Source organism: Conger conger, chromosome 13, assembly GCF_963514075.1.
Source record: "Conger conger chromosome 13, fConCon1.1, whole genome shotgun sequence".
Lineage (NCBI taxonomy): Eukaryota > Metazoa > Chordata > Actinopteri > Anguilliformes > Congridae > Conger > Conger conger.
The window spans coordinates 15,507,293-15,779,647 of record NC_083772.1 but is presented as its reverse complement, the minus strand read 5'-3'; the positions used below and the strand labels follow the sequence as shown (position 1 = coordinate 15,779,647).

Sequence of the window (272,355 nt, the reverse complement as noted above, 5' to 3'; positions counted from 1 at the left end):
TGATCAATTATTAAAAGTACAACTCTCAGTTTGAATATTCACTGACAGAGATTACATGAGTGCAATAGGAAATCAGATACATTTTATGTACTGTACTGGATGTAAAATGTTCTAAATAACACTTTCACACAATCACATCTTATTATTTTGAGTCCACAGGACCCTAAATGGAAAGCTAGCCTTGCTTTTGCAGCCAGGCTCGCCCCGTTTCACAGACATCAGGTAAGGAAGGCGAGCATAGTCAACAAGACTGGAATTTCTAAAATAAAATGTTAAAACCACTCTACTGAATCCGTGAGAAAGAATTGATAATCAATAAAAAATAGTTAATCAGTGGCACTTTTGTTTTGTGTTCTTTTAGATGTTATTTACTGGTTGTAATGACTTTATTTCTACTTAAATTAACTAAATATACTTGGCTCAGAGCCATTCACACATGTAATGAACAACTTGTTCAGAAGAATTTGTTAGAGGCCCTCTGAGGGACAATGTAAAATATTCACATATTTCTCTTATCCAATGGCGTGAGAGAGTGGAGCAGCTCCCTACTAAGTGACAGGTCAACAGCCAGTAAAGCAAACGCCAGAGAATTCAGCCAATGAGGTCAGTGTAAATCTGCTGGCACAGTTCCAGAAGGTTTGTGGACAGTGGACTGTGCTGAATATGTCATGTCTTGAGCTTGATGGCCTTGAAGGCCTCTAGCTTTGCTACTAGGCTGCTAGAGAGAATAGCCTCAACGGGATAGAGCCCATATTCAGAGAGAGACTGCTCATCTGAAAGTATTGGCTTGATATCAAATCACATGAATGGAAGTAGGGCTTGAAATTGGAAAATAATGTCATTGTCTTCCTCTAAAAAGAGACAACCATCAAAATCTTTCAGTTAGCCAGTTGAAAGGCAAGCTTGTAAGTCTTGCCTTTAAGTTGCCTTTATTGTTTTCATACACATGTTAAATGGCTGTCATTGACATTATTGAATGAATTATCCAACTTGCTAGGTATCCAGGTCAGGCCAGTCTGGTCAGTGACCCATTTCCCCAGTGTATACCTGCACCTTGCCGCTGTTGATGCAGGGCTATGCACAATTTGCATTACTGCTGCCAAGAGATAGGAGGGTTTCAGGGAGCTGGCATTGCAGAGTATCATCACTTACTAGTGGCCCCTTCTGGTCAACCCTGCTTCTACAGGTCCATCTTGAAGGGGCTGGCTGGATTCAATTCCACTTTAACACATTCCCTTGCTGTCTTCCCTCGAGGGACGTATTTACGGACTACATTTGTGACATGTAACAAGCCATCTTTACAGGTGCTCTGCAAGGCAGTATAGACGATGAGCGAATCAAAATGGAACTGAATGGCCCTTGCAACCTTTAGGAAGTGCTACCCTATAGTAACCTCAGCTCTGTGCCCATGTGTTTTCTTTTTGGATGAACTGTGGTGTAATAACAACAGCAGAAAAATCACATGCTTTGGAGGAGAGCATGCGCTTGTCTGCACTCTTACAAATCAGTGGCAGAGGTTGCAGTAATGTGCACCGATATAAATATATATTTTTTTACTATTTCAGTATTTATATATATATAGGCGGCATGGATGGTGCAGTGGGTAGCACTGCCGCCTCACAGCAAGGAGGTCCTGGGTTTGAATCCCCGTCGGCCGGGGCCTCTCTGTGTGGAGTTTGCATGTTCTCCCCGTGTCTGCGTGGGTTTCCTCCAGGTACTCCAGTTTCCTCCCACAGTCCAAAGACATGCACGTTAGGCTGATTGGAGAGTCTAAATTGCCCGTAGGTATGAGTGTGTGAGTGAATGCCCTGCGATGGACTGGCGACCTATCCAGGGTGTATTCCTGCCTTTCGCCCAATGTATGCTGGGATAGGCTCCAGCGACCCTGAATATATATATATATAAAGATATACACTCAACGAGCACTTTATTAGGAACATTTTTACTTCATTGCACCGACTTATTCATGTGATTATCTAATCAGCCAATTGTGTGGCAGCAGTGCACACAAAGCACACCTCGCAGGTAGCAAATCAGCCTAATTGCCAAATTAAATATTTACATTTACATTGACATTGTGCAGTGTAACATCACAGTTGCAAAAATCTGTTAAATCACTGTAGTTTACGTCCAGGCATGCTGGTTGATCGTTTGACATTTTTTTAATGCATCGGTTAAAATGGGGTTTGGGGTCACGCAATATTTGTCTGATATAATATAACACCTGGTCTATTTTACCATAGGTGGCTGGTCTAATGATTTTACTTTCATGCCAATGCAGGTCTCTATACAATTTGACATATTTTTATGGAACGGTAAACTTGGATTGTATATGCCAATGCATTTTGTATGGCGTGGGACAATCGTGGTGGTGAGATTAACGTGTCAATTTTTTGCTGAAATCATGGAATTTTTGCTTTCAATATCCGATGGATAAATAGCCTAATGATAATGTATTGCTTTATTTATTTTTATGCAGAAACCGCATAGTGGAAAGCGAAGTTTGCCGGTCAACGAATAAGCACAAATGAAGTTACAAGTCAGCTACAAATTTAAAACACAACTATAGTACTGTACATTCAATTCCATGCGGTGTTTCCATTCTTATCCCTGTGAGATGGCCGGAGATTGCTTGCTTGTACTTGTATGTAGATACAGCATAGTGGAAAGCTACATTCAGTTTGACGGATCTTCTGTGAACCTTAAGACATAAGGACATAACGTTACAATAAGCCATAAGTCAACCAACAGCTACAGAAATGTGTTGATAACTCTAATACTGTGGCATTCAATTCCCTATGGTGTTTGCATTTTAAACCAGTGCTTGCTCGAACTACTGAAGCTAGTCGATTGCTAGTTTAGAACCGCAATAATACGCCTGGTGATGAACTGATCTTAATAATGGTTATCAATTTTTTGTAACCGTTTACAAAGCAGTTTTGGTTAACTGGTTAAACGCTTAACCGTTCACACCCCTAATCTGGATTGGTATGTCATATCAGACTATAGTATGCTGCATAGAAAAGCGCATATTTCTACCAGACGTGTAGGAGCTGCTTAAATCCGTCCCACTAGAGCAGAATAAGTATTGGTTTTAATTTGCCAGTTGTGTTCAGTATTAGATTTAACAGAACCTTGTGGTTTTTCAGCTGTTGCCAGTTTTGTTAGGAGTTGTTGTTTTGATCAGTTCTGGCATCTGGCAATTAAAAGGGTGTGGTGTAGGTTTGTTCAGAGCAACACTGCCTTCTAATTTGCTAGGGGCCAGCAGATAATTTGTCTGTATGCATAGTCGAGATGATGGCAATTTAATCGGCATTACAGTGGATAGAAAAGTTTAAATGAAAAAGGTTATTCTTTGTACAGATTCGTGTTCTGCATTAATGCCATTGCAGTCATTTACATCATACAGTAGGCAGGATATAGTTAGAGATATATGAAACTACAGATTTTAAAATATGAATATTTTTATTACATGTGGATACAGCTCACAGAGGAATAAAGGGATATGAAATTGTGGATGCATTAGCAAAGCAGGCTCTGAAACATGAGCAGATCATGGATATTTCACTCAGTAAATCTGAAGCATTTTAGTCATTTAGTCATTTTAGTCATGAAGCAAAAGGAATAATAAAAAACATAATTCAAGAGTGGCAGCACTGTTGGGATACAGGAAACACAGGAAACACACCTTTATGCAGTACAGTGAGGACCTTGGGTGTCCCAGTCATTTACACCTGTAGCGTAGTGGTTAAGGTAAATGACTGGGACACCCAAGGTTGTGGGTTCTAATCCCGGTGTAGCCACAATAAGATCTGCACAGCCGTTGGGCCCTTGAGCAAGGCCCGTAACCCTGCATTGCTCCAGGGGAAGATTGTCTCCTGCTTAGTTGAATCAACTGTACGTTGCTCTGGATGAGCGTCTGCCAAATGCCAGTAATGTAAAGGACAGCAAAGAGGAGAACATCTTAACATGGTTGGCATTTATATAGCACCTTTATCCAAAGCGCTGTGTACACACACACACACACACACACGCTGCCATGCAAGGCACCAACCAGCTCATCAGGAGAATTTAGGGGTTAGGTGTCTTGCTCAGAGCCACTTCAACACACCTAGGGCGGGATCAAACCGGCAACCCTTCCACTGCCAGACAACTGCTCTTACCAGCTGAGCCAATGTCACCCATGACTGAGGATAGGACATACCAGACTTAATAAAACACTGCACTTAATAAACAAACATCCCTCAGGATTATGTGAGCATTATCAAATAGAGAAATCAGTGGAGCATGTAATTTTTTACTGCCAAAAGTACTCTTGAGAACAAGAAACATTAAAGAGGGAAATCAGGAAGCTTGGAGTCTAAAAAATTTTTATGAGTTAGGGAGTCTCTTCCATTATTTGAAAAAAAAAAACTAGGCTGATCAAAATAATTTAATCCAGGTAACTTTTCTTTATTTTCTTTATTTTGGTTTTACGGGGATAGATAACATGTCCACACTCCAATTTAGTAGGTGGCGGTAATTCACCTTAATGCTGGTTTACACCCACCATAATAGGGGAAAAGAAGAAGACTTGCGGGTTGCCAATGGCTGGCTCTGCCTCTGACGGCAGCCATTGCGATACTTGAAACAATCAACTATACACTTTATTTTTTCTTGTATAAGTAGCTGGATAGCGGTTCATCGCAATCGTCGACCACCGATTGTTAAACTGCATTTTCCTCACACACATCATTATCTCGTTCCCAATGTTCATCTGAGAGTAGCGCTGTTGTTCACAAGGCCTCGGATAGCCACAGACTAAATTAGCAAACAAGACAAACGCAACATTATACCAGACAGGAACGCGGATCCAAAGGCGGTAAGACAGACTCTCCCTCATACGTAGGTAGCTAATAAAAAGTGTATTTGGACGCTAACGTTCATAACATCGTTGCTGACCAGTTTCCTATTATCTAGTTTATTTTTTGACGAATCGTTCGTCACCGTGGTTCCTTAGATAGCTAGTTAGGCTAACGTAGTCAAACAGTTTGCCTGACAATAACGTAAGCTAACTACAGAGCTAACTACCGTTTACTAACTTAATCCAAATTACTAGATAATTGTAGGTTGTAAACAGTCTTGCCTAATTTAGCTAACGTTAGCCTAACGCAAATGCCTAAAGCTAGCCTATTGAAGCCTAGTGAAGTTTCGGATGTCCGCGTACTTCCTAGCTTTCAACTTTATTAGCTAGCTAGCAATTACGCATGGCTTAATGTTGACTGTGAAAAGGTCCTGATTAATCAACTAGTTAGCTAACGCCGGTAGGATGATAGCTGATGTGTAGCTAATTAGCTAATGCAAGATTGCGAAAACGCACTGTAGCTGGTTAATGTTATATGTTCTGTTGTCCTAGCAGAGATTATATCCTATATTATTTTACAGTATAGTCCACCGTAGCCAGTCAACTGATCAGTATTCTGCTGCAGAACTTTTCAACTCTTAAAACGATTTACCATGAGGGCAGAACTAGGTTTGAATGTATTCATGTATGTTTTACGGAAAATAAATGCATTTCAAATACACTTTAAAAGGCATGTCAAAATACGTAAAAATTGGCCGTTTCATATATTTAGAAATGCATTTCCAATGAATGTGAAATGTATGATAAATGCTTTTTCAATGTTCAATGCATTTATCAAACACATTTCTAAATAATTTTCCACGTGTATTTCAAAATGCAATGCAAATCCATGTAGAATGTTGCATTTTGAGTTGCATTTGGAATACTGTCTAGAAATGTGTTTGATAAAGTTTCCTCCCCTGTCCCAGCAGGGCTGTGGTACTGGACCACAGCACCGAGGGGCGCTCAGCCGTCCCATGATGGTGTGCGAGCTCTTCCTGCTGACCTCCATCTGGTTTCTCTTCGTCATCTTCTGGATGGAGACCATAAGCGTGTGGCTCTTCCTCTGCAATTTCTACCAGGACCGAGCTTTTTATCACTGGGGAGATGGGTGAGCAAGTGCACTGTTGCACACAGTACAGATATAGGGGCACTTAACTGGAAGAAAACAGAGGATTTCCACCAATCAGGAGTTTTGTTCATAACAGCGAATAGAATGTGATTTGTGGTCTGGTAATACCCACAGGTAGCCTTATGAAGGCCTAGCCAGAACATATACATCAATGTGGATGTTGTTAATGCTCTGTGATTGGTGGCCTGCCTCTTTGTTTCCTGCCGGTAAGGTAAAATGAAGAGTTTCACCTCTTCTTTATGGAGCCTGGTACCAGAAGGTGAGCGAAATGAGCCAGGACAGTGGTCAAGTTACCTAGTCTGACCCTGCTGAATGTACAGCATCCTGTGCTGTAGGTTTCACACCAAACTTAAAGCAGGGAATACACCAAGCCGAAAGCTAACAATGGTAAATGGTTGGCATTTATACAGCGCCTTTATCCAAAGCGCTATACAATTGATGCTTCACATTCACCCATTCATACACACACTCACACACCAACGGCGATTGGCTGCCATGCAAGGCGCCAACCAGCTCGTCAGGAGCATTTGGGGGTTAGGTGTCTTGCTCAGGGACACTTCGACACAGCCCGGGCAGGGGATCGAACCGGTAACCCTCTGACTGCCAGACGACTGCTCTTACTGCCTGAGCCATGTCACCTGAGAAGGGCCCCAGGGAGGTTCAGCGCTGGCCAGGAGTGACAAAGTGTTCATAGTGCCCTCACAGTTGCCTCCTCATTTGCATCTATTTGCATTCTTTGCCTCAAGGGAACACCAGCGGACATTTATAGCCACATGCATTGGTTTCGGAGTAAGTCCCACCCCTTTTTAATATCATTCTCTGGAAACAGAAGATGTACACTAAGTACAGCATAAGGGCTGTTGAAGTGGTCCATACAGCAGCACAACAGAGAAGGCTCTGCTCTGGTTTATCCTCATGAGTAAACCTGGACGCACACATGCAGGTTCTAATGGTGTCCTGTACTAGCAATGAATTCAGAATTCATAAAGTTTAATCCACAGTGCCTCATTTAAAATAATAACTTTATTTGTATAGCACTTCTCAAGCATACAGTTCAGTATGCTTTACAGCATTTGAATAAAATCTAGTCCCAGTACTTTAAATTGAATTAATTCTGTAAATTAATTAAATCTAAAAACTGTTCTTGTTTTGGAGATCACCGCATCACTTTTGTAGACTAGAAGTCACCCCTGATCCAAAAGGTGGTTGTGTTTTCAGGAGTATACGATCCCAAAGTGCAGGTTACCCTTCTGTGCCAGGACGCACAGAGGCTGTGTTTGCCCACTCCTTTTATGCTTGACCCAAAGTTAAGGGCCATGACCCCTGACCTTTGTGTTCCTGCCCACAGAGTCTTTGCGGATGATCCAGGTCACATGCTGTACATGCTGGGCAGGTGAGTGGGGCTTTTGCAGCATCTGTCTGGCATCACTGAATGACTGGACTGTGAAATGCTATAATAATATTATTAATAATATTATTATTATTAATAATGATAATACCTGAATAATAATAATGCATGCTACTTATTAGTACAAATTATTCTGCTTGTTATAACAATAATTCATATAATTACAATGCATGCATAATATCCATATCAGATTGCTGTCATCCAGTCAGTGGTTAAAGATCATAAGGTGAAACTGAAGTCTATGCATAAAATATAAATCAGCCAAAAATGAAATGAAAGTATGTTTGCAATTACAGAGTACCATCTCCTCAGTCAGATACGACACATTTTCGAGATTCTCCGAGATATAATAGACATAATTAATAAAAGACACAATTTTCTGGTGACCAATGCGCAGCCAGTTTACGTTTAAAAAAAACTGAACAGCAGCTTCCCTTTCCAAACATAGTGCCACAGTTACTCACAAACATTAACAGCGCTCAGAAATGCACATCTGAATCCAGAATGGTTTCTTCTATTGCCAAGACACACCTGTAATCTGGGACAAAGTGTTGACATTGTGGTCTGACATTGCAAGGTAAAGGACATTGGCTTGGGATAATTTTGCATACACTTTGATGTTTTTTGATATGCAAGCGCAGTGAATAGCTGGCTAAAATACTGTTCACAACAATTGATCCTTTGCCCCAGAATACTGGTGTGCATAGGCGGAAACTTCTGCTCGCACCGATATGGTTGATGAGTTCCGACAATAGAAGAAATAGTTAAATAATTAAAATGTGCATTTTTGAGCATTGTTTGTTTGCTTGTAACTGTGGCATTACATTTGGAAAGAGACATTGTTGTTGAGTTTTTGTATGTAAATTGCTGGTGCTTACCATAAGCATGTTGGGTCGAAAGAAAGTTGTGAAATCAAGAAAATTTGCCACGTCTCCGCAAAACTGTCTGGATGGATAGTACTTTTGGGTGAATTGGCCCTTTTAAAGCGGATGTGGAAGGTTTGGGACAGAAGTTGAAAGTATGAAAGTGTGTGTGCTGGTCTGCTCTACACCTGCAGAGTGGATGGGTCGGGGCAGATGCACACCTGATTCAGGAGGAGCAGAGAGGTGGGCAGTGGCCCTGGCCCTGCATCAGGTGCAGATGTGAGCATGGGAGCTCACTGCCGCACATGGACTCTCAGGTCATCCTCTGTGTGGGACAGCCTGGATGTACGGAACAGGACTGCAGGGCTGTGCACACTGCCTGCCCATACCTGCACAGCCCTACCCATGTTTGAACCAGCTCACTCCTCCTGTCCGACTGCCAGCTGAGTAATGCCTGCAAGAAAGCTATGCGTCAGGAGTGGCAAAGGAGGAATTAGACTTCGTATACTAGCATTAAAGAAGAAAGGGAAATGTTAATTTTGTGTGGATTTTGGAGTTCTTAATATCAGTTCTTATAATCAAGTACTGTTGTCAACAGAGCAGGGTGTTTTTCAGCAAAAAAAGCTGTTTTTTTTTAAACTGTCGTCAGTCATGCACTATTAGTTGGTCTTAAGTAGTATTGCTGCCTAAATATTGCATACATTTTTCTGTTGCTCAGCTTAGTTCAGCATGTGTGTGAGAGTGCATTACCCTGCTCTAACTGATGGGAAGGTATATAACCTAGCGTTTCTTAAACCTTTTCTGTCATACCAATGTGGAGTACCATTGTGAAAGATAACAATGCTGTACTAACTCTTAAGTTGGGTTCAAGCTTAATTAATCCTGAGCTTTGTTTTAGAAAATGAGCTGAGATCTGCAGGATGTAGTTTGCCCCCATGCCGCTGAAACCAGAATTGGGGAGAAACCGGTTTGATGCCTGACCACTTTGATGCTGCATTTTTCCTGGCTGGTTCCAGGTATTTCAGTGCACAGGCTGATTTAACTGGGCAAAAACACGCATTTACCTGGGCCTGGAAAAAACGAGACCGATTAGATTAATGAGGTTAATGTAGACCTGGAACAGCCAGCGCACCTTACTGCTTCCATTGGGGCTGTTCATGGAAGTTGTCAGTGAGAGTGTGAAAGTCTTAGCCCATCACTGGGAGGTTAGCTGCCACTTTGCAGTTTCTACGGTGGTTGACTAGCTTAGAAACTAGCACACAGTAGAAACTAGAAGTGATGCATGTCTTGTGCAAGTTTTCTTTTCCTGGTAGGTCTGTCTTGGTTTGTTACAGTGTATGGCCCATATTTTCTGATGTATACTGTGAGGAAAGAAGTAGGTTGTCTCTATATGAAAATATGCAGCAAATTTTAAAACTAAGCAGAAGAGTGGTTTGAAGATTTAATATTTTTCTTTCAGACTGAGATTTTGAAACATTTTCAGACTTATTTACCCCAAAGAATGAAAAAGTTGCCTAGACAGTGTAAATGTGCAAATAATTCAGTGCATGAATACATTTTTGTCAGTAGCACATATCCCTTTCTTTGATATTGCACAATGTTGGGGCTGTATGGTCATTGTGAAAATGATCTTGTAACTGTTGCGTCAGCTTTCTCCTTGCAGGCCGTTGGTTCTTTGCCCTGGTTCTGACTCACTTTCATTGTCCCTGTTCTCTATTTTGCACAGAATTTGTTCTTTGTGATTGAAAGTCTTAATTTATTTTGTTATTTTGTAGGAAAACTATTAAAGTAGATCAGCAATCTGTGCACAAGTACATACTTGGCACAATAAAGTTACTAAAAACACATTCATACTAAATAAAATTAAAGGCTAAATATCTGTGATCAGATCTTTTCAGATTTTCTTGCTACATAGTCTTGTTATTGTAACCGAATCAAAATAAAAGTTGATTTTCATTAAGGGGGAGTGTGACTCTTTATTGTGATTGGTACGCATTATTCCCAAATAGAACCAGTGGAACCAGATTTGAACTGACTGATGTGGTACCTGCCTCCATTCAGGAAATGGATGTAATCTCGCTAATCAGGAAATACTGCACTTCAGTTAATGTTCACGTCATCAATCAGAATGGGGACAAAATGTGATCTAAGTGACTTTGACTGTGGAATGATGATTTCCTGAGATTTTCTGCAGAGAATGGTGCAAAAAAACATCCAGTGAGCAGCTGTTCTGCGGCCAGAAACGCCTTGTTAATGAGAGGTCCAAGGAAAATGGCCAGACTGGTCAAAGCTGACAGGTGACAGTAATGCAAATAACCACACATTACAACATTGGTATGCAGAAGAGCATATCTGAACCCACAATGCATGCAAGAACTGCTTTTGCATGTGCATCGTTTTTTGTAACCCAACAGCATATGTTGATCGCTGAAGACTTGCGTGTGAATCAAAAAGCAATTTGCATATTTTGCCAAAAGCAACATTAAGTGAGACCAATCTTGACAGGCATTATGAAAGCTATAGGCTCCCACCTAGTCGTGAGTTACGTAAGGAGTTGTGACAACATTAACTATTTAATATGGTTATGCAGTCGAACAAGGTGTTAAGCCTATTTCATAATTTTGAAAAACAAATGGTCCTATTGCTCTGGTCCTGAGCAGCACACAATGGCTTTGCTCAAATGCTACCTGCAAGGAAGCACAATCAGATGACGGCCACCTGTCTCTGTGTTGAGCTATGGTTTGCTTTTGTTACTATAACTTGGAAGTCTTGCTGTTTTGTTGTTTTGTTTTGCTGTTGCTGTGGCTTCACTGCCTTGTCTGATACACAGATTTTTTTTGATGCATTGTATCATTGTTTAACCTGTTATACTGTGTAATGACTTTGCTGAGGGGAAGGTGTAGTCAAACCTGTTGCTTTTAACCCTGAGGTGTTTCCTGTGTGTGCGTTTACTGGCGCTACGGCACAGAGAAGAAACCCCTGATTATGGTTTGGGTGGTGGTCTTGATGAAATGGCCACATGAAATCTGGGTTTGGCAGAGAGTGTTGCAGAGAGAGGTGAAAGGAGCAGCAGTCACACAGCTGCTGAGTGGGAGGCTTCCAGGTGGATGTTGGAGTCTCCAAGGAGGATCAGCGGGGTGCTGTCCTGTGGGAAAGAGCTGAGTGGGGTGTCATGCTCATCCTGGATGGCCAAAAACAACAGCAGTGCAGTGGGGTGCAAAAATGTTGAACATGAGACCTTTCTGCAAATTTTAAAGCAGGATTGCTTTATTTTCGTCTCATTCATTTTTATTCCTCAACGTTTCAAATTGCCTTTTTCCACAGTCAGAAACATAAGCAGTAATGAAGTCAGCCTTCCGCGTGGCATACTGGCGGTTCCATAGCCCCCCTGCAACCGTGAGGTTCTCACAATGAGGGGAAGCAGAAGTTACAGAGGTTCTGTCACCGTCCAGGGCATTGGAAATTCTCTAAGCACATTCTGCAGGGAGGTTAATAATAACAGTTCTTAAACACCCACAGTATCTAACACCAGGTCAAGATAACAGCTCGGTAAATAGAGAAACTATTGACAGATGAAATGGATCACAAGGATCCGTCAAATCTAATCCTGAACATAACTGGCAAAAGAAAAACCGATGCTTATCCTGCTCTAGTGGGACAGACTCCCCACTTCAGCAGCTCCAAGGGAGCAGTTGTCTCATCTGATTTTGGAAACTTGCATCATTTGCTTTGGAGATTGGAGATTGCAATTATTTCCAATTAACTAGAAATTCCCAGTATGAATGGGTTATAAGCTTGCGCAATAACCATACAGTCTATCAGCAGTATTTGGATCAAATTACAAAATAGTCCTTTTTACTGATCATTTTTAAGGCCAGTCTTGATGGAGAATTTTTTAAAATAATAAATTGCTGATCTCTATAAAGCACAACCCACTACACCCCCTTATATGATCACAAAAAGTGCACACTGTCCCAGCCACATATTTTAACGCAAGAGCGAAAACATTTGCAGCTGAGACAACAATGTTATGGAATAGGTGGTCTGATCTTATCAGGGCCTCTGACTCCTTTTTTCTTTTAAATGTCAGTTAAGCATTGTGAAGCTTGCGCACAACCTTATATAATATATAACCTGTCTTTGTGTTTTATTTTATTTATGTATGCATTCATGTCTGTAGAGCAGTGGTCCTTGAGCACCCGTGTGTGTGCTGGTTTTCCTTCCAGCAACAATTGCAACCCAACAATTTTAACAAACTGTTCTTTTTTTGTTACATGATTTTCATGTTTAGAGGGATTATTTGCCCTCTAAAACTAAATTGTCAGATAGATATGCATACCATAAATAATAAAATTCCCATTGCTAAATTATTTGTAACTGATCAAATTAAAGACTGAAGTGAATCATTCGGTTCCTAATTGGTGAAACTGTTAACACCCAGCCACCAAAACGAACCGTTTGGAAGACAATTAAGAATTCAAAGGCAAAGCAAATGATAACAAAGCAAACCTGTTGATACAAATGAATTACAAATAGAATTACGAAACCTAATTATGAGCCTGTTAGTTAACCCCTCTTATTGGTTATCTCTTTTTATGTAAGGGTGGTGGATACAATTACATAAGGTTTGAACTGACTGACGTGGAACCTGCAGTAGACCTCTGTCTTTAATAACTGGAATCTTGCAAAACCAGGAAATTGGCAATGCTGTCCCATGAATATGCTGGGACTGCAATGTACTTCCAACATCAAATGCTGTCAAACCCATGAAGGCGGTGATTGATTACAGACAACATACTGCTGGTATGCTGTGATAGCAGTATGTAAGCAGTAATAAATCACAGCCTTGAGACTGAGGCACTTTTTGCAGTGTGTGGATAGTAAATGTGTATGTTCCATTGCAATGGAGGGCGTTACTGGAAGTTTCTGTGGGGAAGAGAGCACACTGGAATGGGGTGTTGACACGTGAAAGACTAGGAGGAGGGGTCGCTCGAAGCAAACCTACACCACACCCTCTTTATTAACAATTGATTAATCACTTTATGACTCAGAAATTTCACAGTCACGAATAATAACAGTTATTAAACACCCACTGTAACTGATTCCTAACACCAGGTCAAAATATGAATTCAACATCTTTTTTCCCTACAGTTTGTGAGCTCTGCACACCTGCCACACAATGCAGTTCAGCGTGTTGACTGAGCACAACTCAGTCTTCCAACGCAAAAAATGTTTTCGCTTCAGGGCAAAGATAGTCTTTTCTGAAATGAAAGGATAGGATTGTGAGGTTTTGTGTTATATGCCTCTAACGGTATGTGCAAAAATGACTGTAAACTAAAAAAAGGTTATTGACATTTATTTTCCAACATGTAAAGTTTTGTGCTTTATTAATGATTCAATCAACCACCATCTTTCAAATAAAAACAAACACATTTCCCCAAAATACAGGTTTCACTATTATTTGCACCCGTTTTAATACTTTGTACAAATACTACTGGCAAAAATGACAGCCATGAGTCTTTTCCTACAATTTGTAATAAGGTTAGAGGACACAATTGGAGGGATTTTGGATTATTCCTCCATGCAGAACTTTTCAGAATAATTTCTCCTATGCATTGTACTGCCACCAGATATGCAGTAGTTTCTAAACAATTCTTTTGTATGCAAAAAGATAATGAAATCCCTTGGAATAAGTGACAGTAGACACTATTTACATAAGCGAATGTAAAAAAAAAAATGGAGAAAATATAGTAAACTGCTGTATAACATGCACATGAAGTGTGTCTTGTTGAATTCTCATTAGTTGCACAAAATAGATAAGCATTTGTATATTGTTTATGTATGAGTATTTGACTGAATGAATGACATAATAGAACTGAGAAAATTAAGTTTCACTTGGTTATCCTCAACAGCAGAGGCTGGCTGAGCATATTACCGAAGATATCCGATAAGGAAATAAAAAGTAAAGTGGACAAATTCAACGCTTATGAAAAACACACCTCATAATAATAATAATAAATAATAATAATAATAATAATAATAAAAGCCTTGAGGTGTATCAGAGGGAAGCTTTAAAAGAAAATCACAAGACGGCACAGGTTGGAGGTGTACTGTACATTTATTTCTGGACAGAGAAATATAAAAGTAGAAATGATAGCAAAGGAGCGTGTGGGTCCAGGGCTGTCACAGGATGCCCTGTGGCTGGACTTTGCCGGCAATCTTCTTGGAGCACTCCAGGAGAGCGTTGTGGATGTCCTTGGCGCAGGAGATCTGGGACTTGATCATGCTGAGATACTGCGAGTATGACAGCGATTCGGTCTGCACCGTGTCTGGCTTGGTGGCGGTGGGCACCAGGTTTGGGGAGTGCTTGGCACTGTCTATGCTCTGAGAGAGGCACTCGTACGCTAGTCGCTAGGGAGAAGGAAGAGTGAAGGGAGAGTCTGCATGAGCACAGCACTATACTGATTATGATGCAGTCTATATACTACGATGTATATACGAGCCATTAATTTTATAGACTTCACTATATTCATGGTGAATTCATTTAATACAGTACAACCTGCTTATGACGCATTCCTTCTACATACCGTAAATCCTGAAATTGTGTCTTCGATTCTATTTGAAGCCGGGCCTCGGATAATAGCCGGGGGCGTGGTCGATTCGGACAAATAAAGACCGGCCCCCAAATACAAGCCGGGGTAATATTGCCAACCAGTAGGGCTATCAGTCCATGAGCACTAGAAGACATCGTTTCGATTTAACTCAATGAAATAAAAGAGCTCTTCTTAATATTTAATATTGTTGGTTGGTTTAATACTGTTGCCAATGAAAAGTCATTGTCCTACACCATGGGTCTCCAACACATTGCTCTCAAGCTACCAGTCGCTTGCCGCCCCCTTCTGAGTAGCTTGCCAAAGGCTGAAGCAGTATACATTTAAACACAATTGTTGCCGCGAGGCATTCCAGCCTACAAATTTAATAAAAAGTAAATCAGGCAAAATAAAAAATTTACTCAATTTAGGCTACTTGGCTACGCAAGGGTTCCATGTATTTACAGTACAGCGCACGTTCAATGAATGAATGAATGAAAGCGGCTGCCTTGGCTCGCAATAAACAGACGGGTGGAAATCCCGACACTCTTTCAACTACATAAAACTTAACAGTGAACCATCAAATACCCCCCAGATTTCAGTGCCCATCAGTCCCAACATTTAGCAATATTACATTACATTTACATTATTGGCATTTGGCAGACGCTCTTATCCGGAGCGACATACAACAAAGTGCATACCCATAACCAGGGATAAGTTCGCAGAAAGACCCTAGAGGGAAGTACAACCTACCTGTACAAGAAAGATAAGGACGAGGGCCCTTTTTCATTCATTCATTCATTCATTCATTTAGTGACCAAAGTTAACTATCCAAACACTGCTTACCTAGCCAACTAAGAATACCGATACACAAAGCAAGTCACAGAGACAACAATTAAGGTTCACAGGGAGGGATGGGGAGAGGTGCTGCTTGAAGAGGTGTGTCTTCAGCTTGCGCTTGAAGGTGGGGAGAGATTCTACAGTTCTGACCTCAACGGGGAGTTCGTTCCACCACCGAGGAGCCAGAACAGACAGTAGTCGTGAGCGTGATGTGGAGGTTCGGAGAGGGGGAGGTGCCAAGCGGCCTGTGGAGGCTGAACAAAGAGGTCTGGCAGGGGTGTAGGGTCTGATGATTTTTTGTAGATAAGCTGGGGAAGACCCTTTAACTGCTTGGAAGGCTAGCACCAATGTTTTGAATTTGATGCGAGCCATGACAGGCAGCCAGTGGAGGGAAGTAAGCAGGGGGGTGACGTGTGAGTATTTGGGAAGGTTGAAGACCAGACGAGCTGCTGCATTCTGGATGAGTTGGAGGGGTCTGATGGCAGACGCTGGGAGGCCAGCCAAGAGGGAATTGCAGTAGTCCAGGCGGGACAGAACCATCGCTTGGACCAGGAGCTGGGTCGAGTAGGGGGTGAGAAAGGGGCGGATTCTCCGTATGTTGTATAGGAAGAACCTGCATGACCGGGTCACCGCCACAATGTTCTCGGAAAGGGACAGTCTGCTGTCCATCACCACACCGAGGTTCCTTGCACTGGATGACGGCGTGAGTGTGGTATCCCCGAGGGAAATGGAGAGATCCAGATGGGGAGAGGTTTTAGCAGGGATGAATATCATTTCAGTCTTGCCTGGGTTGAGCTTTAGATGGTGGTTGTCCATCCAGCTCTGGATGTCCCTCAGGCAAGCAGAGATAAGGGCTGAAACCTGCGTATCAGACGGCGGGAACGAGACGAAGAGTTGGGTATCGTCCGCGTAGCAGTGGTAGGATAGCCCATGTGCAGTGATCACAGGGCCAAGGGAGCGAGTGTAAAGAGAAAAAAGAAGCGGGCCTAGGACTGAGCCCTGGGGAACTCCTGTGGCGAGGGGCCGAGGTGTCGATACCGAACCAGCCCAGGCAACCTGGAAGGAGCGACCAGAGAGGTAGGACTCAATCCAGTCCAGGGCTGTGCCACAGATGCCCGTTGCTGACAGGGCAGACAGGAGGATGGAGTGATCCACAGTGTCGAAGGCAGCAGAGAGATCTAGGAGAATGAGGACAGAGGAGAGGGAGGCTGCTCGTGCGGCATGGAGTGACTCACTGACGGAGAGGAGCGCAGTCTCTGTCGAGTGGCCCGATCTGAAGCCAGACTGATGGGGGTCTAGCAGGTTGTTGTTAGAAAAGAAAGAAGAAAGTTGAGTAGAAGCGGCTTGTTCTATAGTTTTAGAAAGGAATGGAAGAAGAGATACCGGGTGGTAGTTCAGGATGATGGAGGGATCCAGAGTAGGCTTTTTTAGCAGCGGAGTGATGTGGGCCCTCTTGGAGGATGCCGGAAAACAGCCGGAAGACAGGGAGGAGTTGACAAGGGAGGTGACAAATGGGAGAATGTCAGGTGTGATAGTTTGGAGAAGAGAAGAGGGGATAGGGTCAAGTGCACAGGTTGTAGGGCGGTGGCAGAGCAGGAGTTGAGAAACATCAGAGTCTGTAAGGGGGGAGAAAGTGGAAAAGGAAGGGATGGGCCTAGAGGGGGGGGAAGGGCACGGTGAGGGGGGCGGTGGTTGTAAAGGATCTACGGATGACTGTGACCTTCTCATCGAAGAAATCAGCAAAGTCATCAGCAGAAAAGGAGGACTGAGGAGGAGGAGGCGGTGCATTGAGGAGAGAGGAGAAAATAGAGAAAAGTTTCCGGGGGTTAGAACCGGAGTTCTGAATTTGTGTTTGAAAGTATTTTGCTTTGGCGGCAGTGACAGCGGAAGAGAATGCCGCCAGGAGAGACTGGTAAGTCGTGAGGTCTGAAGCGTCTCTGGATTTCCCCCACTTCCTCTCCGCTGCGCGGAGGCTGGCCCTGGAGGTACGGAGGGTGTCTGATATCCAAGGACTGGGAGGGGATGTGCGAGGTGGCTTTGAGACAGGCGGACAGAGAGAGTCAAAGGCGGAGGAGAGAGATGAAAGGAGGGTGGCAGATGCAGAGTTAGTGGGGAATTTGAAGAAGGATTCAAGAGGGGGGAGTGAGGCGATGACGGTGCTGGCGAAGGAAGAGGGTGAGAGGGAGCGGAGGTTACGGCGGGCTCAGGAAGTGTGGGTGGGAGGAGGGGGAGGAGGATGGGGAGGAAGAGGGAGGGAGAATGAGATGAAGTGGTGATCAGATGTGTGCAGAGGGGTAACCGTGAAATCAGAGCATGAGCAGTTCCTCATAAAGACAAGGTCTAGGACATTGCCCGCCTTGTGGGTTGGAGGAGAGTGTTGCAGGGAGAGGCCGAAGGAGTGGATTAGCGGTAGGAAGGCAGCAGCCTGGGAGGCTTCTAGGTGGATGTTGAAGTCTCCAAGGAGAATCAGTGGGGTGCCATCCTCAGGGAAGGAGCTGAGAAGGGTGTCTAGCTCATCAAGGAAGTTTCCCAGGGGCCCTGGAGGACGGTAGATAACTGCAATGAAAAGGTTAGTAGGGTGGGATACTGCAACAGAATGGAATTCAAAAGTGGATATGGACAGGTCAGAGAGGGGGAGAACAGAGAATTTCCACGAGGGGGAAATTAAAAGACCAGTACCACCGCCACAGCCGGAAGGCCGGGGAGTGTGCGAGAAGGAGAAGGAGGATGAGAGGGCAGCGGGAGTGGCGGTGTTGTCAGGTGTGATCCAGGTCTCCGTGAGGGCAAGGAATTGTAGGGACTGGAGGGAGGCATACGCAGGGATGAAGTCAGCCTTCCGAGTGGCAGACTGGCAGTTCCATAGTCCCCCTGTGACAGCAAAGTCCTCACAAGGGGTTAGCGGGGGGTAGCTGAGGTTCGAGGGGTTCCGACGCCGTGGAGGCCCACGTCGCAGGGGGGGTCTTCGAGGGAGAGAGCAGACTGGGATGGGGTGAAACATAACATCACAAACTGGGACGAAGCGACGCTAGCGCTATTTAAATGGCCTACAATTGCTCACAAGCAATACCAAATCAAAGCTATAGAATCAAACAGTCCAAAAGTAAATTAAATCCCAAACCAAAGCGAAAATCTTTTGATAGCCTACCGGTATGCTGCTCCAAACGAAACGCATGTCTCACAATAAAACGCACTTTAGGAAAAAAAAGATCCTTAACTTACTGTTATCTACGCTAATTTGTTATTGTTCATGAAGGCGTGTCTGGCAAGTTCTTATTTTATGGATTCTGGACTTTCATGTGATTTATTGTGTTTGAGAATATTTGCAATAAACTAAGTCTGTTAAGACTGACACTATGACTTACCAAACGGTGTTCCTGATTAGCCTACACTAATTTATTTCTGGAAGTGTTGAACAGTGTTGGCCCACTTTAAGTGTAGCCTTTTACTTTATTTCTAAGAATAAAATTCTTCAACAGAAGCCTAATAAGAAATAAAGGCCTGCCTCGAATACAAGCCTGCACCTAATAAAGGCCTGTGCTTTGTGCAGCCTAAGTAAATAAAAGACCCCGGCCACAATTTGAGGATTTACGGTAGTAGACTGCATGATGCATTGCTTTAATACAGTACAATTTCTGATGTATTCCATGTATATAGTACACTGTATTTGGTGTATTTATGATTCATGAGGTTTTTATATAGTATAACACATTTATGGCACATTCCAACAATGTAGTATGATGCATTCCTATAATACAGTACAATGTATTTATGGTGCATTCTTTTTTTATATATCAATTACATCAAAAAAATATTTATTTGTAACTGATAGTGTTCTGGTTTAAAATATAAATTACAGCTCTGCTTTATTTTTCACTTCTGCTGGCAACAGACCATTTAGGGAAGTGTCGGCATATGTAATGCAAGAAGGAAGTTTATATTAAACGCAAACATCCCTCTTCCAATATTGTCATTTCAGAGATTAGGCCAGTTTATGGTTGTTGCAGTTTACTTTATTATTCTACTGGCAAATTATGTTCTCTATTAAACTGTTCTGCTGTTAGCGCGTTGTTGATTTTGAAAAGTGGGTGCACAAATTAAAAATGACATCCAATTCTTGTTTTGATTTGTTTGATGTTAATTAAGAGGTTGATGCTAACTATTTTCTGACTGCATAATGGTGGTAGAGAACCTGGAGTCATTTTAAAATGGAAGCAGGTGATTGGGCCTTACCAGGCACAGCTCCAGCTGGTCACAGAGGGCATAGAACTCTTCCAAGCTCTTATCGAACCTCTGCACCGCAGCATCACTGCTTTTCCTAAAAAACAAAAAATAAGTAAATAAATTGCTTTTCCTCACACTGCTGTGATACATCTTGCTATGCCTGCATAATGGTACTATCCATACTTTTATTGGAAATGATAATAGGCTAAATACTAATTGTAGAGGTCTTAAAATGGCTTTCCTAAATTAAGTATATAATTACATACTTTGACAACATACAGCTACATACTTACACGCCATTATCAATTGCTGTATTATGTCCTAGATTCAATGCTGCAATCTTCATTACATTCTGAAAGGACATAGAAATATGAATATGATTACCATTTTAAATTACAATGGTGTGACTGATGGTACATCTTACCAAAAGAACAAGAGAGATCACTGTACCATGTCATAAAATGCATACCATACTAGCCTAATTTTAATTAGATTACATTACATTAATGGCATTTGGCAGACGCTCTTATCCAGAGCAACGTACAGTTGATTAGACTAAGCAGGAGACAATCCTCCCCTGGAGCATTATGGGCCATGCTCAAGAGCCCAATGGCTGTGCAGATCTTATTGTGGCTACACCAGGGATCAAACCAGCCACCTTGTAGGTCCCATTAATGATTCATTGTTAAATTTTCTATTTAATGTAATAAACTGAGTATAGGCTGGGGCTAAATCCCATCGTCTTATTAACAAAATTCAAATGCAACCATGCTCCAAAGCCCATGCTTGGGATGTTTTGCCATTGATAGAACCTTTATTGGTATAAACATTATGATTTATAGAGGGTCGTTAAGACTGTAAATTTAGCCACCTTACTTTTGCCATTACCTTGAAAACACATTACTCCTTGAGATAGTCCTTGGGTGTAATATTTACAACTACAACTTATTTTCATTTGATATGCTTGCAAATGCAGTTTCTGCACAGGGTACGAAGATAGTGATACATTTCACCACCACCTGTCTTCCCTGACTACCTAGGGGACTTTTTCCCCGGGTTTGCTTCCTCCCTCAACAGTCACTGCTTGCAGGTTGCATGAGGTGGGTGCAGTTTTGATACTTGGCAACAGGTATCCCCCAGGGTTCTTGGTCCTTTCGTATTCTTTCTCTGTCATTTCTATATTGCTTTTATCATCTCCTATCATGACATGTCTTCTTGCTACACTAACACACAACTCTTTCTCGCTCGGATGTTATCTGCTCACCTTGCCTACACTTCAAGCTGGATGACAAATAATGTAATAAAGCTCAGCAGGGCTAAAAATTAAAACAGAGACTCTCGACTTCCCAGCAGCAGCCCCTAGCGCCCAATAACACCGATGTGCTGCACTACTATACGACCCTCTGGATAAGAGCGTCTGTAATGAGAAGTGACTGTAATGTAAACACTGTAACATAGCTAGCTAGCAGGCTATCAGTGTTAAATGCAATGCTAGCTGGTGCAACATCTAGCTGAGGTTTAGTCACCTGTAGACTTTCTTTCAGTTGTGGTATCAGCATTTTGAAGCGGTGCACTGGATCAAAATCTTGCTGTTGCAGCTGCTGTTGTTGCTGCTGTTGTTGTTGCTGCTGCTGCTGTAACGTAGCTGCCTGCATCCCAGCTTGGGTTTGCGCCCCACCAGGCTGGTTCATCTGTTGTTGCGACGCCATCTTGATATTATTCACATTAACATCCGCGGAGAAATGTTTTTTATGACGTAGAATTCGCTTAATGGACCCTCTGTACGCGAAGGATTCTGGGTTGTGGGTCAAAGTTTTTGCAAATATACTTGAGGAAGTATATTTGCTTTTTGCATTGTGAGGTACAAAGTTATGTAGTTGATTTAAATCGTAAATGACAAGTACATTCCACACATCAACATTACAAGCGAGATTACAGATAAATAGATCTAGAAAGTACTTTAACAAAGCGTGATGTGCGTGTTTTAAGAAGTACTATGCCTTCTTGTAAATAACAGGCATGTATAGGCCAGCATATCTACTGCTGTTGTTGTTTTTTCGACTAAGGCACTTACTTAGTTACCTATACTGTAAAAAGAAAGTGTATGTAGACAAGATGACGGGAAGTCTTCGGCAATTACGCCCTATTGGTTGAAATGTTCCTTTACCGGATCTCCTTACCAAAGCGACTGAAAATTGTACCGGAACTTCTTAGCAGAACAAGGAACGACAGAAACAGTGCGTGATCCCCCAGAGTAATAAACAGTCTTTTCAGGGGTCTTTAGGCTACCACAGCGGTGAGGTTGCGAGAGCGAGTGTAAGGGTTTTAAGTAACTAGGGGTTTAAATCCAAACTTTCACCCACGAATTGTGATATACACCGTATTTTCTTCATCTGTAGCGATACCTGATCTTACATCGAGGATTGTGGTCAATCTTCTTGAAATATGGCGCCAACTATCCAGACCCAGGCTCAAAGAGAGGACGGGCACAGGTAAAGTGTCGTTAGATGGAAATATGGCTTGGTTAGCTGATATTGGCATGCAACTTGCATGTTACACATTATCAGACCAGCTTGCTGGTCTTGCAGTTGTTGGGTAACCAGTTAGCAATATTGTAGTTTGCTATAGCCTGGTATTTAAATGTCATTGCTGCGTAGCTGCTATGTTTCATGTGTCTTCTCTCTCTTGCTCATACCCAGTTATAAGTAATGTAAAATGTAATTAATAGGACCAACTTCATAGTTAGTGATCTAAATCTAGATGGCTAAAAGTTTGACCAGTTAAAGGAGCGACTACATATAGGGATTGATTTTTATTCAATATTCTCTTAATTTTAGGAGTACTTCACACAGAACTGTTCCAGAAAGGTAAGTTACTTGAGTCTTGGTTTTATTTTTGAATCCATGGGTAATTCCAAGGGTGCGACTAATGTTTGTTTGACATCCAGGTGTCAAAAATACATCTGCTAACTTCACTGTTTATCTTTATTTAGTAGATTACAACGTCTCTTAATAGTTTATTGTCGCAAAATATGATCGATCCCTGACAGCCACACTGTTAAATGTGATTTCGTGTTTATAATCTCTCAGGTCTGGTGTTGTTTGCCGTGTGAAATACTGCAATGGTCTCCCCGACATCCCATTTGACCCGAAGTTCATCACGTACCCATTTGACCAGCACAGGTAGGCATTTTCTTTTTTTATTCCTAAATCATTGTATTTACTGGAGTAAATTAATTGCAGATAACTGTCAAGTGTGAATGGTAAAATGGTAAATGGTTGGAATTTATATAGCGCCTTTATCCAAAGCGCTGTACAATTGATGCTTCTCATTCACCCATTCATACACACACTCACTGTGAAACCTTGAATAGGCTAATAAACCCATTTCATGATTCATTGTAAATGGCCACAATGTATGATCCGTTACATTTATATATATATATATATATATATATATATATATATATGTAAAAAATCAGTAACGACAAGCTTATTTATAGTTTGCCCAGCCATTTCTTGTATCTTGTATATACAGTTTTAGTTTAACCAAGGTTAGTATTAGGAGTTGTAGTAAGTGTTATTCAAGCAGCCTAAAAGAGCATGCACTATGTTTAAAATGTAGTGTGCCAATTGTATAGATTATTTTGGGAGCCTCTCATGGCGACCAAAACATAGGCAAAGGTACGCAACACATGCCTTTGTAAAAGTTCCTTGTTTCCTAAATATTTGAGTTGAAATAAATGTTTGGGTCTGTGGCAGGTTTGTGCAGTACAAAGCCACTTCCCTGGAGAAGCAACACAAACACGAGCTGCTGACTGAGCCAGACCTGGGTGTCACCATTGACCTCATCAACCCCGACACCTATCGCATTGATCCAAACAGTAAGTGTAGGGTAACTGATATCGCCTTCAGTCCTTCTCTGTATGTTTTCCTCAAGCATTAGCCTTTTCGGAATAACTGCACCGTAATCCGAACCTCATTGGACCTCATGTCAGCTTTTCGTGCCAGGAAAAATGTGTAGATGCCATGAGCCTCTAGATCAAAGACATTGGAGCAAGCAAACCCTGGTGAAAACCACTCATAAGTACTCATGGACTTGGAGACTTGAAGAGTAGAAATCACCAGATAATGCCACAATAATGAAATTAAGATGGGTAGTCGTGTCCCAATTACTTCTCAGAATGACAAGAGCAGAAGATCAGTGACAGTGGTTGAGTCAGTAGTCATTGTGAACTTAAATAAAACCAGTCTGGGATCGCCTGTAATAATGTCATCATAATAAGCTATATTTAGCCTTGCTATTATCTTATAACATTTTCCTGGGTATTGTAGTGTATGGTCAATTTGGAATTATTCTTTTCAGTTCTTTTGGACCCAGCGGATGAGAAATTATTGGAAGAGGACATCCAGGCTCCATCTAGCTCTAAGCGGTAAGACTGCACCTTCAGGGGCAAAGGTTCATCATGGTGATGCCTGCAGCCCAGCAGTGTATTGATCTTTTTTTTTCATTTTGGTGAACGCTTCCTTTCAACTCTCATGCTTTTCTTTCAAGGTCCCAGCAACATGCCAAAGTGGTTCCCTGGATGAGGAAGACCGAGTACATCTCCACCGAGTTCAACCGATACGGCGTCTCCAATGAGAAAGTGGAGGTCAAGTAAGTGCGAATTTAACCGTTTTTTGTGCTCACTCCTGGTGTCCAGTATGGACAGCTGGTTAGGGCGAATGCATGGATTGAAGCGAAGTAGTTGTGGAAACAGGTGATGGTTTGAATTGGGACCCTGTCCTACATGTTCCAGTCAGGGCCTTGGTGGGGGCCTACTACCTGTTTACCTTGGTGTTGCCGCATGCTCCTGCCACCTGAAATCTAATCCTGGTCATTCCTGGTCATTCCTGGTCATTCCAATGGTCTGCTCAATGGTCGGATCATCAATGCAACTATTTACAGAATACATATGTGCTCTTCATCTTTTCTAGGATTGGTGTGTCTGTCAAACAGCAGTTCACAGAAGAGGAGATCTACAAGGACAGGGACAGCCAGATCGCAGCCATTGAGAAGACATTTGAGGATGCACAGAAAACGGTGAATGAAATGACGGCTTTCCTATTGGCTGACAGGGATGTTGATATTTTTCACTGGCAGTTTTCCCTGGCAGGGATTATGAGTTAAATATATTACGGTACTGAACTGAAGTTGAAAAATAATTCCATTACAATCTCTGAGCAGAAGTGTACATGAATTATTGGCATTTCATTAATTTACTATGAATGTATTTAATGTGATTGTTTTTTACATTTTTAATTAAATGTTAATGAATTTTTCTGCAGATCACACAACACTACAGTAAGCCCAGAGTCACTCCTGTGGAAGTCCTGCCTGTGTTCCCTGACTTTAAGGTGAGAGTATGGAAATGGGGAGTGCCTGTAGCATACGGTATTGTCCGCAACCTTAAGGGGTTAAACCGCTTCTGACATCATAGGCCCAAACCTTTGGTTGAATATGTTTTATTAGTTTGTTTTAACTGTGCTTCTGGAGATGAGTATCAATGAGAAATATGATTAACTAGACATTCAAAATGTCTAATTAACTACAGTTCAAGTGTTTATTTAAGAAAAATTGGTGTCTAGTTAAGAAGCTTGTGAAAATTCAGGGATTGCGTTTGTGGTTTGAAGGAAAGGCAACGTGTGCGGTTGTGCCAGGACTTAGTCTGTGAGACCCCCTGATTGATGCTAAAGTTTCTAATGTGGCCAACGCCCGTTTCTTCTCCAGATGTGGATCAACCCATGCGCTCAGGTCATCTTTGACTCGGACCCTGCTCCTAAAGACATCTCTGGTCCCGCTGGCGTGGATATGATGTCTCAGGCTATGATCAGGTGAGGGGATGGGATGGAGGCTGTGGTCAGGAACTAGATGTCTTGTTAAAAAACCGTATTGCACATGCGTTGGCACATGCCACACACTTGCACGCACGCACATTCTATGTGTGAACCATTCCTTTTTTTTTGTCTTTTGCAGCAAATACAAAAGTTAAACGCACTATAAAGAACGTAGCACGTACAACAGTGAAAAGTTGTTATTATTATATGATCATTATAATGTGATGAATCTGCTCCAAGGGGAATGATGGATGAGGAGGGCAACCAGTTTGTGGCCTACTTCCTGCCCAACGAGGACACCATGAGGAAGCGCAAGAGGGACTCTGAGGAGGACGTGGACTACATGCCAGAGGAATTGTGAGAAATGGGACACTCCCAGTCTACTTCCTGTTAATGTACCCCTATAGGCTATAAAATAGTCACTGCCTCTCCTGTAGTACAGTGTGTGTCCTGGAGAATGTTAAACAGTCACTGACTCTCCTGTTGTATTATGTATATCCAGTAGGGGGTAAATACTGACTCTCAGGTAGTACTGTGTATGGCCTGTAGGATTTTAAATGGTCACTGGCTATCCTGTAGTACCGTGTGTGGTCTGCTGGGTGTAAAACAGTCACTGCCTCTCTTGTAGTACTGTGTGAACCGTAGGGTGAATTATAATTTGTTGATGTTTTGATGTAGATATGATTACAAGATCGCCAGGGAGTACAACTGGAATGTGAAGAACAAAGCCAGCAAGGGCTACGAGGAGAACTACTTCTTCATCTTCAGAGACGGAGACGGCGTTTATTACAACGAGCTGGAGACCAGGTGAGTCGGCCAGCCGAAGGGGTCACACCACGGTCATCATCGCCTTCATCGTTCTTCTCTGAGCCTTTTACAAATGGTGCCATGATGTGACTGAATGTGTGCGGTTCATGGAAGGGAGTGAAATCCCAGGAATGCTGGGACTTCACTTGGCAATGCAGATTGCCGGTTTCCGAGATTGCCTGCAGTCAAAGGTGCTCAACTAGCGTGCTGTTGCACCATATTTAAAGACATTGATGACAGAATTCCCAGGGCTGGGAGATATACCACAATAATATTGATCAAATTACTGTCATGTATGCTGTATTGCCTCTCTGTTCATAATTTGTTTAATTATGTCTGATGTGGAAGTAAACATCCAAACTCCGAAGGCCATATGAAATGCTTCCAGAGAAAACGCTTGATCAACACTGTTATCTATTGGTTGTTGATAAGATGGCCAATCAGCAGCAAAGGTTGCACAGCTCCCATGTGATCATGTGTGTCTTTGTCAATCACATGGAAGCTGCAAGGTCTTGCTGCTGATTGGCTGTCTTGTGTACACCCATGAGGTAACAGTGGTGACATTTCTTCCCCTTTTTACTCTGAAGTTTGGACAACCACATCGGGTATAATTAGAGAAAATGGTGAACAGAACAGCAATGCTCCATTGCTGCTCAATGACCCATTGCATTGAGTCAGTAGTGCATCTCCCAGGAATGTTTAACAGTGTTTGGACACACTGAGTCCTGATCGATGAGTCCTGGGAGAAATGGGATGCGAGTGGTATGTGGTGTCTGTCGCTGAGGGGGAACGGTAAGCACCCTTCTCACCGCTGTGTTCTGTTGGGACAGAGTGCGACTGAGCAAGAGGAGAGCCAAGGCCGGAGCGCAGTCCACCACCAACGCTGTGCTGGTGTGCAAGCACCGTGACATGAACGAGAAGGAGCTGGAGGCCCAGGTAAGGCCTGCCGTCCAGCCTCAGCGTGCTATCATTGAGGCTGTGTTTAGCCTGGCCGTGTTTAGTGCTCATTGAGGCTGTGTTTAGCCTGGCCATGTTTAATGCTCATCGGGGCTGTGTTTAGCACAGCCGTGTTTAGTGCTCATTGGGGCTGTGTTTAGCACAGCCGTGTTTAGTGCTCATTGGGGCTGTGTTTAGCACAGCCGTGTTTAGTGCTCATCGGCACTGTGTTTAGTGCTCATTGGGGCTGTGTTTAGCCTGGCCGAGTTTAGTGCTCATCGGGGCTGTGTTTAGCACAGCCGTGTTTAGTGCTCATCGGGGCTGTATTTAGTGCTCATCGGGGCTGTGTTTAGCACAGCCGTGTTTAGTGCTCATCGGGGCTGTATTTAGTGCTCATTGGGGCTGTGTTTAGCACAGCCGTGGTTAGTGCTCATTGGGGCTGTGTGTAGCATTAAGTTTTAGCTCGCTGTCATTGGGGCTGTTTAGTGCACCACCCGCATTATCACTTCCTCAGGCCTTCTCTGTTTGCGCTCTGATTGACAGGAAGCTCGCAAAGCTCAGCTGGAGAACCACGAGCCCGAGGATGAGGAAGAGGATATGGATCTGGAGAAGGATGTACAGGACTCCGGTAAGCCCTTTGTTGATTATAGCATGCTATCTAACTATGTTTGCAGTAAGCGGATTGTGTTGAACGATTTTAAAACAGCATTCCATTTAGTTCGCCTTTTTAATACAAATGGATGTGACTTAGGTCTAACAACGTTAGCTAACTGATTGGCTGCTTGATTTGTTTTTAAAACATAAGAATAAATATTACAAACACTATGTTCTCTTTGCGTCATTCCTGTCCTCAGCCAGTTTTGTTCGGCGTGCACTATCATTTCAAACTGTTAGCTACAGTTAGCTCATGTTTGTGGCGAACAGAGAGCATTTTAATGTTTTGGTGAACTTTCGCCGTGTTGAACGCGTCGGCTCTAACGCGCTCTCTCCGGGCCCCCCCCCCCAGGCGACGAGAAGGAGAAAGGCAGCGAGAGCGAGAACTCGGGCAGCGAGTCCGAGCGGGACGAGGAGGAGGAGGAAGGCAGCCGGCGGGGAGAGGAGGAGGAAGAGGAGGAAGATGAGGATGAGGAGGGCGGCAAACGGCGACGGCTGCGGAAGGGCAGCGGCAGCGGGAGCGACAGCGGGGACGACCGGCAGGCGCGGGAGATGCGCGACGAGGAGGAGATCTTCGGCAGCGACGACGACAGCGACGACGAGGAGGAGCCCAAGAACGGAAACCGCAGCAGCGGCAGCGAGGACGAGGAGGAGGAGGAGGAAGGAGGAGGAGGAGGGAGGCGCAGCCGCAGCCGCAGCAGCAGCGAACACTCGGACGTGGAGCGACACAGCGGTAGTGCGAGCGAGCAGGCCTCCGACTCCAGCGAGGCCAGCGACAGCGAGTGACAGGCCACCCCCGCCGTGTAACTGGTTCAGCCCGGCCGCGGCCTCTACCCCACTCAGGGGAATCCTTCATTCTTTTAGCATCCGGTCCGAAGGGGTGATTTGTAAGAGCGGTGTAGAGGCAAATGCAGCCGAGTTGTTTATGGTTTTTTCCTGTTTGATTTACATGAAGTTTAATGTAGGTGTTCGAGGTGGACTTCCCACCATTGTTTATAGTTTGTACATAATTACCTTTATTCTGTTAAGTCTCTCTCTCTCTCTCCTTTCTGCTGCTTTCAGCCCATTACTTAAACCCTGACGCAGGTTGCATTGCCTTTAGGCCATATTTAGCTTCCTGTTTTGATATTGATACTATTATAATGTGTATTGATGGAACAGATGCCACTGTATCAGTCTGTGGAACTGGTAAGGCTGTCCAGGAAATAAACCTGGAACATGGAAACATGTTTTCTTTTTTACCAGCTTTGATTACCTGTTGAATAACATAAAAGTGGAAGTGCATATTAGAGCAATAAATGAAATGAGGTTATTTTATTTTCCTTGCTGTGGTATGAAAACATAAGTGAACCTTAAAGAGCTATTTTTGCCACCTCAGCTGGTTCTACACAGGATATGGCTCCTGTCTGGTGTTTTAAGAAAGGAAACTTTTATAACCTTTACATGTGCCTGTGTTTGAAGTGTGTTTCTGCTTACGCAAAGGAACAGCTGTCTAAGCCTCATTTTACAGCGTTTGACTGCGTTAGTTTCTCTACACTCTCTGTACTGTAAGGTGGAAAAAGCTTCTGTGATCTAATAACGGCAGCCACTGAAATTAAGGTCTACATTCTCCTCTCCATTTCAGAAAATTGTGTCGTATTATTTGGTCACTTACCCATAGTTTGGAACTAGTGATCATGAATATGTTGCACTCCAGAGGTCAGTGCAGTTATTGTGTTGCAGTTGTACTCATGTGCCATTTGTATGATGGTAGGGTGTAAATAAAATGCTGGTTTGGCCTTTCTGCACAGCTTGGAGAAGGGTCCATTTGCTCAGGCATACACAACGGCCAGCGACGCTGTTATGCTCTTTATTGCACAGACTTTCTACATTTTGCTCTGAAGAACATTCACACTGAGCTTCTGTTATCTAAAACATTGAGCCACACAGCAAAGCTGTACTCTCCTGGCTGCTGGTGTTGCGGGTTGTAAAGGTGGTCTTGTGTCCCTTGCCTCTTTAGGTGAAGAAAGCCAGTTTCTCTTTGAGCCATTCCTCTGACAGGTCGTCAGTGGTTCGAGTCTCAAACACCTGGGAAGGAGAGATCGACGCTGCGTTAGGAGCAGGGAGAGCTTTTACGCGGATGCCTGTCTTACTGTTGCCCGTGATTTGTTGCCTTTTTAATGGCCGTTTGCTGTTTGGGGGAGGCTAAATGGTTCCTGTCCTCATTACTTATTGATGGGCTGGGCCTTCTACACCCTGTAAAACTGTCTGTGGACATTACCTTGGTGAGCTCAGCGATCTGCACCAGCCGGTTCTTGCTGCCCGCATACATCATCTGCTGCTCTGGCTTGCAGCCTATTGGGGAGGAACATACACCGGGGTTCAAAGGTCACACAGTGCTAACATAGGGATGGTTAGAATGCAATGAGTTCACATTAAAATGTAAAAATACAATTAAAAGGTTAGGTGTGTGTGAGGTGAAATTTGCTTCACTGAAATTGAGCACGCTTGACTATTTGTGACATTGTCTGGCCTGGATTGACAGCAAAGGCCTGTCCATTACTGAATCGTGATTTTATTCTGAATCGGAATGGTACAGTAGTGACCGTACATTGCATTACGGTTTCAAGCTTGGTGAGGGGAGTCAGTCGCCTGTTGTTAAGCTTAAGTTCATCTGCGTAGGTACAGCATTTTAACTCCGACTGCTCTGACATATTGTGTACATCTGATGACACTGTGAAAAGGCAGCCCAGGCCAGCTGATGTGTAAAATGTCTTCATTATTGGGCTCATAATGACAGGATCGCAGCAGAATCCAGAGCCTTTAATATAAAGCTTTTCTTGTTTGCACTGTTGTGTGAGAATATAGCAATTTACATTTGTTACTATATTGCCAAATGGGATATGTGTTTAAAAAATGTTTTGATCATTATCAGGAACAGTGTTTCCATAGCTTGGTATCCTTTGACGCAAAAAGCAGGCAGATGAGTGGCTGGTGAGGGCACAGTAACTCATCCCTCTTGATGTGTGTTTGTCGGGTTGTTGGTTGGGGACGTTGTGCATGTTTAAATGGATGGCGTGGCAGCACTTACCCACAGGACTGCAGAAAATGAAGCAAAGCGGGTAAGACACTCTGCCGTCCGTGTGTGCGTACTTGTAGCTGTAGACTATGAATGTGGAGAAACGTCAAGGAACTGTCCATAGGGAGATGTTTATGACGAGTTCAGCACTGCACACCCAGAGCGTAATTCTCTGCTTCTAATGGCCTGCTCAGATTTTGATAGCTACTCACTGGTTTTCTTCAGCTTCAAACCACATTCATACAAGAAAGCACTGCCTGTGAAACCCATTTCTGAAAGATTTCCAGATTTTTGCAATGAAAAGCAAAATTAATCAAATAATCTGGTAAAATAATTTCGAAAATTCTTCATAATTACATTTTGTAGCAAGAAGATGATAAAGGGGAATGGTAAATGCTACTGTCCTTGCTATGTTATCCAGAACATTCACCTTCCACCTGGGAATTTAACATACAGCGGGGTCCAAAAGTGTTGAGACATTGTTTATTTTCATGATTACATTTTCATGAAAGAAAAACTTTATATAAATTAAAGTTACTTCAAAGCTTTGGAAGAACTACTTGACGCAAGGAGTGCTGCACAATCCACAATCACCTGACCTCAACCTCGTTGAATATTTATTGGGACACTGACAAAAGCCAAGCATTCGGTAACATCACAAGATGCTCTTTGGAACATTGTCAAATAATGCTGGGATAACATGGACCAGGTTTTGTACTCATTTGTGGAGTCCATGCCAGCTTGAGTGCATGCTGCCATTAAAGAAAAGCTACCTCACTCGACACAGTAAATATAGTAGCACTAACTACGTATGCTTTCTCTGTCTTATGAAGTGTCCACATTCTCTTGCAAGACTGACGAGAGTTACAAAATCTGTACCGCGTCTTTTAAGAAAAAACAAGCATTTCCCCCTTTTTTGGTCAAATATATTCATTTAAATAGAGAGTAAGGGGAAATCAGGATTTTGACAACGGTTTTGAGTTCAGAAGAAGAGAAGAGAGAGTAGAAAAGTTTGTGCTGTTGGAAGGATATCTGGGCTGTCGTTCTGGCAGCTCATTTCTCAGGTCATCAAGAGTAATATCCTAAAATGGGAAGAACAAGTAAATCCACAATGTGGATTTCAAAATATTCAATCTGTGGTGTTGGTTTGAGGACAGTATTAATCTGAGGAGGCCGTTATAAATATTTTGTACTGTATATTCGTGAAATTGCATTTATATAAAAACATATTCTTTAAAGATTAGTGTGGATACATTTAAATTAACAATATACATTTGGTTTTTAAAGATTTTTATTTAAATTTATTCACACGTATCTTTGAGAAATATTTTTTATATAAATGCAATTTCACACATTTTATTTTGGACATTTAATGCCAAAAGCAATACCAGGCTTTCTTGTGAAATAAGCTGTTTTTGTGCCTGATTTGCTGTTGTAAAGGTAGGAATGAAATTGATTGGTCTGCCATGTAATTCCTTACAATGGAGCAAGCAAGACTGAAAAGATGACAAACATACGTCATATTCTTCTTCCAGGATCACCATCTGTGTCTCCTTATCAATCTTCACTGAAATTACCAAGAAATTGTGAAATTATCATGACAATATTGAACCTTTTTCAGATTTCCTTGCATATTTATTTGGCAATTTATGTGGCTCTTCTGTTTCTACTGTATATTCCCCATTGTATTTGCTCCTGTGTTATTCCTGTGATTTGCCTTTCGCATTATCTCCAATAGGGCTTTACAAGCTGTGGGTAAATGTGTCAGCAAATAAACAGATAAAGGAAATGCCAAGGCCAAAAATTGAATAATTTATTATACATCAATATATATTTTAGTCCTCCTAATTATTTATTATTTGTGTCTGGACTTCCTGGCCTTATTTGCAATCTACTCTAGCCTCCCCTTGGTGGAATGAACTTACTACTGTGGTCAGGACTCTATACATATTGATTATAAATGGACCGTCAATGCATTTTCAGTGACATGTTTGGATGCCACCAATATTGCATGGCACAGAGCTAATCTAATATAATATAGCGTTATAAGCCCGAAAATTTATCAAATATAATACAGTGTTATGTGACAGAGCTAATCTAATATATTGTTATATGGCAGTGAGCTAATCTAATATAGTTTTATATTTTTATATTACAGGGATCTAATCTAATAGTTGTATATGTCGGAGAGCATTCTTTTGCATTCTTTTAGAAAATAAATTATGCTCTGCAATTGTAAAGGTTGCAAACACCCCAAACAACCTTATATAACAGTGTAAAGTTTTGTAGGCAATACATAGTCAACTGTTGACTGTAGCATGCATATACCTGTGGGGTTATAGGAGTTGGTTTTTGGATTTTTTTTACTCACTGAGGATGGCAGCATTGTTGGTCTCTTTGCGGAAACGGAATTTTTTCAGTTTCGCTTTCAGACTTTCATCCACTTCACACACCACCAGTGAGTCAGACTGGAATAAAAATTAGAAAGATAAACAGAAAGATAAGGGCGGGGTCATGTTTTGCTGCCCCCTTGCCCCTCCCAAACCACAACTCTCCAGCTCCATTGCAAATTGGTCCAGATCACATATTTTTCCACATGACAATGTTTTATGGATGTAGCTGCACCTGACAAAATCACAAGAACATGTTTTTGCAACTTCCAACTTCCAACTTCCCACAACCTTACAAAATGCTGTTAAAATGTCATTTGGCAAGCTGAATGGCCATGTGATTTAATAATTGAGTCACTCACATCTTGGTCACAAGAATAAGGCCAATATCCTACTGGATATTAGGTGTATGGTGCTAAGCCCTGCTGTACAGTGTTACTCTCTATTCCACAGTGCTATGCATGACTACTCTGCAGTGCCAACAATTACTCTGATCATTTTTTTACTGTACAAACCAACCATACTGCTGGTCCACTATATTCCCCTTGTAAAGCCCAAGTATTTCAGTAAACAGGATTGCAATTTGATTTTGTTTCGTGTTCGGAAGTCCATGTTTTTCCTGTAGACATTTCATCTGACTGAAGGGCAAGATCTTCGGAGTGGTAAGATGAGTACTTCATTGATAATTATTGTTAACACCTTTGCACATCTTAAAATGGAGGCAACCCACTTGTAGTTCAGAGTTTGTAATTTGTGATCAGTCGGATTAGATTTTACAGCCCTAGATTTCCCAGGTTATTGTTCCACATATACCCGTAAGCATTTAGATGTTTAGATCTGTTTGTATAACTGACACAATCCATGTGAAGTACCTTTTTGAAGACAGAAGCAGCATCACACTATTAAAACATGAATGTGCTGATATACTGCAACAGAGTGCAATATCCACTGCGTGTACATCAAATCCCAACAAAAAACAGGTAGGAATCGTGTACATAATGGTGAATGGTAACAAATAGAGGTATAGTGGCTGAATATTTTAGAGCTTCCTGTGCAGAAATATGAAACTGATAACTGGATTACCAAATGTGTTGAACGTTTGCCTTCTTCCAGTTCCAGATGACTTTTGGCCAAACAGCACAAGAAATGACTATATGCTGCATGTTTGACAGAGCTCAGATGTTTGACAGAGCTCACATCTCCTTCCTCTGACGGACGGCAAAATCAATCTTTAGTGCTTTTCTCTCGGTGAAATCAAAAACAAAAACAGAGATCTACTCTTGATGTATATTAGTGCCACGTCCTTGAACGGTTTTTGCAGCCCATTATCAAACGCAAAAGAGCTCTTAAAATAAGAGATGGTGGCTGGGTTTTGGGGCTCGTGCCTGTTTGCCTTTTGTATGGCACCACTACGAAAAGAAGCTACCTCCTCTAGGGAGTGCTAGGGTGCGGAAGGTGGGGGTGGGGGGCAGCAGGGCATGCCAACAACGAGCCACTCCGTGTTTAGAGGCTACCCTCTGCCACGTGGAGAAACTGTTTGGAATATTAGACACAGATCACACACCAGTAAGAAAAGCATATCCCTTACCATTCTATGGGGAGATGTGCACGTCCCTTTCTCGTTACAAAGCAACAGATTACCGCTGCACAGGTTCACTTTCCACCAGAGGCCTTGTGACAGGATGCTGACAGTTCCTTCAGTTCCTCTCTATGCAGGCGATGTTGGAAGGGGAGGGCCAACCCTCCACCACAGGAAATTAAGCTTAACGTGCAGCACTGCACACGAAACAACAAGGCCAGGAGCACACCACTTCCTGCATTGAGAGGGAGCTGCCACACTGTCATTTCCGATTAGATAGCCTTTGTACGGGTTGGGTTGCATTGGGCTATTATGATGACTCTATGCCTTGTACAGAGGAAATGAAGAAGGTACAATAGGTAATTTCAGACTTCTAACTGTCGAGAGAGGAATTTCAGCAACAAACACACTCAAACCACAACACTGTTTATCCCACCCCTTCTCTGTGAGCACTCTGACGTTGAAATAGCATTGGCTGTGGCAATTAGAACCAATTTTCAACAATGAACTTGAATTATGTACAGCTATACAATGTTTTGGTGTAGAGTGCCAGCCCATCAACTGCATATTTTGAAACCTGAATTTAAGGACTATAAACACAGGCAGAGGGTGAGTCAACATATCAGTGAGCCTTTTTCAATTAAAGGAAGGGATTTACAATGGTCTTGTAACAATGCTTTAACACAAAAATATTACCTATTGTACCTTTAAAAAAATGAAATGACAGCCTGGTGTTTGTCTCGGCCACAGGTGTCAAAATCCAGTCCTGGAAGGTCGCAGTGTCTGCTGGTTTTCGGGCTGTTCCCGGCACCTGTGGTTCATTTAAGTCTTTGATTGGCTAAAGAATCCACACACCTTGTTCTCAAGGCCTTAATTGACAGCTGATTGAAAGGCAACCACGAAAACCCACAGACACTGCGGATCCTGGTCTAGGCAATCACAATCTGAATCTATACATCTGTGTTGGTGATTAATCATCCTACAGGCGTTCCCGAAGGCTCTGTACTTGCCTCAAACCTGGCCCCTGAAGGGGGCATGAGTCTCTGGTCTTAATCTCAAGAGCAGGGGTGTCAAACTCCAGTCCTGGAAGGCCGCAGTGTCTGCTGGTTTTTGGTGTGTTTCAGCACGAGAGATACACTTCAATGTCTTTCATTGGCTAAAGAGTCCACACACCTTGTTCTCAAGGCCTTAATTGGCTGCTGATTGCAAGGAAACCACGAATACATGCAGACACTGCGGCCCTCCAGAGCTGGAGTTTGACACCCCTATATTCAACTATGTTGAAACACACTACAAGGGACATTCAATTCAAATAAAATAAAGAATAGTTATTTAAACATTTTCACTGCAGCATGTTCTTGTCATTCAAACACATGTATTATGTCAAAAAATTTAAATATCTCCATATCTTCCCTGAAACACATCTTGTGCAGGATGACACTGCCACCTATACATCAATCTGGGTAAAACTGCTTTTTCATTTAATCCAAGTCATCACCACTGTAAGACCTCTCCCTCAGTCTAGATAACACTTTTAATAAGCCTGGAGGATAACCATAGATAAACCTGACTTCTTCTCTCCTATAGTGACAGTGAGTTTGGAATATATTCTTTCTAAGCAATAGCTGAAGAGTCCAACCCTTCTTCACCACTTACTCTACATAGCTCCTAGTTCAGGGCAGGCCCTGGTACTCTCAAACCTGGACTAATGCAATTCCATATGTACTATTACAATTCCCTGACTATTGCTGAACCCCTGCAGCTAATACAAAAGGCAGCCACATGACTGGCTATAATCTTCCTAAGCATGCTCCGTTCATACCCCACCTCATATCATTTAATTGGCTCATAGTTTTCAAACCATGGTACCAGCGTAGCACCCACCTGGGTGATGCTCGGCTGTTATTTCGTGCCAAAGTGCTCATGAGACACCAGCTGTGGTCGAGAGCGAGAGAACAAAGTTTTTGCCAATTGAATCAGGGGATGATAAGGTTGAAAGAGGGTTGGAAATTTAGCCAGGACACTGGGGAACCCCCTACTTTTTGCGAAGAGTGCCATGGAATCTTTAACGACAACAGTGAGTCAGGACCTCGGTATGATGTCTCATCCAAAGGGTAACGTGTCCTACAGCACAGTGTCCCCATGACCATGCCTGGGCATTGGGGGGTGGGGGGTTCAACTAGAGGAAAGATCGCCCTCTACTGGCTCACCTACACCACTTCCAGCAGCAACTTGGTTTTTCCCAGGAGGTTTCCCATTCAAGTACTAACCAAGCCCACACCCACTTGGCAGCCATTTGGCAGGATTAGGTTGCATGACGGTATGGCTGAGAATCTCAGAGCATTTTTTGTACTGTGTTCTGTTTATTACTTGGGTTAAGTGCTGTTTCCTAGGGAATGGTCTCATCTTTTCCTCAGGATCTGACCCTGGAATTTAAGGATCAAAACAAAGTTACAAATATTTCCTTCACCACCTATTTTCAGATATCCTTCTGACAGAGCACATACTAGAGAAAGCCTCCAACCGTCAGGAGATGAGCACTAAGTATGCACAAGAGCCAGCAACAAGAAAAATGCAATGCTTACTGCAATGTGACTAACATTTATTTCCTTTCCTTTTTGTGATACCTAGTGTTGGGGGCAGGGTAGTTAGATTGCTATCGCAGTTGGCACCTGTGCTTCATAAAAAAGGGAAGGCTGGGCAGGGCAGGGGCTCAAGCCACAGTTGGGCCCTACCATACTGCGAGTCTGTATTTCTACAGTTTTTGTTGTTTTGGCACTATACTCTAGCCTATTAAACAGAAAATAAACAGAATTACAAATGTAACTGGAAAATAGTACCGCAATAAAAAACTAATGGAAAAGTTAGTTTATAATTGCAATAACTTTGCTAACAATCATCGATCACAAATGCAAATCTAACGTTGCCAATAAAAACGAAGCAGTTGTCACCTAACTCCAAATACCCCACCCAGGTTTTACAACCTCTTCAACAGTTTCTAATCTATGTCAATCACTTCGGTGTGAGCCAATCCCAATGCCACAACGAGTAATTGCGCCTGCCCATTCGTCAATACTCCTCCCAGACGCAGTTACGTATTGTGTCTGTTTGCGTCTCTACGTCAGGTCTCATTCGGAGTTGATTTTTTTTTTAAAGCTTTCTCCCTGTCTGTTTTTTGTGTTTTAATAATTGTTTTTGTGGATTTATTTTACATGTGTACTTGTAGCGATCGAAAAGCAGAATAATATCCACAACAACACGAATACATTAACAAACTGAACACCATCTAAAATATATTGGCTATAGAAAGATATATCTGTAGCTAAAATATTGTATAAACAAATCAGCGGGGAAACACAGAAAGCACACACGCAGACTGGAGAAAAATGACGGAGGAACTTTGAACCGTGGGGAGCGTGAAAATCATCCAACACTACAGTAGGAAGGAGGACATATCCCACCAGCAACAGTAGCACTAAAGAAAGAAAGTATTCAATATCCCTCTGAATCCCTCCCATCCACTGGAGAAGCAACAAGAACCAGAGAGGCCTAAACCAGCAGGACCCCATAACTCGCAGTTCACAGCAACTGGCTGGATCTGCAAGCCGCGGCGCCACAGCAGGTTTGTTCGTTGTTGTCGTGGCTAATATCAGTCCTTTTGTGCACATCTGATCAGGTAACATTAGCTAGCTATCGTCCATTTGTTTCTTGCTGATGTGAACGTTATGAGACAGCAACACATCTTTACAGCTTGCCTGCTTACTAGCCTGTAGCTAACTGTAACTGGGTGTGTAGCGTTGTCTGTCTGGTGCTGGAAATGTAGCGTTAGCCTGCAATATGTGTCTGACTAACGTTAGTTGGCAAACTTGCGAGTTACAGCTAGCAATCAGCTAGTCTACCAGTGGTTTAAAGTTAGCTAAATGCTAAAGCGCTAGCTATGGGTGATTTATCGGAGTGAGAGGCGTGCATCGACCTGCGTTGCTGTGAGAAAGCTAACGCTAGCAGGCTGCATTTCTGAATTGTAGCTAACTAACGTTAATTGACTTGCGAGGCAACCTAAACAGACGGTTCTGGCTAAACACGGCAAACACTTAGTTAACGTTACTAGCTTTAGCTCGGTAACTTCACTATGTAGCGTCATCTATTTTCTGACTATCAAAATCATTAGATATGTCGTTGTTCAACGCTAAATTAATGACGTTCTTGGCTCGCCATGTAACTTAACTGATAGCAGTGGCATATACTAGACGTGGGGAGGTCTAAAGCTGCCCCTTTGAGTGGGTGCCGAAATGGGAAAGCGGCACAATGTTGTAATTGGTACCATGGCTAAAATAACTGTAGTTGCATATGTAAAACAATCCGTCATATTTTAGCTAGCGCTAGATGCTATCAGTAGTCAGCTTACTGAGTTATATGTAGCCCATTTTAACAGTCAAAGCGGTACGGGGGCCTGTCTTTAGCGATGTGAGCGACATTGTCACCTATGCTATCTTGCTGTACACGATAACAAGTAAAAACATAACCAGCGCTCGCTAGCTAATAGTCAGTTAGACGCTAGACTAGCCAGATGCTCTGCATTGCTAAAAAAGGGAGGGGTGCTCAAATATTTTGCACCGAGATCTTGGAAAAGGCTGTTTAGTTGGGGAAACAGGATGTCAGATGTAAATTTATTTTTTCTCTGTGGTCAGCTTGTTCCATAATTATTTTACTAGCCTAGCTAGCAACTGTGACTGATTCGCATGCAACAATAATAACTTAACTGACGTTATCAGCAAATATTTCAGTTGTGATTGAATGTGGCTATTTTCATGTAATGTATTTGCATGTGTTGCTTTTTGCATATCTGTTAACCAGAATACTTCAGATTTATTAATGTACGCTTTGGAGACTCGCAGATTCGGCTTGTGAGAAGCATAGTGTTCTTGTCGCGAAGGTGGTATTGTTGAATTTAATAAAGGTTTCTATCAAAAGGCAGGTGATTACTGCAGCACTGCACACCTAGCCTACCCGATCCACTGTCTGCACCAAACAGTGCCCTCATCGTTAGGTCAAAAACTATGACGGTTAAATTAATTAGGATGCGTTATTTTCTGTCTTAGTTTTATTTTGTATGACATTTTTGTTAACAGTTGTTGAAGGGCAAACGGGATGTGATTATTTACAAAGAAACGGCAGCATAATATGATGCATTATGTAACAATTTCCTAAGCTCAAGGCACCTTTTACTGAACTTCTGCACAGTGATTAGTTTGGGCAAATTGACACCTTCGCTAAACCGTTCAAACACTTCGGTAATTTTAGGGTACCTGATTAAAGTGCTCATCGAGGGTCTTAGAGTAGTCAAGAGAAGTAATTTCATTGTAACTCTTTTTTGTGGATTTATTGAAAATAAGGAATTGCCTTAAACACTCCGTTCGTGTTTTGTGATGGCAGTATCGGGAATTACAGAAACATGTAGCTGTTCACGTTTTATATATTATATATTCCCACGATAATTGGAATGTTACTCTGATTTTAAGCAACCAGAATGCCTCACTTCATAATTTCAGTTCCGGAAAAGAAAATAGCTCACCATTCTCTGTAAACTCTGAAGACTGGTGTGTGTGAAAATCCAAGGAGATCAGCTGTTTCTGAGATACTCAAACCACCCTGCCAGGCACCAACAATCATTCTGCTGTCAGTCACATTTCTTCCCCATTATGATTTTTTGCTTTGAACAACTGAACCCCTTGACCATGTGTACATTCTTTTATGCTTTGAGTTGATCATATAGTTGCATTAACAAGTGTACAGGTCTACCAAATAAAGTTGTCACTCCGTTTAGTTGCTGGCTCTTGTTGGCCGAATGTGGAGTGGGCCTTCTGATTATGGTTTGGAGCTGGCCTGAGAAATTGCTCGAATGTTTTGCCTCTTCAGTTTCTTCATTATTTTGTTTCCCAGTAGCTCTCTGGAACCAGTTTGTTTTCATGGCTGATATTATTAGAATGGTGTATCTTTTGTCACTGCTATTACAAGTCTTGCTGGATGAAGCTAATTTGTAAGTGCTTCTGGAGCTCTATGTAGATGTGCACTAACTTTGCATTCATGGCAGTCCCTCAAATGCACACTGTCTAAACTATGGTTCCCACCAGGAGTGTGAGAAGAGCTCTCTTTTCTGCGCAGTTGTGCATGGAAGCTTTCCAACCTGTTGAGGTTTATTGTCTGTCGTTTTATTCCAATTGCCAAATCTATGGTACTCTGGAAATGTGCTGTTGATGGACCTGAGAACAGTAGTGTTTTTTATTTGTTTTATTTTACTATTAGTCTGCACTCTAATGTTGCTAGTGAACAAAATGCTAATGTTTTCAGATGCCATAGGGTGTCATCTTAAGCACTTTTATGTTAAGGTAGAATCTGGAAAATAAAATGTTGTGGTCTGAATTATTGATCAGAAATTACATCTCCTTCACACACTACAAATCTACAGGTGGTCACATTCAGTTCTACCGTCTACAGTTGAGTCTGTGGTATATAATTAGTCTATACTTTCTACTTGTGAAACAAGAATTGGTCTGAGCATGGCTCGGCTGCACCTGCATTCAGCAGGGTAGTGTGATGAAGACGTATGGCTGAAGAGCAGCTTGGTGCACTTAATGAAAACTACAGCACCACTAAGTCCAGTTAGCCTAAGTCAGGTTTCTTTTTTAAATAGTTTGTTGAACTTTTGAAACTGTATAATTGGAGGTGTAAGACACTAATTTCAGGTCTCACCAAACAATGTGTCTCAAAGTCTCTGCAAATATTGCATTGTAGCTAAACTGATTTATTTATTTTTTTATTGTCGATTCCATTAAAAACAAGGTTGAAGAATTCCAAGTTTGCTTTAGAAATGGGCTTCCGCAACAGGAGTGAGGTCCAAATATATTGTTGTGTGAGCCAAATTTGACCCTGTCTGCATGTAGATGGAATTCCCACTTCCTTTTTTTACCAGGCACTCAAATCTTTAGTGCTGCTGGTTTTCATTCTTTGCCTCTACACAGGGGCTGTGTCTGAAATTGCGGATTTGTGGACTAGTTAGTGCGTAAAACAAGTGTGGAAGTTAACCGTCATGTGATCAAGTACAAAAACTGTATTTGGGAGGACTGAAAATTCAAGTCTGTTCCCAGTAGTCATTATGTTTCCAGAGCCCACAGCAAAGAAGAAATTGGAATTTTAAATATGCCATCCACTATTAAGGAATGTAAGCTATCTAGTTAGAAATACTGGAAATAACATGATATTCACTGCTAACGATAATTTCTCTCATCTTAACCTTCATATACATACTGCTAAGCATTTCCCCCCCTTTTAATGTATGAATAAAAATATACTGACATTGGTTCACCACAAATTCGTGTAACAAATACGCTTATAACAGCTAGCTAACTGTCACTCCAGATGGTAGTCAGATGCGTGTTACATTTGCGGTCTGAAGAGTCATGACTTTATAGTACAAGTGCGTCTGAAATTAACTACATCTTCTTGCATTCTAAGTACTTGGACTTGTTGGTGCACTTGTAAGTTAAGCTCAAAAGAACACGGGTGCATTAGGTACACAAGTGTGCAATTTGAGACACAGCCAGGGACTTCTTTTGACCTGGGGCACCAGTGAATCTCTGGCCAGTCTGTGATGTACTGGGTACTGCTGACTGAGAGGGGCCGTATCTATAGGTGCTCTGCACACCCAGGGAAAACACATTTCAGAAAAACACTTGTAATGTTTCTTGAGTATGGTTTTTTCATTGTGGATGTGGAAATGAGCCTGCTCTTTAATGGTGGATGCAGCGCTCACTGGATGTAGGCCTCATGGGGCTCTGCAGAATCAAGGGATTCTGGGATGCCTCTGAAAGTCCGCTGCCTCATACAGATGCGAGAACATGTCCGGTCTCATTTAAAGATCGCATTTTAAAGGTACAATAGGTAGTTTTGGACTTGTAACTGTCGAGGAATTGCAGCAACAAACGCGCTCAAACCACAACATTGTTTATCCCACCCCTTCTCTGTGAATGTGCTGATGTTGAAACACCATTGGCTGTGGAAATTAGAACCAATTTTCAACCAATGAACTTGAATTATTTTACAGCTATACAATGTTTTGGTACTGGCCCTTCAACTGCATATTTTGAAAGCCTATATATATAAGGACTATAAACACAGGCAGAGGGTGAGTCAACATGCCAGTGAGCCTTTTACAATGATTGGAAGGGATTTACAATGGTCTTGTAATAATGTTTTAACACAAAAATCTTACCTATTGTACCTTTAAGATCATAAAAGGGCTGTCCGAAATGTTTGGACTGTTAAACATACCCTAGTGGTGAGAGAACTTTCCCTAATAGTGAGAAAAAGGTGTTCAATCGGTGAATTTTCAAATTGACCACATCAGCAAGACCAAGATTCAATCCTAGCTGCAATTCAAATGGCCCGTTATGAAATGGCCCTTATGTTAGAAATTAAAATGTACTCTGATGCATTCAAATAATGTTTATAATAAATTTAAGCCTAGGCCACATTATAGGCCTGGCTGTCAAAAGTGTTTAGCAAACAATTGCTAAAGGACAACCTGCTTTCGCAGGTTGTAGAATGGTACTACACAGCTACCATGACAGTTAAAGTATAAAGACATTCATGACAGGTCCTGTGCTACCAAAGAGGCTGTTATCCATGCCTGCCTGTTGCTGCTTTCGATGCTAACAGTCTGCATGCTCCATAGTTCTGCCTGCTGTGAGACCTTGCTGTACATTTTTGCATTTTATTCTTTTATATTCCTGTCATATGTCTTCATTATTTACAGGCCATTATCACTTGGAATCACGATGCAAATGGTAGCACCTGTTGAGATCACTTAAATTCAATTTGTTTTGTGCGTTTTTAAGATCCCTATTAGGGATTAAGTTATGCATGCTATGCTGCATTTAGGACCATACTATGTTTCAGTTTTACATATGGGAATGCCTCATGCTTTTCTTTTGGCTTTTGTTAGCAAACATTTTAAATGGGCTATATACACTTGTAAAACCCTTCCACATTTACCAAGCATGTCAAAGGATTTTTCCAACTAACTCTGTATTGTACAGGATTTAAGTCCTCTGCATGCTTTTAAGCTGTAGAGTGATCTGAAACTGGAGAGTCTTTACGACTAATATTTGCATTTTTTTAAATCGCCATATGGGGAGGATTGATGACCCTGACACTATCAGGTGTGTGAGGTGAATCTGCTCGCCGGAAGGCAATAATCTAATTGTAGGAAGTGCTGGTGTAGGCAGTACGGCGTTCTACTTTCTCCACACTATAAAGGAGATTATCTCAGTGCAGCATTATCAGAGAAGCTGACCTGAATAAAGGAGGTTGATTGAGCCCACTGTAATGCCGGTGAAATGCTACATCAGAGCCTCTGACGTTATCCCGTGAAATCACTAAATCTCATCTCGGCCCATTGCGAGGCAAGGCCACAGCCTGGAGAGAGTAATCCTTGTGCCCAAACAAGTTTGGCTGAGGGGCAGTTCTCTTAGTGCCTGCCTGCCGGTTATGTGTGCATCCGTTCAAAGAATGATTAATCTAAGATGCACAATTAACTGCCTTTTGAGAGAGGCTGATGTTTTCCATGTACCCATTTTCCAGGTATCGCACTACCATAGACTTCAGGCGTGACTAGGTGTCACCTTTAACAATGTGCTTTGCCACACAGGGAAAGCCAAACCGGGCAATTGGTCCTGCAGCCGCGAATAGAGTCTTAGTATTGTCAGTTCACGGAATTCAAGGTCAAAAACTTGTTTGACTTTTCACCTTAAACATGGATTTCTCTGCTTTACAACCATGAACCATGCCCTATTAGTCCACTTAGCCCAGATATGCCATCTTGTTTTTCTTCAACTGAGTTTGTAATCGTCTTCCCAAATGTGCATGGAGTGTCAGTATTTATATATTCTTACATTTACAAATGTGACCAATCATTTTTTTCACCCCACACTTTTACGTACATATTGCCTTTGTATCGCAGCCTAAAGGTAGGCCTTTTCCCTAAGTAAGTGTGGCAATTATACCTTATGACAGGATCGGCTCACTGTGGCGTGTGGGCTTTCGCTGTTCGCTTTCTGTTCAGGTCTAACTCTGACTAGTGGTATCACATGGAGTGAAAGGAAGGCCAATGACGCAGCCAGATATGAGCAAATAAGATCCTTTCATGCATCAACAGTTATAAGCTAATATATGTCTGGCTATTGTAGTTAATTTCAGCTCAGTGTGCCAGTGGCATGGCTTGTATCTCTGGAGTGAGGATAAGAGATGTCACTTGCAGGATTAGATAATGGCCGGTACTGAAATGTAATCAACTTAAACGTGCCTTGTCTTCAAATCGGTAGTGTCAAGATGTATTCCTGACTTTTTCACAGTTATCTGCCTAATTTGCCAATCCATCTTTGATCTACCTCTCAGATCTGCTAAGAAACACGATACTAGATGGTAGAGTGTATGCTATTCTCATCTACGCCACCTTTATTTTTTGTATTCACTCGCCACACATCGTTTCTTTGACAATTGAAAGAAATCAGAAATAGTATGCTCAATATTGTCCCTACTCCTATGTATGTTGGTGCAGTTTTTGTGTCACAACTACATAACAGAACTGTTGTTCAGCATTCTAAAACGGCCATCCAGAGTGTTAAACTGCTGGGTTGATGGGTTTAGCATCCGTTACCATGCCGACTGCTTTGCTAGACCCTGTGTGGGTGGCTTCATAGCTCCACAATCCACTCTTGCGTCCATCTAAAGTCGACTTTTATTTCATTGCAATTACAGTTAAATAAAATGTTCAAATTTTACCTTCAGTAGCTTGAAATCGCTTTCAGGCGACCTGCCCACAACTAAGGCATTTATATAGCGCCTTTATCCAAAGCAAAGCGCTGTACAATTTATGCTTCTCCATTCACCCATTCATACACACACTCACACACCGACGGCGATCAGCTGCCATGCAAGGCCCCGACCAGCTCGTCAGGAGCAAACGGGGGTTAGGTGTCTTGCTCAGGGACACTTCGACACAGCCCGGGCGGGGGATCGAACCGGCAACCCTCCGACTGCCAGACGACCGCTCTTACTGCCTGAGCCATGTCGCCCCAAATTCAACTGTACAATGCAGGGGCATTATTTGTGTAGAAGCAATGCAGAACAACTGAGGCTGATTAAGGGCTGAATCTATGTGCCTATGTGCTATGTGTGCTATGACCTGCCTTTTAGCTCAGACTTTTCTCTTGGTTATTTTGGATATGCTCTGTTCCACCGCGCCTGGTCTGGCTCATTCAAAGTTTCATTTTTCTCCTAGTGCTGCGTGGCTTAAATGGGTGCTAAACCGACAGGTTCTGCCATCATCATCAGCCATTAGTTCTGCCATTTCAGAGTTGCTCATTCAGCTCATTCAGTTAAGGCACCAGGCTATGGTGCAAGGACGAGCTCTACGGTCTCTAATTGAATCGGTGGCCGGTAACTCCCGATGGTGTGGTGATTTGAGTTTTGATCAGTTGCACAATGAAATACTATTGTTTATTAAATGTATACTGATTTGAATTTCACTTTGGCTAATTTTGAGTATTTGTCACCCAGATTGATCTTGTCACCACTGTAAAAGATGGCTCCATTGTGCTTGGGATGTTTTTTGGCTGATACTGGCGCTGGAGTTTGTGTAACGGGTTTCTTCTCACCCCTAGGAGTGGTGGGCTGGCCAGGGAAGAGGACGCCACAGGAAGCTCGTACAGAATTCGGACCCGTCCACCTCACCGGAATGTTCTAGAGGGGACGCCCGACCCGTCTGACTTTTCCCGTGTGGATTAAGCCAACCTCCCCCCCCACCCCCCCCCCACCCCCCCTGCCCCCTGCCCCGAACCATGTGAGGGACCCCTGCCTCTCGAGCCGTGGGGTATCTGAGCACTGTTCTGGGAGCACTGCCGCCTGCTGGTGGGTGGGGCGCGACTCCGGAGCGCCTCCCGCGTGTAGACCAGGCGTCTACGCCCCCCTCTGCGTGCTCCCCTCCCCCCCCCACTCCCCCCTGAGGGGGAACAACCATGATGTTCCGAGACCAGGTGGGCATCCTGACGGACTGGTTCAAGGGCTGGAACGAGTGCGAGCAGACTGTGGCACTGCTGTCCTTGCTGAAGAGGGTGACTCGCACCCAAGCCCGCTTCCTCCACATCTGCCTGGAGCACTCGCTGGCCGACTGCACCGAGATACACATCCTAGAGGCCGAAGCCAACAACGCAGGTGAGGCCTCCGCTTTCTCCACGCCTCCTCTTGCAGGAGCATTGCCACAACATTGTAAAAGCCATCCGGGTGCATGTATCACAGGGGACCTCCGGGGTAAAACGGCATGAGGGTGAGAGGCTGAGGAAGAGCTTCGGCATTTTCAGCGGGCGGACAGATGCCCTTCCGGGTGACCCCTGGCAGCCTGTGATGGACTGCTGTGCACTCTGACGAATGCTGTGGAGCAGAACTGTTCCGTGCGAAACGGTCCCTGGGTTGTCCAGGAACTGGATTTCATGAATATGGTTTTAAATGACAGGGGAGCCTCAGTTCAAAGAAATGTTATACAAGGGCTAGAAAACATTTTTATGTTATGCTGCTAACCTTACTAAAATGCATTGCAGCAGTTGTGCTATTCATTGGAATGTTTGCTAGCTCGGTATGAAGGCAATTTGAAGCTTTAACAATCTTTTAATTAAATGAGCGAAAATATGAAAATCCTCAGCTCAGTAAAATAAATAGTATTTCAAATGAAAAACCGTCCTGACCTTTTTGAGTTTCTTTATCCGATTGGTCTCAGAATCTAAGGAGGTGGTATTCGTCATCTGGTTGGTGGAACAGAATTGGCGCATTCAGGGTTGAGCGTGTGCCCTAAAACTAAAGTCGCTGTCCAGTACTGCGGTCCTGAAAAGCCGTCCGAGTACTCAAAGCAGAGGATACAGTGTGTAAAAAACATACTAGTATTCAATTTGTTAAATCGTGTATGGGAGATTCTAGCTTTGCAGTTTATTATTTCTCTACTTTTTTAATTGTTTGGGTGCGCTTCCTTCAGGCAGTGCTGGATTGGCGAAGCCAGCTAATATCGTTTCTGTTAATCCTGCCCTCGAGATGGCTGCTGCCATTGGAATATTCGCTGAAGTTGTAACGCTACATTTTTCCATTTGACATTTGCTGGTTGGCACTTTAGTTGTTTCTTCTTTCTGTTCTTTCTCTCTTTCCTCTCCCTAATTCGGAATGTTCAGTCAGGCCCGCTCTGCCTCTCTGGTGTGTGTGAGAGACACACACGTGCTCTTCTCTGAAGTGTGTGACGTCCGCAGCTTAATAAGCCGCAGTTCCCCCTTTGGAAGGAAGCCATTTTATTACCCCTACCCAGGGAAGTGGGAATGCTCAAAGCAATGAGAGGCACAAATTCCTAGAACATACCAGTGCATCAGGCAAGACGCCAGGCAACAGGAAGACATGACCAGCTGTGCCATCTTCCCAACAGCAGTGGGGCTTTCCCATGTTTGGGCTTTTACGTACAGACCTGGCGCACTGTGCCATCCTCCCAACAGCAGTGGGGCTTTCCCATGTTTCAGCTTTTACGTACAGACCTGGTGCACTGTGCGCATTCATTGGCCTGTATTCTTTCCTCAGGAAACCTGTCGTATCCTGAGTTCTCATGGACCCATGGCCTTTGTGGAAAAGGGGCGTTAGGCACAGGGCCATCATGCTGTCTGTCAGTGCTTACTGTCTGTCTGTCAGCCCGAGGCTCATGCTGCAAGTTGAAACGGGAGGTGAGACTCATAGATGCTCCCAGTGGGCCAAGCGCTATGTTGGAGGGCATGTTTATACATGCCACCCAAAACCTGGATATCTTTAACAGTTTACTTTAGATTTCCTCCCATTCACAAGCAATGCAATGCACAACAAATGCAGCCCCTATTGGCTTCATTACTGTCACTGATCAATGCTAGTGCTGCACTACTTGAGTACTGAGTCACTGATCAATGCTAGTGCTGCACTACTTGAGTACTGAGTCACTGATCAATGCTAGTGCTGCACTGCTTCAGTACTGAGTCACTGATCAATATTAGTGCTGCACTGCTTCATTACTGACTCACTGATCAATACTAGTGCTGCACAGCTTCAGTACTGACTCACTGATCAATACTAGTGCTGCACAGCTTCATTACTGACTCACTGATCAATGCTAGTGCTGCACTGCTTCATTACTGACTCACTACTGATCAATGCTAGTGCTGCACATTCCTGTTTTGCTGGATCCCTCTGTAGCTGTGGGTTGTGGTGAAACTACTACGTGGTCCTGGATCTTTGGCTCCGCCCTGTGACGACCGCTCCAGGCAGCTTGGCTCTCATTAAAAACTGCACGCGGCACCTTGCAGGTTTGGCTTGATAAGGTGTAAAAGCCGCAGCCCTGATGGTGTGGGCAAGAGGCTGACTGGTTCGGGACTCTCCAGATGGCTGTGGTTTAGAACATCTGCGCTGCCTCTTAAGTGCGCCTCTGTTGCGGCTAATGGACTGTTACTCACCAGCGTTCAGCTCCACACTCATCCTGCTATGACTGATGGCTCTCTTCAGTCATTCAGGGCACATCTGCACATCTCCAAACACACCACAGCCTTTTCTCCCTATTGTGTCTGCACTGCACATTGTTCTACTGCATTGTCTGGAAAGCCAACATAGGAAAAATTTACTTCAAACCAGCCTAAAGTTTGTTTGATTCTATTTATTCATTTCTAAAACCATGAGCTCTGTGTTTCTCCGGTGACATAATTACACCCCAATTCCTGTGCTTCCTATGTACTGAAAAGAGGGGTGCATCTGACTGCTGCAGAGAGCATAGCAACACTGCGTATGACTGCTGCAGAGAGCATAGCAACACTGCGTATGACTGCTACAGAGAGCATAGCAACACTGCATATGAGAGCATAGCAACACTGCGTATGACTGCTGCAGAGAGCATAGCAGCACTGCGTATGACTGCTGCAGAGAGCATAGCAACACTGCATATGACTGCTGCAGAGAGCATAGCAACACTGCATATGAGAGCATAGCAACACTGCGTATGACTGCTGCAGAGAGCATAGCAACACTGCGTATGACTGCTGCAGAGAGCATAGCAACACTGCATATGACTGCTGCAGAGAGCATAGCAACACTGCGTATGACTGCTGCAGAGAGCATAGCAACACTGCGTATGACTGCTGCAGAGAGCATAGCAACACTGCGTATGACTTCTGCAGAGAGCATAGCAACACTGCGTATGACTTCTGCAGAGAGCATAGCAACACTGCATATGATTGCTGCAGAGAGCATAGCAACACTGCATATGACTTCTGCAGAGAGCATAGCAACACTGCATATGACTTCTGCAGAGAGCATAGCAACACTGCATATGACTGCTGCAGAGAGCATAGCAACACTGCATATGACTTCTGCAGAGAGCATAGCAACACTGCATATGACTGCTGCAGAGAGCATAGCAACATTGCTTATGAGATCTGCATAGAACAGGGCAATGATGTGATCCGGTTGATACAACAGGCCAAAACGGATCCCTATCATTATGAGTCACAACAAAGTATTTAAGTGTCCATTGTTTATGTTTCCAACTCAACTTGATCATCACTTGCGCTAGTGCAGTTTCTCCTTCTGTGAAACCTCACACCTTAGTTTTTGCACCCAGCCTTGTTTTGGTTGTATGTGCATGTTGTTACAGGATTGTGTTTGCTTGGTCATATATATTGATTGTTTCTTAATATGGTCATTTTAGATCATATTGTAGCAAAATTTGTGATCTTGCCAAATATCGAACCGTTGCCTCATGAATCAAAGTCCTGTCCTCTCGTGGTGGAGCCTGAGGTTAATTATGCCCCTAGCTGTGGGTCTAATCGTTGAAGCTTCCACCTCCTGCAGCTCTTCTGAAATACTCCATTTCCCAGAGGGCTTTGAACAATGTGAAGTACACATTCGTTGTGAACGAGCATGTGACATGGTGTGGCCACAGCCACCCCGACGGTGCAGTGGACGCATCTAGTCCTGGTGTGCATGCATATTATATGCATTCTGTTCACTTTTTTTGGTGCGAAAGACACTTTGCTTTCTTGCACTTTAGTGAATTAACATCTTTGTGTGTGTGCGCATGCTGCAGTGGTCGTGTTCAAGCAGGATTCTGCATTTTTTTTATGCGACTTTTGGTGTCTGACATTTGTGTTGTTTTGTTGATCATAATATTTACACAGCCATTGGTAGCATTGTGAGAATGAAATGTCAAAGTGTGATGTCACGCTCCAGCTTGCTCAACATGCATAAATCACAACATGAATTTCTCCCAGGGTTTTTAATGTTATTCTCCTGTGTGGCAAACGGAATGCCGGAGCAGCATTTGTATCTCATTTCATCCCGCTAATTCTGCAGTGTCATGGCGCTTATGTTACAAGTGTCATAATAAAGTTATGAATGACATGAATTTATTTTGTGATTGTTGTAAGCCGACACATTATGGCAGAGATGGTTATTTTTTCAGAACGCAGGTGAATTGGTGTAAAACACAGATTTTGACAAGTCCTGCATTCCAAAGACACAGCATTCATCGGGCTTGCACGGCCACTGGTGCTAGAGGCAGTGTTTTTGCTCGGATATTAATTTTGCCATATTATTTAAATTGTAAGACACTATTCCCACAGGTACAGACTTGTGAGCAGCATGGCTCTGCTCCTGATGAATTATTTATCTTCCTGTCTTAATGACTCCTAATGGCATTCTAATGATCAGCCCTGTTGTGTGGAGAGTCATGACCTTAGACGTGGCTCTTACATGGTGTTTCAGTATGAACAGGATTGTTTAAATCATTACGTTGGTATGTGTAATCATTCTTCCTTCATGCTCCTTGTGATTTTTTTATTTTATTGCATTTATTAATTTCCTTTGAGTTGTGCAGCAGGAATCTTCTCTCTAAGTTAAAATGTAGCCCGGGGTGCACGCCTAAATATATCGTCTCAGTCATGACCCAGTTCCGGCACGAACAATATTAAAGCACCATTTAGCCAATGAGTTTTTCCCGCTCATTCTCTTCATGGGTTGGACTAGGAAGCTGTGCATGCTTCTTTGATATCCAGTGCAAAGCTCTGGACAGTAGTCATGTGGTCTACTACTCATTAATTGTAAAGGGGTAGGCTAGTTTGCTTTCTGTAGTTTTAAACCAAAAAACTGCTTTTTTTGGAAAAGATTAGACACGCCTGCTCTAAAACCTCCAGAAGTGATCTATTCCATTAAAAGTTCCTACAAAGAACTATCCATCTTAAAAGCCCAGTAAGGGTTTGCTTAGGTGAAGACTGTGTTAATGATGTTTTAAAATGCAGTATGCAGAATTTTATATGATTGTGCAGTTGGAATGTAGGCAGTGTTGAATATGATTGTACAGTGGACTGTAGGCGGTGTTGAATATGATTGTACAGTGGACTAGGCAGTGTTGAATATGATTGTACAGTGGACTAGGCAGTGTTGAATATGATTGTACAGTGGACTAGGCAGTGTTGAATATGATTGTACAGTGGACTAGGCAGTGTTGAATATGATTGTACAGTGGACTAGGCAGTGTTGAATATGATTGTACAGTGGACTAGGCAGTGTTGAATATGATTGTACAGTGGACTAGGCAGTGTTGAATATGATTGTACAGTGGACTAGGCAGTGTTGAATATGATTGTACAGTGGACTGTAGGCGGTGTTGAATATGATTGTACAGTGGACTAGGCAGTGTTGAATATGATTGTACAGTGGACTAGGCAGTGTTGAATATGATTGTACAGTGGACTAGGCAGTGTTGAATATGATTGTACAGTGGACTAGGCGGTGTTGAATATGATTGTACAGTGGACTGTAGGCGGTGTTGAATATGATTGTACAGTGGACTGGAGGCGGTGTTGAATATGATTGTACAGTGGACTGTAGGCGGTGTTGAATATGATTGTACTGTGGACTGTGATGTTGAAAATGACCTTCCCCCTCACAGCCATCGTGAGCCAGTGGAACCAGGAGCCCAAGGAGAAGGTGGTCTCCCTGCTGCTGTCCCACCTGCCCCTGCTGCAGCCGCGCAACAGCGAGGCCAAGTGCCAGTACATGAAGCTACTGCAGAAGGTCCTGAGTCACACCATCGAGAGCAGCCTGTTCGTGGAGGAGAGCCGGCAGCTGCTGTCCTACGCCCTCATACACCCCGCCACCACCCTGGAGGACCGCACCTCCCTGGCCATGTGGCTCAACCACCTGGAGGAGCACCTGTCCAGCGGCTACACGGCCACGCGGCCCCCCGTGGGCCCCTACCACCCCCGCCAGGGCTCGGACGAGTGGCCCGGGCCCCCTGACAGCCTGGACCCCGCCCACGCCTGGCCCGACAAGTCCCCCGCCTCCAGCTCCTCCACGGCGGGGCAGAACGGGCACCTGTGCTTTCCTGGCCCCGGAGGCATGCCCTCGCCCATCAACAGCATCGCCACTGGAACCAACACCGGTCAGTCCCCATCGTTCATCATTATTAGTGATAACAGAAACTGACTGTCCATGGCGGTCCTCGGAACCCCCCCCCCCAAAAAATCACACGAGGTTAAGATCAAGTCGGATGTTTCCTGTGCACTTCTCATGGTGCACAGACATGAAATTATGCCCAAATCGTATGTATCCAGATTACTTGAATAAAGCTTGTGTAATGTATCAATTTATTCAACAGTCATTGGGTCAGATTTACAGTGGATTCCAGAAATCCATAATCCTTTATCTGTTGGAGTTTATTTCTTGGTAGTGTTCTCCGTTCTCTTCATCTTTGCCCTCCATTTTGGCTTGTGGATGTGGCACTGTGAATAAGCCCTAAATTGGGGATATTAAGTCTATCTCGCCCTCAGGACCAGTAGTGCTGCTGGTTTTCATAACTCCCCCCTAATCAGACGGTGATTTAGTTAATATGCATGTCATTATTGCCTGTGCATTGTTGCTCCACCAACAATGGTGTTTAAGAAGCTTCATTCCACATGCATAATGAACTTGGTCCTAAATACTCAAATCTGACCCTTGAGGCTACTAGCACTGTGTATTATTATTGGGTTTTTTTCCTAGGCCTGTTCACCTCAAATAACCTCTATCTGGTTTGTTGGAGGTTTGTTCATCTTGGTAGGCTTGTTTTGATGGCTGAACTGTTCTCTCTACCCGGTTCTACTGCCTGGTTCACAGTAGAAGCAGGTAGTCTTCTGGAACATTCCAGGACACTGATGCGTGCCTTCCTCTCCCCCTGCAGTGCTGTCCAGCCAGATCCACCCCAGCCCGCTGAAGAGGGCCATGTCCGTCATCCCCTCCAGCCCCCAGGCCTGCGGCAGTGAGTGGCCCAGCCAGGAGGACCTCGGGGGCCGACCCGGCTTCCTGCCCCAGGACCACGCCCCGCTGTCGCCCCAGAGCAGCGTGGCGTCCTCGGGCAGCGAGCAGACCGAGGACCAGGGCGCGGCCCGCAACAGCTTCCAGGAAGATGGAAGTGGCATGAAAGGTGAGTGATTTGCACAGCCGGGGCAGGATGGGGTCAGGACAGACTGGGAGCGCCTGCCATTCACTCTGGGAGCTGCCTGCTTCTGGTTTCGTAAGAGTGCTGTCTTCGTTAAGCCGGTTTGCCTACTTTTAATACTTTTATTTATTCTCTTAAACCACATTGTCAGAAATAGCCATGCATCCCATGTAGAATAAATATCCATTGTTCTACACCAGTGGCTGCCTACACCACTGAACCACTACACCACTGGCCACCTACACCATATATACAGCACGCACTTTAGCTCAGGGAACAGAATTTGCAGTGTCCTCGCATTATATCAGCAGTTCCGTCTGTGTGCTTGACAGATGTCCCCACTTGGCTGAAGAGTCTTCGCCTTCATAAGTACGCCTCGCTGTTCTCCCAGCTGACCTACGAGGAGATGATGATCCTGACGGAGCAGCACCTGGAGTCTCAGGTGTGATTCACAGCACATCTGTCAAAATGTTCTAATACGCACATTTGCAAGTACAATGGATCTTAATTTGTTTTTCACAATGTGTTGACATGCCTGGGTTCAGTTGGGACTTTGCTTTGAAATTTTATTTCATTTTTTATTTTTATTTTTTTTCTCCCCACAAACACTGTTGAGCAGGTTCATTTGGTGACTGCTTAATGAGCCAAAACTGTTTTGTTATGATTGAATCTTAAATCAGCATTCAAGAAAAATGTTGATTGAATCCAGCCAACAGCCTAGATTAAGTGTAGCGGATGTGTCTATCACAAGTGATGAAAAGCCACTCACTCCTGTTTCAGAACGTGACGAAAGGGGCCAGGCACAAGATTGCCCTCAGCATCCAGAAGCTACGGGAAAGACAGAGTGTGCTAAAGTCCTTAGAGAAGGTGAGCACATATCCACACTTTAATTGCTCCCTACACCCCAGCAAGACCACTCCGGTCTGCCGGCTGCACGTTCACTGGTGGAATGACTGCCTACCACCGTCAGAACTCACGATGACTACTGTTTCTGGTTAACTGCTCTCCATGTCTTGGATTGGATGCTTTTCACTTGCTGAAGATCTTATGTACTTATGGTCTTATGTTGCTTTGGATTAAAAGCGTCCGATGACTAAAATGTAAAAATGTAAATGAGCTACTGATGAAGTATTTGGACAGTGACACTGTTGTTGTTCTGGATCTGAAGCTGCTGTACAGGGCTGACAGAGCATTGCCAGGGAAGATACCCAGCTTCTAATGATGTCCAAGGGTCCCATTATTTATTCATAGCCACACCTCTTTGGGCAAGAAATAGGTTTACGTGTATGTCCGCTAAATTCAGGTAGTTCAATTTCAGCATTTTTTAAGACACACCTGTGTACTTTTTTGGTATTGCTGTGGCACGCATGGTACATAAAAGATTTTGATACCGGGGATTATTTATTTACTTGCCGTGTTTAAAATCTGTCCTGATTGATTTGGTCTGTAACCTGATGTCCTGGAAGGACCCTGGGGTTAAACATTACTGTGTATAACTGGAACAAAGGAGATGAGACGTTTATCATTGCCATTTGCGTACAAAAGCTGGAATTCATCTTGCACAACAGAAATATGCGTCTCCTCAATCTCTGTGGGCGATTCAAATTAACGGTACAATTTCCCACCAAATTGGGAGAAAAAAAGAATAAAAATTGTGGCTGTGTCCCCCTCACATGCTGTTTGCGCCCCCTACAGGACATCCTGGAGGGAGGAAACCTGCGCAGTGCCCTCCAGGAGCTCCAGCAGATCATCATCACGCCCATCAAAGCCTACAGCCTGCACGCCGCCGCCCAGAAGGAGGCGGAGCCCAACGCCCCGCCCGGCGATAAGAGCGGCCAGTCCGGGGAAGGCAAGGAGGCGGCGGCCTCCGAGAGCTTCCCTACCCACAACCCCCCGCCCTGCGACGGGGAGCCCTCGTCCACGCCCATCTGCGACGGCGACATCGCCAGCCAGTTTACCCGCGTCATGGGCAAAGGTAGGGGTCCGTCAGGCACAAGAGGTTCAAAGCGCTCCCGAGTCGTGTGTTGCAGTGATAGACATGCATCATTTCAGCGATGGACATGCAGGTTTTTTTAGATCGTTTCATGGTGTAAGTCGGGTGAGATGCACTTCTAGCTGATTTGTCAGCGTCTGCTACCAAATCAGGGTGTTTGTTTGACAGTGTCTGCTACCAAAGCAGGGTGTTTGTTTGACAGTGTCTGCTACCAAAATAGGGTGTTTGTTTGACAGTGTGCTAATAAAACAGGGTGTTTGTACTTTTGTTTGTTTGACAGTGTGCACTCAGCTGCTTGTATCCAGGCCAGATGAGGAGAATATCAGCTGCTACCTTCAGCTCATTGAAAAGTGTCTGGCTCATGAGGTGAGAGAAACACAGCATCCCAAACCCTGTACATTTTCTATATCTCTCTTTTTCTATGTCTATCACTGTCTCTGTCTCTTAACCAGAACACAGAATTGAGGTAAATTGGTAGACAGTCATTATACAGTGATTTAAATGTAATTGTATTCAAAGACTTGGTGAAAACTGCTGTACAGTACTGCTGTGCTGTACAATGCATTCTGGGAGAATGCAGGACAGTTCTTCATCCCAGAAGAGATTATTTGGAGATGTGCTGAATCGGTGGCATCTTATGCATCAGTAGTGTGCTGCACATGCACTGATACTTTCTTACTGGGCCAGACGGTGATGCTCTGGGTATAGGGTAGGATCTGGAGAACCTTTTCCGAACGGGAAAAAAATATATACAAACACATTTCAGGCCTTCAGTCTCAGGCCTCACCGCTGTTCCAGCTGCCACCTGGAAGTGTAGCTTTGCAGGAGCCTGTGCGTGTCTGTGTGGAGGTGCTCTGTGTGACGCGTAGCCCCCGCCCTCCCTGCTGCAGGCCTTCACCGAGACGCAGAAGAAGAGGGTGGTGTCCTGGAAGCAGCAGGTGCTGAAGCTCCTCCGCCTGTTCCCTCGGAAGTCCATGCTGGACGTGCCTGTGTACCGGCAGAAAGGGTGAGGGGGATGCTGGGACAGCGGCGGGAGGGTGGTCAAACTGGGGAGAAAAACAAGCATCTTGTAAAAAAATATGTTCTCTCAAACTTCTTCTGAATAAAAATAAAAAAACTTTTGATCACAAAAAAAAGAAGAAAATAAATAAATAAAAAAGGATTCAGAACCACCTCTAACACACAGTGCCCACAAGCCTGCAGGCCTCCAGCTGTGGGAGGTGGGAGTGCTGCCAGGCTGTCTCATTGGAGGCTGTATGGCTTCACTCTGAGGCTGGGGACGGGCTGTAATGTGCTTGGTGCCCTACGCTGTGTGCTTGTGTAACTATCTCTCCTCTCTCCCTCTAGCTGGGCCTACGCTGTGGGTGTGTGTAACTGTCTCCCCTCTCTCCCTCCAGCTGGGCCTGTGCTGTGTGTTTGTATGAATGACTCTCCCCTCTCTCCCTCCAGCTGGGCCTGTGCTGTGTGTTTGTGTAACTGACTCTCCTCTCTCTCCCTCCAGCTGGGCCTGTGCTGTGTGTTTGTGTAACTGACTCTCCTCTTTCTCCCTCCAGCTGGGCCTGTGCTGTGTGTTTGTGTAACTGACTCTCCTCTCTCTCCCTCCAGCTGGGCCTACGCTGTGTGTGTGTGTAACTGACTCTCCTCTCTCTCCCTCCAGCTGGGCCTACGCTGTGTTTTTGTGTGACTGACTCTCCTCTCTCTCCCTCCAGCTGGGCCTGTGCTGTGTGTTTGTGTAACTGACTCTCCTCTCTCTCCCTCCAGCTGGGCCTGTGCTGTGTGTTTGTGTAACTGACTCTCCTCTCTCTCCCTCCAGCTGGACCTACGGCTCCAACTCCCTCCCTACAGCGGGCTCTGTGGGGGCGGGCCTGGGGCGCAGGGGCCAGAGGCAGTTCCAGATGCCCCCCCGGGGCCTGCCCCCGAGTAGGATTGGCCTGATGAGCCCGGGGGGCATCGGGGGGGCCTCCCCCCGCCATACCCTCACCAGCCCCGCCCTGGGAGCCCAAGGCCGACAGGTTAGTCAAGCAGAACACTAAACCCTGAACCCTGAACCCTATACTTACAAACCCTAAACACTAAACCCTGAACCCTATACTTACAAACCCTAAACACTAAACCATGAACCCCATACTTACAAACCCTAAACACTAAACCATGAACCCCATACTTACAAACCCTAAACACTAAACCATGAACCCCATACTTACAAACCCTAAACCATAAACCCCATACTTACAAACCCTAAACACTAAACCATAAACCCCATACTTACAAACCCTAAACACTAAACCATAAACCCCATACTTACAAACCCTGAATACTAAACCCTGAACCCCGTGCTTATAAACCCTAAACCAAAAACACTACCCAAAACGATAAACACTAAATCCTAAATGCTAAACACTAAACCCTAAATGCTAAACACTAAACCCTAAAAACTATACCATGAACTCAAAACTATAAACACTCAAACAAACTAAGTCCAAAACACAAATGCTAACCCAATACCAAAACATAAACCTAAACCATGTACCCTATACCCAAAACATTAAATCAAAAATCATACTAAACATCAGTCATCTATACGCTGGCCAGACTCCCAGGAGATCAGACATCTTCACAAAATAATAATTAATAAGACATTAATTTCATGTTTTGAGAATGTTCAGTCATGTAATCATTTTTGCAGGTTAAGATTTTGTCAATTCATGAAGTAGATAAAACGGGTGCAATGCTAGGGAACACAAAATGGATGGTATTGGTGTATTATTAAGAATATGTGGACATTTAATGAAGCAAAATATACAGGCCACATTCTTCTATTTATTAAGTGTTTATTGTCATCAACACAGGGCATTATTTGTAAATTCTAAATATCCCCATTTCCCCTCATTACTCAATACAATTTTGTGCGTTGATTCATACGTGGAGAGTGTAATAAACTCGATAAACTTGATTGGTATTGGTGTAAAGCAGGGGGGTATTTGCTGTATAAAAGCTTAGGGCTCTGGCTGGAGGTTCAGGCGGTGATGGAGTGAAGCCCCTCTCCTTTCCCCCCCTGCAGAGCTTGTGGTTTCCCAACCCTGGGGGCAGTAACAGCATGCCCAGCCAGAACCGCAGCTCTGTGCAGAGGACCCACTCGCTGCCCGTCCACACCTCTCCGCAGACCATGCTGATGTTTCAGCAGCCAGGTGAGGCCCTGCGTCTCCCCCACGCCTTCCCTCCGCTACAGTGCTTCAGCTATTTCACTCACGTTCATCCAAAGCCACTTACAGTTAGCTTACAATAGGCTAAGCAGGGGTCCAATCCCCCCCTGGAGCAATGCTGGATTAAGGGCCTTGCTCAAGGGCCCAACAGCTGCACAGATCTTGCTGTGTCTACACTGGGGCTCGAACCACCAACCTTCTAGATCCCAGGCAAGCACCGTAGCCACTAGGCTGTAGGCTAACACCCATCTTATGTCTCATTTTGAATTACTGGTCTTTCAAACCAGACCCTCGCACTTTCTCACTTGTTCTCTTTCTTTCTGCCACTTTACCCAGAATGCCAAGTTCCAGGCACGGACCTAGAGATCAACCCCACACTGGAGTCCCTGTGCCTCAGTATGACGGAGCATGCCTTAGGGGGTGAGTGTGTCTGTATGCGCCCCTGCATGGGCTGGAGCCAGTGGCCTCTTCACTGAGCTCTCTGCCTGAGCAGTGGCCACTGTGGCTGGCAGGTTTTAAACAATATCAGAGTAACCTTAATGTAATGATGTTGATGGCATAATGAATACAGTGTAATGGCAGTCAATTCAGAATTTCTGTTCAATTTAAGAATCCCTCTATAAATGCTTGATATACAAATCTCATGAAGCTAAGGGAGGAGAAATGCATTTATTGGCCATTGCGTCTTGGAATTCTCAATGTCATAAATGATCTGGACCCAATAGCTCACATAGGAATAGATGGGAATGTTTAGACTATAAGTCAATATTTCAGTGCAGTTGATTTCTATACTGTTGCTGATGCTTAGGGCATACTATAATAACGGTATAGTTTAAGAACATAACAGTGTAGTTTGAAGCCATTCGCTGGTTTACCTTTACAGTAACTTTAACAGAAAAGCCTGTTTGACATTTGATTTATTTCCAAAGAACAATATGCCCTTTTAAATTATATTACGAGGACTTTTTTTTCCTTACCATGTAGTTTGCTACCCTTACTCGCTCCCTAAGACTTTCGGTAAAATCACAAATCTATTTTAGGCTAACCTGGGCTCATCCTTAACATTTTCTAGGATAATAATGCAATATTGTCCCTTTTTGTGCAAGTATTTCATTGAGAAACTTGTCGAAGGAGTATGCTTCAAGTGGGGCAAAGTTTACATTGCCTCTGACGCAAAAGATTCATTCTGCAGTTTACAGCTGGATGTTGTTGAACTTTCTGTTTAAATTGTCATCTTTTCCTTTCTCCTTGTTCCCTTCTCTTCCCTCCCCATCCCCCTTACAGATGGAATGGACAGAACATCGACAATATGAAAATAAATCAAATAATCAATTTAAAGGAAAGAAAAAAAACCTACACTTTATAACTGAATCCTGATCAGCTTTCCGAGGCTGTGGGACAGAAATCAACATAAACATAATGGTCACTACAAAATACAAACTAACTGTGTATATGTTCTCTGATATTTTTCTACTTTATTACACTTAACTAAGGTTTATTATAAATGGAATACAGATTACTATGATATAATGAGAGAAACAAAGACTTGCAGGGGAGTTTGAATGCTGAATTGTTTAGTTTTCCAAACTGCTCGATGTCTCCCTCTGCAGGCCAATGACATAATGAGAGAGGCCGTGGCTAACGGGAAGGGCTGCTGCCGGTCTTTTGCCACTGGTTCACTGCTGACACTGAAGCTGAGGTCGGTCAGAGAAAGGGAGGATTGGTGCTGACTTAAGGGCCTTGTTCCCAAAAATGCTCCTTCCTTTTGGTCCCAGTGTAAAGTCCAAATGCTAGGAGAATTGAATAACCTCCCTGTGGGGGTGGTATACAGCACAGCCATGCATTCTGGGAAACTGTCTGAAGAGCTCAGCCATGCGCTTTTAAGCACCCCAAAACCTCTGTCTCTCTCTGAGAGAGAGAGAGCGCGAGAGAGAGAGAGAGGTAGAGGTAGATAGTTCCCTTCTGTCTCCTTGGCTTATTTTTGGGGGAGCTTTGGGACACCTACAAAAACAATATAGGTTTAAAATGATTAGGGCTGTCACAAATTGAAAAGAAAAAAAGTTCAAGAAATGTGCCACTAAAATTTTTGTCATTTCGAAACCCAGACTTTCAGGAGGAAAATAATTTTGAAAAAATGTATATCCCCTCCCCTCCCTGGATTTAGATAAGGGCTGGTGAAATTTAAACCATTTGAAAAGAAGTGTGACATCTCATTGAGAGGAATGACAGGTTTATTTTGCATATATACATTGAAAAAAATCTAAATGATCCTGCACTTTTTTGGTAGAGAAAAAAGCTAAATAAATACAATCTATACCCTCTGACCCCATTTCTGTTGCTTAGAGTGATTGAAAATGAAGCTGTTTTTTTTTCTGCCGGTCGGAATTGAATGGTCAGGCCTCTCCACTCCCATAATTTCTGTTAAAGGCTGAATCAAGGCTGTTTTAAAATGCATAAGTGTCCCTTTCTTTTGTGACACTTTGGTCCAACGGTTTTACATTCAGATCATCATGGATTATTGGTGTTTTTAGATCAACAGCAGTTTTGTTGTAAACAGTAAAATGTCTTTAACTGTGTTAGAGGGGTAGTGTGTCCTCGTCTGTGCAGATTGGGTGTTAGTAATTCGATTTATAAAACACTTTTGTTTTGTAACTCAAGACTGGGATTTCCTTTAGTTTGGGTGTTTGGAGCTTAGATGTTTGTTAGGGCGTCCATTTTGTGAACTTTGTCGTAGGCCTTGTTCATCTCCATTTGCAGTACCAGTGCTTTACAGGAAATGGACACTCGGGCGTGTAGGACGGGCATCTTCCCTGCCAAACAGCTTGATCTGCTTCAGTGACAGAGGGGGTCGTGGTGTGGCCACATACTGTTCCCGGCCAATGGCAGGACAGGAAGGGGGAACGTGCAAATGGAGGAAGCGTGTCATCCAAACAGCAGGTTTTTGTCTGGGCCGAAGGGGACCGTGGTCTGTGGTGACAGAGCTGCCTTTTTAACGTATGTGTTCCAGCTTCTGGCCATGCAGGGGGTCTTGGCATCAGTCCTTACGGAGTAGGTACAGTGGAATACGTATACTTATGTTTTTGTTTTTTGGGCTGGTGTGCGTACCGGGAGGAATGTCTCCTCTCCAGATGTTTAGGTGCTGTTGTGCTTTAACTCTTGCTTTTTCATCAGACCATGTGTGACTTGGTGAACCCTCATATTTCAGCTGTACCCCTTTTATTATGGGAATTATACGTTATAGGTCTTGCCATCTCTTTGGTAGTATCGGCAGACAGGAACATGCATAAATGGCACTTAAGGATGGCTGGCCATGCCGTAGATGACAGTCAACAAGTGGGGGAGCGCATGACGAAGTTGAGAGAACCCGCATCACATCTCGCTGCAGGCTGAGTAAAATTGGGTGGTTGCGTTTTTCACAAATTTTCTGGAGCAAGGTGTCGGGGCGTTGCCATGGTGTCATATTCCTGCGTGGTTTGGGTGTTTTGACACTCAGGTTGTGCAGGCTTCATCTTGCCTGCTGTAGAATTGATCACCCGCACGCTGTAGATCTGGTCACCCGCTCGCTTTAGATCTGGTCACCTGCTCGCTTTAGATCTGGTCACCTGCTCGCTTTCGATCTGGTCACCCGCTCGCTTTAGATCTGGTCACCCGCTCGCTTTAGAGCTGGTCACCCGCTCACTTTAGAGCTGGTCACCCGCTCACTTTAGAGCTGGTCACCCACGCACTCTAGAGCTGGTCACCCGCTCACTTTAGAGCTGGTCACCCACGCACTCTAGAGCTGGTCACCCGCACGCTTTAGAGCTTGTCACTCGCACGCTTTAGAGCTTGTCACTCGCACGCTGTAGAGCTGGTCACCCGCGCGCTGTTGTGTGCCGGCTCGGGTCCTGCGGGCTCCGCTCCTTCCTCAGTGCGGTGTGGTGCAGTTGTTACCTTCTGCCTTTGGTCTGGTCTATCCATTAATTGATTTGTCTGATTTGGTGCTAATTATGAGGTGGGTGTCTTTTAGATGGTCTGTTTCTAGATTGTTCCCTGCTGCTAAACTGACTCTGGCTCATGAACGTCCTCACCTCTGCCCTATGCCGTTCTCTATTCACTCTGCTGGCCGCAGAGAAACGATGCTCGACTGTCCTCAACTATGCCTTGGTTACTGTGACACCACGTTTGCTCCCCTGGAGACCTGTCCACTTGGCAGGCACATAGAAGCCCAGATCTGACCTGGAGTGGGCTTCTGCCTCTCCTTCGGGCGGAGGAAGGATCTGGGCCGATTCAAGCTCATATGTGGTGCACATCCGTTCTCCACACCCAAATTCATTCAATTCCTCCAAATTCTTCTCTTAAAGCCGCTGAAATGCTTTTCCCTGTGTAAGGAGCACCAAGGCATACTGACTGACATGATTTCATGCATGCTTTATAGTCTGCATTATTTCCCTATCTGGTTTTGACTTCTGCTTACCAGAAGCATTTGAACTGTTCCATTTGAACTTCATTGTGGTGTGTTCCTGTTGTCCCATCGTCGTGGATGGCAGTTCAGTTAAATTAGTCATTTGCAGCAAAGAATTTAAGTTTTGTTTGGGATCTCGGTCTCTGAGCTTATCTGATGTAAAGACTGGAGCTTGAATTTGATGTTGAATTTGATAGCGCTCGTGCCAGCTTTGCTTCAGCCCTAAATGGGCATTGTATCTCGCTGACAACAGAAAACTATGCACTTGATTTTGAACGAGACCCCATTGTTGCTTGGTAAATTACACTCTTAAATGTTAACACTACAGAGCACAGTCTTCTGAACAGTATGGTCAGAAACTCCAAAACCATTATTTCCTGTCAGATGTCTTACCTGTGAGTAGGTCTTCAGAAATGCAAGTCCAATATTGTTTGTGCTACTTCTTTAGCTTTAAGCATACAGATCTCTTGCTGTTGATTTTTCTTGGTGTGAGAGGGACATTTTCATGGACCGTTGATCGTTGTCCAAAGGTACAGTTTGCATGACATCTAAGGCTGCATGAATCCTTGGGCCTGCGTTCATGCTAAAACCCAAAGTTCACCGTTCAGCAGCAAACTCCAAAAACCTTTTACCTCGCTCTTTTCCTCCACAGGGCTGATGTCAGGGTGAAATTGAAGGTGAAATTGGGAAATGGAAAGCTTGTGTAAAACGGCTTCTCAGAGTTCAAGGCAGGGCACATTAATATTGCACTGAATGCAGGTCCTGGGCAAGACTTTTATTAGTTTATCTCCACCATATCCACTTCACCATTCAATATAAAATATTATGCACCTATAGCTATTCAGTAGTGTTGTTTTCGTTCCTACCTAAGTAGGCATTTGTCTAAACGCATAGTTTTGATTGTATGTTGATTATGATGGTCACTGCGTACCATTGTGGGATTTGGTGCAAGGAAACAAACAGTTGTCTGTTTTTTGCATCGTGGTTTGCAAAAGATAAAACTGGTCAGCCTTGTTTAGTACATTCTCTGATTTTCTGAATTGTGCATTTGGTAGAATAAATGCATTTATGCATGCTTTATTATTTCAGGATGAATGCATTCCAGCATACATTGGGAAGAACAAATGTGTGTAACGCAAGGGTGCATTTTGGTTGCTTTGTTCGATCGGCAATCCTGTATTCCCTTCGTTCCTGACATTTATGCAGATCTCATTAGTTTAGCCCCTTTATTTTCATTTTCATGCTATTTCAGTTGCCAACTTTGAAGGGCTGCACTGCTGTCACTGGAACAGGTGGCTGCTTCGAAGTCAAATTATGTTCCTGCCTTTTTTGGTCTTTGTTGAGCCATTTTGGCTCTGGTTGTGTAAACTGATGAAGCGCATGTAGGCCGCTGCCTACGGTGGTCGAGGTGTGAAAAGGGCGCTCTCGCTTCATCCAGCTGTGTCCCTCTGTTAAGTCTGGTCTGAGTTCCAAGATCCTTGTAGATGTGGCACCGACACGCTCACCGCCTTGCCTTTTAAACTGTCGTCCGCTAGTGCTCGTATACTCGAATGGAGTGGAGTTTTGCACGGCAACTGAAACTGAAAAATTACTGTCGTGTCCACCCTCCCTTTTCATCGACAACTTTCAAAATGTTCCTTTTTCTGCACCCTGTCGCACGGCAACCATGTTGTCCGCTTTGTAACATGGGTTCAACAGAGAGACAGCAACTGAAATAATGAGAGGATATTTTAGAATACTAGAGCTACCTCGAATGACACTTTTCACTTTTTATAGCTGGCCACAGCCTGAAAGAGATCACTACCAAACACCGCAGGGAGAAGCAAGCTGGTGTGGCTGGGATATATGCATGCTGAATACATGGCCTTTCACAGAAATACGAAGGCAACCCAACTAACCTTGCAGAAAATAACTGTCCCAGTGGGTGTCAGCCCAGACATCCACAGTCTATTCACAGTGGCGATACTGAATTATTTATTTCTACAAATTTAAAGCAAAATAAATAAGGGGTAGGTCCTCTTATTAAAATAGATATGTTATTTTAGATACATTTTATTATGAATAGCGTTTGTTATTGCTATGGCGGGTAACCATGACAACATTATAAAATCTTTGGTGTAGTTGACTGGTTTGTTATCGCTTTGCCATTGCTTTGCTTTCTAAAAGCGAATGAGCATACAGGTGTTTGTGATTGTTTAATTGGTTATTTTCGTGTTTTCATGTTAGAGCTGTGCTTATTTTATGGTTTTATTTTGTTAATGTTTGTATTGTTGTGAGGTATGGAACCATCATCCCGCAGTGAATCTGCTTTTCATATTTGACACTAATGCATCTACTGAATAGAAAGAAAGGAAGCAGCCTCATGTGTTAACAGAAAAACATTAAAAACAGAGTTGTGTTCAGCTTGATGCTGTATTTGTCTGGCGTGATCAGATACCTTTGGATTGGTTTAAAATTAAACATCACAAGAGGCAACCATTAGTTGCAGAGCTATGACTAGCGCAGGCAGTGACACAGGTATGACAATAGGTAGTGTTAGTCACACAGGTATGACGATAGGTAGTGTTACTCACACAGGGTTGACAATAGGTTGTGTTAGTCACACAGGGTTCACAATAGGTAGTGGTAGTCACTCACGTAATGACAATAGAGCAGTGTGACTTTTCTGGCCAGAAGTTGAAAACTGGAAACTTGATTTATTTTGAGAAGTTACTTTTGTGTACATTTTCCTCCATGTCATCTTTATTCAGACAGTTCAACAAAAGGTGCTCCAGGTTCCTACAGCGTGTTCAGCAGGAAAACTGATACAGGCTGATGGAGGGAACGTAACCATGAGCCATTCGAACGTAAGGCAGGGGTGCTCTCCATTTCCCACAGTGAGAAATGCATGTTTGGGCCCATTAAACAAATACTTCCCTTTACTAGGTGGTTTTACTTTTCCTTTGGGATCAGATTGAAGTGATGGAGCTCCCTGGCTCTTTAAACGCACATACAGACACATGATCGCACACACACGCTGTTCCATGCGTCTCAAGTTGCAGGCAGCTGGGAGCTCCGCTTACATTTAAAAAAACTTATGTAAAAGCTTCACATACCAACTTTCCGAGCTTCATGGAGCATCAAGGCACCCTTCTGTCCTCCCATTCATCATTTCTGTTTTAACTTTAGCCTGAGAGGGCTGGTAATAGAATACTGTTTTAAGTGACTTGAACACTTTCTTGTGATGTTTAGATGTCTCACCAGGGCTTATGAAGGCGTTTCCCTTACCTTGTCTCATTGACATCTAATCAGTGCCTCTGTCACCCTTTTTCCTCAGTCAGAGGTTTGATGTGGTTTTGAAGGCGAATACAGGGCCTGACTAAACGCAGCCAGAAGCCTGGTTTGAAAGGAACTGCAGAGTGAAATCTGCAGTTTTCAGATTTCACAATTTCTAACGGCGGGGAAACTATGTGCAGGACCCAAAGCCGTTGGTTTTCAGCTGACCAAAGAGTGGACAAATACAGAGCCCTTTGTCAAGCAGTTCCAGAGGGGAAGGACACAGCCGTGCAGTGTGAGGGTGGGGTGGGGTGGGGGCACAGTGACCCCCCATGTGTAAACGCAGCTTTGTGTTTGTGATTTGTACTGGCTACAGGTGCACAGCTCCGTCTTATCTTTAATAATTATTTGTATACTTTACTGCTGCATGCATAAGAGAGAGAGTGAAAAAAAGAAAAAAAATTCCAACCTGTTAATGCAAATGTGGCTGTGCCTTTTTCCTGTGTTTTTGTATTATTATTATTATTATTATTATTATTATTTTGGGTCCCTGTTAAGAAAAAGAAATGGGGTGCGCAGAAGAGTGATCAGGGAAGGGTGAAGTGGCTGGGTCCATTGGAACTGATATAAGCTAAAGTGGCTGTCCTGTCTGCGCGTAGCGGACCGCGGCTCCACAGGCCCAGGAAGGACTACCCGCCTCCAGAGCGGCATGCTGGGGCCTGTTCACAGCTGGATTTACTGGGAACAGGACCCAGGTGCCCCCGAACTGGGTCCCGGCCCCTCGCCCACCGGATCCCCTCAGATGGACCCACTCAAAAGGTCTTCTTCCCGCCAGGTTCCACAGACCTTTCTCTCTCTGGGGTTTTATTTTTTGTATTTTTTTTCCCCCCCTCTACATTTGTTTTTCTCAAGCGGCCATTGAGCACTGAGAAATGGACATGGTACCGGAGGTGTGCGTTTTGGCCCGTGCTCGGAAAGTCTGCTGTCTTTCATTAGTTTTGAGTTTTGCCCCTGCTGCCCCCGGAGGCCGACAGTCCGACAGACGGCCGCGTCCAGAGGTGCGCAGAGCAGACCAGCGGTTTTTGGAAGCGAAACGAAGACCTACAACTGTGATTCTCACGCTTGGGAGAAAAGTGCACCAGATCTGTGTTTGGTGTTGGCCAGAATCTTTTTTTTTTTTTTTTTTGTGTTTTTCTCCTGTCGTTACCTTTTCAATTCGGTACTGATGTTTCTCTGCTGTGTGTAAAGAGCAAGACGCATTACAGACAGACTGACAAGGCCGCATTACCAGCCTTGAAAAGTGGGAAGTGGAACCTTTTATTATTGTTATTAATATTATAATTGTCATTGTTCTAATTATTTACTATTATTTAACACACATATGTTACTTTGAAAGGGAGGGGAGAGGTCATGTTTTGTTTCTTTTTTATTGCCCTTCCCTGATATGCTAGTTACATGAATGGAAACAAAAATCTAAAGATTTTTATTAAAATTGTTCATGTTTTGCTGGTTTATGAAGTCTGAAATATTATTTTGAGGAAATTCATACCTTTGTTATAATACATTTAAAAAGATCTTTGCCTCCTTGTTTTATTTCACCTATTTTAAGGCAGGCACCTTTAAAATCGCATATGTGCTGCATCTTAATATCCAAGGTCACTTCATGCCATTCTTGGTCCAGGATATTTTGCATCAGGTGATTCAAGTTCCCATCCAATCAGTGGCTTTTATTATGCATTTTATACAAGAGTTGCAAATATGGCCAAGAACCAATGTACCGTTGCATTCAAGAAAATGGCAGTACAACATCAGTAACCTGATGAACCACTGTTATTAGTAGTAGTGATATTTCTGCATTGCAAATACTTTACGTGTAGATGTAGTAGTGTAGTAGAAAAACAACAGAGTCAGCTGTCATGCACACTGCTTGTTCTGAGTAATTGACTCATTCATTGCAAGGGGCGTGTTCAAAATAATAGCAGTGTGTAGTTTAGATAATTAATTTGTTCTGTGAAAACACAGGTGTCATTAATTGTCCTTTATTAAGGATGAAGGGAAGCAAATGTTTCACACTGTTATAAAATATATTTCCTTTTGATATGCTCATTAAAATGAGCCGTTCCAAACATTGTTTGGAGGAACAACGTCATTTGATTAAAAACTTGATTGGAGAGGGGAAAACGTATAAAGAAGTGCAGCAAATTTTAGGGTGCTCAGCTAAAATGATCAAATGCTTTAAAATGGCAACAAAAACCCGTAACAAGCGGAAAAAAACGAGCAACTACTGTTAGAATAATAGTCAGAATTGCAAAGATTCAGCCATTCATCAGCTCCAGAAAGTTCAAAGATGATCTACAATTACCTGTAAGTGCTGTTACAGTCAGATGATCTTTGATTGAAGCTAAGCTATTGGCAAGAAGCCCCTATAAAGCACCATTGTTGAAAAAAGGTCAGAATCGGTTAAAATTTGCCAAGGAACACATTGATTGGCCCGAAGAGAAATGGCATAACATTCTGTGGACTGATGAGAGTAAAGTTCTTTTCGGGTCTATTGGTCGTCGACAGTACGTCAGACGAGCCCCAGGTACTGAATTCAAGCCACAGTACACTGTGAAGACAGTGACATGGTGGTGGGAAAATCATGGTATGGGGATGTTTTTCATACTACGGTGTTTGGTTCATATACCAGGGATCACAGATAAGTTTGAGTACATCAAAATACTTGAAGAGATTATGTTGCCGTATGCCAACGAGGAAATGCCCCTGAAATGGGTGTTTCAACAAGACAATGACCCCAAACACACGAATAAGCGAGCAACATCTTGGTTCCAGACAAAAAGGATTGAGGTGGCCAGCTCAATCCCCCGACCTCAACCCCATTGAAATTAACATTGTGGTGACATTAAAATTGCAGTTTCTGAAACAAAACCCAAAAATACACAGTAACTGTGGAATGCAGTTTGTTCATCCTGGGCTGAAATGTTTCTAGGTGCCAGAAGTTTTTGTCTGCACAGCAGTTATTAAAAAGAATGGTTATGCAACTAAATATTAGTTCAGTAATTCAAAAGTGAAGTAAAATCTTGAAAAATGTCTTCAGTATATACTGTTTGAAGAGAGTTTTTAAAAAATGGCAGTGTTAACATTTTTCTCTTCAAACAGATTAATATTCTTTTGCTTCCTGTAAAAGAATAAGGCAGACTTGATCAAATTTGCAAATGCTTTGAATTGGAATTGAATGTGTAATATTTCCACTACATTTGAAACATTGAACTAAAAGCTATTAAAAAATTACGTTCTTGTACTGTAAGAAGTTTTTGGATACAATTTGTTCGCATGATCATTCAAAAAAGGCCACGTTCACCACTTCATTCCTATTGAACCACTAAGGAAAAATTGAGGCCGCTGATACGTGTAATAAAAATTTTGAGTTTTCAGTTAACCGTTTTTGCCACCATGGTCAAAAATAGTACGTGGGTAGTTTTGGTTAATTGTCCAGGCTAGTTTTTGGGCCCCAAAAATCTAATTTTATAAACTCTATTAATTATAATGTATTATGTACAGTTAAGTGCCAAAGTATTGGGACAGTGACACATTTTTGTTTTTTTTGGCCCTGTACATTGGATTTGAAATCGAGTCACTAAATTGATCAGAGATGTTGCCAAAACAGTGGGTGGGTCAAAATCAACTATTTAATACATTGTTCAGAAGTAAGAATGCACTGGTACGTAATCGCAAACAACCAGGTAGACCATGGAAGATCACTGGTGTGGATGACTGAAGAATATTTACGATTGTGAAGAAAAACCCTCTCTCAACTAGGACTGATCAAGAACACTCCAGGATGCAGGCATTGTACTATATTGCAAATGGTTACTGAGAGGTAAGAAAAAAGTGAATTATGAAATTAAAGACTGAGGTGTATCAACGGGCTCCTATTGGAAGTGGATACATGACCACCTAAAACTAACCACTTAGTTGATAATTTAATGACAACACGAATGATAATGAGCCAAACATACATTGTTATCAAATTTAAGCGAACTATACGAAAACTTCAAAGGAGTTTCGCGACGTTACATAAATTGCATCTAATAAAAATCGGTTAACTTTTGATTTTATACAGTTTATTGTTGTTTGGTCACCCAAACACAAGAGGGCGAAAGACGGTTTTCAAGTAGTCAGTGCGTCCGTGTCCTGTCCCTTTAAATGAATATCACTTCCCTGTTGTCATAAAGTGCAGTACAGGTATTAGCTGTGTGTTGTTTAACACAAAGGATAGGCTGCAACAGCTAATCTACGCGTCCTCTTTTTACTGTAATTAAACTTTTGTTTTGGTAAGACATCGTATAGTCGCACAAAAGGTTTTAAGTTGGATAAAGGTATAATATCCTGTGTGATTAGCTGCTTCAAATGAACTAAAGTGCTTGTTTAAAATGACTGTTCTGGTGCTGACAACATTTCCGTAGCTACCTAAGCTAGCTGGTTACTGTTGAACGTTAAATACAATAGTTGTCGCTATCGGTGTAGTCTAAAAAATAAAGTTTTCCTTATAAACCAGTTTTCAAGTACTAAAACTAGATTACCGAGTAATGTAAAATACTGTTGTTTCCTTTTTAAGTGAAAGACGATGAAGTGTTCGTTGCTCGCTCGCCAGCTTACGTAGGCTAAATTGAACAATGGGTTGAAATGTAGTTCCGGCCAGCGAGTCCATAAACAGTGGGCTAGAGCGATGAACAGCTAGCCGGGAATTTCGGCCACTTCCCCATGGAATAAAAGAAGCATGCGCTAAGTTGCCACAGCTAGCTTGGTAGATAGATGATTGCTCTTTGTGATGTTACACTGCTGGTCTGACAAAAAGCGGTAGACATCTTCCAAAGAATAAATGTAACGATTTATTCGGCACTTCCTACTAAGTAATTGGATATCATCGGTGGCTGTGTTTTATTCATCTGTAAATAAGTGTCACCCCGTTATCTGCGTGGGCTCACTAGTTACATTGTCAGAGAGCTTGGGAGTTAGTGCGACTGATATTAAATTCACAGATTATCTGTCTGTTATAACTTTGCTTTGTTGTGTTGTCAAGGTTTGATTCTTCAAACCAATGGTTGTCTACAGATCTTGAGGTTTGGACAAGTATTGCTACAATATTAAAAGGTATGTAAAGTAGAAGTTTGGGTCATATTCATTTTGTAAAAGCAATTCCAATCGTGAAATTCTGACGTGACGTTTTCCTCTGTGGGCATCATTAAATTGCGAATAGATTGTATGTAATTAATATGTTCAAGCTTGTATAAACAAACACAACTTTTTGTTAAACATGCAAAAAAGAAAAGCAGATATTTTCAGTTGGTGTTGGTGTATTTAGTTTGCGTTTGGCTTATGTTTAAGTTTTAATGTAGACTAACTTCATAAGACTGAGTTGATTGTTGGCTTGTGATGACTTTTGTTTAGTTGATGCATGTTAAAGGTGATGTTTGTACTTTGTAGGACTTCCTCTGTGAATGAACAGGGATGGGTGCCCATTCGGCCGACAGCTGATGACGTACGCACGGCTTTTGGATCGGAGCCCCGCTGCTGAAACCACACTCCCCACAGAGACGCAGTTTCGTGGCGGCAGATCTCCCAGTGCTCCTCTCCCAGGCTGACTTGCACAGCACCATGTCTCAGGCCCAGGGGGGTGGGGACAGAGGGAAGGACAGGGAGCGAGGTGCGCGTCCCAAAGTTCGGCAGAGTCGCTCCGAGGAGAGGAGGGACGGAGGACGCAAGAGCGGGAGGGGGAAGAAGAAGGGCCGGGCGTCCCAGGAGCATGTGTTGGAGCGGCCGGTGAGCGACGGCTTCGAGTACGGAGAGCTGCTGAGCGCACGCGAGTCCAGGGCCCGGGGGTCCTGCTCGGCCCTGGGGGACCAGATGAGCCGGGAGGCCACGTTGGGCTCCCAGGAGCTGGGCCCCGGCAGGCTGGCGGCAGGGGCCCAGGGGGGCGAGGGAGAGACAGGGGCGGGTGGCAAGGTGGTGGGTGGTAGCCGCTCGCTGCGGCAGAAGATCCAGGACGCGGTGGGGCAGTGCTTCCCCATCAAGACCCACAGCGCCCCTCAGGTGCCCGCCCTCTCCGGCTCCACCTCCCGCCGCAAGATCCACCTGAGCGAGCTGATGCTGGAGGACTGCCCCTTCCCAGCAGGCTCGGAGCTGGCGCAGAAGTGGTACCTCATCAAACAGCACACGGTGCCCATCTCACAGCCTGCCCTGCTAGACACGCTGGGCGTGGTGTTGCCCAGCCCCGCCCCCGGGCCCAGCCCTGCCCCTGCCCCCGCCCCCGCCCCCGCCTCCGCCCCCGCCTCCGCCCCCGCCCCCGCTCCCGCTCCCGCCCCCGTCCTCGGCTCTCCGCTCACCGCCCTGGTGGAGGATGAGGACGACCGGCTGCGCGAGCGTCGGCGAATCAGCATCGAGCAGGGCGTGGAGCCCCCGCCCAACGCGCAGATCCACACCTTCGAGGTGACGGCGCAGATCAACCCGCTGTACAAGCTGGGGCCCAAGCTGGCCCACGGCATGAACGAGCTGGCCGGGGACGAGCGGGCCACCCTCCTACAGCAGCACCAGCTCCTCCTGCAGAGCTGCCTGGACACCCTGGACGAGGTGGTGGCCTCTTCCTCCTCCCCGCCACCCCCCTCCTCCTCTTCCTCCTCCACGGCTCCTGAGCCGGATCCGGGGGCGGCGGGACCCATCCTCCCCCTGGCCGCCACCCCCCACCCCGAGGGGCCCAAGCCCCAGGACGGCTACCGGGTCCACACGCAGATCGACTACATCCACTGCCTGGTGCCCGATCTGCTGCAGATCACCAACCTGCCCTGCTACTGGGGCGTGATGGACCGCTACGAGGCGGAGACGCTGCTGGAGGGCCGGCCGGAGGGCTCCTTCCTGCTGCGCGACTCGGCGCAGGAGGACTACCTGTTCTCCGTCAGCTTCCGGCGCTACGGCCGCTCGCTGCACGCGCGCATCGAGCAGTGGAACCACAACTTCAGCTTCGACGTGCACGACCCCAGCGTGTTCCACGCCCCCACCGTCACCGGCCTGCTGGAGCACTACAAGGACCCCAACTCCTGCATGTTCTTCGAGCCGCTGCTGTCGCGGCCCATCCACCGCACGCGGCCCTTCAGCCTGCAGCACGTCTGCCGCGCCGTCATCAGCAGCCGCACCAGCTACGACGGCATCGACCGGCTGCCCATCCCCAACGCCCTCAAGGAGCACCTCAAGGAGTACCACTACAAGCAGAAGGTGCGTGTGCGCAGGCTGGACGCCTGGTGGGAGTAGAGACCGCCGTCTGCGACACTCTCCCGTTCACCCACTCCTCCTCCCGAGAGCTGCTTCCATTTCAGCTTGGCGAAGCTCTGAAGCGCCTCGCTGCCGAACTCGGAACAGACGCTGGCGGCGAACGTGTTCGGATGAGTTCGGCTGGTCCTTACGGACAGTTTACCATTTCAAAGCAGAGGCTGAATCAAAACTATATTTGGAGTCCTGCCTGACGATCTCGATTATTCTACTATTTATACCAGGCTATGAAATGAGCCCCTTCCACCAGGTGATGCTAGATAAGGCACCAGATAACAAAGTTTTAGTGTTACTTTTTGAAGATTCGTTAATCGTATGCCTTTTGTGACAGTTTCAACTCCGGATGGACATGGCTCAGTAACATTGCAAAGAATGTTCAAGAAAATGTTCTGATTGTCATGTGATTTCAATAAAAATCTCGTTGAAAGTTTAGTTCTATTTGCTTATTATTATATACGTTACATTTAGGGACACCAGTTTAGCAAGGGCACATAACCCAAAATGATTTCAATTTGCATTACCAGCTAAATCTCTGTGGTATCTCCGTAGGTATTGGGTTATGACAATTGTCCATTACTGAATGTCAATGTAGAACAGTGCTTCTTTTCCTATGGACAAGATTATGCTTAGCAACACCAAAGAATGACAGTAAACCATGATCAAATCGCATTTTAATGCCTTTAGCATTTAAAACTATTCCATTGTTACAACTGGCCTTCTTTAATGCTTTTCTGTGCTTGTGATGGAGGTGCACTTTTTATGTCTGCTTCCCACTGTTTAGGTAAAAACAAAGTTACTGCCCATCACTAGTATGCTGCATGAAAGCAGCACACACCGATGTGGAAACACGTGCTGTCAATCATTGTCTGTACAGCAGTAACTTGGACTTTGTGAAGGGGGGTGGTGACTCTGAAAACGCACAACAGAAATGTTTATCAAATTACCTAAGCAAGAATTGAAGGGTAGAAGAGGCACCGCGGTTTGTGAGGTGAAATTTCATTGTATGGTATTTCATGCATATCTTTTTCTTCAATAAAGAATTCCCTCCAAAAATACATCTACATTTGATTAAACATTGAAAGCTGGTATCTCTTTAAGAGGAAGAAACCAGGCAACTCAGTGGGATGTACATACATGAAATACCTTAGAATCACTGTCATGGTTGTTTGATGACACACACAATGCATTATGGTTAACTAATATGCCTACCGATGGATTCTCATTGGGTAAAATAATATGCATATATATCCATTGATTACCCATAATGCATTGTGTGTATTATCATGCAACCGTGAATGTGATCATATAGCATTTGATGCATCTACGAGCAAGCTAAAGTCAGTAGTATTCCTGTTTGATTCCTTTAAAGGTGAAACTAGGGTTCAATCTCAAATTGAAAGTAGATAGGCATATTTTAGGGGGTATTTAAAAAAAAAAAAAAAGCTTAATATTTCCTATATTAATGGTTTTATTAAAAGTATTTGAATTGATACATGTTTCAACGTAGTTTAGTGCAAGTCATTTGGTTTAATATAAGTATATTTAGGAAACATCTTGTTTAACAAAGAACAAATTTCGACCTATCTACTTTTGATTTCAGCGATGTTCAGCGCTGGTTTCCCCTTAAACGGAACCAATCAGAAGTAGGCTATTAATAAATGTGCCTTGTTAGTATATACATAAAATACCACACAATCACATTCATGGTTGCAGGATAATGCATTGTGGGTAATCAGAAAGCATCTATATGCATATTAGTTTACCCAGTCAGACTCTAGAGGCATGCATATTACTTACCATAATGCATTGTGTACCACACAACCCTGACTGATCTAGTATCTGTTAAGGCACTGCTTCAGTGTGTGGATGGGCCCCAAAATCTAGTGTTGGTTAACATGCTGTTCTCCTGTGCTGTTCGGTTTGCTAAAGCTGCGCATTAATTCTGTGAACTTGGTTTGTGGCCTGCGGGGTGAGATAAAAACTCCAGTGATATCGCATGCTTCAGAGGACAGGGTGTGCCTGTGTACACTTGAATTCTAAATACAGGAGAAAATGACTGGAAATGGCATTTAAAAAAAGAAAGGCGGGATTATTGGTGGAATCAACATTTATTTTTCCAGGAACCATATTAAATGTGCATTCACTCAGCATACAATTTGTATAAAAAAAACCATGCGAAAACTCAGTTGTCAGTACCTACTCTATCCAATACGATTTTTGATGACTCTGGTAATGGTATTTGTTTTAGTAGGAAAGGAATGTGTGACACGGCAGGTGTGTAGGAGGTGATGTTCATATCCAGGCCTCCCAGCCGAACCACACTCGGCCAAGGATGTTGGGGTCGGTGGCCTGGTCCAGCAGGCAGTCCACCTGGGCCTCCACAGACAGGCCGTCTGCACTCTCCCGCGCGCGCACGTTGTGCTCCTCCTGCCCCAGCGCTACCGCCAGCATGCCTTTGAAAGGGGCCGCTTTCTCGAAGCCCAGCCTCAGCTCCTCGCTGTAAAAGCACGCGGGCAGATGAATTAACATTCAGACCAGAAACGTACTGTGCAGCAAGCTCATCTGCACTCCGCTGTTTGGAGGATCGTCAGGTACGTCCGTTATGATGTGTACATTTCCAAACCCATTTTTACAGCAAGCCTCAGTTAAAGAATGCCAGAATATCCCATAGAAAATCTGGTTTCTCAGTTGTGCATACAGTTAAAGAAGAGTCTATTGTGCCCATACACATTTAGATGAACCTTTATGCCCACAGACACAGTCATATGGACTATTATGAAAATACACACTCATATTGAATATTCTGACTATACACAGTCATATGGACTATTATGACCATAGTCATATGGGCTATTATGACCATACACAGTCATATGGGATATCATATTTATACACAGTCATGTAGGCCATTATGACCATACACACTGTTATATGGGCTATTACATCCATACAGTCATGTGAGCTATAATGACCATACAAAGTCATATTACAGCCATAGTGTCTCTCACACCACCCAACGCTCTATCCAAACAGTATGACGCTCTATCCATACAGCAACCACACCAACCGGTACACTGACTTTAATACCTGGTGATAACAGCTGGATTAGCTCCTTCCAGTTTCCTTCGGGCAAAGTTGACCTTCTGAACTGGGTACCAGTTGATTTCTTTGGTGTTTACAGTCTGCACCCATGTACCCCCCTTCTTCAGCTGCTTCAGCTCAAAGTTCTGAAAAAGAATTAGGACTGGTAGCATTTATTTTCCTGTCACTGCAGTAACCGCACCGCTGTCAATACTCAAGTAACACACACCTTCCAGTCCAAAGAAGGCTCCTTGACAAAGATGTCCATTGTGTTGAGGAGCAGGTCTGGATCAGCTCTGAAGGCCCTGAGTGAATGTACCATGACGCTCTGTATCAGACCAGACTCTCTCATAGGCTGCATTAGGTTAAGGAACTGCCGCGTCAGGCGGAATGGCATCAACTCAGGAACAGGCAGAAACTGAGGGTACAAACAACGCAAGGTAAATACATACCATATCCTACATAACTAATGAGCACTTTATGCATAATGCCGTCAATGTCCAAACATTATTAAAATACGATATTACTCTGCTTTATATGGCTGCAGAGAAGTATGTTCAAAATTAGGACAATGGGACCGATATGCCATTGTTGAATGACTATATATATATATAGGATTTCTTGCAGCTACGCACTCTTATTCGGCCCTTAATTGTTTCTTGCAGCTGTATTGTTCCATTTGGTTGTTTTATTTCTTAATCGATGGAAACCTAGCTGCTTCTGCAAGGGGGAAGAGAGAACAGATCTGGCTTGGGGGGTTTTTTATCTACTGAAAATGGCTGATGAACTGATTCCGATTGCATGAAAAGCACCTACCTGCGTGGCAGAGCCGAAGGCGTGGCCAAAGTCGATGCCGACAGCACCTCCGGTCTCCAGGTTGACCATGAAGTTGGACAGGTGGCGGTCCCCGATGCCCAGGACCCACTGGCTGATGCATATGAGGGCGTGGGAGCTGGAGAAGTGGGACCGCAGAAAGAGGAAGGCCTCGGGCGTCCTGCTCATCTTCAGGAACGCTCTCCTGGAAAGGGAAATGGTAAATGTTGCATTTATAAAGCACCTTTATCCAAAGCGCTGTACAATTGATGCTTCTCATTCACCCATTCATACACACACTCAGACACCAACGGCGATTGGCTGCCATGCAAGGCACCAACCAGCTCGGGAATCGAACTCCCAGACTACTGCTCTTACCACCTGAGCCAATGTCGCTGTCAAGGCAGCCAAGACTGCACCAAGACAGAGCTAATCATACCCTCCCAAAGACCCTGCCATTCCTGTTCTCATGTAATCAATCTGTCCTGGTTGTAGAGCACCTATTGGATATTTCTTTCTTTTGCTGGCTTGTAGCGTGTTGGGTATCTCCCTTTCTGCACCCTGCCATTCAGGTTTGTGAATGACCCTCTAGGGGGCAAGAGTGTCTGGATTTAATCTGTAGAGCCTAATATCTTACAGTGCAGAAACCTACACAAGGGGCATTCAATATAAATAACATTATTATTTTCACTGCAACATGCCTGTTTTCCAAACAAGTTGCCCTGTGGCTCACCTCATTACCCATTGCTGTTAACAGTTGCCCATAAATGTGCTGTGTTTATCATGACCATTATCATCAGGAAATACAAAGACATTTACAATTGACCACAGTGTAAAATAATAATCATTTGACAGATTTCAAATCTTACCATAGTTCCACTTCAAGATAATAATTTATATATACCTCAGAAGATCCTCTGGGACAAGGCGCTCAATATTCCTAAAATTGGTGACCGTCTCATTGCGATTTACTTTCCTGTAACACACAAGACCAATCGTTATGCATCATGACCATATTAAAGGTATAATAAATAATTATGAAATTACACAAAATTTAACTTGTAATTCGGGCAGAATAACAAGGTATAAGCAACAGGAAAACTGACTTATCTTGCACAAAATAATTTATGTTTTATGGGTTCAGACTCCAGTGAGTGTTCTTTCACCACCCACCTGTACACTTCACCATATCGAGCAATTCCATCAACTCTCCCTGCCATTTTGCTGAGCCAACTTTCGTAAGCTTCCATCGGTCTGAAATACAGAAATATGCATTAAGAGAGCAGGCAGATGTGGCGAGCAGTACCACTGCAGGCCGATAAGGCCCCAGCCGACCACGGCGCAGGGGCAGAAGCATCCTCAGTCTTGGAGGAAGAATGGAAAGGCAGGTGAGATTGGCAGGTTGCGTGCCGAGTCAGTTTTTCCAGCATGCTGACCTTGATGAATTTTTCTCCTCCTCAGTCCTGCTGCTGTTCAGGAAGTCCTTCAGTGTGCAGGTGTTTCCTATCCACTCAATCAGGCCAATCCTGAAGAGAACAGGACCAGTCCCCATAAAACAATATGTCAACATGAAATTGAAAAATATGGGTCATGTTGGGGTGAGATACAGGATCCTTACACCCATATTTGGCATCATTGGCCACCCTCATCCACTCTACATATCACATCATTAACACATCACATCCTCTCAAAACCACTTAAGCTATTCATCAAATTGAAGTCCACATACTGTATTCGATCCTCAGAGGCTGGGTCCATTCCCCATAACACAACCACTGAGTCGCAAATCAGTCAGCTACAAATCCCTGTACATTTATTATTAAAACAAGACTGAGTGTACAAAACAGCACACTCCAAGCACAGTTAGGTAGACCCATGAAAAATGTCAAGGGAACCACCTGACTGGAGGTACGTACCTGGACGTCATGGGAACCACCTGGTAGGTGTGGAGCAGCAGGTTTCTCTGAGAGCAGCTGGAGTCCTGGGACAGGATGGTGTTCATGATGCCGAAGAGCTGCTCGATGCGCTGATCCTGCCGCAGGTCCTCCCCACCTTTCACCAGAAAGGGGTGCTCCCTCTCATCATCTCCCCGAATGATCAGCCTCTTGGGCTTCCGGATGGAGGTCATAACCTTTACCTGGTGCAGGACATTTCCAACCTCAGCATTTCTGCAATACTTAGGACACTTGGCCTTCTCGGTTTAATACATAATGTACGTACCCTCTCATCAAATCCAACAATCTTGGCATGATACTCTGGCAAAGGCTTGGATCTGCCATCATATTGTCCTAGAATAGGAAAATATTCCAATTATTCCAATAATTTTTTATATCCCAGCGATACGGGAAGCCATGGGACCCCACAATACAATACAATACAGATTCATTTATTATTTTAATGAAGACTTGCTGCACTAAAATGCTTTCTTAATCTGAGGGTACTGTACGTACATACAGTACAACTGATGCATGGCATGAATAATTCCGGTTCAGCATCATGTCAGTTTACCAGCACTGTTAATGAGCCAGATTATTTCTTAGTGCTGTTCTTGTTAAGGAACACAGGAGCCAAATTGGCTCAGTTTGGGATAAATTCTTCCCCAATTCTCCCATGTTTTCAAATATCACTCCACCAAAATAAAAACTGGTTGAAGCTTGAAGAAGAATAAAATTGAGCCTTTCTTTAAAATCTTAAATAATTAATTGAATGTTCACCTTCTTTGTGGTGATACGGTATTTTTACCAAAAGCTACTAAGGGAAGGTCTTTCACCAGAAGGTCTCAGAACAGGCCAACTCATCATGAGTTTACCATTTTATCTTTTTATGAACTCATTAAGCATTATTCAACCACTTGTATCCAGGGTATACCTCACATTTACTCTTCAATTTCCATTAAAACACAGATCATTATTGTTGGAAAGCAAAAAAAAGTTTAAAAAAATTCCCCCAAAAAAGAAAGAAAGAAAACCTGGGATCTCCAGCTCATTCTTCAGGATATCCGCTCTGAAACTGCTCATCCAGGGGGAATACTCCTTCAGGTTCCCTGGCTCCTTCTGGAATACACGCATGGAAGATCCCAGAGCCTCCACTGACTTCAGATAGTTATTGTCCTTCCTCTTCTCAAATAGCTTTGAGCCACCCTCTCCCAACAATTTCTCGATCTCTTTGGCAAATTTCTGTTTTGGCCGGGGGGGGGGGGGGGGGGGGGGGGGGGAGAAATGCATGATAAGCTGAATAGCCAGTTCTACTCATGATGTATTATCAGGTTCAATGTGCCATTACATGGAACTGAAAGAAACCTCACAGCAAAAAAAACATTCGAATACAATCATTCAACATAACACATTGTAACACTACCTGTATGAACCTCTTGCGGAAAGACCCAAAACCCTCTGCTTTCTGATTTCCCAGAATAGAGTGCATTTCCCCATACATTGCCCTGATTGTCTTCTTGTCTGTGCCTGGTTTCTCCAACTCATTCTTCATAGTGTCCCACCAGTCCTGAAAAGAATGTTTCATTACATACTTTCCAACTTCAAAATAATGAGAATGGGATGGAATGACCATTTTGAGCATTTTATACTTAAAGTTTATGTCAAATAATAATTTGACATTAAAAAGCTGTGTAAATGTGTGTTACCCTGAAAAGCATTTCAGGGTTTGTGAGCTGCTGCAAGGCATCAATGAAGTCTTTATGAACCCCCCCTTTATCCAGCAGATATTTCAGCCTGGAAAACAAGGAGAAAAAAAAAAAAATACTTTAGCTTGGTAAAGAAACAAAGCTACTAATCTATAAAATATTTAAATGTTTTTTATTTTAATCATATATTCCCCCCGTCTCAGGGTTCATTATTCCAAACTTTAAGGGCGATATTAACAAATTAAAATAAAGAATTGCAAATTGGATTGAGTCCTCTTTTCCACAATACTGTGGTTGCACTGAATGCTGTGAACCCAGTACATACAGTACTTCAAGAATGACAGCGACATCAATCAAACAAGATAAAGGCTCTTCTATGATCAGATTCTGAGACTAACATTGAGACTAATGAACAGAACTGTTAACTCAAGTTTGTGGAGGCCTTGAGAGAAATTAGCAGTCTTGGACTACCTGGTGACAAACTCCTTGTTTGCATGCCCGGTGGCAGAGAGTGGGAAGTCAAAGGTCTCACTGCTGATCATGTAGGGGTAGATGAGTGCCTGTGGATACAGCTCAGCGATCTCCTGGATAATCTGCTGCACCGCAATCGCCTCCTGTTTGTCCAGCAGCGCAATCATCTGATTGATCCAACCAATCAGCATCCAGCACGGCACAGACAAGACCTAAGCAAGCAGAGAACCTGCCATGGTCAAGAGTGAACATACACTGGTGGAGAAGCACCACAGATGTAGGGGAAGGTAAATGTCTAAAATTTATTGTAAAATAAACTATAAGAAACCCAATTTCATGACAAGTAATACAGTCATTCCATACTGAACATCATTATTTCATAGTGACCATGGAATTGCAGCATAAATCCTGGACAGTAAGTCAGGCTGACCTCTTTGGCCATGAGATTCAGGGCATCGCCAGGATACAGCTCAATTATCTGTAGGAGCCGTGGGAATTTTAGCCGAGCCTCTTCCGAGTTCATCTTCAGGGCTTTCAACAGCATCTCCACCACAATGACAGGGAATGTGGTGAGCTCTGGGAATTCTGAAGCTGAAGACAAGGACATCAATTTCACTTTCAGTTTTTCCTTTTGTCAGTGGATTGACTAAAATACTGTACGCTTTCCTTTTCACACATCTTTTTTAAAAGACAGGCAAACTTGCACTGCAAAAGTGCTTTAAACAAGCAGCAGAATGACCTTTACCAAGCCACTTATCCTGAGAAAGCAAATAAGAGTCAAGGAGAAGTCATGGTTAATGATTTAAGACTGATATTAGGCAATGCCTTGACATCTTATTAATGAATGATCTGGACAGGCTCTGTATTGCATATTTACCTTGAATGTTCTGCTCCTCGTCACGCAGTTTTTTGTCACAGAAATTGGCCAGAGCCAGGTAGGCCTCTACAGTGTTGGGGGTGTCAACAGCCCCCCCCGGGCAGGACTGTGGCTTCCCCTCGGCCGCCTTCACCGCACCGCGCAGGAGCTCCAGAGCCCGCCGCTGCAGTCCCACCACCACCTGCAAGGGGGCCTCCGCCATGTCAACACACTGGAGACCGAGCCCAGAGAACCAGCATTTCAAAAAGATCTTCACCCTTCCAGTCCCAAGCTCAAATATTAAGTGGCTCCATCCAAATACCAAGGGCTTCTGGCTTTGGTTGAGAAAATTGAGTACATTTCGTAGGGTTTTAATTGGGGTTCAAAACAATAGTATAGCAGTCATTTTGATTGGATGAAAAGGTATAAGCATGCTGAGTGCCAAAAGGGATTTTATGGTGGTTACGTTTCTTGGGACTGAAAGGGTTAACAAATTAACAAAAAATTACCACACTCATGGTTTACATTTATACTGCATTTATACTAATTTTTTTAATTAATTCACTCACATTTATTTCCACATTGATTTATTGTTTCATAAGATTTCAAGCTTTTTCCATACTGCTTTTCTTGATGTACACACTCTGTCAATCAACCTTGATCCAACCACCAAAGACATAAGCAACTACTCACAGATGTCTCTGTTCACTGGGCAACAGCAGTAGTTGGCACCGCAAAACTGCAGTAGCTCTTAGTTGGCATCACTAGCCACAGGCAGTGCTTGGTTTTCACCATTAGACACCATTACTGGCAGCATGTGATTTATGTTTAGAAATGTACTGCAGTGAGTTCACTAAAGCACTGGGCTTTGTGTTTACTCTGTTAGGTATCACAGTGAAGAACGGCTGAATTGTGATGTTGACCTATGGTGCTTTGCGATTAAGGTTTAGTCACTCTTTCTCCACATAATAAATGAAGAGCTATAGCCCATGAAAATGCAGGCTAAGGAAATACCAGTGGATATTGTGCTTGTGCTTTGGGGAGTGCGTGTGCGTCACTTCACATTAGAGAGACATATTTTTAACCTGCTGAGGGTTGGGAGGTGAAGATGTTCTAGACAGCTGCAGTAGCCTCTCCGCCTTCTCACTCCCGACAGCCTGCAGAAGGGTGGAGTCCCGACTCAGAGCCGAAGCCAGGATGGAGTAAGTAGTTCCTAGTAAGATGTGATGCTCCTGGAAAGACTTTGCTGTTGCATCTGTGTACTTCATCTGTGCTTCATCTACAGAATTCAAGACAGTGAACAACATTCACTTGGTTTCATAGTTCTTGCACAAGACTTATATGCACAATACAGGCATTCTGGACTTTTCAGAAGGATGATGCCTTTTCAGAAGCATTATTTTCTCAGTGACTCCTCAAATAGGTCCAATACATGAAAACCAAAGACATACCTCCGATTTATAAGAATATTGTTTATTGGTATAAATTCCCATCTTTGATGAGTTTGTCTTATTTATGGGCATGGTGGATCATGGTATGACAGGCTAATTAGCGTATAGAGAGAAGACTGCACCTTTTTAGACTGTACCTTAGTTCTCCCTCTTGATTCACACCCTCCCCCCCATATCCCTCTTTTACAGCCTATATTTCAAAAATAAGTAAATAAACATGAAAAATAAATAAACTATTGCTTTTATGGTTAGAACTGCCCTTAATGCGTGTTTTGCCATTCATGAATTTGATGCTTTTCACTTCCTGAAGAACTTATGCACTTGTAAGTCGCTTTGGATTAAAAGGGTCTGCTAAATAACTCAAATGTAAGTCTTTGAGAGGCAAGCTCTGTAAATTGAAGTGATATACCGAGCAGTGGGACGGTCTTGAGGACAGTCAGGATTTGATCTGCTTTGGCTTGGCTCTGACAGCGTTTGTGACTGTAGCGTGTGAAGCTGTGGACCCAGGTCAACAGCCAGCTGGGCTGCATCTTCGCCTCCCTGTGGATCTCTTTCAGCAACTTGGTCGCCACTGAAAAGTTATTCTGAAACGACAACTCGGTATCAGCACAAAGGCAAGAAAACATCACTCCAATTACATGACAAAAAATAAGTTTGGTGATATCGTTTAGATACTAGTAATTTGATGATATGGCCCCATTGGGGAATTCATAATAATACTGTAGGCAGGAAACCTTCCCCGATCCCCCAGTTATTCCCTCATCCAGTATGCCTACAGGGGGGTTCCACCCTGATTAATGAGATAGCATTAAAGGTGCAGCATAGAGTTTACCTGCATCCATGCACTGTCAGCCATTTTAAGCTTCATGCTGAACTTGCAGTCCTTTATCATCATAGTGAGATGGTCTGGGTGATCAGGTGGTACATTCACTTCACTGGCTCCATCACCATCCACCTCCATGGTGTCACCAGAGGCTGAGGTGGTGAGTTTCTCAGCAATCTTGTCCAGGAAGAAGCACCTGAAACAGAGATGCAAATGCCTTAAGAGAGACACAAGAACTATGACCAATATTGTAGATCTATATGATTTAAACTACTTAAATAAAAATAATAAACAATTTCAGTACACCCCTGCATAATTTAGCTACCACACAACCAAGCTCAATTTGATCAGATGTGAGGTGGATAAAAAAGGTGGGATAAAAAGTCAAATAAGCAAGGCAGTGGAAATCGATTAATTCAAATTAATTCAGGTATTAATTCAAAGCACTTTCGAGAAGGACACTACAACAAAAGGTCACAGACTTTCTGTCCTTTTATATGCTGTAAAGCCCAAAGCCTTCTGCAGTCAGAGGATTGCAGGCGTCATGCATGTTACTGTAAACAATACACAAACGAAAACAATCTTCTAGGCCTGGCATCGATGCAGCTTACAAACATCACTAAATGGCAAGACTTGCCAATTATTATTGATATATTACTGGCAAATTCCAAAAAAAAAACAAAAAAAAACAACCATAACTTGTTGTATAGGCTCCTATGCAAAATGGCATCTTACCGAGTTGTAATGATGTCATCCCACACATTCATTGGATCCATTTTTGCATCAGGATACCGATCTGTCCAAAGTGTAACCAGTTTCTTGAGGGAATTCAGTGTTACTGAGAAAGGAAAAAATTACAATTTCAGTTACAATAATCCGATTCTAATCTTCAATACATTTGTAAATAAACAACAGTGGGCTATCAGGGATATTACCATCTCTTTTGACAAAGTTAAGGAACTCCTGAGTCTCTGTCAGAGCCTGCACCGACTGCAGTTTGGTCATGCGGCTTTCATTCAGGAGAGAATCGATGCTGGCGTAGTTCTACACGGACACAAATCAGCGGTTAATTATATAAGGAGCTTGACTACAGCCTAATAAAAAACGCAGTTTCGTTTTTTTTGCCCCTTCTTAGTTCTGACCTGCATGAAGACCTGAACGCTGTTGTTGGCGTAGTACTGGGCCCGGTGGTAGTCTCCCTGCAGGATGTACAGCAGGCTGAGCTCATGGCTGTAGCAGGTCTCCATGATGCTCTTCCTCTCCTCCACCGTCATGGCGTTGTCGACAAAGGTGAGCAGAGCCTGGTCCTGCTGTCCCAGCTGCAGCTGCTTCACCATGCTGCGCATCAGGTAGGGCAGATAGGCTTCCTGAAGCACAGAACCCCCGCGTCACTCCTCACCGATCACGACGGAAACCATAGCACCTGTGAAGGCTTTCTCTCCCGCGATACCTGGTAGAAGGGATCGGTCCAGATCTTCTGCAGCCCGGTGGGTGAGCGGTCTTCGAAGTTGACGGTGCAGCAGTATTGAAGAGCAGACCACTCAGTCAGATGTGAGTAGGACTCTAGGGCGGCGATCTCCCAGAAGTCCTTCTCGGTGTCAGTGGGTTCTCCGTCCATCCACTCCTCAGTGTTCAAAGCCTGGGATAAACACATTAAAACCATCTCACTCTCTTATGAATTTTACACAGTTTTAGGACAGCGCAGAGACGAGCCAGGCCGAAAAGTCTGTGGGACCTCAGGGCCAGCACACCCCACTTTACTGATGGTCAGTACCCATGTGATATCATCTTTGGGGTGAGGGAGCTGCAGGAGGCAGAACTCCTCAGACCCTCTCTATGGAGCAGAAGACCCCTGTGCCCCCACCCCTGGCACCTGAAGCGCTGCACCTCATTACAGAGCGCTGTACCTCATTATAGAGCGCTGTACCTCATTATAGAGTTTAACTGCTTCCGCATAGTCGCTCTTCGCTTCTGCCTGAAGTGCTCTGTTGGTGATGGGCTTGGTCCCAATCTTGCCACTGAAGATCCCGCGCACAACATCGTAGTCTCCCAAAGACCTGTACAGTCTGCAGAAATAGCCAATGTAAGTGTACATTAGGGCTGTCACTTTTAACAAAAAGTTGAGTTTGAAAGAATCTCATAAATAAGTTTTGAATTTGTTCAATTTTCTACAGTCAAAATTGTAATAAAACTGCCATAATGTATAATTAAAATACATTATAAAATACAAAATTCAACCTGTAGCTAAATAGCTTAAATGTGCTATAACAATTATTGAACAAAAAAGTGACATCCCTATTGTACATATGCACAGTTAAACTTGAAGTATGTACATGTAGGTACGGTTCATAACAAAACCCTGAATTTCAGACCAGATACTGCAATCGTAAATGCTAAATACTACCTTCCAAAGTCTTGAAGTGTCTTAATGAATCTGTATTATGGATTACGATTTTGCCATCAGAAACTGCTCAGAGACAGAATTACGGAAAACGAGATGACAAATGAACAGATGAAAAGACTATAGCAGTAACGTATTCCTGAGAAAGACTATAGCAGTAATGCGTTCCTGAGAAAGGCTATAGCAGTAATGCGTTCCTGAGAAAGGCTATAGCAGTAATGCGTTCCTGAGAAAGGCTATAGCAGTAATGCGTTCCTGAGAAAGACTATAACAGTAATGTGTTCCAGAGAAAGGCTATAACAGTAATGTGTTCCTGAGAAAGGCTATAGCTGAAATGTGTTCCTGAGAAAGGCTATAACAGTAATGTGTTCCTGAGAAAGGCTATAGCTGAAATGTGTTCCTGAAAAAGGCTATAGCAGTAATGTGTTCCTGAGAAAGGCTATAGCAGTAATGCGTTCCTGAGAAAGACTATAACAGTAATGTGTTCCAGAGAAAGGCTATAACAGTAATGTGTTCCAGAGAAAGGCTATAACAGTAATGTGTTCCTGAGAAAGGCTATAGCTGAAATGTGTTCCTGAGAAAGGCTATAACAGTAATGTGTTCCTGAGAAAGGCTATAGCTGAAATGTGTTCCTGAAAAAGGCTATAGCAGTAATGCGTTTCTCTGGTGTTTAGGAGAATGTGAGTGTACGGGGCTTGGCGGGCATACTTGGCCAGGTGGATCCAGCGCTCGGTGTCGGGGGACACCTGTTTTTGGGTGCGCGAGCGCTTGGCTGCGGGCTGTGCGGGGCCCCAGTCCTGTCCCAGGGCCTCCTCCAGCAGCAGCACACCCATGGGCTGCTGGAGGCTGGACAGGCAGCTGGAGCTCACGCCCGACGGGTGCACCTTCAGTAGCTCCTTGTGCTGGTAGCACATTTCCTGCAGGCAGACACGCAACACCAGTGTAAATATAGCTACTCACTATCACCATTACTATTGCTATTAATAAACTGTGTTTGATTAGATCCCAGGGGGACCTGGGAGAATCAAATACCGGTAATCTTTTTAAAAGATGATGAAATAGCTGGAGGTACAAAAGTACAGTAGCTCCATTCGTATTTGTGGTGGTTCAAACTCAGTGAGTTAAATGATCACAAGCCGTGATTGCACTGGCAAAAGCAAACTCACTGGAAAATGAATATATGTTTATCACAGACTGATCAACAAACTAAGTCTGAATTGTCCCCCAGCTGATGCATGAAGAAACTCTCAAACCTGAATACAGGACACGAAGGGAGGGAAGTATATTGTGCTTTTGCTGAGGAAGTTGTTGATGTCCTCCAGAAGCTGTTCTGTGACTCTCCTCCTTTCCCCTTCCATTTCTACCAGGATCCCAGCAAACAGAGAGCTGAACAGCTGCTTCGCCAGAGTGGAGTCTCTCTAAAACAACAAGCACATTTGTCAATTACATCCAAGATGCTCAATAGTAAAGTCTGAGTATGTCCCTCCCCACTTGTACTGTCCTCTCTTGTCACCAGTGCACCCCCCATATCCACCCAGGAAGCCCTCAATGCAGGTTTTAAAATATATATATATTTCTGAAATAAAAAAGCTAAATCAGTCATTTATTTACAATGGTGGCTGTACCGATTTACCTAAAAGTAAAAATTTAAATAAGTCCTTATTCAAATCTGAATAAGTCCTTATTTAGTAGCGACCTCCACATCATAATTAATTTGTGTTTCACATTGAATATACTTTGATCAAATAAGTACTTAATAAGAGTGGAGAAAGGAAACAATTGCAAGTATTGGTCAGTGACCAAAGCTTGAGAGTTTCTTGTCAACTGCAGAAAATCAAAAGGGCCAAACTTCATTACATTTGTGAATTTGTGTGCGGAAAAAAAGCAGTGCAGTTGGAAAGTATTGAGTGAATTTAAAGAGCCTGTTCGGCGATTGAGAGCGGTCAGGACAGACCTGTGCCAGGGCCTGTAAGGGGGCGATGAGGCTGCTGTGCTGAATCTGGATATCGGGCAGCTCTCCCACCCTGTACCGCCGGTACAGGGTCACCTGGGCATCCCGCCGCACTTTCTGATCCGCGGCCTTCTCCTGCAGAACAAAATGTCAGACTTATGTTATATATGTATAAAGAGCAACCCAGGTCAAATGATACAGATACCAGACTGTGAGGCTGTTCCATGCAGTAGAACAGTACCTTAACAGATATCAGACGGTGGGGGTGAGTGACAAGGGCAAAGACTCTGAACAAGAGCACCAAGAGAAAGGGGTTTTGGTGCCTTTCAAGTGCCCTGTCTTTCTGAATTACCTTCTCTTCCTTCTGTTTAATGATCTCCTTCTTTGCAAAGCTCAAGCTGGTTTTCTCAGGGTCCTTCAAGAACTTTCTTTTCAGCCTCAGGATGTGAGCCCGCTTCTCCATCGCAGCTGAGGAAAAAAAACATACCTTCAAAGGCTGTAGATTCATGAGCCCACAAAAGTGCAAAAAAGGTACATTATTTTCTGTTTAAATAAAAAGGTTGAGGTTTTACAAACCACACAAATGTAAAGTAGAAATATAGAAAATCCGTAAAACTGGCTCCCAGGTACCCCAGGGCTGAAATCCCCACATTGGGTATACCATTGGTCATACTGTCCACAGTGTCCGTAGGGGTGCTGAGCTGCTTCAAGCCAAAATCGGCCCCCAAGGCCTTCCTGGAGACTTGCTGTCGTTCGGTCTTCCCAAAAACCATTAAGGAACCAGAGGAGGGTGGGGTGTACTCTGCCACGGTGGTCACACTGCTGCCGGTGAGCCAGTTGAAGGCCTTCCGCCTGCCTGCAACACAAGAAAATACCTTTACCGACAAATACGTTTACTAACCCTGAATTTCACTTTGTTTTCTATTAGAGAAATGTACACACCATCATGAGAAGCAACCACACAAATACATTAAACACGTATGAAGTCAAGATATAGCCACAAGCAGCAATTCTACAGTAAGGCAGTCTGGGAGATAACTCCCAAAGCCAGTGTTGATTATTGAATGTAGGCCACTGGAATCCTATAGAGTTTATAATGTAGAACAATATTGCATGTTTGCATTTTGCCTATAGATATTCATAAAAATATTATGCATACCAGATTCTGCTCAAATATGTCCCTTGGCAGCCATATTGTCCAAGATCAACTTTTCCCAGACCGGGATTTGACCAGGTTCAGACATTTTGTACAAACTGAGAAAACCACCGAGAAGTAAAGAACATTTTTCTGTTTTAAATTTTTATCCCATGTGGTCAACATGATGGTCCTGACAGACAGGTAGGATTATAGTATTTAGGGTGTGGCAGCCCAACCCAGCTCAATTTACTGCTGATCACCCTCTTTTAACAGGCAAAGCCAAGAGGAAGCCCAACAGGAGGCCTCTAAATGGCATACTGTAATAGAATATTAAATTACTTAGAGGATAAACTATTATTAATAACAACAATCTAAATTGAAAGGTACAATAGGTAATTTTGGACTTCTATCAGTCAAGAGAGGAATTGCAGCAATGTTGAAACGCCAGCATGTGGCAATTAGAACCAATTTTCAACCAATGAGCTTGAATTATTGTATAGCAATACAATTTTTTGGTACAGAGTGTCAGACCGTCAGCTGTATATTCTGAAACCCAAATTTAAGGACTATATACACAGGCAGAGGGTGAGTCAACATGTCAGTGAGCCTTTTTCAATGGTAGGAAGGGATTTATAATGGTTTATAACAATGATTTAACACAAAAATCTTACCTACTCTACCTTTAAGTCACCAAATTGAAATCCTCAAATTGATTGATAAGTCAAATAGGAAGCTTGTGTAATTAACCAACAAGTCAAAACTGCTTCTATATTAGGTTTACAATTAAGTAAGTTAAATGAACAAACAAGACATGGTAATGAGAATCACAAAGTCATACACTAACTTACAAATGTACAGATGTATTCAATTGTAAAGATGACTATATGTGACTTGTCATCTCGTAGGAAAAGGTCTCAAGTATGGCATTACCTGTCTGAAAGACTGGGTGTGTTTCATCATCTGGAGACAGTAAGAATACCTGATATAACTGGGTGTTTTTATTAAGTGGAAACAGTGGCAGTACCTGTGGTCTGAGTCGGGGTGAACTCCAGGGTAGCCTGGGTGGCACGGAGCTGGCCTCCTGGGACCCAGCTGCGGTCCTGGGACGAGGACTGGGACTGGGGTCCAGCCTGACTGGCCAGGGTCTCCGCAAACATGGGAGTGAGGACTGTGCTTCTGTGACGCCAGCTGGAGTCGATCACATACTCCTTAAAACCAGAGAGAAACGCATTACTGCTAGTCTTTCTTAAGAATGCATTACTGCTATATTCTTTCTCAGGAACCTATTACTGCTATAGCCTTATGGGGTTAAGGGCCTTGCTCAAGGTCCCAACGGCTGTGCTGATCTTATCGTGGCAACACCGGGGCTTGAACCACCAACCTTCCGGGTCCCAGTGAAGGAACTTAGCCACGAGGCTACAGGCAGCCCTTAGCGTACCTGGAACTTGCACTCGGAGAGCGGGTACTCGAACAGCGGCCGGCTGTAGTCGGGGCTGCGGCTGGTGAGCTCCAGCAGCAGGTTGGTGGCCAGGCTGAGGAAGCGGGCCTCGGTCCCGGTAGAGTACATCGAGTGCAGCAGGGCGAGCATGCGCTCCGGCGTGCTCGTGGGAAGACGCTTCTCATGGCTCCAGAAGTTGTGCACGTACAGCCTGCAGCAGAGGGAGCAGGCTTTTTAAACCGCAGAAACGGGGACCAGCAGTTTATCTAGGCCAGGTGACCCCAAAATGACTTCAGCTTCCATTACCACCTGGATCTGATACAATTAGGAACACCACATAAAAGTGTGACCCTCATAAAAGCAGGAGGAATGAATGTGACATGGACAGAATATAAAACACAAGAAAGTCTTTGAGTGACCGTGTGAAACAGTATTCGGTTTCATTCCTGCCTTTGACAAAGAATGATATAATACTATACAGGGATGGCATATTTCTCTGAACCAAAACAAATGGAGTGTCGGCAACACAATGACATTATAAATGTGATGGACTTACTGAAGGCCTTGGTTTTCATCCAGAAGTCCCTGTAGCAGAGTGTCTTTTGCTCTACTGTAGACATCCACTGAGACGTTGTCAGACTGACTCTCCTTGTCACTAAACAAACATATCAGCAATCAATAACAGACAAATATTTAGTACGTGCCATACCTCAAAACGAGCTGCTCAAAACGATTCGTACTTATAGATGAACTTGATTACTAATCGCAACAATAAACAATTGTGGATTCTTAACATATAGTTTCTCAGCTCTTCTCATTGTATACTTTTAATTTCAATAACAATGCAATATTATTAATGGAAGGGTAATGTTCCCATAGGAAATTAATGGCTTCAATTTGGCATCAAAGGCCAGTTTCACACACAAACTGGAAGCGTATCATTTAAATGGAACCCAGATCCACATGGGTCAAACATAAGAAATAAGAAATAAGAAACCAGTGAGAACTATACCAGAAGGAAGGATACCTGTAGTTGTCATGAATCCACATGAGAATGTCATACATGTGCTCTCTGCACACAGGAGAGGGGTGGCTAACAAAGGAAGTCACCACACCAAGGATCTCTTGAACTTCCTCTGGCTTCAGGTTTGGCAGAATCTTGTGGACAATACTTAGACAGACAACCTGTCTGGCCACATCCCTGACAAAAGAAGAATATGTGGGGAAATAAGTAACATCATCACTGGGTGTACCTACCCAACCCTGATACTGGGTAAACCTCTGACCAAACCCCATTATTGGTGATACTTATGAGACCCAATATACTGTATAACACATATACCCTGGTTATACCTATGACCCTACCATACTACTGTGTATAATTATGACCCAACCCCAATACTGGGTATCCATGTGACCCAGCCCTGCTGTTTCTACTGCTGCTACTACTAACAATAATACATAGCTTTATTATATAGCACTCAAATATGAAATGCACTGTACTTTGAAGTAATACTTTGAATAATATAAATGATAAGGGTGACTTGCCTGTGGCCCATGACTCGGCTGAAGTCCTTAGTTTTTAGCTCGAAGTAGACATCTGGGATATTATCCGCCCGGCTAAGTACACACTCAAGACAGTGTGTCTTCAGCAGGCCGTGCATCTTTGGCAACAGGTAAAACACTTGGCTCAAAAACCTGCAACGATAAGAACATTGCAAGAATAAAAAACAATTATGTTTCTATGAGTCAAGTAACCATGAACGGAAATGCAGCTGGCAAAATGCTTTGAAAAAGCAGAACATTTTCACAGTCGTAAGTTCCACTGAAAACTAAAAGGAGAAATAATTCTTACCCATCCACGAAGGGGGGGTAGTGCCTGGACACCTTACTCAAGCAAAGAATGAATCGGTCGTCTTTATTCATTTTCTTAAGCTCCTTCAGCTTATTAGCAGTGAGGTCGAAAAGGGGTCCCTCGGATTGCTGTGAACCGCACAAAGCTTCAATCAGATGAACAGCCATATTCACATTACCGAAAAAGTATTCCTCCATCCACAATTCATCTCCACAATGAATGACTGTTAGAGTGGGATCTACACTCAGTGTGCTCTTTATCAGGTATTTATAACTTTTTTTTTAAAGTAATAAATTAAGTCTTCTGCTGCTGTAGCCTATCCGCTTACAGTTTTGACACATTGTGTGTTCAGAGATGCTCTTCTGCATACCACTGTTGTAATGCTTGATTATTTGCGTTACTGTCACCTTTCATCAGTCTGGCCCTTCTCCTCTGACCTCTCTCATTAACAATGCATTTCTGCTTGCAGAACTGCTGCTCACTGGATGTTTTTTTGTTTTTCTAACCATTCTCTGTAAACTCTAGAGACTGTTGGGCATAAAAATCCTAGGAGATCAGCTGAGATACTCAAATCACCCTATCAGGCACCAACAATAATTCCACAGTCAAAGTCATTTAGGATAAATTTCTTCCCCATTCTGACATTTGGTCTGAAAAACTGCATGATTTTATGCATTTATTTGCTGCCACATGATTGGTTGATTAAATATTTGCATTAACAAGCTGGTGTACAGGTCTACCTAATAAAGTCATCACTGAGTGTATAAGCAATTAGTTGGTCTGTCCCTTATCATTGAAAATGCAAAACAAAACAATGGCAAAGAATGATGTCAACAAAGTCTTCACATGCCTTCTCTTTCTCTGCCATAAACTGCATGCTCAGGCCAATTATTTCTGACGCTGGGGTGTAGATTTCCATGGACGCAAAGGTAAGATTGCTTGTCAAAGACTGGACGTACCTGCAACACAAGGTTTACAAAGTCACCATTTTGGGTAGTCACCATTATTTGGCACAGATATTTCCACACATGGTCAAAACAGAAAAAAAGAAAATGGCGGGTGTGTGTGTGTGTGTTACATTACCTTTGATACTCTACCCCACATCTGGGGTCATAAGGAGGGAGATTATTGGCCAGCACTATCCCCAGGAGCTGAAGCCCCACAGAGTTGTCCTTACTGCTGGGGTCTGTCGCAGAAAACTGCTCATATATCTGACTGCAGAATAAACAGCATCATTAAAGTTCTGTACATCCCAATGAACTTGCCCTAGTGTCTCAGTAATGCTGACGCTCACTGGTCGGAAAATGTTAGCCAAGTCTGCTACTGTTTCTCATATTAACCAGATGAAGGCACTTATTTTCTCTGACACGGTTTTGTTTCACATATTTATCCCCTATGTATTCAACTTTGGAATGCCTAATCACATTCATCGCCATTGCTTGTTGCTGCTAATCGCATTAATCGTCAGTCCTTGTTGCTGCAAGCTCCTCTTTGGATTTGAGAGAGCGCAGACAAGTTATCCTCCGAACCCCACAATGTTAGCCACCACTTATTATCACACTGCAGTCAGACATTTCATGTCATTAAAAGAGGAGGAAGATATTTAATGCACAGCTCAGAGAAGAGTTTACGCTAGTCAAAACTGTGACCGGACTTCTAAAAAGGGAAAGGCAGGGATAAAATTTGTTCCTGACCCGTAAGGCACCACAAGGCAGGCTTTCCAGCACTCCACCACGGTCTTTATGATCTCCAGGTTGTGCCTGAAGACAGCTCTCTTACTGTGAAAACAGTGCTTCATGAGGAACAGCAGCAACCGATTCGCAAGGACCTCATCTTTTGTGTTACCCTGGAGGAGAAAAAAAACACGAGACCTTTGGTGTAATGTTGCTTCAAAACCAGACAATTTTTAGTTGGTATTTGCCACTAGATACATACTGTATGGACATACCCTTGCTGCTATGTATCAGTTAGCTTCATACTGTTACTGGTGGGTATAATAATGAATAATAACGATGCTAAAATATTGAGTTGGACCTTTGGGGTGGCCAGACTGGTCCAGGACAGGACGGTGACAACAATGTCAACCACCATGGAGTGGATTCCAGCACCTCCTTTCTCTTCAGAAATCACCAACTGCAACAGAGGCCCCAGCCAGAATCTGGCATACGGACGGAAAACCTGCAAAAAAGACAAACAGATCATGGTCACTTATCAACCACAGCTGTGGTTAACAGATAGAGGGAAGGCATTCCTACTATACTATCGCCCAGACAGAGAGAAGGTATTTATGCAATAGCACTACTCACAGAGAGAAGGTATTTCTGCTATATCATTACTGAGAGAGAACATATTCCTGCTATAGTATGGTTTCACGAGGGAAGGAAGGCATTCCTTATCTTGTATCGCTCAGACCTGCTGGGAACAGTCTCACCAGGTCATGAGTCACTCAAAATAACAGCAGTCTTTCATAAACCCCTGAAATTTCTGATCATGATATATTTGAACATGAACATATTTCATCATGCATACCAATGAAAATAGCAGAGGCCCCCTGATTAACAAATTACCGTCTGACAGTAGTGGGAAATTACAGTGAGTTTTCTGGAGTTCAGGATGTAAGAATGCACTTGTAGAAAGTAGCCACGTGAAGCCAAGTCTTTACCTCCTCAGTGTTAATGATCAGTTTCGCAATGAAGAGACGGACATTCAACCGCGTGGAAGAATTTTCTAATTTTCCTTGAAAAAACTTCATCCACGGCGGAAGTTCACTTGGTTCTGCACCCTGAAACACAAAGGACAGGTAAATCCATCCAAATCCATTGAACAAGCTGCCTCCCACCAACTCTCTTCCTTCCTCTCACAGAATAACCTGCTGGACCCCCACCGGTCTGGCTTCAGACCTGGCCACTCGACGGAGACCGCACTCCTCTCTGTCAATGAGTCCCTTCAGGCTGCACGAGCAACCTCCCTCTCCTCTGTCCTGATCCTTCTTGACCTCTCTGCGGCATTCAACACAGTCAACCACTCCATCCTCTTAGCCTCCCTGGCATCTACAGGGATCTGTGGCACAGCTTTAGAGTGGATTAAATCTTATCTCTCTGGCTGGTCCTCCCAGGTGTCCTGGGCTGGAAGAGTGTCAGCCCCTCGCCCCCTTGTTACAGGAGTCCGCCAGGGCTCAGTCCTCGGACCCCTCCTCTTCTCCATTTACACCAGATCCCTTGGCCCCGTTATCTCTGCTCATGGGATCTCATATCATTGTTATGCCGATGACACCCAACTCTTTCTCTCCTTCCCCCCAACAGACACACAGGTCTCTACCCGTATCTCCGCCTGCCTGAGAGACATCCAGAGCTGGATGGGCAAACACCATCTAAAGCTAAACCCAGGTAAAACGGAGGTAATCGTCATCCCTGCTCTAACCTCTCCCTTCTCCGATTTTTCCATCTCACTAGGGGATACCACAGTGACCTCATCCCCTAGTGCAAGAAACCTTGGAGTGGTGATGGACAACAGGCTGTCCTTCTCCGAGAACATCGCTACGGTGACCCGGGCGTGCAGGTTCTTCCTGTACAACATCCGGAGAATCCGACCCTTTCTCACCACCTACTCCACTCAGCTCCTTGTTCAAGCAATGGTCCTGTCCCGCCTGGACTATTGCAATTCTCTGCTGGCTGGCCTTCCAGCATCTGCCATCAGACCGCTACAAGTGATCCAGAATGCTGCAGCCCGTCTGGTATTCAATGTTCCCAGACGTTCACATGTCACGCCCCTGCTCAGCAAACTTGCATGGTGCTCGCATACCAGGCAGTTAAGGGATCAGCCCCTGTATTATATTCAATCCCTTATCAAGACCTATACACCAACAAGACCCCTCCGTTCTGCCACTTCGTGCCGTCTGGCGCCTCCCCCTCGCCACACCAGCACTTCACGCTCACGACTGCTGTCTGTCCTGGTCCCACGGTGGTGGAATGACCTCCCGGTGGATGTCAGAACAGCAGAATCTCTGACCTCCTTCAAGCGCAGACTGAAGACTCATCTCTTCAGGCTACACCTTTCCCTCCCCAACTCACCACCATGATTATTATGGTATTCTAGCTGCCAACTGTGGTATGCTAGTTTGGAAGTTCATTGTACTCTTCAAGGGTTCTGATTATCTGTATGTTTACACTAGGACTCAGAACTGTACTGTCCTCTCAGGTCCTCTTCGCACTTATACTTGTGTTTCATTTGCACTTCGTTGTACGTCGCTCTGGATAAGAGCGCTAAATGCACTGTAATGTAATGTAAAAAATTAAGTAAATGAAAGTTTAATTTACATATACTGTATGTCACAAAAAAATTAGTGTAAATGTGTCAGGAAACAATAGGTAAATTAGATAATAGTCATAAAAGTGTTACAGGTAGTAAAGGTCAAGAACTTCAGCGAAGTCAAATACATATTAAACCCACTAAAAATATTCAATGGTTTAATATCCGCTTTTTTGAGATAATACAACCATCTCAGGAGACAACATGTTGCAGGGGGAAAAAAATGTTTAGTTTTTATTGAATGACGCTTATAGGTTAGGTTTCAGCACAGGTTGGTTCTTAAAATTAAGACCAGATACTCATCCCCTACAGGTGACAAAAATGAATTTCCGGGTCTCAGAAGGATATCGAGAAAAGATATGACTTCTTTGGAAAAAGGTACTCCCCCTAAATGATGTAGAAAATGGTGACAAACCTGCTCCACACTGGGCGTGATCCTCTGCATGTGTCTGACTAGGATGATCATGGTGGCCATGCACTCGTGTTGGTTCAGCTCGTCCATCTCCAGCTCTATCGTCTCATCCTGAGGGGCTGCCTCTGTCCGTCCCTGAGAGAAAAAAAATGAACAGATCTTCAGCAGGAACTACCTGCATCATTCTCAAATGAAATGGTAAATGGTTGGAATTTATATAGTGCCTTTATCCAAAGTGCTGTACAATTGATGTTTCTCATTCACCCATTCACACACCAACGCCGATTGGCTACCATGCGAGTCACCAACCAGCACATCAGGAGCAATCGGGGTTAGGTGTCTTGCTCAGGGACGCCTCGACACACCCAGGGCGGGACCGAACCGGCAACCCTCCGACTGCCAGACAACTGCTCTTACCGCCTGAGTCAATGTCGCCCCGTAAGGTAGTTCACGCAAGTCTGACATATTTGATTACATTTTAAAAAGAGAAGACACATCAGCCGTCTCATCTCCTACAGTCAGAGCAGAAGGAAGTAGAAGTATCTGTACCCTGCTGCTGCCGGCTGTCTGGCGGCCAGTGACGTCAGAAGTGTAAGAGAAGCTCTGGACACCCGTGGAGAAGTCGAACTGACTCATCTCCTCACTCAGGCTGCTACCAGCCATGAAGGACTGTGTGGGCAGGTAGTGAGGTTCTTCTGGAAAGAGAAAACCAGATATTTTTTAATCAGTGCTCAGCATGAAAGGATCATGGCTTTGTGCTGCTGTTAATGTGTAACTAATATTAATGTTCAGCAATGCTAATGTAACTTATGTTAATGTGTATGGTAATGTGTAACTATTATCAATGTGCAACTGAAGTTAATGTCTAACTTCAGTTAACTAATGTTAATGTGTAGCAAATGTTAACGCGTAACTCATGCTAATGTGTAACTCATGTTAATGTGTAACTAATGTTAACGCGTAACTAAAGTTAATGCGTAACTCATGTTAATGCGTAACTCATGTTAATGTGTAACTCATGTTAATGTGTAACTCATGTAACAAAGCAGTCTTGCCTTCATTCTCTGCACTGGCCTCTTTCCGAATTGTCACAAATTTGTTCTTCCTCTCGAGAGGAACCTTTAGGAAAAATGTATGGAATTTTATTTCACTTGTGGTGGGTACAAAATGCCAAACCATATTATATGACATTATTATAATAACCTAATTTTCAGGGGGGGGAATAAAGGGAGTAACGGGAAAAGGATTAAAACGACAATGATCAATTCTGTCCCAGACTTTCATAGTTTTGAACTAGAGAATATAATTTGAAAAACATAGCAATATCAAGCCAATCTCATGTTTGATATAAATCGCATCAGTGCTCACCAATAGCTTTTAGCGTTCTGAACAGAGAAGCTATGAGGGAACATTTCAATAAAGGCAGATCTTGACTGGAGAACATACCTCAACTTCTATGGGGAATCTGTACGTCTTCTGCATGTCAATGATATTCTCCAATATAAACTGATTCTGAAATACAAGGGGAAAAACACTTATTCATATTCATAGTCTGGGTAGTACAGACAGTCTCCCCTCCTTTTGAATTGTTTTGCTTAACTCAAACGAGTTTAGAGCAGAGAGGGTACCTAATACAAAAGATAGATCAGATGGTGGGATGGTTGAACACCCCCACGCACACACACACACACACACCTCACCCGTAATTACATTTTATCATCCAGTTTACTTTCCAGCCATTGTCACTTACAAAAGCGAATCTCTGACCCCAAAAGTATGCATGCCTCAAAACCCCAAACACAAAAGCATCTTACTTTCTCTGGCTTCTCGGAAAAGAGGAACCCTTGGTAGAACTTGGCCTCACTGAAGCTGCAGCTGATGGCAGCGATTGCACAGTTGTAGGCAGCACAGTGATACTGTCTCCTCTTCTCCAGAAGCTGGGTCTCACCAGTCATGTTCTCTGTGAAAGCCTCAAAGCAGGACCTGAGAAATAATACCATACAGGGGGTGTGCTACATTCCCACAAGAAGCTGCTGCGATTTTACTTCATTTTTGGAAGACCACAATGGCACTGTTTTACTTCACAACTGAACAACATACAGTATCATTCATACATCTCTGGGGTCCTTACTTGATCAGGGTTTTGGACAGCTCATTTCCCTCCACTGTGCTTGTTCCAGAGAAAGCCTGGTTGATCTCCGAATCCTTAGAATAGACGTCCACTTTGGGAAGGCGTGAGTATAGCACTTCCAGTAGCTTGTAGCAGCCTTTTTTCTTATTTATTTGGGCCTCAAACGCAACTTCAATTGACTGAAGAAAGCATCAATAAACATTATAATTTATCATGGATTAAACACCAGAAGGTCCAAACACGTTAATATACACACACAAGCACTTTATTAGAGGTTTTTTTTTTTTTTTTTTTTTTGCACAATTTGAAAACTCTAGAGACTAGTGTATTTGGAAAAACCCAGGATATCAGCAGTTTCTGAGATAGGTAATTTGACTGTCTGCCACCAAGAATCATTCCAGGGTCAAAGTCACTTAGATCACATTTTATCCTCATTCTGATGGTTGATGTGACTATTAACTGAAGCTCCTTACCAGTATCTACATGACTATGCATTGCACTGCTGCCACAAAACTGGCTGATTAGATAATTGCATGAATAAGTAAGTATAATAAAGTAAAAATGTTCCTAATAAAGTGCACGGTGAATGTATGTGGAGAACTCATGTATCATGTTACTGGCCGTCTCTGTCACAGATTAAGATCTGCCAGACGTGCCCTCAGACAGCATGATTCTATGCAAGCTGAATGATCAACACATCGTCCCTGATGCATATACTGCCAATCACTTCCTGTACCTCAAAGTACTAGACACACTGAGCAACATACTTTTCAGAACAACAGGTCAACCATTTTAAGTTTGCTGCAGCTAATTGCAATTAGCCATCTACCCTGGTATCTCAGCTTCAGCTAGTTGCAGGTAGCCATCTACCCAGGATCATAGCTGTAGCTATTTAGCAAGAAGCTATCTACACAGGAATCATTGTTATAGCAAGTAGCTATCTACCCCAGTATCATGGCTGTAGCTAGTTAGCTAGTTGCTACCTAACCAGGAATTTCAGTTGTAGCTAGATAGCAGGTACCCGTCTACCCAGGTATCTTAGTGCAGGTATATTTGGTGTTATTGTTATTAAAACTGTCATGCTGTTAATGGATTTAAATATTATGGACAATTGTTTCCAAAAGTATAAAAGCAGGTACCTTCATGAACCTGGCCTGTAGAGTTGTCATGAGTTCTGCAACATGAGAGGTGAAGAACTTGCGGAGGGCGTCAAGGCTGCAGTGTAGTATTAGGGGAAGCAGTATCCGATCCACCACAGCATCACATTTGGTGTTGGAAGAAGGCCCTTCCCCGTGGAATGTCCTGTAGATTGTGTCGAGCAGCAACACCTGTCGTTCACAGTTCGACCTGTAGGCAAGTGTAAGTTGACACAAATTGAGAAACAGCCCTCTCATTTTGCACTCCTGATAGCTAAGATGCTCACACATTTTCCTGTTGAGCAAGCCATTTTGAAAGGAATCATCATTTGTCAGGGTAGTACTGTGTCCTGTTGAAACAGTTCCTTACTAAACTGTTACTAACTAAAAATACATTGAAAATACTGCCAATTTTATTATTATTTTTATTTTTTTTACATATTAAAGAAAATGTAAAAAAAAAGTCTGTTTGACTGCTTTGCCGTATGGCCTACCAATAATTATAGTGTCATTCTGACTTTACTTGCTGTTCATTATATGTAGCTGATGGTGTTTGGGTAAACTGGTGCTCAGGTTTTTCACATTTTCATGACAGGTGCCTGACACAAAAATGCACTTTGAAAAGATTTCCAGTAGCCGATATTATATTGGTAGAGACAGGTTGTTAAAGTTACCTACATATAAATTCATATCATGTGCAGATAATACTGTGTTTGTCTGACCATCTGAAAATACTGAAGTCTTTTAGGCATTGACTCACCGTTTTGCAATTTTGTGAAACGCAGTCTGGAACAGCTCCTCCAGAATGTGTCTCTCGTCACGGCACAGCACTTCCGCCAGGATTTTCAGCAGCACAGGACTCTGGGAGAACTCCAGGGCCTCAAGAAACTGCGAGAGAGGGGTGGGGGGCAGAAAGTGAACAGGTTACTCCCTCATACTATGCTTATACACCAAATATAACAACATAACATACAACAATTTATCATATACAACATTCAGGACATACAAATTTACTTTAAAAGGTAATTAAACTAATTTGTTTCAAGTTTTATTAAATGCATGGTCACACCTGCATAGCCTAACATGTCCAAATTCTGCTGGTAAAATAAGAAACCTGTACATTTGCTTGCACAAAATTACAAACATTCCTCGACAAAACCAAGTGTGTGAATACAGGATAAATGGGCACAAATTTTTTTTTTTTTTAAATGTAATTTTAGCAAATATGTCTGGAAACCTTATCCAATGTCTGATGAAACATTTGCAGTACAGGAATTTGGAATTAATAAACTCCTCTCTGTTAAAGCAGTCAGCCCAATAACTGTTCGGGGTACCAGTGAAATTCTTATCCTCATAAAGCAATGCGTAGTTAATTTGTAATTATGGAGTGAAACTCACTTTCTTGATGCAGTCAGCATAGTTGTTGAACTCCAGGGAGCCCCTGGGAAACTCGTCGGACTGCATGGGGAAGTGGGACGCAACAAGCAGCTCCAGAGCCTTCTGCAGCTCTGCCAGCGGTCCCTCCGGCAAAGAGGTAAAAAACGGAAGGACCAACAACGTTTGGGTCTGAGAAAAAGAGACAAACATGCAGAATGAAGCACAAATATTACATTGGTGACAATCATATCTGGACTGAAAATTTCCCACCATCTGCCCATACAAAAATAAATTAGTTTGAGTAAACCTCACTGCCCCCCTGAATGACATATGTTTCCCCGCAGCTCTCCTGAATCACCCTATGTGACTTCCTAGTCAAATAAAGGTTATATATTCAACCTGAGTGCCTGAATTGCTTCTCCCATTCAACAGTCTACTGTAAGTGTATTTGACTGACTTCTGCCCACAGCCTGTTTTATCACTCCTATGCTAATAACACAAAATTCCCTCCTTCCAATAAACACCACACATCTCAACTTGCTAACAAGGCACCTCAAGCTGGTCGGCCAATCACTGCTTGATGCCCAACTCGTCTAAAACACTGATCCTGTAATTCCCAGCTAAGTTCTCCTCACCCAAAGAAGATGCAAATGAAAACATAGCAGCAGCTTACCTTGAGGTTCAATGGCAGGACAGTGTCAGTAACAAGGCTGGTGTATGTGGAGAAAACCACATTAAAAGCCTCATGGCTGGGGTTTGAGCAGATGGTGGAGTCTATCTGGAAAAAACAAATAAACACAAGGCGATGAAGTAACAAATTGTTTTCCAGTGCAATCCTACAAAAAGGGAGAGAATGTAAAGCTTGGCTGGATGATGGGTACCTGCAGCATTTTAGACAGCAGAGTTAGGGTGGCCATCTTGCTTTCCGGGGAGGAACCAGCACCAGTCCACCACGGACGCAGGAAGTCCCAGCTTTTCAGTATCTGCCCCACCAGCCTGCTTCCCTGGCTCTTTGGCTGTGACCGCTCCGGAAAACTTTGATCCAGCATTCCATTCAAGAGGACGCTGACCTACGGGCCCAAACAAATACCTTAAGTAACAGTGAAACACTCTCAGTAACAAACACTATCAGTAACAGTCAAACACCATCAGTAACAAACATAATCAGTAACAGTCGAACACCATCAGTAACAAACATCATCAGTAACAGTCGAACACCATCAGTAACAAACATCACCAGTAACAGTCAAACACCATCAGTAACAAACACCATCAGTAACAAACATCATCAGCAACAGTCAAACACCATCAGTAACAAACACCATCAGTAACAATCAAACACCATTAGTAACAAACATCATCAGTAACAGCAGCATAAGTCCATATACCTTTATAAGCTCCTCATTACATTCTATTACATGTTATATTACAGAATTACATTGATTACATTACATGCAATGTGATTACACTGTATGTTATTTGGCTGACATGCAGTTGATTACAATAAGCAGGAGACAACTCCAGCCATGGAGCAATGTGTGGTTATCATGGCTACACCGGTGATCCAACCACCGACCTTGCGGTTCTCGGTTATGTACCTTACCATTACTAGCTACAGGCTGCCCCACATCACACATAACCACAAAATCATAAGCACATCGTTCAATAATTGTTCTAGAATGATCTTACCATGCTGGAGTTGATGGTGGTCATCTTCATAAGCAGTGGCATGGTGACATCCAGGTTCTTCAGCAGCTCAGAATTGACAGTGGTCTGAAAGAGACTGTAGAAGTACTCTCCGTGGGCAAAGCTGGTGTAGTTCCGAGTGGAACTCTCTGGCAGAGGTACCGAGAGCATGGTGGTATTCAGCAACAAGTGCACGACTTGCTCGCCCTGAAAGGAACACACATTTGAGTCCTGTGAGAACAACGTATGAAATGCCATGGGGAGAAAACTCATGTCCTGATTTACTCAAGCAGCAAAGACTGCTGGAGTCATTTTGCACTCAATACAACTTAATACATCTCTACAGCTTGCTGATTAGCAACAAATGCTTGGCGAGTTAACATAGTAGAAGAAAAGGTTCTTGATTAAAATGTGTATTTTTAAGCTCTGTTGTTGTTCAGTAACTGTGAGAGACGTTGTGGTTTGGAGTTTTTCCGAATGAAAATTTTTGAGAATTTATTACCGTAGAGGTCCATTATACATCACAGTAAAATGCGTCTGAAAAGTCAGCAAATCACATCTCAGGGAAACTATCTGGATGGATGGATGGATGGATAGTGTGGGAACATACTGTAATCTCAATTTTTGGTGAACTGCCACTCGACATTCTTGATCAAAGAAATCCAATTGCAATTCCGGAAATGGAATAACATCTATATAATGTCTAACATCTAAAAAATCCCACCTGTCCTCCTAATGAGAATGCCAGCTGGAGCAGCCCATTTGCCAAATTCCTGCTGTTCACATCCATGGTAGGGAGAGCCTTCCTCTCTTCGCTGGGGCCAATCCCCTTATACACTCCTGACAGAAGCCTGGATCCCAGCACCTTGTCAAGACTGGAGCCCTTTTTCAAATGAGGCACACAAATTAGATGCAAATAAATAATTGCCTTTGCGTTTGACCATCAACTTTTCATATTACACCATTTTATCAACTAGTATACAAGAACTTTGAGGAAGTACTGATGATGTTATTGCTTGATATTGAAAATATTATCTTGTCATACAGTAGGCTAGCTGCAATAAACCCTGGGGCTCTGGTAATGATATATTGCATATGGTATATGCAAAAATACTAAAATACTAAATGTATATTTGGAAGATATGTTTACTTCAATGAAAAGTCATTTTTCTTCAATATTAAATCAACTTTATATCTGTCACCTAAGAAATGCCCACTATAACTACCAAAAGTAGGTGTAATGTTATTTTATTTGTAATTTCTTGTTTTGAAAACATGCCATTTTGCCCAGTTAGCTAGCCAAGTGATCTATACCTGTCTATACCTCTGAAACTGGTTTTATGACCAATAATAATGCTTGTCTCCATTACATGGGACCATTACATGGGTGATTTAAGGGTAATTTTCTTAATTGATTCTTAATTGACAATGTGTGTTAACCTTTTATTTTTATCCTTTTCACTATTAGACCACTTTCTGAATTAAGTGCTTTCTAGGAGTCTTTCTCTGTCTCTCTCCCAGCAGACAGCTTTTGACCTTAATGTCTCTGCTTCTCTTGGAAGGGGGTAGCTAGCACATTCTGGTCTTACAGCAAGGTCAACAAGGGGTATTCAGAAGACAAAATACTGAGAAATGTTAGTGCCCAGCTTCATGTCTTTTTGATTTGGTAAAGCCCCCTCTTCTGGAAAAGTGTGTATAAGTGTAAGATATCTGATTCAAATCAGAAAGCCGGTATGCTTTCTCACTTTCAGTCATTTCTTTGCAAATGAAAACAAAAGTTAACTCAAGTATAGCTATTGTTGTTTTTACTGGGATCTGTTTCATCAGACGATGCTCACCTGTGAAATATTAAAAAGGGCATTTTTCCCTACCAGTTGACATGGATTTTGCTTAGTCTCATCAACTGTACGTTGCTCTGGATAAGAGCGTCTGCCAAATGCCAATAATGTAATGTAATGTAAAATTTTGGAAACTCCTAGAAATTCAGTGCAACTTCAGGTAACCTCCAGACAACAGACAACGTATGCACTGCATTATTACATTTTTAGGTAATTCCAGCATAGTCCTACCTCACTACACAGAATGGAGGACAGGAGTCCAGCTCGATGCAGCTGCTTGCAGGCAGACAGAATCAGCCGAAGCTGTTCATGACCAGCGCGGGCCTCGGGGTCAAACAGATCCAGATCAAACAACTCTTCCACCCTGAGGAGAAAAATGTAATTAAATACATCTCAATGCTAAATGTGTACGATCTTAAATGCTAAATGGACTTAATTTATATAGCACTTTTATTCAAAGCGCTTTACAATTGATGCCTCTCATTCACCCATTCACACACACACTCACACACCAACGGCAACTGGTGGCCATGCTCGGCACCAACTTTGGGATCAATTGGGGGTTAGGCATCTTGGTCGAGGACACTTTGACACACTCAGGGCGTGGGATTGAACCAGCAACCCTCCGACTGCCAGGAGACCGCTCTTACGTCCAAATCTTAGCAGTAATAAAATTAATAAAAGTACATATGAAATATTCACTGACCTTTTGAGAGACATTCTCTTCCTGATGCTGCTCTCCAAATTCTCTTTGAAAGGTGACGTCAACAGGGCCTTAAGGAGAGGCACACAGACCTCAGGCAAGTTGGTCATTACCTCCATATTTGCCATGTTGAACCCGATGGATGAAGGCTCGCAAACAATCGCAGCCACAAGCTCCACAAATGCAGAGTTTATGATCTCTGCAAGAAGCTGTAAAGAAGAGTTAGAACAAATACAATACGCATTAGATAATTACACATGAACATGGATTATCGGTTATAGTATAAATATAACTATAGATAGTTTTAGCTAGCAATGCAAAGCTAGGCTCTAAGAAATGTGGTCCAAGTGACTTTGACCATGGGATGATTGTTGGTGCCAGACAGAGAGGTTTCAATACCTCAGAAACTGCTGATCTCCTGGGATTTTCATGCACAACAGTCTCTAGAATTTGCAGACAGTAACGCAAATAACCACACATTAATTTACAGACATTTAATGTGATAAAATGAAGTACCTTCCAGAGGTTCTGCTGACCCTTAAGCAACACCATTGTGACAAACTCCATGAGGCGTACAATGATGGTGCCTTTGCTGTAGTTGTAATCTTCCCTTTCTTTGGGGCTGAAGAGGGCAGTTTTCTGTCCCACAGAGAAGCAGTTCTCAGCTGCCGAAAGGTCTTGCATAGCCAGTTCCGTTATAAAGAACTGAACAGCCTTCAAAAAGCTTGACTTCTTCAAACCTGAAAGGTAGCATTTCAAGTGAACTCAACGCTGTGAATTCAACAACAAGAGCTTTCTTAAATCACATCAAGCATAGTGGTTAAGGTACATGACAGGGACCCATAAGGTCGGTGGTTCGGGCCCCAGTGTAGCCATAATAAGATTCACACAGCCCTAGGGCCCTTGAGCAACCCTGAGCTTTGATCAAGCCTGCATTGCTCCAGGGGACGATTGTCTCCTGCTCATCTAAATCAACTATAAATTGCTTTGGATAAAAGTGTCAGCCAAGTGACACGCAATCCAATGTAATCTAAAATCAATAACGCGAGTCGGTGAAGTTCATGCACCCATGCAGTAAAGCCTTACCCAGCATCTCCTGGGGCTTGATGAGGTGGAGCCCAATGAATGTATTGTAGCTGTCCAGAGCCGCTAGCAACATGTCCATCCACTGCAGTGTGGCCCTTAGGCTGAAGGGCCCCTCAAGGTCTCGAATGGTGGCTTGGGCCTGCAGTCCACACAAGCCGGGGGACCCCCCACCCTCAAAAATACCGATTAGGAAGTCCTCACCCTCTTGCTTCAAGAGATCCTCAAGCCATAATGTTGGGTTTTTATTTCCTAGAGTAGCAGGATGGTGATTTAATGTAAAAATTTATATTAAGACCCATGCCAATGACATAAATGCATAAATAATTATTGCTACAATGTACATTTTAGGACACTACCAAACATGTGTGCGTCAGAGAACTTCCACAATCCCTAATTATGGACTGGCTTCACCATCCGTGAAAATACCCTGAGTTTCATAGGAACTTCTTAAAAACTTTCCATAAAGGAGACAATATAATTTGGATAGATATCAAAGCTTAAGCTACATAAAAATATACAGCTTCTGCAAATGTATGACACGTCACGAAAAAGGTACTGTATAGCACCATGCAGACATACAGCAACATGGAAACTACGTACCTGGCAATAAGGGCACAAATTCATAGAACAGTTCCATGCACTTGTGTCTGCACTCAGTTTGAGGACGTCCACATTGCAGCAAGATCCATTTTACAACATCTGACAAAGACACCGTTTGGAGTGGAGGGAAACCCCTTTAAAAAATATGACAGGGCAGTCTTAGAGCGAGGCCGATGAGGGCAATACACTAAACTGGCAGTCATATAAAGAATCCTGGCTCAAACCTGGGAGTGCGTCTCTTGGCAGCCTGGTTGAGAGAAGCAGCCTTGTGTTTGATGATTCTCTTCAGGTGGTCAATGGCTTCCCCACACTGCTGCAGTGTCCCTGCATACATAAATACATTGTATTTGTTGTTGAACAAGACAGATTTCCCAAGAAATGTATCCTGAATGCTCTATATTAAAATCTATATACGCACTCTAATTAAAATATGGCAATGTGCACTTTAACCACATGTAATTTTTTTTTCGTACAGAGGTAAAATAATAAATGATGGGGGCTTGTCCCAAACATTATGGAGGGCACTGTATGTCCACAGCCAAGTGTTGCTATACATGTAATTCAACATATTTAGAACATATTATGCCCCAGGAGTGACTCACAGTGACTCACAGCACAGCAGTGACAGTATCTCACAGACTATGAGTGCATTACAGCAATTGTACAACAGTTTTACCAACACCTTTATAAATAAAAATAAAAAAACTTAAAAAGCGAAAGTAACTCTGATTCATTTTAATGACAGAACAGAGTATTCTGAAGTTAATGATATCTGTCATACAATTAATCAACCGAACGTATACATGACGGTTTGGTTTTGCTAATTTGGGAGTGGACTTATCATGAGATAATGTCACACCTTTGAATGTCTTTTAGCCAATCACAATGTGAGATCAGAACTAACTGTTGTATAAGTGTAAGTAAGTATAAGTAATAGGTGGGGGCAATGTTATTACCTAAAGACTTTTCATCTGTGTGTGCCAGAGACAAGCTTTCCACGAATATTCCCAGAACCTCAAAGACAAATTGATCCACCAGTGCATTCTCCTCCCTGCAGATACAAATATTACACTTATTTATATAATAACTTGACAATAGAAAAATAGTTATTTACAAAAGCACACCATCTAAGAAACCAGTAATGAACACAAACCCGAACTGTAAACATTCAAAATTAACCTGAACTGCTTGTAGATGCTGTTAAACGCCAGTGCGGCCCCCATTCTCTTGAAGACATTGGGGTGCAGGGCAAGGCTGTAGATGCGTTTGAACAGAGATTTAATGTTAGCAGGGCTCTTCTCCTGCTGCTTGGGCGTGGTCTGCTTAATAGACCATTTGAGGAACTCCTGAATGCAAAGGCCACAAAGCTCCCTGAGGGTACTGTCGAGTGGGTCAACCACGCCGTCCTGTGTTTGAGAGCACACATACAACCCAAAACCATTAGCTTAAAACAAATGTACAGTATTTACTGTATACATTTAGGGCCCAATCCCAATGTGTATTTCTCAAAAACACTAAATTCAAATACTGCATTAAAAATGTACATTTCTCTAAAGCACTACATTCAAAGCGATACACTTAAAAAAACATTAAAACGCACAAATCTGCTGCTGCTGCTTTCAGTTATTCAGAGTACCTGGTTGCAGGCATTTAGTAAGACACAACAGAAACATATTCACCAGAATGGCTTCCAGTAGCAATACTGTGTCCTCGCTTTCAAACTTTTTGTTGTTGGTGAACCAGTGAATGATCTGCATCACCAAGGGCTGATACAGCTGCCTTGTTACCTGAAACAAACATTTTAAGACAACATTGTTTACATGGTTTCAATCCTTCACTCTCCAACTGAGCAGGTGTGGGATGAGCTTTCTGGCACAAAATGGCTGCCGTTGCATCACCCAGGTGGGTGCGACACATTGGTGGTGGTTGAGGCAAGTAAAACGCTTTGAGCCATTGGCGGGTGAGAAAAACGCTATATAGATGAATTATTATAATTATTATTATTATTATTATTAACGGTCCAGCCCTTAAGAACATCATACATGCAAACTGCACCCATTATACAGCATTCAGAATGAAATGCTATTCAGTCACACTCAGTTTCACAGACAAGGCTGCCTGTTCACGTTTGCTTACCTGATCTACATCGCACGCCAGGCGAAGCAGCACTGGGAACACACGCTTGTACAGGTTGTGCATGGGAGGCGTTGACTTCCCCCCCTCTGGGATCTGAGAGGCCTTACCCAGCATGTACACCACCAGGCTGTGGAGCAACTCACAGGCAGCCACCTACACGGGTCACAGTCCAATCATATTTACAGTTACAGACTAGCGATCACCGTCACAACCAATCATACTTATTGTTACAGACTGGTCTGAACTACACTAGACACAAAATCTTCAGCAAAATGGAATGTTTTGGTTTTTGTCCGATATACCACAGATTCCCTAGTCTGAACAGCCCAATCATACTTATTGTTACAGACTGGTCTAAACTACGCTAAACACAAAATCTTCAGCAAAATCCATTTCAAGGTTTTGGTTGTTCTCCAATATACTGCAGATTCCCTAGTCTGAACAGCATACCTTTGTTTGCCTGTTGCTTGTGGATAAGGCCAGTTCTGTTATTTGTGGCAAAAAAGTGTCCAGGTAGATTATCGGCTTAATGTCAGCAAACGGCACCGCAAAGCTGAGAGTCTTTTCAGAGTCCCAAGTAACACACTTCTTCATCATTTCCTCAGATGATGTAGCTAGACAAAACAGGATCAATTAAAATGTAAAAATATATAGAGTATATAATTATGCACCCATCTTATGATTGTCAATTTCAAATAGAGAAGTGTGAAACAAATGCTACAACACAAATGCTGCAAAATGCAAAACCTACAACAAATATTAATACTCATGTCACATTGCAGATAAACCACATACTAGTGAACACTTTAAACGAGGAGCCACTTTTCCAGCAATAATATTTCATTAATATTTTGCTGTGAATCTAAAATACCCCAATCGGTTATTGGTTCAGTCATTGCAAGACCCAGTGTTAACAACAGACTGTTAACAGCTTCCTTTAGAAAGCAAATGAATGGATGCATTTACTACAAAAGGCAAAATGAGCGCTAAACTGGCACACTAAAGCACTTTCGGTCAGCACCTGTCACCAGACTCCTGTTCATCTGTCCACCCAAGTGCCCCAGGAGCTGCACCACCCTACGCCTGACCAGCACACTGGGGGAGTCTTCCTCCTGACAGCAGAAATCACACACGACCTGTTATCACACCGCTTATAAACAGGGACAAACAGGAACTCAATATTTAATACATTTAGCTATCATTCAGAAAAATTAAATGTCCCTGATTGATGGATTGATGGATTGATGGATTCACAATAAGCATCTAGTGTCAGTAAAAGCTTCATTGAAATAAACATTCTATACAATATCAATGTCCTCAAATCTCTGATGTGAGGAAAATAACTGCCAAAACAGCTGAGGCACAACTGAAAGAGTCTAATCCCTTACCGGCGCCAGGCGTTTAGATTTCTTCAGCAGTCTCATCAGGAGTTTACTGTACCCCTTTTCTCTCCCAGAGGACACACTCGACATGTCCCAGTTCTTATTTTCATTCTCGTCTGAAAAATGGATTTATGAGTATGTATTTACAATAAATAAATCCATTTTACCTGTAATATACTGTATATATCATCCAAGGGGCATAATTAAACAAGACAGACAAAAACAAGGAAAACATGAGAATAAGGAAAATGGGTAAGTATTTTCAAAGATTCTGAAAGCCTTCACTGCCATAACAGGAACAAGCAGTAGCATCCATGTTAGGGAAATTTCTGAAGAAAGGCTTGGGTCTCAACAGCAGATGCTCAGCCACACTTGTTCTGACCCGGTATTACATCATACCCTCTTGTACCATACGCTCTTCTGCCTACTACAGAACCGTCCTATGAGCATGCTATATATTTCAGAGAACAAAAACACTGGTGCAACAATTCAAAATGAAACACAGTTCCAAACGTGACCAGAAACGATGTAAGATTTTCAGTCTATGTTTCCGGATTCAAGACGATTCAACAAAAACACGGTCGGACGCTATGAAAATTAAGATAGGTGGATGATTTAAAATACACATTTGCTAATGTTTTTTTAAAGCTACATATGCTCAAGATAAAGTGAAGGATCGAGGCACAGTCAATGGAAGAGCTTGTCGCACCATTTGCAGTGGCAGTTTTGAGGTAGCTGTCCAGGCAGGGCAGGACCTCTCTGTAATAGGGCTGCATGAGGTCCCGGGGCAGGCCGGAGGACCATTCCTCCAGGGCATCCAGGGCCGCGATGGCCAGGGGAGGGTGGCTCAGACCCAGCCTGAACGCTGCCTGTGGGTTCAGAGGGCTGGCATTAACACTGCTTAAAGTACGCGCAACACAAGCCTCCTGTAAGATAACAATTTCCCTTACGCAAGGGATACTCCAATAAGAGTGAGGTTTGTGAAAAACATATTTAGAAGCAAATATTTTCAGACATTCATATTATCCATAATCCCACATGTAAATGAGGTATTTGCAGACTGACTTGACTGTCCGATTGTCGGGACGGGATTAAAGTCATGAAAACGGAGCTAACACTACCGTCTAAGAGTTCCTACCTTGAGGGCAGGTATATATGTAGTGATGTCGAGAGCAATGATGTCATGGTGTAGGGAGAGGACCAAGGTTAAACAAGATGCCAGCAGCTCATCTTTATTGCGTTTCAGCCGTACCGACACCTGGAAAAACAGCATTGCTCACTCAGCTAAGAACCTCTTCAACTTTCAGTCATAACTCATTCAACTCTGACTCAGCAGTTAACTCAGTAATCACAAAATGTATTCCGCAGTCTCTCGTCATATAATTCATTCAACTTGTTGTCGGATTTATTCAACCATCACTCCTAAATGACATAACCTCTCATTCGCACTATAAATTCAACTCTCTCACTCAGCATGGAATTAATCCAACCGTCATTCTGTTTCTAACACATTAATTTTGTACATTCATTCAGTTTCTAAAACTGGTAACTAGGAAAACAGCCACCAAGAGTATGAAAATACCTCCTTTCCAAACTTCGCAAAGAGTGCAAAGCAAGCAGACTTCTCTGGGTCTTGAGGTGCGGACTCAAAGCTTTTGGTGTTTACATGCTGTTAAATGGAGAAGGAACAATGAATATGACTGCAGTACTGACCAAAATCCTGGACACAAGCAGCTCAGCATGCCCAGTTCATCTAACTGTGCTGACTCGGTAAAGTCAGCTTTCCCAGCTTTCACTTTCAAACATGTATTAAATCCAGGCTAATTTTACCACCAACTGTTTTAATAATGACTTATGAGAGCTTGGTTAGCTAAAATAGGAATGAACAGCCTTTATAGTGGCATGTATTTATGCTACCTGGGATGAGATGGAATTTGCACAAGCTTTTTCTGGCTAGCGTTGCTCACAGACTAGGATGAAAGCAACCATATCTAAAGAATATTTAAGTACATATACCCATTTAGCCAATTTAATAATGACTAGATCTATACACAAATCTATTTCTACAAAAAACAGTAAACGGAATGACTACCATTATGAAAGCGAAAAACTGAAATCAGAATACCTTGAAGTAGTTTATTTTCTTGGCTATTTTCATGGTGACAGAGAGCATCTTGTAGAAGCCGCTGACCAGGGGAAATCGTGTGGACTGCAGGATGAGCGTGTGACTCAGAGGGTAAACCCACTGCTCAAAGTACTCCACGCGTTTACGCAAAAGCAGCTCACTGCAGAGGAACAGTACAGGTCAAACTCCTCACTAACAAGAGACATTGGGCTCATTCCAATCCCTTATTTTTCTCCTCTTTTGCTCCTTCTAACGTCGACGGTCACAGATGAGTCAAATGCATGGCAGACGGGGTGAGAGGTGGATCCACAGGTCGATCTTTTATACAGTATGTCAGACTTCCGCAAAGGATGCGGACCTCGGTCGATTTCCGGGTCAGGAGCAGGTAAAAGATAAAAGAGGAGAAAAACAAGCGATTGGAATGAGCCCAGAGTTACGCAGGCCCATTGACGCTGGAGTCCCACCTGCTCAACTCCACCAGGTTGATGAAGGCAGTGAAGTCCTTGGGCTTGTTTGGTAGGATGTCCACCATCGGGTCAGTGGACGTCATCTGGATGGCTTTGGCATCATCCCCTTTCTGTAACGTGGTGTACATGGTTTAGGGGAGCGACATCAGCTCAGGAGGGAAGAGCAGTCGTCTGGCAGTCAGAGGGTTGCCCGTTCCATCCCGCCCTGGGTGTGTCGAAGTGTTGGTGCGAGCTGGTTCTGCCTGCTGGTTGGTGCCTTGCATGGCAGCCAATAGCCGTTTGTATGTGAGTGTGTGTGTGTGTGTGAATGGGTGAATGAGAAGCATCAATTGTACAGCGCTTTAGATAAAGGTACTATATAAATTCCAACCATTTACCATTTAGCATACTAAATAAAGTGGAAAAATCAACAGGACAAGTTTGTTAGGGTTGAGGGTACCACAATGGAAAACACTGTTCAGATTAACTCTGCAATGTAAAAAACCTTTCTAATCTTACCTCCTCCTCCTCAGGGGTCAGTTTATGCACAGAGAGGTCAAGCTTCTCAATAATTTTAAGAACCGATTTAATCATTTCATCATATAGCAGATGGTTCAGACTCTTCAGTGCAGCAACCTGCGTTTCAAAAGCCCCGTCAAGTATTCCAGAGTGCTGAAACAGGTAGGCAATCACATAAAAACAGAACATAAGCAACAAACATCAATCACAAGATAACTGCAAATCCTGACTTCAAATGTTACTTAAATGCTAAACCTTAACATTAAAACAGGCCTCCTAGAAGTTAAACCAATCAGGGTGCTCCTCTTTACAATTTGTTAAAGGTGGTAAAATGTTATGTTATGAATTCTGAAAAGTACCTTTAAGTGGTCACAGTCAAGCAGGCCTCCAAACAGATCCAGGTAGTCCCGGTAGGAGGGGACCTTCCTTTTGCCAGACTGAAACTGGGACCAGTCTTCTTCCTCAACAGATCTTATGTGAGCCTGAGAGCTAGCCTTCTCCGAGGGAGGGAAAGCACAGTACCATCAGCATTCAACATTCCCGTGACCATTTTTCATAAAAAACTTGTAATATTTTTCATTATAAAATAATGGATTTGCCATAAAGGGGTCAACGGGGTCCTGCATCTTAATGGTTATTTGGTCTGGTTAAAATTGTCCCATCTGTCTCATCCACAGAGAAGTGGTCCTCCAGTAAACCTGAACTCGATAAGACCATTTCCAATTCTGACATTTACAAGCCTAGTGAATCCATTCCATTTTGGTATATCCAGTAGGTCCCTCTCCTTATAGGGACAATAACCCATTAATTCTGCTCATGAAGACATTAAGTACACCATATTTTCATATTCTTTAGCTTTGAGATTTCAGAAAAACAATGAAATTTCAAGTTCAAAACAGCTACCGACTATTTTCTGATAGTTAATAGTTGCGTAAGAATCTAAATTCCCCTTTCAAACACAATTATTAAAATTTATTCCTCTCTGAACAACAACTCCTCCTAAATAATAATCTAGAACAGTGAGCTTGCAGTAGCAGAAGTAGCAGGACCTCACCTCGGGTGGAAGCGCAGGTTTAGAGCAGACCCGAACCATGCCCTGATGCACTGCAAAAACACAACACTCAGTCAAGTCATATATCTTTACACAACTATCCATTTGATTGCCCAAAACATTCAAACAAAGTAGGCTTTAGAGGTACAATCGGTAATTTTGGACTTCTAATGGTCAAGAGAGGAATAGCAGCAGCAAACCCACCCTCTTCTCTGTGAACGCACTGAGATTAGAACTAATTTTTGGCAATTAGAACTAATTTTCAACCAATGAGCTTGAAGTATTGTACAGCTATACAATGTTTTTGTACAGAGTGTCAGTTTGTCAACTGTATATTTTAAAACACAAATTTAAGGACTATAAACAGGCAGAGGGTGAGTCAACGTCGGCCTTTTTCAACGATTTGCAATGGTCTTGTAACCATGTTTTAACACAAACATCGTACCTATTGTACCTTTAATATTTGAAAAGACATTAGCTCAATATGATGGATGCTTATTGAATTATTCCACAACTGCAGCTAGATTTTCCTGGAAAAACACAATCCTGAGGGGAAAAATGCATTTCAGTATCTATGCTCACATATAATTATTTTCCTACAATAAAAAATTTGAAATTCTGATTTGGGCCTGAAACTCCCACTTACCCACAGTCGCAATGAAGTTCCAGAGGACAGGGCCTTTGTTCGCTATGGCAAGCAGCACCTTGACGACAGAGGAGCAGCAGATGGGCTGCATTCTGGGACTGTACTGGGGGAAGCAGTCAATCTGAACAACCAACAGGTGCTCCAGCACCGGCCTGTACACCTCCGGAATCTACAAACAAGGAACATTAGAACAAGGGTCTGGCAACAAGAGACCAGAAAACACCCAATGCCCATAAAATGTAGACATTAATTCAATGTTCAATTGGAAATAGTATCAGATTATTATTTCTTCATCGTAAATCAATCACCTCTGCCACAAAACAGTGGCCCAAGCTTTCGCCTTTATTACATTTAAAATAGGAGGTTGCTCTTTGCCAGAGCAACACTCGCAGCTTAGCTGGATATTTACACAAGTAATTCAGGTTAAGCAACTTGCTTAATTTGCAACTTGCGACTTGCTTGGCCGCGATCCTCCTGAGAATCAAAGTCCCCAGTGATGAATTACCCTGTCCAGGTGGAAGAGGATGCTGGCAATGGAGTCCAGAAAGCTGGGCAGCTGATAGAGGTTGTCGTTCTCGGTGTCCGACTCGGTCAGATACATCTGTTTGCAGCGCTGGATGAGCTCCGTAAACATCAGGTCCACGTCTTGGGGGCACACAACTTTACATGGCTAATGCCGCAAAAAAAAGAACAAGACTTACTGCTTTTAATCAAAGCATCAGTGAGAAATAAAAAACAAAACAAATCCATTACACAACCCCCCCTACTCACCCATCTCCATCAGTCTATGTGGGAAGCTACCCATAAACCAGGGAAACATCACCCACCCAGCCCCCAATGCTCAAACCAAGTTCTGCACAGTATCCCAAAGTATCCCAGAACCAAGGTCTGTGGGCTCATTCCATCATTTATATGTCAGGCTTTCCCAAAAATACGTTGAGCTGAAGGAAAGATAGGGAGTTCCTAACTTCTACTACTATCTCCAAGAAGGAACATTTAAGGGATTGGAATTTCCCTAAAGATGGCGGAACCTGGTCAATTTCCAGGTCAGCAGCAAGAAAGTCGAGAAAAATAAGCAGTTGGAATAAGCCCAGTGTCGCAGAGGAAGACACTTACCGCTGCAAAAAGTCCATATCCTCGGACAGCGATGGAGAGCTCCTTGTGCGTGGATTCCATCGTCCTGATGATGTCACAGAATTTTTGCATGAAGAACTTCAACTTGCTTTTGTGAAGCTCCACGTCCTCTGCTACCAAAACAGCAACCTGTTGAAATGATTCAAACAATAAATAAATCACAAAAGCAGAAATAAAACAAGCAAGCGATCGTTTCAATATTTTCATGATCGTTAGCTAAGTGTTGGTGGAATATTCAGTGTGAAATAAAACTGAGAGGAACAGACTCCTGCCTTTGACTTAAATGATCGTAGCATTTTACTGCTAGAGATGGAAATGGGTGTTATAAAAGGAATAAAGGAATATCTGCATATAGGGGTATCCCCTTTATTAAATATGGAAATGGGTGGATGTGATACGGCATGTGATAAAAGATAATTTATTACATCTAAGATAAGTACAGAATACCTCAGATGCTGAAACATCTGGAAGTAGCAGACGCATCAATGTCTTACCAAGAACCTGACTCTTATATATACAAAATCAGTTCCATGAGCCAGCCAGTTACCTGTTTGAGAAAGGACTCCAGTGCATAGTAGCTGGCCTTCTTCATCTCGCCATTCCGGTGACCACACAATTTGGACATGACATCAAACACTGTCCTGTAGTGATCCATTAGGCAACTGCTAAACTGCGCAGCATGCTTGGCAAACAGTCTGAGCCCAGCTGTGAAGAGCAGTCACACATGGACTGTCATACAACCACGACACACAGCAATACACAGCCAGCAATGAGGCCAGGTCTACGACGGAGACACAAAACTTACCGAAGGTGGCGGCATAGCGCTTCAGTTCCTCCTTTCACACAAAAAGGATACAAATATTGTATGAATGAGAACTACATTTTATATAGGCAATATACACATTTTTATATACACTATATACACATTTACATACAGTCAGCTGCATTATGTTTGGGACAAAGACATGTTTTTTCTGTTGTTTTTTTTTTCTTGATTTCGCGCAATTTTAGATTTGTAATCAAAAATGCATTTGACCTCTTTGCGGTGAAGAAAAATGGGGCCAATTTTCACCTGTTATGCACTGTTCTATTTTAGGCTGTTTAGCTGAAAAATGAGTGAGGAAGGTGTGTGCATGTATTTACAGTTAATGCACCCGTAAATGGTTTATATACATGTATTGCAGAGGACACAGCCATTCTCAAACTATTATAAAAGCCGTATGCTATAGGAAAACGGTACCAATTTAGTACCACCAGAATAGAGCCATGTCAAAAGATTCAAATGGCAACGGCTATGGCTACGTGTTCTAAACGGTTTGACTTGGGGGGGGGGGGGGGGGGGGGGGGGTCTAGATCTCTGCCATGGTTATGTCAGTCAATCTCCAAGAAGCTTGAACAGGAACATAAAAAAGAACTATGGGCTCCCTCCCACAAGCAAGTAATATTTTGGATTTTCAGTCATTTCTAACATTGGCACAAGTGAGACATTTCACCTATATTTTAAATATACCAATGAAGTACATGGCATGTTACAGAGTTCATTTTTTTATAAATGTTATTATTTAGTGCAAAGCCAGGATCAAAATGTTATAATTATACTTTTTTGCAGCCTTCAGCAACCATGATATCCTTTTGCTGGTTCAATATACAACTTCCTGTTCCTGGACAGAAGGAGATGCATCCCTGCTCTAGGTTTTAAATGGAATTCATGGATGAAATGCCTTACGTGAAAGTTAAACAGATGCTAGTAATTAGCATGATGTCACTTACCTGAGGACTGATTGCCTTCAGAGCATAATTGAATATTTCCTTTGATGTTCCTGGATCTAGATGGAAAATGAATAAAACATTTTTAGAAATTACTCAGTAAGACTCAAAATATTACAACCCACAATATTACCTTTTTAATGCACAATAATAATAATAATAATAATAATAATAATAATAATAATACATTTAATTTGTGAAACACTTTCCCCTATGCTCAAACAGTAAGTTGCTGTGACAAAACGCTATATATACACACCCAGTGAGCACTTCATAAGGTATTTATTAACTTCCTTTTTAGTCCCATTAAGTCTTGTGCTGCTGAAGCCTATCCACTTAAAGGTTTAATGTGTTGTGTGTTCAGAGATGCTCTTCTGCATACCACTGTTGTAATGCGTGGCTATTTGCATTACCTTCCTGTCAACCAGTCAGGCCCTTCTCCTCTTAACACCTCTCTCATTAACAACTCGTTTCTGCCTGCAGGACTGCTGCTCACTGGATGTTTTTTGTTTTTCGCACCATTCTCTGCAAACTCTAGAGACTGGTGTGTATGAAAATCCTAGGAGAGCAGCAATTTCGGAGATTTGGAATGGAGGGCTTCAGTCAGATGGGATGATAGCATCTCATTACGCACCAGCGACCCCCTACTGGTCGATCAGGCACCTGCAAATCATGGCTTGAACACATTCAAAGTAAGAGGCATACCTTCCTCCATGGACTTGGTGAAATTGACCATAAGTGCAGTAATTCCTTTTAGGCACCCAGCAACAAGAGGCAGCTTGGGTTCCTTTGTATGAGACATCATCTAAAACAAACACAGTACAAAAACAACAATTTGAGTACAGGGGTTATACAGGTGTGGTACAGGGGCACCAAGAAGGAATAATATAAGAGCAGGTTAAAACATGATCCTAGATAATGGTTTTACCTGAGATTTCAGCTCCCCCAAGTAAGCCTTGTACAGTTTATCGGAATGATTGACCATATCACTTGGCTGCACCTCACCCAGAACTCCGAGAACTTCATAGATGTTACCCAGTACTACAGAAAAGACAAGCACAGTAACGCAAAGTAAATCAGACCTTTTGAAAATTAAAGAGCAGTAGCCCAATAACTATCCTAATAATTGACTTATAATTTGAAACTTTCCCTTTGGAAACTGACAATTGTAAAGCCCAGGGCAGAAACCTCATTTATGGTGCCTGGAAATGGCAAGAAAAAAAATATGAAAAATTGATAATATTGAATAAGGGGAATGTCAATGTAATTGTATATGTGTATACTAAAGTGCTGAATAGCAGGAATAAAACAGGAGTACTCACCTGTGTCAGGCAGTTTATGCTTCTGACAGAGCTCGCCATAAAACTTGTTGAAGATTTCACCAACTTTGAAGTCCTGAACTATGACAGAATCCTTAGTAATGTACAGGACCTGATGCAGTTAGGGGAATTAAAGGCAGGCTTATGTTAAAGAGCATCATTTTTTGCACTGTTACAGAAATATCTGCAGCAATACGGTATACTGGAGGATGAGTAAGCATTATCTTTACAACATCAACATGACCAACAACAATCTCCTGTTCACATGAGTTTGTCTAACTTACCACCACCCTACCCTAAAGGTAAATTAGGGTTGGGTACTGAAACAGTCAAGGTTTGAGTCTGTATAGATTATATCCAGCATGCACTTGCAATCAGTGCATTTTACTTATTCCACAGTTATCGCATTGGCACTACTCTCCGAAATCAAGAGTTGAGACTGAGGAGATGGACACTGATAAACACAACCAGCATTTCAAATTGAAAAAAAAAAAAAAAAAAAAAAAAAAAAAACTGTTGAGGACTTTGCAGTTTCCTCCTCCCATATGGCAAAGAATCTTGGGGTGACTCTTGATAACTGCCTCACCCTGGCTCCACAAGTATCCTCCACTGCCAGAACCTGCAGGTTCTTCTTCTACAATATACGCCGTATCTGTCATCTCCTGACGGAGAGAGCCACCCAGCTCCTAGTCCAGGCGCTCGTCATTTCCCGCCTGGATTACTGCAACTCCCTCCTAGCCGGTCTCCCAGCTGGTGCCATCAAGCCCCTCCAGCTGGTCCAGAATGCTGCAGCCCGCCTGATCACCAGTCAGCCCAGGTCGGCTCATGTCACCCTGCTCCTCATTGGCCTCCACTGACTTCCTATTGCCGCACGCATCCGATTCAGGGTTGGCATTTCAGGCTGCTAAGGGGACTGCCCCACCTTACATACAATCCTTAATCACTCCCTACTCCCCAGCTAGACCACTCCGGTCTGCCAGCTCTGGTCGCCTTATGGTCCCTCACTATGAGCACCTGGCGGTCGAGCTGCACGTTCACGCCTGTTTTCCGTTCTGGTTCCTCAGTGGTGGAATGACTTGCCTACCACTGTCAGGACAGCAGAATCCCTCCCCCTATTTCGACGCAGACTAAAAACACACCTTTTCAAACTGTACCTTAGTCCTACCTCCTGATTTCCCCCGCCCCCCTTTCTGATATCCCTATCCCTCTTGTCTAACCCCCCAAAAAAATTTTTTTGCACTTATGATGACTGTATATTTAGAACAACACTTCATGTGTATTTTACTACTTATGGATGTGATGGTTTAACTTCTGGAAGAACCTATGCACTTGTAAGTGGCTTTGGATTAAAAATGTAAATGTAAATTAAACGACACAAACAACAGCAACAGCAACAGCAACAGCAACAGCAACAGCAACAGCAACAGCAACAGCAAATACAATTCAGCTGAGGATCTACCTTGATGAGAAGCTCAAGTGCTGGGACTCTACATTTGGCTGCCTTGTCCTTGGTATACACAACGAGACACGTATCCTGCAAATAATAATAATAATAATAATAAAAAAAGGCATTAATAAAGACAGTCTACTCAGACAGAATGTAACATTTGCTCTCTGTAATGTGCGTAATGTATTTAACATGCCAGAAGGAAGAAAAACACAGGTGTGCAATACCTTTAAAAAGTGATAAAACCTCCTACATTTTTGTTCATTACACAAATGCCAAAATGAAGAATTATTCAGTATTATCATTTACAGTGAGCACACAACCTGCTAGCCATAATCTAATAGATGCACAGCTACAATGTAAATGGTTGGCATTTATATAGCGCCTTTATCCAAAGCGCTGTACAATTAATGCTTCTCATTCACCCATTCATACACACAGTCACACACCAATGGTGATTGGCTGCCGTGCAAGGCGCCGACCAGCTCCTCAGGAGCATTTAGGGGTTAGGTGTCTTGCTCAGGGACACTTCGACACAGCCCGGGCGGGGGATCGAATCGGCAACCTTCCGACTGCCAGACGACTGCTCTTACTGCCTGAGCCATGTCACCCCACAATCCACACCATTTGCCCACATAATACAGAAATCTCTCTCAAACCATATCATATAAAAGCAGAGTCCATTTTAAGGCCAAAGCTTGTGTTGGCAGGTTTACACCAATAACTAAAACATTCGATTTAACTTCAAATTAAATAATCATGTTTTTGTGCTGGTATGGGAAAAAAACCCACAAACTCGAATCCCTGGGCAAATCCATTTAGACATTTCCATCTATTCCCATGTGGGGATGAAATGTCTGGAGTTCAATTCATTACCAGACTCTGACATATTCAATCACATCAAGAGGGACCTGCCATGGTGGGCATCAGCTCAGCGTGCTCACATACAAAGATACTAAGATACACATGAAATGTATGGGTTCTACTGTCTCTTTAAAAATGTATACATTTATACATTTAAGGCTACTCTATTGTTGCATACAGATCCTTAGCTGTAAGGGTACATCTAGAAGATGAACCCATTAGTAAGGTTGAGTACCTTGATATCAACGGCATAGTTCTTCTCCCAACCTTTAACACTTGAGGACAATTTCTGGAGGACTTTTTCCAAAAGACTGAGGATCTCAACTCTGGCATCGATGAGCTGCAGGAAATGAAAGGCTTGCTCAGACATGGGAAATAACACTTAAGTAATCTGTTAAAGAATGCCTCTGTCCATACAGCTTACTTCTTTGTTGTTCAGAGACTTTCTGAGAAATCCAAGCAGTCCGTCTTCCTTTGAGAATAGTAGTGATATCTGCAGAACTTGACAAAGAGATTACATATGAACTAGGGGTGAGGAACATTTTAAGTTTTTCCCCTTTTATTCCAATGGAAGTGCATTTGATTTTCCAGGGAGAGGATGTGTGTGAATATTACATTTTATTGTATGAAAAACATACCAGCTGGTCTGGCCATATGTTATGCCTCAGTATTACACACAGGAAACTTTGTCGACCTCAACCTCAGAAATACAATCATTACCTAAGTTCCAATTGCCTACGAGCAACCAAAGGTAACATCTGCTCGATTTTATGTCAAAATGTAACCAGAAAACACTACCAGTCCAGCATAAACAGCCAAAACAATTCTGATATGACAGCAAGCCATTTAGCTAAGTGATGAACATGGCCAAAACTACAGTATTGATTGTTATCCCAAAGCAAGTACTGTCTAAATACAGGATAAACATAATGTCCAAGTGATTTTTTTGAAAAAACTTTGTGTCTCTAATCTCAGTGCAGCAGTTGCATGAGTAGAACCAGGCAGAAAACATAATGAACACTTCGAACAAGAGCTTTGAATGCAAATATTTGGAATAACAATACCATAAGCTGCCAAAATGCCAAAATATTGGGTGTTTTGCAGGTCTCATCATAATTCAATTCAATTTCACATAACAAACAGAGCTTGAAAAACAATTTGGAGCACTTATCAACAATCTCACAACTGTGCACTTTCTTACAACTGTGCACTTTCTTACAACCGTCTCACTCTTTACATTACGTTATTGCCATTTGGCAGATGCTCTTATCCAGAGTGATGTACAACAAAGTACAAAGTGCATACCCATAACCAGGAACAAGTGCGCTGAAAGACCTAAGAGGGAAGTACAAGTGCTAAGAGTACAACAAAGATAAGGACTAGGGCCTAGCCTATTTGATAAATCTGACATTGGATTATATCTAAAACCATTTCAGCACAACACAATAGAATGATAAACACTTACGTCGGACTTACACAGCCAAACAAAACTAGCAAAAATATCAGATATCATATCTTTTACCAATCATCTCAGGTTGCAAAACATTTTGGCTGTAGCACTCTTACAACCATCTCACAATCGTGCACACACCATCTCAGTATAGTGCACACTCCCTTTGCAAGCATCTCACAACAGTGCACACACCATCTCAGTATAGTGCACACTCTCTTTTCAAGCATCTCACAACAGTGCACACTCTTAACAAACCAAGATGGTAGTAATCAAAGACTGATACCAGAACATCATCAGAGATCGCTTATCACAAGAAGATGGTCATAATCAGAATCGTTCATCAGAACTGCTTCGTCTGATTTGCACAATATAGGCAAGTCGGTGGTGGTTTAGCTAACGTTACATAATTATATGCTCTATTCAATAAAGTTGAATGATGTAGGAAGCATAGCATCTAGGAAGTTTGAACTTGAGGTAATATCGAAGATGTAAAGAAAGCTGCAAGGTTTTCGAGATATGACTCGTATTAACTTTCACTCTCTTGTCTGTTCTAGCGCTTGCCTACTCTCCGGTAAAACAGGGTTTAGCGATGATACGACTGAGCATGCATGCAAGGAGCTCGCAAGCTTACCCATCTCGTTTTCTGTCCTTGTAATCATGCACTCCTGTCCCAGGTCTCCAATGATATCGTTACAGTGCAGGGCCACATTTCTCGTTTCAGTGTCGCTGAGAAAGGTATTAAGTTTCGCCAGGTGTCCCCGAATCCCTTCAGCGGTGACCTTCCCATCACTCGGAATGAGCGCCATGGTGGTCACATATACTCGTTAAGCTGAAGTAACGCTCTGGCATTGACAGCAGAGCAAACTTTCTACCGTATCAATACAGTTCAGTGGTTGCAGGCATGTTCGTCAGTGGAGGAGTGGGAGGATATCCACAATAAGAAAGCGACTTCCGGTAACTATCAGAGTGGGATATTTCACAATAAAAGATATCACTTGCATTTTTATAACAAATTGTTTTGTAGTATTGAATAAAAAAAAATATATATATATTATCCTTCTGCAATTATAACATTATGTGGTTATTTAACATATTTGTAAGTCCTCATGAATAACTCCTCGTTCTTCTTCTTCTTCTTCTTCTTTGGGTTTTAACGGCAGCTTGCATCCTTAATGTCGCACTACTGCCATCATCTGGAGTTAGTTAACTCCTATTGTGTCCAGTATATACTCCAGTATGTTCTTTACTCCAGCTCCTGTTAGCCCTAATCTTTTCATTTCTTCCATCATGTCCATTCTCTCTAATACATATTTCCTGGAACTAATATGTATGTGCTCTACAGTGTCTGGTACCTCACAATAACCGGTTGGATGCTTCCCTTTTATGTGAAGTATACTGTTTAGATTACTGTGTCCTATTCTTAACCTAGTCATGATTCTCCTCTTTCTTATTTCCCCCCCTACTTCTCACATTACCAACTCTATTTTGAATGGAATGTAGTTGTCTTCCTCTTATCTCCTGATCCCATTTCTGCTGCCACTCTTTATTGATTTCCTTCCATACAATGCCCTTTGCTTCTGATTTTCAGAGTCTAACATGTGTATCTATGTTTTCTTTTTTAACAGCTTGTTTAGCCAGTTTGTGCACCCTTTCATTACCAAAAATGCCTGTATGAAATTAATATGACCTCAGTGCTTTGCTTCCTTATTCTTGTGTGTATTGACATTATTTCATCAAGTAAATCCTGTTGTTTACTGGATACACCTGACATGAGGCTGTACAGAGTAGAGACTGAATCAGATTAGGACTTTCTTTGGTTTGTTTTGATCAATTCATTCTAGAGCCATCAAGATGGCGTACCGCTCATTAAGATAATACAGCTCAACCGTATATACACTTAGGTAATTTGAGGTCCTACATATTTCACCTCTATGGCTTGGAACTGCAACTGCAGAACCTGTGTTTCCTGTTATTGGATCCTTTGATCCATCTGTGAAAACATCCACATAGTCTTTATATTTAAATTGCTTATAGCCATAAAATTCACTCACCAGATCTGCACTTTTATTATTTAAATTTCAAATCTACCACCATAGGTTCTAGTATCCACACTGGGATTATAGGCCATATTACAGTTGGACAAAACTCCCTGTTTAGCCAAAACTGTTCTCTCCCTTTCCCAGCTGCAAATTTGTTTCTATTCATCAGCTGCATTTTTAACAAGACAGTTAAGCACCTCAGCCAGGCACCCGGAAGCAAGCCTGCACTGCGCATGTTTGTGTTGTGAGTGTAAAACAAAGAGCACAGTAAAATCATTAGGATGCACTTGCAGCCTGCAGCTGTAGCCGGTACTCATACACACGTCACATAACATATGATTGAGTCAATTCAATAATTAAGACCAGCTTGAAATCAAACCAGCTGCTTAAAAATAGAGCTGGTCAACCATCTACCAGCTGGTTTTTTTTTCAGCCGGGATAATATATTGGCCGCTATATAAAATGCCACGCCCTATAAATAGCACCTCCTAAAGTGGGCAAACTGCTTTGTGGCAAATGTTCCATTGGCCGAAATCGATCATCTGAACCAGCTGAACTGGTTAAGGTTGCAAGCTAAAACATTTTCCAAGGCTATTCATGCATTCAGAGGAACATGCATTAATAACAAAATATTAATAAAATGAAAAAAACATGTGTGTCTGAAATATGGTATTATCCCACGTCTATTGGAACAGATATTCATTGTGTAGCATTGTAGCCAATGCAAATGTACTTGCTTATTTAACTTATGAAATCTACATACTTTGGATAAAATACTTCATCATCTAAATAACAAATCACATACAACATAAAAGGTCATGAGTAAAGAACAGCAATTACCATGCGTGAAAAAGCTTCAATGAAAGCATATCCATATCCAAAGAAATTCCTCCAAATCTCATTACAACTTGCAACATGCATAGGGCCTTACTAACAGTGCATTTGATCTATGTCTTGATGAGGGTTGTTGAGGTGTCAGAATTATTTTAGATAATTTCCCACCGAATTTCAAATTTCTAGCATAACAATACAACAAGTAACAATGTAACATAGCTACTGATACTGATAACTGCTATATTGGAGCATTTGGGAATTTAGACTGCCAAAAGGCAGCAATACAACTGACAATATTACAGGCATATTGCAGCCATCTCAGCAGTTTGCTTTGCCAATGCTATTGTATCTTCAAGCCCTTTGTACCCATGTAGATGGCCATGTGTTTTTCAGTTGAAGTTGTAATTTTTTGCTGTTGCAGTTGTAATAGAATCACTATGCATTCATCATTTAATCATTTATTTAATCATTTATAATAATTTGTGTGTATCAATATATCTGATATACATGCTGAATTGTTGTGTGCTAGCAAAATATGTATTCAAAATGCTTATGCTTGCTGAAATGGAAATGTACTGCCAGTGTAAGCGCTCCTGATTAAAACATTAATTCTGTGTGCGTGTGTATGTGTCTGCGTACAAGCACAAACAGCTCAGCTACGGGCTGATTCACTAGAACATCCAGCACTTTGCTATCAGCCCCAAGGTTGTTTCACAATCTAATTGATATGAAACCACCTCGTGCTTCTTCTCACCATATACGGTACATACATGGATCTGACTAGGGCAAAAGGCCACTGGACTTTTAATGAATGCCCATGTTGTGGGCATTGTACTTATTCTCTGAGTTTGGCATAGCAGCTGTACACGCGTGGCAGCCGTCCGAAGCTACAGCCAACAGGGCTGATCTCCAGCTCTTCTGGGGGCACTGTGGCTGTGAAGGTGAACCGCTGGAGGAGGGATGAAAAGAAGAGGAAGAGCTCGACCCGTGCCATCCCCTCCCCCAGGCAGGCTCGTTTCCCTGGAGATAAGATGGACAAGTTGTTTGGTCATCTGATTTTCAACACCATTGATCTCTCCTTTACAAAGATTTGCTACACCAAATATTAGCCTATCACAGACTCGTAACTATATTAGCCTGGTCGACCAGGGTACCTTGAAAGCAATTCAGCATTTCTGCATACAGATGATACCCTGGCACACCGGTCAAACATAGGACTAGCAATAAGAATCTATAATAAAGCAATAAACAGAAACCCAACCTAGTCCAAATGCCAGGAACCCATCATTCTTCCTGAAGCTCCCATCTTCATTCAGGAAATTCTCTGGGTCAAACACATCAGGGTTTTTCCAAAGTTTTGGGTCGGACAGAACGGATGACAGAAGAGGAAGCACCATTGTACCCTAGGGAAACAAACAATCATTTATTATGCATCAATACACTTCACCAACTAAGCATATCTTGTCACCAGGACTGTAAATGGCATCACCTCAGGAATGCAGTAGCCTCTGAATTCTGTGTCCCTCATCATTTTGTGTGGAACAGACGTAGGGGCGAGGTCCATAGACCGCTGCACCTCATGAACGACTGCATCAGTGTAGGGCATATTCTGTTTGTCCTGGATGGAGGGGCTTCTGCTGCAGCCCACCACCTCATCGATCTCCTTCTGAACCCGCTCTGGAGAAACAAGCACAGTTTCTTTTGGGCACAGTGGGATGCACTGTTGGATTTTAGGAGCCAGGTCAGTATTACTCAAGACTCACAGGGTCTGGTGATTTGTGCTTGCTCTTTAAAACCAACAGCCAATTTATCCCCAAATGAGCCAAGAAAACAGTTGTCAGTTTAAATAGTCAATTGAGTAACAACAATGTTATGCAGGCCATTTGGAAGTAATGACTGGTTGGCACCTTGGACGTGAGGGTACTTCATCATTAGCAGCAGGGCGTGTCTCAGGGTAGAGCTGGTGGTTTCTGTTCCTGCAGAGAACAGTGTCCAGATTGAACTCACGAGGTTGTCAAAGTGAAACTCAGTGCCAGGCTTGTCTTTCTCCTTTAGAGAGGAGAACAAAATCACAATGAGATCAGCTTGAGCTTTTCTTTTGCAAAAAAAAGGTACTAAATACGTTTTTTAATTTTTTTATTCAACCAAATCCAATGTTGAAGAGTGAAGAGGCCACATGTCAAAACCAAATGAGCAATTACTTACATACAAATGCATACAAAAATGACTGTTCAAAAGTCAAAAGTCAGGCGATCATTCACAATCCAGTGGGAACAGGCTGTAGGTGGTGCCTGGCCAATGAGATCCAAATAAATATGATAAAAGGTTCAAATAAATATTATAAGTTTGGGAGTAGAATTTGTCAGTTACTGAAAGGAATGACTCTTAGAGCCAAGAAAAAAGCACAGATACATAGTATCTCACAGATAGATGCTGTATAAATGAAGGACTTACAAAAGGACCATTAAGAACATTAAAGAATATTCATGGAAAATTATATTTTCTCAAATTGTATTCAAATTGTAATATAGAACATTCAAAACTATTGTTGTGTAATATTCTCTGTGATTGCTTGGTATTGATACCTGCACTGTGAGCCTCCAGTGCCCTGGATCCACTAGGGCAGGGGTCTCCAATCTTATCCAGAAAGGGCCAATGTGTGTGCAGATTGTTGTTTTAGCACAGGACTAAGACAGCTGATTCTACTCATCAAGGTCTTGATTAAAGACCACTATTAGTTCATTAGCATAATCAGGTGTGTTACTGCTGGGTTAATTAATAAAACAAAAACCTGCACCCACGCCGGCCCTTTTAGGATAAGATTGGACACCTCCGCACTAGGGCATCACCTGAGATGCACTTACCCACTGCTCCTCTAGAGGGCGGGAGTGATGCATTCAAGAAGGCTGATCTCCTACACCACAGAGGTTGATCTCCCGCCCAGTGGGCCGCAGTGTCTGCTGGTTTTCAGGGAGTTCTCAGCACCAGTGGTTCATTGATTGGCTAAAAAACCCACACCCTTGTTCTCAAGGCCTTAATTGGCAGTTGATTGAAAGGAAACCACAAAAACCTACAGACACTGTGGCCCTGTGGGAATATATTTTAAAACTCTGCACTACACTGCCTGGCATGAGGAATACCCCAAGTTCCCAACACCATTGCACCTTTTACAACTACAATGTACAGCAGGTGGGCGAGGTATGGCTAATTTGGCAAACACATGGCTAATTTGGTGAATAAAACATCTTATCTGGAATCAAGTGCATCTCTATAACACTTTGTTAAGAGAAAAAGTCATTTTTGTACATTATTTTTCCCCCACAAATTGGTTCATTTCCAATCCTGCAAGTTTTTAACTGGATAAACATCTGCGTCTTGTCACTATGAGAACAAGGATGATTGAAACAAGAATGTAACTACAAGAATGTAACTGCTCTGGAATGATCTGTGTTCATAGTCTTGAGAGACTTTAAACTCTGCAGCTGAATGCTATATAAATATGTAATCACTTGGGTAACACCCCACCCACACACATCTTGTGCCTAACAACACCCTTTAGCCACGACTACACTGGAAATATACCACCACCTCTCCTGCCTCACTGCTTTACGTGTAGTGGCCTACATTCACGTATTTTAAAAATGGCATTTAATCTTTTTAAAGATTTTCAGGCAACCCCATCCTGAAATGGAACGACCCAACATGGGGTCCCGACCCACAGTTAGGGAACCCCTGGCTTGTAATCATGTGAGCTTGATACTTCCAGTCACATTCAGTAATAAAAGGGAGCATTCTGCAGTTTACAGATTTTTGTACCTAATAGAATGGCCACTGAGTGTATTTCAGGGACTGGAAATATTAAAATAACATTTAATAAAATACTGATGGGGGGCAGACGATCAATTAATGTGTGTGTGTGTGTGTGTGTGTGTGTGTGCGCGTGTTTGAGAATACTTTTCTCTCTTTAATTTCATTACCTCCAGCATTCGAACCAGGAAAGCTTCGATGAAGTCCTGAGGGGACTGAGTGTCCAGGTTTTTCATGCGTTGCTGAGCTTCCTGTTTAAAGAAATCTCTCACCCTTTCCAGGTGCTGAAAGAGCTGGTGGTGAGGGCCAGACAGGCACCCCACTATTTTGGGAAACACATTGAAGAGCTGTTGGAGGAACAAGGTGAGAAATTGTTCCACATTAGCCTTCAGTGTGCTCCAATACAAATAGACATTTCATGTCAGAATACCAGAAAATGAAATCTAATGTAATCTAGAAGCTCAACATAGCTGAAGTAAAGTGATTCTTCGAATACTGTGCCAATGTGTACTTTCGGGAAAACATGTGCAATTATCCAGAACCGTCTGTACAGTGCATAATGCAATATTGTAGCTTGTACAGTAGTGTGCAGTGATGATTATACACTCAACACAATGAAGATAAATCAGAAACCAAGTAAAATTCAAGTATTTAATGTAATATTGGTTCATGTAGATGAAAATAAGTAAACAGAGAGCTCCTTCCTTCGTGCCATCGCGTTTAACACTGTGATGCTGCTCAAAGTTTGTGTTACCTTAAATACTGGAACAACTGAATTAATATTGCAGAATAATGTTGCTCAAAAACAGTTTAAACTAATGAACAATCATGGAATGAGCCTATAAACATGCATTCATGCTATGCAAAAGTTAAAAAATAAAATTGTGACACCTTTCAATTTTTCTAAAAAAATGTTTTCATTGTTTTTGTTTAATAGCCATACTTTTACCCCAATGTAATTGTGGGAATTATTTTTTGTTCTCATAACCTACAATAGTATTGTTCAATACATTTTCACCCAAAAATGTCAAACTTTAATTTTTAAAGAAGTAATATATTACGTGTCACGTTTCAGGTCTGTTTGCCATGTTTTATGTTTATTTCATTTTGTCTTAGTCACTAATTGTCTTATCATGTATTATGATCTAGGTTCTAAGTCTAGGTTCGTCATGTTGTTTAGTTTGTTTATTTTCTTGTCATGTCTAGTTATGTTTCGTTACGATTTATTTAACCTTGTTATGTTGAGTGGTTATCGTCTTAGTTCGTTTAGTCTGTTTCGTTGACCATCGTTTGTTTTTGTCCACGTCCTCGCCTACCGTTTTTGTACATTTGCCTCGTTGATTGTTTTATGGTTTCGACTTCTGCATCGCCCTCGACTACGACCCTGCCTGCCGTCCGCCTGTGCTTCTGCCCCGCTGACAGCTCTCCTGCTACCGGACCTCCCTGCACGTCTACCGACTACGAGTTCGCCTCTTCCCTCGGCCCCGTGCTTTTTGTTTGTTTATCGTTTGTTTGGCTGGATCTACGTGTATGGACTTTGCTTGTTTTGACTACGCTCCTGGGATTCGTCCCGAATAAAGACGGGCTTTGGGCAACCCCCACGCACCCGTCTCATTAGGAGCCCTTTTAGACAAACGTGGTGGTGTATAATCATCACTGCACACTACTGGATATCTTTTAGTATTGTAACATTTTGTCGTTTTGTAATGTGCAGGATACACACATGTCATTGGTTAGACAAGCAAGGGAGTCCTGCAGAGCAAATAAACAGTGTGATATGCACCTGCCCTTTGGAGCTGCTGAGGAAATTAAAATAGCCATCAAGTCCATGTAGGAGGAATGTGAACTGCGGGTCATGATATTCAAACCTCTGGCCAAATACAACGGAGCAGATTACATTGGACACGGCATTAGACAAGAGGTTGTTTGGGTTGAAGAGAGAATCTGGAAAAGAAAAGGCACAGGCTTTTAATGAATGACTAAGCTTCTCTGAGTAATAAGGGGATTGTACAGCTGAGGCAACCCACATGAAGTTGAATCTTGGAAGTAAATTTTGGACATTATACTCGGAGCAAGGCCTGGCTCTTACAGATTTAAGGTGCCCCTGCAATTGCCTAGTAAATCTGGCCCTATATGAGGTACTCTCAATTTAAATGTATTTTTCTATTTGAAAACATGGTAAAATCATGACTATAATATGTATTTGAATGCTGCTTTTATATACTCATGTTTAATATAATTAAATAGTCATATACAACTAACTTACTATCATGTAAAATAAAACTATGTTTCATAGAAAGCAATTTAGAATTACCACTTAAGTATCAATAATGTAACCAGCAATAGTATACATAACATAACATAAGGGTAAGCATAACAGCTGACCAGTCAAATGTTTGCTACCACTGAAATTCTAAGTATACCATCACCACAGTTGTACAAGATAAACAAGTGGGATTAAAGCACAGCATGTGCCTTCAGTAAATAGTTCCACTTTATCTGTTATTGCGTACGTACTGGCTGTCCTCCCTCTGAAAAAAAGAGATTCAACTACAGGCCATACAATTATCAAATGGTAGGTGTTGATTTAACAACCCCGTAGGTGGTTTGTTAATTATAGATTACCCTTCAAGTTCAACTGGTCAACCAAAAATCTACCTCCTTGTTCACTGAAGGCTTTGACCAAAAACCCAGCCTCCTCCTGTACCCTTTCTTCAATACTCCTCCGTCCCATTCCAAAATTCTTCAGGGTCATGATGGAGAACCTTCGTAGATCCCTCCAACGGGCACCACTGCTTGCCAGCACCCCTGTTAGCACAGCATGTTTTCAGCACTATAGACTGAAGACCCTCCTGAGATCCAGCAGGTAAGAAGTTATACACGTACTGTAATTATTAATTTGGATGCAGTCCAGCGAGTGCTGTGGTACTGTATGTTGGACGATTCTGCATTTGCTTAGAATGATCGCCATTATTCTATAGAAATGAATTACATCCAGCACAGTTTGCCTGGCCCGCAAGACTTGGATCAAACTTCAAATCAAATATTAATCAAGATCCAGCAACTCTCCTCTCAAATGTTTTCAGAAACACATTTTTGTGGATTGTGTCAGAGAAAAAAGAGAAAGTTTATCATATTGCATATTGCTCCATTTTGCCAAAACCAATGAAGGCCTCAATCCGCAGGGACTTAATCCGGGCTTCAAATAGATGTTGTTATGATTTGCATTTCATATACTGTAGTGCTGTTCAACTTTGTATTCAGCCAGGTACAGTATCGGTTATGCTATGTGTGAGTTTCATTAACTGTTTTCACTGTTTTCATGAATTGTGCCTGCCTAGCCAATGACCTCACTGCACATTACTGCTTCAGGGATGGGAATGACACTCGGCTATCAATGCATTACTCAAATGCACATCCTCGCATGCACTCAAAAGGATTACCTCCAGAGAGACAAAAATCTACCTACTCTCATACTCTCAAGTGTTTATCAGCAAAAAAATATTACTAATACATATTCAATTTCAACATGCTGCTTTGGTGACATTTTTAATTCATAATAATTTAGAAAACAGAGGAATGCAAGAAACACTGCAAGTAATGTAATTTTGCTCACCGAAACCTTTGGTGACTTGAACGAGTATGGGGTAGCTTGCCCGGCCGGAAAACTCCTCTCCTTTGTTGACGAGAGCTTCCTTAAGGGTCTCATACCCAGAGAGCACCACCACCGGCTTGGGCCCGAGCCACACGGTGAAGACCGAGCCATACTGCTTACTGAGCTGAAAGGGGGAAAACACTGTTATTATCAGTGTGCTCTGAGTCAGCCCAGACGGGCAAGCCAGCCCACGGTTTGCAGAAGAGAACTTCTGCAAGCATAAGTCTCACAAGCCATTTTAAGCTCACACGGACATGTCAGTCATGAAACCTTGCCCTGAGGATGTATCTCACTGATGTGAAGACACATATAACCATTATATAGTGGATAAGAGTCAACCTTATACTACGGTATGTCTGGGTTTGCGGAGTGGGGTGGGCAGAGAGATTGCTTAAAAATAACACAAAGTCTTAACCCATCCCCTTCACAGGTCCCAGGTAAATAATTATAATAAAGGCAAAATAACACAGGCGCTGCCTGGCTCATTCTGCTTCATTGCTTGTCCTATGCTGCCATTCCATGCTATTGCTACATTTGCTAGCTGCATTTGCTGTAATGATCCTGCTTATTCCAGAATCATGCCTTTTTGGGCTCCCCCCACCCCAGCATCCACCTGTGATCTCTGCTTCTCAAAGCTCAGGGCTTAAGGGGTTAAATCAGTTTAGGTTTGTACATTGAAGTCAATGGGCAAAAATCTCTTCACAGCTTCAATTGGCCGAGGGTATGCTACCCTGTCTAGTTATATTATATATGTCTATAATGTGCCCTGGTAGCAGGAGCGTGCAGGGTGTCGTAAAACCATGCGGACCAAATTAGAATTAAATAAATCGTAGATCTTCTTCTGTGGGGCTCAGAAAAAAATCAGTCGCTGAACAGTAATTATCTCATTGTGAAGAAATTTTAGAGTTCAAAAGTACGGTCCAGAATAATATAATTTGGCCAGGGTAAATTCGTTGTTTTGAATGGACTTCAATATGGAAATTTGTTTTTGGCGTCAGAGGAAACTGCAATACCTACAGTAACCACTGGAGCTTGCGAGCTTCTACGAGAATGGCAATCCCAGGCCATCTGCTGGATACGTGCTGTCTAGTTTTCACTGGCTTTTGAACTGAGCATGCCATGGCTTGAACGCGCTTGAACCGTGAAGCGCACTAACACCCAACGGCGCAAGGCAAGATGTGAAAACAGATGATGAAACAGAGAACATTAAGCCATGGTAGCTTTAGACAGTACCTTATATTTTCAATGAACACAAGTGGAGTTCCCTTTGTCCCTGTGATATTTTCTGGAAACAAATTATTTTATTCTCATTAATGGAGAAGACTGAGCTGAATTTCCGAAAAGGCCAGGATTATTCTTGTAGTCAAAGGTGTCCAAGAATTGTAACCCTTTTATTTTGAAATGTCATCATTGAATACTTTGTTTCGAGGCTAAACATGAACAAAATGGTTCATTCGATTGTCCATAAAGCGTTCCCACACAAAAAAATAGTTTGAACTAAAGAGCAGTCGGAACAGTACTGTCCTCTCAGGTCCACTTTTGCACTTGTTCTTGTGTTTGATTTGCACTTTGTTGTACGTCGCTCTGGATAAGAGCGTCTGCTAAATGCCACGTAATGTAATGTAAAAAAAAATGTAATGTAATGCCGCAAATACTGCACATAAAGTAGTGAAACTAAATAATAGCTAAAGTAATAGGCTACTGCAATTATATATGTGAGGCCAAAATATTGCATCCTACTGCAATAATTGCACTTTTTTCTGCTTCCTAGTTTCACATGTAGAAAATATATAGGCACATGTTAGTTTCCGCATGTTACATGTTATATCACTCACCGTCAAGTAGGTCTTGTAAGGTTGTCCTATATCCACTTGAAAAATATTTCCTAGCAATGGAAGTGGTGAGGGACCCGGCGGCAGTCTTGCTGTGTTGCAATTTTTACCCATATTTTTCCAAAATAACACAATAACTGTGAGACCCAGCAAGAGACCGGTGATATTATTCGACAGAAGCCCTAAAATATCCATTTCTGAACTGCCCGTTATCTTCGAGGCGAGTTACGTCTGTGTTATTTGGCGCAACCTGTGCTTACTAGCTTTGACCTGCGGTATAAAGCGGTGCTTTATCTGAAAACCTTAGGGCGGGGAGTTTTCGCTGTTCCGAAATTAACCAATTAGTTCGCGTAAACGCCTTGCAACTATATATATATAAAATGTGCCTTGTGCCGTAATCTAGGGGGACCCGGTGTCTTCTTTTTCCCGACATTTCCTCTTTTTGGACTGTAAATATCTGTTCAGGTGGGATTTCTAAATCACTAAACTGTCTGGTTAGTTTTTGCCCTGTCCTCTTTTTTGAATCCAGTATATGGTCACCCTATGTAATCATCTGTGTTCGATGAACTTGCGTTGTCAAAGGTTTTGTTTATTGACAGCTGTGCGAATAAAGCACTAAATGTGTACATTTGTGAAAGAGCTATCTCTCCGACCTTGTTATTGCTTTCCCACAACAATTTTACCATCAATTATTGGTCCAGTATCCCGCCCACACAATTCAGAACTTGTATGACAGCATTCCAAGAAGAATTAGGTAGGTGAAAAGATGTAATCCAAGAAGGATTGGGGGGGGGGGGGGGGTGGAGGGGGGGGCACCCTTGTCCAAAATAATAATGGTCCAATGGTTCCCTGGCGGTCGAGCTGCACGTTCACGCCTGTTTTCCGTTCTGGTTCCTCAGTGGTGGAATGACTTGCCTACCACTGTCAGGACAGCAGAATCCCTCTCCCTATTTCGACGCAGACCCAAAACACACCTTTTCAAACATTACCTTAGTCCTCCCTCCTGATTTCCCCCTCCCCCCCTTTCTGATATCCCTATCCTCCTTGTCTAACCCCAAAAAATATATATATATAAAAATAAAAATTGCACTTATGATGACGACTATATATTTAGAACAGCATTCCATGTGTATTTTCCTAGTTATGGATGTGATCCTTTGACTTGTGGTAGAACCTATGCACTTGTAAATTGCTTTGGATTAAAAGCGTCTGCCAAATGACAAAAATGTAAATGTAAATGTAAAATGTAACCCTCTCACAACTCCCTCAGATCTCAGTCACTGAAATCTGATGTTTAGATTATATTCATGTTTGGTATCATTTTGCTTGGCTCGGTGCAACTGGTGCAATGGTCCACAACAGTATACCTGAGACATCAGGAACGTAGGGAAATCTGTCCTAGTGAAAGCCATTTGCCTCGACCACCTGGCCAAATCCCACCGCCTGGGGAGGTATGGCTCTAAATTCCAAAGAGCTCTAATCCCCAAATTATTATCTTGTGGATGACTTTATTACCTTTTATGACTTATCCACTACAGACCTTTTGGCCTCATAAGGAGAGCAAATCAAGCAATCTGGGAGATCTCTAAATCCTGTTCAGGGAGACTGTTTCAGTTTAGTATTCCGTAGTAATCAAGTCTAAATTATAAATAAGAAATCTACCAAAGTAACTAATCTAAATTATTCTAAAAATGGAGTCAGATAAAATGAAAGTTGATTTATTGGCCCTATTTCGGAGATTCTTGGTCTGCCCGGACCAGTATAAAGTGCAAGGCTGAGTGGTACTACTGTCTTTGTAACATGGTTTATATATTGGCTGATCTAGTCTCTACACGTTCCACTGTGCACCAGACATTTACAACTTTCAGGGAAGCAATTACTGTGCAGTGTAAATAACATTACCTGGCGACTACACTTTCATACAACAAGAGTTCTTTGGCTTGACTCCATAAGGGAACTCATTTTAATTCTTCATAGAACCATCTATGATAAGTATGAAAAGTGTGAAGGCTCGCAGAATGAACCCTGTTGCCCTTGAACACAGAGGAGCCTTTTGGAACCCTTTCTTCTGTGGGTGTACGGTGTCATGTGCCAGCTCACAACAATGGGAGGGAGAGAATTGTAGGTCGAAATGAAGTAGTAATACCTGTTTTTACTGACTTTTTTAAAATTTTGTCAGGGAGAGAGAGAAAGGTAATTCAATGAACACAATCGCTTTTGTGCTTTCTCTCTCTCTCTCTCTCTCTCTCTCTCTCTCTAATTCTCTCTGTAGCAACTACTACAGACATGAGACAGGAAGATAACCATCAATAGTGCTATTGAACATGGTTTGAACATGGTTAAATTAGCCTTAACTTCATGAATTGAAGAAAAAAAAATCTCAAAGCCTGTGGTGTAATTGCTTTCTACTAGCATTCAGGTATTTAGGTGACTGATGCTTGTTTATATACACACATATACATATATTGCCTCAGTGGTTTTTTCTATGTCTGTCAGAATTCAGGACAGAGAAACCAAGCGCAACCCAGAGGCAGACGAAACAGGAGTTTCAATACGTGGTCCGGACAAGCAGAATTCCATCACCAGCAGACAGTTACAGCAGAGAATGGGATGGTTGTGGTCGCAAGCAAAGTTCATACACCAGTAGTAATCCAGAGAGGCAAAAGTACAGAATCAGAGTTTGATAATCAAAAGTCAAAATAAACGGAAACGGGTCGGAATACGGAGCAGACAGAACAACACTTGCAAGTAAATCAAATAAACATTACAATCAAGTAAAGTGGACATACGGGTATGTAAACACAAGTGAATGGGAATGAAATACAGGGGAAATAAATTAATGAGGTGAGGGAGCTACGGAATGGGAGTGTAGCCAAAACATTGACGTGACCTGAAAATAGAAAACGGCATGTGACAATGTCCCTGACAAATAAATAAAATACATAATAAGGTGGCTCTGTAGATTTGAAATATAAATGCATCTGTATGTAGCCAATCCTTAAGACAATACATTTCATTTTTTTGCATGACAAATTGATTTGCTGAGGGTAGGAGTGAGAGCAGGCAACAATTGAGTTGGTACACGTGGCCTCTTTCTGGGTGAAAATACTGTCCTGTTTGTGAATATTTTCTGGGACATTCACATTTTATAATTTTCCTACAATATTTATGTGTTTGTGTGGAGTTATGGTTTGCACTGGCACAAAGTCACCCACTGCATGGGGTTTCCTTTAAATAGGCCTACAAAAAACCGGACACGAACCTAACCTAAAATAAAATTTTAAATGGCCATATGAACATAGGTACCTATTCATTTACTGAAGACGACGTTTTTGGCCAACCATTTAAATAACACGGAACAGTCGCATTCAGTTCGGTGACAAAACAGCGCTATTTACGGCTCGATAGTTTCTGCATTCTTGAATGTGCATCACCGTTCAGTTGCAACAGCAGCTAATGGGCTTGAAACGGTCCACGGTTGAGTCAGTGTGACGCAAGCAGGGGAGGAGGAGGCAGCAACAGCATCTTCCAGCCTGCCATCGTCGTGTATACAGGACAGCACAAACATCCAGATACCGTTGTTAAGGAGGAAAGAAAGCAAATAAAGACGTTATTTCGAGGTAAGTCGACGGTAGTCTTTAAAATACATATTAACATAGGCGTACATCAAATTGGATTCGTAACGGGAATTGGCTTTGTATTTTGGACAGAAAAAGCGAGAATCGCTTCTTGCGTTTTTCTAGTGATGCTCCATCTTAGTCCTAGTAGATTGTTGATGCGGAGTGAGAAAGATGGAGATTGCTGTGCATTGCGTGGTATGTACCACCAGGCGACTAGCGGTAGTTTATTTGCTTTTGTGAGAATATTCATGACAAAGACGGTGCAAATATTCAGTATTAAACCATATTTTAAAAATATACCGCATATAATGAGTGGATAGGGCGTGTTTCTACCCTACGCTATTTGCTGCTGCATTTATTCTCCAACGTATGCGTGATATTCGGCTACAACTAGCTCAGCCGTACTATATAGGCTATATACAGTATATGACACAGAAGAAATCGGCCAACATTGCTAGACATTTGTGTTTGGCTGGTGTTGCCACACAAAAATGAGCTGCCATTTGGGGTGGTTTTAAAAATCTCATCCAGTCACAGTTTATTTATGACGTAGAAGGAAAATTACCTCGTGAATAGTGCGTAAGCAGCCCACGTATCTGAATTGCTACATGTACATCGCCTGGATAATGGAATGTAGCCTACTGCATGCATTTCCTTTGCGTGGACAAAGCACATTTGTTGTAATTTCAGCTGGACTGTCATTTCAGCTGGAATTTTGACAGTGATTTCAATGTTATGTATCTAATAAATCATTACACATAGGTACAGAGGGAGGGAACGTACTGTTATATTTGACTGACAGCAGTGTTTATTGTTTATTTGGGGTGGCTTGCATGTTGACCGAAGGATGACTTGAGTTTCGGTTGGTTATGTGTGGGCCGCGTTTTGCCACAATTGCCACAGGGACAGTTCTTTATAACAGCTCGGCCTTGTTTTTGAACATTTTATAATCCGCCAGTTAACAGGATAATGGTGGAACAGTGCAAGGTTGGATAACCTGCCAATTGTTTCTAGCTGTCTGGGCCCCTTCACAGCCTATCATTGAAGATGCTAGGTTGGATAGCAGAGCACAGATTTAAAAGATAGCAATGTCAGTTGTTTTTGGAATACAGACATCATTTGCCGCCCAGGTAATGCTAGACAGGCTTTTTTTTTGTCAATGTTTTTACCAGACCAATTAATGTATAGATATTGATTGTGTCTTTTACACAAACAAATAAATAAAGCTCCATGAGATATTAATTGCATGGTTTCCAAAAGATAATACATACAGGGAAATTACATGGTCTGCTCACTGCTAACTGGACTGCAAAATATCTTTTTAAAATAAATGAGGGAATATTAATTAGGGAATCAGATCATTTTGATTTCATGACTGAAGACTGTGTTATGAATTCAGTCAATATAATCATATAGTTTAATAATTGAACTGTTTTTCTAATTTAAACCCCTTGAGGGCAATTTACGCTATTTTGTACTAGTCCTATAAAAGTGACAATATCTCAAAAACAATGTATTGCACACACATGATTGAAAGTTGAAATTAAAGAAGAGACTTGTACTATTCAGAGAGACAGAACAAATTTATGGCAGAGCAGGTACATACAGCGTACACAAAAATTACACAAAACTACAAACAAATTACAAAAGGCTTAGCAATGTAGTTTAGCAATGACTATCTCAATTTCTTAGTCAAGGACCAACCCAGAGCTATGTTAAATTTGTGCACAAATATGGTAAATATATCGACAGGCATTCAAGTTTTCCCAAAACTGTACCCACATGTCCTCAAACCTTGTCCAGACACATGAATGATCAGAAAAGCTTAATACGTTTTTTGAAGAAAATACAATGTTCAAAATGTAACCTTCATGTGTTTTATTCACATATATGAGAGTATATTTTCATAAGTGTTCAAAAGGCTCTTTGAAAAGGATTACTCAACCTACTCAACTCAAATTTCTCAAATCTGCATCACATTTAAAATTGAACTTTATTTCAAAATTAGGTTAACCAGAGCCCTGTTAGTCCCATTAGGCAGTGCAATTACAGGTTTATAGCGAGTTCAAATCCTTTAATTGCCCACATCTTTATATTCATTCTGCTATGCCATGCCATGCCATGTTTGCATGCCATGTATTACATTAGTTCAGTATTGAAATGAACTATGAATGTATGAAAAAATAATAAGTAGGTCAAGAAGGAATTTGCTTCGGTTTAGTCCCAGCAAAACATAGTTTTCTTGAAAATGGCTGAATGGATTACGAAATAAACTTCAACGTTAGTCGGAAAACAGTCGTAGTTTCATAACCAATATTTGGTTCCAAACCTGTTCCTTGGAGATCTACTGTCCTGTTGGTTTTAATTTCAACCCTAATTTGGCACACCTGATTCTACTAAGCAGCACAATAAGATCTCTCGCTGTTGAATGAGGTGTGCTTTGTTAGGTTTGGAGTGAGATCCTACAAGTTGGGAAATGTTGGGCTACAGTGAGAGTATTAGTATGAAAGTACCCCAATGTGTATCCTGGTTTTTACAACCAATAATTAAAGTTGTTGAAGACAAGTGCTTTCATAATTTGTTCCTTAAACTTAACATTGTGTTCCTTTTTTTTTATCCATAAATATGAAAAATGTGTGTGAAACATCTCATTCTAGAGCCTGAGGCACAGGGAAGTTTGGCACCTGTATGGAAAGTGCCAGCAGAATCCTCCACAAAGAAATCTGAGATGAACAGTTACAAAGGGTCAAAATAAGCCCATACAACACATGCAAAGTTGGTACAGGACTTCTGAAAACAAAGCATTGTGTTTATTGCATGTTTGTTATTTAATCCCACCAAAATAGATAATTGAACAAATTATACAGTATCAAGATTAAAAAAAGGTTAACTGGTTTTTAAGGGATCCCAAACACTGAATTGACCCCAAACATAATAGGAGGGTTAAACTCATTATCAAGTCTTTGCCTTTGTCTACCAAATGGTTCATTTTAGTGGCCAGATGTCCACACTTAATAATACAATAAGCACAATATAAATATGGCATTTTTATTAATCTTGACAAGCATAGCTATTTCTGACTTAATGTGGTTTAATAGTCTAAGTAATACCTCAAAACCATAAAATCTGTTTCACAATTGAAGAAAAATGAATATCTTGTTAAAGATTGCAATTGTGGTTTGGAATGAAGACTACCATACACAAGGGTTCCCCCAGAACTGAGTTTGCGAATAACAGAGGTGGATGACAGTTCTCACATCTATGCTGCTTGCATTCCAGACTCACAGGATGACCAAAGAGGACACAGAGGTGGAGGAGGCCCAGCCAGCCTCAGAGTATCATAGCCCGGTTCTGGAGACCCGGAAGCGGCCCATGGTCCACCCGTCTGCCCCAGCTCCACTCCCAAAGGACTATGGTGAGTGACTTCCATGGGCTACAGGGAGATCAGATCGTCCCTCACCACTGAAACCCAAGCCTCCTGTAACCATCAGTGGCTGTTAGCCTGCTCACTCTGACTCTTCTCCATTCTCCAGAACAGAGGTGGCCATTTTGGAAACTCACAGTGATAGCATTATAAAATGATTTTTCCTCATGAAATTAGCTAAGGAATAGAATATATTGACCACTGGGTCAGACTTCAAATAATGCAAGCCCCTCTTTGCCAAAGTAGGTGACCAGTAAAGAAAAATCAGTAGGGGTGGGATGTAGAGCAGCAAATTCAGTGCAGTAGTGGATTTTGGGTAACCTTATGGTTGATAAAAATCCTTATTAGTAAAAAATAAGGATGCTGAATGAGTTCTGAGTTTTCTACATCCCTGTTTGTTTTCATGTATTTTGTTACTGAGTCTGAGAATTATTAGCATTCCCAAGACAAATAATGGGAGAAACATATATCTTCAGTTTAAAATCTGGTAATGAAATCAGTTTGCACCTCATTCCATGGCCATGGAACATAATAAAATTTTTCCCAGCCCAGTTGGAAGACCTAAAGATGCAGTGATTATCTCATCTTAGAGCAATGCATGCTTAATCAGGCATTGATTTCATCCCTGCTAGTAATTTCTGGAACAAATTACATTAGTTACATGAATGGCATTTGGCAGACGCTCTTATCCAGAGCGACGTACAGTTGATTAGACTAAGCAGGAGACAATCCCTCCTGGAGCAATGCAGGGTTAAGGGCCTTGCTCAAGGGCCCAACGGCTGTGTGGATCTAATTGTGGCTACTCCAGGGATCGAACTGCCGACCATGCGGGGCCCAGTCATGTACCTTAACCACTACGCTACAGGCCGCCCCAATTACCAAGGTCATGGTAGAATATCTTCATACATTTAAGGCTCCGTAAGCTGGAAATGTGTCCTCTGAGGCAGGCCAGTGTTAGCACGCTTGCTGGGGACATGGATGTGTGTATTTTGTTTCCTTCCGGCACGCTGCCAAGAAAAACATTGTACTGAAACAAAGAGAGCCTTGAGAAAGGCAGCCATCTTGAAAGGAAGGAGGAGCAGCAAGTGATTCATATGCAAAGCTTACACAAAAAACCTTGCATTTAATTTCGCCCAGGAGATGTTAAAAAGACATTCACTAAAATAAGTGCAAAAGCACAGTACTAGAAGTTCAGATGATAAATAAAGAATATGAGTGTGAAATAATGTTCCATTTTAAACCAGAGTGTGAGAAAATGGGACATCCATCTAGAACAGGGAGGGTGTGCTGGTTTGTTTTCACCTTATAATCAGCAAATGATTCAGACCCCAGAAACAAGGAGAGATGAGTTAACTGTGTAATTTCATTGATCAATTAAGTATTGAGTCACAACGAAGCCAGCACGTCCTCTGGCTCTCCAGGACCGGGGTGCCTGATGTAGAATATAAAAGAACCCAGTTATATCCATCATAACCAGAGCCTTCCTGACTGAACCCCCTGTTTTTCCATTTCAGCTTTCACATTCTTTGATCCAAATGACCCAGCCTGCCAGGATATCCTTTGTGACCCCCGTACCACCATCCCAGAGCTCTTTGCCATTATCAGACAGTGGGTGCCACAGGTGCAGCACAAAATCGACGTCATTGGCAACGAGGTGAGCTGCACTACTCTGTTCACTTCCACAGGCCTGCGATTGTGTTACGGTGCGGAGAACAGAGGGGTAACTACACTTAAATGGGAGGCTGTAATCTGCAATAAAAACATCTAAAAAGTAATGCAAGGTAATGACAGTTGAAGGCAAAAGAGGAGAAGGATTATTGGTCGTTTACAACCGCATTCAGCACTTCAAATAGACTGTTTTAATTATCTTTATAATTGTTTATGAATTGTATTCCTTACATTTAAGGTTTCTATTCCATATGGTTGATGAAGGTCATTGTTGATCCTATTGTTACTTCATGTGTTGTTTTGCCATTACAAAAAAAAAGGTAACTGTACCAGCAGGACTCTTGGTGTACTTTGTACTAATAAACGGTAAAATGCACAATTCTAGGATTCTTTTGAAAAAAACAGGGATCCCAAAAGTGGCCATGATATGTAGAGAGGGGTCAACATAATACATTAAGGCTATACATATTATTTGTTCTAGTACTGTGAGAGCCATGAGTATCATGTTAGTGATACATTTTTGCCATTCAGCAAAGCACTGTACAAGCCTCCTGACAATGACTAGCTCAAAGTGTCATAAACAAGAGCCTTGCACTGCATGTCAGCACAGCTCGCCTGGCACACAGAACTCTGATCAAACTTTCAATCCGCATTGCTGATCAAATATGAATCAAGATTCAGCAACTGCATTGCTTATTTATCGCTTCAAATGTTTTCAGAAATATATTTTAGTGGACTGTTCATTAACGGAGAAAGTTTATAAACGGTCCGCCATATTATTACAGTATTGTTTTGCCAAAACTGCAGTCTACCCAATCAGGTGTCAGCCATCCCTTGTTCTTGTTAATCCCATTGGCCTTTTGAAGTTGGGTTAATTTCTTGAATCCGATGTGCCATACTTGTACATGGAAAGGCTGTTATCTACATTTTCTATAGGCTCTCTGAAACACGATCAGCCCACCTATGAGGTTATCTGACCCGTACTGGAGTCGCTCAGTATAGGCAATGCCCCCCTCTCTGAGCAAGCAACTACAGTATAATTTCTGCTCTGGATACAGCCGGCTAGGGATATGATACTAAAGTGATGACTGAGGAGCATTTTAGGAAATTAAATTATGTTTCCAACGGTGCATAGTTTTTAGGATTGCATAAAACAACCCACTTTTTTTTGCCTGCATAAACAAACTGCTGCCTTTACAGTACACATGCTGAGACTGTTACACACTGGCAAAAGCAGTTCTTGAGACTTGTTTGCCCAAATATGTTTGACAAAATAATTTTTGAATTGAATTATTATAGTAATTATTGTATTATTATTATTTTCATTTTTTTTTACAATATTCTGGATCTGCTACTGCCAGAGGGGAGAGCAGGGGGAGGAAGGTTGACAGGGGGATGTAGGGGAGAAATGAGAGAACGTTTGTCAGGAGCATTTCAGTACACTCCAGGATAGTTTAGTATACAACACAGTATTTTACACCTCATGTGACCCATAATATCATTTAGTTGCCGTGTGTCCTCTTGGAGTCTCCAAATTGTTTTTTTCTAAACCTGCCCAGACATAACTAAGAAAAAAGCAGTACAGAATGCTCTTTTTTGGTGATACTGTATTGTCATCAAATTTGGTTGTGACTTTATTGTGTTTATAGGCCCCCCAAGCACAGCCACAACATCTCAAAAACTACTAAGTTCTTCCACTGTGAGCTTCTATATTATTGTTTTCGAATAGGGAGAGTATTCTGACTCTCGGTCCAAGGATTATGCCTGTAGTCAAAAGGGTTCAAGAATAGTAACCATTTTATTTCAAGCTTGTGCTAAGAAAAATAGGCAATATTTAAAGAGTTAAACTATGGTAGATATAATCGGTCAGCTATATTTGCAATGAACACAAGTGGAGGTGACATTGCCCCTGTGATGTTTCATGTAAACAAATGAAGCAAGCACTCAACTGAATTTGGCATGTTAAACATTGACAACCCGGGTGTCTCGGTGGCGCAGCCTGTCATGCTCATTGCGAGCCGCGACGTCGGCGGTTCGAATTTGACCGTACGACATTTGTCGCATGTCTTCCCCTCTCTCTCGCTCCCGTTCTTCCTGTCTCTCTATACTATATACTGTCCAATAAAGCTGAAAAAGGCCTAAAAAAAAAAAACATTGACAACCCAAGTGACTGGTTTACGAATGGAATGCCAGTTATCGTGTATGCCGACAAACCAGGAGAAATCTGTGGTGTAGATCATTCAATAGATGTATCACATGCTACAATATTCAGGATAAAGTCAGACTTTATGAGCTATATAGGCAGGGCTACAACGTAAATACATTTTGTATTCAATGAACCCTACTCCTTAACTTTGGCAGCAAAACAGTAGTGAAGCTGTTAAAACAACAGCAAAAAATATTTGTTTTCTTCACAAAACCAGTGTGGGGTGCGATAGAATCACAAAGATTAACTTGCCTAGTTAACAAGACTAACTTGTTTTTGAAGTCCAATGATTACAAGAGACAGCAGCTGAAGCCAAAGTTTGCCTGCTGTGATTATGTCCTGGGCCTGTATTTTGATGAGACCTGTAATGTTTGTGTATGTAGAAAAATAAATGATGCAAATCTGCAATTTAATTTACTTCATTTAGTACCCACAGAGTGTAAATTAAAAAAAAAAAATTCCATTATGCTCTTTATTGATTTGTTGATTTCATTGATTACCTTCTATTCTCTGAATTTTGGAATTAATTGACACAAGCATAGCATCCTTTTCTACCACCTTATTTTTATCAGAAACCCCCCCCCCATCAAGGGCAGCATGTGACTCCTCATCCCTAACAGTTGCATTGTATTGATGGAGAGATAATAATGAGTCTATTTAGCCAGTCTTGTATAGCTTGCACTCACTCCTGTGTTCTGTCTGCGGATCAATACTGCACTTGAGTGACCATCTTGTGGAGATCCAGGGTGTCGGTGACTGGGAGCAGTCAGATCTCCCATGTTCATTATATAGCCCAAGGGGGTCTGGCATTGATTGCACTACATAATTTATGTCCTTTGCAAATGGATCTGTCCAGGTGTGTAGATCCAGAGGTTGTGTGTCATCTCCTAAGAAGGATGAAAACATTTGCTTTGGATTATTTTTATCTCCTTCTGGTATAGCAAAGTTAGAGGTGTGAACTTTACACTTACTGATTATGAATGGACCTCTATGACATTATGCTCCATTTTTGTCACAGAGGGTAGGACGGGGCTTCCTTCATCCTGACACCATTAATATTGCGTTGGCGGCTTTCGGGTGGTGTCTTGATTGGTTATGATATCAGCTGCTGTCCCAGGTGCACAGTCCACCCAGGATTGATATAGTTGATAATAGGCCTTTTCCATTAGCCAGATTTGCTCTGCATGAATACAGGCAGTAAATCAAAGTGTCATGTCACATTTGAGTGGCTTGAGGCTACACGCCACACTGTTGTAAATGCTTTTGCTGTAGCCAAATACCAGCAAAGTCTGAGAACCACTTACCAGCATTACCCCCTGGGTAGGCCCTGGGTAGGAGACTGGGGCCTCCAAACAACAAAGAAATTCATTTCAGTTCAATTTTATGTGTATAGCAGTTTTTACAGAAGGCATTGTAAGTCACAAAGTTGCTTTATAGAGATCTGGGCAAGCCCTCTGGCTGGTACTTGGCAAATCCTTGAGCAGAACCTGGCTCATTGGGTGGAACCCATCAGCCGTTGGCTGGCACCAGTTATTTGAGAAGGGCAGATTACGGAATAAATACAATATGTCATTAACGCCAGGCAAGGATGCAAGATGGTCTGGACGGTGAATGGGAGGCAGAGGACAGGTGTGGAGCAGGAGCAGTGCCAACTGTGTGTGGCAGAGGGCGCTCAGTTGGTCTTATGGCTACCACTCTGGGCAGGAGAGATAGGAAGAAAACCCTGGCAGAATAAGTCTATGGCAACATAACAAGAAAAAAGTGACAGCACTGATCGCTCAGTCTACCAGAGACTCTGTGGCTTACATTGGCTGCCCTAACCTGTTCCTGTTGTTATCAGCCTATAAAATGTACAGTGTATCTACTTCAAGATTTAAATGGACGATTGTCTGTACATTGAACATGAGCAGACATGTTGTTCCATTGGAAAGGAGCAGGACAGGAACAGGCCCAACCACCCATGGTACTTTGTGTACTTTGTGTACTCTGTGATGTGTATACTTTTAGCTACTCTTATACTTTTAACCCACTTACACTGGAACAGTTCAGGTAAGGTAACTCGCTCAAGGGTGCAACTGGGCATGCCCCAGCTGCCAATCAAATGCACAGTTCCTTTACTATTACCCCAGATACAGATATAGGGCTGGTCATGCTGGTCATCTTACAAGAGTGAGAATCAGTAACTAAAATTTGGCAGCTGTACCACCCTGCAGCTGAATTTAAGCACAGCTTAGCCTGGCTGGTCCTAAGATGGTGGACATCCAAGGACAACAGATTTCTGCTGGTAATGTTGTAGGGTGACCAGTAGGAGGAACTCATTACAATGCCAAAGTATAATGAAACCACTTGTTTTTGATTGAGGCCTTGAGGTAAAAAAATAAAATAAAATAAAAAGCCCAGCTCAAGCAAGGTTTGAAGCAGCTGGTAGCTGGTTGACCAGTTCACCCCAGCTCCCAGCTTGACATGGCTTGGCCAGCTCAAGCTATGTTTTGAAATGTGTGATAATCATTCTCACACAAAATGGCCGCCGCATATAATCTATCACTAACAGAAGTGTAGCCCTGCCCCCCCAAACAATCAATGTACTTCTTCACATTACATATATTATGAAGAATGTATTCTAGAAATGGCAGCGCAAGAGCTCACAGGAATGTGGCCAGATTAGTGGCTTGAGCACTTAATGGGATTTTGGCTGGCATGTTTGCTTTTGAGCCAGGTGGGAGCAGAGCACTCTGCTCTCTCTCTCTCTCTCTCTCTCTCTCTCCCTCTCTCTCTCTCACTCTCTCGCTCTCATTTTCTTTCTCTCTCGCTCTCATTTTCTTTCTCTCTCTCTCACTCATCTTTTCCTCCATACTCCAAGAGAGCTAACTGACCTGTGCTTCTGCTCACAGATCTTGAAGAGAGGTTGCCATGTCAATGACCGAGACGGACTGACAGACATGACCTTGCTGCACTACAGCTGCAAGGCTGGCGCCCATGGAGTTGGTGAGCGATCATCAGTAGAGGCACATATAGTTCTCTAGAAAATGCACAGAAAGGAAAGAACATGTCATCAACCCATGCAAATGTCCAGCTGATAGAACATGGATAAATACAAATAACATGCATACACAGTGAACTTTATTATGATTACTTTAACCAGTAGAAACATCAGTAGAGGCACATATAGTTCTGTAGTATATGCACAGAAAGGAAACAACAGGTGGTAAACTATGCAAATGCCAAGCTGATACAATACAGATAAATACAAATAACATGCATACTCCACCAACACTGAACATGCTAACATACTGATAAATATAATATTTACAAGTTGGTGTACAGGTCTACCTAATAAAGTGATCACCCGCATACCTTGTTCTCACGGCCTTAAGTGGCAGCTGATTGAAAGGAATCCCCAAAAACCTGAAGAGACTGCCTTAATGCAAAGAGCTCAATCAATAATCCTCTTTAAGCACAGGACCGCTTTGGTGTCATCAAAACATTGTTGAAGTGTAGTGTGCCTCAGGATGTATAACCCCTGCGGCCTTCTGCTCTTGTCACTGCTCCCAGGTGACCCCGCTGCAGCCCTGCGGCTGTCCAATCAGCTGATTGCCCTGGGTGCTGACGTGGGCCTACGCAGCCGCTGGACCAATATGAATGCCCTGCACTACGCAGCCTACTTTGACGTGCCGGAGCTCATCCGCGTCCTGCTCAAGGCCTCTAAGCCAAGGGGTACAGTACCTCAGGATGTCTCCCTGTGTAGTACAAAACTCTTTGTGGCCCAGAACCATCTCATCAACCTTTAACCAAGTTTAATGTCTGTCACAATCCTTTTTGTGCACCTTGAAACTATTTCAACACTTCATCTTTGAACCTGTCCCTCAGTCAGAAAAACAAACATGTTTTATGAAACATAAACCCAGGATTAATTAATGACTGGCCATCTTATTCATATTCAGTATTCAGTAAACACAGCCCCCCCCTTCCCGAAAACATTGGTATGATTTTCTGTATTATATCCATTATTACAGTACGTAAGTATGCACTATATTTATGGATAATAGGATACTTGCTATAATAGTGCATGTAACTTGTGTTGTATATGTTGACATAATAATGAACATTAATATAATGCTGACAGATAGCTTGACAAATGTATATGGGGTGTGTGAGGGTGGGAGGGGTAATGAGGTCTCTACTCATGGGGATGTGTCGCCCTTATCCCCACCTCAGTCTACGCCTGTGACTACACGAAAACAAAATCCAATAAATGCACATACATGGTTGCTGTCCTATTTTTCCTGAGGGTGAGTTCAATGCATCCAACTAGAAGAGGTGGAGCAGCACCTCGGTGGGCAGCCCCATATCTGCTCCTCTCATGGTCTGCTTCTTTCTTCAGTGCTCAACTCCACCTGCAGTGACTTCCACCACGGCACCGCCCTCCACATCGCCGCCTCCAACCTGTGCCTGGGAGCAGTCAAGTGTCTACTGGAACATGGGGCCAACCCCACTGTCAGGGTAGCTTTCCCCTCTGTTTCTCAAGCACCGTTCTACATTTCTGCCTGTCCGTAGGAGTAGAATTTACTCGATCAGACACAGGGTCCACCTCCTCAATCCTTATGAAATATGGTGTCTTCAATGGTTTAACATGTGGACCACCTGCGGTCCTAGAACTTCGTGTAAAACCATTTTAAAGATTATTAAAGATAGATATATTTTAAAGAATAAGATGGTGGTCCAGTTGACATAAGTCAACTCCACTCCATGTGTCATTCTGCAGGTGTGTAACTTCAGCAATATGCCTTAACCTGTATTTTCAGTCTATAGCGGTCACTTTAGTGATGCAGTTATTGGGACTCAAAACACCACTCAATTACTTCAATTCAACAAGTGTCTATTTGTTTCATATTTTGTTTGTTTTTTATTCATTCTTATTCTTTCCCAAGTGATGGAATATTTGTACAGTCAGGCTGACTGACGGTGTGAATGAGGATTATTAGGATGCAAAATCTTCAATTGTTACCCCCATTTCCCGTTCTCCACGCCCCAGAATGACAAAAGCCAGGGCCCAGCGGAGGTGGTGCCAGATCCCATGGACATGAGCCTGGACAAGGCAGAGGCGGCCATGGTGGCCAAGGAGCTGAAGCAGCTCCTGCTGGACGCCGTGCCGCTAAGCTGCAACCTGCCACGCGCCACCCTGCCCAACTACGACAACATCCCCGGCAACCTCATGCTCACGGCGCTGGGGCTCAAACTGGGGGACCGGGTCCTCCTGGATGACCTGAAGGTGTGTTGCAGAGCCTCCAGGGGGTGGGCGAGAGGGAGGGCTCTAGGAAGGTGGGGCGTGACACTAAACACCCAATGGGAATTTATGGACAATACTCCAGATTGTGTGTGTGTGTGTGTGTGTGTGGTGGGAGGGTATTACAGTAGTTCCCTTCACTGAGGGTTGGTTCTAGGTTAATAGCTTTGAATAAACTGCTGAGCCATAACATACAGTAGCCTACAGTGGACTGCTCACCAACCATAATGATGTCCAATTGAGTAGTTCAGTCTCTGGTGAAAGGACAAACTTAGCCAGACAGCTGGTTCCAGCCCCTCTTAGAGGTCTCTAGATGGTAAATGGTTGGCATTTATATAGCGCCTTCATCCAAAGCGCTGTACAATTGATGCTTCTCATTCATACACACACTCACACACCAACAGTGATTGGCTGCCATGCAAGGTACCAACCAGTTCGTCAGGAGCATTTGGGGGTTAGGTGTCTTGCTCAAGAACACTTCAACACACCCAGGGTGGGATTCGAACCAGCAACCCTCCAACTGCCAGACGACTGCTCTTACCACCTGAGCCATTGTCACCCCTGTACTGTGCTTCTACACTGGTTGTTTTGCCCTTCCCTGTTCGGCTCCTCCAACTGTTACAGATGGGTTACAGTCTGAATCTCGTGTCTTACATGCTGTGTGTGAAATTTGAATGGCAAGTTACCTTTCATACAGACCTCTGCATACAGATCATTAGAATGAATGAGTGGCTACTGCAAAACAAACGGGATTTGTTCAGCAGATACTGCTTGAACTTACAAACAACTAACAAAACAACACAAGAAATTAAATAACAAATTATACATGCTCATCATATGTATGACTTAGTTTGCACACAATTACGCTGGGCTTCAGATCCCCAAGTGATGAATACTTGTACCCAGCTTCTGTTCTGTTGTGCTACAGGGCATGCCTAGCACTGCTCATGTTTGATTGTGTGAGTAATCTAAATACCCCCAAAACATGTGTCCCCACTTGTCAAAAATATAGCTTTCCAAAAAATCTTGCAGCGATGTCTCCACTTCTCTGCAACATGTGAAGCAGGTGGGTGGCCTGTGTGTCTGTATCTATTAACCACATTCATTCTCTCAGCATCTCACCAGTTCACTGCCAGGTCCGTTTCTCTGTGTTTACTGAAGGACCAGTTTGTTTCTGGGGTGCAGTGCTGAGTGGCACTATCTCTAACCAAATTAACACTCTAAAGCAAGCTTCTTTTTTTAAAGCAAGAGCATTATAAACGGATGCCATCACTCTTTCTGTTGCAGGATTATTTCTGACAAAGGATGTGCCTTTGATAATCTGAGAAAATAGAATAATTATGTCTTTAGGTGATCCTTTGTTTATGTGCCCCCCTCCATTTCCCTTTCCACTCCCTCACCCTTGAGGATAATACAAAATCTCCAAAGCCTATATAATGTGCAAACAGAAAGCAGCATGACACTGACCAAACCTTTAACATTTGCCACATGTAGTAACCTGCCCCTAGTAACCAACCAAAGGCAAAAAAATGAAATAAAAGAATGTCAAACACCATTTGAGATTCTGAGACTGTCGTAAGGTAATGATCTTTGGGCTCTGAAATGGACTCCGGGGCACATTTTTATTATAATTGAAGAGCAGCTGAGACCTTGCATTCTGAATCTTGGTTTACATGGCTTCTTCCTGAAATGGCTGTTGTCTTTGCAGACTGGCACCCTGCGCTTCTGCGGGACAACAGAGTTTGCCAGCGGGCAGTGGGTGGGTGTGGAGCTTGACGAACCCGAGGGTAAAAACGATGGGAGCGTGGGAGGGGTTCGCTACTTCATCTGCCCCCCCAAACTCGGTAAGTCCTTAAGTCGATATTCTTATTATTTTATACCAAGTTGCTTTGTTTGGTAGAGGCTCTACTACAGAACAGTACATTAGTCATTGCCAACTTGTCGACCAAAACAGAGATTTGAACGAGGACTGCTACACACGTAGGTGAAGCTGATTTTCATATGCCATTATCTGTTGTGGATTTATGCTCAATCAGATTTATATTTTGGTACATTATGTTATGTAACATTGCATTCAGAAGCTCTTATCCAGAACAGCTTACTGTACAAGATTCGATTAGTTTGCTTTGGCTCGCATCTTGTTTTTGTTTGTAATGGTTTCAGTCAGCACACTTTTGTACACCACCACTTGGTGTCTCCAGATATCACTGCTTCATCTGGTGCCAGAAAATAAAGAACAGAGTTTGTGGTGTAATATGTTGCTATGCTAAATTTGGTTTCAAAGTCTGTACAGCATTTGTGATCAGAAGTTACTATTTAACAGATGCAATGGCAACACTGTCAACTAGAAGGTTTAAAAAGCTGTTTAATTAATTTACCTGTGCAGGTATGACTAGGCCAGTGGCATTACCAGAATGTCATCCTGGGGTGGGCATTTGGTTATGAAGGGTGGGTAGACTGGTGCTCCTACTTACAGGTCTCTCCAGGTTCGGCAGACAACCATTTTGGGTGGCCATAGCCAGGCCCCGGACTAGGCATACAGTAAAATCAACATTACCTGGAAGTTTTACAGACCACAGTCTGAGGGAGCAGTTGCCGTAAATATTTATCTTAGCACTGACTTTCAGTTGCAGCCTGTCCACTCTCTATTTTTAGTAGGAGAGGGAGCAGGAGGGGGCAAGGTGGTGGTTTGAAACACAGCCAGAAACTTAAATGAGTTTGGCTGAGGTTAGCATTAGAGGGAGCATTTTCCAGTTAGGCCAGAATGTCAGGGTGTTAGTCAGTGGTTTTGGACCATGTCCCTGGCTGTCTGCTGGCAAACACTCCAAAATACAGTTTTAAACCGGTTGTTGGTGGGGCACACTGTGTCCAGTTTTTGATTGGCACACGCAAACATTGTGAATTCTGCACCCCCCAGTCCCCAAATTTTAATCCCCGCTGCTTCTAACCCATCTGCTAGTTCCTTGAATACATCCATGGTGGTGCTGCTACTGATTTGGTTCAAATAGTCAGGGTTATATTTCCCCTGGAACAACACAAGTGTGCACTGTAAAAGCTTGGAGTCTTTGGGCCTTTTTTAATTGTATTTTTATGTCCAGTTTCATTCATCCATTGTCCCATGTGCCCACAGGTATTTTTGCCCCAGTGTCTAAAATCACCAAAGCCACAGACCAGACCCCCTCCTCTGTCACCTCCACCCCAAAAACCCCACGCATGGACTTCTCTCGCGTCACCGGAAAAAACAAGAAGGAGAAGAAGGAGAAAGAGAAGGAGAAAGAAAAAGGTTAGAGGAGATCCGGCTGGGAAGTGTTATTTTTGCATGTGATGCTTTTCATCTGATAACGAATAACTTTGAAAGTCAGTTCAGCATGATCTCATATCACTGCCCTTTCTGGGTTACATTTTTGGATTTCAGGGAGAATGTGACAGTTCTGAGCTCCTATAATTTGTAATGTACTATTCATATTTTTTTTGGGTAGGGTTTCAGGGTTTCAGGGTAGTTTCACTTACTGCAAATATATCAGTTATAAAATGAATGGAGCACAACCTAACACAAACTATAGCTCTCACACCAAAGCATGTGATTCATTTGAATATAATGTAAGCCTTTGAAGGCTTATGCATGTAAAAGCAGAAAGATCATACCCAATTTAACTTCTATACCCAATTTCAATTTAACGAGCATATGATTGAAGCCCAGAATTGGCTGCGTAGGCCATCACTTAGGGAATCCAGGAAGTGATTGTGAAGCAGAGGTCACCAACCCTGGTCCTGGAGAGCTACTGGGTCTGCTGGTTTTTGTTCTCACCTTAAAATCAGCACCCTGTTGAGACCCAGGTAACCAGGTGAGGTGAGTTAGCTGTGTAATCATCTGCTCTAATTGATTAATTAAGCGCAGAGTAACAGCAAAAACCAGCAGACCCGGTAGCTCTCCAGGACCAGGGTTGGTGACCACTGTTGTGAAGACTGGTGTGTTTTGATGCAAATAACAGACTGTTACCACTCTGTGTTTTCATTGGCAATTTCAGCTCTGTGTCTTTATTGGCTGTTTCAGCTCTGTGTCTTTATTGGCTGTTTCAGCTCTGTGTCTTTATTGGCTGTTTCAGCTCAGCGGAAGAAGTCCCTGTCCACAGGGTGCCTGGACCCTGAAGGGGTTAAGATAGAGCTGGGGGACCAGGTGCTGGTGGCTGGACAGAAACAGGGAATCATACGCTTCTATGGCAAGACAGACTTCGCTCCAGGTAGATGTTTCCATGACGATCCAGCTGACAGCTGTGACTCACCCATTACAGCTGCCCTCTAAAACCAAAATTCACTTTTTCCTCTATTTAGTCAATTCTTCATAACCATAATTTCTTAAAGTATATATTCCAAAGAATTTCAAAAAATGTAATACTTGTTGTTATTTAATACTTAATTGTATTTTCACAAGTTTTTACCAGATATGATGTCATCGTGTACCAGCAGGCGTGTATTTAGATAAAATGTCTATACATTTTCTGTCCCCCCCTCCTCATTTAACATCAGTCAGATCCACTCCCTGCCCTCTAAAAATCTGCCCCGATTTTTGTTATTTCATGGAAGCTAATGCTGCTCCAACTTTGGTTTCAGCCTGTCTTTTCTACAATGTCATAACAACATTTGCTGTGATGACAATTCATCAGGAAAGCAAAGTCTCAATGCTTAATTGTCCAGACCAAGGTCATTTTGTGACAAATGAACTTCTCTGAACACCTTCCCCATCTGTTTGTCTGTGGGACTGAAACCTCTCAGAGAACTTGCTGGTATAGCTGCGTGTTTGAAGCCACATATGCCCATTGACAAAATGCTTCCATATTGGTAAATATTTACATGTTTAAATCACCTTCCTACATTTGATTAGTTTGTGTAAACCCCTGTCCCTTGGTACCAGCACATCATGAAAACCTCCTATATCTGCTGTGACACTTTCACCCTGGAGCTTGCTCTGTTCTGCCAGCTTATTATGAGTCATCGGAGAATGCCTTGGGTCAGCACTCAGACTTAATTAGGATTGTGTGTTTACTCATCTTCAGTTCTCTACCTCAGGGTTTTTTAAAAGGATCGTTTCACTGCAAGTCAGTTATGGTAAATGGACTGCATTTATACTGCACTTTTTCCAGTAACTAGGGCTACAAAAACCACTTTACAATGAATGCCTCTCATTCACCCAATTGCAGACACACTCACACTCACATACACTCACTCACTCACATACACTCACTCACTCATGCAAGGCACCAAAAACCAACTCCCCAACTCTCCAACTGCCAGACAACCACTCTTACTGCCTGAGCCAACGTTGTTATATGTTTGGTTTTGTGTTAATTGTCTTGAAAACTCAGACTGATGCTATTTGGCCTTGCATCTCTTGTGGAGGACTCTCTCTAAATCCAGCCAGTTACAGGCAGATCCATCCACACACCCATTCAGGGGAAATGTAAAAGCATTGAATTAGTGTCCTCTGACAATGAGCCACTGCTTTTGATGTATTCTTCCAGAGTTCCAATTGTATCTGTATGGTCACACTAGGACTCGGAACCGTACTGTCCTCTAGGGTCCTCTTCACACTTGTCCCTGTGTTTGATCTGCACTTTGTTGTACGTCGCTCCAGATAAGAGCATCTGCTAAATACCGTGTAATGTAATGTAATGCATATAAATTATATTTAGTTCTTCTTTTCATTTTGCACATATCCAGAAAGTCATATATTTCTTGGTGGAGGGCTCCTTTCAAATCAATTACGAAGAAAAAGAGCTCACTGCATTTCCTTGATGAATGCAAAATCTTGAGAAAAATATTTTTAATCGTTCACAGATTATCCCAGCATGAAACAGATTGTAGAATCGTGTAGTGTTGCCGTAGTTTAGTCTCACCATATCTCAACACCGTGTGTGTGTGTGTGTGTGTTGTCTCCAGGATACTGGTTCGGGGTAGAGCTGGAACAGCCGACCGGGAAGCATGATGGCTCAGTGTTTGGGGTCCGCTACTTCAGTTGCCTGCCCAAATATGGAGTCTTCGCCCCTCCATCCCGTGTGCAGAGGTGAATGACCCTACAATGGCCACTGCAGTCAGGAGATGGTTCTGTAGACATACTTACTGTGCAGAAGCTCCTGATGACATGAGGCATTGCAATCAAAGCTGCACCCAGTGAGCAAAGGCCAGGATCTAGATGTCCAAGATGTCTAGCTCAGGTTTTACCCACATATGTATTGGCTACATCCTAGTCAGCTGGCTAGAAAACTCTCACTTTTCAACCAAATGTAGCTGTGCTTTCACCTGAACATCTAGACATTTCATCAATGTTTCATAAACGTTTCTCTGCAAAAAAAAAAACAATTGGACCGGCATTGCTGCCCATTGTCAATCCACCAGCATTTTACAAATCAACACGATCCAGCAGGATAACTCACCAACTATTTTGTATTCTTTGAAGAGCTAATCCTCTTCTCAGCTACCTCGTCTCAACTCTCCACTAGCAGACCACTCTAGCATCTGTTCGCAAAAACTCATGGCCACTAGTGGGCAGCTGATGTTTGATAGCTGATAAATGGTGACAATTGATGCTTCTCATTCACCCATTCATACATACACTCACACACCAATTGCCATGCAAGGCACCAACAAGCTTGCCGGGAGCATTTGGGGGTTAGGTGAATTGCTCAGGGACACTTTGACACACCCAGGGTGGAATCGAACTGGCAACCCTCCGACTGCTGGACGACTGCTCTTACCGCCAGATCCAATGTCGCCCCCCATGGGTGCTGCGTGTGGAAAGAGATGTACTGACCATCAATCCTGCCTGTGCCCTCTTAGGATTGGTGGACCCAAAGACACTCAGAGCGATGGAACTCTGGTGAAGAAAGTTCACCAGGTCACTAGTAAGTATGATGAGAGGGAATGTGTAGGCTCCACTTTGTTTTGAAGGCAGGTACTTCTGCCTTCTTGCCCAGGAAGAGAGCTGTCTTTGTATGCATCAAGGTAATCTCCCGAAAATGGAGTAGCTTATTAAGGTAGCGTCTGGGTTATATTGCGCATTTGTCTGTTGTGCAAAAAGGCAATTTTGTTCTTAAAGGTCCAATAGGTGATTTTGGACTTCTAACTAAGAGATAAAAAGCAGCAACAAACACCATCAAACCACAACACTGTTTATCCCTCCCTCTTCCCTGTAAACACGCGGACATTGAAATGCCTTTGGCTGTGGCAGTTAGAACCAATTTTCAATCAATGAGCTTGAATTATTGTACAGTTATACAGTGTTTTGGTACAGAATGTCAGGCCTATATAAACACAGGCAGAGGGTGAGTCAACATATCAGTGGGCCTTTTTCAATGATAGGAAGGGATTTACAATGGTCTTGTAACAATGATTTAACACAAAAATCTTACCTATTGTACCTTTAAATCGTCATGGGGTGTGCTGGCCTTTGTTGTTCCTCAGCACTTAATTGATGAGTTAAAACAGTTAATTAGGCCTACACAGTTAACTCACCTGACCTGGTTTCTTGGGTCTGAATCGGTTGCTGATATTAAGATGAAAACAGAAACCACCCTGTGCAGCTCTCCAGGAGCAGAAGTGAGGACCACAGATGTATTTTCATATCACAGTGATGTCTTTATAAAGGTATAAGGACAGTATCCAGAAATTTGTGCTACATTCTCTCCGTCTCGCTGGTATTCTTTCCAAATGTTTTCCTCTCGTCTTTGTTTATTCCAGTGTCCCAGCCAAAACGTAACTTTGCTGCAATGAGAACGCCCAAGGACATCACGTCGGAGAGCTCCATATCCAGGTACTGAAGCAATAGGAGAAGTGTTGATGGACCTGCTCTTAGCCTAGTGAGATCTTGATAATCTGCCATGCAAAACAATGCAAAACATGATGGAACCTGATTTCGAAAAGCACAGCACAACTGAAATTGAACTTGAAATTACACATTTATACTCAAGAGGAGATACTCGTTCAGCTCCCAGCCAAATACTTCTTATTTGCTCCACATTTCCAAGTAAGAAAGCCTAACAGTGTTTATTTATTCGGAACATGTTAAGAATTGAAAACACTTGAATGCCTGGCATTAGTGTTGCCTTCTTAATGAATCACTTTCCTGGAAAGTGAAATCTGTCAAATTCATGTCAATGTAATATTATTGGTTCTTGACTCCTGTCTTGGTCTGTTCCTATCCTCAGGTTACTGTTCTGTTGTTGGTTCCCCTGGATGCTGCGTGCTGAGATGCAGTCTTAACCATACCCTTCCTCTTCCTCATCTTCCTCCTCTGCGTCCTGGACAGGCCAACTGCTCTCTTCCTCACAGCATCTGTCCATCATTTCTGCTTATTCTCTGAGAACCAACCAGACTGTTGCTGTCAATATTACCGTAGTGAACCACCACCCCCTCCGCCCCTTACCCCCCCCCTTACCCCTGCCCCCAGCCCCTGTTCGCAATCCTATAGCAAAATCTAGTGCCTTGTATCTTAACTAATGTCCTGCATTCCGTTTGTTACACTAACAGAAAATATAAAAAAAAAATTAAAAAAAATAGTTGGGGAACAGTACAAAGAGCAAATAATATATAGAGAACTCTTAGTTTTATAAGTTTCCCGTTCGTAAATTTTTCTTCTTTGGTGTTGATTCTTGATGTTAATTGTTGCCAAAATCATCTGAACAGTCAGACAAATTAGCAAACTGCTTTAATCTTAAAAAAACATATATAGAGAGCTTCCACTAATAACAGCTCAAATGAATTTTAATGTAACCAGGCCTTGTTTCTGAAGTTTTTGTGAGCATATGCTGCTACTTTTGTATTGCTGTTTCTTATTTTCCACGTATGTGCTTCAAGATACAAAAACCTGTTCATCCTAATTATACTAAACAGCTTGGCCACATTCATGTTAATTCCACTAAGCCTCTCATTCCTCTTAGCAGCAGAAGGAACCTGGCTTGTACTGTTCTGTACAGATAAGATCCGAGCAGGAACCAAGAAATGGTTCCCAAAACTCAAGACGCCCATTGCATTCATGGTGTAGAAAACAGCTTTTGTTACACAATTTATTTCTTCAGCTTAATTAAGTTGCTATACTAGTATAAATAAGCATTTTTATGCTGTTTATTATGGCAAGTTCTACCATTGCGATGTTTGGCACCTTTAACAAAATGATTATTCTTGCCTTTTTCAGTGACCAGAGCAAAAACAAAACTGTGCATTTCTTCAGGAACCCCTATAACACAGCTACCTAATAACACTGTATTTCAACTGAAATGTAAGTGCAATTTTTAATTTGTCTACGATTTCATTTTGAGCCTTAAAATGCAATCATTTGAGGGGGTCCATGGAGAATGGCTTCCGCCGCAGTAATTTAATTCTACATTAAATTCCACAATATGTGAACCGCCTACCACCAAATTATATGTGAGAAGTTTATTTTTTAAGTCACTCTACATGGAACAGGCCTGAAATACTTAGATCAGCATGTTAAGTAGCTTTTATCAGTACAATCAGTACCCTGAACACACACAGTACTTTGATATGGCAACAAACCAAGAAATGTTCACCCAGGAATTAATGCACATTGCCTCTTGCTCTACCAAAAAAAAAAAAAAGGAAAAAAAAGAAAAAGAAAATATAAAAATGTCTGAGTAGCTGTCTGTATCCTGTCACAGTACATTTGTGAGAGCACCTGGCTTCCCAGCAAACCCCTAATATTTCCACAATCTTGCTATCGCACAGACTTGTACAGGCTTACGGCTTACCCATCGCTACAATATGGCGAGACCGTTCGTTTCCCAGTCGAGCCCTTCTGTGACTCCAGAAACCGCACAATCAGTTGCTTCTTGCCCCATAAATGCCAACAACATTCTGGCAGTGCAAGGAGCACCTGCCAGTTAAGCAGCACTCCTGTGAGTTCCCCCATTGTGCACTCCCCATGTTAAGCTTTGGTAGGTCCAGTGAATGTGTGCTTAGAAATGAACTCTCCCATCTCCGTCAAACGTCTTTATCACTGTGCTTGTGGAGAAACTGAATTATGCCTCTGTGTTAACTGGTATTGTGAACATTGCTAGTGATCTACATACTCGCACCAGAGGAATGGGGGAATCTCATTCAGACACACACGTACATGTATTGATGCTGCACTGAACAGCAAAGGTGGGCCTGTCTGGATATCAGTTTGAATATCTGCATTAGTACAATATTTGTCCTGTGAAAAAATAAACTCACTCCAGCTAAGAAGTGCAGTTGTACTTTTTCAGTGCTGTTGTGACATTGCTAAAGCAGCACAGTACAGGTGTGAAAGCTTAATGCGCATCACTGGATGATACTTCTTAAGGTAGGTGTTTCCCCTGAAAGTAGTTCAGGTAGAAATATGACCAGCTCACCTCTGGATAGGGGGCTTAGCTGGGCCAAGGGTACCGTTCAGGGTTTTTATGATTCAAGAGACAGGCATCTGTATATTTAAAGATGAGTCACCTTCATATCTCAGAGAGGATATTTAAAATTGTGTACAATTTCATTTTTAATTTACCTTAATGTTAGCTCCTCTAGAGCTTTGTGATACACCATTATAATAAGGGATTGCTTTTGGCTCCTATTGCTGTTTGTGTTGCTGTATACTTGTTCTGTGAAACTGAGAGGTGTCAAAATGGAGGGCACCTAGGTGTCCTTGTGTGTTCAACTGTTATATTATTGAGCAAATGACAGGCATTACATACATAACATGACTAACTACCATAACATGGAGCAAGTGTTCCTTCCTGATTTTCTTTCATTTTAGTTGTATATATATTACTGGAAATTGTTGGTTGTCTGGAGCTTGTTAAGGTGCAAATTCTGTCCTGTACTTTATTGAGGTATTCAAGATTTTCAGATTTTCTATTCAAGTAAAGTTGTTTGTACATTTGAACAAGATATGAATATGATCCCTAATAACAGATATAGGGCCAACTCATAACATCTCTTACTTGGGTAGGTACGATACCAGAAATTCTGAATTTCCACAGATTTTCTCCCTGATAACAGATCTTAAAAATGTGATACATCACGTTCATCACTTGAAATGATCCTTCTGAACTTCTGAATATGATATAATTCAGGACAGTCCGGGAATCTTTCAGTAGTCTTTTCTCTTTTAACTGTGTATATGTCAAAGTTTGATTGTGCTGGTCTCTACTCAGATCTTTGCTGAAATAACTGAACAATATCTGCAAAGTCATGGATTTTAAAATGTCCTGATCATGGTTATCTGTGAAATTATGATTATTGTTTGTGGTTTTAGGTAAATGCATTTTTGTTTTCTGTCAGCAAATATAGATATATATTAATAATTTCACTAAGTGTACTTTCAATTTATTTACCTTTACGTGTCTATTCGATTGCCAGTGTAAATTGGCAAGATTACTTCCACATGTTATTTATTTAAATTTTAACTATCCTCTGTTCAATAGAAAGATAGTATGTGGGGATTGTACTGTTGAAGTTAGTACTGGTGTCTCTGAAATGAATATTTACTTGTCAAATACTGCATGCTCTCAGCATCTTCTGTCTTTTTTCAAAGGTGTATTTCAGCATGAAAATGCTTACAGTTATTAATACTGACTGAATAATAAAAGTAACTTTGATGTGTGTTTTGTAAACTTTTTTTCCTTTGATTTATTTTAAAGTTTTTGTTGGAAATCTTTTTGAATACAATAGTGAAAAAATAGGTTTATAAATTCAATTTGACCCGTTCTTGTAAAATACTGTTTTATTCAAAGTTTGTTCAAAATTACACTACCCACCTTTTCTAGGCAGAAAACACATTTACAGAACTTTAAGAAAGATATGACGCCAAGGTCAACAAAAACATGCATTCTCAAAATGAATACATTAATGTAATATAGTGTCACAATAAATTAAGGTAATGCACATAAACTGTCTTTAGTCAAGCCTGCCGTTTCAAAGATAGCAGCAGAAGTCCAATTTTCAAATTACTATTGCAGACGTTGTTCAAAGCGATGTCTTCTCGTTTTTTCCGGAGGATAGTTTTCCACTTTTGGCATGAGCTGAAATTCTGCACTTGGCGATACCCTGTCTTTTCCTTCGCGCACGACGATTTTTGAACCACACCTAAAAAAGAAAACACATTTTGAAATGAAGGGGGACCGATCACACGATTAAACATTATCAATGAAAGCCAGACTCGCTATAATGGCCTACACCCTTTACGCATTTCTGGCATTTAAGACAAGTTTAAAAAAAAAAAAAAACTTACCCTGACTGTCTCTGCGGAGAGACCGGCCTTCACGGCTAGTTCCTCCCGTGCTTCAGCTGCCGGGTAGTCGGTGACCCCGAAGAGGTGTTCCAGTTTCTGTGTCTGGTTCTCCGTGAATACAGTGCGCATTCGATTGCGTTTCCGCAGGTTGTCAACTGGTAGGTAGACGTACTGAGACTGTGGTCCTGAAAAAACGTGTAAACGAAAGTTAAAATCAGGAGCCATAGCCATGTATTGCCTAACACTGTACATATCGAATGGCATCTCGATGTGTGATGGATTCAAACCACCGGTTATATTATCATTTGTAACAATTACCATGATGATATTATGATGAAGTCATGAAATATATGACAACAAACCAAAAAATCTCACCTGCTCCGTTCTGGAAACTTCGCTGGCCGAAGCCTAATGGATAGTAGTTGAAGGATGCATAGCCAAAGTAGTCATACTGCATGGAGTGATAAGGCGTTTCCAAAAGGTATGGATGCGGAGGAACTGTCCGCTGAGAAACCGGGTTACTGTTACAGTAAGTTTCAGGCCTGGGGCAAAGGTCGCCTACCGAATCAGTCCAAGAGGAAACATGAGCATTCGCTGTCGAAGTTGACGCGCTTTTCCCATTGGATACAAATCCCAAAATGTGGTCGATTGAAAAGTTGGAGGCATTTGCTGAAGCCATGTAATCCCTTTCCTCCTTTTCCGCAGGTTACTTGCCAAACAGTATTTCAGTGTGCTCAGTGGATTCGTCTTTTCAGCTCTGAGGTCTGGTGATGAACCTCGTCTGACTTTATACACCTTTGCCACCACAAAGAACCACACAAGATCAAAACCGTCATTATCGTCTCATTAACGGTCCATTTGTAATTATATGCGTCCCAGTGAAGTTGGTGAGTGACACGAAGTGAATATTGTCAAACAATAGGCGAATACACAGCGATCGATTTGAAGTCCCTTTCAAAGGGAGCAGCCTTTCTTTCTTGGGGGGAAATCGGAATGCTTTGAATATGATAAAATTTTAGAAGTTTGATTGAGAAAAACGTGTGAGATAATTTGGGTAATTAATTTAACTACTGGTATTCCAGAACTGTATTGATGTATTGTGTAGGCTAGATGTTAATTTATTTTATTTTTAATGGATGGAAAACCAGAGTTGAAGTTTGTCTTTTGAAACTAAATATAGGTAGGCTACAGTATTACATCATTTTAATGGCTTTAATTCAGAACACAATTTCTTATCTGCCTAGTTATTTTTAGCCGGCGTATTTGAAAATTATTGTTCACATATTGCTACTTAAGTGCAGTGCGAAATTGTCCTTCTGCCACTTCTATCAGAGATTTAAATTTTACTTAAACTTGATCGTTAGACCCAAGGGCACCCTAAAAAGGTTTTTGACCAGCATTTGTCCAGCCTATCAAGTGGGCAGTGAGTTTACAACCACTGACTGTGCACCAGGAAATTGGATCCGTGTTGGCTGAAATAGTTTGCGGTGTAGACTAGCTGTACGATTTCTTCTTGGAGCCATTCAGCGACTATATATTTAAGAAAAAATAGTCCAAATCTGCCTCCAGATTTGATGGTTGCAAGATGTGTGGCCGTGTGACCACTAGGTGGAGACAAGCTCCAACGAGCTTTTGGGAAATGTAGAATGTTTACCTAATTTTGTCCACGTGACACACCGCCCGACGAACAAAGCACTTGGTGCTTCTACCACTAATATAGACAATCGAGTTATCCCGTTATCCCGTTATACCCATATCTGGTATCATACACATCATCCCCAATTATTTTGTCAAAGAAGTCGAAATTAATTCGGTCATAAAAATGTGTTTTTCCATGCTGGCCATGAAGAAAGAAGGCGACTGTCTAGTTTGATAAGAAGTCGCATTTTTATTGGTCGTCTCAAATAATTCCGCGCTTTGATTGGTCGTTGTGGCGATGAGTCGGTTTCAGACGGTTCAATATGTACAATCTGGAACTGGCTCATCATGCTGTGAGTTTGACTCAGTAACTGTAGAACTGTAAACAGACAGACAGACAACAGTTGGTAAACTAAGATTAGATAAAGGATTTCATCAACTCCTTTGTTTCTTCTTCCATTTCCTTAATGTGGAGACAGAAATGCTTGGTTATTATGTTGTCAGTGGCCAGTGAGACCAAATATTTAACTCCAAAAAAATATAATAATAAGCAAAAATATAATAATTATCCTATATTTCATTATAATTGTTAGTATTAGATTGTTTTGTTGTCCCTTAAAACTTTCCTTTTCATTTGAAATGTATTTGTAGTTGTGGAAATTGATAAGGAAAGCAGCACTTCATCAAAGACTAGAAGGACAGATGTTTGTAATCAAGCTGTAACATGAATACATGTGTTTTTCAAAGAAAGTTTTCACATGTTTCTTTGGAAGGTTTGTTGAAGTGTTTCTTTTTTGAAATCACAACGCCATCTTATAAGATGAAAGCATTCATTTGTGCCTTACTATTCAACCACTTAATAAAAATATGAAGTTGGGATGTCTGTCATTAGCAACATGTTTAATTTCTCAAGAAATGTCCAGGGGTGTCCAATTGTAAGGGGTGTCCGGTGTGGGTTCAGTTTTAGTTTTCAATAATGACCTTGAGAAATGTCCAGTGTTAACTCAATTCTACCAGAGTACATATGAGTCCAATGAGGGGTGACTAGTAGGCAGTGCTATCTTCAGTTGTTATTCTGACAACAATATTTATGTTCTATCATTCATTAGTAAAAAGTGGGGTACTACTTTATTTAAATTATACAGGCATGTTTGTTTTTGATATACAGTACAACACCTGCATGTGTATTTGTGTTACATTTTGTGAATGTTAAATTTGTTACTTTACTTTAAACAATATATAGCTACATTAAATAAATAATAAGACTAAATGCAAGCTTTGACTTACACTGAAAGTTGTGAACATTTCATTAGAAGGTTGCATCAGAATCAAATTATTCCTTGTTCTACATGTCTACTTAGGCAAAAGACTGTAATTAAACCTTAATCTAAAATTGCATTGAAATTTCAGTTTGAGTTTTAAAACCGGGCGCATGTTTAAATATTTTAAAAGGTAATTCCATTTTCAGACTTGACTGCACTTAAGAAGGTCCTTAAACTATACTGTTTAAACTAAACACGGGGATAGAAGTGCATTCTTTATTGATGCATTTTGAAAATTGCTTGATAGATGTGAAGTGAAAATGTCTTGTTTTGTCATCATTTCAAGGATATTAGCATTTTACTTATCGATACTCATCTGGAGTTATCCACATCCAGCAGACACAACGTGTGTGAGGGAGACTTGTCTTGACAGAGCTCCCTGCTCTTGCAGCATCTCTGGCATTCATTATTCAGTACCATTTCAATGGCAATGCACAATCGGCTACAAAGCATATTTATTTTATCTCGTTGAACTATTTACACACTTCTGGTTTTATATCCGAATACAGGTTATTAAACAGATACATTTGGTTGAATACAGAAACAGATAGTGTTCTGCTGCACATTCTGATACGTACATAACTCTGCCTTTCACAACATAATAATTTCAGCCTCTGAGCAGATGTCTGCTAATTTCACATTATCACCAGACTTATAATGTGAAAGACCAGGGAACTGCCCAATTTAACTGAAACAGGAGCTTGATCTAAGAGTAACACTATAACAAACTGAAAGAGAAACATTCTCTAGCTCAAGCAGTCCTCTGCCTGTAGCAATTTATTTTATATTTACCTGGGACACACAAGTGGCTTAAAGAGCTCTTTCCCATTTTTCTCTTTTTTTTTTGCGAAATTCAAAAAGCCCCCAAAGTGGATAGATCCACCCTTCAGGTAAATGGGCTCTGAAGCAGAGGGCTGTTGCATATCCATATAAACCCAGTTCCATTCACACCATGCCTTCTGAGGAGAAGTCAATCCTCTGCTCTGAATATTTCATCCCCTATGAAAAATGAAATAATCTTTGAATGGCAGAAAGATTACTTTTCTAGATGGCATTAAAAGGGAGAGAAGATTATGAACCATACCCTAAATGGGACCTTGGGATTTCCATACATTGTGCTCTACTGTGTGGGAGGACTCGGCATGATTTTAGACATAAATGCTGGATGTCTAAAATCCACACAAGTTACATTATTTTGTTGCCATGCCACCTTGCTAAAGAAGTGAATGGCAAAAGATGTCACTAGCCATTTCATGTCCAGCGAATGCACAACATAGCTTTATACTCTATCATGACATTTCCGTTATTACAGGTGAGGGATGTCAGCTTCACTTGAATCATGATAATCTAGACAAGGGCTTCAAAGGTCATTCCATCTAGTGATATATTAACAGTTCACAACCAATTTCCTGTGAAAGCCTGGTTCAAAGTGCTTGTCTGGAATACACATTCACAGAGCAATCAAAGATTACTCTCTGAGCCAATCGCAGTGGAGGATTGTGATGTTTTATTGAACAGTGCTGTGCAAAGAAAACATCTTCCATTTTATTGTTGTTTTGAAGATGAGATGAAAAAGTCTAATCCTTTCACAAAGTCCTTTGTACTTGCAAATCGGCCTTATAACATGATTGATTTCCCTGAAAATCTCAGTCTGAAGTAATACCTGTATCCTGAAAACATAAGATTTTTGGGAAAAGTGTTTTAATTAATTTCCACTTCCAACTTTCTCTTTGGTATTTCTGAGGGATTTAAACAAACAAGGCCTTGAACTCAACAACCCCACCCACCCCTGCAATTATGTGAATCAGCACCCATGCAATTATGTGAAACAACCAGCATGCTTGTGTACTTGTTACAGTAAATGGAGTGATGCATAACCATGTTTTACCACTTCTCCCAAGAGTACCTCTCTAAAATGTTAAAATAAGTGCATGATGGTGTCTGTTTTATTCTTATTTGCTTTATTCGGACAGGTAGAAAGCAGAGAGGGTAACTGAATGAGAAGGGGCCACAGCGCAGCCTGGCTCAATAGATGGTTTCCCCACAGACTTCGCCAAAAGTGCTTGTCCCTCTCTGACTGTTTAAAGACAATAACAATTGATGGAGGACAAATCTTGTGAGCATAAATGCTGGGGGTGGGCATAGAATGATAGCTTCACTGCTTAGAAACTGTGATAATTGAAGCACAGAAACTGACTGATAACATTCACAAGAACCAGAATGACAGGTAGATGAGAGATAAAAGACCAAACCTGAATCTGACATGCAATAGCCAGGTCCAGAAATAAAAAAAAATAAAAAAAAACATGAAAACACAAACAATGAATGTGACCAATAACAGCAATAGCCCAAAGATGTAACCCAAAGTGTGGCTTGCCAACTCTTGCCAATTCTATTTTAGTCAGTTTAATACACTAATGAATGTACTAGTAGTACCATTTCAGACTCCAAATTAGGACAGGAGGAATTGCAGCTACTTGTATCTGTGTCTCATTAGCCATATAATAGAACGAGGCATTCTTTTGGCTCACCCCCTCCCATCACGTCTCTTGTCTATGCCAGAATGCAGAGTGGTATTTTGACTGTACTGTACTCAGATTAAGGCCTGATTAGCCGACGGCAGAATGCTCTCGGGCAGAAGGAACGGGGCCGTCCTCCTCCACCTCCCCGTCTCCGTCACGTGTGGGCTCCCCTCCCTCCGTGCCCTTCGCTAAGTGCACTCTAAAATATTTACTCCCTGGAGGAGGAGGCGAGGTAACTCTCCTGGTCATTTCCAGGGGGATAGAGGGGGGCCCGTGTCACGGGAGGCAGGGGGTGGTCATATTTCACAGCCGATTTTATTAACATTTCACGCCTGGCTTCATTAGGGGACTTTAGTCTGACTTTACAGGCCCGACAGAGTCTGAAAGATGAGGTAATGGCACAGTGACCTGGCAGGAGGGATATTATTAATAACAATATAAATGCCTGTCCTTATATCTGATTCTGATGCTGCAAGTTTTCATGGGTGACTATTATTTTCTGCCGCTTTCTGAGAGCTTGCTGATGCAGTCCTACGTATTCAGAATAGGAATGTGTGCTTTTTTCAGAGAGGTAGGTGGCATGTGGTGTATGTATTGTATGATATTTGTCCACAATCTGCAGTGCAATAATATTGTTACTTGCATTATTGTGAGCGTTGGCGGTGTTGAGGTAGTACAGCGAATGTATGTAAAACAGACAATAAATTGTTATCCAATCTAATCTATCACCCTGTATCTTTAATACTGAAAGTTGCGTCTCCATAGCATTGTAGTGGAAATACGGATGTGCCCCTGGGTGTGCCTCTCCATGAATATTCAACAGTAATGTAATACCAGAAACTCCTGTCACCAAGCACAACATCCGGTCTCTATGGGAGTAAAGGGGAAGGGGCACAGGAGTGGACCAACTGGTTACTACAGGCAACCAGCGGGAGCAGCACATCGGCACAAATGGCAGAAATAGTGTCCATTAGTTTAAAGATTTTGCAGTCAGTTATTATGTTTGCTCTTGTTGGCCGAGGAGTGATCCGATTGGCTAAAAGTGCACTGAGAACATCCTCTCTCCGGAACGGCTGCCTGGCGATCATACCTCAAAGCCCTGAAAGGGGGATCACGGTGATGTGGCAGTGATCGTAATGGGAAAAATACTTTATTTCCCACACACGACAATGCACAATACCATATTGTGTTTGTCCCTTGCTATCCGTGGAGTGGTATACAGTTCACAAAGCAGCAATATCCGCTCTGACATCATCGGGTCATTACTGATACAGCTGTTTGATGTGGTTGGAAGTAGTGCTTTCATTCAGAACCAATAGGCACAGGCTACACTTTCATGTCATGATAACCGCTGTCTTCACATCCTCCTAAACTTCACTGGCAAACAGTATCCACCCAGGCCATTCGGTCTGTTTACTAGCAGAGACAAAGATGCCCAAAGATACACAAAGAGTAACTTGGCCACTTACTAATGTGTTCCCCGACCCCAGGGATGTAAAATAATTGAGAGAATATTAAGACAGTCATTACATTACATTACATTACATTACATTCAAGTAGCTGATGCTCTTAACCTCATTTTCCCAGAATGACTTACTATCTCAGAGAACATTTAATATGATTTGGTATTTTTAGTTGGCTAGGTAAGCAGTGTTTGGATAGTTAACTGTGGTCACTTTTGCTCTGTTTCTTTGTTTCTTTGTTCTCAAAAAAAGGTAGCAGTTGAAATTGTACTTCCCTCTAGGGTCTTTCAGCGAACTTATCCCTGGTTATGGGTATGCACTTTGTTGTACGTCGCTCTGGATAAGAGCGTCTGCCAAATGCCAATAATGTAATGTAATGTAATGATTCTATGATTTAGATTAGCAATATTACCATCTGGATAATGACATTCCCAGACCAGTGAGTGTAGCCTATGTGCAACATCACTAAAAGTGCTACTGTGAATTAACTGCTAAACAAATGCCAAAATACTAATCCCGAATAGATACAGATGAAACCCATAACAATCCGTAAGGAGAAACTCGTAAAACCATGAAAGCAGCAGTCACAGTGCATCAGGAAAACTTGGGAGATCAGGCCTGACAGAGGCTGCATTAGCTTTGGGAAATCTGCATTTCTGCAAACAAGTCATGAAGAAGTGTGGAGATATCCTACTGGACATCGCCCTGGGTCCCTGCTGAACCACTGTGTCTGTCCTCTTCAGCAGGCGGAGAAAAACAAAGACTCTGCAGGGAAGCCAAATTAAGCGTTTGTTCCAAATTTGTCTCTTTCGGAAACGATCAGATTGTGAGGCAGATATCAATTATGCACAAACAAGTAATTATTACCAGTTACCACAGCCAGGGAAAATAATTGTGTTTAGTGTGGTATATTGACCCTACTCATAATTCTCAGTGGGTGTATCTCTCTAGGCTGTTGCACAGACAGCAGTGTACATGAGGCTTTGCTTCTGTTTGAACAAGGCAAACAAGCAAGCCAATATTCTTCCTGCTCCCCTTAACACAATTGAAAGTCATCTGACGAATCTTTCAGATATTAATGGAGTGCAAATTATCACGTTCAACCTGATTTAAAAACTGAAATTAGGCTTTGTCTGCTTGCTAATGTGTACCACGTGACTTCGGTGTCTGACTTGGCACCGATAAGAGAGGTTATTTGCCTTGCGGTGTGTCTTGCTTTTGTTTCTCTTTAATGAATGAAAGTACCCATGGGAGGTGCACAATTAATACACTGAACTGCTTCTTTGCAGTGGCCTACTGTAAGACAATAGTAGAGCTCCTTTTCTGCACCAAGGCATGCTGCATTCTTTTCTCAAACTACTGGGCAGAAAAAGAGCAAAAATAATGAATTATCAATATTATTCTGCTCTTGGACGCTAAGGTAATGGTGTAAAATACAGCTGACCAGCATGAAATGACCATCTACCAGCTGTTTCAAAACATAGCTTGAGCTGGTCAAACCATGTGGAGTATGGTGCTTGTCTGAATTGGTTAAGCAGCTACCAGCTGTTTCAAAGCCAAACTTGAGTGTTGTTGTTTTTTTCCCAGCAGGGAATCAATACTCAGTCCAACAGGAAAAAAAAACCCACACATTTGTAGGCCTGCAGTTTCTGAGATTGTAGCCTACTGTAATAGTTCCTCTTCCATAATTTTGAGATAAATGCACTGGGGCACACATTCATATTATAAAATCAAAATTAAAATGAAACAATGAATTGTCTGGCAATGGCAGCATCTGGGAACAGCAAGCGCAACGCTCAATTGAGAGGAAAGAGAGGTGTGGTTTTGGAATGACCCGTAGTGTCGAGTTACCTGTTACCTCGAAACTCAGGCGTGCTCCCGGCGAGAGACTTGTTTACCTGAGCGAGAACGGAGAGCTCTATATGCTACTAGCCCTACTAGTTCATCGTCTTTGCGTCTCATTTCCCCTTTCGCTCAATATAGGCCTTGGGTACTTAATAATAAGCCTATACTTTTCCCTTAAATGGATTGACCGTACATGTTGTTTCGTGTTGCAGAAAGGAAGAGTTAAAAAGAACGAAACTTGACGCGAAGACGAACGTAAAAGTGAGTTATTTATTTGGTCATCTGTGCTATTAGTTGGTCGGATTGTTTTGTTCTTTTTTTACATTTTCCTAATTCCGTTCTATTTTGATTTGATTTAAACATATTGTCATAAGTGATAATGGGCTATATAAGCGAATTCACGGAAGCTGCATTAACTCACGTAAGAATGGTCCAAATTCCACGTAACTGAGCGTGTATTAGTGCCTACACTGCCAGCACAATTCCAACAATACATCAGGTAACCTTGAAATAGTAGTCGCTCCTAAATAGATCGCTACCATGCAAAAAGAATGACGATGGCGTTTGCTTGGTAAGTTCTGCTGATGTGCTGCTCTTCGCCATTACCAACGCATAATTATTAGTAGCTACTTAGACGTAGGCTACGGTAAATGGCCAATGTATCAATTCTCGAATTTAGTTAAAAGACTGGTTGAAGTGTATCACAATTCTTACAGGTCATTTGTGCGGGTAAGTCAGTTGAATATGTTCACTGTTTGCAGGAACTTTTTAAAGGAAGCAAATGTGGTCACCAGTCCACTGATGCAATTTACGCACACTGTTATTAAACATGGAACCAGTTTTAAACCTCCGAACAGAGTATTTAAGGTACTTGGCTCATTATTTTCTCAGGTGGATTCTATCTAACCAAATTTCGGTCGTTCTCATATTGAAAATGATGATACCCTAAATCTATCCTGGGAAGCCATTACGGGGAGTTATTCTACCTGTATTCTCATCACTCGTAGAATATGCTATGTCACAGTAGCCTATTCAGTGATCTGTTTGAATTGCCCCCGAGCAACGTTTCGATCATTTTCAGAGATGAAGGGATAATTTATCAAATTACGAGGTGCAGAATTGTTGCCAAATGAACTGCATTCTTGGGAAGCTGCAAGACAGTTTGTATAACACCTGCAATTTGGCCTTCACTGTGGTTCCATTTTAATTTAAAAAGTATATCAATATTAAACTGTGGTGTCACAGTGCTCAGTGTATGGGCTGTTATACTTTAGTAGGCATTTATGAACTGTAAATTCGCATTCACATAGTGTTATACTAATATAAAAAAACAATTTCATCAGGTTTATGATCCAGCGTGGTCCCAAGGAAGTTGGGTTGGAAAATAATAGATGACAGAACTAGATGATGATGTGTCCTTTTTTTTTTTTGCAATCATTTAAAGCAATTTCCTTGTTTTGTTGAATTGCTTGATCCCATTGTTAGGAAGGTAACAGGATAAAGCAAGAAGTCTTGTCCTGAAAAGAGACCACAAAGTCCACGGTATATTAAGTGTACTGAATAGACCAATTCATGTGCATGAATTCAATATTTCCCTTCCTATATTGAAATGTAAAAACAATCCACAGCCTGTCTAACATGTGATAGCCTGTTGGAGACCACGTGAGTAGATATTACAACACAGTAGATGTCTGCAGTGGCTTAGGGCTTTACTGATGAATTGCGGGCAAACCCTCTTAATCCATATGATAAGAACAATGGTCTTTGACTGATGGCATATTTGTCCTTTTTTGTTGGGATCATCTTTGATGACCTCTTTCGAGTCTGATGATGAATGTCTTATCCAATGCCAACAGTCACTTAAGCTGAAAATCAAACAGAGCTTTATTAAACATGTGCGGCTTTACCCTGTGCTGAGGTTGTATTTCAATATCAAAACTAACAAAGCTAATAAGCCCTTTTCTTCCCTTTGATTGGGTCTCCTAGCTTTACTACAAGGGATACAGGTAAACAAACCCATCAAAAGAATACACTCAGTATGGGTTGAAATGTCCCATGAAATGTCATCATTTACGGTGCAAGTGCCCTAATCATGCAGATTCACATGGAGTTTGCTCCTCATAACCTCATTAGCACAATAATAGTGTCTGGCACAGTGTGGCTTTGTTCTCTGAGCACATTTTCTAATTTCAACGCCAGCTCTGAAAACTGTGTTAGTGATGGAGCAGCTGCAGATTGGGGATCAATCTTTAGTTCTTGATCCCTGTGACAAAATGGAGCCCCTGAATTGAGTCATGTAGTATATGCAGGTCGTAGCTGTCCAGGGTTTTCTACTGATAAGTACTGTGTTCAGAAGAAACACATTAATATTTCGGGATGTATTTTGATTTGCTTCGAGGCTCTGACACTAGGCTCATTGCAGCTTTCAGCATTACTGTAGCTGTTCTAGCCTCTCTATTATCATTCTTCCGTTACTAATGACTGTACTGAACAGCCAGCTGCTTGACCAGATAGGCTTTTACATTACATTACATTACATTACGTTACATTATAGTCATTAAGCAGACACTCCTATCCAGAGCCACGTACAATAGTGCAAACCATAGCCAGGGACAAGTGCGCTGAAAACCCTAGAGGGAAGTCCAGTTTCAAGTGCTAGAGTGATCAGTGATCACATCAATATAAACTTGAACCCTTGTAGAATAATCAGATAACTTCCTTAAGCGTTAGAAAGACCTCCAAGTGTGACACCGCTGTTGGATTTTTACTACATAGTTGTCTGTCCTGATTTACTGTGGGGCTTGTTGAATATGTTTGACACGGTCTCATAAACTGGGTTATAGACAGGGAAAGACATATGCCTTGGATTCCCATCGTGGCAATAAGAGTGTCCTCCACAATATCATCTCTGCATGGTGCTCTCACTGCCAGATGAGTACAGAGTAGAGGGTGCAGGGAACACTTATCCAGGCCCGAGACAAATACCTGATAAGATCTTACACAGAAGGGTGTGTTTGATCCAGGTGGGCCGTTAACTACTATCACCCTGTTAGATATACTTGACTGAACAAAATCCACTTCTTCTTGGCCCGGCTTTTGTTTTGGCTCTGTGTTTTAGCGAGTTATGCATTTTTTAAAATTGTGCAGACGTGCTCCAAAGTGCAGCTGCCACACTCGAGTTGTGCTCCTTTGGCTCCCACCCATTGAGGAACATGGTGAAATTGGCCTCGTTCTCTATTTCGATTAGGTCTGTGTTCAGATGAAAAAGATCCAGTGCCTGCCAGTCATTTCAATATTTACACCCGGAAATACAAATATCAGCTACATTTAAATATTTAAATGAAAAGGTACCCGCTTCAGTGATTCAGGAAATTTTAGAGCAAGATTTGAGGGAGCTGGCCCCACCCTCCTCTCCTTCCTGCAGGTCTGGGTGAGAACAGCTGGGAGATGTGTTCACAAACAGAGTTCATTGTTTGAGCCTGCAACTCAGCATCTTTAAATATTTCACATATTAAATGAGACATTGGCTCTGTGTGAACTGAAAGATAGGCAGCCATTTTGAATGAAACTGTGTTTTGGACACAAAAACTTTTGTTTTCGTCTTCCACTGGATCCACTAATCTAAAATATTGCATCACTGTTTTAAACAGAATGAGGTGAGAATTCACACTTCAGTGTTAACTGTAGTATCAGCCGTAGAGTTTTTTTTGTGTGGGAACAAGCTGAAACAGTAGATGCCTCGCTCAGCCCAGGGGTGTGTGCTGAGTGCATTTGTGTGAATCTTGCAGGTCAGGTGTGCTCCGGTTGTGTTTGTTTTTCTGTGGGGCCAGAACTTGACACACTTGATAATGTAGCGCTGGTTAGATGTAGAAAGAGTAGGGCCATTTAAAATCTACAGGGATATTTGCCACCCCTGCTGTTGCAAATGGGCAGAAAACCCAGAATGCATAATTAGAAATCTGTATCTGGCCTTGGTCTTGTATCACATACAGCAAGTGACAAGCATGACCTTTCTAAAAAATATGGCCTACGCTACACGATGACAGGTGATTCTATGTGTAGAAACGAGAACTGTTGCTTCTGGGGACATATCTCAACTGTGATTTCCAAGAATAGCAAATTGGGGAATTTTCTTTTCTTGGCATCACACTTTTTTTATTTGCTTAACCAGGAATGTCCAATAAAAATAATAAAAAAAAAAAAATTTTAAGCGGCCTGACCAAGACACAGGCAGTAGCAAATATTTACTAAAAATAATGTATTCAGTGTTGTGTTGAATTGTCTGCTTGCGTCCTTGTGGTGTGCTCCTGCTGTGGTCTGCTTTGTGAGGAACAGATCTGGGCTTAACTCTGTGTGTAAATGGGAAGTGATGGACGACGAGTGGAGAGTGGCGGGATCCCTGGCAGGGTGCTGATTTTGGCCAAGCTGTCCAAACCAAGATATGGACCCCAAATATTATGCACACAGGTCTGGGCTTGGTGCTCCTGGGGATAGCTTAGAAAGGTGTCTCTCTCCAGCTTTAGTGTGTGAATGAGTATGTGATTGTTTGAGTGAATATGTGATTGTGGGTGTCTGAGTGTGTGAGAGTATATGTGATTGTGTGAGTGAGTACGAGTGAGTATGTGATTGTGGGTGTGCAAGTGTGTGAGAGTGTATGTGAGTGTGTGTCTCTTGTGAGGGGGGGGATTAGGGGGTAGGGTTTGAGATCAGGTGTCTTGGGTCTGTCCTCTACTCCTTGTCCTGTAGCAGAATGGAGTAATTGTTCAGTTTGGGGGCTTTTATGTTGCCCTGGGAATGGGGGACAGTTGTTTATCCCCAAGCAGTCACCAGAGATACCAGACTACTGACGCTCCCTTCCACGTCAGCCTGAAGCAAACGTCAATGGGCAGAATGCCACATTTTCTCTCTCTCACTCATACACACACACACACACACACATACGTGCAAGCAGACACACACACATGCAGACACGCGCACACAGCGTATGATGACAAATATGCTCAGAGATTGACTTCTAGAAAATGGATGGCAATTACAATTCTTTTCAGTCCTGACGTAGATGTGCGCAGCTCTGAAAATGCCCCCCTCACCTTGTTTATGTGTGTGCTTCTGGCTATGAAATAAAATGAGCTGTACAGGGAGAGAGAAAAGAGGACAGGCCTTTAAAATGATGAAGAGCAGTGGAACATAAGGAACCAGAGAATGACAGACTATACCAGTTACAGAGTCTGCATTCAGTCAGATTGTATTACCCGGCAGAAATGAGGGGCAAACTCTCTTCCTCTAATGGTATCTGACTACAGCCAAGGTCAGTGGAGCTATACGGCGTACAGTCTGAAATGGGGGACAGGACATGGCTTGTTACTTTATCAGTTCAGCGTGCCCTGGCATGGGCCATCGAGTAATGCAATTTCGCTTTCCTTCCCCCCCACGCTCTGGAGGGCTGGAGTTTATGGCTCCGCCCGCAACACTTTTCTGTTAATAAAACCTTTCTTGATTTTCAGCTTCCTCTGGAGTTATGAAAACACAGGCTGTTCATTCAAACTGTCTGTAGACTGTAGATGCGATCACTTCAAACTGAAAGTCCCTGCTCTTTCTTTATAGACATTCATAATCCCGCCCACCTCGCCCCCCTCGACAAAATAAATCAATAAATAAATAAAAAATCAGATATAATCATTCATTCTCCACTTTGAGCTCATACGCACTGCAAAACTATTTGGCTTCATTGAGACACGTCGGCAGAGTCTCAATTGGTGACGTGTGACTGGAAAACAAGCGTTTTCCATCACAAATTGCGCTCTGCCGTGCTCTTCTACGGTGCAAGGTGACCTGGTAACACAGGTATCTGGTAGCATAGTAACAACAGTGTCCACTGTACAACAACGTCATGAGGAATCGGATTCCACCTGCTTTGTCAGAAACACAATCATTAGTTTGTTTTGCGCCTCTGGTTAAAAGCCCTGTTTCCTGTGCCTGCCATCGGAACTTTTTGTTTGAAATGAAATGGTGGCTGATTAGTTTTTTTTTTTTTTTACACGCAGATAGCAGCTTTCTTTTTGCTTTGTTTACTCTACTCGCTGACACTTCCCTTATTTACATGCACAGCCCTTCGTGGAAAAATACAAGGAAGCCCAGAGGGACTCGCAAACTCTCCTACCTTTAATGCTGCTCTCCTGAGAGGTCACACCCAAGAGCACTTCCTCTTGTTGAATGTCACAAGTATATCAAGAGCCCCCTATTGCCTACTTACCCTTTATATTTTTCTCTTGTTTCTGTGAGAAAGTGATACTTCTGACGACTGAAACTTGTGCAATTTAACTGCCACAACCTGTCAACCCGCTTTGCATGCTGGCAGCTGAGGGAGAGGGAACGCACCCGCTGCAGGGACCTGACACGGGGCAGCTTTTGCTGAAATGTTGCCCCTTTGGAAATGACCAGGCTGAAACCTGACTTTCTGGTCTCTAACTCAGTGCCATGGAGCGCCGTGCGTGTGCTGGTTTTTATTCCAGCCTCAGATCTTGATTGTGTAATTAGCTAAATTATTCGCTGATTTAGGGCTGTAGGATCGCACATAATGAATATAAAGTGAAATGTGTTATTTGTGATTCCTAAATAACAACTGTTGCTTATAATCTGTGCTTTAATGCAGTTAAATAGCGGGCAGCCTGTAGCGTAGTGGTTAAGGTACACGACTGGGACCTGCAAGGTCGGTGGTTCGATCCCCGGTGTAGTCACAATAAGATCCGCACAGCCGTTGGGCCCTTGAGCAAGGCCTTTAACCCTGCATTGCTCCAGGGGAGGATTGACTCCTGCTTAGTCTAATCAACTGTACGTAACTCTGGATAAGAGCGTCTGCCAAATGCCATTAATGTAATTAAATGTGGTATATGGCTGAATGAGTAATTGGAATCAATTAAGGCAGCATTAATTGGTTGGAAGGAAAACCTGCATACAAACGAGTTTGAGACCACTTCTGTGAGGTATCCAGGTCTATAGGTTCCACAGGGGACATCACATACTGCTGTTCCACACCCGATGAAACTGCAGTCTCTCAGCTTTTATTACGGTGGGTTGGCGAAAGGTGAAGAATGCCTGAAACCAAGAATACCTCCACCTTCACACGCTAATGCAATTTCTGAATGGCCTTTAGAAATGATGACATCTGAGAACTCATTATTTGCAAAACAGGAATCTAGCTCATATTAAAGTTACAAAGGGTAAAAAAAAAGAAAAAAAAAGAAAGAAGGGTTTTCTCAACTGAACCAACACTGCTATCTCAAGGCCAAACGCGAAACATTTTTAGAGTGTTTTTATTTATTTCTTTATTTAATTATTTTTTGCAGTTGGCTTCCTTCTGAACGGTGCAGTATGGGCCCAAGGTATAGTAAGAAGCTGTGCTCTCACTGGATTGTGGGAAAGTAGTGGCATTCATAATAAAGGCGATAAATAGCTGATTCTCAAGTGGGTTCCTCCTTGCATTTTCCTCGTGTTTGTGGCTTCTTGCTGTGTGGTTAATGGTACTTGGGCCTCTGTGTTGACAGAGAGAGATCTCACTAAGAGTGCAAGGGAAGGACAGGGAAAGGGGAAAAGCTTGTTATGCAAAACAAGGCAGTTCAGTGAAGACACATGATGGGAGGGCGACTTAAGGGAGGGGGTCGAGGATGGGGTGGGGGGTGGATGTTGTCTCGTGGGAATACCGAGATAACAGCCAAGGGTCAAAAATGAAGTGTTGTGATCAGAGGTGAGAATTGTCAGGGCCCTGCTCCATTTCAGTTCATTTTCCTTCTGTTTCGTCTGGATCCAGTTCTTTATCCAAGTTGTCACGGGTTCCAAAAAGTATGAAGATAACGTGTACATTGCCTTCCGCAGTCCCCCGCAAGCCATCTGGGGCAGTGACGAGCATGCTGTTGCGTTGGCTGTGATGGAGGGTTTGGTGGGGGGCATCAGTCCTCAGACCTCCCTGGAGTTCTTGAAGGCCTGCCATTTCAGCTCCCCACCCAACACACACACACACACACATGCGCACACACGCATAAGCATACACACACACACACACACACACACACACACACACACGTGTATGTACACACAAGCATATCCGAGGCTTGCTGCCCATACACGCCACTTTCTTGTAAGTCCATGTGACAATAACTCCACGTGATAGTCACTCACTATGTGTGCCGTTTGTAGCCCTCCCACCGATATCAGTCATAACCACTTCCAGTGGGCCTCCTAAACCTCAGGTTTGGCCAACGATGGTGGTGGTGGTGGTGGTCCTGTCTCAACTGTCATCTGTATCCAGATTTTTTGAACAAATGAGGAAATCCCACTATTAAAAAAGGACCAAGTAAAATATGCAGTCACATAGTGTTGTTTGGGGGCACAAGGTAATTCACACTAATGAACAATGGAACCTGGAGCTGCTTAGCCCTTATCAAGACATTCAAAATGCTATGTCGTTTCCTGCTGGTCATTTGGTGTTCCGTTTTATGTGAGCTGTTCTGGGATAAGTAATGAAAGCTACCTGATTGAAAAATGGGGCACTTTTCCCACATTTTCTGTTTCTGTTAATGCCACGCCAGATAAGTCAATCAGTGGGTAATTTATGTCATATTTTCTGGATGCTTTGATATGAACATCAATAATTATGTTATTGAGTAAATTCAGGTTGAAAATGATTATTGCCTGTCGGAAATGTTAAATCAAACCGGCAAATCCATTATTTGGTTGGTTTGATAATAATTTCTATGGCTGTAAATAGTCATACCTGCCTGCTGGGAAATATTATTAATATAAAAGCCTGTATAGGGAAGCTGTAATAAACCTGGATATAATTATGATTGTGCACACATCATTGATATACATTTATGCAGTACAGGGCAATGCTCTTGATACTACTAACGGGTGAGCATAAGCTGGTATTATGTACTCAAACAGTGACAGCATGCAGGCTGTTATGATTAAAAAAAACATACAGTACATATTATACATGTATTGCATACATTTTTGCCCAATTATTTTGTATTTGGTAGATTTGAAAAAGACTTGCTGATATCTCACTCGGATGTTCTGACTGCCTGAAAGCTTGTGAAAGAAAAATGAATTCATACATTCAGGTTCTTTTTGTGTTTGGGCTTGTTAACCGCAGGCTAAAGTCCTGGAAGTCAATTTAATCCTTACTGTCACCTGTCCGAGATTATGTTTATGTATGATGGAAAATCCGGTGAAATGTCTCATACTTTATATTTGTGAAATTCTCTATGTATTAATAATAATAATAAAAATAATAATAATAATATGTATAATTATTTTACCTTTCTTCTCTTTTGGGACAGGTGGACCTCCATGATGCCGGCATCCATCTGAGTGTCCATGTGAACTGGCTGGGTCTGTACCCCAGGAGGGAATGGGATGTGCGATGAGGAGGTAACACAGGGCCCAAAGACCCAGGTTGGGATGGACACGTACCTGGAATCCGCCACCTGGCACTACACAGAGTGCCGTCTTCCCAATTCGCCATATATCCGCGAGGACCTTGGTGACTGGCTGTCAGTGGGACCCTTGAGCCAAAATGGCGGCACGTCTGTGGATAGACGTATCCAGTGAGTGTTTGTTGGTGACGCTGCTGTTCATTGTGCTCTGTTGTTGTTACTGGTGAGTAAATTGTCATATCTGTGTCTCCTGTGAGGCTGGAGGAACTGCAGACACTGTGGCAGAAATTCATGACGTCGCACTCCCATTTCCATGACTGGCTGCAGCTGGCGGAGAAGTCGACCACTTCTCCAAACTCCTCCCATGTCTGCTATGTTACTGCCAAGCAGGAGCTAAAGAAGTTTGAGGTAAGCCAGATAAAACAGACTGCGCTGCATCTTGGTTATTTTGGTTTGAAATAGCTTGTATTTAACCTGCCATTAGGTACTTTATTTCCTGTAAGCCTAATGATGTGTCAGGAAGTGCAGTAGCCCTGCCAGACTGTAGTGTGGTTGTACATTAGCAACAAAGTGAGGGAAGGATTACCGCTGCCATAAGATGGTCTCCAGCAAATCCGCGTGTAACACACACCACGCGGAAGGACCGGGCCACATGTCAGGAAGATGCGACAGCAGATGGTGGGCCGTGTTGCCTGGGCCTCCCGCATACGGTCAGAAAAGCTGTCGTGGTTTAGTGCCAGCTGAGCTCGCTGACCACCTGGCCCGCTCCGTCCTAGACCCTGCGGTCCGAGAGCAGAGCCCGCCTGGCGCAGCTGGACGGCCTGACGCAGCAGCAGCGGGTCCTGACCCAGCGCATTGGGGGCCCGGTGGGCAGGAGGCTGGCGGGTATGGTGAGGGACTGCAGCCAGCGCTGGGACCTGGTCAGCGAGGCGGTGGACAGCATCTGCCTTCGGCTCAAGGTACGAGTAACCCCCCCCAAACCCTGAACTGGGTATGACTAATCACAATAAATTTATACTCACACACACCTTATGTGAAATGCTGAACTCGGTAGGACTAATCACAATAGATTTATATGTATACCCACTTTATGTGAAATGCTGAACTGGGTAGGACTAATCATAATAGATTTATATGTATACCCACTTTGTGTGAAAGGCTGAATTGGGTATGGTTAATCAGAATACACCTATACTTATACACACATACACACACACACACACACACACACACACACTTCCAAACAAACACCAGTGAATGCAGCCCTACTCAGTGGTAGATTTAGCACAAAATGTCAGGTTATTCTCTTCATGTTCTTGATACCAATAGCAGTGCCATTTCTGTATGAAATCTGCACTCTGCCAATCACAGTCTTTCATATTATATAGTCAGCTTGCTCACAGTTATTAGATACTATACATGGTTTCCACGCTAAAGCCTTATTAAAAAAGAATAAACCTTGAAAGCATGGGAATTAAAGTGATTTAATAACGTTTTCTCTTTTGCTAGTGGTTTTTATTCTTTCTTCATAATCTGGACACCAGGCCAGTCAGTGACATTAATCAATTAACTATCAGGTGGAAAAGAACACCAGCCACACTACTGGACTGGTTGGAGTGTCCCTGCCCTATAGCCTTGGAACTTATTTGAATATTTAAATATTTGAAATGCGGATGCTTTGCTGCCTGGTGTTTCCAAATAAGCAAAGATGGTGTCAAAGATAACCTGCCAGGTCCTGTTGTTGTCCCGGTTAATGGCAGTTCAGTGCTGTTTCCCTATCCGCCTGTCTGTCGGGCCATTGAAACACCACAGCTTGACGCTGGCATGGAAACAGGTCTCTCATGTCTCTGTAATGTCTGCAGTTGGCCACATTCTCCCTGCTTCCTTGTCTCTTTACCCCATCCCACAAATTGCAGGGGATTTCTTTAGGTTATTCAGTAAATTTAATTAGCAAATTTTCAATTTCTCCCTGTCTATAACCCAACCACCCCCACCCCACCCCACCCCCAGCTCTCTGTGTCCCAGCGGGAGGAATTTGAAAACCAGCGGGAGGAGATGGCAATCTGGTTGGCGGACATGAATCTGCGGCTTACGGAGGTGGAGCATTTCTCTGGGAAAGACAACCAGGAGAAGATGCGGCAGCTGCAGGTATGGGAGGTGGGGGTGGAGGTGATTTTGGGGGTGGCTGGTGGAGGTCCCTCTCCTTCTTTCACATCGCTCCCGCTTCTGGGTGAGCGTTTTTTGGGAGGTTATTTCCTTTGTTCAATTCAATGAAGTTACTCTGGTCAGAAAAGGATTGTTAGGTCTCTACTTAGGCTCTGGCCGCATTGTCTTATCAGGGATCTCCGTGAAACTGCCACATCCAATACTGTGAAATGCGCGCAGTGATTTAATATAATTGCTTCCCTCCTCTTATCGCACCCTGCACATTTATTCCTGTCCTACGAGCACAATGGGACAAGCTCCAGCTAAAGCAGGAAATTCAGACAACTTGGCGGCAGTTGAAACGTGGGAGGAGCTTGTTACCGTGGCGCTGCAATGTCATGGCAGCTTTGAGCAACATTTCCACAACTTTTTAAGCTGCAGATAGTTGTGTATTCTCCTACTGAATCTAATGGGCAGGGTTGTGTATTCTCCCACTGAATCTAATGGGCAGATCTGCACCACACACCTCGGTTCAGTTTAAATAAAGCTCCACCTTGTTCCTTTCCTCATGTGGTGCCCTGGCAGGTGAGTTTGTCATTGGATCCTGCTTTGACTGCGCTGCCTCATGGGATGTGTTTACACCGCAGTGTTCATATGATACTGGTGTTAGTATGAGACCACACTCCTTTCTTTGAATGGCAGTGCGGGACTTTAGTGAGGTATTCCTCGCATCCCAGCAAACAACTAAATCAAAGCACATTTTCGCCCAATAAGATGCACATCCTGCTGCTAAGATGCCCCTGCTAGGTTTTGAAACAGCTGGTAGGTGGTTGACCAGTTCAGACCGGCTCCCTGCTCAACATGGTTTAGCTGTTTGACCTGTTCAGACCAGTTCCCGGCATGACGTGGTTTGGCTAGCAAGCTATGTTTTGAATCAGCTGGTAGCTACCAGCACGAGCTGATTGGCCAGCTCATACCCATCTAGACTAGTTTATGACCAGCTTGAGCAGCTCAATTTTCAAGCTGGTGAAACTGGCATAGCTCGATTTTCCAGCAGTGCAGTGATTTGTTGGGCTGTGTCAGTCTCTTGTGGAGGCCATTGCTGGGTGTTTGATTGACAGCAGCTAATTGGGGCTCCCGTGTTTGTGGGTCAGAACTTCCAGGACGCGGTGGGGGAGAACACGGTGCGTCTGAACAATCTCCTGGAGCAGGGCGAGGCCCTCATTGAGGGGAGCGAACCAGCCGACGCCCAGGACATCGAGGCCGGCCTGCAGGACCTGCTACTCTACTGCGCCTGTGTGTTCGAGGGAGTGGGACAGCTCCACACGCGGCTCCTCAGCATGAGGCTGGTGCGGCCCTGCTCCATTCCCCCTCTCTCCCTCTCTCCCTCTCTCCCTCTCTCCTCCTCCTCACATCCTCACGTCTCTGACTGACTCTGCGACTGGTGTCTGAGCCAATAACCTACAGATGGGCTGGCTTCTTAAATAGAATTTTACAATGTCTGATGTCACTGTTTTATGGATAATCTGGGCAGACCTCCAATCCAATCCACTCTTCTACTCTTTCTGTTCTGTTAGTATGTCTCAGTGCCGTGATTTGGACACTGCTGTAGGAGACATTGTCTTTTGGATGACTTGTTAAACTGGAGTAGAGGGTTCCCCAGTGTCCTGATTCCTAAGCAGGCTCTCAGCCTAGCTCTCTAATCCTCCCGTACTTTAATTGGCTTAATATCTCCCTGTTTCACAGCAGATACATTGCTTATGGTTGAGGCGAAACTCTGTAGAGCTCTGTGACATCATTATTTATACTAATGTGTGTCACCTTCATTCACCACTGCACAGGCATGAGTCACACTGTCCTCTCTCTCCCACCTGCTTGGTTTTAGTGTGTGTGTGTGTGAGTGTGAGTGTGTGTGTGTGTGTGTGTGACTGTGTCTTTATGTGTACATGTGCATGTGTGTCTATGTGTGTACATTTGCATGTGTGTGTGTCTGCACGTATGTGTGTGTGTGTGTGTGTGTGTGTGTGTGTGTGTGTGAAGAAAGGGGTGTGGTCTTCGACTAACACCAGTATCATATGAACACGTGTGTGTCTGTGCGTGTGTGTATCTGTGCGTTTGTACTTGTGCGTCTGTGTCTGAGTGTGTTTCTGTGTGTGTGTGTGCGTGCGTGTGTGTGTGTGTGCGCGCGCATTTGTACATGCGTATGTGTGCCTGAGTCATTTGCATGCATACGTGTGTGTGTGTGCATTCATGTGCGTCTGTGTTTGCATGCATGCAGTGATTATATGAGAGAGGACCTTCAATTTTGCAGATGAGAACATTGTGTCCTTTCTCCACCAAGGTGTTTGAGGAGGACTGGCTCTTGGCCCCGCCGCCTGACTCCGGGTGCCCCTCTGAGGTGCCCGCGGAGGAGGAGGACTTCGCTGAGCGGGGCAGCCTGGCCCACCTGCAGGGCCCCCTGGCCCTGCCGGGCTCCGACCACCAGGCCCTAGAGTGGGACCCCTCTGTGGACGTGGGCGGCTCCGTTTCGTTCGATGATGCCGACTCGTCGTACTTCAGTGCCATAACAGGTAGCTGCAGATTATGCCTCAAATAGAGTCTACAGTGCAAACCTTTCCGTCATCAACCCTCCGCAGAAAATTCATGGCTAATAACTATCGGACCGTGGCCGTTAAACAGGTTTGGGACCAGTTCCTTTTCGGTATAGGTAAATTCTGGAAGTCAGTTGCAATCTGATTGATCATTCAATAGAATTTTAAATATATTCCAGAATGTAAATGGAAAGGATACCCTCCCTGCTGTCAAAATACACCCCCTTTTTCCATCTTTTCAAAATGTATGTTTAGCTTGGCGAAGGAGGATAATCTCAACATCTCAGTACTGTTGAACTGATGTATTCAGTATTTTAAGGTTAATTATTTATATGCATAGGAAGAATGACATATACATATACACTCACCGAGCACTTTATTAGGAACATTTTTACTTTATTACACCTACTTATTCATGTGATTATCTAATCAGCCAATTGTGCGGCAGCAGTGCAATGCATACGATCATGTAGATACTGGTAAGGAGCTTCAGTTAATGTTCACATCAACCATCAAAATGGGGAAAAATGTGATCTAAGTGACTTTGACCATGGAATGACTGTTGGTGGCAGACAGGGTGAGGGTGAGACAAGTGAGCAACAGTTCTGCAGGCAAAAACATGTTGTTAATGAGAGAGGTCACAGGAGAAGGACCAGACTGGTCAAAGCTGACCGGAAAGTGACAGTAATGCAAATAACCACACATTACAACAATGGTATGCAGAACAGCATCTCTGAACACAGAACTTGTCAAACCTCTAATTGGATAGGCTACAGAAGCAGAAGACCAATAATTTAAAAAAATAAGTGTAAAATACCTAATAAAGTGCTCACTGAGTCTAATTTCAAGGCTGAGATCATTTGTTGGCAATTGGATGTCTTTACTCAGAAGTACAGAATTTGAAACAAACAATGAAGAAGGTAAAACATTGCCACCTTGTTTACAATATTTTGCCTTCTCGACTGACATCAGACCTGGCTAGCATGCCAAAGCATTGTTTCAACTTGTCACAGTCTAAATGGTATAAAGGCACAGATTGCTTTGGGCTCAGTCTATTATCCGTGCACATTAATCCTTGGCAATTGAAGCGGTTTCAAAATTGTTTGTTTTGTTGCAGGCTTAATCTTCTGTGCGCGCAGCAATTTTCAGTTTTGGATATTTGGACATTGTCAATGCAGGTTTTGACAGTTAAACTGACAAAATATATTTGTCCCTCCCAAAAAATAAAGGCAGGTGGACTTTGAAAAAAGGCTGATCAAATTGCATTGGGTGTCATTGTTTGATCAAAGGAAGCTTTTATCCTGGCAAAATACTAGAGCTGTGGTTGAAATGTTTTGAGCCAGTGAATGCAAGACTGAGTCATTGAACAGGGTTGCACTACACAGAGGAGTCAACGTCTAAACATGCCAAGAGAAGGAGTTACCTGAGCTCCAATGGGTCCCGGTCAGATATGACCACAGATGGGACACCAGATATGGTGAGTACTGGTGATTCCACACCAAAAGCCTCAAACTCCTGAAAGATAATAGCAATCAATGTCAATAATATCTATCCATGTTACGACCTGATGAAGTATTGGAACAAGCATTTTCTTAATGACTTCATCCAAAAACAGTCATTTAGATGAGGAACATTTTAATTGTGTAATCTGTACTGGAGCATACTGGAGTAGGCTGTGGTTACACACCAATATCTCTGGCTGTGGAATATGATTATTTTGTATTTATGTTCTGCATACCCCCCCCCCCCCCCCATTTCAAACCGAGTCACGTACTGATGTCTGTCTTTTTTTCCCTGGTTATTTCAAGAGCACAGATGGCAATGCTGAATGTGCAAGTCCCATCACTTTTGCCCAGACCCTGGCCCCTGGTATGTCACTCGTCCCTTGTTCATGTCTTTGTTGTGCTGGTGACACAGGCCCCGACGTGCACACTAATAAACTGCCTCATGCAACAGCCACTTCATCACTATAAATCACTGATCGCACATAAGAGAAGGTTATGGCCAGGACTGCTGTGTGTGTGCATTCAATATTTTGCCAACATAGTCAACTGCATAAAATCACCTTGGTGCATTTGCCAATTGTTTTTTTTTTCATAGTTCTCATTTCATAACGTATAAAACAGAATTATGATATTCATTTTCCACAGAATTGCATTGTATGTTCTTGTTTTCTAATTTGCCAGTTTATTTTTATGAATGTGTTTTTAGGAGTTAGGACCGTCATAAATGTTTTCTAGTAATAGTGAATAACCCAAAGAATATTGGCTAATCCTTCATATAGATATTTTTTTAATTGTCTAAAATTGAAAATGCCTTTCTGTTGTAGTGGTTTTGGTAAATTGGCAAAATACTGTGCTCAAAGATATAAAGGCTTTGTCCCACACTGGTTCTCTACCAGCGATCCCCATTGCTCTAAACGTATGTCAATAGTGCAAACACCATAACTTGACCTGGCACTGTGGTCATGTACATTTTAAATGTGTTTGCTCACCTCTGAGTGTATTTTTAATGACTGACAGGTACCAAAGAGGAAGATAATCTCCACCTGAGCCCCCAAAAGACCTCCACGTCAGGCAAACACCTACCTGATCATGTGACCTTTGACCCAGAGCGCATTAGTACCTGGCTCGGCCACATCCCAGTCATTCATGAGCGAAAGCCCTGTTCCAGAGCACAGACTGAGGATAACCAAGAGGTATCTATGTCCTCTGCTGTGTCATAGAGGTGTCGATGTGACTATGTCCTCTGCTGTGTCATAGAGGTGTTTTTGTGACTATGTCCTCTGCTGTGTCATAGAGGTGTCTATGTGACTATCCTCTGCTGTGTCATGGAGGTGTTTTTGTGACTATGTCCTCTGCTGTGTCATAGAGGTGTCTATGTGACTATGTCCTCTGCTGTGTCATAGAGGTGTCTATGTGACTATGTCCTCTGCTGTGTCATAGAGGTGTCTATGTGACTGTCCTCTGCTGTGTCATAGAGGTGTCTATGTGACTATGTCCTCTGCTGTGTCACAGAGGTGTCTATGTGACTATGTCCTCTGCTGTGTCATAGAGGTGTCTATGTCCTCTGCTGTGTCATCTGCTCCTGTATATATATTTTTTTCTATTTTCTCTTGAATTATAAGTAATGAAATTAGATTATTTTTTAGATTCAACTTTATTGTCATTGCCTTCTAAGGCAATGGAATGTGTCCTCTGCATTTAACCCATCATAGTTACTTAGGAGCAGTGAGCAGCCATAGTACAGCGCCCGGGGACCAACTGCAGTTCTCAGGCCCAAGCCTTGGTCAAGGGCAACGGCAGGAGTACACCAAGGGGCAATTCAGACTCTCCAATTAACCTGACCCACATCTCTTCAGACTGTGGGAGGAAATCGGAAACCCATGCAGATACAGGGAGAATATGCAAACTCCACACAGAAAGGCCTGGCAGGGCTCGAACCCAGGACCTTCTTGCTGTGAGGCCACACAGCTATAGATAGATGGATAGGTAGATAAGATAGATAGATAACCTTTTTGGACCAGAACGCTCAGCACTCAGCCGCTGAGGTGGAGAGGGAGAGAACAATGTTTTTGCTAATTGAATCAGGGGATGATTTAGGTGGCAGGTTGAAAGAGCCAGGGTTGGGAATTTAGCCAGGACACTGGGGAACCCCCCTACTCTTTATTGACCGCAGTGAGTCACTGCAGAGAAATATGTAACTCCAGATCCTGAGATTACCATTCCCATTTCAAAACCATTCTAGTGATTTTCTCCGCCTGGGACTTAATTGTCAGCTCTAAAAGATTGAAATGAACTTGGGTGTTAACTGGCTTTTTGGGGTCAGAAGTAATTATGGGAAAGCGTGTGGGATTGTCACAGTGAATAGCACAGGGCTACAGTCACATGTCAAAGCACAGCGGTTAAGTATAGGGGGTGGGTACATTGCTGATTTCATTGGGCCCCATGGGAGGATGGTTCTGTTTCCTGACATCTCATTAGTTAATGGAGCCCGTCTGTGAATCCCTGCTGATTTGTAGCCCCGTCATTGTAACAAAATGGTGTCATTACTTTGAACGAAAATGTTGTGGTGCCTTATCCCGGTATTGAATTGTTTGTTGTGTGTGTGTCTGTCCTTGTCACAGTTGGTCACTAGCTCCATCACTGGTTCTGTACCCACCCTGCGAAGGCCCTGGCCTAGCCCCAGCATTGAGGAGTGCCGTACGCCTTGCCCCCCCCTTTTAGGGGACTGTGAGCCCCTCCCTGCTGGGTTAAGCTGCAGACGACATGCAAACCCTCAGGTACGCCATGGCAGTGCTGTTTCCGTGTCACTGTTTACAGTAGTTTATCGGGGTCAAAGTCCATTCTGGTCAGTCTGTATGCTTAGATCTGTCAGACACACAACTGTGTAAACATAGACAGCTGTTAGAAAGGGTGCATTTGTGTGTGTTATTTCTTTGGGGGGGCGAGGGGGTGGGGGGTTGCAGGGGATGATGATATAAGAAATGTGAGTAACATCCCAGTGTGGCATGATGAGGTTTCTGTCTCCCACATACAAAGGAATAGCTAAATCTGAATGGCTCTCCCTTCATACGTGAGACCACGTGTGAGCGCTCAGAGATGGGACTCAATGCAAGCAGCCCTGTTTCTCCGTTGGCCTTTCACAAGCACACAATCAGCAGGTTCCTTTGTTCTGCCTCCCTCAGCCTCCTGAGAAGAAGCCAGACCAGCAGGGGGCCTCGTTGCAGGCCGTGGTTGATATTGAACAGCGGTGAGAGCCAGAACACCGAGGCATCTGCTGTGACAACTTCATTAGAAACTTTGTTTAATACGCTGAATAAAAATAAAACACTTGCATAGCTACTACTATTCTACTCGCCTGACAGACATTTCTCTATATTTCAAATGTTTTATTGATTTATTTTTTCTTTCTGTGAGATTTATACAGGCTTTGAGGGAACATGGTCATTATAATTGCAAATACCCTGTTTTTTTTTTTGGTTTTTTTTCATCAGAGTTGTTTTATTTATTACTATTATTATTATTTATTTATTATTCTATATTGATGTCTAAAAGACAGATCTTGAACTCCCTGTTTGCTCCGCATGACTTTGTCTAAAAATCAGGGTAAAAACTCATATCCCCTGTATCTGCTGGGTTCATAAGCTTTGATGTTCCTTCTTAACTGGCTAAAATAGAAAAACCTGATATGGGAACATAGTGGCACAGCTTCCGGTATCAACACGACTACACATGTTTGGCAATGAAGTTGAATCTCATATCTCATAATCGGACATAATTGTCTGTAGGCATCTAAAATATCACGAATGGCACACAGTTTATCTGGGCCGATTGAAAACATGCACTAGCACATAAATAATTCCTTTAATATACTTGGTATCCTGAAGCTGAATTGCAAGTATGTAATCTGTAAGGTGCTCTTTGAAAACAGATGCCTTCCATGAAACAAAATTAAACATTTTATAATTTATTTTATTAAACACATGGACGCTTCCCAATTCCTCCAGTTCATGTTTTACACATAAACTTGAACATAACTTGCAACATTTTGACATTTTGCATTCATGTCTTACAAAGACCTGTGCAGTAATTAAAAGATTTATAAGTTTAGAATTTATAGGTATATATAAATTCTATATGTTGGCTATGTTTGGCAAGTATGTTTAACTGATGCCTTGCAAAATAAATGATAACAATAAAAATAAGTGTTCTAAATCAATGTGCTTGCAAGGATTCCATTTTACTTAAAAGAAAATTAAAAACAACACATTTCTGAGCAATTTAGCCTTGGCATTGACAGGTGTATGCGCAAGGGAGAGGAGTGACTGCAGAGTACACAAGCGTTCAGGTGAACTACCCCCACATTAGTGTCGCATTTGGGTGTGGCTTCAAAGCTGGAAGGCCATAATGCAGTGTAATGGGATTAAAGGGATTGCACTGTTCTAATGTCGTCTCCGTTGTGGTTCTTCTCCTCCCTCCTCCCCTACAGGCACGACGAGGCCCCGGTGTGGAGGAAAGGCTCTGGTCCCCGGCTGCAGGGGCCCCTGAGGGCCTCCGTCCTGCTGTACGTCCTGATGGCCCTGCTGCTCGCGCTCTTCCTCTGGCTCCTGCCTGGTGCCCACGGCCCCAGCTGTCACTACGGCAACACCCTGAACCGCTCCTTCCACCTCATGCTGCGCTACGTTAACGGGCCCCCCCCCACATGAGGGCGGAGAAGCCCACCGCCCCCCCAGTCCAACACTAACACGGATCACAGACTGCCACGACACTGGTTCGCTCACTGGACACTAACCAGTATGTTTGCAGGCTGGAATCCCTGGTGCTGAACCGCTTGGCCAAGTATTTAAACTGAATTACCTCAGCAAAATGTTTGGCATGATGACATAAATGAGTGATAAACCGCATAAGTCACCCTGGATAAGACGGTTTGTTAAGCCAATGCATAATGAAATCTCATATCAGCAATGATTTGATTGAACAGCTGGTGCAAAATTACCCATCATCCCCTTGGCTGTAACGAGCACGGTTTACTGGTCTACACAGAGGATTCTAAACAGCCAGTATGAGTAGTTCTTAAGTTTAGAAATCCATTATAAAAATGGTTTATAGTATTAATGTCTCTGTATAATAAATTGAAACAGCTGTCGTAATAAGCATTAGGTTTATGAGGGATTATCTGATGATTATTATCATCCAGAAAAAAAGGCTATTGTTTATCATGTCATTCTCAACCATTTAATTGCCTGACCATTAACAAAAGACAGCCTGGTATAAAGGTATTTATTCTACATTTAAAACAATCCCACATCAGCACCAGTTTCTCAAAGCCATTCCCTGCACCTGATATTTCAGAGTGTCTGAACCTAGATAATGTGGTAAATGTTGGGACATTGTTGTGACAGACCCGTGGCTGAAGGGCTTGCATTGTCACTTCCCTGCTTTGCAGATGATGCTGGAGTAACACTCATACTGTGTGATAGAAAAGTGTGTGCGTGTGTGTGTGCGAGTGCGTGTGTTGGGGGAGGGTTTGAAATGAGCATTTGATGCACAGTCAATGAACTGGCCCATCTGGTGCGGCACCAAGTGTCCCAGCTGGAAAAAATGATTTATTGCCGTTTTTTTCATCATCAGCGAACACCTCACATTCATGGGCAGTCTGTCAAGAGGCAGCATGACTCCTGAGTAATAATTGTGTTGTGTTGTGTCATTGTGCGTTATTGTTAACTGAACGGAAACACACATCATCATACACATGAGTAATGTGGAGAAGGTGGTGCTTGGTAGTTGGTGAAATAAACGGCATTAGGCAACTATTCTTGATTACACGGGCTTAGTGAATAGTTGGAATAAGCTAGTTTACTGTTGGGTGTCTTGATATATAGCTTTAAAAACTCTTGCCTTTGCAACCGATTCTACATGAACAGATGAAGCACTCAAAGCAGGGCTCCTCAGTCTTTCTCAGAAAGGGCTGGTCTGGGTGCAGCCTTTCATTCCAACCAAACAGTTCCACACCTGATTTTATCTTTCTGGGTCAGACTGAGGAGCCCTGACTTAACGGATGCTGTTCACTTGTTTGACCCTTTGTTAAGATGTAGCAGAGAACTGAACTCCAGATATCTTGGCATGCTGGATATGATGCCATTTTTCTATCATATTGTTTTCTTGCATTGTTAGAACAATTATATTTCTATTATTGACTTCTGAGATGAACTACATATGTGTCATGAAATAAAAAATAAGTGAATGAAGAAAAGCTGTAATGATTTATTTTTTGCTTTACATTACTATTATTGTAATGAGCTCTTAGTGAAAGAAAATGACTAGTTCACGGTCTAGCACGGGGATTTCATTAACCCATACTAGCAGGTATGTTTGCTAGTACGCTGAAAGTTCAAAATTCACTTAGCATGCAAATCTTTTCGGTTGGAAGTATTTGCAGATGGCCCTTTCACCTCATCATGGTACGCAGCGACAAACGCAAATTGAGTCACAGAGAAACTCAACTGGCCTGCTGGGCTTCAAATCCTCCACTGCACATGGTCTTAAAGGAGTCCATCTGTTAAACTTGGTTAACCCTGAGGCCCCGGCAAACCCCAGCCTTCAATTAGCCCAAGAGCAACCGGGTCACACATGGGGTTCACTGATCAGAAGGGGCGGTAATCTTTTGTGTGTGTGTGTGTGTGTGAGGAGAGAGAAGACAAGAGAGAGGGAGAAGCAGGGTGGGGGTGGGGGGGAATGTGGGTGTAGCCCATTCCATCAATGGGGAGTTTGAGGACAAGTACAGACAACAGAAGAAGGGGAACAGAGTGACATTGAACCCTGCCGCACAATGATATATGGCTCCACAGTCCTTGCTGCCAGCCAAGTGGTCATACCAAAAAAAACAAATACAAGTGTTGTCCATTTCAGTGCTGGATCACAGGAGAGAGGTTTGGCACTCCAAGGGAATGGATGTCTGCCTCCTGACTTGAATCTTAAGAAAGCGGCAGTTACTTATATTTGCAGAACATACCCCCCCAGGTCACATCCAGGCTGGGGATGACAACGTTCACTGCTGGCTTGCATCCGCCATTGCAATCAACTCTCTGCCATCTCTGGGCCACCCTAAAGCAGTGACTCATACCAACCGGAAGATGTAAGATTAAGGATTTTACCTGCTGGAGTCCATAGTGGAAGGACATCCTAGCCTTTCAGCACCAATGAGCTCATGTTCGCATTTGTATTTTATGACTCAAATATTTTGTTTAGCGATGAATGGCTGTTGTGTTTACCTTTGCATTCATTCACTTTTTATATATAGTATGCGGCGACACACACTTGGTTAAGTGATCTATTATACAGTATCTGTAATGTAGTGCTGATAACGTAGATTTCCCTCAACACTGCTGCTACGGATTATTGCTGATTTAGCGAGGTCGCCTTGAAAAGGCGCTTCTAGCCCTTAAGCCAGTGCTTGTTTACCGCAGACCGTTTGATTAGCACTTCTATATCAGCCCATGCTGAAGCACGGGGCCCTGGGACTGGATTTACATCACGGCCGAGTAAAGCTGTTTCAAGTCCCGCCAAACGGCGAGGAGAAGCTGCCAGTAATCCGCTGGGGCCGTCGTTTCTGCAGTCGCCCGGCTCCCATCGGTGCTTCTCAGGGCCCACTATGAAAGGCAACAAAGAGGCGACAGACAGCACAGGCCCCACCCCCCGCTGCAATATGGGACAATCCCCAATCTCCCTCCCTATTGGTCCTCCCCCTCCACGCTAGCCGTGGGTAGGCGGAGATTTGCCCATGACCTAATGAGGACCGTGGAATGGGTAACCACTGGCCCAGGCCCGCTGCTCCCCGCCCCCAGGGCCCCCGACACAACAACAGCGGTGATTGGGATTGACAGCATGTGCACACATAAAGAGATTACGCAGCAATCCCTCTGAAGGCAACACTTCAGGCTACTCCGGGATAGCCAGCAGCTGCAACTCAAAGGTCACTGACGTACAAAAAAGTGTGTTAGCGTTGCGCTGCTTGGGTCATACGCTGCACAACAGCTACTGGCCTATTTAGAAACTGTGGTCAGAGCTTCCTTTTGGCGCCCAAGTAAAAGATATAAGTAAATAACCCACAGCCAATGAAGATGTACAGCATTCCTGCCCAGTGACGGGAAGGTTAAGAGCAATGGACAAATTTGGTAGAATAAAACAATACAAATAATAATAATAATAATAATCATAAAACACCTTCCATACATCGATGTGCTATACAATGTGATATAGCACTAATGAAAAGCAAAAGGTAGTGTAGAGAAATCCAAATGTTTGGAAGTCACACTTTGTTTCTCATTTGTTTGCCCAGACCAGTATGACCATGCATGACCTCTCACTCATCCTAAGCATGACTCCTCCGAAGTAGGGTGGCGGTCATGTCAATGTGGACTGGGCTATGGAGGGCCCAATCCATCCAGCACAGACCCAAAGGCAGCCTTGCATTTCTGCTGGAGTCCTACAGAATACAGCTATTTTCTGGGTTGGCCACCAGGGAACCCACAATCAGGGATACACCTCCTGGCATCATTTCCTCTGCTGTCAGAATGAAAATAAAATCAAAAGGAGGAGAAAGATGCTGCATCTATGTTTAGGGCTAAAAAAAAACACCAAAAAAAACCCAGGAAAAACTGGGTGTGATCTGTTCCACGGAGCAGCTGAAACCTAATTACACAGATTAATGTCCCGTGGAAAGTGCCATTATCCAAACGGCCCTGGAGAGGGGACAGGCTTCGCACATCCAGCTCCAAAATTTCAGTCTAAATGCTAATGGATGTCTCAAATCAGGCAGATTAAAGTATATATGTTCTCTTACCAAGGCAAGACTGATAAGATCTTCAGCAGCCCTTAATTCAGTGGCATGGGCATTTAAATCGACAGTGAATATATGTAAGCCAGGCTGAGTTATGTCACCGTCTTTCCCTCCCTGCCCCCCCCCCCCCCCCCCCGGCTCGTCTCTCCTAATATGTCTGAGTAGATGCCACGTGAAACGTGTTTGGGGCCCGGCAGTGGCATAGTCTGCCCGTCCCCGGCTGCTGCTTCCTCTGAGCCGTATTCCGTACCTCCTCAGACCCACCAAAGCAGAAAGGTTTAAGTATTTTCATTTGATGACAAATGGCAAAAACGTGTCGTCATGAAAATATTTTCTAATATTTCATTTTATTTATTGTTTTTATATGATTTGTGAGATTAAAGTAATACACCAACATTTTGGGAAATATACCTTTTTTCTGATTTAGAACCCAGACTTAGACAAGATATTCGATTTAATTTTCATTTTTGTGCATTCACTGGCTCGGTTTCCATGTTAGCATAACATGTCAGCTTAGCATTAAGACTTGAAGCCTATAGGTGAGTCGCCTACCTCAGAGAAATACACCTCAGAGCTGTCTTATTTACGCAAGATATCATGTGTATTTGAAATACACGTATGGGAAAACATTTTTTTAAATGAGACGCTGTTTTTGGAGAAGTTAGACAGTTGGAACTAAGGTGCGCGCTCAACCAGCGGAAGACGGAAGGATACATGTGTGTTCAGTGGTTATAGTTCCTTTAAGCCCTGAGACTCAAGTCCCCTACAGGGGACAGAAATTAATTTTGAGGTCTCAGGAGGTTAAAGTGAGTCAATTTGTCTGTTGTTGCTAAAGTTTACGGCAAGTGCAAAGGAATAAAAGCTTTGTAAGAATCTGTCCATTTGGAACATGCGATAGACTGGACACTTGACACCCTGCACTTGTGGAAAAATTGGCCTATCTGCCATGTAACAGGGCTCCTAAAATAAGACCTTGGATTATGGGGACAGAAGAGTAAGGAATAAAACAGACAGCAATGCTGTGAGCTTGACACAGCCTTTGGCTGGGCAGTGGGAGTAGTCACACCCTGCCCCCACCCCACCTTACTCACTGTCACTGGGACTTAGGCTGAACCTCCCAGCATGCACTGCTCTGCTCCATTCACAATCCCCTCCACAAAAATTGACAAGTGTTCTTTTTTTTCTTTTTTTTCCAAGTGTTGCTGACAGTCTAATTTCATGTCAGTCTCTCTTTGGAAAGCAGAACACGTCAGGAACAGGCTTTCGACGCGCCCACAGACTGTAGCCGTCACCTTGGGTGGGCGGCTTTTTTTTTCTGCTTTTTTTTAAAGCCACGCCTCCAGTGATGTCAGGTGTAATGACGTTGGCGGTGGGATTTTCATGCGCCAAACTAGTATTATTTATGTTCTGAGGTCAGGAGAGAGAGAAATCGCACAATATCCTTACTGGCCAATCCACTGTCGGCAGAAGAAAGGGACCTTTTTAGCATATGGGTGACACTCCTCTGACATCCAAATGACTTTGGAATTGGTACTGAGGAGGCAAAATATTCTTCAACTGGATCAGCCCTCGATGTCATCGGGTAATGAAATCTTGTGAGCACATTTCTGCAAGCCTGACAGAGCCAGTATGAGGCTGAGGAGAACATGTGGACATCCGAAATGAGCCACACCACATCCCATATTCAGGGAGGCTAATTGAAATGCATCAGTTAACCATTATTTTAAGAGGACACCATCGGGAGAGAGCCAGCATCCGCAGGATCCTCTGAGCGGCAGACAAAATGATTAATTAAACACCATGGCATGCTGTTCAATTAATCATTGGTGTGCAAGCTCGTTTATGAAGCAAATCTCCCTATTCCTCTCTGATTCTTCTGCTGCTGAACAAAGAGATGATTTTATCAACCACTCTTGTGGTGAACCCAAAACTATGTGCCAAACTCAAAGCGGAGAGCTGAGCCCCTACAGATAGCCACACTGGGACCCTCTGCAAGGAAATGAACCCTCAAAGTCTTCACAGATGCACTGTCTTATGAAATATTAATCACAGAGCAATATTTTCCAGAGTACTGCGCATTTTTTTTCTGTCCAGGGGGCAAATTCTGCCTGATATTAAAACAGAAAGACGCTGAGAAGTTAAATGTTGGGATCATCACAGATTGCATGTGCTGTGCACAATGTTCTGCGTTCCACTCTCTGCAGTGCCTGGGAGATACAGAAAGGATTTTTTTGTGATTTTTCCCTTGATACACTTTCATTTTGGAATTTTCCAGCATTATAGTTTTCAAGCTAAGATCACAAGCCTCTGATTCTTCAACAATGTACAGTGGGAGTAGAGTTTCAAATGTAATTCAACAGCAGTCTGTTCAGATGGCGATTTCCATTTTTAACTTGGGGGGTCAAGCAACTGTGCCAAAAGGCTGAGATCAAATCACGAAGGGCGTGGGCGTACACGTTAGTGTGTACACGTTTGATGGTGAGAAGGAAAAAGGTTACACTGAAATGTAAGAATAATATTCAATGTAGCCTGAGAAGACAATTGTAGAAATAAAATGCTGAAAACAAGTTGCCTACATTTAAAACAATTCAAGATTCTCTACATTTACACTCGCAAATATGAGCTTTTACGCTAATAACATGCAAGTGGCTCTTAGCTCTGAAGGCGAATTAGTTCCTCTGAGAAACAATCTCGACTCCGCTCTCTAACCCTCTTAGTGGTAGTTGGGGGGAAGGGGGGGTGTGTCGGAGGTGGGGGGGGGGGGGGGGGGGGGTCTTCTCCCTGGTTGCTAAGGGCAACGGGGTGAGAGAGATGGTGTGTATTTGCAGAGCCCCAGCTGCGCGTCTCTTAATACCACCGCGACCCTCACGTCCTCGCGCAATTCTCCACACTGGGTTGGCAGCTTTGAGGCAAGAGGATGCGAGCGCGGATTTAGTTCCAGTGTCTTTTCCCGTCTGGAGCAGATTATTACCTTTCTCCTGCACGCAGGAACGGATTTAGCAACACGAGCACAAGGTTTGGAGATTATTACTATTATTAACGTATTATTTGTCTTATATAATTTTTGCATCTTCCTTCTTAATTTCTCAATTCTGTTGCCGCATTTGATGTTTTTATTATTTTACAAACGAGATCCAATACTGACGTAAGTGAAATGAACGTTTGCTTGTGGCATATGGTTAAGCATGGTTCATCTCGTTTACCTTGAGCTCTGTGTAGGTTGTGCTGGATGCAAGTAGTGTTTCTAAACAAAAGGCATTGTGCACTTTCGGTTGCTTCTGTTCCGTGCATAATTATTCGATTTTATGTATCTATTTTGAAGATTCTTCAGTTGCCTTGCAGATTGGTTAATATATCCTTCGGTGAAGCACGACTCGTACGAGCACACTGCATCTTGTTTTTCTTATATACATATTTATTTTTTGTAAACAGGGGCTCTAGTCTCGTTCTATCAGCTTCCAGCATTCGCTGCTTTCCCTCTCGCACATTCTAATTAAATTCACTCAAGGGTGAATTTTAACGGGGCCAAGTTCGTCCTCAATTAGGCTACTTCTGAAAAATCGATCTATTTGAAAAAAAAAAAAAAGAAAAAAGAAAAATGTCCTTACAAGACATGTAAGGATACCAATGAGGAATTGGTTAGGTCAAAAGAAATGGTCGACAGGTGGCAATTCTTTATGACTTTAAGCATAATATGATTATTTCTCTTTATTAAAGGCTTGTTTTTAAACCATTAAATCCTGCATTGATTAGTGAACTTCGCAGGTTTGAAACGGGTCTCAGCTATTGTATTATGGTTATTCAATGGTTAATGGTTATTCGTTCATTGATAATACGTTGCGGCGCGCCAGAAGGACAATGAGGAGCTTGTATTTTCATGACTTTTGTTTGTGACTGTCTCGCAGTGGGCTGAATATTATATAGCCAACCCACAATTGGCCGTCGTTTCTGCTGTAGAATACCCTGAGGGCAACGATACAAGATGTGCATTGTCCATGCTGATATCACGGGTAAAACAGCCAATACTAGTATCGTTCAGTGGGTTTTCGCCTTAAAAAAAACACAATAACAATTCAGTTGACGTCCAGGAGATTGTGTAGGCTATGCGTGTTTATGTGTGTACATTTGGGGGAAGTATTGTGAATAATACAAGAAATGTAAATGAGGTTTATAAAAGCACGGTCAACTGCTGTCTAGATCATTTGCATTGGCTTTTTCTCTGGTTCCCTCATTAGAATTATGGTCTATTTCTGTAGCGCAAGATTGGAGCTCAAAGCTAAGCTCAATAGCTCTCGCGCTCATAGCTGCCTTAGCATAACAAAAGAACGAGGAGTGGTAAAACGGAAAAAAGGACAAACCCGCCAAGGAGCTCAATTGTCCGTCTGTCAGTCAGGACAGACCAGCGTTGTTAGGTTTCCCTTCGGTAAAAAGGGGCCAGACGCTGCGAGAGCGCGCATCCACCCATCCACCGCAAAATCCAATTAAAACGTTTAATTTGCTTCATGCTTCTTACACAAAATAAGCGAAATTGTTTTAAGCCATACGTTGGGTTACTGTATTTATTTTCCATCACGTGCAGTCACGAGGCTCATTTGAATAATCAAATGTACTAAAGTATGCAAGGACATCATGAGATGTAGCCTACCTCTGGTGTTTCAGGTAGAGTAGATTAGGAAATTCCTTAAAATCCTCAATCGGTAAATAAATATATATTAAAAAAGTTATATATATATACAGACAGATAATCACGTCAAAGAATGTGGCTGCATTCCATTGATGATTATATTTCAATTTTTTAAAATGGAAATATAGTCCTCAATAATCCTCAAGGTGACATGTCGTTCAGTATAATGCTAGCCATTCTTCATAAACAGAAATATCAGACTGACAGCACAATTCTCTTTTCAACATTAAACCTCCTTCCACTCTCAGCATACCCCAACTCCAGCAAACATTGTAATGCCTCGAAAAAAGAAACAAATTGGTAGATTTCTGTTCTGTCAATGAATTTAATAATTTCAGTGTGCTTTCCTGTATGTTATCTTGTTTTACTTTTTTTTAAGAAAAGTACAGATAAACATTTTAAATGGCTGTGATTACTCAGTGAATCACTGATCCACTTAACTGCTCAATGCTGCTCTTGAGCTTCTGGGTAACAGAACTCAAAACCCCTCAAAGCAACATCAGCTCTCTGGGATGTCTTTCCTCATTCAGCACACCCTGGGCTTGGATTGAATCGCTCATGAGCTCACCCTCATTGAGATAGGCATTATCTTTATCTTACATTTGAATGTGTTTCCTTTTAAAATGGTGGCATTGCAGCCTGTTTTAAACACGCCGGCTGCACATGCAGCAGAAGTGATTACATACAGCCTGGCCCTCTATCAGAGTGGACCTTGGTAATCAGCTGTCTCCTTGATTTATGTATTGATTGGCTGTTCTCTCTCTTTTCCCCTTTCCAGATTTGCGGTCAGAGATATAAACGTGGAACGTGATGCAGAAGCCCCCCTCTCAGAAAGGCAGCCAGAGGGGAACAATGTCAGTTTCGGCTCACAATCAATGAACTCAACTCTCTTGAGTGGGGAAGGAAGTAATCTCAACAGTTTAAGTGAGGAATATTGCAAGGAAGACACTTTTATTAAAAAAACATGGCAGCGACAGCATCGGCCAGTCCCATGGAAGGGGATGGGTGTGAGAACGTGGCGGAGGTGCAGGCCGCAGTCCTGGAGTCCGCCACAGGCCCGGCGGAAGAGGAGCAGACTGCTGGCGAGGCGATGCCAGCCTCAGATCAGCACCCAACCGATGGAAAATCTAAACCAGCTTCTGAGAAAATCTGGGGATCTTTCCTGAAAAACAGCGGACTGGGGAAGGTTATGGGAGGGAGGAAGAAGAAGGAGCAGGTGGCTGGGGGTGTGGATGCGAGTGTGGAGGGTGTGGAGCAGGAGAAGACCACGACTAATCAAGAGGAGGGAGCCTCAACTCCCTTGAGCCCCAATGAGCAGGGTTCTGGACAGGCACCTAATATGGAAGGTGCTGGGTCTCAGGAAAAGTGCATAGAGAAGGAATTAGATGGTGAGGAGGCCGCACAAGAACAAAAGCCGTCAAGCTCAAGCAAGGATGCCAAGCCAAAGCAGGGGGAGAAATCCAGTGTGCGCGACTTCATCCGCAAGCCTGTCGCCAAGATTTTCTCTCACAGAAGCACAGAGAAAAAAGACTGTGGTGCTGAGGCTCCTAAACATGGGAAGACCCGATCCAAATCTCTAGACAGACTGGAGGACCCTGAGGCTTGTGCGTCTGCACTAGACCAAACAGATGATTCTCAAGTGGGAGGAGAGCCACACAAATCTGCTCATCACTCTGCCAGACACATGAAACGCTGGCATTCCTTCAAAAAGCTGATGGCCCAAAAGAGTCTAAAGAAAAGCACAGAGGATCATAAGGATGTGGAGGGCGCAGAGGGTGCAGAGGGCCCCAGCAGCGATACACAATTAGAGTCTGAAACTTTGGATTCAGCTGGGAAGTTGGACCACACAGGACAGAGAAGGTGGAAACTGAAGCGTTCATGGACATTCCAGGGGCTGAAGAGGGACCCCTCTGTTGTTGGCATCCACAAGCCAAAGGGCTCAGAGAAAGACTCATTAGATAATCCTAAGGGAGAAGACACCCATGCTAATGATGACCAGGGGGCTGTGGCATCCTCTGAGGAGACCAAGTCAACAGGAGAGGCGGAAATGCAGGAGAAAGGCAGCCAGGAGCGGGAGGAGGAGAAAGGCCTGGCGGCACAGCGTACAAAGTCAGTCGACCACCATGCCAATGAGATCTGGACCACCTTCAAGAAACGCGTGATCCCCAAGTCAAAGCGGGCATCAGATGGTGGCGGTGGGACTGGGGGCGGCGGCGAGGAAGAGGGGGCAGGAGAACACGAGCAGGCAGAGGACCAGTCAGGGCGAGAGCATGGCAAGTCCTCCAAGTCAAAAAGGACTCACTTTAACCGCGCTGTGTCGTTGAAGAACTTCATCATGCGCAAGGGCAAGAGCACCAGTGTGGACCTGGGGGAAGCTCCTGCTGGACAGAAAGAAGAAGGTGCAGAGAGCACCGGTGATACCTCTGCCAGTGCACCTGTCACTGAGAATATCAAAGAGGGAGAGAGTCCTGCTGATCAGGCTGTTGCAAGCGAACCCGAGGCTCCAGCAGCTATACAAAATGGGGGTGATGAGAAGACAGAGGCTGTAGACACCAACAGACAAACATCTACAGGGCAGGAGTCAGAGAAAGGTCACCCAGATACAAAGGAGGAAGCTCAAGCAGAGCCTGCATTGGAGGCCGCTTGTGGAGAAACAAAGGGTCACAAGGAGAACGGATCCTCGGGTGCCGGGTGTGATAGAAAAGGCTCTGCAATGGAGGGTGAAGATGAGAATCATAAGGACATTATGGCTCATGACCATGAAATAATTCCCCAAGAAGATGGACCCCAGGAAATAGCCACACAAGAGGACATCAACTCCCAGGAGGCAGTGCACCAGATCGAGAATGCTTGCTGCAGTGGTTCAAAGGATGAGGCGAGCCTGAATCAGGAGCAATGTTCTGATGGGAAAACCTGTTCTGGCAACCCAGTTCCCCAAAGCGGTGAGTGTTTGACCGAAAATGACTGCTATGACCCCCTGCAAACTGGAGGTGACATAGCGGTAGTAGATACGAGCTTTGAGTTAGAGCATGTTTTGAATGGGCCTCCTCAAAATGGAGGTGCCCATACTGGTACAGTCGAAACAGAGACTGAACCATATGACCAAGAGGAGAACCAGAAGAGGATGTTCTATGAAGCGGCGACCTCCATTGTCCAAACGGTCGTGTCGGCAGCTGCCAAGCAATTAGCCAAGGAGAAGGGCCTCCTGGACAATGGGTTCAAGGGCTCCTACCACAACAGCAATGACAACTTCCTGGATCTTGACGTGAATTACTGTCATTGAGCAGAGCTTTATATTGAGCGAGGGCCCTCATCACTGATTCTAGAGGGCCAAATTACAACAGGGCCCTAAGCTCTCTTCTTCGCAGGCATCTAAGGTTGTTTTCTGAAATTGATTAATCAGGGAAATGTTTTGGTTGGATAGATGCCGCAAGCATTTATAGACTAGTCTTCTCTTCCAGTCTTTTAAAGGCCATATACTTTTTCGGCATGATAAGTATAACCAAACGCTTTCTTCGTATTTTTGTCCTTGTGTTGGTGCCTTATGTTTTTGTGTATTCGCGTGTCTGTGTTTGTGCATTTGGAGGTGGTGTATGTATTTTTTAAGTGAACCGCCTTGGTGATCTTGAAGCTACTAAGACTCAGAGTCCAGAAGAGAAGATAAATTAGCTCACGGTCAAGCTCATTTGTCAAATCAGGTGATACTGTGGCCCTCCAGCCTCAGGTTAAATAATACGGTTTCCGAGGGTGCTTGTGGTTCTGCATTTGGAGTCTTCCGAAAAGGCACCATTTCAAGTGTGCTTTTTCCAAATTTGCGATTTAGTACTCAAGATTTCCATCTTGGTAATTTGCACTGCTTGGTGCTTGTAGTATTAAATAGATTGTGCTGTGATGTTGTATTTTGGTAGTCAATCATAGAGTAAATGACTAGTCAAGACTTAATGCCTGTAAACTGCCTGTCGCTACCATGTGTGCTACTAAGTATTTTTAATGAGTGCTTTATTTTTGAATATACATTTTAATATATTTAATCTCTTCTGTTATCATTCACCAGAAAAAATGGCGGGAAAGGTGAAGCCACACAAGGAGCATTAGATCTGCATGGGATTCAGCGAGGAGCTTTTCCCCCAAAAACGGAATTATCACGTTTACGTCCTGATTCGTTGTGGTGAGAGTGATGCAATATGTATAATTAAAAATTCCAAGTCTCAAAAAGCAATAATTCAAAGATCAGAGCAGTTCTTTCTATCATTCCATTGTAAATGTTTACTTGTCCTCTAGTGAGATTTTATATTGTCAGAAAAAGACATTTCATTCCTTTCCCATCAAATGTTTATTTCAATGATCCGGTATTCTGGGATCAAAAGACTGTTAGTTTTTTAACAAATGCCCTTTTGTTTGATTGTAGTTTTGCTTCACTAGACATTACAAATGTGGAACATGAACCCATCTGAAATAATCTTCCTCTAAGCCATCCCATTTGTGGTTCATTGAGGAATGTGTTCCAATCTCTGTGTTAATGTTTTTAGACTGTTATCTTGTGTACATGAATAAACCCTTGAAAATGTGAATTCAGTTGTTGCGTTTCCTTACATAAGAGACAGTCATTTCAAGGTAACACAATTTCATTACTTTTTTTGTAGGCTAGGCTATGTTCAGTTTGGCAACAGTTTAGGGTATGAAAAAAGAGGTTGTTTTGCAATTACATTGGATTTTTTTGATGTGTTGTATAAAACAGTTCTGCCACTGGAAGCAAATTTCTTTTTAAGGGTACGTGTACCACTGTGTACCATGTAGAGTCCCATTAATGTTGGTCATATTGTGCTGAAAATGCAGTGTCATAGTTCTAATGGCAGTTTAAAAACTGCTGCCGCCTTAAATGAGCGAGTCGACTCAATTTTGGATCAGAATCGGGAACGCTTTGTTTTTGGCTGCCTCTGCTGGCCTAAGAATGGAAATGAGCCAGGCGTACGGAAGCAGACAGACCTCAGCGTTTGAATCGGCTCTGTCCGCTTGCGTCTGTAGCAGAGTGGCACGGCACCCTGCAGCAGCCATTCTGTACGCGCCATGTGTGTCGCACCTCATTTTCTGCAATGCCTCCGCCAAAGCTGTGCCCTATTGTGCCAGCCGTGTGTTATCCCTCCCCGTCATGGTGTCTGACCTGGATTAATGCCGTGATGTCATACAGTAGGGAGGGCAGGGCATAAAGGAATATATTGTAAAAAAAAAAAAAAAGAAATACACACATGCTTTATCTTAAAATGGCAGGAGGATTATCAAACTGCACGGTTAATAACGGAGATCGTAATTAGCACTGTCAACACAAGAAAAGCAGTGTCTCAATTAGCATAAAAACAATGGTGGTAATGCTGAATTTGCTGATTTTAAATGAAGAATAGCTTTTGGGGTTTACCCAGAAGTTTCTAAAGGCTGGTTTTATTCTAATCTTGATGTGGCCCTCACAATAACTGAAGAATATGAAGCAACCAAATCCCGCCCCCCTTTGCCCCAATTTAAAAAAATGGACATCTCTCTGCATTGTATGTTCTACTTGGAGCTAGCCTTTTGGTGTAATTTTCAAAAAGTCCTTTGTCATTGTGCAAAGTTTGGGGTAAATGTGAATCTGAAAGCAAAAAGCCTGAGATGATTTGATGCGCAATGACCTCATTCTGTTTTGAGTTGCGTAAATGCTGGCTGAAATAAACAACCCCTCAGACAGAGCCTCTCCATCTGGATGTATTTGGGATGACAGCTATTACCATAGCTACCATTTCATGTACTGCTTATTTGGACATTTATGCATTTGTTGCAGACCTCTATTTCTGTGTCCTCCATGGCAAAGCCCCTCCATTTCACTGTTCATCCAGTGTACATTCTGAATGTTACTTGTTCCTTTTCATGTGCTCTTGCGAGGCACTTATTTGGTCATTAGTTGTGACAAATTATTTTCACCAGCTGCAACCAAGAATGAAACCCTCTGAGTGGAACTCAACATATATTGCTATACCCAAATCCCAAATTCTTCCCCAAATAACTGCATCAAAACAATAATTTCTTTCACAATTTATTCACAAATTTAAAAAATGACAATACTGCTAATCCTTGTGTTTCTTCAAAACATTATGCATTCCGCAATAATGTATGAGTGCATTATGTATGCCTCTTGGACAATGCCGCATACACACAATCTGTAGTCTCCAGCTGTACAGTTAATAAGACCCTGAAAACACAATGCTAGCACAATAACTGGTTGTTGCAAGGCTGTCATTAATGGGCATAATGCATCATTGGCCATCATATCTTTGGCAAGATAACAAAACTAAGCAACCTGGTATAATTCATTTCGTTTTTGTTTTTTCTTCTGCCAAAGGCAATATATTGACCGTGGTGTATGGCATATTATTAGCATTTCTAAGATAAAACGTCCGTTTCAAGATGCCATTTATCTTGTGATTCACAGATAAAAACAGCACAAGAATAGTCAGGGGTTAGGAATTTATAGTGATGGTAGGGGGTTTAAATAGTATTAGTAAAAACACAAGCAACATTTCAGACAAGTGTGGAATTTAATTGCTGTCTGAACCTCAGATATACAGTCAAAGGTATGGTTCAACTACCATTTATATATCCAAGGGAAATATAAATACAAACAGGCAATAAAAAGAAAATAAAGTAATCTGATTTGTCATCATATTTCTTCCCTCCATCCCATATTTACAAATATTGCTCACCAAGCATGTAATCATAAAAGGCATCCCTTTACAGAAAGACAAAAACACAGACAGTATTTACAATAAATACATCTTATTTACTCCATTTTGGACATCTCAAATTTGGTGGTCATGGTTTCCTGCAAAGAGAACATAATGCAGCCATGTAATATGAAGCATGACTTAAAGACAGACAGAAATGCATAAAAATACATTTTCTTGTATTTCTTGTTATACTTTACATTAAAGACTGAAAGACTGGTGGGAACCCACCAGGATAGCCAAGTATTCATATCATTGGTTCCAGAGGGGAAATAATTATCCCAGGAAACACAAGGATAAGCAATCTAATCTCTTCATGTTACGAGAACTCACACCACCCCCTAGTGAACAAACAAGGCAATGACATGCATTCATGAGAATTACAATGACTCACCTCATCAGAATCCAGTAAGGGGGGCAGGGCACTGTAGGAAACAGAAAGAATGTGTTTTTCACTCTTTAGTGACTAAACATCACCGAGTTACAATGAAGACAGCATCAGCAACTGTGTGTTAAATATTTGAACAGATCAACATTATTATTATTGCAAAGGTAACCAGATCCGGTACCATTTGAAAATACAAACATACATCCACATATCCTAGAGCAATACACAGTAGCATTTTCAACTGGAAAGAATGAAACTCAAAATGAAAAATGCCTTATTGTCAATGTTCCATCTATAGTACCATGTTAAGGTGATCTACAGCTAAACAGCATAGGCAGTACTAGTAATGTGCCCCTCCGAATGTATCTGACACAGAGGCAATTTCATTAGATGTAGGAAGGTTATTGTAGGCCCCAACTCTGTAGTCAGTAGACCAATGGCAATTTTCCAGAATTTACTCAAACATGGTAATTATGATAAATCAGCCTGGTTAGGGTGTCTGCTAACCAAATAAATGAATGCGCTTACACATCTGCCATAGACGAAGGGATGTTCTCCTCCACCCACTTCAAGTCCTCATCCTGCTTTGAAATACCCCCACCACCACCCCCAAAAAACAAACACGTCAGGAAAATCTTTTTTCCCCCCTCAAACACATTCTCAGCACATCTTCTTCACTGACCAATTGCACTTGCAGCTACTTCAGTACGGAGAATAATCAATCAAGCTCCGGGACAGACTGTGTCTGGAGTCAGATACCGGTGGAGCAGTGAGATTAAACCGTAGCGAGGCCGTAAATGCAGGCCCGCCATTTTCTTTGTTTGACAGGAATGCATTGAAGCTGTTTTGCGACATTTGCTGGTTGTGACATATCTCATGCAGGTCTTTGAGAATAAAGCCGTGTATATAGACACTTGCAGTGCAGTCAAACCAGTCAAAGAAAACTAGCCCTCTTAAACCTAACCCTGAGAATCTATCCCAGACGCATCAGCTCTATTACTCATTATCAACCCATTTAATCTTCAATTTGAACACACAGAACTTTTCATAACCAATAGATTTTTGTTTTATTTTGCTGTAATTTCTTGTGCCTGAAAAACATTGTATGTCTCTGAAAGGTTCTTCGAATGATAGATTATATCAACTCTACAGTATATTATGATAAAGATAACGGAATCCGGAAGCATATCAGCTTCATCTCCTGAAGCAGGAACTCTACGCACCACTTTGTTGGGCTTGGCTGTTCCATTGGTCTCGGACTTCAGGCCTCTCATTTTAACACCCTCTGGAACAGGAACAGGAAACCGGAAAGAGGAAACACCAGGATATGAGTAAACGGCATTACACTGTACTGTTTTTGTACTGTATCACGGCATTTTCTTTTGATACATTTTCTTGAGTACAAATTATTGGTTGTTGGATTAACATAACACGTATTGGATTATACAGTAAATGAGCCTTCTTGGTTTTCAATGATTGTTATGTAATGATTGTAATGATATTTTACAATTTGTGGCAGCCTGTAGCGTAGTGGTTAAGGTACGTGACTGGGACCCGCAAGGGGTAAGATAAGATCTGCATAGCCGTTGGGCCCTTGAGCAAGGCCCTAACCCCAACATTGCTCCACGGGGGATTGTGTCCTGCTTAGTGTAATCTACTACTCTGCACAAGGCGACCCGTGTCACTTACCAAAGGCCTCGTTCATCAGCTGCTCCTTCTCCTCATCGCTCACCTCATCCACCAGTGGGCTGAAGGCATACCTGTCAATCACATCAGTCTGACTCTCAGCGCCCATTTACTGCATTCCTTCCTGTCCTGGCACAGACCTTTCCGGCTAACACCATCATGTGCCTTTTCTTACCATACTAAACCATCACAAATTCTCATCAGCAAGAAGATTAGCAATGAGAACAGATGAGCTGAAATGTTATGAGGAAAGTTGGATAACATTGAAAAATACAGGGAGTATTCCTTACACATTTTAGAGTATGTAAAATATGTACGTCTCATCTCGCTGAAAACCTCAGCAAGTGCCAAAGGCATTATAGGACTGAAACTGGGTTGTAAGGAAGAATATGTGCTCTCACAGTGCCTTAAATGGGATGCAGTGGAGATGATTTTGAATGCCTTTTGAAAGTGAACTGATGAAGGAAAGCCGAGGATCACCTCTGATTGTTGGCCGACGGCCTCCACAAGAACATGATGACAAGCAGGATGGTGGAGAAGAGGAACCGCCAGAAAGCATCATCAATCCACAGCTCGCTCCAGTCCTGCCCAGGGAGAGAGCATTAGAAGACAGACAGCAAGGCGGGACATTGCTAAGCAACCGACTGCAAGCATTTACAAGACGCGCCTGATAAATGCACTGCCCAGTCCATGCTTCCTTCTTATCTTCCCACTATCCAACCCTCAGATAACCAATCCCTGCCTTTCTCAGTCAAACCCCAGAGAAAACTTCGGTAGAATGAGGGGGCTACTCACAGACTGGCATTTGGAAAACTTGAATGTCTTTGTCGTCCAGATGATGAAAATGACAGAAGCTGTGTTCATGAGTATGTGTGTGTTTTTGAGAGGGAGAGAGACAGAGACAGAGAGAGAGAGAGAAAACAACAACAGTAAACAGAATTTCAAGTAATCAGAGTCTTAAGAACTGCCTCTGTCTACCCACTACACACTACCATAAATTAAGTTCTAGGACAACATTATTTCTATTTGAATCTAATGCAAGTGGTTGGGACTCGTTTCATGATATAGCACTACAAATGGGGAGCACTTGGCACATACACATGATACCTGTACAGTAGCGTTGCGGAGACATGCGGCCTTGCTGCAGAGAAGTTACTCACCAATGACGGCGAATATCAAGGTGTTGGTGAAGTGCCGGAAAAGCGAGAGCTTGACCACATTCCTTCTCAAGCGCAGGAGCTTCATCGTCTGGGCCAGGCTGATGAAGATGTGGCTGCAGGTCAAGGAAACCCTTGGAAACACTGTCAGCGCTAAGTGCTGATGGGAGTCGACGTTCAGTTCTATAGCTTGTCTAATACACATAATGAGTTCTGAACTACAGCTTAAAGATAATTTCTTTGAAACCAGTAAAATCATGTTGGTACACAGGAAGTGAATGTAGTTAAATCCAAAGGGTTTTGACACATTACGAAACTTACTGAAACTTGAACCCTCTAAGCTAGAACCATGTGACCTTCTATTATTTTTTTGACCATCAGGATATTTGTAACATCTTATTTATATTTACTGATGTTGTACTTGTGATCTTGTGGACTCTTTTTCAAGTGTTGGCACTTTTTAGTACTTGACATTATCCCATTGTATGCAATCTTCCAAAAAAAAAAAGACAGCATGCTGCTTTACAAGGCTGGTAACCATAACAGCAAGTGTAGTCTGACTGCCTACCACAGACAAGTAAAATAGTTCCTGTAATTATAATAATTACAATTGTCATTTCTATGCACTCCCCGTAGTGGGAGAGGGGTGCAAAGGAAAGCCTCACAGTTTGTGACACATAGAAATTAATTCCTCTTTGGCTGCATTAGGGATTAACCACCCAAGACACAGCAATTAATTTTTGTCCCCCACAAGTCTTATCTTGACCTCAAAACCATATATTCTACTATGCTGAAACCTACACTACAGTCAATTAAAATAAGATATTTATATTTTTATATTTTAAAAATATTTTCACTGCATCCAAGACACTTCTCTGGTGTTACAAAAATGAAAAGTAAAGAAGCTCTGCTAGGCTTTGGGGGAAGTTGAATCAGTCTGACTGTGACAGGCAGGCAGCCTGTGGTTCCAGAATGTTCTGAGCCCTACGTGAACAGCAGAGGGGAGAGGGAGGGGCGTTATGTGGGAGGGGAGTTTTCTGTTTGGGGCGAGGAGAGGAAGGGGATAGGGCACTAAAAAACCAACACTGAGGCAGGAAGCTGAGCAAAAAGGGGAGAGGGAGAGGGAGAGGGAGAGAGAGAGAGAGAGAGAGAGAGAGAGAGAAAGAGAGAGAGAGAGAGAAAGAAAGAGAGAGAGAGAGAGAGAGAGAGAGAGAAGATAGAGAGATTCAGCTTTAGAAAGATGCAGGACAGGATATCCACCAGCAGAGGGTAGAGTCGAGCACAGCCAAGGGAATGGCAGCCAGCAGGACCAGATCATCCTCTGCCTGAATGTGAGAACAGACAGACACAGACAGACGGATGGAGGAAGACAGGGAGAGAGGGAGAGAGGGAGAGAGGGAGGAGGGAAAGAGAAAAGGGAGATAGCACCATCACACGGCTTTGGGGTGGAACGGGCGTGTAGAGAACACCCAGCGGGATGTTGGGGCTGCGTCCCTCTAACCTGCATACAGGCTTTCATTTTCAAAGGTCAAAGGTGAACTGAGAGGGAAAGGGGTTGAGGAGAAGGTTATTGCACAACCAGCCATGTACCAAACACAGAACAAAGCAAGCGGTTCTGCTGCGGCAGAGAAGAGCTGAGGGGCAGAGTTCCCTCATGATTAACACTGGACAAGCACGCGTCTCTAACTAGCGCCCCTCAGTGCACCAGCATTCAATGAGCATTTCTCCTTAACGTTGACTTACAAATGAATGCAAGTATGCTTTATAAATACAGGCCCAGGGAGACAAATAGAGACAACAGTCACACCAAGGCTGATGCTGCTATGAGGACTGACAGAGGAGAAACCCAGACTAAGTAACGTAACGGTAGAACAGAGAAATATCCAGACAATATCATCCATGACTTTGTGCAAGTCACCTAACATAGTTCGATCCCCGGTGTAGCCACAATAAGATTTGCACAGCTTTTGGACCCTTGAGCAAGGCCCTTAACCTTGCATTGCTCCAGGGGAGGATTGTCTCCTGCTTAGTCTAATCAACTGTACGTCGCTCTGGATAAGAGCGTCTGCCAAATGCCATTAATGTAATGTACTGCAATGTAAACCTGCCTTAACAGCTGAAAAAAATAGGAAAATAACAAAATAAAAATAAATAAACAAGCATTGGCTATTTTTATGCCAAATGCTGTTCGATAGTACATGCTGTTCGATAGTAGATGCTTAAGCTAGACATAGTAAATCAATAGCTAGACATAGTGTAAATCAAAGTGCTTTTTTGTTTATGCAAATAGCCTAAACAGACTAAAAGAGACCCCTTAAAACAAGCAGGACTGAATATCCCTTTAAGAGGACATAGGTACCCCAGATCAGGGCATTTTGTTTGGATTTTGACCTCTTGCAGACAGGACCACCTGGGACCCCCCTCCCTCAGAGAGGGGATTGGATCACAATGCTTAACTGATATTAAATACACCAGCTCTTTCATAACTCATCTGCACCTGTGTCCGAGGAGTCACTGCCAGAGTGTGAAATGATGAATGATGAAATCACCTAAATATGATTATTAAAATTTCAGTCTAATGGAATAAAGGCTTACTGTGGCCAATGGCCCAATTAGTTTTTTTTTAGGTCCTCATATTTTATACAATTACATGCATCACGGACTGTTAGAATCAGAAAGTTTACTGGGTTTTGGTCAAACTAATTTGTAGTGATTTCCCTGCTCTTAAGCTACCCGTCTCCCCTTCTGATCAGTGTCTTTTCCGTGCTCTCAGTAAAATCAGCCGTGCCCTGAGCAGGGTGGAGGGGGGTGGGCTCCCTGTTCAGCCTGGACCCTCTCAAACTTTCTTCCTGCATGCTATCCCTCCCCCTTTCTTCCTGCCAGTGCCACCACCGGCTTACTATATGCGGGTTTAGTCCACCCCCACAGTATATTCTGAAGTACGCTGTGATTTGAGAATGAGTGCGTGTTCACTTCATGGGCACTGAATGTCCTGGCACAGCTGGCTTCACGCTGGAGGCAATGTAGCCGAAACCTAACCTCATTGGTCCGTGTATAAATTTGAAAGGAAAAAAAAAAACAAACAGATATCTCCACAGGAGCGAGTGCAAAAGGATCGGCTTCTGCGAACGATCCCAGAACTACCCACCGCCACACTGAGCCATTTTCTTTCTCCGGCAGCAGCAGCAGAGTGTGGCAATAAAACACACAGCCTGCTATGACACCCCTGCGCCCCCCCTCCAGCAGTTATCAAAAGGATATCCACCACACAATACAGGAGTCAGTGAAGGCCAGAATAATGTCACACAGCAGCCTGCTATTCCCCCCTTGTGCCTGCAGAGAGGACAAGGAGGTGGTGAGGCTGAGCAGGCAGTGGACAAAGCACCATGGGAAGGGAACAGGAGCCATTAAATCTTGTTTCTTTTTCTGTTTGCAATGTTTCTTTGTTTTTCCCCAAAATTCCAAGCTAGTGTTCTAGAACCTTCAATTAGCAGTAGTAATTGTTCAGCATTAGAACGTTCAGTTAAGAACATTCAACTCGAATACTTGCGATCTTACACCAATTAGCAGTAGTGATTGTTACGTCAGAATTAAAACGTTCAGTTAAGAATATTCTAATCAAATACTTGTGATCTCACACCTGAGGCATTCGAGTTGCTCAGCACAATTTCTGCAGTTTGAGTGTAATGGCGAGGGTTGGTTTGGGAGGTGTCAAATCTATTTCAAATCAGCCCATTCCGGTAACTGCTGTTCATTTTCTGAACAGACTGAAAGGACATGGAATTGTCTCCAAATAAAGCCATATTGAATACATGTGAGACACAGTCCCTATAGCATTAGCCTGTAGATTTCTGTGTGAGGACACCTCAGTCACTCCCAACCTGGCTGGAGGAAAGAGTGAAGGATTATGGGTCACAGAATGTGGGGCACATAGTATGAGTTAATGAAAAAGGTTTAAATCCAGGTGTGGTATTAAAGCTATCAAGAAATGCAATGTGCTGAGTATGTGTTTGTGTGTGTATGTGTGTACGGGGGGGCTTACCGAATTAACCCGTAGGATGCCTTCCACAATGGAAAAGATAAGGTAGAGCAGCCCAACCCCAACCACTCGATGCAAGAGAGCTCCAAGTCTTGGCCTGAGGAAAATATTCATATATGTACAGTACCAGTCAAAAGTTTGGACACACCGTGCACTTTCTAATTGATGACAGCGGAAAAACATCAAACAATTCACATTTGCTTCACAAACTTTTATTACAGTGTATTTTTATACATTTTGGCTTCACCATGTAGTAATTGCAGCACTATTTATACTGTACATAGCCCCCAATTTCAGTGTTTCAGACAAATTAGCATTATGACATAAAATGCCATAACTTCCTGAAGTGGACATTTCACTTTCAGGTTGTCTTACAGGTGATATCAAAACCTCCTTGCTTTTGAATGGATCTTTATGGGGGGGGGAGCACATTTGTATGGAGCACATTTGTTGGCTACATGGTTTTACATCATAAAGGGTCCAAGGTATCAAATGAGCCTCAACCCATTCTGCTGTTGCCAGATATGCAGTAGATACTACAAAGGTTGTTTCTTTTGACTAAAAACCAGAAAAAGGCTAGGTGTCCAAACTTTTGACTGGTACGGTACATAAATACATTTTAGAAGATGCCTTTTTCTAGTTCCCTGTATTCTCCCTTGCTCTTCTGGCAGAACAGTTGGTTATGGGATGGCCACTACATCACTGAGGCCAAAGCTGATTGTGGGTGAAACAGATTCTATCCCATGATCCTCTGGTTCAACTACAGCAGGTGCAATCGGGCAAGGACCCAAGCCTCACTACCGCCATTACTCCAAGGGGGCACTTACTTCACGATTCCGTAGCCCAAGCTGGCAATGATGACGAGGACACGGGCCAGGGTTCTCTTCACAGCAGACAGGATCTCTGCAAACATTACTGCCCCCTGGACTGTGGGAGGAGAAAGAGCAGCGCTAAAGGTTTCAGCCATGGTCAGGGCCCTTCATTAATACTAAAACCTTGGCTTTATCATGTATTTATATTACTGTATTTACATTAGTTATTTAGTGGATGCTTCTATCCACAGTGACTTGCATTGCTTAGACTAGGCAGGGTCCATTCCGCCCTGGAGCAGTGTGGGGTTAAGGCTCTTGCTCAGGGGGCCCAACAGCTGCACTGATCTTACTGTGGCTACATAAAAAGCTTGAACCACCAACTGGGTCCCACTCAAGCACCGTAGCCACTAGGCCATACACAGGCGTGCTCGAGAGAAGTAGCCAGCGGTCTTGTTGGGCAACGGTCGGGATCCTCACCCGAAAGGCCGTCGTAGCGGATGCTCTGGAACTCGGCGTAGTAGACGGCTTTCTCCAGCATGCCCAGGAAGATCACCCCTCCGATCCAGAACTGGATGCGCAGAAGCTCCCTCCAGTAGCAAGCCGACAGTCCCAGCCACAGCAAGCCCAACACCACGTAGATGATGCACATCACCATGTAGAACTGAGAACACACACACAACCAGAAACACTCTCAGGACGGGAAATCCATCCAATACATCTACTGCAGTGTTGCATAAATAAGTGTAACTGAAATTAAATTAAGTAACATATACTAAGTGAAGATGAAATGTATCCATCCATCAACATTTGTATATCCTGTGTGGTATGGACCATGCAATAAATTGTCTGCATAAATGCAGGACTCCATCAGTGAAAAAGTGAAGAGATAATTTTGCCTTCATAATATGTCTTACCCTTTTTTAACATACTGTTACTATACACAAAATGTGTTCAGTCATAACATTTTAAAAGGTGTATGAAGAGAATACAAAGAATGAACTGTGTAAATCTCGAGGTGGCATTCAGGCAGATTGCTGGTGGCACTTACAATCATGAGGGGCCACTCGGAGGCAGAGATGAACTGATGGGGCCCGGACATGCTGACCTCTACTGCGGAGATATGAGGGGTGGAGTAAGGGTCAGTTCTCACACATAGTCAGAGCGGAAAACTGCACTGATGCATGGGTCTTCATCAATGGCCCACTAGTACAAACCAACAAAATGGCTCCTACTCAAACCAGATGCATTTTCTTTAGACTCTTCGGGGTCAATTGATATCACATTTTAATTAATTATTTTCATGACTGCTATGACTAAATTGAATGGGAATGGGCTGCTTGAAAGTAGAATGAGGGATTGATAAAATTTTAGGTGAACTATTTAAAAATGTGTTTCTGCATAGGAATATAGTGGGTCCTTTTATGTCCTTTCACTAGAAAGCACGATGTGAAAAAACTTGTTGGCTGTAACCCTGTTGCACAAGGAAGAATGCCTAAGTATACTGAAAACATACAGTTAATATTGCTAATATGTTAACTGATTAGCAGACTCATATTTCAAACAAGAGCTTGTAAGTTAGCAGGAATTGAGCAAAAACAATTGAACAATTTAAAGGATAGTGGGAATTTGACCACAACAATGCATCTGATTTTTATTTATTAGGAACTTCAGTATCCTTTTACACTCTGGTAAGAACAAGAAAGAAGACCAATTCAAACCAGTCAATGTTCAAAGGGACTCATCTGGCTGATTAAACTCCTCTCACCCATCACTCCCTCTCTAATAAGCAGGTTATACAGTTATACCATTACACAAGCATTTCACAAGCAACTTTAGTGGGTATCAGCCCCTCTCTTGCTATTTTTGAATAACACAAGCGTAAAGCAAAACAAGCGTTTCTGCAATGACCTCTGCCATGTCAGCCTTCTCAAAGAATCAGCTGAAAATATTTAACGTTCACAATTTTCATAAGGTTCTCTGGTCTTATTATCATACATCATATGGGAGTACAGTCTGCGTACAACTGAGACATTGCACACTGGTGTGCCCTGGATCTTCCTTTGGTGAGAAATACACACAAAAGGACCATAATAGCCTTTAACCCATATGGTTCATTGCTTCATATTTATATACTATATGGGAGTACATGCTGTCCGAGTACGAGAGGCCATCTACCTCCCCTCCCCCAGGTCATGGCTCCATCAAACTGCTCGAGTGAGATATGGCACGCAGGGAGAAATAAACAAGTGGTGTAATGACAACTCTAGCGTATCACAAGGGCATACACACAAGCATGCACATGTGCAGACACATATATTTTCAGACATATAAGAAGGGAAGGAGAACCTGATTGAATGGGTAACCTTAAATAGTGCCTCTGTGTGCCTGGTTTGTTGATATTAAAACAAATTGATACAAATGGTTATGGTAAACAGCGCCCTCAAAAAATCATTCACACCATTGTTAGATAAGCAAAAATGCCTGTACACAATAGAGGAAGAAAATAATTGCTAGTTAAAACAAATACATATACTTTTCTCTGGGCAACTCTAATTGCAATAATTGTACAATATTTTTACAGAATAAAATATAGCTCATTACCTGTATTGTCTATTTTATACAGGCTTTTTTGCTCACCCTTATGAAGGATGTTAAGCATTTTGGAGGGTGCACAAATTGTGTAATTTTCTCAAGAGTCCCTCTCATAATTGCATTGACTTGACAATGGTTTTGTTTACTCCTGTGACAGACGTACCACAACATTATACAGATGAACCATAACATTATCCCCACTTCATTTTTTCGGCATAATGAAGGAGCAAGAAGTTATGTTGGCATGACAAATCACTGGAGGACTCACAGTAGTTTGTTGTGTGATGGGTTCAAGTTGTCAGGTAAAGCACAAACAGATAAGCAATCAAGCCACAATCACGGTGGCAGAGTTCAGCCTAGTTCTCATTTCACGAACAAAACCGTGAACTGGATGTCTGGTGGGTTTCTATCAGTCAAAGACATTTGAGGGAAAACAGCAGAAACATGGGGTTGGGATTCCCCTCCTCAGCCCATTAAACAGTGGATTGGTGTTTTGATTGAGGGGTTTGTGTTCTTACACTGGATGTTCCAGGTCTGTGGCGATGTGGCAGAAGAACCGATCGCTTTAATTTCGATGATGAACATGTAAGGCCCGTCCTCCCAGGTCTTAGCGACGGCGTAATGCGGCTACAGCAGGGCAGACAGGAGATGTTCAACATTACACCACCTTCATCTGGAATTACTCTTATCCAGAGTGACTTACGGAGAACCTGCTTTACATGAGCAATAGTGTCAGATCAGGCTAACAGCATTCCCAGTGAGTATAAGGCTAAGCATTCCCAGTAAGTATAAGGCTAACAGCATTCTCAGTAAGTATAAGGCTAACAGCATTCCCAGTGAGTATAAGGCTAACAGCATTCCCAGTGAGTATAAGGCTAACAGCATTCCCAGTGAGTATAAGGCTAACATCATTCTCAGTGAGTATAAGGCTAACAGCATTCCCAGTGAGTATAAGGCTAACAGTATTCACAGTGAGTATAAGGCTAACAGCATTCCCAGTGAGTATAAGGCTAACAGCATTCCCAGTGAGTATAAGGCTAACATCATTCTCAGTGAGTATAAGGCTAACAGCATTCCCAGTGAGTATAAGGCTAACAGCATTCACAGTGACTATAAGGCTAACAGCATTCCCAGTGAGTATAAGGCGAACAGCATTCCCAGTGAGTATAAGGCTAACAGCACTCCCAGTAAATATAATGCTAACAGCATTCCCAGTGAGTAAAACTCACGTTGTTGACAAGAATGTGACAGTAATGCAAATAACCATGCATTGCAACAGTGGTATGCAGAAGAGCATTTCAGAACACACAACGCGTCTAACCTCTAAGTAGATAGGCTAACACAGCAGAAGACGAATATGTCTAAAAAAAATAATGTCTAATAAATACCTAATAAAGAGCTCACAGTGGACATTTTCTAATCCAGGGGAGGTTCAATGAGAGCATGCTTCTCTTTTTCAAGGAAGCTCTGAGATGCCCTGTTAGAAATGTACCCTGGGACAAATGCAGATGCAAGTGGGGAGAGCGAGAGAGGGAGTTCTTCCTTTTTCATTCAGGGACCCAACTTAACCAAATCTAAACTGAGGCAAAAAACTAAGCCTAAATCTGAGTCTTTTTTTTGTTTCAAAGAAGACAGATGCCTACCATTGCATTGCCTGAGCTTTTGGCTTTTTCTTGGCTGGCAGACTTGGCTTCGGCAGCATTGGTTGTAGCCTGAGAAAGTGGGAAACGTAGTAGACTGGGGTCAAGATGAGTCAACATAGACATATGATTACTAGATCAGACAATCATTTAAGGTCAGTGGTCAGAAGTAAGTTACTGTATATTTAGCTACATGCCACAAAAATGGTGGAAGGTCCTTTGATTTAATTAGTTCCTACAAAACGAGCTTATCACCCTGCATCCATTCAGATTCAATAAGACTATGCAAACCAGATAGATCTGTGCCCAATATAGAAATGCCATACCTATTGGAAAGCTGTATTAATAAACAATAGACCTCTTCTACACATCTAGATTACAATGAAAGAATAGATGTAGCCAGCTCAAGGCTAATTTATATATTATAATCTGGGGAAAAAAGTAAAGTAAACATGGAAAAATTCATTTTATTAAATACATAAACAAAAATGTTGTTAACGTTTGTAGGGTCTGTGGCCCTCTTTCTTCTTCCTTGTTTGTCAGTGGGAGTCTGAAACAGAAGGGATATCCACACAGAACATCACTGAATATGACAAAGACAAAGCATAGGAAATGATAGAGACATTTACTTGGCCCAGGTTTGGAAGGTCCAAATAAAACAATTCGGGTTTCTTTTTCAGAAATAATCTATTCTTTACACATCCTATTATAGACATGAGTGACTTGCTGCCCCAATGACTGCATAAAACAATGCTTCTCACCAATTCTGGTTATGGTTCTGATCTACCCTTTACTTCAGGAAAAGTCAATTCCACATACCCAAAATAAATATGCGAAACTATTTCTTACCATCCCTTCGCCTGGCACAGTGAGTTTCTTTTGCAGCTCATAAGAGGTGAGGGTAAACTGAAATTGACAACCACAGGAGCAAATTCAAGGTGGCTATCATCAATAGAAGAGACCATAATGCATTCATGCAGTAACACATGGGCTGTTTATCTCATTCCCAATGTGTGCAAAACCATTATCACATGGTTCACCACTGCAGAGCTTAATTCCCCTTTTTCAAACAGCAAATTGGGAAAACTGCAATGACGCCAGAGGGCATTACATGTTCCCTAAATTTGAACAGAAAAACAGTCATTTTGAGTCATTTTAAGTGGTGACTTAGCCCTTACCTTATTGACATTCATATTTTGTTGACAGATAATAGGATCATACTTGTGACTGATATAAAAGCCGGTGCCCCCTTCACGAATCACGCTCGTTGACATAAAGTAGAGATCAGCTTTCTGATACAGAAAACAAGGGAAAACACAAGAACAAATTATTGAAGTATAATGCAAGAGACATAAACCAGTGCAAAAATGCATGAAAAATGTCCAATATCATCATTTGCAAATATAACACACAAACATGCAGTGTTTACATGAGTGCATGCCTAGTTTTAGGTTTTGAATCTTGATTTTCATATAAATGAGCTTATCTCGTACTTCCTTTGGTATTCATGATATACACTCTGTGAGAACTCTGCTGCTGTGTGACGCATTGTGTGATGTCGGAGATGCTCTTCTGCATACCACTGTTGTAATGTGTGGTTATTTGCGTTGCTGTCACCTTCCTGTCAGCTTTGACCAGTCTGGCCTGTCTCCTCTGACCTCTCTCATTAACAATTTTGAGTAAACTCAAGAGACTATTGTGCATGACAATCCCAGGAGATCAGCAGTTACAGAAATAGTCAAACCAGCTTGTCTGGCACCAGCAATCATGCCACGGTCAAAATCACCACGATCACATTTGCCCCTGACCTGTATCTGTATGATTATATGCATTGCACTGCTGGCACATGATTATATGATTAGATTATCACATGAATAAGTAGGTATACCTATTAAAGTTCTCAGTGAGTCTATACTGTCAATTTTGGCTGTGTCTGCCTGGAAATTTTCATCGCTGACCAAGGATGGAGTTCAAAATTAGGGCACACACATTTCACACAAAGACAAAAAAATGTTTTGCCTAACCAGTGCTGAAATACTGAAAAGGGATTCTGAACATATCATCGATAATGAACTCACATCAAGGCCAAACACCTCGTCGTAGCAGCGTGAATTTCTCAGGTACCAGGATATGCTGAGATTTACTGGAGGGGAGCAGTTTTCACTGATCCCTGTAACATACAGACATTTCCCAGCTATGTAAACAACTACATACAACACTGCAAGGTTGGAGCTCCCTTACAACCAATGAGTCCAATTTTTCTCAGGAATAATGACAAGCAATTATTCAGAAGTAAATAATGAGAATATGAATAATGAATATGGATCACTTCAAGGATTGTTTCTCCTGAATAATTGTCCTACTGAACCCTATGGAAAAAATATTCAGGAGAAACAACCCTTGAAGTGATCCATCCATATCTGCTGCATATCTGACAACAGCATGGTAAATGGTTGGCATTTATATAGCGCCTTTATCCAAAGCGCTGTACAATTGATGGTTCTCATTCACCCATTCATACACACACTCACACACCAACGGCGATTGGCTGCCATGCAAGGCACCGACCAGCTCGTCAGGAGAATTTAGGGGTTAGGTGTCTTGCTCAGGGACACTTCGACACAGCCCGGGCGGGGGATCGAACCGGCAACCCTCCGACTGCCAGACAACTGCTCTTACTGCCTGAGCCATGTCACCCCTTATGCATGAAAGTTTGACGCTCATTTGATACCTTGGAACAATTACAACTTAAAGCCACTTAGCCAAGAAATGTGTTCTATACTGTATCAGCAAAATGAACAACTAAATGTAATTGGAGGGACAACGTATAAAATGGCTTACACCATTCACCCAATTTAAACATAAATACCCTCAAATTAAAGTTGAAAGTCTGCATTAATATGAGCTCATATTAATTACTGAATTCCAACTCCACTATCTTGCGGCAGACAGCTAACATAACAATAACTTTGTCAATGTACAAATATTTATGGTCCTGACAGTATACTTGCAAAACCAGTTTCCCTTTTGTATTGCAATCAAGTTCTGATGCCTGTCTGACCCAATTCAATAGAATGGAAGGTATGCTTACATTTCAGGTCGATTATGGAGTTGTTAAACATTGTCTTTGTGAAAATAAAGTAGCTCTGCTTCTTTAGGGTGTTCTGGGAAAAAGAACAGGGGGAAAAAATCAGGTATAGCTTATTACTTTTCATGATGGAATGCATAAGTGTGATAATGTCAAGGTGAAGCAACATATTTCATGAAAGACAGATTACAAACAGAAAATAGACAAGAATAGACCCTAAAAACACAAACTGAAATCTAGATCTGTCTAGACACGTACGTATTGATACCATTGTTTTATTTAAAGTAAAAAGAAACCACTAATCATTCGCTTAAACCTACGCTAAATTTCATTATTACCCATTACTGCAATTTCTTCATTGTTATATCTTCAGGCTGTCCTGCAAACGATAGAGATCGCCTACATCGCGTGAGCCTAATAGCAACTAGACATAAAACATAGCTTTGAGCATGCCCAAAATATTACTTCTGAAGCTGACTACTGTTTAGCACTTGATCAGGTCTTTCACATTGCCATGCGATTTAAGTAGCAGGCTGGCTAACACATTATGTATTGGCTAATGTCCTCCGGACAAACTATTCAGAATATAAAATCGATGTTACCATACGTTTATTGTAACTCATAAGACCACGATCTCAGTGATATTACAAACTAGCTAAATAAACCGGATATAAACAATGAAACAGTCACCTGAAAGTGTCTTGATCGAGATACATATTTACATTGCGCCTGCGAAAAGAACAAGTGGACTTACGCTGTTCACGTTTAAGATCCATTTGCCCGGCTCTGATACGGCATGTAACGGCTGTATAACTTGAATAATAAATAATAACGACACCACTTTTAATAAGGCTCTAAAAAATAATACTGTATCCATGATGGTCGCCATTTGCACCAGGAAGGAGCTGCCGTGGTAACTTCAGGCTAAAAACTGTCCTGCTCGCTACAACATTCTGTGATGTCATCAAGGAGGCAGGGATATATACATGACACAAACCGCGGCAAATATAATGCTTCTAGAATTGTACGATAATTATAACAAAGTGAGACGTCACACAATTTGGAATTAATTAACGCTTTTAAGTATGGACCCAAAAAACTGTAAACTGCTTCTAATTAAAAAATGAAATAAAATCAGCATTTACTTTATTAAAACGGAGAGCGTCGTTTCTTCATGAAATAGGCTAACACAAATTAAAGTTTAGCCTACACGCTGCTACGTTGTATCGCGCATTGTACATGCTCGTAATATTCATTTGTTGAAAAACTCATTTTCGATTTTCAATTAGGCCTATTAAAAAATATCAATTCATTTTCAAATCAAATAAAGCATTTTCGGAGGGACAATGTTTCACGTGTTGGGCTGATTTTCGCTTTGGTTGATTGATTGGTTGCTGCCGTTTTTACATAATAATCCAAGTTATTAACAATGCTATTACCTATTTAAATGTAACCGTCATACTTTTGCAAAACATTCGTGTAGCGATGGGGTTAGGCTGACCAGGCCTTTTTCTGGACATTTTTTATTTTGGGGCCGAATGTTTCCGTCGAGTGGAATTTTTTAATTAACACCAGTCATAAATTTCGCTTATTCCGTAAACAAATAAAACAGTAGGCTATCATAGCGACACCCCGTCGCGTCCTTTTTCTTTGAAATCCAATAGGTCACCTTGTTACTTTAAATGTGTAGTCTTGCTGATATGCCAGTTCTAGGGCTAGGCTACTGTCTTTAAAACAAGTTCCCCCTGACGAACAAAATTCCATTCCTAGCACTGGCGCGGCCAATCTCCGACATATGACTCACTAGCTATGTAACAAATTCTACATAGTGCCATTTAAAACGATACCATCCCAAATCCAGATGTATGCCTATTGTTATGGTGTTGATCAGGTTTATCAGGTTATGGTGTTTATCAGAGTGTAGTTCGCGTTAACTATTCTGTTCTCCGACAACTACATTTACCAAGTAAAATGTAAAGTGTATTTTAGTTGTGACGCAGCTTACATGGTTGTATAGGTTAGGCTACTATCAAATGCATTATGAAAATGTTCGCCCAGAGAATTTGGATTGGCCTGTAGTAGGACTATAATAATTAGCACTCTCCTGCTTATGCTTATCAACACAGCATAAGAACGTTACACAACCTTTGTGTTACCATACTCGAAGGAGAGTCGTTAATACTTGTGCATTAGGACCCAGCGACATCCCGAGGCAGCATTTGCTCATTCGCTACTTGGGTGTGGAGCTTTGGTGGTGAAGGGGAAGGGCGATTTTGTTGAACTGGTTTAGGCAACATACAGTTTTTTCGAATCAGTAGCCTACGCCCGTCAGTCTTTCCCTCGATTCCGTTTCACCGAGGTTACTCCAGTGTGTGGGTAAGTGCTTCGAAACGAACATGTTTGCATTAATTCGTAGGCTTTCAATCCAGGCCTTTTATCGATTGTTTTAAATCCTTGGTTGCGACAGCTGCATTGCGGACATTATGAGTGTTACTGTAGCTGAAGATTTCTGACAAACTTTTTTAGCAAGGGCCTCTGCGTAGCGTCGGCAATGCACAGAACATAGGCTACAAGGCCATTATTGGGAGTTCAAATCTAGTCAAATTCTCGTTGCGTTCTTTACACAACATAACATACATGAACTGTAGGCTAGCCTACATCTGTTTTTCTTTTGAAATATTCGATAGCTGTCATTGTTTTTAAACACCGGAAATAACCGTGTTTAAAGATGGTCTATTAGTTTGATTTATTTATTTATTTTTGTTTTGTTTGGGAAATGACGGTTCAGTTTTTACATCTGAAGCATGAGCAGGCCTAATTACAAAAATTAAAGGGCTGTATGAAGTAATGCATCATTTAATAATGCATTAAATTATGTCATTTTACTTATCCCGTAAAATTTCTGTTTGCCATTAATTACCTTAAAGCGTGAATTAACGACATATCCCCACATCGATTGGTCTCTATAGGCATACATAATTAGGCAGCTAGTTACATAAACTTTTGGTGTAGCTTAACGATCTGCAGTTTCTTATGGCGTTTCTTATACCCTTCGTCGCTCGAGTCGAAGGGTGGCTCAATTTCTCTTCTTTCCCACTAGCTCGTCTTGCCCGTGATTCTCCCTGCTTTTCACTCCGAGACACCTTCAAGATGTTTACAGCCAAAAAATTCCTTGGAGGGATCATCAACATTGTAAGGTAGGTTAGACACCCCTAGGGTAGTTCCATGCCAGAATTGCCCAATGGTATTTGGTCCGACGAACTCATACATTCTTAGTCAGACCCACTACACACACAGGCACACACGCATTCTGAAATGTATTTAAAGTAACCACGCTATACAGAAACCTCCCAAACCATAGGCTAGTAGCCTACATCAACCATCATCTCTTTTAATATTTGTTCTGTTATGGATATAATGTGTGCGTTCAGGATTTGTATTTTGGTTCTTAGCATAGTTCACTTGCATGCAATGATATCGCATACTAGGCCAATATACCTACGGTTCTGGGACTATTGTTAACTGGGTCTGACACTATTGTTGATATAGCCTACTGTACACCAGGTGAATTTACATGTTTTCCTACATTGTAGGTCGCTCTAGATAAGAGCATCTGCTAAATTAATGTAATGTAATATACATTTAAGTGTGATTTTCTTTTTTTCTTTTTTTTGGACTTTGTAGTCCCTGGAGCAATGCGGCAGACCAGACAATGCACATGGTTGTTGCTTCCAAACAATGTTGTATGCATGTATTTGGTAAAGGTTGATTGCAACCACATTGTGTTTTTTGACACTCTTCTTTAATTGTCAAATAGTCTCCATAGTGGATTAGTAAATCATTAAGAGTTTGATGCAAAAGAAGAAACAAAAAATGACAACAGTAGTACTGAGAGAAATGTATATGTATGTTGAAGGTAAAAATGGAAATCACTCAAAAGGTCATTGTTTTTTATTATTAAGATTTATAACATAGACTCATAATTATTCCAGCCAACAATTTATCAAAATGAGTGCAACGGTATCCAGTGACTGCATACAGATTAATCCATGAGCCAGGGGGACGTAATGCTCGCTTGGAGGGAAGATGATGATGATAGTGATGTGCCTAGTATTAGAAAATGGACGATAGCATTGTGGCTAGTGTTTCTATGTGCTATCACTTTTCATCCATTCATCGTTATTCGTTTTTCATATTTTTTCTTTGATTTTCAATTTAAACGTAGTAAAGTAGTAAACAATGTATTTAACGTGACATTACAAAGCATTTAGCAGATGCTCGTATCCAGAACAACATACAACGAAGTGCAGATCAAACACAGGGGCAAGTGTGAAGAGGAACCTCGAGGACAGTACGGTTCCGAGTCCTACCGTGACCATACAGATACAATTGGGACCCTTGAAGAATACATCAACTTACAAACTAGCATACCACGGTCGGCAGCTAGAATACCCCGAGTACTACAATACAATATCTAATACAATACAAAAATGTCTATATAAAACTATATATAAGTGCCATTATAATCTATGGCATATACAACACTAATATACAATGTAAAATATAATGAAGTATATGTATGGAAAGCTCATGATCTCATATATCCAATAGTATACTTTTATTTGGTACTCTGAGGTTAATAGAACTGTATACAATGCATCAAGTAAAGGCTTAATAACCCAATTCAGTTTTGTCTTTTGATCTCATTTACCAAATATACTATTGGATAGATGAGATAGTAAGCTGTCCATATATATCATATTCAGAATAAATGATGGAGGGATGAACCATTGAGACATCATCCCTCCAAGCGAGCATGATGGCCAAAATGTGAGGGTCTGGCTCATGGACTAGATTGAAGCAGTTTATTTTCTACAACCTGCCTTGTATCAGTTCTGTGCATGTGCAAGTAAGGGTGCAGTTGACCTAGCATTTGCTAGAATGCTAAAAACATAGTTCAAATAGTCAAAGATTGACTCGGCTGGATGATCTGTTGGAATGGAAAGGCAGTCTAGGCCTGGGGTTGCATCATGTCATTTGCGACTGATGCATTTTGAGTGCAAATAACATACAAAACGTGGGGATTTAACTAACCATTTGGAATCTACTCCCTTTCAGAGTTATGGGTTGGAACACAAAGAGTGGTAGTAGGAGGGTTTTGCTGGGCTAAATGGCCTGTTCTTATGCTAGAATTAATTGGAATGAGTTTTATTTAGGTTGTAGTAGAAATGGCACATGCTGGGGTATGAAGTTGAATTGATGCTCTATAATGTCTTTTTTTGACTTTTTCTTGTATTATATGCAGTTATGGATACCACAATATAAGAAAGATATAGAAGTTCTGGTGGAATGGTTTGCTAGGTCATGCAGTAGGGGCAAAGATTATCAGGATTTTCAAGTACTTTGTTCTTTGTCATTGTGTGTTTTAACTCTCTTCTTTTCTAACAGCAATATCGACCCCTCCGCATTCATACCATCAGACCCTGTAAGTTCAAAGCTTTTCTGCAGCTAATGGTAGTCACCTGACACTGTGCATATTTACGGAACCAGTGCGTAGGTGTTGCACTGGTTCGTTTGATGTCGTTTCACCTATTTTCATGGTGAATATTCTGGGCTTGACATTTTATTTATTTATTTATTATTTGCACGTAAAAAAAAAAAAAAAAAAGCATCTGTAAAAAGGAGAAGTACACCCAGCATGGGCGTGATTAACGCAGTGATGCCGGTGTGTTTGGCCCCTGCAGCCCCCTGCCCGCAGGCCCCTGGCCTACGCTGAGCAGCACGAGAACGATGAGGAGAAGCAGTTCCGCAGAGTTTTCCAGCAGCTGGCTGGGGATGTAAGTGACTTACTCCTTTCATTTCCCACTTCTCTGTGTGTCTGTGTGGTATCTGTGTGTGTGTAGGTTACAATGTGGCAACATCATATTTGAGAGCCTGGAAAAGGAATCAGCTTGTTAGTTAATTTCATATCCGTATACAATTAGCAACATGTTAGCATTGCACGGTGTCTCTCGTAGTGAAATACCATTACTGTTGTTAAAAAAAAACAACACCATTTGTTGTTTGCTTACCGGTTGCAACCTTTTATTTCAGTCCATGTTGGGCAGTGCTTTCATTTGGTTTGCCTCCCTGATCTGATCCATTCAGTTTCCAAATTTCCCAGGGAGCACCTGGAATGGCACATCTGCCTATTCTCAGACAGGATGTAGCCCCCTGTTCCTCATTCCTGTCGTTAAAGGATTGGGCGTTCATTTTTCTGTCTGTTTCTCACCTTAGATGCCTGCTTTAGTTTTGGTGATTGCTTAACTTGTTTAAGAGGAAAGTCCAGTTATTTTCACTGGCATAGCACAATGCTAACACCTTATCTGATTATGCTTCTAAGGCTAGCTTGTGGAGCTAGCAGTGGAGGCTCTCCACTGGTTAACTGATGCAGCCATCATGCAAAGCCATAATGAGTGCAGTGTTGGGTCCACAAACATCAAAATCATAGAGGTTCCCCCGTCAAACAATATGATTCGCAGATGGATGAATTCCTGCCGCTGTTGATGTGATTTTGACAGTGTTTATTTATTTTCAGGATAAAACTCCTTGACGTACCACCAGACATGTTTGCATTTACAAATTTGGGGGGGGGGGGGGGGGGTCCGGCGTGGGGATAGTCCAGGAGAAAACTGGCACAACGTTTTTATGCTGTGAGGTTTTCACACTTTGCCAAGTGTGCCTCAGGTTGAGGAAAGCTGCATAAGCGAAACCTGTGCCTAGCCTGCATCTGGTTCTTCAGGGTGGTTTTATTCAACCAAACTTGAGTTTGTTTTGAGTTCCTTATTTATTCAAATTATTTATTCAAATGATGTTTAGTTAATGTTTTTCCTAATCTGGACATGGTGGCTGTAAGAGTAACATCCATCGTCTACGGTTATATTAATTTTTTCTCTTGTTTATGGAAAGGGTGAGCGTAATTGAGAACTGTGTGGCAGTAAAATGGTCTGATGTTGTTTTTATATTTATGCTGTAGTAGACTCCCTTACACTTTTAGTATTCTTTACGCTGAAATCCTGTGAGAGAGCTGGGGTGCGGATGTCTGTGACTAATTTTAAGGCGTGACTGCATTCTGCAGGGCTCTTTGATGGCACATTGTGAAAATATGACAAACCGGTTTCTTCGGGCCAAGAAAATTCCCTTTGTTGACTGGGAGACGACCTTTCACATGAATGAAATTTGCAGTTGATTTGTATTTCCTTTACAATAAGTGTCCAGTTCAAATTATGTTTCACAGTTTAAAAATGTATATATATATTTTTCCTTAATGAATGTTTATGTATGTTTTGCCAAACTGCTCTTTCAAGCAGTCTCCGATTTAACCCCCTGTGTCATCGTAGGATAACATTATTCTTTAAATGTAAGTAATGAACTTAATTTAGGCACCCTTTTTTTCTTACAGGACATGGAAGTCAGCCCCACTGAGCTGATGAACATCCTTAACAAAATCCTTACTAAACGTGAGTTTACCTGCCGGCTTTGTTATTTTTTTCTGGTAATGTCTGTTCAAATGTAAGGGCCACCGTATGATTGGCGCAGAATTTGTCACATGGGGCTTATTGACCAAGCAGAAAAGCGCACAGTCTGTCAAGAGAAAAGGTTTATTCCATTTTTGACTGGCAGAACGTAATGATTGAATTGCAGATGGCGATCTGCAGACTGACGGGTTCACCATTGAATCCTGCAGGAGCATGGTGGCAGTCATGGATGTATCCTTCCTCAGAAAGTGGGCTTTGATAATCTGCTAGAAAAACCATAGTGTCTTCTCTAGTCCATATTCAGCAGAAAGGGCTTGTTGTCAGTGTAACAGTCTCCGAAATGAACACCGCCCACCCACCAAATGCCGGCATGGTTGGTTGTGACAGGTACAATCATGAAAAATGTTTTTGTTTTTTTGTTTTTGTTTGTTTGTTTGTATTTCAACTGATAGTTTTAAATAAAATGCATTGAGTTTCTATGACTGAATGTGGTTACAAATTTCAACAGCCCACGTGTATCCAAGTCAATGCCATTGGCCATAGGTGTAATGCGACTTTGCTCGACAGTCCAGATTTCACTCTCTCTGGTATGGGCCAGTTATCAAGAGAAGATGCACCCAAACATTCGCACCTGCCCTCTCTTCACTCAGTCCTGCATGCTCTTGTTGAAGGTTAGTGTGTGAACATGCTGTAGGTGACCACCTTTTCCTGGTAATAATTCATCCAGAAAAAAGGATGAAGCTCGGGAATCAGGGAACAGTATGGAAGAAGAGGTACTGCATGGAGAAATTGAGAGTTTTAGAAAAATGGGAATGACGCGACTAATGGCGAGGGCCCAGCCGTGTTTTGCGCCGTGTACCTTGGGCTAGCCTCCGACAAGAGCAAAATAAATCCCTGGTGTGTTGTGAGCGTTCAAGTGTGGGTGGGTAAAGAATGTGAGCGGCCTCCCATGGTGCCTGTTGCGGAGGGAGGTTGGTTTCAGACCCTGAGGTGTAACGATGCCCTTTTCAGTTGTGAGTCCCCGTCCCCGTCTCCTCACTTAAAGGTGACCCCTCCGTTTGGACGGTCGGCTAGAGCTTGTGCTGTGCTCTGCTGGTGTGACTGTGACAGGTGGAAGTACCACCTGTCAGCACATGCTCAGGAGTCTGGCTCTACTAGACAGACAGAGGAATTTGCCGTAATGTCAATAATTGATTGGAAATCAATGAAAAAACTTTTTTCTAAATTGGGAGTAACAATTGGCAAAGAAGTGTAAACATTGGAGTAAAAAACCTGTTCTGGCCACGTAGACCGAAATGGAAACGATGTTGTCGGCATGGATGATTGCTGGAAATGGTAGGGTCATGCTATTGTCTGCTTACATTCCTTGGAGTTTCTTCTTTGACACTGAAAACTCTAGAGTGACAGTACTGGCAAGTTGGGCTTCCATGAGTTCAAATATCTGTGGAACAACATCAAGAGATGGCAGGTAAGCACTTTACCCCCTGGATTGCTGCCATTTTGTCTTTGTTCTTTTTGTAATGCTTCTTTAGATTTCATTTTGACATAAACGTACTAGGTGAACCCTAGAATAGTTCAAATTTTACCCAGGTGTAGCCTGATTATGTTCTAGTTGGCTGTTAACTCAAAGCTTTTAAACCAAATGTAGACGGGCTTTTGGGAAGTTTTCCATTTCATAAAACATTTCTCCCACTCTTTTCAGGGTATCTACAAGTCCCACGATGCTGACCGCTCTGGTGTGATTTGTGCTGAAGAGCTTCCCAGAGCCTTCAAAGCTGCAGGTAAGCCCAGAATCCATGGTAACAACCTTGCTCTTGAGATTTGGCACGGTGTGTCTGTGACGTAAAATAGATATATTTTGTGTGCTGATGTCTGATGGTCCAGGCCACTGTAGTACACACAAGTTGCTTTCAATTATGGTTCCATTTGGATAAAGCAATTGCCTAAAAGCATACTGTGCTGGATATTTAGCCTTCCAGTGGTCCTCTGTTTACAATCAAAGAGGTCTCGCCTCCACCCTCAACCCCTCTCACCTCCTTTTTTTATATTCTATATACCATTTTATACTGGTTTTGCTTTCCTCTATCTGCCCCTTTTCACCTCTTAGGAAACGCTCTGCTGAAACCTGACCCCACCCCTCAGGCCCTTTAGCTACACACACCCCTCCCCACACAGAAACGTGTCACACCCTGAAACATCCCAAACACATATTCGAAGAAGGAGTGCAGGCAGAGGAGCACAGATTCGGCAAATGTTTGCAAAGACAGAAATTGACAGTGAATCATCATAGATATAACGGAGCATGGTTATTTTATCATATTTTCAGTAAATATCATGCATTATATGCCCTGAAATAAATGTTTCCTTTTTGTCATCTGTGTTTATCCACTCTATGAATGAAAACGGAAGCCATGATGTCAGCCGGTGTGGCTTCACAAGTATCTTGGGAAAATATTATGTGTTTTTAATATCAACTGCAGTATTTCTATATTGTGCATCCCTATTTGATATTGAGTGATTTATCTCTTGAGAAACTGTACCGTTTGGGTTCTTGGAGGCTGTGTCCAGCTGAAATGCTTTTCTTGGTGCAGTGTTGTACCCCACAGACTGTACCAAGTGCTTAATGTGGCCCGGGTCATGTTGAAAAACAAATGGTATTTGTATAAATCAAGATTAATGTAATGTAATATAATGGATAAAAATGCCCCATTGCTTTAGTGCTTGCCAGGCAAGGAGGCTTTCACTTAGCAGGGCACACAGTGATTGATCCCTGTCCCCCTGGTGGTGAAGGGGGGGACTGGGTGGCAGGGGTCAATCACTCAGAGTGCCCTCCCCCCGTCCCCCCTTCCGCACTTTCATCCTATCACTGTTAATCTCAGACGACACTAGCAGGTGGACACGTATGTGATCAGTATTAAAAAACTGACCTCAAGGCTTGTCCCAGCACTGAAGACCAGCACTTTCTATTAGAGCACACCACGTCACAGCTATGATTGTGTGTGGTCCACTGCTTGGTAAGGTGATTTTCAGTTCTGCAACTGCACGTTCTGATCACAAATGGTAAATGGTAAATTGTTGGCATTTATATAGCCAATGTATCCCAAGCGCTGTAAAATGTATGCTTATAATTCACCCATTCATACGTACAAACACTCTCTCACACTCTCACACTCATACACTCGTACACACTGCCATGCAAGGTACCAACCAGCTCGTCAGGAACATTTAGGGGTTAGGTGTCTTGTTCAGGGACACTTCGACACACACAGGGCGCAATCGAACCGGCAATCCTCCGACTGCCAGACTACTGGTCTTACCGCCTGAGTCAATGTCACCCCACATTGGCAACAGCTAAGCTAGCATCAAAACCTCCTGCTGCATGAAAAAAGTACTGTTGATACAATATCAGATGTGTGTTTTTTATGGGTGAAAGATGGCAAAAGATTTGATGAGCCTTTCTCTATTTGTTCTTTCCAGGTTTCCCACTTCGCCAAGACATGTTCGATATGATCGTTCGGAGATACAGCGATGAGCACGGCAACATGGACTTTGACAACTACATTGGCTGCCTGGTTCGCCTGGACGCTATGTGCCGTGAGTGTGGTGTCGTCTGAAGTTCAGTCAAGGCTTCTGTCAAACCGCCATGTACCAGATGAATAACCCCTCTCCTGTGTGTATCTACAGGTGCATTCAAGACTCTTGACAAGGACAACAATGGGACCATCAAAGTGAACATCCAGGAGGTAAAGTTTTTATATCTGTATCAGCTGTTAAATAAAGATTCCCTTCCCATTCCTTGGCTGTGTGGGAATTAAGCTTCAGATCATTCAGAACCTGCTGCATGGGTTTTGAGAGGCAACCAGATATCTTGCTACATGGAACTAAAAGCTGTTACCTTGGGAGCTTTCATACTTATAATTTGCTTGATTTGGTCTGAACATTTTTTGGTTTGGTATGGTTACGTTTCACACTGCCTTTTTTTAAGTGAACTGCGATTTCTAAACAAAACCACGTGTGTGCTATGGTCATTCATTTACTGGACAGGAATTTGTAGCATTGAGTAGGACAAACCGGAAAAACTAAACTTTTCCTTTTCCCATATTGCACAGCGCAGCACGCTAAGGCAGCCGGTTCAACCCAAAATGCAAAATGCTTCTTGTAATTGGGTTGGATCTAGGTTGGATCATATTCTCACCACAAATGATACGCTCCCGAGTTTGTTTGTACGGGTCTCGGTACGGTTGTTTTTGTTCGCATCAGGGTTCGATTGCTGTATTCACCGCTGCCCAAAAGAACCGCACCAGATTCTGATACCCCTCGCAACATTTAGGTATCAGAAAGCCCATTACCGATGGTGCTGTGGTGTCAATAATTGACTACTTTTAAATTCAGCAAATGTAAACAATTTTCACATTTATAGTACCCCCATAGTTCCTCCCATTACACAGTCCACAAAGTATTTCTATTATTCCTATTATTGCTATTGTGTGTAGCACTTTTTGGGGGAACTAAACTGTTGAAATCGGTTGAATGATGTGTAATTTAGCTTCAGGGTGCTTGTGTAGTGTCACGGTTAGGGGGGTTGTTGCACTCTTGTCTTAACCTGAAAAAGCAGATATTCAGCTGTGCAAACTATTGTATGTAAATCCGTAAGCCATGTCTGCTAAATGCCAAACTGACATGAAGTGACATTAACAGAAACATTCTCTCCCTTTGTCAACAGTGGCTGCAGTTGACCATGTACTCTTGAACAGAGGAAATGCCTTCAGAATGACATCTGTTAGCAGGCCTCTTCATACTCAGCTTTAACGCTGTCACTAGTGTCCTTCGCATGTCTAAATCTTCCATTGACGATACTCCTGTCTTGACTTTTCACATTCACCAAATTTCCCCATGGCCTTTCGGAAGTTTGCCACAGTTCGGAAAATTCTTAGTACATTCATATACTTCCTAAACGTGTGACAACTTTGCTGTTTTCCCTCCTTTCTTTATTGTCTGCATTCCTAGTTACAGAGTGCACCAAATAGCCATATTAAATGCAGTAGCCAATTTGCGCAGTGGCCAATGGATGCAGTGTGTAGTTTCACCACTTGGTGACAGTGTTGTAACACTAGGAAGAGCTTTTGCGCTGGAAGACGAGGATGTTTTAACGTTACATAGTTGTCTTTCATCTAAGTCTTCCCAAAGGTTTGTTATTCTGTCAAGAAAGTTTTGCATACGTGGTGTTTGATTAAAAGAGTAGTTACCATGAATTTGTCTCTTGTCTTACATCTTTTAAATCCCACTGCTAGCTTCAGTTTCAATTCTCAAGGTAGACATTTTTATTAAATCCATCCAAAAGAAAGCATTTCTTTATCTTTCATCGTTTGCCCTTGTGTCCAATAGCTTCATCGTGATACTGGAAATATTGTATTAGAACACTGTGATTATTGATTGCTATCTTGTTTTCATTTTGAATTCTGTTTTTGTTTATGGTATAAGGCTGTGATGACTCCGATTCAGACAATGATGCCTTTGTAGACCAATAAAGACGAGAATTTTCAATATACTTAGTTATATGCTAACTGAGTATATGTTTCCGGATTATCCATGGATATAATTGGTTTGTATTTTATATTTAGCAAATTTACTTTTGTGTGTTGCTTTTCATTTTACAAAATCTCAGATCTCTTCAGTGCCTAAACGTTTAGCAATATATACGAACTTGTGTGCATTGTTCGAGTTGATCAACGTGACAACGTAGTGCGACGTTTGTAGAACAATAAGGTGTGCTCCCAGTGAACTTTATTTACACTGGAAGAGAGGCCACTCAGCCGATCATGACGTGTGCAGGTACCAGTTGCCGGAGCAACAAGAATCCCTCCAGTTTGTGGGCAAGACCCGCTGACAAAGATTGGCGACCGTTTGGCCAATAGCACGGGCATTTCATTTTCAGTGACGTGACATTTGCAATAGATTCTCCAATCGGAGTGCGAGAAGGGGCGTGCGGTTAAATTTACCTGGAGGCAGGAGACCTAGTGAAGACTGCGCTGATGAGATGATGCTGAAATCGGGTCAATAAACGAATACGGGCGGTGGTGAACGCGCAATCTTGGTTTAAAAAGGAATCTTAGTCTAAGGAAACCCGAACATCTTAACGCAAGGTAGGCTAAGTTTTGAAAAAGAAAAACCATAATATTTGAAATATGTTGCTACTTTTGAAACTTAGTTTAGCCTAACTATTGCACTTGAGTTTCCATTACTGTGAAATGTTTTTGCATTAAACTAAAATAATATTTTGTGTACGTACTTTTTTCACTCTTTCTTTTCAGCAGTAATTATGTCTGCCCAATAGATAACTGCGCTCGTCGCCCATAAAATACACATGTATAAAACCATTGGTAAAGTCCGTTGACGAGTTGTAGCTAATCGTGAAAGGCAAACAAGTTTTTTTCCTTACTCTGCTATGTCGATGTTATCAATATTGTCAAATTGGTTTTGATAAATGTCCAACATGCAGGCGTATGCTCTTATCAGTTGCTGATGACTGACGTCAATGTGGTTTTATTCCGGGAAAAGGCAAAGTTCCAGAAATCAAACTATTTATGTATAATTATACAAGTGGTCTTTATCAATGGATGGTCAGGTGCATAGATATATTAGCACTGTTAGGTACTAAAAGGAATTAAAATCCGCGTATGCATTGCTGGAGTTGGACAACAGTTTCAAAAAACATTCTTAATTTATTATTTTTAGAAATATATTTTTGTATATGTAGATCAGCCACAGAATTTTGTTTGACAAAAACTGAGTAAAGGGCGTTACAATGCTTGGTTTTGAGTAGATATAAACCATTTTCGTCATGAATAATATATGATAACAGGTGTTCAGTGTTTAACTTATTCAAAAATGTGGTTATCATATATTAATGATGTTAATAATGCAACTTTTATTGCTGGTAGCGCGCAGTGTCTTGGTGACTGTAATTGACCGTTAAATGCGCAGACGGGTTTTGGCAAACAGAAAGGATGGATATGGCTGAGGTACAAGCAAGTCAAACCTGTGTTTTTTTCTACACGTAATTACCTTCGTACTTCAGCGTTTCGGCGCTGCTGTGCTCACTGTCAAAACCGCTGGAGTCCCAGTGAGGGAGCGAGAGATAATTCTTCATCGCGGGGCTCCTCAAACTCAGGAGGGGATTGGTGTTTTAACAAACATCTTAAAGTGACAGCTACCCTCACTAATAGAGAAGAACTAGCAGCATCATTTAATTACGCTGAGACCCCGGAACAATGCAACAGCTTGCACATCCTGCGGAGGCTATTCTGTTTGTTTCGACGGGTACGTTTTATTTACTCAGACCACTACAAATCTAAGCTTTTCCCAGAAACCGATAATATACTTCAGACCTCAGTACTGACTACTACTCCTACACTGCTCCTTAGCAATAAGGCTGATTTGCACGCACGTATCCCCTGTTGTGCAGCCCTGTATGCGACTGTGGCCTTGGCACTTTGTAAACTTGACAAGTTTATTCATTTGTGCACTGTGTTGGGAAGTTGGCGTACAGTCGGTCTTGAGTGGATTTGGGGAGGTGGTCATTGAGTTAAAATAGTAAAAATGGGGATTACTTTAATGTTCTAATAATATGAACATGCTTATAACAGCTATGCCCTGCTTGTCTTTTCTCTCCTCATCCTGTGTGGTACCTATTTGATCCCGTTTGGCCCCTGAGCAAGCGAGTTTCATGTGCTGATATCTCACACTGCTGTGCTCAGCTGTAAATCATCCAGGAGGGGCAGCCCACTAGGAAAGTTTGGACAGTCAGGTTTTCAGGCTCCTCGTACAGATGGTGTGACAGAACAGCATTTGTCCAGTTTGCCAATAGATGATTGGGTTTAGCAGATTCATTATCTTCACCTGTATCTATTCAACCAACACAATTATCAATATCTACCAAAGGTTTATTGTGTTTTATCCCCTGTAAAGGCATGAGTCTTTGGTCTTAATCTCAAGAACCATATTTTCTATTGTGCTGAAACCTACACTACACGGAGCATTCAGTAAAAAGAAATAAATAATGTCTGTGAAAATATTTTCACTGCAACATGGTTTTGTCATCCAGAACACTTGTATTATGTAAAGAAGAAAAAAAATAAATCGACAATTTTCTTCTTCTTTCTGCCGAGTCTCAGGAGAATATTTGGAAGGGATGGAGCTGACAACTTTCGCCTCAGGGTTTGAGCTCTGGCAGTCTGGCCATGAACAGGCAGCGTGGAGGTCTCTGAAAACCTCTTTACTGGTCACACCAGAAATAGACTGTTCCAAGATGCACGGGGGGCTGCACACTGATAGGCAAATGCTCTCCTGTGAAAGATAATTATACACCCCTCAGTCCATTTAATCAGCCATTTTAACAGCATCAAAAGCAGGAGCTCCCCGAGGTGCCAATTTCCCCGGCTGCCAAGCTGTGATTCAATGAGCTCATATCATTTCAGTCCTCTTGTTTTATTCATTTTTTGTAAAAGCGTAAGCTGGTGATTATCCAAGATATCCTCACCTCTCTTCCTGTATATTGTGGGAGGAACTTTTTTCTCTCTCTTTTTTTTTTTGCCAAGACTGTTCTGTGAACTATAGTTACATTGCCAATCACAATTACAGGTCACTATGTCATCCGATTTCGAAAAGACAGGGAACACAATAAAAAGAAACAAGCGCCAAGATAAATGCCCCTGATTCCCCTAAGTTGTAAATCAAGGCCTGCCTACTTCCTGTTGACAGTGTACAATGCGCTCAGACTTGATAGTCATGAGTTGCTTCTGTGTCTCCATTATGTTCATTCTGCCAATGACATTCAGAACTTAATTTAATTTAATTTATAATGGCGTAATTCTTGGCTAGGATTCAACCAGACCCATATGGGCATTGTGATTTTTAATTTTTAATTTTTGTTACAGTGGGCATTGAAAAAGTTCTCTCCTGATCATATGCTGGGTAATTTAGTTGTCGTTAAGCAGAAATAAAAATAAACCTTAATGAGATTTCCTCCCTCACTCTGTCATCAGTCCTCTGGTGGGCTGGGCATGGCTGGAATAGGAATTTGCTGAGATGTATTGTCTGAAACACCAGGTGCAGTGTATAGCACATGTAAACATCAGACAGTGCTGCAAGACTGCTCTACAGATATGCTGATCAGCTGTCTGCAACAGGTTTCTCCACGACAGTAAAAAATAGACAAATAAAAAAATAGATAGAGATGTTGCCATGGAAACAGTCACCTAACGTCCCCGTCCCCCCAATGTGATTGCAGTTTGAGATACTTTGATTAGTTCATAAAATGTCTCAGTTATAGTGTCCTCATACCAATGTTGTGGGCTGTTGTGTGAAGTATACATTTATTGTGTCTGTCAGAGAATAACCGTCTATACCTGCAGCATGGACAGCCTTAGGCTGTGTGCCATATTTGCAAGGCTCTGGGGACTGTCTGTTAGCTGGGTTTAGCCCATTGGGCCATATCTGCAAGGCTCTGGGGACTGTCTGTTAGCTGGGTTTACCCCATTGGATCCCATTTAGCTTCCAGAGGATTGCCAGAAAACCCTTGGTGGCGTTTTTCCCGAATGTTGAATCATTTGAATCGTTGAATTATTGTTCGATTAACCAAAAGGCTGTTTGGTTTCAGAAGCCACCCTGAGCTCGGAAGGTCAGCCTGCTATTTGGGCTTTACATTTTACATTTTAATAATTTAACTAATGCTCTTATTTAGAGCAATGTAGAATGTGTGTAGTTGAAGAAAAGGCTTAAATTCACACTTTTCCAACATCCCAAGTAGCAATTGGTGAGAATGTAATGGTGAGGCCATAACACCCAGGTAGGTAAGCCTTTGTCACTAGATTTACCACGTGGAAGGGAAGGTAGAGATATGTATTTATATATATGATAGATTATAATATGATATATTATTTTTGGGATATAGGAATAAAGGGTAGTTTAGCTGGAAGATATGGAAGAAGGTAATGAGAATCAGGGTGAACTTTTGAACTCTTCTAATTTGATGGAGCACATAAGAATCTGATTGATAAACCTTATGAAATGTGTCCATGGCCAGAAGAGTGCAGCTCCACCATAGCCTTGCTACTGAGGTACAGAGATGTGTTTGGGGACTTATGCGTTTCAGCACCAGTCCTCTGATAATAACTATAATGAACACATTTTGAAACACCAACATGTGGCACTTAACTGGATGAAGCAAATAATGTCAAATATAGATAAGGGTTTAATTTTAGAATGAGAGAGATTGACAAAATATTTCAGGGTAACCAGCCCCATTACTCAGTCTCCCATATGTGAAACTGAACTGATAAGCTTTTGTAGGAAGAAACGGGTTCTTGAGGAAAACTAAACTTAGAACACATTTCAAGTGAAAGGCAGAGCTGGAGAGCTATATTTTTTGTTTTGTTTTGCAAGTTGTCTCCCCCAGTCTCTTACAGTGCTGGAACCAGCATGTTGCCAACATAAAGCGGCAATTAGACGCAATTATAACCTTGTTACAGAGCCGAACATTGTCAGCAGCTGACTCCGTACAAAGGAGAGTAGGTGCACACATGTATATGCGTGGGTTTGTGTACCAGCAAGCATGAGCAGAATAGAAAGTCATTATTTCGGTGTTGAAAAAGGGGTAATGCAAGACTATTTGAACAGTGGAGGGTTTGGGCTTGGCCTGTTATGTCCATTGTTAGAAACAACATTATGGGTTTTGTAGAATCAATATGAGGCATAAGGCAAACAAGCACAGCCACGGAGCCATTCATCCGTCATGCTGTAGGCTGATACCATGAATAATATAAAAATATCTGTTTAAAGTATCAAATTATACATTTGCCTCAATAAACCTGCCTTCAGTTCTATTTTGTTGTGCAGCACTCAGCTTGTAATTAGACATTTCCATCTTCCATTCTGTTCTTGATTTATATATCCCAGGGGTGCACAACTCCGGTTCTGGAGGGCCAGTCTGTGTGCCACTTTGATTACCTTAATTAGAGTTTCTGACAGCTCTATAAACCAGGCTGGTTCTCTCCTGTACTTGAGCACTGTAAAATCTTGCAGTCCGCAGCTGTAGCTGGTGCATATACAAATGTCAGATCAAGATATGATTGAGCCAATTATATAATTAAGAGCAGAAGTTGGCACACAATCTTGAAAGTAGATTGGCCCTTGTGGTGTGCGCCTGATATACTCATTTTTTCTACTGAATCTTTGGATGTAACAGTCTCAGTCCAATTGGTCAACAGCAACATGCAGTCTGGGATTTAGACATACATTCCTTAGCTCCACAGTCCACACTAATGCAAGTCATACATTTTTTTAATGCTATTTTTTTAGTGATTATAATTGACCACTACCTTTCTTTATATACCTATAGGTCATTGTCCTGCATCATGAAGGAACGATATATTGCCAAAAAGGTTATCCCTGATGGAAAAGCACATTCCAGATGTGCTTGAAATGTAGTGCATCTTTAAATTTCACATGATAAATAGACAACCCTAGCATGTGTCATATTAACATACTATTTTACAAGTAATCATATGAACCCTGTTTGAAGGGCTGCAGTGTAACTTTTCTTCACAATATAATTTTTCTTGCTGGGCTTGTTGCCCATATCAAAATGTAATATATGGAAATATATGGATGGGAAATTCAAATCTATTGAAATATATTGTATGATATATGTACATTATAACGATTATACTATTAAATACACAAAATATAATATAATAGCATATATTTCACGATTTATTTGTATGTAAATATGATGCATGATGTAGTATATCTTTGGTGTGTTTATTACACACATACATACATATATTGAAATAAATGTAGTTCCAATATATTTCTATGTATCATTTTGTCAACAGGCTGTATGTATAAAGTAATACGGTTAACCACCTGCTCTGTCCTTTGCTCATTTCCTGATATCAATCATTCTCTTCCCTTGGATACGACATCATATCGAGGTCATTAAAATACAAACAAAATACTAAACATGACTTCTTTCATTTACACAACAAGCATTATGGTGCCCTGAAATCAGGGTACTATGTATAAACACTGCTGTAAATCTATCAAATCTGACAATGTGCACATGTATTTATTTTATTACAAATCTCAAATTGTGCAGTATAGAGGCAAATAAATGATGGGTCTTTGTCCCAAACATTATGCAGGGCACTTCACATTTATTTGGCCAAAAAGTCACTGCAAAGGTTGGGAAAGACTTGAATAAATGTTTCTCCATAGATGCTAATCCAAAATTTGTTGCAATAGGTTTTTGCCTTGTACTAAACATGGAACTATTATGAGAATTCCTGCCATACTTCATTATTTGCAGGGGTGGCCTGTAGCGTAGTGGTTAAGGTAAATGACTGGGAAACACAAGGTCGGTGGTTCAAATCCCAGTGTAGCCACAATATGTTCTGCACAGCTGTTGGGCCCTTGAGCAAGGCCCTTAACCCTGCATTGCTCCAGGGGAGGATTGTCTCCTGCTTAGTCTAATCAACTGTACATCGCTCTGGATAAGAGCGTCTGCCCAATGCCAATAATGTAATGTAATATGTCATTAACATCAATATTGGACGGATTAGTGGGAACATGAGTAACTTTATAGTCTATTTTCATTTCAAATGCTTATTTATGAAGTTGGAGCAATGAATTATTTTTGCAAATTTATTTCAAGAAAAAAGAAAGTATCAAGGCAAAAGCATCAAAGCAATTTTTACCATGAAATGCCGATGGATTTGTGGTGCAATGGCTTATCATACAAAAAAAAAAAACCTCTCAACAAATTAAATAATATATTCAGGCATATGGTTAAGCAGCCTGATCTAGTGTGGGTTGGACAGTGTTGTGCTGTTACAATGTACATCTAAAAAAAGTATGTCTTTGTATTAGGTATCATTAGAAGAGTGACCCTCTTTAGTTTTTTTTTTGGGGGGGGGGGGGTTTCAAAATTGAAGAAACAAGAGGAACCTCCATCTACAATGGCTTGTTAATGTACGTGGGTGGTTTGTAACTGAAAAATGATAACCAGTTTGACCTGTAGTTCCATGTCTCCCTCTACCCCGCCCTGCAGCTGTGGAGCCTGGAGGAAGATGGCCTCTGACACAGCCATGAAGACAGAGCTGGAGGAGCTGCAGAAACGGGCCAATCAGGTTACAGATGAGGTAATCAAACATGGCAGCCACGGGTCTTTGTTCACTGCTCCTCTCGGAAGCAGGGATTTCCTTTTGAATATTTTATAGAGAATAAATTTCATAGATCCAGCATGGCATCTGCCAAAAAAACTGCTTATAAAGAAGGCGTGATTATGCTATCTAATACTTTGTAAAGTAACAAAATCACATTGCTCTGGTCCAGGGACATGTCAGTCAACAGAACATTGAAATGGTTTATGAACGTGGCAATAATTTCCATGTCGTATCATGTTTTGTTATATTGTCATATTCTCCACACATTTAGCCATACTATATTTTAATAAGGGGAAGCAGAGATCAGTCAGGCAATACAGATAAGACTCTGCGGCTATGGGCGAAATCATGAAGACTGAACGTGTAGTATTGGGACAGAATTATCTCCTAATTCCGTACCCCCCCACCCCCTATCCCCTAGTCTCTGGAGAGTACCCGTCGCATGATGCAGCTGGTTGAAGAGGTAAGGATATTTCCAGCTTTGTCACCTTCCCTCTCTGTCATATAAACAATACTGATTATGCTAATAACCGGTCACCGGTACACCAAGTGGCTCCCTAGGCTGGCCACCTCTGGCACCAATATCTTCTGGGGATTGTAATTAAGAAAGAGGTTATGAAGAGCAATGATCAGTTATGGAGTGCTTATGTGTCAGTGGCAGCCCTGTATAACTGCATTTTTTATTAACAGAGTAAGGATGCGGGAATCCGGGTGTTGGTCATGTTGGATGAGCAAGGAGGTAAACCTGTCCAAGAATAACTCTCTATTTGTTCTTTTAGATGACATTTTTTATGCAATATTTCTTTACGATACATTTAAATATTGACAAAACGGCATTAAATACAATGTCTAATGTGATGTTGGATTATATAATCAAAACAAGTTTTGGTGGAAAGTAATGTGTCACAAATGTATTTGCTGGATGTAGGCAGCATCCTGGTAGCAGGCTGAAAAGAAAAGCTCAGCTAATTTGTGTGTGGCAGAGTGGTGCCCAGTGTAACCTAAGCTTTCTCAGAGGACGTTCCTCCTGCATGGCCCCTGGCTGATTTTTGCTGCATCGGGTACTTTGCATCAGACTGATGATCGAGCATATGAAAAATAGCCATCAAAGTATTTTCCCCCAGTTATATGAAAAATTTGGATTTTCAGGCAGTCCAGTTTTTATCATTTTTTCCCAGTCTGTCCGCCTCTCTGTCTGTCTGTCTGTCTGTCTGTCTGTTCTGTCATTCTCAGAATGTATGCAATATGTGTCAGACTTTTTTGCCAAAATCATCACAATTTCAGATTTTGTACACGTTACTGAGTCTTTCGTTGCTTGTCCTCATACTTAAACTTTATGCAGTGTGTGTGTGTGTGCTTGGTTGTTCATGTGTTTGTGTGTGTGTGGTTTTGTGCGTTATGTGGTTGTCTGTGCGCATGTGTTGCGCGTGCTCATTTGTGGGGTGAGTATGCGTGTATGTCACACGGTTGTGTGATTTTGTGAATGTATATGTGTACGTTTGCTTCTCTGTCTCTCCCCACCCTCCTGCCCCCTGCCTATACGGGCAGAGCAACTGGACCGCATCGACGAGGGCATGGATCAGATCAACCAGGACATGAAGGAGGCAGAGAAAAACCTCACAGATATGGCCCAGTGCTGCGGACTATGCGTCTGCCCGTGCGCCAAGTAGGTCCATATCCTGCCTGTCCCGGGCCCCGCCCCTTAGCGCCACTCGTCACCGGTCCGTCACTAAATCTGGACGCCACTTCCCTAAGCCGCTCGTCATCAGTCAGTCCGTCCGTCCGCCCGTCGGTTGGTCAGTCCGTACATTGGTCAACTAGTCAGGCCTGTCCTCGCAAAGGTGCTTCTGTGCTGTGGTTCGATTGTGGCACTGTTGAGGGGGTTGTGTGATTAGAAGGAGGGCTTCAGGTTTCTTTGCTGAAACACACTCTGGGTGGATGAGTGGGTGGGACCCTCCAGAGCACAGGGAGTGAGCATACACCAAACCAGGAATACACCAAACAGAGAATACACCAAGCAGAGAATACACCAAACAGAGAATACACCAAGCAGGGAACACACCAAACAAAGAATACACCAAACAGGGAATACACCAAACAGAGAATACACCAAACAGAGAATACACCAAACCAGGAATACACCAAACAGAGAATACACCAAACAGAGAATACACCAAACAAAGAATACACCAAACAAAGAATACACCAAACAGGGAATACACCAAACAGAGAATACACCAAACAGAGAATACACCAAACAGAGAATACACCAAGCAGGGAATACACCAAACAGAGAATACACCAAACAGAGAATACACCAAACAGAGAATACACCAAACAGGGAATACACCAAACAGAGAATACACCAAACAGAGAATACACCAAACAGGGAATACACCAAACAGAGAATACAACAAACGGAATACACCAAACGGAGAATACACCAAACAGAGAATACACCGAACAGAGAATACACCAAACAGGGAATACACCAAACAGAGAATACACCAAACAGGGAATACACCAAACAGAGAATACACCAAGCAGGGAATACACCAAACAGAGAATACACCAAACAGGGAATACACCAAACAGAGAATACACCATGCAGGGAATACACCAAACAGAGAATACACCAAACTGGCAAGATACCAAACAGAGAATACACCAAGCAGAGAATACACAAAAAATGCAGCTCAGCCCAGGTGCTTTATTGCCCCCTACATACAGTAACAGGTAAATATGGCAAAAGTAGGATCCAGTATAAAAAAGTGTTTGTGCTTGTGTGTGCGTGTGTGTGTATAGGTGTGGGTATGTGTGTTTGTGTGTGGCAGCATGTGAACGAGTCTGTGTTTGTGTCAGTGGTAAAAACCTGAGGGTGTTTGCACAAAATGAGCATTACAGACTGCTGGATTAACCTCTGACAAGCAGGAACTTGCCCGTTGCAAGTCTGGTTTATCCAGAATAGCTCCATGTTTCATTCACAAGACCATTCAGGCCCTGTAATCACACAAATGCACGTTTCAGAGAGCAGTCTACTCTTACAATCATATACCTTCTACTCACACAATACCTTCCTTGCTTCCATACTGTGTGAGCCTTAAATCATTTTGTTACACTTTATTTTTTATATATTTTCTAATATAGCCATTTGTGCCATTTCTTTTGACTGCTGTTTGCTTTCGTATGTCGCAGTGCTTTCATCAGAAAGCTGTTGTGTTTCGACCCCCTCCCCCCCGCCCTCTCCCTCATCCCGCCCCCTCTGCCCTCTGCCCCTCCCCTTCCCCATTGTTCAGAGCAACTGGAACACATCGAGGAAGGTCTGGACCAGATCAATCAGGACATGAGGGAGGCTGAAAAGAACCTCACAGACCTGGGCAAATGTTGTGGTCTGTGCTCCTGTGATAAGTAGGTGTGGGGGGGACCCACAGTGATGACGGCCCAACCCCACACTCCCCCAACCTCAGCCCCCCGCACCAAGTCCCTCCCCCCTCTTACCCCCTTTACGCATGTGGATGTGCTTGGACGCTCTGGTGAGACTGTGAGATCGCACCCCCCAAAGCGCTGCCTCTAGATCAGCCCGTGCAAACTCCATCCGAAGCCCAGCTGTTTCTGCAGGAACCGATGGGTCTGATCCAGGATCAGCGTTTGGGGGGCTTCAGTATCACCGCCTGCTTGATTGATTGATCACCCGCCTGCAACCCGGGCCTGCTTGCCTGTCTGTTCTGCATGAAACTGTGTTTGCGGTTCTCCCTCGGAAATATCTTATCTATCCCTTATAAATCCCCTGGGTTACCCCAACTAAATACAGGCCTCTTGAGAAAACTATACACTGTCAACCCAGCATGCAATAAGCAATGTCCTGAGTTCTCATGGAGACCAGATGTCTAATATGTTTGTTGTTTAGTGACAGTATGATCATAGGCTGAGTTTGAATTTCAGGCACTCTCTGGATTGCACATCATGTAGATGTATACGGGTTATAATAACGTCTATGTTGAAACAAGCCAAGATCTGTTAAGAGCTTGGATCAAAGTTGCAATGAGGCCCACAAATATCGTATGGACTGACTCTTATATTCCTTCCAGCCTTAACTATACAATGGCCAACAGCTTTATGTGATTCCAGATATCCATTGAAACGTAATTGTACTTGGCCACTACATTACTCAGTTTGTTCAATCCTTTGATCAAGGAAAGCACAGTATTTTCAATGTCAAGAATCCACAACAGTATCTAGTTTAGTGTATGATAATATCTGTGGTCATATCAACCCTTTCTCTTGCAAGGCTTCTCCATACTAATCACATATTTACACATTTTCTGACACAGAAATTGAATGCACCCTGATTTAGCATTACTTTTGCACAGTGGTTGTCAAAACCTGGTCTGATCAACGCACTTTAGTATGAAAATGTTCAAGATGAAAACAATGACCTCAAAAAATTGACTTATAATTTTGAAATGCCAGTGAGCAGAGCAATGCCTGGTAATGTATAATTCTCAGTGACAGAAAAGCCATAGCCACAATGACCCCCCTCTTCTTCAACGTTCCCTCTTGTATAATCATTGTTTTTAAAAGGAACAGTAAAGTGTTATTGTTGATGTTAATATCCCTTTCTTGCCAAAGTGACATTTCGTTTTTTTAAGTGATATCTTAAAAAGGTCACCTCCAGACCTGGGTCAAATATGTTTCAGAAAATACTTTTTAGATGGTGAAAAATGTGTCAGTAATCTGGAGTATTTACTGTTGTCTAAGGGCATTACATTTTTTTTGTTTTTAATTCAGCTCAATAGACCCATCTAAATCATAAGGATACAGAAGTGCAAAATTAAAAGTAACAAATATTTATTTACAATATTTTTTTAGCTGTCACCATTATCCTGTATTTATGTGTTGTGAAGTGTGATGTAATATTGTGTATTATTGTTCATAATATAAAAACATATTACATTATTATTGCTTTAAAATAAATAAAAAGCCATTAAAACTGAAGGTTTACAATATTAGCATATTGTGGTAGCCACTGCGGTTAGGTAGTTAAGGTGTAGTGTAGTGTGATAATCCTGAAAGGATACCTATAGCCGCAGACCTATAGCCGCACCCATGGTGACGTGTGTGTCCTGTGTCTGTGGCCTGGCCAGGCTGAAGGACTTTGAGGCCAGCGGTGCTTACAAGAAGGTGTGGGGGAACAACCAGGACGGTGTGGTGTCCAGTCAGCCCACGTCCCGCGTGGTGGACGAGAGGGAGCAGATGACCATGAGCGGCGGATACATCCGCAGGTGAGTGAGCTCTGTGCAGGTGAGTGTGCTGTGTGCAGGTGAGTGTGCTCTGTGCAAGTGAGTGAGCTCTGTAGGTGGGTGTGCTCTGTGCAGGTGAGTGTGATGTGTGCAGGGGAGTGAGCTCTGTGCAGGTGAGTGAGCTCTGCAGGTGAGTGTGCTGTGTGCAGGTGAGTGTGCTGTGTGCAGGTGAGTGAGCTCTGTAGGTGAATGTGCTCTGTGTAGGTAAGGGCGAAGGCTTAGTGTCTCTGTAGGTGACTGATAAAGAACTGGGGTCCACAACCCTGACTCTGGAGGATCATGGTTTGCTGGTTTCCATGGGTGCTCAGCACATTGATTCATTATCGATTAATTCATTGCATGTTTTATGTAGACATCCTTATCCAGAGTGACTTAAAAACTGCACATAAGTGTGGTCAAGAGGTTACTAGTTGCAACACTAACTACAGAGAAGGTGCTTAGCAATATGAGAGCGATTGGAAGAATCATAATCAACTATCCTGAGGGACATGTTAGATTATCCTGTGTACATATCCCCATAAGAATATAAAATGGATAATTCTTTACTGTTTCTAGAATTTAATTGAATGAAACAGACGTCACATGAGAACAAATCACTGCTAACCTCGGTCAACACGTCTCCTAGAGTTACGGCTGAAGTGTTCTGTGGTGTGACTGAACAGAATCTTGGGTCAGGCAGTTTTAACTTTCCTCACGACGACCTTGTGTCTCAGGGTCACAAATGACGCACGCGAGGACGAGATGGAGGAGAACCTGACGCAGGTTGGGAGCATCCTGGGCAACCTGCGCAGTATGGCACTGGACATGGGCAACGAGATCGACACGCAGAACGTCCAGATCGACCGCATCCAGGGGAAGGTCAGAGTCCAGCAACCTGTCCGGAGAAAGGGCCTACATATCTGCTTGGGAGGAGCTGGCACAGCTGCCACAGGACCTCCAGAAGGCCACTCTGATGATGTTCAGTTGGGAGCTAAAAGAACATGGCAAAAAACTGTAAAGCATACTTCTGGGGTCCTGTTGCAGTCATCAACCATCAATGTCGCATGGCATTTTGGTGAAGTCCTTAGTTTAATGGTTGTGGGGAACCATAACTATCCAAAGCCAGGGTATTGCAGGTTCTTGTGTCTTGATGTCGATGAGGAACAGGAAGATAATGTTTTTGTTGATTAATACAGTGTCAATGATATGTGAATGGAAATATTGTTGATGATCACAGTGAAATCCACTCTGATGAGAAATCAGAGTACTTGCGTTCAAGTTTTTTCAGGAGTAATACTCAGAAATGCTTTTTTTGCAGGCGATCATCAATGAATCCCGCATCAGTGAAGCCAACCAGAGGGCCCACAAGCTCATTGCGAGATAAACCAAGAAAGGAGACCAGAAGTCTGACTCTTCCATCATAAGTTATTTCATGTATACACTCCCTCATAAACATGAACCTACTGGACAAGCACAAACACACACACACACACACACACACACATTCTCTTATAACTTTCTCTCAATCATACATGTGATCATGCACAAGAAAAACATATTTTCTGTCAGTCTTGCACATAAATAGACTGACACAAGACACAAAATATTCCTAGATATGCCAGACATAATGCACTTTCTCAAATACAAAATCACAAGTGAATCACACACAAACAAGCTCAAGAAAAACTGAAAGAAAAGGTCTGTAAAAAGTCTGTAAGCTTGGAACTTTACATTACATTACAAGGCATTTAGCAGACGCTCTTATCCAGAGCGACATGCAATGAAGATGAAGTCACCAACTTGGCACATTTTTTCAAAATTGCATTTACAGTGCTGTACTCCCATAGGCAATGTTATAATCAATTCACACTAAAAGACTGATTGATTCTCAAGTCAAGTATCCAGCTGATTTGTGGTATATTCTGAGGTATTACAACTATATTTCATACAATATACAATTTAAATAATTTCATCCTAAGCTATGAAATGTTAAAGAAACATTTAAAATCAAAAATTCAAATGCCCTACACAATGTTGAGATTTGTAAATTATTTTTCTTTGTAGCCTGAAGTGATCATGCATTGGGTTAAAAAATTGCCCTTTGTCCAAAACCATCCCTGCTGCCCTCTCCTGGCTAAAATATTTACTACCTGCATAAACTCCATTCCATACTCCCAAGGTATGAGCCATCAAAAAACAAGTCAAGATGGAGACAATTCTAATCTTTGACCATGGTGCTTCTTTGCATTGTGCCGCCACTAGGGATCCCACATATTCCAATTTCTTAATTTGAAAAAGTAATTGTTATATATCATTATTCTTTTAAAAATATTTTAAACATCAAACTGGTGTATTAAGGAGCAGTTTTTGGGACTCACTTTTTTTTAGCTGATGATGTGGGAACGACTACAAACAGGCTGGCTGGCTTCAACTATTTTTCAAGATGTTTTGATGGAAATATACATTCATGCTCATTGTGTTGAAGGCAAGGTATATGCTTTCATGAATTTCTTTTTGGAAAATGTATTTTTCCAACTGGAGAATGGAATGGAGAATGAATAGTCACGTTTTCAGTGATCATTTTCTGCCCCAATCCTCATTTGTCTGCCTCTTGTCCCTTTCCCTTTTTGATACAAAAAGAACATCACACTGCAAGCAGAAAAATGGCCTCAGTGCAAATATTGTCGTCTTTAGTCTTTACATTTGGAATTTCCATTGCTGCAATGCATCTAAGAGGACACATTGTATGTGTGAGAGATCATTTCATGCAACCTCTCTGAAGTGGTATCCTAGTAACATGTATTGAATAGTGCAATGCATCATTCTCAACAGTGCACAAAAGATTTCCCACTGGAATTTCCAAGGTTTAGAATGTGACCATGACTGCAGGCTTTTCATAGATTTAAGATTTGTAAATATCCAGTTATTATTGACCTTGGACTGTATAACTTAATGTTGTGTCGTCCAGTCAGTGAAGCACTTAAAACTGATGTAGTTATAAACTTCTGTGTTGAATATCCATTGCAAGACACGTTCATGTCTTTCTTCTGTGTCATTTATTTTTGTTTGTTTTTGTATTTCCACCAGCCCTCAATGCTATAGCAGTAGACCCTTCCTAAAACTGAATCATTTGTACATGCCAACCTTCTGTAGCTATACTGACTGTGGTGGTGGACGTGATGATTATTAAATTAATGCTGGCTTTAACCTCCATGTCTCAGTGTTTAGATTAAAGTGTACATACATGTTTTCAATTACAGACATTCACCACAGATATTTCAGGCTGTTAACCAAGTGTTGACACAAAGCCAGATGTTACCTTGGTGCAAGATGATGCAACTTTTTTCACGCTTCAATTCCATAAAATTGTTATGTCATGGCTTGCATGGCTTGCTATTTTTTTCAATTATAGGTCAACCACAATATTTTAGCAAGCTATTATCTGCATATCCATTAACTGCATTGTCACATCCTTCCCATACCATAAGCCTAAACATTTTATGTAGCTATCAAAAAAGAACTAAAGATATAGGTCATTATGCTTTCCCTGGATGTAGCCTACGTTTCCTTCACAGAAATAAGTTGTTTTATTAACGACCCCCCCTGTCTCCGAGCAATGCAAGCAACTTAAAGTCAGGAGGCCTATATGACCTTCATGTAGTTATGCTGTAATAAATCACTGTTGTTGGAGGCTTCATAAACACACGCATTATTAAATAGTTGTCGCTGGATATATATGTTCAAAAACTTTTTAGACAGTAGCTATGAGACATCGGTGTGTCATTAATAGCAACAGTTACGTGCAATTTAACGCAAGTACGCAAAACGGCCACTTGGGCATTGTGCCAAAGGCGTATTCTGGTAGGACTTCGTAGATCCTGCGTTGTTGTCCGTGTGGATCCGAAAAAAACCCACCAGCATTAGCTGAGTCTGCGCAACGCAGGGGCTCTCTGACTGTACGAAGTTTCTGGATTTGAGTCTACAGTCCAAGAAAAAAAAATTGATTTCACCGTTGAACTGGTAATTTCAGCCAACCTTACTCCATTAAGTACTGAAATGCCGAATATTAGTGCTGTTATTAAGGCACGTATATGTAGCGTGCGCAATTGTTAAATACGCCAAGAAATCTTAGCTAGCTAGCTAGCTATCGAACAAACATCACTATAAATATGCCGAGTATCAAAATGGCAGACGAAACCGAATGCATCGAAGTGAATGTAGTGACTAGCGAGTTTCTAAAAAGTGTGCATAATTCTACGTTAAGACAGCTTGTGTGGACGCATTTCTTTGAGAAATAACTGTCGCTAGTTAGGCTGTTTTTGTACAGCTGATAATAAGGGAAAGATTATCTTTGGCTGCGATGGCGCTCGTCCGGGCTTTGTAACAGCAAAGCGGTACATTAGCGGTAGCTAGCTCTGACTGTTCAACAAAGAACCAGGAAGACCCTGCGTATTGGTGGGGCGATCGGATATAGTTGCAATTAAATGAATGGTTAATTTAAAGCCAAACGCCTCTGACTCGTGCATGTGCCATCGATGATTATGTGTTGACAAAAATCTGATGACAAAAATACCCGTCATGTGGTCAATAGGTTTAATACATGTGGAACATAAGAATAATGTTTGTGCACTAATCAATGCATAATTTTTAAAACTTAAATGCGACGTGTGATGTCTGTTTTTCTGACAATGCTCGGAGTTCCCAAAAGCAATATTACATTTGATGTTATTCGGATTGACCCAGATTGCAAACGTTGGAATGATATCAAACTTTTGTCCTAAATCACAATATATTCGGCCAATCCAATGTCTCTGTTTCGGTACGTTTAATTTGGTATAAATGCAAGTGTACAACTTATTTGACGTCGGCTAAAATATTTTCTGTATGTTAGATGAAATATCATTGAACGCGAACCTTGCTAGAAATAATGTGCATTTTGTGGGATGTTAATTTGTTAAGTTAATTTTATGTATTGTTTACATTTTTGCCACATTTTCTTTTAATGTGTTTTTATCTTGACTTTTTGTATTTCACAAAATACAAAATACGATATGCAGTAGTCATGCACAAGCTGTAATGTTGTAGGCATAGCCCATAGTTGCAGGTCTTTATTTACTGGTCCAAACGATATAGACGCCTTGTATTTCAAACCCACTGTGCTTTTGATGTTCGGACAATTTATTCAAATGGCTAGTTTAAATGAGCTCCCCTGTTGATTGTGCTTGGGGAGATTGAAAAACATAATTTTTTTTGAAAAAATACACATAAACACCCGTTTTAATAACTCTGGCTATGTCAGATGCTCAATGGAAGTGAAACATAACTATGCTAGCGTTTGAAATGACTAGGAAGATGATGGTATGCACATTAAATAGCTTTGACTGAAAGTAAGGTGTGTGTCAAGGAAATTATAGCTTGGTTGCACATAGGCAAATGGTATAATGGGTTATAGGTGGTTAATCAAAGCTGCATGTTATTGTGTGCAGCTCTGTCCACTGTAGTTCCTCTCTGCTTGAGGGGACTTCCTGCCTTGCAAATTAATGTCAATGCAAAGGCTCCATTCACGAAATGGTTTAGCTACCTTCAGATAGATTTGGCTTATTCAGTATGTAGTGACTACAGAAATGCATTTCCTGTTGTGTCATTGTTTCATTTATGATAAGTATCTAAAATATATATAGCCTATATTTATATTTTTTCTGCTGTTGCAGTGTGAGTGGGTCGGTGGTCACAATCTGCTAGGCTGGGTTTACGCTGAATTTACTGATTACACTGATCTTCCTGTGATATGGATCAAGCTCAGTTAAGTAGTGGATCAGCCTCGTATCCGGATAATTTTGAGATGCAAAGATGTAAACTAGATGGCTACTGACAGCGTGTGACGCGCTGAATGTTTTATGCGGGCAGGTCGGCAGTACGGAGGAGCCACTCTCACTGACAGGGTGGGCCGAACACGTTGTGGCGCGTGGAGAGGCCCGGAGAAGGATCCGGAAACTGGTCAGAGAACGCAAGATGTCCGGCTTCTTCTACAGTCCCCGCGGACGAGGGGCCGGCGGCCTGCCCTTCAGGAAGAGGAAGTCACGCTTCACCTTCGACGAGGTCCAGCTCCTGTTGAACGAAGTGAGGAACAACCGCCACATCGTCATTGGCAAGTTTTCTGTCTTACAGCCTTGTGATTGTAATAATAATTATAAATATAATTTAGAATTTGCTATTTAGCTGACACTTTTACCCAAAGTGACTTACAGTTGATTAGACTAAGCAGGGGACAATCTTGACCTTGGTCAAGGGCCCAACAGGATCTTATTGTGGCTACATCGGGGCTTGAACCACCAACCTTCTGGGTCACAGTCATGTACCTTACCCACTTGGCTACAGGCTGCCCCTTGTCCATGTGACCATCAGAGGTGTTCTTAACTAGCCAATGTCGCAATTGCCGATCGTCTGTATGGTTTCAAAAAGTAATCATTAAAGTGCTGGATCAAAATAACCCCACTTTTAATTAGTTAGTTACTAGTTAACGGCATACTATGCAGGATTTATTTTCTTGATTCGCTCCTGTGCTTACAATCAAAAATGTCTCCTCCTCCATTCTCAATCCTGCCTACACCTCCAAGATGACAAAGCGCATGCAAATTATTCTTCCTCTTCTATTGGCCCCATGCTTTTCCAATACCGCCCACAAAGAAGAAAGGGTCTCACCTGGAAACGTCCCAAACACCTTTTAGAATAACAAATACAGGTAAATGGTTGGCATTTATATATCGCCTTTATCCAAAGCGCTGTGCAATTGATGCTTCACGTAAGCACGTAAGGAGCATTTAGGGGTTAGGTGTCTTGCTCAGGGATACTTCGACACACCTAGGGCGGGATCAAACCGGCAGCCCTTTGACTGCCTGACGACTGCTCTTACTGCCTGAGCCAATGTCGCCCCACGGTAGACAACAAGGACTGGGCAGAAGTGAGTACAGACAGACATTGCCGAAGCATCAGAGTAATGATTGAGCATGGTGGTTTTATAATATTTTCAAGGTGAAAATCCTGCATACTTTGCCTTTAAAACTAGCTATGTTTGTTTTTTTTGTTTTTTTTGTTTTTTTTTAAATGTTACTAATTTACCCAAGGCCCGTCATTCGTCAACACATCAGACATTTTGTGATGAAGAAAGGCATACTAGCCAGTTGGCCTTCGGTCATTATTGAGGTATGAATGCAATTTTAAATGGAGGTGTGCCTGTTGAATGTTGTTTTTGGCCTGTGGAGTGGGCCAGATTTTATCACCACGACTGCAGAAATAACTTTTATTTGATTCTGTTGTAATTGTCTCAAGCAACCACAAGTGACTAACAAATGGGTCTGCATACCAGGTCTGCCACGATTGTTGACGTAACTCAGGTGGATGGACTAGGTTCTCCTCCGGCGTAAGTTGCTCTGGATGTGAATATCAGCATACTGGATGTAATGTAAGGTACGGACCTGCCCTTGTTTCCGTCTCTCGCAGGCAAGTTCAACAGTGGCGTCTCGGCCGACGTAAAAAAGCGCACGTGGGCGGAGATCACCGCTCGCATCAACGAGATCAGCGAGTGCCCGCGCGAGATCATCGAGATCATCAAGAAGTGGTCGGACCTCAAGTGCGACACCAAACGCAAGGTGGCGGCCATGCGGGCGGGGCCGGGCGGGGCCAGCTCGGCGCTGCGCATATCCCGCGACCTCTCGCCCGTGGAGAACATTGTGCACGAGATCCTGCAGCTGCCCCCGCGGGACTCCTCCTCGGGCGGGTTCCCCGGGGGGTGGGCCGGCCTGGGGGGCGGGCGGCTGGAGGAGAACGGTGACGATGACGACGACGACGATGACGTCATCATGGGCATGCCCGGCAGCGTCTCTGCTAACGGCAGGCTGGACCTTCCTCCCATGCTCCCCATGCCCCACCTGCCCCCGCACCCCCTGGGGCTGCCCAACGCCATGCCCCTGCCCCTGCCCTTGCCCCCACACCCACTGGCACTAAAAGGGGAGCTCACCATGCCCCACTCCGTCTACGGCCTCTCTGTCCGGGACTCCGCCTTCTCGCTGGCTGTGTCTGGTACGGCCAAGGTTTATTCCCCACTTACATTAAATTTTACTCGGTGTGGCATTAGGTGGTATTTAAAATGGTTCATTTCAGTTCATTTGAAGTAATATATGTCAATGCGTGACGCAAGGGAGGCATCCACGTACACTCCATTAGGTTCCTTTTAGTAGTAGAACGTTATGTCTGTGCCAGGATCTGTCTACATGCTGCTGTTTTCAGAACACATTCTGAATTTGTTTGACTTCTTTGCTGCATTTGCCTGTGAAATACAACACTCATGTTCTTTCAATTTGGTATTCAATAGCCCTTTTCTTAGTCTGTTTGGCAAACTAGTGTCATTATTATTGTGCTTACTCCTTTCCTGTTTCCTGTTGCTTGTTCTGTAGGGGATCCTCCCGTTTCCTCTTATGAAATGCAGTATGAAATTCCTCATGCAGAAGGTAAGGAATCTCCCTCATCACCCCACATATCAAGTATGGTGATTACAGCTACATCAGTAAATGTTTGGTGTGGAAGGGACATACTATGTGTGTGAGATATATCCACAAATTAAAGTATGTACTCATATTCATTGTCTAATTGAAGTCCAATGTGCTGGAGTACGGAGCCAAAAGATCAGAAATCGTACAACTGTCCAAATACTTCCGGGCTGCCCTGTGTGTGTGGGAGGCTTGCTCTGAGAATGCGTTGAGGCTGCTCAGCTGTGCGCTCTCTCTCTCAGACCAGGCCCTGGACGACTCGGACGGGGAGCGGCGTGAGGGCCCGCGGCCCAGCCCCGCCGAGGAGGAGCAGCACCTGCCCGGCCTGCGCCGCATGGCCCCGTCCTCCGTGCGCTCTTCCTCCTCGTCCTCCTCCGCCGCCGCGCCCGCCCCCTCCTCCTCCTCGGCCCCCGCCCCGCCCGCGCCCGCCACGCCTCCCCAGCCGCCCGCCGGGGCCCCTCAGGGCCTGAGCGCGCGGGACTCCATGCTGCAGAGCGCCTCGGCCAGCGTGCGGGAGCAGCACGCCACCAACGCCCTGCTGGAGACGGTCTCGCGCTCCCTGGTCCTGCTGTCCGAGTCGCTGCAGCAGCTGGTGGAGACGCAGCAGGAGTTCGTGCGCGACTCCCTGCGTCTGCAGCAGGAGACCGTGCACGTCCTGCGGGACTTCTCCACCGGTGCCCTGGCGCTCATGCGGGACAAGCTCAACGGCCGGCCGCCGCCATAGCGACGGTAGCCCGGGTAACGGTTCCCTAGGTGGGGGAAGGGTGTGGGGGTGGAGGCTCCCTCGGGTGTTGCAGGAGCAGGGCCGTGGGCCACGCCCACACAGAGCACCATGCAGACCTGGGTGTCGTATGTAAGGCATGGGCACTGTAGGGACGTTCCTGATTCAGGGTAAAACTGTTAACTAGATACCTGGATAAGCTAGCCAGACCCCCAATTCCACTGATAAATATACATTTTGCAAAAGTGTACTGTACTTAAAACCACTGGCTGGTTTTCTGCCTCATCGGGATCATGCAGAGTATTATTAGTTAGGGCACTGGACTTGTGGCTGGGGTTCCAGAGTATAGTGGTATACAAACAATTATAATAATTATTTAAGAGTAATACTTTGTTTATGAAAAGTATAGAAGTATTGGAGTCTATCCATGAAATTGGAAGCAGTCAACATGGAAAATGAATGGTCAGTTGGACAGAAAGCTGGTGATTGGCTACTTCAAAGATGGTACCATTATTCAATGTGCCAATGGTAATGGATGAATTTGGGGGGGTGATATCACTGATCTTGGCAGAAAATCATGACTGCTCACATACTGTATATCATTGTACAAGAAATTGCCAAAGTATTTTGATGGTGTTGGCCAATATTGCCATACATTAATGGCTTTTATAGTAATTATAGTTATTAATGCAACTAATGTTTTAAAGCACCACCAAAACCCCTTGTTCATATGGATTAAATTAATTTATTTAAGTTTAATTTTATCAACTTAATTTTACTACATCGAATATCTTGAAGACGAAAAAAGTGAACCACGGACTTAGATGTTCTATTTGCTAAAATTAGCAAAAATAAAGGAACTTTTTTTGAATATTTTGCCATATTGTAAAGAACATTTCTGTAGTTTGTATTATTTTCAGACCGAATAATGCTTTTTGTGGCATTTGGCCAAGACGCGGTTGTAATAAAGATGATACCGGTACTACTGTAAATTCACCTGTATTTATTTTTAATGAGAGAAATGACAAGTGAAAAATCATATTGCACAGATGGCGCTCACAGATCCGAGTCATGTTGTTTTTCCAAGTGTACATTTTCTATTCATGCGTCCTAGCAATTGATATTTAGATGATCTTAAGATGTTTTAATCACAGTTCATTGTCCATACTACGTAGCCGGACTCATTGAAGCCATTGTGTCCTCAAATATGTTCTCATTCTCATTGAGACTGAATGACAATTTCCCCAACCCATGCCTTTTTAAATCCACTTGCCATCGGTTCTTTTACTAAATACAACCTGTTTATATCACAGATGGTGTGGTACACCAGAATTTGTACAGAATTTTTATTTCAGCCGATTTTGCAAATGTAATGTTTTCTCATACTGCGGTTCTCCTTTGATGTCTCTGCCCCATGAAACACTAAACCACCTAATTTAGAGGGCATAATATCCAAATATTGGAGTAGTTTCCTCATAGGCTGAGACTGTGATGGCACTGCTTTTCCTGCCAGTTCTGATTAATGTCATTGTAATATGTGGGAACTTGAGCTGGAAACTGTGCCACACTATGCAATGTAGCATACAGTGGGCTCATAAACAGTTTCTGGTTCACTTCTTAGGTGGGCTGTTACTGTATACCCTTGAGCAAGGTGCTGGACCAGAATTTCTGCCTTACACATCTAGCTGTACGAATGGGCAGAGTGTAAAATGTTCTGTAATTTGCCTTGGATGGGTACCTGCAATGCGAATAAATTGTGTATTGAAATGCTGCCAGTACATTTCATTCTACTGTATGTGTGTGTGTGTATTTTTGTGTGTGTGTGTGTGTGTGTGTGTGTGTGTGTGCATATGCACTATGGATTGATCCATAGCAACAGGGTGCAATTCCATTATCTGAGGAACTCATTTCTTGATTAAAGATTTAACTAACCATACCGATTTAGGAATATGACTACTTTCAAAATTTCTTGCTGATGCTTTTTTTGTTTGTTTTTTGTTAAACAAGAGTAATGCAATGATGCCAATGGAATGATACTTCTGATAGGTAACACACAGAAAGGGGCTGATTTTGTATTAATACTCATGCTGCAAAAAGAGGAACATGTAGGAAACATTTCATACTCAATTATATGAATTACAAATGATATACTTAATATTATATTTACATTGGCCCTATGGATTTTTGTCCTATGGAAAAGGTGAAATTCTGCACAAAGTTACTTTACAGTAAATGGGTAATAACTTTCAAGTTAGGCAAAAATTCCCCATTGGGTAGTTACTGTGGGAAAAAACATTTCTGGATGGGAAGAAAGATTGTTAAAATCTTGCGAAATGGGAACAGAACGATAATAGGGAAACTACTGTACCAAATAATTGTTGTGGTTGGCAAGATAATAGCCTGAGGTATTAGACTTAGCTGGCAAAAAAGACACTACAAGCAAAGAAGTAGATATTAATATGCAGGTCAGGAGAACAGATTGATGCATCTAGGCTTCCAGTGTGTTTCATAGTGTGGGCTTGAGGAGGGGAGAGTCGGGCTGGGGGCTTGTGTGAACTCTTGAGTGTGGGAGAGGTGCACAAGCCCCAGACAAAAGAACAAACAAAGAGATTGGTTAGAGACTAGATAGTGACTATGCTAAGCATGGCACACGTGCAGTGCAATACGTAAGCCCAAGACTGCTAATTTAGGGGCACGTTCAGTCAGATAATGTTTCCGGGTTGTACGATACGCTTCCTCCCAATGGTCCCGTCAGCTCTGCTCAGCTCTTTGTTCCCAATCCACCCTTCCTGTACAAGTTTTGAGCCTACAGTTTAGAACAAGAGAGTTAAAAACAGAAGCACAAACATACACAGGGACATTATTCCATAAGGCCTGAGAAGGCTCTGCCTCCCATTGTAATTTTAGCTATTATTGGAAGCAGCAGTAAGGGAGGACTGCTTTATTTATTTATTTAAAGAATAAATAATTTACCAAGATATTCTTGAGTCCATTTAGAGCCTTATAATATACTAGAAGGAAAACAATTCTCAATTTAACAGGCAACCAGTGAAGTCAAGCAAGCACCAGACATTTCTTAGTTAATGTAAGTAGTGAATGTACAGTGAGTAGCCCAGCAGCTACATTCTGTACCAGTTGGATATCTTTCAAGGATGAATTAGTGCCCCCAGAAAACCCTGTACAGACCCCTCTTCTGGTTGATTGAGATGATGCCATCTGCCCCCACACTGGTCGAGCTGCGACTTTAAGATTCAGGTAATTGTCCCTTTGTAACCTAATCTCAGCCTTTAATAAGTGATGGGCTTGTGGGAGCTCACCATGCTGAGCAGGTTCAGTTTGCCTTCGCAAAGACAGAACACACAACACCCACCAAAGGTAAAGAGGACTATTGAGAATATCATCAGCCGAGGAACAAGTCCCAGTTATCTAACAGTCTGCCACTTGGACACACCTGGCCATGAATCCTGAATAGTAAGTGTACTGCATTTGTAACAGAGCTAATTGTACAAATTGTGGTATTCAGAATAGTAAATATTTAGCAGTCACAGTTTATGTCCACAACTTTAATGTAGGAAAAATGATTCCTATGTTAAAGTGCCTACTACGACAAGTTATTGTTTTAATTAGACATTAGTTGAAAGCATTCCAAAGAACAATAAGGTGCTGAGGCCTACTGTTAATCGATTTCAATTTCAACATATGATCTTATTACTCACACTTACGTTGTTAAAGCAGAATTGAATGGGAATGTAAAAGAATTTGGTGCAAGGCTTTAAAAACATATATTTGAGGGCGATGTCGTGATCAGACGTGTACACCTGAGGTGCCCGTGTTTTGATGACATCATTTCATCCCCAGTGACTACCTTTTCAAGCTGCTTCTGATTGGAGATTCCGGAGTGGGCAAGTCCTGTCTGCTGCTGCGCTTTGCGGTAGGACATCTGCCAAATCCAGCCCTCCAGGATTGGCTAGAATGGGTCCTAGAGCCCACAGTCATTGGGCTCCTCTAGCTTATGAAAGGGCATGTGAGCCTTCATTTGCCAGAAGAGACTGATTCCATTGAGAGGACATCTTTTGTTTCAGTCCTATGCTTTGAAGTTAACCCGTGGTGAATATATTTGTCAGTGGCATAAAAGGCATTGTTACATCATTTAGCAGACACCTTTATCGAATAGTGACTGACAAATGACAATTGTGGAAAACATCAAGGTCTCGGGAATACAAAAAGTGCGATACGACCAGGAAGGCACAGACGGCCAATGTATTAATCACTAATGAAAGTAGTTGGTTTTGTGTGAATGTAAAGTCAGCCAAACCAACAATTAGCATTGTACACAAAAGCAAATACCGGGCCTACACGCAGCTACGCTATAGGTTAGCCCTAAGGTCTTTCATTTGATGTGAGTGAGGTGGCCAAGCTTGGGGAGGCTGCAGATGAGCTGAGCAGCAGCGTTCTGGATGCGCTGCAGACCAGTATAGAAGCATTTTCAGTAGTCCGGATGGGAAATGTCCAACAGCTGAGGTGAGGTGGTGAGGAAGTAGCAGATTAGCTGGATGTCTGTAGCGTTTTCATCCCATGACTTAGATTCACCACAAGTGAAAATGTAAAGATTTTAGCACTGTCTTGACACTGCTGTGACACGACTGTTACCTTCAGTTATTTTGAAATCAACGTTTCCATAGTTTGAACCACAGTGTATTTTGTGACTGGATAAAAGTTGCAACAAAAAAACAAAGTCAAGGCGCAATGAAGCTAATCTCATTCTAAGATCTTTTTTTAGAAAGTCTGAACAGCATGCATGCAACCCAGGGCCCGTCTAAACTGTGAGAATGGATTCAGGTCTTCTGCCTGCATCCCAAATTGGGGGAGAAAGTATGAAAACAAACCCCCCACATAGGCATTTCCCTCACAACTACCCACATACTGCACTTTCAGGATGACACGTACACAGAGAGCTACATCAGCACCATTGGGGTGGACTTCAAGATCAGGACTATTGAAATGGAGGGGAAGACTGTGAAGTTGCAAATCGTAAGTACACATAATATATATGATAGTAAACAAAATTTGCTGCTGGAGGCTTGAATAGTAACTTTTCTACATTACAACCGCAATACATAAATATGGGAAAAATCTTCAGGACACACTCACAGTCTGCAGCTGTAGCTCGTGATTGTACAAATGTCAGATCAAGATATGATTGAGCTCATTAAATAATTAACAACAGAGCACTTTATTAGGAACATTTTTACTTTATTAAACCTCCTTAGTCATGCGATTATCTAATCAGCCAATTGTGTGGCAGCAGTGCAATGCATACAATCATGTAGATACAGGCCTGGAGCTTCAGTTAATGTTCACATCAACCATCAGGATGGGGGGAAAAATGTGATTGAAGTGACTTTGACCGTGGAATGAATGTTGGGGGCAGACAGGGTGGTTTGAGTATCTCAGAAACTGCTGATGTCCTGGGATTTTCATGCACACTAGTCTCTACAGTTGGCTGACAGGAAGGTGACAGTAACGCAAATAACCTCAGTTTACAACAGTGCTATGCAGAAGAGCATCTCTGAACAAACAACATATCATAACTCAAAGTGGATAGGCTACAGCAGTAGATATGTTGATTAAATACTTAATACATTGATCATCGGGTGTATAAAGTCAGTCAAGCAAAAGACCTTGAGATGGTAATTCTGGTTGAAGCTGGAACATTTGCTCTTAGTGTAGCAGTTTGTTTCTTTTTTTTTAAACTCTCCTACCAACGTTGTCTTTATTTTCATTTATAATGACAAAGAATTATGTATGTGAGCCCCTAAGAGTGAAAGGCATAATAAAAACAAAAAACAAATTAAGTAAACAAACTGTGATAAGACAGGACAGGAACAAAGCTACATGTTTCATAGAATCTATATTTTGGTGTGATCTCTCCTAAATCCGTGGAGGATGTTGCAACAGTTGGACAGGCCAATTAAACATAACATCTTAACAAAAACCTATACATATGGGCCTGGTTCACTGGGCCTGGGCATATGAATGATTTTTGTGCTTGTCTTTACAGTGGGACACAGCTGGTCAAGAGAGATTCCGAACCATCACGTCCAGTTACTACAGAGGGGCCCATGGCATCATAATCGTCTATGATGTAACTGATCAGGTGGGGTATCCATCTCACACTAGCTGTAGAAAATGGAAGCATCTGTGCCCATGTCGCCCTAGGCTTGCTCTGAAGAGGTCTCAGGCATGGGTTGTTTGTAAAGCTGCTTTGAGTTGTCAAAAGCACTATACAAATAAAACATTTAAAAATTGCACTGTGGAAGCCAATTAACAGACATGGTGGTGCCAGAGCTCTGATACTATGGTGCATTTCACAACTGTGCTTAAAAGTGATATTTATGCACACACAATTCTTTCCCAGGAGTCCTTTAACAATGTGAAGCAATGGTTGGAGGAGATTGATCGTTATGCCTGTGAGAATGTTTCCAAGCTGCTGGTGGGGAACAAGTGTGATCTGGCTTCCAAAAAAGTTGTGGACTTCACCACCGGAAAGGTAATAACAAATCATCTTCATAACTAAAATGCACCACTCTCATAGCTTATAGACTACGCGAGGCAATATAAAGAGAAGCTGCAGCAAAAGACAAAGAATTGATATGCATAGATACATATATTTGTGAGTTACATATATAGATACATATATTTGGGAGTTACCTAAATCCTTTTACGTTGATAGCATGATACAAAGTAATCTTTGTCTTTTCTCCCTGGACTGCCTGTCCCAGGAATTTGCCGTGTCACTTAAGATTCCATTCCTGGAAACAAGTGCAAAGAATGCCAACAATGTGGAAAAGGCTTTCCTGACAATGGCAACAGAAATCCAGAAGCGCCTGGGCAGCAGTGGCGTTCAGAATGAGGCAGCTAGAGTCAGCTCTAAAATCAACAGCGCTCCCCTGTGGCCCGGAGGAGAGAAGGCAGCAGCAGAGGAAGTCAACTCTTGCTGTTGATCAGATCCAGTCCCCAACAACAAAGGATTTTTAAATCATGGAATCATACTAAACTTAAACTTGATTCCTACTACTCCCTAAATGATACTTTGTTTTAAAATGTGATCTGTTATCCTGATCACACCTTTCAAATAGGTGTTTCATGTTTGCTGTTTCACCAGGATTTACAAAAGCCCACTATGCCATGAAATTACTGGGATCATAACAAGGCCAGTAGGAATAACAGTGAATGAACAGGCTGAAACACATTTTTATGATTTTGACAAGCATAATGTCCAGACATCGAGCTCATAGAAGTCTTACCAAAATTCCTGCTAGTTTGGTTCTTCATCATGAATGTATCCACCATATAGCAGAAAATAACGTGTGCAAGAGGGGGGAGTGGGTGTTTGAAAGGGGAGAGTGGTTTGTGTTTGGTTTCTCTATAACTCTAAATGACTCAGTTCCAGATGATCAGTGAACAGTCACCTGTTTAAAGATTTTTTTAGGGTGGTAGATGTTTCAGTTAATAGTCAGATGACATCATTAAAATTCTATCAGAATAAGGGGAATCTGCTTGTATATACACACAATTTCCTGGTCAACATTTATTCTTCATCTTAAAAATATTATTATTATTATTGTTATTATTATTATTAGTATTATTAGTAGTAGTAGTAGTAGTAGTAGTAGTAGTAGTATTAGTTTTCTTATTATTATTATTATCCTGCAATTTTCACGCACACTAGTCTCTGGAGTTTGCAAAGAATGATGTAAAAAAAAGAATCCAGTGAGCAGCAGTTCAGAAACACCTTGTTAATGAGAGACGTCACAGGAGAATGGCCAGACTGGTCAGCTGACAGGGAGGTGACAGTAATGCAAATAACCATACATTACAACAGTGGTATGCAGAAGAGCAGCTATGAACACACAACACATCCTAACTCTAAGGATAGGATAGGTGGATAGGTCTAAAAAATAAGTCTAATAAATTCCTAATAAAGTGCTTGGTGAGTGTATATTAATTGTGTAGCCTGGAAAATATCAGAGGGATGAGTCTTTGGCCAGGACACTGGGGCTAGGACCCCAAATCTGTCAATAAGTGCCTTATAAATTAAAATGACCACAGGATATCAGGAATGCTGTTCAACATCCCACCTGAAAGAGTACTACAGTGCAGTGTCTCTTCGCACTGCACAGGGGTGTTCACTGTTTTCTTATCCAAAGGAAAGTCTGCCTCCTGCTGGCACATCAACATCACTTCATCAACAATTTAATTAATCCAAGAGGTCTCCCATCCAAATGCTATCCAAGCCCAGGAAGAGGACTGTGAGATGGTGCAGATACTGCTCAAGGGAAATAGCAAAGATATAGTTCAGTTAATATTCTTGACCATTTTGATAATTCTGTTTAAAACATAAAATGTATATACCTGTATTATATTAATAATGCAGATTTTAACATACTAACATTGGATATATCTATTTTACATTTTATCACAAGAAAAAAAAAAGAAGCATTCAATTTAAGTTTATTTTTTATTCATAATTTTATTTAAAAAAGGGCATCCAAGTAAAGATCTAATAATAATCTCTGATTTACTTTATGAAGCACGAAGGCCTTGAGCTCATGGTTATGCAAACCCATGGCATGCTCATGGGGACTGGCTATGTGGGAAAACACACACTCACACTCACACTCAAACTCACACACATAGACACACTCACACTCACACACATTTGCATACACACACACACAGTGTACACACACATACAAACACGCACACTCAAACCCACACTCACATACATACACGGCACACACATATACACACGCATTCACACACACACATGCACATACACACTCAAACTCACATACATACATTCACACACATACACACACACACTCATACACACACACACACACACACACACACACACACAAACTCACACTCACACACGTACATTCACACACACGCACAAACTCACACTCACACACATACATTCACTGAAACACACACACAAACTCACGTACATACATGCACACACACACACACACACACACACACACACAGACACAGACACACATCACACTCTCTTTTCTGGTTTACCAAGGTTAAAGCCATCAAGGTAGAGTGATGATAATATAGTGAAGTACAAGGTTGTTTTCTCTCCTCACTGCTATCTCGCCATGGCTTTGGCACAAGCACACAATCATTCTCAAATTGTAAAAGGCATTTCTCCCATTCCTCTATGCAGATCTTTACAAGATCTTTCACATTCTTGGGTTTGCGCTTATTAACTGCCCTCTTCAGTTCAGCCAACAGGATTTTGATTGGATTGATGGCCATTGATCTTAACCAGTGCCCCTGGACCTCTGGAATGAAAGCATCACAAACCCACCACCATATTTCACTGTGGGCATAAGGTGCCTCTCCTTTCATGCATCTCTGTTTTGACGCCAAACATACCGCTGATCTGTATCTGGCCAAAACATTCTGGACTCACAATTTTGGACTCATGTGATCATGATTCCAACTTAAGCAGTCATAGAGACCATAGGGCATAGGGCAGCCTGTAGCGTAGTGGTTAAGGTACATGACTGGGACCCGCAAGGTCGATGGTTCAATCCGCTGTGTAGCCACAATAAGATCCACACAGCCGTTGGGCCCTTAACCCTGCACTGCTCCAGGGGAGGATTGACTTCTGCTTAGTCGAATCAACTGTACATCAATCTGGATAAGAGTGTCTGCCATTAATGTAATGTAAAGAAAGTAGCTACATCAAATACAAAAAAAATACACAGAATTGCATTATA

The 272,355-nt window shown here is 42.5% G+C and overlaps 16 protein-coding genes and 1 long non-coding RNA gene across 27 annotated transcripts; 11 read left to right on the top strand and 6 right to left on the bottom strand.

Annotated features, from left to right (window-relative positions):
* The first annotated feature begins 4,537 nt into the window (after positions 1-4,537).
* LOC133108541 (uncharacterized) lies at positions 4,538-10,245 on the top strand. 2 transcript variants are annotated; one of them, XR_009704669.1, is made up of 4 exons: positions 4,538-4,861; positions 5,812-5,993; positions 7,363-7,407; positions 8,480-10,245. It is a non-coding gene; the product is annotated as an uncharacterized LOC133108541 (long non-coding RNA). The 2 variants fall into 2 exon arrangements; XR_009704668.1 differs by having other exon boundaries at positions 4,539-4,861; positions 5,815-5,993.
* Positions 10,246-13,624: 3,379 nt separating this feature from the next.
* On the bottom strand, positions 13,625-21,739 carry med29 (mediator complex subunit 29). Its single transcript, XM_061218118.1, has 4 exons — positions 21,463-21,739; positions 20,230-20,288; positions 19,946-20,030; positions 13,625-14,696 (listed from the first exon to the last, which is right to left on the bottom strand). The coding sequence occupies exons 1-4, from the start codon at positions 21,643-21,645 to the stop codon at positions 14,469-14,471; spliced, it is 555 nt and encodes a 184-aa protein (XP_061074102.1). The 5' UTR covers positions 21,646-21,739; the 3' UTR covers positions 13,625-14,468.
* Positions 21,740-21,778: 39 nt separating this feature from the next.
* paf1 (PAF1 homolog, Paf1/RNA polymerase II complex component) lies at positions 21,779-29,998 on the top strand. 2 transcript variants are annotated; one of them, XM_061218117.1, is made up of 15 exons: positions 21,779-21,797; positions 22,336-22,428; positions 22,774-22,803; positions 23,026-23,118; positions 23,698-23,819; positions 24,302-24,368; positions 24,491-24,592; positions 24,913-25,018; positions 25,264-25,332; positions 25,706-25,809; positions 26,053-26,169; positions 26,491-26,619; positions 27,450-27,555; positions 28,099-28,183; positions 28,562-29,998. In XM_061218117.1, exons 2-15 carry the CDS (start codon positions 22,382-22,384, stop codon positions 28,993-28,995), a joined length of 1,611 nt encoding a protein of 536 aa, XP_061074101.1. In that variant the 5' UTR covers positions 21,779-21,797; positions 22,336-22,381; the 3' UTR covers positions 28,996-29,998. The 2 variants fall into 2 exon arrangements, with proteins under 2 accessions (XP_061074101.1, XP_061074100.1); XM_061218116.1 differs by lacking the exon at positions 21,779-21,797 and adding an exon at positions 22,205-22,252.
* A 44-nt stretch (positions 29,999-30,042) lies between these two features.
* gmfg (glia maturation factor, gamma) lies at positions 30,043-35,408 on the bottom strand. The gene is made up of 7 exons (XM_061218119.1): positions 35,246-35,408; positions 33,639-33,735; positions 32,785-32,834; positions 32,300-32,349; positions 31,280-31,362; positions 30,470-30,543; positions 30,043-30,276 (listed from the first exon to the last, which is right to left on the bottom strand). Exons 1-7 carry the CDS (start codon positions 35,246-35,248, stop codon positions 30,205-30,207), a joined length of 429 nt encoding a protein of 142 aa, XP_061074103.1. The 5' UTR covers positions 35,249-35,408; the 3' UTR covers positions 30,043-30,204.
* Positions 35,409-38,368: 2,960 nt separating this feature from the next.
* LOC133107793 (protein Smaug homolog 2) lies at positions 38,369-69,276 on the top strand. Its single transcript, XM_061216980.1, has 13 exons — positions 38,369-38,858; positions 46,957-47,506; positions 53,283-53,774; positions 54,552-54,794; positions 55,142-55,251; positions 55,590-55,676; positions 56,505-56,784; positions 57,083-57,168; positions 57,693-57,808; positions 58,616-58,814; positions 59,864-59,990; positions 60,342-60,425; positions 61,290-69,276. Exons 2-13 carry the CDS (start codon positions 47,311-47,313, stop codon positions 61,316-61,318), a joined length of 2,049 nt encoding a protein of 682 aa, XP_061072964.1. The 5' UTR covers positions 38,369-38,858; positions 46,957-47,310; the 3' UTR covers positions 61,319-69,276.
* A 2,648-nt stretch (positions 69,277-71,924) lies between these two features.
* On the top strand, positions 71,925-75,456 carry socs9 (suppressor of cytokine signaling 9). Its single transcript, XM_061218398.1, is given in 4 exon segments — positions 71,925-72,080; positions 72,785-72,855; positions 73,189-74,962; positions 74,965-75,456. Coding segments are annotated over 2 exon segments (1,857 nt in total). The 5' UTR covers positions 71,925-72,080; positions 72,785-72,855; positions 73,189-73,359; the 3' UTR covers positions 75,219-75,456.
* Positions 75,457-77,113: 1,657 nt separating this feature from the next.
* prkdc (protein kinase, DNA-activated, catalytic subunit) lies at positions 77,114-127,314 on the bottom strand. The gene is made up of 86 exons (XM_061217111.1): positions 127,140-127,314; positions 125,480-125,556; positions 125,291-125,395; positions 124,204-124,278; positions 122,748-122,856; positions 122,354-122,466; positions 122,131-122,230; positions 121,429-121,484; positions 120,464-120,494; positions 120,206-120,363; positions 119,641-119,787; positions 119,030-119,194; positions 118,525-118,693; positions 117,882-117,931; positions 117,187-117,321; positions 116,828-116,980; positions 116,327-116,439; positions 115,863-116,022; positions 115,320-115,406; positions 114,876-114,995; positions 114,447-114,606; positions 113,744-113,853; positions 113,377-113,467; positions 112,806-112,969; positions 112,356-112,508; positions 111,899-112,006; positions 111,399-111,625; positions 111,176-111,270; positions 110,444-110,543; positions 110,220-110,353; positions 109,620-109,868; positions 109,050-109,273; positions 108,537-108,742; positions 108,062-108,194; positions 106,717-106,875; positions 105,996-106,199; positions 105,188-105,376; positions 104,980-105,084; positions 104,328-104,495; positions 103,690-103,817; positions 102,933-103,140; positions 101,794-101,972; positions 101,477-101,645; positions 101,109-101,174; positions 100,718-100,781; positions 100,212-100,357; positions 99,666-99,797; positions 97,605-97,724; positions 96,977-97,120; positions 96,637-96,788; positions 96,026-96,157; positions 95,793-95,901; positions 94,943-95,070; positions 94,636-94,785; positions 94,115-94,288; positions 93,644-93,742; positions 93,088-93,298; positions 92,674-92,857; positions 91,173-91,367; positions 90,864-90,979; positions 90,515-90,646; positions 89,814-89,978; positions 89,269-89,477; positions 88,087-88,225; positions 87,610-87,798; positions 87,302-87,526; positions 87,095-87,203; positions 86,895-86,997; positions 86,169-86,355; positions 85,746-85,920; positions 84,971-85,164; positions 83,907-84,087; positions 83,460-83,620; positions 83,030-83,241; positions 82,559-82,646; positions 82,276-82,419; positions 81,887-82,094; positions 81,139-81,206; positions 80,835-81,055; positions 80,355-80,444; positions 80,092-80,172; positions 79,823-79,894; positions 78,922-79,123; positions 78,335-78,523; positions 78,112-78,251; positions 77,114-77,521 (listed from the first exon to the last, which is right to left on the bottom strand). The coding sequence occupies exons 1-86, from the start codon at positions 127,312-127,314 to the stop codon at positions 77,317-77,319; spliced, it is 12,372 nt and encodes a 4,123-aa protein (XP_061073095.1). The 3' UTR covers positions 77,114-77,316.
* A 1,236-nt stretch (positions 127,315-128,550) lies between these two features.
* Positions 128,551-138,945, bottom strand: LOC133108313 (cytochrome P450 2M1-like). Its single transcript, XM_061217786.1, has 9 exons — positions 138,679-138,945; positions 136,805-136,967; positions 135,847-135,996; positions 134,972-135,132; positions 133,359-133,535; positions 131,289-131,430; positions 130,871-131,058; positions 130,643-130,784; positions 128,551-130,401 (listed from the first exon to the last, which is right to left on the bottom strand). The coding sequence occupies exons 1-9, from the start codon at positions 138,868-138,870 to the stop codon at positions 130,217-130,219; spliced, it is 1,500 nt and encodes a 499-aa protein (XP_061073770.1). The 5' UTR covers positions 138,871-138,945; the 3' UTR covers positions 128,551-130,216.
* Positions 138,946-142,172: 3,227 nt separating this feature from the next.
* On the top strand, positions 142,173-166,505 carry clip3 (CAP-GLY domain containing linker protein 3). Of its 2 annotated transcripts, XM_061217166.1 has the most exons (15): positions 142,173-142,295; positions 145,575-145,710; positions 147,234-147,373; positions 152,485-152,578; positions 153,146-153,307; positions 153,975-154,093; positions 154,626-154,862; positions 155,890-155,943; positions 156,586-156,721; positions 158,008-158,160; positions 158,984-159,118; positions 160,815-160,938; positions 161,712-161,776; positions 162,612-162,684; positions 163,079-166,505. In XM_061217166.1, the coding sequence occupies exons 2-15, from the start codon at positions 145,584-145,586 to the stop codon at positions 163,131-163,133; spliced, it is 1,674 nt and encodes a 557-aa protein (XP_061073150.1). In that variant the 5' UTR covers positions 142,173-142,295; positions 145,575-145,583; the 3' UTR covers positions 163,134-166,505. The 2 variants fall into 2 exon arrangements, with proteins under 2 accessions (XP_061073150.1, XP_061073151.1); XM_061217167.1 differs by lacking the exon at positions 155,890-155,943.
* Positions 166,506-166,803: 298 nt separating this feature from the next.
* Positions 166,804-167,862, bottom strand: dharma. The gene is made up of 3 exons (XM_061216347.1): positions 167,509-167,862; positions 167,134-167,318; positions 166,804-166,809 (listed from the first exon to the last, which is right to left on the bottom strand). Exons 1-3 carry the CDS (start codon positions 167,810-167,812, stop codon positions 166,804-166,806), a joined length of 495 nt encoding a protein of 164 aa, XP_061072331.1. The 5' UTR covers positions 167,813-167,862.
* An 8,058-nt stretch (positions 167,863-175,920) lies between these two features.
* si:ch211-137a8.2 (uncharacterized protein LOC777613 homolog) lies at positions 175,921-197,848 on the top strand. 3 transcript variants are annotated; one of them, XM_061217469.1, is made up of 13 exons: positions 175,921-176,184; positions 185,262-185,528; positions 185,615-185,765; positions 186,134-186,316; positions 187,368-187,505; positions 188,657-188,851; positions 189,844-190,072; positions 191,479-191,570; positions 191,902-191,962; positions 192,616-192,791; positions 194,220-194,375; positions 194,781-194,845; positions 196,085-197,848. In XM_061217469.1, exons 2-13 carry the CDS (start codon positions 185,338-185,340, stop codon positions 196,299-196,301), a joined length of 1,854 nt encoding a protein of 617 aa, XP_061073453.1. In that variant the 5' UTR covers positions 175,921-176,184; positions 185,262-185,337; the 3' UTR covers positions 196,302-197,848. The 3 variants fall into 3 exon arrangements, with proteins under 3 accessions (XP_061073453.1, XP_061073451.1, XP_061073452.1); XM_061217467.1 differs by having other exon boundaries at positions 191,464-191,570; XM_061217468.1 differs by lacking the exon at positions 175,921-176,184 and adding an exon at positions 176,356-176,494 and having other exon boundaries at positions 191,464-191,570.
* Positions 197,849-203,289: 5,441 nt separating this feature from the next.
* Positions 203,290-209,689, top strand: si:ch211-137a8.4 (uncharacterized). Its single transcript, XM_061218091.1, has 3 exons — positions 203,290-203,449; positions 205,897-208,060; positions 209,173-209,689. Exons 2-3 carry the CDS (start codon positions 206,083-206,085, stop codon positions 209,211-209,213), a joined length of 2,019 nt encoding a protein of 672 aa, XP_061074075.1. The 5' UTR covers positions 203,290-203,449; positions 205,897-206,082; the 3' UTR covers positions 209,214-209,689.
* A 1,480-nt stretch (positions 209,690-211,169) lies between these two features.
* On the bottom strand, positions 211,170-228,220 carry zgc:162698 (Transmembrane protein 87A-like). Of its 3 annotated transcripts, none has more exons than XM_061217344.1 (21): positions 228,027-228,220; positions 227,276-227,348; positions 226,263-226,354; positions 225,363-225,476; positions 225,034-225,090; positions 224,684-224,734; positions 224,188-224,256; positions 223,063-223,171; positions 221,001-221,062; positions 220,430-220,613; positions 219,968-220,067; positions 219,144-219,237; positions 218,363-218,434; positions 215,105-215,213; positions 214,740-214,798; positions 214,425-214,528; positions 213,948-214,018; positions 213,482-213,543; positions 212,787-212,842; positions 212,265-212,295; positions 211,170-211,968 (listed from the first exon to the last, which is right to left on the bottom strand). In XM_061217344.1, the coding sequence occupies exons 1-21, from the start codon at positions 228,159-228,161 to the stop codon at positions 211,927-211,929; spliced, it is 1,746 nt and encodes a 581-aa protein (XP_061073328.1). In that variant the 5' UTR covers positions 228,162-228,220; the 3' UTR covers positions 211,170-211,926. The 3 variants fall into 3 exon arrangements, with proteins under 3 accessions (XP_061073328.1, XP_061073330.1, XP_061073331.1); XM_061217346.1 differs by having other exon boundaries at positions 212,787-212,839; XM_061217347.1 differs by lacking the exon at positions 228,027-228,220 and adding an exon at positions 227,963-228,008.
* Positions 228,221-229,446: 1,226 nt separating this feature from the next.
* LOC133107271 (calpain small subunit 1-like) lies at positions 229,447-240,041 on the top strand. Its single transcript, XM_061216240.1, has 11 exons — positions 229,447-229,648; positions 230,373-230,469; positions 232,721-232,757; positions 233,017-233,109; positions 234,714-234,771; positions 234,956-235,020; positions 236,189-236,257; positions 236,492-236,570; positions 238,267-238,383; positions 238,474-238,532; positions 239,513-240,041. Exons 2-11 carry the CDS (start codon positions 230,423-230,425, stop codon positions 239,537-239,539), a joined length of 651 nt encoding a protein of 216 aa, XP_061072224.1. The 5' UTR covers positions 229,447-229,648; positions 230,373-230,422; the 3' UTR covers positions 239,540-240,041.
* A 428-nt stretch (positions 240,042-240,469) lies between these two features.
* Positions 240,470-256,487, top strand: zgc:101731 (SNARE_SNAP25N and SNARE_SNAP23C domain-containing protein). 2 transcript variants are annotated; one of them, XM_061216241.1, is made up of 8 exons: positions 240,470-240,932; positions 247,898-247,988; positions 248,434-248,475; positions 248,703-248,751; positions 251,309-251,420; positions 253,157-253,294; positions 254,026-254,170; positions 254,610-256,487. In XM_061216241.1, the coding sequence occupies exons 2-8, from the start codon at positions 247,917-247,919 to the stop codon at positions 254,673-254,675; spliced, it is 624 nt and encodes a 207-aa protein (XP_061072225.1). In that variant the 5' UTR covers positions 240,470-240,932; positions 247,898-247,916; the 3' UTR covers positions 254,676-256,487. The 2 variants fall into 2 exon arrangements, with proteins under 2 accessions (XP_061072225.1, XP_061072226.1); XM_061216242.1 differs by lacking the exon at positions 251,309-251,420 and adding an exon at positions 249,561-249,678.
* Positions 256,488-257,214: 727 nt separating this feature from the next.
* Positions 257,215-264,348, top strand: zgc:113149 (uncharacterized protein LOC541363 homolog). Of its 3 annotated transcripts, XM_061216217.1 has the most exons (6): positions 257,231-257,311; positions 259,003-259,093; positions 259,199-259,439; positions 260,792-261,370; positions 261,745-261,798; positions 262,080-264,348. In XM_061216217.1, exons 3-6 carry the CDS (start codon positions 259,304-259,306, stop codon positions 262,559-262,561), a joined length of 1,251 nt encoding a protein of 416 aa, XP_061072201.1. In that variant the 5' UTR covers positions 257,231-257,311; positions 259,003-259,093; positions 259,199-259,303; the 3' UTR covers positions 262,562-264,348. The 3 variants fall into 3 exon arrangements, with proteins under 3 accessions (XP_061072200.1, XP_061072201.1, XP_061072199.1); XM_061216216.1 differs by lacking the exon at positions 259,003-259,093 and having other exon boundaries at positions 257,215-257,311; XM_061216215.1 differs by having other exon boundaries at positions 259,003-259,411.
* Positions 264,349-266,012: 1,664 nt separating this feature from the next.
* On the top strand, positions 266,013-269,562 carry zgc:171927 (uncharacterized protein LOC100124616 homolog). Its single transcript, XM_061216220.1, has 6 exons — positions 266,013-266,029; positions 266,417-266,489; positions 267,494-267,589; positions 268,620-268,715; positions 268,977-269,108; positions 269,341-269,562. The coding sequence occupies exons 1-6, from the start codon at positions 266,016-266,018 to the stop codon at positions 269,560-269,562; spliced, it is 633 nt and encodes a 210-aa protein (XP_061072204.1). The 5' UTR covers positions 266,013-266,015.
* The last annotated feature ends 2,793 nt before the right edge of the window (positions 269,563-272,355 follow it).

Coding starts and splice junctions, on each gene's coding strand:
- med29 (XM_061218118.1), bottom strand. CDS start 21,645: ATGGCGTCGCAACAACAGATGAACCAGCCTGGTGGGGCGCAAACCCAA. Junction 20,289..21,462: donor AACTGAAAGAAAGTCTACAG/GTGACTAAACCT, acceptor ATGTCCTTTCAG/AATGTAATGAAGATTGCAGC. Junction 20,031..20,229: donor ACAGCAATTGATAATGGCGT/GTAAGTATGTAG, acceptor TTTGTTTTTTAG/GAAAAGCAGTGATGCTGCGG.
- paf1 (XM_061218117.1), top strand. CDS start 22,382: ATGGCGCCAACTATCCAGACCCAGGCTCAAAGAGAGGACGGGCACAG. Junction 23,820..24,301: donor CTATCGCATTGATCCAAACA/GTAAGTGTAGGG, acceptor TATTCTTTTCAG/TTCTTTTGGACCCAGCGGAT. Junction 26,620..27,449: donor TACAACGAGCTGGAGACCAG/GTGAGTCGGCCA, acceptor CTGTTGGGACAG/AGTGCGACTGAGCAAGAGGA.
- gmfg (XM_061218119.1), bottom strand. Junction 31,363..32,299: donor CTGCCAGAACGACAGCCCAG/ATATCCTTCCAA, acceptor ACGTTTCTCCAC/ATTCATAGTCTACAGCTACA. Junction 30,277..30,469: donor AGATCGCTGAGCTCACCAAG/GTAATGTCCACA, acceptor TCTCCTTCCCAG/GTGTTTGAGACTCGAACCAC.
- LOC133107793 (XM_061216980.1), top strand. CDS start 47,311: ATGATGTTCCGAGACCAGGTGGGCATCCTGACGGACTGGTTCAAGGGC. Junction 47,507..53,282: donor GGCCGAAGCCAACAACGCAG/GTGAGGCCTCCG, acceptor TCCCCCTCACAG/CCATCGTGAGCCAGTGGAAC. Junction 60,426..61,289: donor GACGGAGCATGCCTTAGGGG/GTGAGTGTGTCT, acceptor TCCCCCTTACAG/ATGGAATGGACAGAACATCG.
- prkdc (XM_061217111.1), bottom strand. CDS start 127,314: ATGGCGCTCATTCCGAGTGATGGGAAGGTCACCGCTGAAGGGATTCGG. Junction 111,626..111,898: donor TGCTACTGGAAGCCATTCTG/GTGAATATGTTT, acceptor TCTCAAACACAG/GACGGCGTGGTTGACCCACT. Junction 83,242..83,459: donor TGAATCTCATGGCCAAAGAG/GTCAGCCTGACT, acceptor CTGCTTGCTTAG/GTCTTGTCTGTGCCGTGCTG.
- LOC133108313 (XM_061217786.1), bottom strand. CDS start 138,870: ATGGATATTTTAGGGCTTCTGTCGAATAATATCACCGGTCTCTTGCTG. Junction 131,431..133,358: donor TCCTGGTTCGAATGCTGGAG/GTAATGAAATTA, acceptor TCCTCTCTAAAG/GAGAAAGACAAGCCTGGCAC. Junction 130,785..130,870: donor GAGGCTACTGCATTCCTGAG/GTGATGCCATTT, acceptor TTGTTTCCCTAG/GGTACAATGGTGCTTCCTCT.
- clip3 (XM_061217166.1), top strand. CDS start 145,584: ATGACCAAAGAGGACACAGAGGTGGAGGAGGCCCAGCCAGCCTCAGAG. Junction 158,161..158,983: donor AGAGAAGGAGAAAGAAAAAG/GTTAGAGGAGAT, acceptor TGGCTGTTTCAG/CTCAGCGGAAGAAGTCCCTG. Junction 159,119..160,814: donor CAAGACAGACTTCGCTCCAG/GTAGATGTTTCC, acceptor TGTTGTCTCCAG/GATACTGGTTCGGGGTAGAG.
- dharma (XM_061216347.1), bottom strand. CDS start 167,812: ATGGCTTCAGCAAATGCCTCCAACTTTTCAATCGACCACATTTTGGGA. Junction 167,319..167,508: donor AAGTTTCCAGAACGGAGCAG/GTGAGATTTTTT, acceptor ACGTTTTTTCAG/GACCACAGTCTCAGTACGTC.
- si:ch211-137a8.2 (XM_061217467.1), top strand. CDS start 185,338: ATGTGCGATGAGGAGGTAACACAGGGCCCAAAGACCCAGGTTGGGATG. Junction 185,766..186,133: donor AGGAGCTAAAGAAGTTTGAG/GTAAGCCAGATA, acceptor GCTCCGTCCTAG/ACCCTGCGGTCCGAGAGCAG. Junction 191,571..191,901: donor CAGATGGGACACCAGATATG/GTGAGTACTGGT, acceptor GGTTATTTCAAG/AGCACAGATGGCAATGCTGA.
- si:ch211-137a8.4 (XM_061218091.1), top strand. CDS start 206,083: ATGGCAGCGACAGCATCGGCCAGTCCCATGGAAGGGGATGGGTGTGAG. Junction 208,061..209,172: donor CAACCCAGTTCCCCAAAGCG/GTGAGTGTTTGA, acceptor ATCATTCACCAG/AAAAAATGGCGGGAAAGGTG.
- zgc:162698 (XM_061217344.1), bottom strand. CDS start 228,161: ATGGCGACCATCATGGATACAGTATTATTTTTTAGAGCCTTATTAAAA. Junction 220,068..220,429: donor CCGCTACGACGGCCTTTCGG/GTGAGGATCCCG, acceptor CTCCTCCCACAG/TCCAGGGGGCAGTAATGTTT. Junction 212,843..213,481: donor CAGCCAAGCCCAACAAAGTG/GTGCGTAGAGTT, acceptor GGTATTTCAAAG/CAGGATGAGGACTTGAAGTG.
- LOC133107271 (XM_061216240.1), top strand. CDS start 230,423: ATGTTTACAGCCAAAAAATTCCTTGGAGGGATCATCAACATTGTAAG. Junction 230,470..232,720: donor GGGATCATCAACATTGTAAG/GTAGGTTAGACA, acceptor CTTTTCTAACAG/CAATATCGACCCCTCCGCAT. Junction 234,772..234,955: donor TAACAAAATCCTTACTAAAC/GTGAGTTTACCT, acceptor ATTGAATTGCAG/ATGGCGATCTGCAGACTGAC.
- zgc:101731 (XM_061216242.1), top strand. CDS start 247,917: ATGGCCTCTGACACAGCCATGAAGACAGAGCTGGAGGAGCTGCAGAAA. Junction 253,295..254,025: donor AGCGGCGGATACATCCGCAG/GTGAGTGAGCTC, acceptor CTTGTGTCTCAG/GGTCACAAATGACGCACGCG. Junction 254,171..254,609: donor TCGACCGCATCCAGGGGAAG/GTCAGAGTCCAG, acceptor CTTTTTTTGCAG/GCGATCATCAATGAATCCCG.
- zgc:113149 (XM_061216215.1), top strand. CDS start 259,189: ATGCGGGCAGGTCGGCAGTACGGAGGAGCCACTCTCACTGACAGGGTG. Junction 259,412..260,791: donor TCCAGCTCCTGTTGAACGAA/GTGAGGAACAAC, acceptor CGTCTCTCGCAG/GCAAGTTCAACAGTGGCGTC. Junction 261,799..262,079: donor TGAAATTCCTCATGCAGAAG/GTAAGGAATCTC, acceptor TCTCTCTCTCAG/ACCAGGCCCTGGACGACTCG.
- zgc:171927 (XM_061216220.1), top strand. Junction 268,716..268,976: donor TCTATGATGTAACTGATCAG/GTGGGGTATCCA, acceptor ATTCTTTCCCAG/GAGTCCTTTAACAATGTGAA. Junction 269,109..269,340: donor TGGACTTCACCACCGGAAAG/GTAATAACAAAT, acceptor TGCCTGTCCCAG/GAATTTGCCGTGTCACTTAA.